The sequence below is a fragment of the Kogia breviceps genome, chromosome 1 (assembly GCF_026419965.1).
Source record: "Kogia breviceps isolate mKogBre1 chromosome 1, mKogBre1 haplotype 1, whole genome shotgun sequence".
Classification (NCBI taxonomy): Eukaryota; Metazoa; Chordata; class Mammalia; order Artiodactyla; family Physeteridae; genus Kogia; species Kogia breviceps.
In genome coordinates, this window is record NC_081310.1 from 128,774,357 (window position 1) to 129,062,714 (window position 288,358).

The window sequence follows — 288,358 nt, forward strand, 5'->3', positions numbered from 1 at the left end:
ACAAAGCACTTGAGTTAACATGATAATGACAATATGCCACTCTCTGGTGGTCACTTAGACTCTAGATCAGGGATTGGCAAAGTATACAGCCCAGCCCATGGGCCAATCTGGCTTGCCATCTTTTTTTTTTTTTTTTTTTTTTTTTTTTTTTTTTTTTTTTTTTAGTAAATAAAGTTTTATTGGTATCCAGCTAAGTTCATTCACTTATATATCATCTAGCTGATTTGGGGCTACAATGGCTGAGTTGAGTAGCTTTAACACAGACCACATTGCACACAAGACTAAAATATTTATTATCTGGCCCTATTCAGAAAAAGTTTGCTGATCCTTGACCCAAGTCTTTGCACTGACTATAGTAAGAAGACAATTATTGGCTCAAGACTTAGTGTAAAAATCAACCCAAATGAACTATTAACAGATAAATTATAAATGTACAGTATTGAGCAACTAAAAAGACAGCTTCTTTCTATGAATAAATATTTAGGAACTTGTATTTTCAATGGAGAAAAAAAAAACATAAACAAAACCCCAAAGCCTAGAGAATTAGGATTTTCATTCCTCAAATCTACTTAGAACAAGCACTGTTTATATGTGACATAATCATTTCATTTATTTATTCAACAAAATTTGTTCTAGGTACTGATGCCAGGGATTCAGTGAGAAGCCAAAATGCAAATGGATACTTTACTTCCCATTTCTTATATGAGAAAACTGAGTCTCTGTAATAAGTGGCTTAGCCAGGACTGGAACCCAATCTTCTGAACTTACATTCAGTGTACTCAAGTCAGTACTGATTACCATAGGAGACACAGATTGGAAAAAAAAAAATAAAGATTTATTATAAACATCATTTTTCTCTCCAATGGTAAATTTATTCGTTGGTGGTACCCTATTTTTCCCTATAAATTTTCAAATATGAGATAATCTAAGAGGCAACCTAATATTTACTAGCTATATGAACATTGTTTCTCTAAACCTCAATTTCCTCATCTGTACAATGTGGGTAAATAATATCTAATTTGTAGATTATGGAAGATAACTCGGTAGGGCACTGTGCTCTGAAACTAAAAAGCAAAATCCTGAGAGGTTTAGGGTTAAAGTCTTAATGTTTAAACCTTATACTTAGAGACTCTCTGCCTGGCATGTGATAGGGCATATTTAGATGTGGATTCATAAATTTACTAAAAAATATTTACTGAGAGCCCACCATATGTAATCTGGCCTGGCACTCCCACTTTCTAGCTTGTGACCTACTTGCTTAATGCTGAGTCACATTGGCCTCATTGTAAAAATTGGGAGAAACAATTATAGCCTAACAGAGCTGTTGTGAGAATTGACATAAGACATGTGAGGGCATCTAGCAAGGCCTCAACTTTGTATGAGGGGCTCAAGAGATGTTAGTCTCCTTTCTTCTATCTGTATCCTCTTGAGTATTAAAATCCAATCAGGATAATATTACTACTATTAGGAAGCAAATCAAGTTGCAAAAATATGAGAGGGAAGAGAATGCCTATGTTTTTTACCCCTATCCAGGCACACAGTGAAAATGGTCATACTTTCCAAGGTGATGACATTGATGAAATTGCAGGACACTCTATCTGATGAAAATCCGTTAGCACATCCCATCAAAAAATCTTGTTTCTTTGCCTTGGTTTGAAAGTTGAAGACAGAAGAGCATTCCCTTTTATCACTTTATTTGCCAGGAGCGATTGGACAAATTACACGTAAAAATAATATTTAAGGGTCAGGTAATTATTCTAGTGACTTGGGGGAACTATCTTGGTAATAAAAGAAACACTCTCATCTCTTCTGAATTCTGAACTCTAAACTTCTTTAGTGCCAGTCTGCTTTGAAATCTGATGACACTGCTGCTGGCTGTCACTCTGCGATGTTAGAGAAAGTGTCGAACACTTAATGAATTCAGGGGTGTGTTTCTAGTGATGAGAAGTGCTGTCTTGTGTTAACAGTGTCAGTATGAGAGAGACTTGAAGGCACAAAAGACTATGTTTATGTAGGTGCTCTTTCATGTCGGGTGCTGCACTTACTGCTTTTGATTAAGACGTATGATTGAGTTACTGGATATGACATTTGTTGAGAGAAGGAAGATTACCACAGGTGAAGTGCAAGAGAGTAAAGAGTGAGGTGGTGGATGAAGTGTGAATGAAAGGTTATGTGCATTGATGTCTTGTTTATTTGATTTAGGGGTTTGAGATAGAATCAATCTATTTCATTTTTTAGCGTGTTAGGAGAACTGTCTTAAAAATGTACCTTCCAATACATAATCAAAATATATCAAAATAGACTTTGGAAGGTTGCTTTCAGTCGGCTTGAGCTGTAGAAAAGTGTGTGGTGGGGGGCGGGGTGGAGATGACACTTGGGGACACTCCTCTTAGGAAAGCTTAGACTGCTCTCACATGCATTATTCTATTTATATTCACAATACTCCAGTGCAATAGGTAAAGCCAGCTTTTTTGTTTTTTCCATGAAGTTTAAATGTTTCAAATGAAAACCCATTTTATCTGCTATTTTTCTGGAACACTGTGAATGCAAACCAAACTCATCATCTCTGAACAGAGAAATTAAAGAATGAAATGGACTATAAACTGAAGCTGAACAATCTAATTTCACTGTTGCAGTTAATATGGTGAGAAAACCCTCAAAACCATGGACATTTAAAGGGCAGAACATAAATGCACTGCCTGAGGTTGAATTCTCTAAATAACACCTGGATTTTGGCAGCTGAAAACGATGTTAGAATCAACAATGAAGAACCGAAAATTCTCCCAGAGCTAATCATGCTCTGAATCTCCACACTGTCTGTCTCCGACTATTTGCTAATTCTGCATTGCTAAGTGTAAGCTGGGCATACTATCGCTTCCATTTACAGATGGAGAAAAAAGAAAGAATGGAGTTCTAAACTGTCCCGATTTACAAAGTGATTCAGTGTCAGTGTAGGAAATAGAAAACTAGATCTTCTTACTCTCAGACCAGCGCCCTCTCTTTGCTAAACCAAATTCCCACTCGCTGGTCCATTCTAAATCCGTTTGTTTATTTGCATCCTTAGCTAAGCCCCAGTATCGGGGTTATTAGTGCTCTTCAACTGACCTGAGCTGGCTTCCCCCAACTGAAGGGCTGACGGCCACGAGGAGGCCCGTGCTTCCTTCTGTTTTTTAATCAGGCCCATCCACAGCAAAGCAGTCTCGCCCTGTTCGTAAACCTGTGTGCCTCATTTTGTTTTAGAACGTATTATAAATTGACTAAGTATTTCTCTCTAAATTAAAAAAAAAAAAAAACTTTTAAAAGTGAAATCTAATTTTTCAACTCTGTGGATCTTCATTTTAGAATTAAATTTTGTAGTTCATAGGAAATGTTAACTCCTGTTAATGAAATAAAACAAACATCTTCATTTTAAACTAATTCAGATGGTTTTCTTTGTTGGTTTAAAACAGAAAACTTTTACCATGTGTGTGCGTGTCTCTGTGCATGTGTGTTTATGTCTCTATCTAGACATATAGATACATACACATAATCAAAGGAGATGTTTGCTCTTCCCTCCTTTGCATTATTATTACCTTTTCTCTGTTTTTCTATCCATTTCTAATTAAGGAAATGGTGTTGCTAGCAATGTGAGGATGACAGTAAGTCAGTTAGTGAACTTCCCTGTTGAATCGCAGGACACAAAAACAAGCCCTTATCAAAACTTCATTTTTCCTTCTCCCCCACACAGGATCATTTAAAATTGCATTCATTTTAGGATTTCTATTGAAATACATAGAACCAAAGGTCTGAAACTGTCTATCAGAACAGCCTGGAGTTTAGCAATGCCAGCCTAGCTCAGGTGACTGCCTGACTCCCTGGGACACCCCCCATCAAGTGATCTGCCAGAGGACATGGATGAAATCTAATATGAAGGCAACCTATTGATTCTTGAGATTACCTCCTTGGGAAACTAATGATTGTTTAATCTTTATATGGGTGGATTTTTGTATTTGAAAATCTACTCTTTCTTTGTTGAGAGAAATATTCATTTTGATCCTCAAAATTCTTGCCTCTGATTTTAGAGGGATATTGCTGTAGTGCTCCATCCTTCTTGGTATCAATAAGCTATTGGAAAAGGTGGCACATAAATCCCATAGAAAGTAAAGAAGATCAAACATAACCTTCACTGCAGACGTAGAGGTGACTATTCTTTACTCAAAAAAAGATCCTGACTCGGAGTTGCCCTCTTCTTTCAGAGAGCAACATGTTCTTTTCTTCTTTCACAAACATTTACATGAAAATCAACTTTTATTGTTTGCTGCAACTGAATGTGAACTTTGATAAATAGGGGGCAGATTTAAATTACAGGCCAAATGCTTTCTTACTATATTCTTAACCAGTTACCACTTTAAAAGCATAAATAATATTTGGCCACTGGAGAAGGAATATTAATAAAGTATTAACTTTTAAGGAACAGGATTGCTAAGAATTTTAACATAATTTAATCTTGCTGCAGTGCATTCAGTTGAAATATGTTAATTACTTACTATCCATCTTTGCTATTTGAGGGTCATTTCATTTTTCAATGCTATGGGCAGAGATTTAGAGATATTTAAGAAAGGTTATTCTTTGAAGCTTATTTCATTTACCTTTCCTTTAAACACATAAAAAAATCAAATTTTCATTTAACTTGTTTGGGTCTTTGAAATTTCTGAATGCCTACATTTTATCTGCAATATCATATTATTATTCCAGTTAGAGTGTTCATGACAGAAATAACTTCGTACCTTGGCTAGAAATCTTATCGTGAAGAAATTTATGCTAACACGGCAGTTGGGTAATGAGGGGTTTGTAAACCGAGTCAGAGCATGTAATTCTCCTCATAGGTTGCTCTCCATCTAGACTTTGTGACTTTAAGTACTTCATGATCAGTAAATAATAAATTCAATTTACCGGATAGAAGTTTTGTCACTTGGAAATACTCACTTGGAATATATATTCCTTAATTGGCATCAATGGCACATTTCCCAGGAAGCATAACAAAATGGATCATTTAATAAATGCGCAATGTCTCCATCCATCTATCGGTGCAGCATATGATGTTCCAACTTTACTATGGTAATTAGCTCAGGCTGACTTCAGAGCAGGAAGCTGCCTCCCACATAGCAGTGCTTAATTACTTTATTTATTTTTATTTTTATTTTTTTAATTTTTTATTTTTTTGACAAGTAGATTAATTTTTATTGAACATCATCTATATGCTAGGCATAATGCTAAGTGCTTAATTACTTTAGACTTCAGCTTGCCAAGTGAAAAATTGACTGTTTTTTGCACATTGCATGGAATTGAAATGATTTCATTGTCATTTCAGTTGAAATACAGCCTGACATCAGCATAGAATCATGGGAAAGATAATGCAAAATTTCTCTGAAATTCTAAAATGGCCTGAAAGCTGCCTTATTTTTTTTATGAAGCTGCATTTCATTTTCAGAATGTTAATGAAGATCCACTTCATCTTGAGAGAAGCAAACTTTTAGGAATTCACTTCTGTGAATCCATTCCAATGGCAATTCAGTGAAGGGCAACATCATTAGGAAGCTACAATTAAGGGGGCATAAGAGCCATTGGAATGGGTGTTGACATAATTAGTAGTAAAACCTGTAGCTTCAGCGTACAACTAATGAAAGGAATAATAACCCCCCCATTCAGAAAATTTAAGAAAACTCACCTTTATGCAGATTCTACACCATGATACTTTAATGTGCAGTTATGTGACATAAACTACACATTTGTACAATAAAGTGGCAAAATAAATCCAGGCTATCTTGTGTTGAAATTTATCAATTTTTTTTTCCTTCAGATTTCAGCTGTCAATCACATGCTACTAATTGAATAATTTCCAAGATACCAAAGGCAGATTTCATGAATAAAATGTCCACAAAAATGTGCTCTTGGATAGAGGGAGAAAGTAAAATTATGAGAGAAGGCATTGGTATAATGGAGCAAATCAAACCCAAGCTTTCACTTTGGCCAGAAGCACTCCGCAAGTAGCAATGACACCTTTGCCATGAAAACCACAGGGGAAAGTAATTAAATTTAACAGAAGCTGCCCTTGATTTAAAGCCACAGGGGAAGTAATTAAATTTAATAGAAGCCACTACTTCTAAACAAAGATATATGGTATTTCTATCACCAAATGTTACCTTATTTTTTTCAAATGTGCCTATAGCTTCCAGTAGCCTGCTTGTGGAAACTAGTTCCAAAACATCTAATGGGCACTATATGATTGAATATTGTGAGCCATATTGGGCAGTAATGTAATGACAGCACATCTGAGCTGCAATTCAAGAAATGCTAAGGTGCTGCCATTTATGGCAGTCTGCTCAAAACCAATACTGGGCCTTAAGATGAAGACAAGAAAGTCTGGGGGAAAAAAGTAGACTTGTGATTTTTTTTTTGGTCAACTTTGATGCATTTTGTACATCTGTTTAAACTGTGCTCTAACCTCAGCCGCTGGGGCTACTGTTCTCTTGTTGGGCCGATTCAGTACCCTGGCTTTGGAAGAAACAAAGATCTCCTTTCCTAAAATGTGTGCTCTTGTCATCAGGGTTCTCCAGGCCAGGCCTTAGGGCCCACATGTTTTCTTGCACATTGGGCCAGCCCAGTTGAAGCTGGCCCCAGGGTCACGATACCTGTATAGGATGCTCACTCCAAATGGTGGTCTTTACATCAAGCCTTGTACCCTGGCTCTGATGGCTTGAAAGAAAGTTTGCTTTTTAAAATTTTGTGTCATGATCCCTTACTTGTCAACTCATGCATCTTCTGTGCTTTGTCCTAAACCTCGCAAAGGACCATAAGGACAAGCATGTCTCAGTTTGCTCCTACCTTCTTTTCAACTTTGTGTTAAGGACACCAACAATGAACATTTCTTGACTCTTTTTACGTAATCAGATTGGAAGGAGTAATAGTGATTGAGGGTGAGAAGACTCATTTTCCTTCCTGAATTTAAGATTAAGAAAACCGGAGATATCTTGCTTACTTAGAGCATAAGGGGTGAAGAAGTAGTGGAACAGGTGTCATCCAGAGTGGCGACCCCAATGAAAACCAACTGTTAAGACAGTTTCAGTCTTAATACAATATAGTTTACAGTGGCAGAGTGATGAAGAGTTGGAGTCCGTGTGTAGACTGCTGTTTGAATCTGGTGCAGCCACTCGAGCTTCATGACACTGGCAAGTTACTTTCTTAGTTTTATTATCTATGAAGTGAGGGCAGTAACAATATCTGCTGCACAGAGCTATGGAAAGGATCAGATAGGTTCATACCGTGTAACGTGACTAGAACAACTCCTGACACACAGTAACCACTGTCTAAATGTTGACTCTCATTTTATACAATATATGTTGCAGTTCACTGCCTATTGATGGTAACAGTTCCACATCATACCCAGTGTCATAAAAAATATCCCCTATGGTTTTATTTGAATTCCATACTCTAACCTACATTGTAAACATGTATCCTTATATATTATAAGTGGAAGCTATGTAGCCACCTCCCCTATTGCTCTGATAGAAGAGCCGTGGTGGTCTAGTTGGGAGGTGGGGTCAGGATTTGGGGGGTGAAGGTACTGAGGGATGAAATAGAAGATAACCTTAGCAAGGAGGTATAGTGGTGAGAGATGTAAGTCAGTATATCTTGCTAAATCTCAATCAAAAGCCCAAATAATGCTTCCCTTGCAGTTGTGGATTTTGCCAGCTTTCCTGGTTAGCCCAGAACTGACACCACAATAAGTGAAATCAGTCACTCTTCTTCCAGGACAGAACGCATAGTCACAAAGCATTCGTCAGCTATATCTTTTCCTGTCGAGTAGTCATTGGGTGGAAAACCACCGAGAAAGAATTTTTCTTTGTCAGATAAACTTTTCACAGTAGAAGAATGTACTGAAGGCTTCTGAAATAAATCTAGTGGCACTGGGGAGTTTACAAATACTAGCATATTAATATACAGCTAAAATAATAATAAAAAAACACCATGCTGCTAAAGATGTTTAGTACTATCAGCTCACTGCAGGAGTTTATTAGAAACTCCTGCTTTCTTTTATTAAAATTTCAATTGGCTTCATGAATGAGATCCTATGTTAGTGTCATCAAGTGAGAAGCCAGAAGGAGAGGATATTGGCATTTAAGTGCAGATTTCATTTTAAAAACACTTTAACATTATAAAAGAAGATTGCATATTGTAAATATCAAATATAATGCTAGTGGTGTTAAAAGTAGTGTTAGTAATTTTTAAAAATTCATCAAATTGTCTTTATGATGATATCTGGCAGATTTTATATTTCTGTAGTAAAGCAATGTTTTAAATTTATCCAAAGATATTTTTAGTTATAAGCAGCAAACATAGTTTTCAGAAAGTTTTCATAAAATGATGCGTAAGTGTAATTTAATGGAAGTCTTCTTTGGCAACAGCACATGACAAATGCTTAATTCTATAATTAGCTGATTATTTTCCCTCTGCATTTTGGAATCTTTTGATAAACAAACTTGGTTTAGCTGGGCAGCTGGAAAGATTGCAAACCTCAGTCTATGGTTGAATGTTTGGGTTGACAATGTTGTAGTAAATTATATGGAGCACCTTCTGAGGGAAGCCAGGGTTTTCTTTCCTGGTATTAAATGGTCACTGCTTCTTTATCTGGTAAAAAATTGTTAAGAAGATGGCGGCAGGCAATGTTCTAAGGTGCAACAGCTGGGGAGCTGAGATGAAAACCTTTCTTCCCTGTCTCAGCATCTGGAGTCTTCATGGAAGTGAGAAGTTTGCAGGTTTGCAGCTGCAGCCCTTTCATGACAAGTTCGGTAAATTTTACACATGGTTGCTTGCTTAGAAAATATTTTCCAGATTTAACATGTTTACAGCATTGACATTTGAAGCTGAAGCCCCTTCCTTCTTGATTAGAGCAGAGAGTACTCACAGACTGCATTCTAACTTTATGGGGTTGGAAATCTGGGAATGGGTCATTTACAATTTTCAAACAAATCAAAATGCACTTTGATCTCTGGTCCAAGTTTCTTTAAATGCAATGAGTAATAATAATAAATTAACCCAACTTAGCTATTTTCCCCTTAAATATGGTCATTTTAAATGTAATCATTTTATTGCATTCTAAAATCCAACCAACATATTTAATCCATCTTATTCAAAGTATATATTTTCTGAGAAGGAACATTAACTCAGAAAATTAGGTAAAGACTATGTGTGTGTATGTTTGCATGTGTATATTTTTACATTTTAAAGTACAACACATTCTGTGAAAATATGTATTAATAATAAAAGCAGAAGTTTACACACATTTTCTAACTGAAATCTCATTTTATTTACGTGTTTTTAGGTGCACTGAATATTGTCAAAGCAATATATGGAATGTCTCAGCAATAAGCTACATTCAAAACAAAAAGAATGTGATTTTGAATTTTCCAGTGTTAAGATCTCTAATTTAAAATTTATTTTAGCAGATTAATTTTACATTAGTAACATCAGTTCTGTTGAACATTTGGATCAGACCGTTGAAGTAAGATAAGAAATTATATAATTGATACTGTATTTTTAGAACCATAAACATTCAGTTGATTGTCACCTTACTCTTAGGTTGCTAGCAGGTGTGCAAAAGGCATTCATATAATGTGATACATTTCACCATCCTTATCTCCACAAATGTAAACTCTGTTGTTTTAAACTGGATTTACCAGAGTCCAGATGCATAATCCTAAGAATTTTCTTTAACATTTCTCACATTGAATACACTATTTCTCCTTTATGATTTAAGATAAACGATGGCACATACCATGCATGTGAAAAAGTCTTTCATAGAATAGACTTTAGGTTATGATATTTCATATACAAAACAAAGGCACCTCTATCCCTCCAACAAAACAAATCAAAACAGCTTACAATTCTGAAACAATGCATTATGTGTGTTGTGATACCGTATATGTGATACCATATATCACAAAATGATAGTTAGGTACCAATATTGCTCCTCTAATTTGCAAGGGGTAAAGGCAGTTTGTTCTTTTTTGTGTACTAAGTTCACTTAATTCCCCCGTCCCTAAATAAATGATAACTATTTGCTTTGAGCAACGTTTAACTCAGCCCAGGTATGACTTATATGAGCAGCCAAACAGTTTGTATTGATTTTGATCTTTATTACTTGTAGAACGATATTTTAGCAAGTTTTTGAAAGAGTAAAGCATTTCAAAATCAAATCCCTTTGGGATTAATTGCAGAGTCGAACATTTTAATTTTAACTGGGAGAAAGACAAGAAAAAATATGAAGATCTGTAATGAAAAGCGGTAAAATAATCTGAGTGAATCATTTTATTAAAATGATTGTATCACTATGAAGAACCATAAAAACTACAATTTGTGTATTCTGTTACAAAAAAACCTCCCTCTAGGCAGCCAACTACTAAAATTTTATGTGGAAAAAAAAAATGCTCCCCTAAGGAAAATGTGCATATCTGTTGTTTCTTTTTTAACAAAGATCGAGATGCTTATAAAGAACTTAGCAAAGACTTCTGAAAATAAAAACTCTTTGCCGTCCCTCACACCCTCCATTGCACACACTGTGTGCAATGGTTTTTTTTTTTCCCTATTCATGTTGAATTGTCTGATTCCAATTTAAATTGCTAGTCAGTATTTCACAGTTTTGCACAGCACTTTCTAACCTTTTCCTCTTGGGCATCTTTATTTGAAATGAAGCTTTACTGTCTCTCATATATCTGAAACAAACACGTGTACCTACTTGATGGTTTAACTGTAACTGGCTAAGCTCAAAAAAATGAGCAGCAAGTTCAGGAAAAATGCATGGATCCCAACCAGCCGACACAGTCAAAACCCTCAGCAGAGATGCAAATGATATTTTACTATTTGAAACAGCTGCCGTGCAGCCTCAGACATTTATCTTTTCTTTACAGAGTTTTCCTGACTAACTTCATGCTGGTGTGGTATATTCTTTCATGCTTTCCCTGGTGACCTCAGCTCTCATGCCATTTACCTTGCTCCAGGTAATTTGGAGAAATACTACAGACATGTATCATTACAGAGTCTGCATAGTTGTTTAGCTGCTAATTGATTCTCAAAGGAAGCCGATGGATACTGTCACTATTATGCCACGTTAGAAATTCTTCAATTTAAGCACACTTATTTTAGTGAAATTAAAACCGCTAGATATTCTGTCTGGATGTTCGACTACAAAAAGCTTTTACAGAAAAGGTTATAATCAATATTGCCTTTACTAGCCAAAAATTAAAAAAAGAAAGAATGAAATCTATGCACATTTTCAGGAGTTTTGTTTTTAATTAAAAAAAATTTATTATAGTTTTAACTGTTGAAGTACTTGAGGTATATCATGAGAAAAATTCAGTCTGGATGCTTTTAACCCATAATTGAAAAGGACTCAGAGCCTAGAATCAGAATCTCAGAAGACAGCGCAATAATTACTTGTTATAAAGTGGTTTCATTTCTCTTCAGTTTACCAGGTAACCCTGTCGTTAGCATCTGTGTTGTAATGAATGCTGTGATATCATAGAAACTTGCGCAAAGTGTCCTGACTTTAAAAACAGAGTGCGGTGTCGAGTTTTTAAAGGTACATTATTTCTGTGAATGGGTTTATCAGCAGTACAACCACATTACAAGACAAGCTAAGCCATAAAAAGGATTAAGTGGCTCTGGATAATACTGATTAAGTACCAGAGCCACACAGGCGAGTCGTGAGCGTAACTTGTGCTGCCAAGTCTTGTGAAACAGCACAGTAGTAAAAGCTGACTTTCCTTGCAGGCCCAGCTCTTTCCTCTGGGATCTGCTCTAATAGTAGTCAAACATCAGCTCTTCTACAGTCACTAAATTCTGCCCACATTGAAAACAGTCATCAACAACAAAAAACCCTTGATACAAATGAACTTGTGTGCCAAACAGAAAGAGACACACAGACAGAAAACAAACTTACGGTTACCAAAGGGGAAAGGTGCGTGGGATGGATACATTAGGAGGCTGGGCATAGCATAGCCACACTACTGTATATAAAATAGATATAACCAACAAGGACCTCCTGTATAGTACAGGGAACTCTACTCAATATTTTATAATACCCTGAGAAAAAAATATATATGTATAACTGAATCACTTTGCTGTACGCTTGAAACTAACACAACATTTTAAATCAACTATACTTCAATTTAAAAAAATAAAATAAAAGCAAAAAAAAAAAACCAAAACCAAAATAAAGAAACCCAAAGAACACTTTTTGTGTCTTCCTGTTTTAATAATGCTTCTGTGATGTGCAGAAGGGCCTGGTTCCATTCAGACTCTGCCACATAACCTTGAGCTGATACTTCACCTCTTCTATTTCTTTACCTGTAAAGTGGGGGTGATTAGACTCCCTTAAAAACTTATCATGAGGGTCAGTCAATGCATATAAAGTGCTAAGTGCAGTACCTATAAATTTTAAGTATTAGAAATATTGACAACTCTTATGAAGGGAAATCACTATAAGTCCTTTTCCCCCAGTGATAAATATATTTGGAGCAAGAGATCAGCTTTTGTTTTTTAAGTCTACAGGAAAGTTCTTATTCTTATCTTACTCTTATTACAACACTAAATGGTGGCAGATACCCCAAGAATACTTTATCATGCTGTGCCCTGAAATTTAAGATAGGTGCAGAAGGAGATTTCAGATACACACACATTTAAAAGGCCTTTTACAAATGACTTGGATTATTTGCCCCAGTAGTCTTTTTAATGTAAAGAATATTCCAAAACTGAAGTTAATACACTGAAGATCCTTTACCTGTCAGCTGCTTATGAGAAGGGTTCACTCAGTTCAGTTTTTATGTGAGAAATTAGTTTCACGAGATAATTTCATTCATATCACTTGAAATGTTTTTCATATGGGCTATCAAGAATAATAAACTCTAACTTAATAAAAGGCAAAGGAGAGAAAAGAAGAGTCTGTTAGATTTCACATACAGAGTCCATTCCTCATGGTTTTCTCTAGTTTTTCTAAGACCCTGAGGGAATCCAACAGCAATAGGTTATACTGAGTGCAATTAGAATCATAATGCAGAAGCCAGTAAATTAGGGCTGATGTTGATATTTCAAAGCCAGTCTGTTTTCTTTATATTTGGACATAATTCATGAGATGCATTAGGAAGTAACAATGTCTCCACTTCAATACATCAAGATTATTTTCAGAAAACGGGGAAGCAACATGCATTAGTATTTACATCTCCAAAATCTGGCCCCAAACAATGTTACTTTATAACATGGAAATGCTGATTATGTAATTGCACTCAAACTTGGAACCCTAGATTTTAAATGTTTAAACTTAATTCTGTACATCTCCTTCCTGGGTTATGCTGCAAACAGGTATGAGCCAGAGTGGGGTGCAGTGGGCCTGGGGCCGGGTCCAACACAGGTAATAGGATGAGGGGCACAGAGCAACGCTTTGTTGTTAGACATCAGTGTGCTGTTAACAGCTTGGTGAAGCTGCTTTTGATTCGGGAGGGTTTCTCTGCCTGAGCTGGAGAGAAACAAAGAGGAAGGAGCCACAGTGGAGGCAGATGTGGGTTGGGAGGGTGTCAGCAATGATGATCAGCAGACAAGGAAGCTTCCTGTTGGGAGGAAGCAAGCTGATGGCACGCAGGTAGGCTTGGGAGGGGAGCTAAGAAGACTGAGTCCTGGAGCAGCTTCCTGGAAAACTGCTCTTCCGTTTTCTGTGAAAACAGGGAATAGCAGTAGAGAAAGCCAACCCCAGAGGACCTCTTCAGCCAAAGAAACTCTCAGTTTGGAGGGTATATTTTATTTTTACTTATTATCACAGCACAGACTATAAATTTTAAGACCTATTTGAGTGATTTCCCCGAGGAAGGAAGCTGACCCCATTCCCACAGCCTCCCTCCTCTCAGAGCGCTAAGTGTGCCACAAAACATTTGGAATGCTTTCTTAAAATGTCCAGATCATTCGACCACTCCCACTGCAGCGAGTCTCTTTCTTCTGCTTCTTTACAAGGGCTGGCAGCAGTGAGCAGGGCTGGCAGTGGTGAGCAGGCCCGACAGCAGCCACGAGGCCACCCCCGCACCCCGGGGGATTTGTGGCAGGTGGAGGTGGAGGTGGAGGAGGAGATAATGACCGCTTGGAGACAACCTATTTAAACAACTGTTTGCTCTACAGTAACAATTACTCTGGTGGCTCTGAGCTTGAACTCTCAATGGGAGGGTGCTGCAGTCGGCAGCTGGAAACTTTGTTTTAACCAAATGAGCAAACAGGAGCCTGGGGCTTTGTTGAGAGGAGGACCTTCCTCACTTCCTCAGGCTTCATTTCCTTATGAGGTGACAGGACTGCCCCTCAGGGACTCCTCTGGTGGATGAGGCAGCTGCAAAGGAGGATACAGGCTCAAGGCTTAGGAAGGGGGAAGCATCAGTCAGCAACTACAGGGAGGGGCTGAACAGATTACAGCTTGGTGACCAGCTTCCAAAACACACAAGAACGCAGTACTTGTCTTTTTTATATTATGCACATTTTCACAAAAACAGGAGCAAGACGAGCCACACCATAGCCTAAAAGGCAGAGTCTGAACTCTGGCAACTGGCAGAAGCAGTGATTTCCAGAGCCCAGGGCGCCGGGGAGTGGAATCTCAGGGGCCTCTGGAGGGGAGAAGGGGGCCAGGAGGGGCAGAGAGGCCCAGCCCCACCAGACCCCTGAGAGCCTTCTGATGGCTGCACCTTCTCTGAGATTCCACTGGCATCCACATGTGTCCGGACGCTGCAGGGGAACATTGCATTGGAAGCCCTGATCGTCATTCCCACGCAACCCCATAATCAAAATGATTTTTAATGTATGCTGTTTGCTTACTTCAGGGAAAAATTCAGCTGAGAAGCAGGAGGAGGGCAAAGAGAGTCTGGAGAACTCCAGTAATGAAAATGAGGTCAGACAAAACTGTAGGGTTGCAAAGCTTGCCTACAGGCAGTATTTCCAAATGGGTTTTTATACCAAACAAAAGGCAAAAGGCCGGTCAACCTGTGTGCCCACAGGAATTGCAGGAGGACAGCACTGGGGCCGAGCTGGGCTCTGGAGGAGTTACAGTCTCCATTGCATCTGGGGTGGCCATTCAGGGCTGCCCACAAGCTCGTCAATCTCAGGGCATGTAAAGCTAGTGATTAGAGGACTCGTTCTCCATGGCTCATCTCTTTGAAGCCAGGTCCTGGCTCAGAGAATCTCCCTGCTGGATCGACTGGGTTTCTTCTGCGGGTCTCTCCTGCAAGCTGCCTGCCCCTTTGTATTATCTCCTGGAGTTTGTTCTGTGCTCTGCTTGCAGCTACTGTATATTTATTTTCAAGGATCGGAAGCCTCGGTGGGCAACTGAAGTTTCAGTAATTGAAGGGTACTTCAGTTCTGGAGAAGATTCATTATTGGTACATTTCTAGGCTGTTTGACATAGGAGATTTCAAGCAGTTCATGTGGTGAGGAGAAGGCAAAATGACAATATGGGAACCTCTTAGGATATGCAAAAAGTGCAGCCCAGGACTGCCATTCATTAGATAATAAATATGATGCCGGATTTTGATAAAGAGCAGTATGGAAAATAAATACTCAAGACATGGGCCAAAGTCCAAGGTAAGGCACTGGGTCCTGTCCATGGTTTTTGCCACCTCCTAGGGACTCCATTTCTCCAGATGAAGTTTAGCTCTTAGCAGCTACATTATGAGGCAGGGTTACTAATACGACTCCTTTGAATATGAAAAATAGAAAGAACCCCCTTTTTAATCTCTGCATTTATGGCTGCAAATATGATTACATAGAGGAAAATCAATCCCAATGGAGCGCGATGTATAATACAAAGTAATTGATTGGCCTTTATCATTTTCCGTTATGATATTAAAATAATACCATAATATCAAGTGGCAGCCACTGATACATAAAGGAAAACAGGAGCTGATTATGTCTAAGGGTAATCAGGTCAAGGAAGTGTGAAGATAAGATAAATAAGGTAAATACAAAAATAGAAAAGGCTTCAAAGAAGCAAAAGGGAGTTGCTGACACAGAGTCTACTCAATGGAAGGGAGGTCTGCTGTTGGGAACATCATTAAGCAATAAGACACGAGAGATGGTCTATTGCAGCTGTGTGATTGCAGTATGTCTCGGTTGGTGTCCCAAGCCATGGGGGCAAGACCTGAGTGACTTTAACTTCTCAGAAAGTGCAATAATCCTTTCAGAATATGACACCTGCAGCCTGATTGCTATTAGGCTATAAAATTTAGAAAATGAAGGAGAGGAAGCGTTTAGCTCTTGGTATTTCCCAGGCACTAATGCCACTAGCATGGCATTGCAAGCAGCCACTTAAAAAACCTCCACTTTCAGCCAACTTTGCAAACTGCCAGAGACCAGCGCGGCTTTGTCAGCTCCCTAAATGCCATGGTTTGCGTCCTAGAGGCGAGCAGCTGAAGCAGAGGGCTTGAGAAAAATTACATCAATAGAATACCTAGATATATTATTCTGTGTTCTTGCCTGTTTTATCTCTCCATTTATATTTATTCTCTCAACGAATGTTCATACTTACGCATGCATAAATGTTACTAATTACACCATTTGACATTAAAATATGACCAAACTTTAATACCTACCGACATTTTTCTTCTTTGAAAATACTTTTTATGTAAAAATACATGTAACACACGTATGACAACCATCCAGAATAACCTTGTTGTGACTGGAAGTCAGTTTTTCACATTCACACTTAAAATACAGTATAAAAATGTCATGCCCACCAGAGTGATCCAGCTCTTTGGATAAGCAGTAATCATGAATATAGCTTAAGATGGTGGAATAAATCACCACACAGGTTGGGATTATTAGAGAACTGGTTAGCTGTGATACCCTCAAGAGATGTGGGAAGTAGTTGCTGACTCAGCAGAGGACATCTACATATTATAGAATTTGTTTCTAAATTTTCTAAATCCTGGGGGGTTGAACTCCTTTGTTCATTCACTTGTTCGTTCTAGTAATTGAATGCCTGTTATGGGTCTAGAAGTGAAGTTGGTGCTGTGGTTGGAGAGATGGTCTGAAGGGGCATACAGGCTATTAGAGAGCATTGACAGATAGAGACATATATGAAAAGGTCCTAGTAGACATAACACAATTGCTATGAAACACAGAGCAAATGGAAGTCAGGGAAAGGCTTCACAGAGGTACATATGGATGGAAAAGTAGATTTCCAGACAGAAATGATGGGTAAGGGCATTTTAGGCAGCAGACCTTCACATGAATGGTCCAAAAGATTCAAAGAGGGGTAATGTGTTGAGAAACAGAAAGAAGACCAGCATGGTGTGCCCGTGCATGGAATGAGTGTTGGGAGACTAACAGGATGGCAAATGAAGCCCTGATTCCCAAAGACCTTGTCTGCCATGCTAGAGAGATTTCCCTATGGAAAATAGAAAGCTCATAGGGGTGTTTAAGCAGAGACACAGTCTGATCAGATTGTTTTGGAGTGATAGCACTTGGGTACAGGGTAGAGAATAGGTAGGAGTGGGGATAAGAGAGGCCATTACGCTATGTAGTGATCCCCTGTCCTGGTTGAAGCCTAATGAACCACCTGTGCTCAGTGCAGAGGGGATCACACCGAAATTGTCATGCCTTGTCTATCAAATGCTCCTGGTAGCAAGTGACAGAAAACTGAAATATAGCATCTCACCTAATAAAAAGTTCAGAAAGCCATGGCTCTGTGTGTGGTCTATCAGGGTCAAGCTCCACCTCTCAGCTGTTCTCTTAGTGATGCCTCTCCCATGTGTTGGCTTTGTCCTTGGGCTGGAGGCAACATGGCTGCAACAGTTCTAGTAATCTCATCTAGACACGCAGTGTCCAGAGGAAGAAGGACCATCTTTTTTTTTTTTCTTTTTTCTAATGTTTTTTTTTGTTAGGAATGAGGACCCCTTTCCCAGAAATTCCCAGCAGGCATCCCTCATGTTTTATTGTCCATGTTAGGGAGAATGCTCATTCCTGAGCCACTGACTGATAAAGTTTCACAACAGACTTTGGAGAATCAACTACTATGCCCATCCTGCTTTCCTTTAAATATCTTCCCTCTTGATTTTGCATGTCCCCCAATGAAATGATAACTTCTAATAATTCTGTAATAGGCATTGGATTATTCCATGCCATCCTGGGCACAGGTTCTGCTTCATTTCTTTATCAAATGTCAAAGTAAGTCTGGTTATCTGGTTATCTCTATCCATGAGGACTGGTGAGATGTCTTCCATCAGTCACTGTGCATAGCTTCGTTTCCTTCCCTTGTGCTGATGAGTGGGAACCGTGGTATTTACACAGGTTCAGAAGATACAGGGAAGCCCTGGTCCTCCATCCTCACTGTTGTACTCCTTGCCAGGCCTGTGAGGTCTTCTCTGATACTGTTATAGGTCCCCACACCCTCTTAGAAACTGCAAGTCTCATCCTATTTTCAGGCCCTGGAGAACCAAGTCCTTTCTGGTATAAGGGTTTACCTTTGTCAGACAAATTCAGCTTAATCATCTCAGTGAGTGTGCCTGTTAGTGGCTCTCTGCCCAGATCTATCTCCATCTGACAACTTCCCCCAAGACCCTGAGGGCCCAAATACCAGCTGACTCTGGCTGGAGAGGTGGCAGGTGTGCAGGGGGAAATTCATGTCAGTTCTTCCTGATGAGCCCAGAGCCCACCGAATAAGATGCAGTCAATTACTCAATTGTCCATTCTACAGCAGTGAGTGTTCTTAAATGTCTTAATACAGTGCATCGAAGAAGTAAACACAACTATCCTGGGCCGGGCTGTCTTAATTGGTCTCTTAGAGGAAGTCTGACTTTGGAGGTTCTCTAATCCTGCAAAACCAATATTCCTTTCTTCTGTTACCCTTGCTCCTCAAGCCCCTCCCTCACCTCAAAAAACCCTCCACATTTCCTGAGTTTACTGACTTAAGAAGCTTGTTAGTGGGAAATGATCTGATTAATTAATTCACACCAAGTTTGAACAATTGACAATCCTGATTAAGGTGATATGCTTACCAGGGCTATTTAAAATTTAAAAGAGATATCTTCTAACCCAGATGAATCAACCTCTAGTGGTGGAATTTCAGGCAACATAGAGGAACATAATTATTGGCAGATTTGCAAGTGTGACCTCTTAAATTCACCCCTTTTACAAACCTCTATTGTAGAATATTATATTTTAATAGTCTGCTGAAGAGGCTTTCTTACCCATGAAACTGACTTTACCAGAAGACCATGCCTCATTTGTTGTTTTGTCTTCAGCCCTTATCGCAATTCTTATCACAGAGCAGCTTAATGGTTTTGGATGGTTGCTTAAAGCATCTTTTTACAATTAATCTGTTACCTGGGCCTTGGGGGAATCAAGAAGAAAACAGAGATCACTTTCTTCTTTTCCATCCATAAATGATCCATATTTTCCTAACTTTTCATTTAAATTCTGCGAAGTAAAACCTTTCATTCAGTTGCTATAAATCTCTATTACCTAGTTAGGAACTGTCTTAATTTCTCCATGATCCCCTTAAAATGCAGAGTTCCCATCAAAGCTCGGTGTTCTGTTATCTGGATGTTTAAGTGACCAGCTAAAGAAGTTCCCATAACTTGCCCCTGAGTTCCTTTGGATGCCTGTATGTGTTTCATAGAGATTTCTCCCCAGGTGAGATTCCTCTGAGTTTCCTGTTATTTTTCTAGAGATAAAATCCTCTATTTTAGCCTGAGCCCATGGTTTTGGTTTTTCTTTGAGCAGTTCATTTCCTTTGAGCTGGAATAAGAGTCGAAGTACATGCAGGTTCTAAGGGTAGTTCTTACTCATACACTTTTTCAAGCCAAACCAGTGATAAGGCTTCACGTACCCAGACAGTCTCCTGGCTTAGCACAAAAATGCCTCACGCTGGATGGTTTCATGTTATAATGAATTATTGTTATGTTGTCTGCTCAACCTCTTTTTCTTTCAGCAGTTGTTCCTTCTAACCTGGTGAAATGTTGGTCACAAGGAGTTGCCTCCCCTGATTCGCTGGGGACTGTCTTTGGCCTTAGGTATGAAAAAACTAGTGGTGCACAAAGAAAGCAGAACCAAGAGATGGATGGATGGGGTGGGTAGAGAGAGAGAGGATCATCGAGGACAATGTTTGGGGACCTGAATCCAGCCATATCTGAAAAGTTGAAAAATTCTCTTTTATTCTGTTTAAGCTCATTTGAATTGGGTTTCTGTAAATTACACCAAAAAGACTCCAGATAAACAAACGTGTTCTCAGTTTATTTATACAAGAACAAATAATATAAGCTTCATAAAATAAAGCTGTATATATATTTCTAGCCTTTTAAAATTGTATTTTGAAACTTGCCATCTGAATCCACTGAACTGGGCATTATCAAACATTAACTTTGAACAAATAAAAAAATAGCGTGTGCTTTATGCTATAAAATGCACATGACATTACTTTACCATAGAGAAATTTCTATATCCTACATTTAGGTGAATTCAACTAACTAATAACTTTATAAAGCAACTGAGAATAACTGGGAAAGTAAACAAAGTGTGGTTCAGGATTAAAATTGAAAGTATACTTACTACAGAATTATCTAAGAGAGAGAGAACATGACAAGAGCAGAAATTTTAAATCAATTATACAGAAAACAAAGTGGGTGATTTCCTCATGTGTGAACAGGCAATGGTAGCTTTAGAAACATCCCTGTTCTTCAGATCACAGCTTGGGTACCACTTCCTCTGAGAAACCCTCCTTCTTGGCTCCCAGTACTTACCCCTTGGCCAGCAGTTACTACACCAAATGGGAATTGCAGTTTTACTTCCTGATTCCCTAATGAGACAATAAGCATTTTGAGTGCAAGGACTCTCTTGTTTATTGCCATATCCACCTTATCTGTCTCAGTGCACTACACCTGCTCCATTCACAAGGCATACTGAGCAATGAGACAAGTCTGTTAATAATGTCACAGGGTTGACTGTGCATGGAACCTGTGGTCCGGGATCCTCATCCTCTGGGGCCAGCTACTGTCTTTGTTTGATCATCGACCATCCCCTTGATGTTGATTGTCATGCTATGTTACTTATGTTTATTATGTAGATGCCTCAGCCAGAGTCCAAAGCTCAGAAGAAACATAATCGTGCAGTGGGAAAGTGTATGATGATTTCGTTATCTGACCATGGCTTCTCTCCTTCTTATGCACAGACATGTTAAACTGCTGTTGTTAGGCTTGGTTTCCAGAGTTGGAGAGGAAGAATATTCTCAGCGTGCTGAGAACAGCTTCAGTCAGTCCCTACAGGCTTAATTTCACTTACTTCTCCTAATTACCCTATGGGTATTATTATTTCTATTTTATAGATGATCAAATAAAACTGAAAACAACTTTATCTAAAAGAGAAAGCTTATAGTGAGCCAGGATTTGAACCTGGTTCTAACTCCCCAAATTGTGGCATTTTGCACAACCCTACTTAAAAGAGCAACTTCAATCCTAGGATTTTTCAAGCAAAGTTAGACTAAATTAGTTTCTTTAGAATTGTATATTCCTTGACAAAAAAGCAAATTCAATTACACTCATCTCTCAATTATCAGCAACAGAAAAGTTATGGAGAAAGCAGATTACCTGCAAATTTTATGTGGATAAAACTCATAAATAATATGTGAATAGCTGAAAGTTGCCATCAAACTATGCTCTCAGCCTTGAAAAGAGGCTGGTTATAAGTGAGGTGAGATGACTACCATGTTAGGTCAACTTACTCCTCCAGAGTTTATGGCAAATAATCATTTACCTAATGGAATTGTCTCTAAGAGATTTACTTGACTTCCTCTTCACTTATCCTATTTTTTCATAAAGTTGAGTCTGCTTAAAAATAACTTCTGGGATATCACTTGGGAGTGAAACATAGACTTACTTGATTCCAGAGGGAAAACAAAAGATTGTCTAAACATCAGCTTAATCCATAGCATGGAGTGGAGCCGCTAGGTCTATCTATTCTCCATGAGGAAGTCTGGGAGAGCAGAATAAATAGCGTGTGGAAAATCCAGAAAGGACCTGTGTCGTAGCGTCTAAATTATGAGGTGTTTTCAGGAAACATGCATTTTATCCCAGGTCAAGGCCAGCTGGGGTTGGAAAGACAGTCTCCAATGATTTGACATTTCCCTGTTACCTCCTGGAGGAAATACTCATGTTCCTAGAGGGGAGTGTGCTCTGGGCTGACAGCTCAGGTCTGTTTTCAAGGAAACATTACCTATGGCAGGTGATGAAATACTCTGTAAGTTTTGACTGGTGAAAGCAGGAATAATTCAAAAGGGTCTTGCCTTCCTAGACTGAGATGGCTACATTCTCTATGAGTCTTTACAGACCCCTATCTCCTGTGTACCCACAGTCACACAAACATAGAGAACTATTCACACCCACACATGCATGCTTATGTGCACACATATGCACACGCACACAGGCTCTCACACACCTATAGGCACTGTTAGTTTCTAAACTTTGCACCTTTATAAAGTCTTTAAATTGTGGTGCTTTGTACTAAGGAAAATAATATTTTGAAAATATTAGGCTATGTATTTTATTGCCCCTTAAATTTTGTTCCCTTGAAGCTTTCCACCTCCAAGGCTAAGCATGAATCATATGTTCCCTGGGAAGGTGTGGGTTAGGGGATCTACCATCCAGAACAAAGAAATCAAAACTATGATTGTTAAGAACTGAATATTTGTATCCCCTCCACAAATTCATATGTTGAAACCCTAATCCTCAGAGTGATAGTATTTGGAGAAGGGGCCCTTAGGATGTAATTAAGTCATAAGGGTGGAGCCTTCATGATGGGATTAGTGCCCTTATAAGAGGAGACATGATAGAGCTTGCTTCCTCTTTCTGCCACATAAGGATACATTGAGAAGATAGTTGTCTACAACCAGGAAAAAACCTGTCACCAGGAATGAAAATGATGGGCACCTTGATCTTGGACTTTCTAGCCTCTAGAACTGTGTGGTATAAATGTTTGTTGACTCAGCCCCCCAGTCTACAATGATTTGTTAAAGCAGCCTGAGCTGGCTAAGACAAAGATGAAGGGAATGTCCTGGTTAAGGAAGATGAGAAAATAGAAATATTCTACCTTCTATCTCATGAGATGGTAGATAGAAAAAAGGTGGAAGTAGGAAATAAACAATAAAACCTGTTCTGAGCACTGATCTAGATCTAGGAGGTCACTAAATGTGGGTCATAGACCTCAACATAGCTTCATGTTTGTCTAATAAGACCCAATTTTGGAGTCAGTCATAAGGGACATGGCCTTGTTTTCCAAGAACTTTTCTAATTACAGTTGTTCATTTCAAAGATGAACACAATAGGATGTCCAGCCTGGGCACACTCAAGACTAGATCAGACAACCTGTCATGGACACCTGCCTGGATACCAGCATGAGACCAAGAACCTCTCCAGCCCCACATCCTGTGCTATATTCCCTATATCCAAGCATCATTTGATGAAAGAAGAGGGGAAAGGGGGAGCGGTTCCATGAGGGAGTAAACTTTGAATCAACTGAAAACTTATCCCAAACAGACCATGTAACTCAGCGGTGCTGCAACCAAATTTAAAGTTGAAGCCTATTGATCCCTACCCTCCACCTCCATCAGCTATCTAGCAGAGTGGAAGTTTTTGAGAAGGATTCTATCACTTGCGGAAAATAAAGAAGTTCCTTTTTCTTTGCACATCTGATACGTTCATTGTGACCCTTCCGACTTAAGTAATACCTATAGCATGATTTTGGAATCCCTGCTAGGACAAATGTCTTTCCGGGTCATTCTCTGGACCAGCAAAAGCATCACTAAGTAAAACTTAATGCAACCTGATGTCTTGCTTCTTTAACAGCCTCCCAGTTTGGTTGGTGCTTGTTCAGAAAATGAAAAATGCCTTTTGGTCTATGTTTACCTGTGCAGATAAAGATCCTAATTGTGGATCAAGCAGGTACATAAATCTGTGTCAGGTTTCTCATAATATTATATCTGCAAATGAGATCTTGAAGGTATTGTTCTCCCTTTCACCTGATGACAGAACGGAATGCTTCATTGAAAAATGGTAAAGAAGGATAATTGAGTTCAATTCAGCCTGTGTATTTGAGTTTGTATATTTTAGGGGAAATGGACTCAGAAGACAGAACAGAGTTTTCAAACACACCAAGAAGACTGGTTGAAACATCTGGAAAAATCCTTTTGAGGCTGAAAGCATGTGATACACAGCAAAGGCAGCAAGAAGTCTCAGTCTTTATGTATTTACAGTTTCTTGATTGCTGTGGAACCAAATCACCAGCAACCTATGTACCCCAAACTGGCCCTTGTTAATACCTGGGATTATTTGCCAAGATATTGAAAATCCTCAAAACCGTGAGCAAGGAAATGTTAAATGCCTAATACACTCCTTACAAATATAAGACTCAGAAAGAAAATAATCAAAGCATCTAGAATAATTGGATTAGGAGTTAGTAGATTTTACCCAAATCTCATTTTATTGTGGCTTTTTTTTTTCCTGGCAGTATATTTACTAGAGTTAATAAGAAGCCTTTGTATTTATTAGCATATTTATTGCAAGTAGCTCAGAGACTCCACAGACATTCTTTTATTATTTCTCACAACATCTTTATAAGGTTTTCAGCAAGAGGATAGGTATTATCCTTGTTAAACCTGCTGCAGGAAAAGCAACTCTTTTCAAATGTTATTTACAAAAAGCACCTCTTAGGCTGAAATATAAATTGCTGTTAAGGAACTCTCTCTTGGGACTGTTTTTCTCCCTTTTCCCCTTTAATTTAAAGTATGAGACTGTCATTTCTGTCATTAGTTATTGCAGTAACTTTTTCCTCTTCAGACCAAGGTCAAAAGTCTCCCGCTGTTAGACTATCCAGGAAAGTGCTTGAATGTACACAGCCGCATATTATGCATATTTATGCTGCACAAGTATTAGAGTAAACATAAGAGGGATGAATTATTAAGGGCAAAGTAAGACTGATGAAATGCTGTTAGCTTGGATATTTGACTGATATGTACATTTATGAGCTGACATGAAGCAGATGAAGGCAAAGGAAACAAACTTGGTCTTTATGCTAACTCCTTAAAAATGATAAGTTTTAGGAATTGAGAATGAATATATATTATTTACATATATCTATAGGTTTATATATTTATGTATTAGTGAATTATTTCAAGAAATTCATAAGAGCTTCTACTCTTATTTATCAGGGTACCTAGGCCCCATGGACTATGCCTCGTGGAGGCTCCTATTGGCCCTTGTTTCTCCTGTAGATCTTTAATTGGATTGGATTTTTTTTTTTAATTCAAGAGTTAGTATTTACTTTAAGGGCCACAACTGCCCAATCATCAGAGCGCTGTCTAGAATGAATGTTCATTTCCAGATCTTTGGCTCTGATGTGGATGGTAAATATCATTGTATTCACCAGGTGGCTTCTTAGAGGCAGTCCTCCTTCCATGTTAAATAGCCCCAATTGTTTGGTGCTTAAGGTTCATTATGCTTTACAAAGCCTGCAGGTCAACTCTATTGGAGACTAAGACTCTGGTAAACAAGGCTCAGTAGATTACAAGGGAAAATGGTCCATTTTATCTGCTTTATTTCATTGGGACTCCTCTCTGATTGCTTTGGAGTGGCTGGACAGAGAGACTGCTGAGTGCTCCAGTCCGCGGCAGCAGTTTGTTCTAATTGGTGCAAAGGGGTGGCAGAGATGGAAAGATGCATAGAAAGAGATGCTCTTTCCTTATCCTTTAAGAGTTCTGTGAACTAGGTGATGAAAAGAAATCATGGCTGGGGAGATACTGTGGTGATGATGCAAAGATGGGAATGAATTAGTTAAAAGGCAGGGTGTGGAATTTTTCTAAAGATCTGAATTTTATGCTCAGGAAGAGACCATTTCTCATTTTCAGGGCTGCTAGAGTCCTGTTTGTGGTGCTATCTCTTGGTTATTTTTCTTTCTGTGATTGAAGAGGTTGTAAGTTGTCAAAAAGAAAAAAAAAAGTTATAAACTGAACTTAGGTCTGCTCACCCATTGCAGAGCAAAGCCAATCTACTGACACAGGGTTGTGGTGAAGGAAAGTACAGTGTTCATTGCAGGGCATCAAGCAAGGTGAAAGGGCAGCTAATAGTCAGAAGACCTAACTCTCTGATGGCTTTCAAGGAAGGGTTTTTAAAGGCAACATTTGGGGTGAGGGTTACAGCTCATGGACTTCCTTCTGATTGGTTGTTGGTGAGGTAACAGGGTGATGTTTTGGGAATTGTAAGCATCAACCTTCTGGTTCCAACCAGTCTGGGGTGTACGTGCTTGTGGTCAGCATGTAATCACCATCCTCTACCTGGGTGGGGAGGGGTCTTAGTTTCTGTCCAACAACTTAAAGTTGTGTTTCAGATTGTTATGTATATCCCTTGAGAAGGAACTAGAACTTTGTTTTATTGCTGAACTATTGTTTCTTGACGGCTTTTCCTTTGCTTCTTCATTCCCCTACTTCCCTGCTTGAATTTGGTCTTTGGAACTCCACTGTTTTCTTTGATGCACCTCAATCCTGAGGGGAACGGGGGCAGGATAAGAAAGGGAATAAAGTTTTGGATAGAGAGGGTAATCATAAACTTGACAGGGGAGCTCAGTTTTAGAGGGACTCGGTTTCAAAATCACAAACAGAAACATGTCACCAAAAGTCATGATGTGGAAAAGGCTCTACTCTTCAATTTTGCATAAAGTGAATCAGAATCCTTTTTAAAAAATTGTTGGGCTTCCCTGGTGGTGCAGTGGTTGCGAATACGCCTGCCGATGCAGGGGACACGGGTTCGTGCCCCAGTCTGGGAAGATCCCATATGCCGCGGACCGGCTGGGCCCGTGATCCATGGCCGCTGAGCCTGCGCGTCCGGAGCCTGTGCTCCGCAAAGGGAGAGACCACAACAGTGAGAGGCCCGCGTACCGCCAAAAAAAAAAAAAAAAAAAAAATTGTTGATGTTATTGTCGTCTGAAGAAAGCAAAGAATTCCTTGTATTATGCTCTCTAGGAAAATGACAGCAGCAACCAACAACTTATTGCTTGATATGATTTGACTCTTAAAATTATTCTTCACATTGACAGACTTACAGAACCTAGAGTGGTAAAACCGTGTACCCACCAAATAGCCACATTTCACAAAGTTACCTTTAAATAGAAGATTGTCACATTGTCCAGGTAGTGCTTATCACTTAAAGAATAATTATTTCTTCCCTATTGCTTATAATAACTACTTTAAAGCTCAAAAGTGAAATCTATTTCCTCACCTCAATTTTCTCTCCTCCATCAGGTTTGCATACACCATGGGACTTCTGGTGACTGCTGGGCTGCTGGCATTGATCTTTCCTTTCCCTGTGGGGAAAAAAAAAGTGGCCTTGAAATTCTTCCTTTGGGGAAAAATATCATACCTTTTACAAGATAACCAGACTTTCTCTCCTTTCTTCTGATTTGGGTTATTTTGTGTTATTAAACAGCTTTATGCTGGTGTAACAGTCATTTATATATCCATTTATATATTTATACACTTAAATATTTATTTATTTATTCATGGAATATTTTGGTGCCACTCATGTGCCAGGCATAGTTTAAGGTGCCTGAGATGAGGCTGTGACTATAACAGGTGCTGTCCTTACCTTCATGGGGATTTAGGTCTATCAGTTTCCATTAAGTAGGGGAGAAAATTGTACCTACTATTCACTGTGTAGTTGTTTGTTCTCATTTTCATATAAAATGATAAGAATATTTTTGCCAAAGAAGAAGATTACTGTGATAAGCAGCTTACCCTTTGGATCCACTAATCTCGAAGATAGTACACTAATTACTTTGTTCAGCTCTCTCACTATGTAATGGACTTTTAGAAATATTAGAGCATTCTGAAAGGTGAAAAAAAGGAGTCACGATATATTCAGACTTTCAGAAGTTATGTGGAAGACTACAAATTAATATAGTATATTGATTTCTCAGTCAGTTCACCTGATTAGTGAAAATAATTTCAATCATTTCATTATGTATGTTCTCTTATATCTAGATAGGAGAGTGCCATCTTGGACCTGGATAGGATCTTGATGATTTTTAAGCTTTGGGGAAAAGTTAAGTTTTGTTACTAAAATGTACTATTATAAATCCCAGTGTCTGACCTCCTCAAACAGTTTTGAATTCTGTGCATCAAGTTAGGACCAAACAGGGTGCTCTGGTCTTGGTGGTAGCTTTGGCTTTCCATGTGTGAGATTTGGTGAGCATGGGTTGAGTTTGGTGTGTGGTTTTACTGAATGCAGATTTTCTCTTGAACTCTGACCTCCAGACCAGAGGAAAATTTCGCTGCCAGGAGAGTGAAGGGCAAAAGGAGATCAATACTTTTTTGACCTCTCATTGTAAAGCTGCTCACCCCTGTTTTATTGGTTTTTCAACACTGCATCAAAGCAGGGAACTTTAAAGCCTCAGTAAAGGAGGAGAATACTGCTTTTCCAGGGGCTAGGGTAGCTTTAATTAAAGTTGGGTTTTTTTTTTTGGAATGTTTTGCCTTGCATTTGAACCAAAAAGAAGTGAAGGAGACTGAGAGAAAAGTAGGGCAGTTGATGTCTCCCTAATGGCAAAAAGATCAATTAATTTACAATGAGAAAAAAAGAACTATATTACCGATTTACAAAATGTTCATTATCTATGGACTTTGAGTATGAACCATCATCAGCCTAATATCCAAGGCAGAGATCTGACAGTTCCAACCCTGAATTCAGGGACCAGTTGATAAATTAAAAATCATTTTAAAATTTAATATTAAAATTGATAATTGCTCTGTGGGAAATAGATTTTTCTGAACTTACACTCTTTTCCTGCAGTGCCGAGCAAATGCAAAGCAATAAACTGTCCATTTGTCACAATGATAGATAGACAAATCCTACTTCTACCCTTGTTCCACAGTTCTCATACGTTTCAATTACAGAAAAGAAATGCTACCGTTTGTAACATGTATCCATATTGTCTTATATAGTTCTTTTAGGGCTTAAAGAATTCTCTTTAAGGAATAGAAAAAAGTTTCCCAGGTTTCCCATACCACTGTTAGGGTGTATTGCCCATCCCCTCAAAGAATATGGCAGTGGGGGTAGAGAAGAAGAAGGTTGGTTGTTTGTTTCTTAGACATGTAGCATAGAAAGTGGTGTCTGGGAATAACCGCTAATCTTCTAAATCAAGGGAACAACTGATTCATGTGAGTCCTACTGAATTCTCCTCTGCCTGGCTAATGCTGGTGTATCCTTCAAGTTTTAGCATAATTGTCACTTGAGGTAGTATTATTGGATTACTCTTCTCTGTTTTTCAATTATTCCCTTTGCCCTGTGACTTTGAAGAGTGCTAAAGAAAACTCATGACTCTTGTTAAAGAATGGTAAGGCAGACTTGATTCAAGGGGACTATTGTGATAGGATGGGACTTTGTAGTAGGGGACAGAGATTGGGCTCAGTTCCAAATATATTATAACAAGGAAAAGTGGGAATTTATAGCCAAGGAGCAGGGTGTTGGGTGGAAAGTTACTAAAAGGAAATGTCAGGGGTAAGGGGATACTCTAGCTAAAACGACCTAACAATTCTTGCTGAAGGCAATGTTAAATACCGCTGGGGGTAGTGGAGGATAAGGAACCAGATTAAACATTGAGGGAGATCAGATATTGAGGATGGGGGATCCTGGCTAAACTGACTTAGTAGTTGGGACTTCCCTGGCAGTCCAGAGGTTAAGACTCCGCACTTCCAATGCAGGGGGCACAGGTTTGATTCCTGGTCAGGGAACTAAGATCTCACATGCTGCTGCAGCATGGCCTAAACAAACAAACAAACTAATTAATTAATTAATTAACTGAATTGGTAGGATTCTTACTATAATTAAATAATGCAGAGATGATTACAAAAGCCTGAAGGTCAGGGCTAGTTGAAAAGAGATTTCAGAGGAACCTGACTAGGTTTTGGTCAATGAGAGACACTTTGTCAAGAGAACTAGAGTCAGTTGGGTCTATTTCTCATCCCATTGATGGTAGGTTTGGTTATATGCCTTGCTTTAAGCTATTGGAATATTAGGGGATATGAGAAGTGAGACCACTTGGGCTCCTCCACTTGTCATTAGAAGAGCAAGTTCTAAGTAGCTGTTGGTCCTTTGCCCTGGGCCCCAGAATAAGGAACACAGTGCAGATATGTCCCTGACTGGAAGCTTGTAGTCAACCCTAGCCAACCCAGATCTGAAGCAGAAGCGCCCCAGACAACCTGCAGACCTGTGAGTGAGAATAAGCAGTCTTTATTGTTGAAAACACTAAGTTTTAGGGTAGTTTATCATTCAGCATTAATTGCAACCATAGCTGCCTAATACATAATTCCCAAAGGGAAACTTCCCATGGCTTCAAAACTATGACTCACTACTAGCATTTATCACAACTGTAATATATCTATGTCTTGTTCACCACTCTACTCTAGCACAGGGCATATAGTAAGTTCTTAAATAAGTGTGTGTTGAAGGGCAAGTTTCTCTATATTTCATATCATGCCCAACTGCCTTGCCTCATAGATAATGTTCTTAGTGAGCCATCTTGATAATATGTGACTTTGTTTCCAGCTGTGTCTATCCTCAAGCATTTATGATCCTTAGCAGTAGATAACACAGATTAATAAGTGCTGTGAGAAAGAAGTGTTTGGTGAGTGCAAAGTTTGGGGACTGAATTCAGACTGACAATGATGCCATTAGAGGATGAGGAGTGTAGGTGTCCCAGTGGACTTCCTGCGGAAGAAATGCTTGAGCCATTTTAGAGATGTCGATGCCAAATTCTGAAGCTAACAGTAATAGGCATTTGCATTAAGTGTTTTACATGTGTTATCTCACTTTAGACAAATATTCTGATTACCCCTATTTTATAAATGTGGACAGTCAAGCTCAGAAACATCAAGTAACTTGATGTAAGTGGGGGAGATGGGATTTTTATCCAGGGCTGCTTGACTCCAATATCAACTTGTAATATCAGCTAAAAGAAAGTCATCAGTACAGCCACTGAGTCCTGGACCAAAGCTGCTATCTACCAAGATCTTTGACATTTCCCTTGTTTGGTTCATTATCTCCTATCCTCCTCCTTCTTTTTCCCTGAAACAAATACATTCATAACTGTAGCTGTGGGTGGAGAGAGAGGTGTTTTTGCTTCTTGCCATAGAGAGAAGGGATTATGCAGGAGGGGGCCACTAATTAGCTGGTCCTAGCCCATCACTAGGCTAGCATGGTTTCTTTATTTTTAAGGCTTCAAGGCAGGGGCCAGGCTGGGCAGAGAACAATGAGTAAGTCATAGAGGTAATGCTTTTAATGATACATTCGTTAATGAAATGGCACTCCATGGGTTCACTTATTAGTAACTTAGTTCAAACAGCCATGTCCTACTGTCAGCTTGCCACCCATGACCCAGCGTGACCTCAGAATTGTCAACTCCACCTAAAAAAGAGCACATGTAGCAGAAAATACAGAAGCAGCAGCATAATTTGGAGTGGAAAGATTAGCAACAACAGGGAAAGCTCTTGAATCTCTGTATTTCTAGTTTGCTGTGAAATTATGCCACAAGTGTAGCTATTTGAAGAACGGCCTAACCTTGCAGTATGTGGGTTTGCATGTGATTTGTAAACAATAGGATGACTTGATTGAATATTTTCAGTGTTGGCACTGGAGGAGTGACTAGCTCAATTCCATTCTCAACAAATTATATAGTGTGGATCTTCTTTATGTTTTTCAGGGCACCGGGGTTTTTAACTTTATGTTCAGAAAATGATTTATGGGGAAAATACTTCGGTACAGACCTTGCTTGATGATTGGGGAATAATAAATGATACATGGATGTGAAAGTGTATGATACTTCCCATTTATATAACCTCATTTATTCGAATAACTCAGTGCCCTTTCCATCAATTATTGAATTAAACCTTTTAAGATTCCTCTGTAAAATGGGAAGCATGTATTTACTCTTCATTTTATAGTTGGGTGATAAGGCTGTGATGATTTGAACTGCCTTTCTTAGGGATGAGCCAGATCTTGCATAGATATGGTTACATAGATATGGTTAAAAGCTATTCCCTAAATGGGACACTCATAAATAAAATGTCCTTTTATTATGACTCTGATGGGGTTAGGGCAGGCTGCCTCCAAATATGCCACTTTGGCATATTGATTATTTAGAATTGAAGTTACTTAAGAAATAGCAGGAGCCAGAAGGACTCTCTGAGCCCACTTTGTCCCTCTGAAGGCAGGAAATAAAGTCCCCACATGTAGGTAGTCTCCCTGCACCTGGAGGGTAGAAGGCATCCTTAATGCCAGAGATGGGGGATTCAGGGCCAAAGCTATGTAAGCAAACTTTGTTACTTCTTAATTAATTTGCTACTCCAAGCCTAAAACCCTTTGTCAATTCTTCACAAATAATTGTTTTGTTGTTGTTGTTTAAAAGGTATAAAAGTTGCCTGTTTTGGTCACTTCTTTGAGTCTTATATTCCTAGGAGCTCCTGTGAGTATGAAATTAATCTTTTTTTCCTGTTCATCTGTCTTATGCCAATTTAATTATTTAGGCCAGCCAAAGGACCTAGAAGTGAAGAAGGGAAACATTTTCTACCCCTACACCTCTATACATTCTCATGAACAATTCATGATTCCTGTGCAAGGTTCCTATGCATTTTCTTTGTGCAAAGCTAAACAAACACATAGTTTTTTTTGTGTGTCTGAGCTTTGATTGTAAAACTAGAGATTTTCCAAGGTGAATGAATTCTTAGTAATTTTTTAGCATGAAATCTAATGGTTTTCATTTTACTACTGAACAAGTCATATTTGTTAGTGAGGAAATTATGGAAAGGGCAATGTATCTGAATCATAATCAGCAGATTGAAACAGAAAAGCTTTCCAGATGTCCGATGTGTGGTTGACACATGTTGGCCGTGATCCTTTTTTCATGTTGTCTTCTCAGAGTTTCTCTTCACAATTTTCTAGTTCCTCACGTCCTTCTACATAACCCCACCAGTTTCTCACTTTGTCTCCTATGACTATGGAGTAATCAGCTCATTTCTCGCAGCCTTTAAAGCAGCTCCATTCACCACCAACTTCTGTACCCCTCCTGCCTTTGGCTATGTAGTCACGAAGCCAGGCAGTGATGAAAATGGGTTTCATTAAACAGGAATCCTACTTATTTTCTCAAACCACTATGCTAATAATCTCCCTTCTCAGTATAAAGGCTTAAACACATACCAATATAACTAGTTTTTTCAGCTATTTTTTCTAAAGAAGATTATTTCCTGGGGATAAAAATATCCCTTTTCAAAATCCAGGACTTCATTGTTAGAAATGAAGATCGAAAGTATGTAGAACTCTTTTTTTTTTTCTTTTGCTCCAGAAGCAAATGAAGCTTGAAACTCCCACCTTTTAGTCATTCAGTTTTGAAAATGACCACAAAAGAGATATGAAGAGCTCAAACATTTCCTCAGTAAAGCATGAATTTTGCAGGCCTTTATGAATAAATCAAGATGAGTATTAGAATACAGACATAGTTTATAGGCATATGAATATGGATAATAGAAATATAATTTTTTCCCTGGATCAACTAAAACATGTACCAAGACAAACATAGTGTAATACCGAAGGAATAGCGAGTCCACAGAAACTCTGATGAGCATTGTGTCTTTTTGAATTTTATTTAGTGTATTATTTTCTACAGCAGGTTCTTATTAGTCATCCATTTCATACACATCAGGGTATACATGTCAATCCTAATGTCCCAATTCATCCCACCCCCACCCTACCCCACTGCCGCTTTCCCCCCTTGGTGTCCGTATGTTTGTTCTCTACATCTGTGTCTCTATTTCTGCCTTGCAAACTGGTTCATCTGTACATTTTTCTAGGTTCCACATATATGCGTTAATATATGATATTTGTTTTTCTCTTTCTGACTTACTTCACTCTGTATGACAGTCTCTAGATCCATCCACGTCTCAACAAATGACCCAATATTGCTCCCTTTTATGTCTGAGTAATATTCCATTGTATATATGTACCACATCTTCTTTATCCATTCGTCTGTCGATGGACACTTAGGTTGCTTCCATGATCTGGCTATTGTAAATAGTGCTGCAATGAACATTGGGGTGCATGTGTCTTCTTGAATTATGGTTTTTTCAGGGTATATGCTCAGTAGCGGGACTGCTGGATCATATTGTAAGTCTATTTTTAGTTTTTAAAGGAAGCTCCATACTATTCTCCATAGTGGGTGTATCAATTTACATTCCCACCAACTGTGCAATAGGGTTCCTTTTCTCCACACCCTCTCCAGCATTTGTTGTTTGTAAATTTTCTGATGATGCCCATTCTAACTGGTGTGAGGTGATACCTCATTGTGGCTTTGATTTGCATTTCTCTAATAATTAGTGATGTTGAGCAGCTTTTCATGTGCTTCTTGGCCATCTGTATGTCTTCTTTGGAGAAATGTCTATTTAGGTCTTCTGCCCATTTTTGTGTCTTTCTAAAAGAAAGCCATCTACATGGGAGAGTGTCACCCTTCTCTCTCAGTGGGCTGCTGTCGCAGACCTCATTGTGACTGGGGTTGAAGTTTTTCAGCCTTTGCACCCTCTATCCAATGCCTGTAGTTTCTATTTGAGTATCTAACTTCCTATTTATCTGGAGGCTTGTTTTGAAATTGTCCTCCTTGTTAGTTATCTTGACATTCAGCATCACAGCCTCAGTCGCCCTTTTTTTCCTCTCTCCCTTGTCATGAAGTTTGTGATCATCAACAAGAAGCTAATTTTGACTCTTTTCACTTTCTGGAGCTTTTAGAGCTCTTTGCAAATACAAGGAGCATGACCCTGGAAACTTTTTTCCCCCAGAAAAGGAAAAAGCTCCACTTGTCAGTCAGTCATCCTGAGCATAAGTTCTCACAAAGGAACGCAGAGAAGCCTCTGTCTAAATCCATCAAGGTGGAGGGGGACAGGGGGGAGGGGGGTGTCATGTTACCAAATAACTGTGATCAGCTTTAAAGCCTAGCTTCAGGGTTATTACTTACATTGCCTTTCATACTACTCAAACACAGCAGAGACGCACAAAAAATTAAAGAACACCAAATCCTTTGTTACTGGACAAGTTTGAGGATCCAGGCATTCTGAGTAATGCAATTTCTGGTTAATTGAATGTTAACCTATTTATGGACAGAGCTTATCTAGGGCAAGGGTTTGGCTGAAGAGCACAAAAGGATGAATGCCTCCTTTGAGATGTGCACGGTTTAATGATTCATCCCACACTACTCTGTATCTGTCTTTTGGTTCTTATATTTGTTTTATTTTATAGTGAGTTGTCCATATGTTTCTTTCATCCAGGAGGTTATAAGCAATTTAGAGAGCAGAAGTGTTTTCTTCCATTTTTGCAAAACCTGTAAAATATTTCACATCATAGAAGTTCATTAAGTACTTGCTGAGGTGAATTGATTTTGCCTCTCTAATGTTTTCAGATATGTTGCTTTACCAATGACAAATTCCCACTATGTATGTCAATGCCTTAAGTGCAAAAAAAAAGAGGCCTGAAAAATATGAAGCTAGTGTGTACTGTGATGACTTTTATAAAACTTAAAAGTAAAACTTTTCCTTAAAACTTATATGTTCATAAAATAATACCTGAAATCTTGAGGCATACACCACTACACACAATCTGAAATATGCTCTACCAGAAATGTGAAAAAATAAAGGTGGATCATAGATCAGTGAAGCACCTTGAAAATATTAGATATATTATTTAAAGAGACTGAAGGTGATTTAATAACAAGTATTTATTCAGTACCTCCTGGTTGTACAGTGCTGTATTAAGTACACTGAGGGTACAAAAATTAGGAAGCCAAAGTTGAGCCTCTACTTTGTTTCACACAATCTTCTAGGTCCATAGTGTTTATCAGAGACCAACAAAATAGGTCCCTGATCCTCACCCTCATAAAGCAAGAGGGGAGAGTCAAACAGTTAGCAATTAATATGAGTGAATTACATAGTGGCCGGAGGGGGTAAATACAACAGACAAAAACCAGATCAGGGTAATTGCGAGTGCCTGTGTGGCAAGTTAAAAAGTGCCATCAGAGTAGGCTGCATCGAGAAGGTGATATTTGAGCTAAGACTTTAGAGAGGTGGGGGAGTTAACCAAGCATTTATCTGGGGAGGAGTATTCCAGGCAAAGGGAATGTTTAGTGCAAAGGGTGAGAGCAAGCCTGGCATGTTGAGGGACAGGAGGCAGAACAATGGAGGAGAACAGTAGGAGGTGAAGTCAAGAGAGTTTTGCAGGATCAAACAGGGTCCCTTAGGCTGCTGCAGATGAAAACTCTGAGTAAGATGGGGATCCATGGCATGACTTTTAGCAGAGAAGTGATGTGATCTGATGAACATTTTAGAAGGCTCATTTTAGCTGCTGTGCTGAGGAAAGACCCTAGAGGTAGTAGAAGCATGGAGACTAGCTCAGAGGCTTCTTTATAATGTAGGCGAGAAGTGCTGATGCCTGATTAGTTGTCTGGCTCCCCTGTTAGACTGCCAGTGCCCTTAGGGAAGGCACATCTTGTCTGAGGTATCCCTTCTAACACAAATTTTGTCACAAAATAGGTGCTTAGGTATCTTTTTGAATGAATAGGTATATAATTTCAGTATATCACAGAAAATCACTAAAATATGCCCCAAAGTTTAGGATATAAAGCTACAGACCTGTAGAGGAGGGTGAAATCATCAGTAGCTTATAAGATTTGTAGTGGAGGGAACATTTCAATAAGACTACGGAGGACTTGTGTTAATGGTAACAGTAGTAGTAAAAATAATAGCCGCTACCATTTATTGAGAATGTACTACATTCCAGGTTGTAGGCTAAATGTTTTACATGTATCATCAATTGCAAAGAGCAGAGAAAGGAATTCCCAGTACAGGACATAAGGAAGCAAAGTCCAGGGTTTGAAAAGGAGGCTGGCTAGTTATTTTGCTTTGTTGAAAAGCTGATGCAGAGTCCATAATAGGAAATAAAGTTGGCAAGGTTGGTTGAGGCCGGATTGTGGAAGCCCTTAAATTCATACATCATGAAAATGTTTTGGATATTATCCAGATTTTTGAAGTTTATTTGTTTATTCAGCAGGAGAGTGATAGGTTTAAAGCTGAGCTCGGGGAAGATTAATATAACTCTTAGATTACCTCTGGATCATTTAGCTAGAAAATAAAACTAGATTAGTAGTTGTTTCTAAGGTCAAAATTACATGTTTATCATTTGGAAGCACTGATGTGGAAAACTGAAAAATGACACACCCTAATATTTGTACACGCCTGTGCAGTTTACAAAACCCTTGCATATGTATCATCCCACTTGATCATCACAGCAAGCCTGCTAGGTGGCATTGTTATCACATTTTACAACTTGAGTTGATTTATGCAAAAACTATCAGTGCACAGTGTGGCCTGTAGTAGATACTCAAGAAATGATAGCTGAAGTGAAAAAAAAAGGAAACACGGGCTAGGAAAGCCTAAGCATTTAGCCCAAGGTCATATAGATGAAAATGAATGACAGAGTCAAAACTTAAAGCCAGTTACTCTGAGTATGAGTCTAATTCTCTTTGCTCATACCTTAACTACTTCCCTCTCACCCACCAGAGAGCCTCAGAAGTTCTTGGAAAATGACAGGTGAAGCCGTCAAGGCATCGTATGTATGCACCACAAAGTTTTGTGAAATGAATTGTGTCTCATTTGATGAAAAAAAAAAAAAAAAAAGACAGGTGAAAGAATCAAGCATAATACCAGTTAGCTAACCTAGTATAAACTCTCAGTATAGAAAGTATTATTTAGTATTTAATATAATTTTTTTTTATTTTAAGGGTTCCTGATATATATATATATATTTTATTTTATATATATGCTTTTATATGTTACTATGTATTTACACATATATATGAGTATGTTTGTGTGTGTGTGTGTGTGTGTGTGTGTGTGTATTATTATACTAGTTTGCTAGGCCTGCTATAACAAAATATCACAGATTGGGTGGCTTAGACAACAGACATTTTTTTTGTCATAGTTCTGGAGACCAGGAGTTTAAGTCTAAGATGTCATCAGGTTTAGTTTCTCTGGGGCCTCTCTCTTTGGCTGGCAGACAGCTGCATTCTCTCTGGGTCCTCACATAGTATTTCCTCTGTGTGCATGCACCTTGCGTCTCTTTGTGTGTCTAAATTTTCTCTCCTATAAGGAAACCTGTCAGATTGGATTAGTGCCAAACTAATAGCCTCATTTTAAGTTAATCAACACTTTAAAGGTCCTATTTCCAAATATGACCAATTTCTGAGATACTGGAGGTTAGAGCTTCAACATATGAATTTTGAGGGGACCCAATTCAACCCATAACATTTATACACATATATGTATATACATATATGTGTATATAATTAATTTATTTGTTTATAGGCCTTTTAGAGATAGATGGTATATCCAATCTCTTCCTTTGAATTTCCAAAATGTAGTGTTGTCCATTAAACATTTCCTGGGATAAACTAAGGCTCTGGCACAATGACATAGGCATAGGTGCAATGTGATATATCAGTGGACATGACATGGGCTTTAGACCCCTATAACCTTGGTTTTAATCCTGATTCCATTGCCTTTTTCCATCTCTGTGGTCATAGACTTGTTACTTAACTTCAGTATTTTTCATCTATAAATTACAGATGAAAGGGCCTTCGTGGCAGGTTTGAGTGAAGATTAAAAATAATCCACGTGAACATGTCTAGTACAGGGCCTGTCTCTTTGTAGGAGCTCAGAAATGTTAGCTCTCTTTTCCATCACTGCCCTGAGGGAGCTCGCAGAGCTGTGCTCCCTCAGATAGAGGCAGATGTGCACATAGATAATACAGGAGAGTGGCTTTTGTCTTAACTCCTCTCTGGGCCATTTATCCCTGTCCCCTATCCCCATCACCCTCTCTCTTTCTGTTTCTCTGTCCCTTTTTCTCATCACCAGATACCATGTTGGGAGGACCCAGGCAGCCTATGGACAGGCTCACACACTGAAAAACCACATGACATGGAAGCAGATTTTCTAAATCTTGCCAAGGGATCAGGCTTGGAAGTAGATTCTCCAGTGTCAGTTGAATCTCAACCTGACTGCAACCCCAGCCAACAGCTTGACTGCATCTTGGGCTAGAGGCTCTCTTTTAAGTCGCACCCAGATTCCTGACCCATGGAAACCCCTGAGATAATGTTTGTTGTTTTAAGCTGCTAAGTTTGGGGAGTCATTTGACATACAGCAGTAAATAAGTACTTCACCCAACTTGGAACACGCGTCTGTTTGTCTAAGTACAGAAATACTCGCATTTCATTCAACTTAAATATTTTATATGGAAATCTGCATTTTATCTTTTACTACAGACTGCACTTATGTATCACATATATACCATTTTAAAAAAAGAAGAGGAATCTAATCAGAAGATGACTATATATTTTTTCTTAATATAATCATTGGGTGAAATATTGTTAGACTTAATAGAATAAAAAATAAGCACAAATATTTTATTTTGCCTACTGGTGAAAAAATCAGGCATGGCTTAGCATTGCTGAAAAACACTTTGAGTACCACAGTAATAAATCACAACACAACTTAGGATCAAGGCTCACAAATGTGATCTATGCACAAAACTCTGGCTGCTTAAAAGGGTGTTGGAAGAAAGCAGAATAATGGGATCTCAAGAAAGGAAAGAGCTGTACAACTGAACAGAAACATATTTAATTTTTCCTCTGCTAGATAAAAATGCAAATAGGTACATCATCCACTTTTGAAAAGATAGCGTTCAAAGTTTATAATAGCATTGACAAGTTGTATTTATAGGGCACTTGCATGTCTGTTCTTTACACCTTTCATATCTGTTCTATCCTGTTTCACAGTTCAGTTGTGAAACAGGTCAGCCTAAATGATTTTTGCCTCATCTTACAGATGAAAACAGAGATTTGGCTCTATAACCTTGGGAATGCAGATTGACTAAACCATTTTTCAATGCAGTAATTTGGAAATTTTAGTTCATACCTCACAAAACAAGTATCTATCTATCCATCCATCCATCTATCTTCTGTGCTTATCTAAAGGTCAGCTAGCTGACAATCGCAACCCTCTAGAAGACAGTCATGAGGCTAGAGGTAAGGCTAAAGGTTCTCAGAATTGGCGATAATACCTGCCAAAGACATGCGCACTAAAATCTCAGCTCTGAATGGTAATACTTAACTTTTTAAGCGTTTGTCAGACTTTATATGCAGACCCTATGGACACATTTTAAACACAAGCTAACAGCTTTGGTTTTGTTCCTTTGTTCCCAAGACAAGAGCAGACTAACAGGAGAGACTGAGAAACGGTAGTGAGAGGCTAACAAACTGACAGGATGATCTGACAGCAAGGAGGGATAAAGAGAAAGTTAAAAAGCAACCATGGAACCAGAGAGAGTAGCTTTTGGACACTTTTGAAGTGATGATAAACATTGTGACCTGTTTCAAAGTGCTCCATAAAAATTAATGCTGATTATTATCATCTCCCCAAATCAGTAAAATGTCAAAATAAGATCAGCACCTTTAAGGAGACAAACTAATTGTAGGGGGCATATTTTGAATATTTACTTTGTAGCAAGAACAAAGTAGATGCTTTACACACATTATCTCTAATCCTCTCAGCACACAAGGTTTTGCAGACAGAAAAATGAAACTTGTAGAATTTAAGCCACTTCCCTAAGGTCATACAGGTGCTAATAAATGATCCAAAATTCAAATTCAGATTTTTCTAATTGAAAACCTCCACTCTGTCCACTATTCTACACGGTCTGAAAGATGCCTGTCAAAAACTGCTTAAGGTTTAAAAAAAAAAAAAGTGTTTTAATGCCCAAGGCCATAGTTTGCTGATTTGGAAACCAAATCAATTCTGTTCTACCTGTCATTTCCCCCAAGTACTAGTGGAATGTTAATCTTTGTGTACTTTTTGGCAAGGAGTGGGGTATATTTTTTGCTTGGCATGAACAGGATATATTTTAAAAATTAGAATTATACAACAGCAAAACAGACTGCTTTGTGAGTGAGTTTCCCATCTCTGAGAACATCATAGCCATCGTTATTTAACATTTTCCAGGGATGCTGGAGACGTTATTTCTTTACAGAAAAGAAAACGAATCACTAAGGACCTGCCTCATTTCTAAGAATCCGTGTCTTGAAAATCCTGTTTCATCCTTATATGCAGTATTTCTAACGACTCATAAATGGTGAAGAAAGATTTGCTACTAGATGAATTGTCATTCTTTCAAACACAAAAATAGCGAGTTCAACTCTCTTGGCAGTTGCATTTAGCTAAGCAATTTTTTGTGTCTTTAATTCTTTGGTGTCAGATGGATCACTGCATGTTCAATGCTTAATCAGTAAATCTTTACCATCTCCCAATACTTCTGTGCTTAATATTAAAATCCTTTTTTCGTGGAGACAAACCTTACCTACCATCGGAAATCTAATTTTTATAACCTTTTGTAGATAGTAGTTATAAACTAATAATACACAGTCTGTTTGAAATCATTCCTTATGTTATACTAGGACATTAATTTTTCCTTTTGATTTTTAATACATTTCTCTTGTTCTATTCAAAGAACGGTAGGGTGCCCTCCTAGTGATAATTTTGACTAGTCATTTAAAATTGCTATTCAAAACAGACTGAGTAGTGTTTCACATGAACATTTCTATTAATTTTCCCATGATGTTACTTATGATTAAAAAATAACCACTGTCGTAGAAAAAAAAATAAAGCCAAAGAAATATATAATCAAATATTTTATACCTTACTCAAAACAGATGAAATAAACCTAAATCACCTTATGTAAGTAAAGATAAATATCTGTAAAAAGAGCTTCATTGATGAATACATTTGTCCATTCATTCCAGGGCTGGATTATCTATTAGTCTTGGTAGGCGTAGGGTATGGGGTCCACAGTACTTTTAGGGGCAGACAAAAATGTTTTATTTTAAAATCAGAAGAAAAAAAATGAACTTTTAGGTCAAAGAAAATGTTTCAATATGGAATATTAATATACTCATTCTTATACCAATGCAGTTATAAAATATAATTTAAAAAAACTTTTTGAATGGACAAAGTGACCCCTGAAGGCAAAAGTGCCCAGGGCCCATGCAAGATGTAATGCTTTTCAGATTCACTCCTTCTAATGGGATTAAATGAGCTCCCTGCTGTTTGTTATCCCTGCTCTACAGTGGATATGTGTGTGGTGGGGAAAGTGGGGTAACATGGTGGATTGCAGAAAATGAAGAAAACTCAGCTTTGTCTTCAAGGAACACATAAACTCCTAATGACTGAAGAAAGTCCGCAAACTGATCTTTGTAATGCAATGCAGTAAGTGATATTGTCGATACAGACGAGATACAAGGAAAGGACTGAGGAGGCTGTGACCAGCTCTGCCTGGGGGGTGTGGCATGTCATAGCACATGATAGGTACACTGGGCTTTGAGAAACGAGATGGATTAATATGGGGTTACTGAGGGGGACTATGTTCTTGGCAAATGGACGGCATGTGCAAAGGCCTTAGAGTGTAATAGGCCTTGGTATTTTCCAGAAACGGCAGCTGGTTCATTATGGCTACGTGGAGTACATGCAAGTATCCCGGGGATTATGGAAAAGGCAGACAGGGTTCACAATAGCAAAAGGAGGGGCCTAGGTGCCATCCTTGCCATGCCAATGAGACTGCATTTTATTTGAGAGGGCAAGGTTTCTGCATTTCTTAACCTTGGCATTAAACACTTTCCCAGATAGCTCCTTAGGGTGCCCCCTCCCATGGATGCTCTAACAAGATACCCCAATGCCCGCCATCCCCATGGATTCACTTCCCCGTTTCTACTCTTCTGTACGTGTTCTCACTCTGCCTGGAATGCACTCTGTCCTTTTCTCAAAACAGCCACCTCAGCATCTTGGAATTATCTAGTCCTTAACCTTTATTTTACTGATAAAACTGAGGGCCAGAGGGATTAATCAACTTGTGTCCTTTACCACAGCCAGTAAGAAAGGGAAGAAAATGGAACCAAATTCATCTGACTTATGGAGACAACAATTTCTGTGTCAACTGTCTTCCCAATATCTTCGGTGATTAATCATGGACTGTCTTGACATAGCTTGTGTCGTCTTCAGCTATTTAAATTTTACCGTTTGATTTGTTTGTATCTTGTTATAGTTTCCTAATCAAATCTTATTGCCCTGTGGGCCGGAACTGCCTCCTACAGTGATTTCCCACAAGACCTAAAGCAGTGATTTGACATATCAGGAAACCTTTCAAGAGTTAACAATCATCCTCATGAAACGATTTGCTTACTTTATAGAGATTAATAAATCTACAACAGGACAGAGAAGAAAACATCACCTGTCTTCGTTTGGGTTTCCAAGGAGCAGTCTGTGACATAGATCTTGTGCCCTTGATTTATTGAGTCTGCTTCTTAGAAAAACCCTGTGACAGAATGAAGATAAGAAAGGGGAAAGAGCAAGTCTAGCCTTGGCCACCTGATCTACTGGAGGGAAGGGGGTTCTGGTGCATCAGTCACTACACAGAATTGTCCAGCAAAGGGCAGGACAAGCCTTTGCAAAGCAAGTCTTTGCCTGTGGGCTGTCCAAGGGTGGGGGGCAGTGAGTATAATCTCCTTGGTAAGGGGGCTCTTTTCTGTTAAGGACAATCCCTGGAAAGGGGGGTGGAGGCAGCTGTCAATCACCGGGAGACAAAAATCACAGCATCTTGTGATGGGTGGGCTGACTCAGTAAAGGGAATCTGGGCAGAGCATCAGCAGCAGCGATTACCACTGTCACTGGGGGGACAAAAAAGAAAGAACCAACCAACAAATAAACAAAACAACCCAAGAAAACAAAACAAGACAGAAAACCCAGATAATAGAACCAAAGAACTGATCTTTGTCCTCTAAAATCTGCCTTCTTCTGTTGGATCATAAATTTTCTCAAGTTCCTCCCACAGAGCTTTACCTACCATAATGTCCATATTGATTCTAATAAAAATAGATTTAATGTACAAAAAAGATTAATCACTTCTAAAGGCATGGCTTGTCTCTTAGAGGAATGCAATCACTGCTGAGAAAAACATGCCATAGATCATCAGATAGGAAACCATTCCCAAGGTTTTGAAGAACAGATACTGCAGTTTCCAATTTTGCTTCCAAATAGCCACAATGACAGAGGAAAGAACCAAGTCCACCTCACCCCCTCGAAAAAGACTTCCAAATATTTTGCCTTACAGATAACATAATAAATAAATAAATAAATAAATAAATAAATAAATAAATAAACTAAGTTCCATATAAATGGAGCTATTGCTGAAAGATCTCATCTGGCACTAAAATGTCTGTTGGGTGCAGTGGCACAGCTCTGGAATTAACACACAATCTGCCCAGCAGTGTGGGGTCTGGCTGTGTGTGATGGATCCTAAAGACACCGTCCCTTTGGGCCTTGAATGTAATTTTGCTCGTTCCAATCTTAGTCTGAGCCCTGCAATTAGGATTCCATCAGGTCGCTGCTATTTCAAATGGCCCCTGTTCTCACTCCCATCGTTCTTGCAGAAGAAAGTCCTCTTTTTACTCCAGCCCTGGGCACCTCAGTTTACTTCAGTAAATCTGCATTGTCTCCCATGGAGCGCATGACTCTTCATCTGAATTTGGGCTTAGTAACCAAAGGAGGCTTCGCTTTTCCTGAAGCTTCGCCCAGGGACGCGAAGCAGCAAGAAAAACGCCTGGACCCGTTATGTGGTTTCTTTCTCTAAGCCATCTCTACCTGCTGCTCCTGGGTTGGTTTTTTATCTTCCTTACTCTGTAAGCCTGTCACAGGGTGAGATTTAGAATAATTCAGCATTCCATTGGAAAGATATAGCGGGAGGTTCTCACAGATTTACTTGAGCACCATGAAGCTTAGCTGGGATCCCGGCCCCTGTGCTATTTCCTTTATAAGTCCCCCAATCAGACCAGATGCCAGGCAGTCCCTGTGGCTTTGCACAGCATGTTAAGAATATAAATTTGGAGAAAATAATTAGTAATAATAATTTCTAAGAAAACCGGGGTCAAAACTTTCAAAACGTTTACTTTTCTCTTGAATATACACCTAATTACATTTAAACTATGACAAACTCTTAATGCCTTTGGCACAGAAAGAAAAACCAGTTAACAAATGGGCACTCCAAAATGTTTCCCTGAGAAGCCATTTTATCATGCAACCTCTGTAATTACCATTCTTTAACCCTCAGATTGTGTTGGAACTCATGAGAAGCTAAATAAGCACTCAAAATGCACACTAGTGCCTCAAATCTTCCCCAGCTTTCACTTAACTTTGCATCTTTTAACATTTTTAAATCATGATTAAAGAATAATTTAAAGTGGTGGATTTTCCCCACGACCTATTACCAATTCCTAAATAGATGAATTTTAACTAAAAGATCATAGAGGAGAGAAAAGGCTTAGGTGACTCCACATTTTCTAGCCAGAAAGGCTGGGAGAACAGGAGTTACATAAATGGGAGTTTGGGAAAGTAAACCGTTTTGGTAGGGAGCTAGTACTGATTTTGTACATGGGATATTTGAAGTGATTTGGGACACCCAAGTGTTGATTCCATTTGGAACGATGAGGAGCTGATGAGAAATAAGACATGGTGAAAAATCATCACCATCTTTCATACTTGAGGATCTCTCCTAAATGTCACAGATTTATCTGCCTCCATTCACCTGTGTTTAAGAGAAAAAAATTGTGCTATACATCACAGAGGTTGCACAAGAGGTACCAAGTGAAGGTGGGCTAGCAGACCATTGCATGACCAAATGATAGTACATCCTTGAGGGCAAGGGGACAGCAGCTGAATGACTCCTGCAAGCCCCACTCTATATGCTAATGCTTCTAATGGGTTTGTCCTGATGAGAATTCAAGAGTTAGAAATTGGCCAATTTTCATTCCCATTCAACTGATAAGGGGTGGTCAGTGAGATTCTCTAAACCCCAGGAGATTATGGGTTTTGGCTTTGCTGCCTACATGACTAAAGGAAGCCACAGTTCTGATAATTTCTTCCCCTAGAGGGGAGAGAAAGCCAAAGGGAAAACTGTTACTCTGGTCCTAATTCTGCACGACAAGGGGAAATTGGTTGGTGAAGTGGAAATGATAAAACCTAAGGGAAAGAAGTGTCCATGCCAAGTCACCCTAACGCGATAACTGAGAGGGAAGAGGTTGGGCCTGGCATTTTAAGGGAGAGAACAGATAGGCAGAATTCTACAGCAATGTTTTGAAAGGGAAGAGAGTTTAAGAGAACTGGAAAACATTCAAGAATAGGATTCTAACTCTGTAGTTCCTGATTTTCTCCCACCTGCTTTATCGAGGTATCATTGACAAAATTGTAATATGTTTAAAGTGTACAATGTTGTATTCCTTGTGAAAGATTCCCCTCATTGAGTTAATGAACATATCCATCACCTCACCTATTTACCTTTTTTGGGATATGAGAACATTTAGGTTTTACTCTCTTGGCAAATTATACAAATAGGGTTATCAACAACAGTCATCATGATATATTATAGATGCTCAGACCTTATTCATCTTATAACTGAAAGTTTGTACCCTTTTACCAACCTCTCCCTATTTCCCCCACCCCCAGTCCCAGGCAACTACTTTTCTACTCTCTGTTTCTTTGAGTTTTAGTTTTGTTTTTGTTTTTTTGATTCCACATGTAAGTGATACCACGCCTATTTGTCTTCCTCTCTCTGGTTTATTTCACTTAGCATAATGCCCTCCGGGTTCATCCATGGTGTCATAGACAAAACAGGATTTTCTTCTTGGTCATGGCTAAATAATATTCTGTTACCTATCTATCTACCTATCTATCATCTATCTCACATTTTCTTTATCCATTCATCAGCTGATGGGTATTTTGTTTCCATGCTTTGGCTGTTGTGAATATAAACTATTCAGTTTCAAATAATCTTAAAGTGCAAAAAAAGCAGAGATTTTCTTAAGGAAACTAAGGCTAAATCAGAGATCAGAAAAATTCTGACAAGCCCTGATTTTCATGTATAAGCTTTTAGTAAAAGAGGCATCTTTTGTCCAAATTAATGAACTTTGGTTCTCAGGATACTAAGATTTGTTTCGTTAGACTCAAACTTCCGAGTTACTTATTCTGCTTCAGTTATTTCACATGAGGAAGACTGAGGCTCAGAGGTGCTGAAAGTCTGGTTAAGGTCAGTGACACAATCGCAACCACAATCAACAGCTGCAACCAGATTTTTCTGATTCTTAGTTCAGGCCTCTCTCTGCCACATCATTGTTGTCTAGACAATGATCTGAGGATTCCGAGGGATCCAAAAGCCTTTCTGGAGTGAGAAGGGACCCTGAGTGATCGGGGCTCCTGGTGCATCATAATTCTCCTCACCCCAAGTCCCACTTTCAACCAAGGAATTTACTCTACTTTCTATTTTATAAATATGGTGACAGTGTATGATTTAATCATTACAGGGAGTTCTGCTAAGGTGTTCAAAAGCGGCACCCCCTATGCCATTTCATTGGTTATAATTCCAAAAATAAAAATATTGAATCAGATACTGTGTGAGTAAACAAAAATGATTTCGGATGGAGGCTCCAATAAATACATATTAAAGAAAATTAAATACAAATATTATGCTAAAAAAAGTTAAGGCATATAGGATAAGAGGAGAGAGGACCTCCAGAAGCCTTGAGCTAGGAATTGATTGGTGTTTCTAAAAGTGGCATGAAAAATGTACTTTAAAAAATCATATTTGGAGGATGATGATCAAGGACCACAGTGTTGCTAAATATTGTTTTGTTTTATTTTGACTCATTTCTGATAACTGGAGTTAATTCTCCCTGGACCTCTATCATATATACAAGTATCTAATTATAATGTTAAACTAAAAATATTTTTAAAATACTTAACCATGATTTACCCTAAACTTAATCAATTATCATCTAGCCAAACACTTTTGAAAAAATAAGATTCAGCTTTCATTATCCATGGCTGGAAAAATTATGAGGTTTGGTCCATTCCCTGAGGCGTTCCAAGTTCTCCCCTTTGCCTTCCTCGGCTTTCCCCAGTCCTTCACCTTGTGTGCATGGCTAAGAGTTAATGACGGCCCCTCAGATGTGGGGCTGCTGTGCCTTGTTTATGGTGAGCCATGGCATGTTTGATTTTTCTTTGGTTCCTGATGCAGAGAGCTCTCCCAGGGCACTCTGTGACATGCTAGCTTCTTACTTTCTGCTGAATCTGCTTGTGCAGAGGTTGGATCATGTCAAGTCCTTGTGTTACCTGGCTGCCACCAGCAAACTTCTTGCTCAGCACCTCTTGAACTTGTTTATTTAGAAAATAATTTGGGTTCAAGTAAAGAAAAAAAGACATTTTCTGTGATATATGCAAGAGGAATCTTCATGGAGATGATGGTTGGACTCCTGCCTTGGAAAGGAAATGTGCATGGGTGCTGCTACAGGGCATCAGACCCAGGCCATTCCATTTTGGTTTTTCAGAGATTGTCATTCTGCGCTTTGTTCTGAACTGGTGCCTAGTATATTTAGAGGTTTGCCTTGCATGAAATGAGGGCTGCAGCATCAATGGATGTACCCTGTGCTTTTCCTGCTTTTGTGTATTTCACTCCCCTGGCTCTGACTCTGCCCATGGTCTCATTCATTTGACTCCCAATTGTCTCCCCTGAAATGTTTAACTCATGCAGCTCGTGATGCTAACCTGTATCTGCAGCCTCATCGCCCAATGCACTGGCCACACTGAATCTAAAACATCACTAAACCTACTGGATCTTGATATAATTGTGCAGCCTTGAGTACTTGCCCCCTCCTTCAAATACACTGCACCCTGCCCATTGGGCAGACTCCTATACGGTTGCCAAGAGCCTGTTCCAACTTCTTTTCCTTTGGGAAGCCTTGCTGTGTCCCTCGGACAGCACCCATTCACATTAAAAAAATTTTTTTTTTAAATTTTAAATAAATTAAAAAATATATATATTCTTTTTCATATTCTTTTCCATTATGGTTTAGCACAGAATATTGAATATAGTTCCCTATGCTAATACAGTAGGACCTTGTTGCTTATCCATTCTATGTATAATAGTTTGAATCTCCTAATCCCAAACTCCCAGTCCATCCCTCCCCAACACCCCCACCCACTTGGCAACCACAAGTCTGTTCTCTATGTCTGTGAGTCTGTTTTGTTTCATACATGTGCTCATTTGTGTCATATTTTAGATTCCACATATAACTGATATCATATGGTATCTGTCTTTCTCTTTCTGATTTACTTCACTTAGTATGATAATCTCTAAGTCTATCCATGTTGCTGCAAATGGCATTATTTCATTCTTTTTAATGACTGAGTAGTATTCCATTGTATATAGGTACCACATTTAGGTTGTTTCGGTGTATTGGCTATTGTGAATAATGCTGCTAGGAACATAGGGGGTGCATGTATCTTTCTGAATTATAGTTTTGTCTGGATATATGCCCAGGAGTGGGATTGCTGGATCATATGACAACTCTGTTTTTAGTTTTTTAAGGAACCTCCATACTGGTTTCCATAGTGGCTGCACCAATTTACATTCCCACCAACAGTGTAGGAGGGTTCCCTGTTCTCCACGTCCTTGCCAGCATTTGTTATCTGTGGATTTTTTAATGATGGCTATTCTGACCAGTGTGAGATAGTACCTCATTATAGTTTTGCTTTGCATTTCCCTAATACTTAGTGATGTTGAGCATCTTTTCATGTGCCTCTTGGCCATCCATGTGTCTTCTTTGGGGAAATGTCTATTCAGGTCTTCTACCCAGCTTTTGATTGGGTTGTTTTCTGTTGTTGTTGAGTGGTACGAACTCTTTGTCTATTTTGGAAATTAAGCCTTTGTCAGTCCACATCATTTGCAAATATTGGATTGGCAAAAAGTTTGTTCATTTTTTTTCTGTAAGATGGCTCTAATAGTGCTTAGTTGTCTTTAACTTCATTGGAAAATATTTTGTTAGATTGTATGTGACAGCTGTCATATCAGCGTGCATTTAAAAAAAAAACTTGTCAATATTGGTGAATTTTTGTGTAGCCATTTTAATATTGAAGATGGAAGAAAAAAAGCAACATTTTCAGCATATTATACTTTATAATTTTAAGAAAGGTAAAAACACAACTGAAACACGCAAAAGAGATTTGTACAGTGTATGGAGAAGGTGCTGTGACTAATCGAACATGTCAAAAGTGGTTTGCAAAGTTTCATGCCGGAGATTTCTCACTGGATGATGCTGCATGGTTGGGTAGACCAGTTGAAGTTGATAACAATCAAATCTAGATATTAATTGAGAAAAATCAACATTATACCACACGGGAGATAGCCAACAACTCAAAATATCCAAATCAAGCACTGAAAATCATTTGCACCAGTTTGGTTATGTTAATCCCTTTGATGTTTGGGTTTCACATAAGCGAAAAAAACCTTCTTGACCATTTTTCTGCATGCGATTTGCTACTTAAACATAACAAGGACGTTCCATTTTTAAAACAAATTGTGATGGACAATAAAAAGTGGATACTGTACAATAATGTGGAACAGAAGAAATCATGGGGCAAGCGAAATGAACCACCACCAACCTCACCAAAGGCTGGTCTGCATACAGAGAGGGTGATGCTGTGTATATGGTGGGATTGGAAGGGAATCTTCTATTATGAGCTCCTTCAGGAAAACCAAAAAATTAATTCCAACAACTACTGCTCTCAGTTAGACCAACTGACAGCAGCACTCGACGAAAAGCATCCAGAATTGGTCAACAGAAAATGCATAATCTTCCATCAGGGATAACGCAAGACCACATGGTTCTTTGACGACCAGGCAAAAACTGTTTCAGCTTGGCTGGGAAGTTCTGATTCATCCACCGTGTTCACCAGACATTGTATCTTCAGACTTCCATTTATTTCGGTCTTTACAAAATTCTCTTAATGGAAGAAAGTTCAATTCCCTGGAAGACTGTCATCAAAGGCACCTGGAACTGCTCTTTGCTCAGAAAGATAAAAAGTTTGGGGAAGATGGAATTATGAAGTTGCCTTAAAAATGGCAGAAGGTAGTGGAACAAAAGGGTGAATACATTATTTAATAAAGTTTTTGGTGAAAATGAAAAATGTGTCTTTTATTTTTACCTAAAAACCGAAGGAAACTTTTGGCCAACCTAATATTTTCTCCCAGGCCATAGGCTGTCTTTTCATTTTGTTTATGGTTTCCTTTGTTGTAAAACCATTCATGTTTTAATCTGTCATAATGATGGACACATTTCTTTAGCTTGTTTATTCATTCATTGTTTCAACAAGTTTTATTAATCACCTAATGTGTGCCAACCATTCTAAGGCACTGGGGGTAGAGTGTCAAATAAGGCAAATATGGCCTCCAACAGCAATGATTATTGAAGGGATAGATGATTTTAAAAGTATTGACAGTGAAGTTAGTATGAAGAAATACATCACATACAGGAACATATATCAGAGGAGTAACGTAGTTTGGGGTTTTACGAAGACCTCATTTAGGACCAAATATTTAAACTGAGAGACTAAACCCTTGATGGAGGCAGGAGCTGTGTACACCCCCATGCATCTCCATTCATAGTAGCTAGTCGTCACTTGATAAAAGCACATGGAACAAATGAATGACCAAATGTACACTGACAGTGGCAGTTTGAGGACCTCATTAGAATTTAATTTCTGCCAACTCATCTTAAGCATTCAAAGGTTCTATAATATGGGAATAAAATGTGTGTGTACGTGTACATGTATATACATGCATATTCAGAAGGAACTTGAATACACGTACTCATCTGCCACATGATCTTGAAAACATTCTTGAACCCCCTCAAAAAAAAGCTGTTTGCCCAACACTAGGCTAGTTGAAAGAACCTACAGCCCGTGGAACCTGTTTGGGTTTGTGGAGGACCCTCTGCTTCACCTAGCTCCTCATTTCATGACTGAAGGACTATCCCCCAGCTTCCAGGAGATCTGCCGATTGAAGGCCCCGGGCAACAGCCCTCTCTGTGAAGTGTCTGTGGCTGAAAAGAGCTGTCTCAATCAAGCTTACTCCACTTCCTTAGATTCCAATAACTGGTCCATGTGGGGAAGCCAGGGTTTAGAGGCCCAGCTCCTTGTCATAACTCAGGACAACTTCAAAGGGACCATCTGAGGGCCAGAGCACCTCATATAGCTGGCTGAGGTGTTTATGCCTGAGAAAGATGGTTGGCTGCCTAGATCCTCTCTCTACCCAACCCTGCTTCCTTTTCTTCTACCACGGGTGATAGCCTAACAGCATTCCCTAATCAACTTCTTGTACACTGGTCTCTGTCTCGGAGTCAGCTTCCCTGAGTCACTGACTGGAAACAGAGTTCAAAGGAGCCCAATAAATAGCATTCTTCTCGTCTGCATGATTCTGAGCACCATCCAAAATAAGACAAAAGCATAAGAGACTGGAAACCAAAATATCAGTTATAACTGATAAAATTGATATTGGAAAGTGTGGCATGTAAACGTGCTAGGCTGTTTCATCCTGAATAATAGATTTAGACCCATTTATCCCCCTACCAGCACTAGGCTGGGGAAGACTGACCCCGCAGAGACAAAGCCTGTTCCTATAAATACACAGGCAACGAGAGGGGAGGAGGGGGCAGGGCTATGCCTGCATGCCCAGATCCGGCACCTTCCTTCCCCCTTGCAGATCTTACAGTGCGCATTATGGAGAGGAGGGAGGCCACAGAAAGAGGCCGGGACAGCTACCCTAGGAGCGCTCCCTCCTGTGCCGGGACCACAGGCGGGGGCAGAAGCTCCCCACTCCTCTTCTCACATGGCACCACTACAGAGCCCAGCTTCTGGTTTCAGGAGCAGGAGAGGTCAGAGTTCTGGATTGATTGTCAGGCCCTCACTACGGGGGTAGCCGATGTGCTTTTGACACCTGCCTCCGTCCGTTGTAGGTGTATTCAAAAGAAATGCTGGAATTACCTACTGCATTCTTAGGAATGGAAAGCAGAGAAACAAAGAGAATTTTCAGTGCCTAAGTCCAAGGCTCCAGGATGAATTCCTTTGCTCCTCATTCTTAGTAGAACTGCTCCTGTGTTCATTTTGATGGGAACTATTTTCACTGGAGAACTGACATACACATATTCACACAAGTCAAGAAAAATGCTTATTTTATGTATATGTCAATATACAGTGGAAATATATATGGGAAAAAGAAAGAAATCAGAAAAATTGACTTCTGTTTTTTCTCCTAGGTTTACATTTATTATAAAAACAATAATAGTAAAGGACATTTTGAGAGAAAACAACTGTGTTTTGCCAAAATTTTATCATGGCAACATGTTTTTTTTTAAATAAATTTTATTTATTTATTTATTTATGTTTTGGCTGTGTTGGGTCTTTGTTGCTGCGCGTGGGCTTTCTCTAGTTGTGGCGAGCGGAGGCTACTCTTCATTGCGGTGCATGGGCTTTTCATTGCGGTGGCTTCTCTTGTTGCAGAGCACGGGCTCTAGGTGTGTGGGCTTCAGTAGTTGTGGCACACATGCTCTAGAGTTCAGGTTCAGCAGTTGTGACATGCAGGCTTAGTTGCTCAGCAGCTTGCGGCATCTTCCAGGACCAGGACTCGAACCCGTGTCCGCTGCACTGGCAGGTGGATTCTTAACCCTGTGCCACAAGGGAAGTCCCACGGCAACATGTTTTACATTTTCACCATGTTTTGTCCATAAATATTAGTATTTTTGCATGTACACAATTTGGATCCCCTTTCCGTTTTGCTACTTGGTCTTTTTAATGATCGTTTTTAAGGTTACATTAATATTCCATCTCATTAATTTACTATAATTTATTTAACTATTCCTTTCCTACTGGATGTTTAGAATGTTTCTAAATTTTGCAATGATAGATACATCTGCTTTCAAAATGAGCAGAAACAAGAAATGCAACAAGTAATTTAAAAAATGACTCACTCATTATTTTTACAAATTTACAAGCCAGAAATACATCTGAACTCTTAGAAGAATGGAGTTTTGAGCTGTACTTTGAAAGATAGGAGAGGCCTGCCTATCATCACACTCAGATCTCTCTATCCTGTGCTTGTGGATGAGAATGTGAACTCCTTCATGACAGTGACAACATTGTGTAACTTTATATCTGGAAGGCTTGGTGGAGGATAAATTGTGTAGTAGGCGTTCAAGAAATGTTGGTACAGTAACATAATTTAATAAACAAATAAATGTCAGGAGTGGGGAGTGATGACAGACAAATCTAGTGGTCTGGAGGCATATTTCCTTCCTCCTTTAGGTAGCTTAGCAGAGAGCTGGCTCAGCTTGTTTGAAGAAAAGTCCCTGCAAGGCAAAGCTGTTTCCAGGGACCTCATAATGGAGACCTTGACCTTTGACCCATGTGCTCCTAGGCAATATTTCTGAGCCTGGAGTTCCTTTCCTATCTTTCTTAGAGATCTTACTTGGGGAAGCAAGGTGTTCTCTATCGCCTCATAAGTTATATATAGATATTAAAATTAGGAGAGTTTAAGTTACGCTAACAATATCAGGACTTGAGTGTTGGTGTTCGTGCAAGGGTGAACAAACAGAAAAATGGGACTGGGTAAAAAATCCGGAAACATACCCACACGTCTATGGCCACCTAATCCACAACAAATGCACCACTGCAATTCAGGAGTGGAAGGATGGTCTTTTCAGTAAAGGATGCAATGGAATATCTATATGGAAAAATAATTTTTTGAGACGGATAGACCTAAATGTGAAAGGCAAAGCAGTAACGTTTCTAGAACAAAACACAGAAGATCTCACAATCTTGGGATAGGCAGTGATATCTTAAAGGGGACACAAAATGCACTTCCCATAAAAATGAAAGATTGATAAATTGGACTTGAATAAAAACTTGGTTTAATCAAAAACATTATTAAGACAGTGAAAATGCAAGTCACAAGGAGAAGAGATTGACAATACATATACTCAACTAGAATTTGTATTTGTGATATATTATAAATTCCTACATATTCAATTAAAATCATGGTACAAGCAACTGAAGAGCTGGGCAAAAAGACTCCAACAGGCACTTCACAAATGAGAATATCAAAAAGGCCAATGGAGTTATAAAAAATCAGATGATATCATCTGGAAAATGCAAATCAAAACCACAATGAGATGCCACTACATATCATAATTGCTATAGATAAACAGACTGGCAGCTGAACATTTATTTACTTATTTATTTATTTATGGCCGAACTGCTCAGCTTGTGGAATTTTAGTTCCCTGACCAGGGATCGAACCTGGGCCCTGGGCAGTGAGAGAGCGGAGTCCTAACCACTGGACAGCCAGGGAATTTCTGGAACATTCATATTTTAACAGGTGTGTAAATTGGTACAACAGCTTAGGAAAATTGTTTGACAATCTGTATTGAGGCTAAGTGTATGACTCAACAATTCAATTCCTAGTTAAATGCCCAAAGACTACACTGTAGTATAGTACCTGTACTATAAGTAATATTCCATACTTTTCCTTGCAGCTCTGTAAATCATCATCATCATCATCATCAACAAAACAGAAGACAACCCTAATGGCCATCAACAATTAAATGGATAAATAAGTTGTAACATATTCATATAATAGAACACTGCATAGTAATAAAAATATGCTTTCTTTAGTACCTGCAACAACATGGATAAGTAACACAGATAAGATGCTGAGTGAAAGAAGCCAGACACAAAAGAATGCATACTGTATATAATTTATATGAAGTTCAAGAATAGGCAAAACTAACTTCTGGTGACAGAAATCAGAATAGTGATGTATCTCTAGGGGTGGAATATTGACCAGGAAGGGGCATGAGGGGGGCTTTGGTGATGTGGGAAATGTTCTATATTCTCATCTCAATGGTGATTACATGATGTATAAGTTAAAATTTATTGACATATTATTTAGGATTTTTGTATTTACTGTAAATACACCATATCTCAACAAAAATAACAAAAATTATAAGGTTTTGCTTAATCTCATAGTACAAATTTTCACTCATACACAATACCAAAGATCGAAATTGCCTGCCTTCTCTTGATCCCCATTTAGAGATACCATACCTGTATATAGCAGCTATATATACTCAGGTGCAGTAACATGTGATTAAGAAAAGCCAACGTGGGGCTTAGTCAAAAACCTGATTGTACCTGTAGTGAAATAACAATTCAGATGGGATTATTCACATTGTCCAGATTCCCAGTAAGTCCAGAGGATGGGGTGTTACAGTGCACATAATTTTACTTAGTGTCTGACTCTTACTTCACCATCCTTAGCCTCTTCTCCTTCCATCTTTAGAACTAGGGGTCTCCTCACCTCCACCAGATTACTGCTACATCCAACTCCAGCCCCATGTCCATGAATTCAGTCTACAGTTCTATCAATGAATTATTCAGTGGAATTTGCACAATCTTTCTTCCAGTCTCCATATGGTACTAATGTTGTCTTCTCTTCTCTTAACATTGTTTAACCATCTGTTAACCCAGCCTTCTGCCCAAGGGGGTTAGTGGGGAGAAATGATTTGAAGGTTCTGACAAAGAACTTCACAGTTCGGGATAGTCCATTAATTGTTGATTTTGTTTGTATTCAGCATTCTGCTTCTATCTGTGGTTTTAACTGATGTGAGGGTGCCCAGGGACTTGTGCTGGACCCAGCTGTATAAATCAAATAAATAAATGAATAAACAAATAAATCAATGAAATAAATCTCCCCTGAGATAAATAGATAACACAGCTTTCTCAATCTTTTTTTTTTTTTTTTCCAACAATGCTTGTAAATGTGCCCTGAGCATGTGTGAGGGACGTATCCAAAGTTTAAAGAAATGGATAATAACCATCCCTAGCTAAAGAGGCAATCATGTAACTGTCTCTACCCTTTTATAGTAGCATGGAAGCTGTGGGGAGATTTGGAACATTTCTGTTCACCTCATTACACTCATACCTTCATTTCAGATTGGTTTGGGGTTGCCATTGCCTCTGTTAGTTTCTTTTGAAGGTAAAGCAAAAGCAAAACAAAATGAGCAAGAAAAATAAAAGGAAGCAAAATCTCAGTGGAGTAGTACCATCCACAGGGCTATGGAAAATTCTTAAGAACTGATTTTCTGCTCTAACAAGAGAATGGTTGAAATCTTCTATGGTTCAAACGCAGGCTATTGAATAGGTACAGATCCTGCTGTGGCCGAGAGCAAAGTGAGCAAATACCATGAGGCTCACATTGGAACAGAGGTTTTACATGTGCTTTTGAGCTTCTGCCCTTGTGTGAACAGCACACCCAGCTAACAGTTGCTCCCTGAACTCGCATCCCAGAATGAGAAGAAAAGTGAGGCCCACCGCACCCTGACCTGGAGTCTAGCCACAGCTGGCCCTCAGACCCGCGAGTGAGAAATACAAGACTCCTGTTGTAAGACACTGAGATTTGGGGTTGTAGTTTCCTGTGGTAACAGCCCTGAATCTAACACAGGGACCACAGCTTCTGCAAATTTTCAGAGATGGAGTCATAAAACCTCAGAATTAGGAAGGAGTCTTGCTGATTGATGGCCTCGGACTTCCTGTATCTCCCCCATCCCAGCCTGGAGGTGGTCACACTCTGTCTCCAGTATCGGGAGATGAGCTAAATTTCAGAGGATGGCTCTGACTATTAGAATCATTTTCCTTCAAGGAGATTGCCATGTTTTGGGGAGGCAGTTTAGCACAGTGTCAAGAACCTGGGCTTTGAAATTAATTTGAATAATGGTGCTGTCACTTACTTGCTGTGTGGCCTTGGGCTCTGAACCCCAATTTCCTTACATAATTGGACAGAAATAATATGACACACTTTACAGGATTAAATGAGATGGTATGTATGCCTGGCACATAGTAAGGGTTCAAGAAATGGTTATTATTCTTCTTTCCCCAGATGGCATGATCTAATCCATCTTCCCTAGAGTGAACTTTCAAATATTTGGACACACTTATTCAGCCACTGTTCTTGTACAATTGGCCTTTTGAGCCTTAGTTTAGTTGATTTTACTGATTAAACCTGTTCTGGCTAGACGTGGCTTACTAGGCCAGCCAGTGGCTAGGTTTTCAGGTCTTAATTCTGCCACCTGATATATTCACTGTAACTCTCGGCTTTGCATCAGCCACAAATTTGATCAGTATGTAGTCCATTTCCTCATCCTAATTGTTAATAAATATACTGCGGTGTTTCATTAGCCAGGCTCTTGGAGTCCTTCAGAGTTGTAAGCTCACTTGTATTCACACTACACTCAGATGTTCCAAGAAAATGTAGGTTCTTTATTTCCAATAACTGATCTAATCTTCCTCAAGAGCCTCCCACCTCAGTGTACTGCAGGTAAAAATGGCTTTATTTTAAACTTTCCAGTGCAAAATATCTCATTTTTTGTGAGTTTCAGTGGTTTTGTTTTGAGCTCAGGCTAGAGGGGGTGAGTGCTCAGCCCTTCAGATTTGCTTTCCTCCCCTGCTCTTCTTCCAGAGGGCACCTGGCTAGGTTCTGTGAGTTTGTGGAATTGGGTTGAAGGGCCTGCATCTTGCTGATCTTAGGCTGGTCCTTAGAATGGTCTCCACTGTGGCGATTGCTGGGGGTGCCTCGTTCAGTAAGTGTGCCGGGTGGCCGTCTGCGCAGGTGTGGTAGTTCTGGCTCCACCCTCTGTTGTTGCCCGCACTGAAGTTTATGGCTGATACAACCCAGTGTCGGTTCACCTGCAGAGTTAGGACTCCTAGAGAGCTCCCTAGCCAACGCGGACACACTCACTCCACCCGGCTTTGTGAACCTCCTAAGGTCTGGCTCTGACTCCCTAACTTTGGAGGTCCAGTCTATACCCCTTGGCCACAGGGTCACTGTGTCCCTGTTGTTCAATCCCCAGCCACATATTCAACTAAACTCTAGATTCCCTCTCAGGGGAATTGAAGAAACTTCTGATGAAGAACATGGGCTCAGGAGCCAAACTGCCTGGGTCTGATATCCAACGCTGCCACTTACCAGCCAAGTAAGCTCAGAAAGCTACTTAGTATAACTGTGCCTCCACTGGCTCATCTGTAAAAAGGGGTTAAGAATAATACCTACCTTCTAGGTAGGGTCCTTGTGAGGGTTACATGAGTTCATACATGGAAAGCACTTGGAATTGTGCTTGGTGAGCCCAGAGTACATGCTTGGTCAGTATTAGCCAGTAAAAAAGTAGAAAATTGGATGTGGTAAGTTATTAACCTCTCTATGCCTAAGTATTCCCATATGTAAAACGAAGAGCATAATAATAGTCCCCTCATAGATTTCTTGTGCAAATAAAATTACCGAATGGGTAAAGGACTTAGAACATCATCTGGCACAAAATAAGCCCTTATCATTGTCGTTATTGCATTGCTGTCCCCAGGTCACAGGAGAGCCCAGGGAAGCCAGGAGTGCCTACTCAGATTCACTTCCTACCAAGGCTGCAGCTGTCCAGGTGGCTGGTAGGGACACTCCTTAGGAATGGGAGAAAAGCCCCTTCTCTGCCTAGATTCCGCTTTCCCCTCAACCTGCCGTCGTGTCACTCCCCGGCCAGACGTCACCTGCAGGCACGCCTTGCCATGGCCAGCTTCCTCTCTGTGCCTCCCATCTCCCTTCTACGCCAACCACATGGGACAAGCTCTCCTCTTCACGTTCTTTCTGGAAGGCACCTCCCTTATGTAAAACTATTATCAAGTCACTCATGTCTAACTCTGTTTGTTAGCTAATGGAAACTTCATACAATTAGGATTCCTTTTTCTCTCCATATAAATTTGATTCTCAAGTCTATTTCCAGTCTGTCGACTCCAAACAGAAATCAACCTTGAAATAATGACCCTCAAATGGATAAATAAAACAGCACGAATTCAACTGGGGGAATTCACCAGACAAGGGGATGTATGGGAGATAAAAATATATATGAAAGTGTTTTTTAAAATATCCCAGTATGACTGACAAAGATGTCATTTAAGGATCCCTAGGACACCTTCTTTCTAGCTGCCGCAGGATCACTACTTGGGAAATGTTTCCTAGAGTGGCTGACCAAGGAGAGAAGTAAATTTTACAATCACAGAGCATCTGGGAATCAGGATTTATGTCCTGCTCCTGCAATAAAGAAATGGAAAATAATATTAAGTGAGTACCAATTCGGTGTCAGGCATTATACCTGGGGGTTTACATATATAGAGTCAGTCAAGATGATTCACTGAGCCTCCTGTATGTCCCACGTGGTTTATAAGATACTAGGGATGTGGTGGTGAAAAAGACATATTCTCATAGAACTAACAATAGCTCTATGTGGTGGTATCATGATTATCTTTATTTATAGAATGAAGGAATAAAAGTGTCAGAAAGGGTAAGTAACTTAGTTCATTTCCAGGAGTCAGTCTAACTCTGAGGCCCATGCTCTTTCCACGAGGTGTAGCACTGAGCTTGATGATTGCAGCAGGTTGACAGAGACTCCAGGGACTTGTGTTCTGGAATGTATGGAAGGACTGACAAAGAATAAAAAGAACACTGTGAAATTGAATGCAAAATTATGCTTAAAATGGGTACTTGTGTTTTTTTTTTTTTTTTTTTTTTCCTGGAAGGAGACTCTATAACTTTCATCAGATTCTCAGGAAGCCCTGTCAGTGCAGAGCTGGTTTTTCTTGAGTATTTGTGGATAACTTCATTTTGGCATTACCATTGCTCTAAATCTGTATTTTCTCAGGCCCACTGGAGGGCAAAGTTCTAAGTAGGCGAGGATGCTGGGCGGTCATGAAGAAACACAGAAGGTGGGGAGAAAGGGGTTTTAGAATTTAATGCTAAAATAAAGTACTGAGCCTTTTACGTAGTCATACTCTAACCACCAGAAGGGTGGGACTGCCACCTGTCTTCCAGAAGCCACCTGCTTCAATGCTCAGTATAGCCTGCTCTCCTTACATAAAAAAGGTGTGGATGTGTGTACTGATTTTCAGCGATGGTGAAAAGAATAACAGTGTGATTCGCTTCCCGTCCTATTCAGGCTGCCTCTGACCTACATCCTAGCAACTTTATGATATGCATGGATGAGACTTATTGGAAAAAAGAAAGGCTATATCTGGGGCAAAAGACCAGGCACAATTGGCTGCTGGTTGCCAAGAGCTGCCTACTCAGCATCTGAAAGTGATGGACCATACTCTCCTAAGTAATTATTGTTTCTGTGGACTGGACATCAGGAGCTAATCAGGGAAGTGGAGGAACAATCATTTCTACTTTGAGGTGGAGAGGCCATGTCTGGAAACTTCCAGATGGAAAGAGAAGACCAGAACTGATTGCATATCCTGAGGTCTTCTGGATGGTACCTTGTAGTGACTTTATTATTATTCTTTATATTTTTTCCATTCCAGAATATATTTTTATTTTTATATAATATATATTTATATTTTTCTGCATCCCAGAATAGGACTAAATGTTTGTGGATTATCCCCATACATCCCCAGCTGACTTGTGACATTGTCGATCATATTATTGAATCCAAAATATTATCTCACTTGAGTGCTGAATGTATTAGTTTGGAGGGGTACCTTTTAAAAACAATATTATTGTAGTGTTCTTTAAGCCCTTCTAAATATAGAGAACCACCACAACAAAACCATCTCTTTTATTCTTAGAAATAGGATTTAACCAAGCTAATGTTTATCATAGCATAAGATCTGGAAACAATTAGAGATGTCACATATATTTGCATTTTTGATGACATTTGCAATGTAAATGATAGAATAATGGAAGGCTTTGGGAGAGACATTTGTTCCCCTCCGAGCCCTGTGTACTCCTTCCCGCAGAGGACACAGATTTAAGCAAATCAGCTCCCAAAACAGAAAAGATAATAGAGGTGAGAATGTTATTTTAATTTTGGATTGGTGTATTTCTCTTTTATTGGATGAAGTAGGAAAGCATGGAATAAATGTCATCAAAATGACAGGTGTTAAATGCTTTTACTGTGTGTATATTTGTCTGAGCACCTGTCAGCAGTGGAGAAGTGTGTCTTTGGAGGTGTGTTCACATCTCGGGTGTCTGTGGCTGTTTTTTGTGTGTCTTTGGATGCAGGTCTGTTGTGTCCAGGTGGTAGGGGGATAGCTCTTGGGGGGTGTCTGGGAGACGTTTTTCTAGGACGCCTGTGTCCACCTCTGGTGGTGCCAGTTTATGTATGCGTGTTTGTTTTCTGTGAGATCGTGAGCGGATGTTTATTAGGAATGAGAGCTTAAAATCATAACCTCTTATGATTGGAGATGGCTTTGCAGGTCATTGGATGGAACGTCCAAAATAGAAATCTCTTGTCTGTTGGGAGAGTGAAAGACTAAGCTGGAATAAATAACCCCGAGGTGAGGGATGGCCATTGAACTAATATTTGATAAGCACTCCCTGAACACAGGACACAGTTCTTGACCAGGGGATGCAGTGATGAGTGAAGCAGTCCTGGTCCTCAGGAAGGTTTCTAGTATGGGGAAAGAGACGGTCATTCAACAACAAAATCGTTTATTTAATTACATGTGTAAAGTGCCACGGAGGAAAAGGACAGTATTCTAAGGCAGCATGTAAGAGGAGACCCCAGTTTGGCCAGTGGGATTCGGGGAGGCTTGCAAGAGAAAGTGACATTTAAATGGAGAAATCTACACTCACCCAGCGTGACGGTGGTGTTCAGGGCCCCCTCACAGCCCACGAGAGAGTTGTGACAGATGCCACCCTCCCCCCTGCCACGTATGATAGTGGGGATAAATGCCAACCCCCTCCCCCTTCCCTCCTGCAAAACGGCAGCAATGCTCCATGCAAAGTTCTCAGATAGCTTCCGCCCTACACACTCCCATATCCTACTCATTTCGGTCATCTAAGTGAAGAGCTCATGTGCCTTAGGGTAGGCCAACTGCCAAAGCAAGCAAGCTAACATTTCACAATGCAGAAGCTGATTTCCTGTTTATGCATCAATCGAAACTAGGTGAACTAGGTGTTCCTGGTGTGGTGCCCTCCTGAATTGCTCTCCTCTCAGCAGCGACCTGGGCCCAGGCTCCTTCCATGCTGAGCCTCTGCTTTCCTCAGAGGTCTCCGTTTTACTCCTAGGCAGAAGACAAAGAGAATGGAGCGTGACCTGCAGGAGGTTTTATGGGCTGAGCCTTGAAGCTGTGTACATATCTGCTGCTCATTTCTCTTTTGCCTGGAATTCAGTCACATGTTCCATCTAAATGCAGGGAAGAGTGAAAATACAGTTCACCTCTCTGCCCAGGAGCAAGAGAGTGTGGATGAATACTTGGCAGTCTTTACCAGACTATGGCTGTCTCTTTGCAAGACCCAAGGGAGACTGTAGCAGTGCCTTCAGTCTGCAATGGAGAGCTGGGTACCCACATTTTAGCAGAGGAAGTGGATGACACAGGAAATCACAGATGGATAACATGACTTTTTTTTTTTTTTGCGGTACGTGGGCCTCTCACTGTTGTGGCCTCTCCCGTTGCAGAGCACAGGCTCCGGACGCGCAGGCTCAGCGGCCATGGCTCACGGGCCCAGCCTCTCTGCGGCATGTGGGATCCTCCCGGACTGGGGCACGAACCCGCGTCCCCTGCATCGGCAGGTGGACTCTCAACCACTGCGCCACCAGGGAAGCCCCGGATAACATGACTTTTGATGCACTAAAATCTGAACTAATTGCTATGCCAGTACAGATGTTATCTTAAGTTTCGGGGGAGGGGGGCTTTTCTTCTGTCCTGCACCTTGTAGACATTAAAATTTTGGGAGGGGAGAAAGACAATCTTTTGTATTTCAGAATTATGATACACCTGTGAATCTGCTGGATCTGTGAAAAAAAATCCACTGTGAATAAACGTCCTATACTATTATACTATTCCGCTAGTTATGTGATAAGTCCGATTACCAATACACATCCCACCCACCTCTCTTCTCTCTTTATCAGGATTATTAGCATACACACTGACCTTTTCTCCACGCCTCTGTTTAAAAGCATTTCAAAGGGATTGAAATGATGGATAACCATGAACCTCAGAAGAAAGATGCCTTGTTCTAATAAGCAACAGAATTTCCATTCACTCTACTATTAGGTGGCACAGTATTTGTAGTTTATTATTTAAAATGATAATAATAACACTATTAAGAGAGGAAACAAGTTTCTACCAGTTTTACCTGGAAAAGAGCTTTCATTCGTCAAGAATCAGCTTATTGCCTCCTTGTCAAACCTTCCCTGACATTGATCATTCCCTTCAAGTTGATCATTCCCTCCTTTGGGAGCACATTTTTCCTGGAACACATCAAATTGACATAATTGTTTTGTGTGCCTGTTTTCACAATAAGCATGTGAGGACTCTGGTGACAACAGAAGTGTTCTTATTCCCCATTTAATATTTTGAATGCCTCTTTTAAGGAATTATTCCCCTTTCAATTGTCTGGTGTAGTAGGAACTCAGAAAATATTTGATGAGTAAATGAAAGGGCTGATGGATGAAATAGAATGGTTTACCTGTGGATTTAATTGGAGAAAATAAGCATACCTCAAATGTTCAGCTCTGTATCCACCGTTTCCCTACTCCCTCCTTGTTTTGGGTACCAATCCTGGGATGGTAGGATCCAAGGTTTCCTGAGCCAGCTGGTAGGCCTGCATCCCTGGCCTGCCTCACCTGCTCAAACAAACACACTTACAGTGGCTCTTCATATGTTTACACTGCCCTGTCTGGCAAACCATGTTCCAAGAGGCTTGGCTTCACTAGGTAGGATACAACAGCAAAGAAAAATGCAGGGAGTGTGGCCTCCTTTCTGGAGACTTTTATTCCAACATGGTGCGTGGGGTCTTGGCAGATTTGGATGACCTCTGCTATAAAATGAGTAACCCCAGCATGGGATGGTTATGGGAACGTAAAAGGTTTAGCATAAAACTTGGCATAAAGCAGGCATTTGATCGATGTGGCCATTCTTCTTCTGATGTCATCTCTACCACTTGTTTTATTATTTTACCACAGGCTTTCTGCCAGAATCCCTTTCTAACCAGCATACCCTGATTCTGGAGATTGGGGAGAAGGAAGTCCATTTCTTCCATTGTGTTAAATCAGATTTTGTGAGTGTTAGTTATTGACCACAATGACATACATTATCATTATCTACTGCAGTGAAATACTCTCAACAACAGACTGAAAATCTCAACGTTCTGCTAGCCAGTGGTTGGGTCTCCCAATTTGACATTCTGAAACAAGAAGTTGGTCTTTCAAAGTTCCACAGAATCGTTGTCTCTGGGTAGCCTGCAGTTGTGTTGAAACATAGAAATGCTAGCTAGACCCAACGTTAATAAAATTGTGTGACACATAAACCTCTATGATGCATGGCAACTGATAGTCTAATACTGTTTTATTCTCTTTAATATACTGTTTCTCTGCAAAGGCCAAGAAATTAAAGAACAGTTTTATTCTCCCATTCCAGCCTGTGCAGAGTAATTATATATTATTAATAATGCAGCAGCACAAATGATATTAAATGAACTACATTTGTTAATGCAGATCTTATCTAACTGCTTTTTCCATCAGTGGGCTGTTTCTCATCAGGGGGTACTAATTAGCTGTAATATGTAGAAAGATGGGACAGAAATCCAATCAGATAAATGGGATCTATTTGGAGAGATCCAGGAACGAGGAAGAAAGGCATTCATGATCCTGCGAGAATTACTACAAGTAGAAAAGATGAAAATTTCTGCTGTTTCAACTTCATTTACATTTTGTGGCCACAGAAGTTAAAATGCAGTACTGTTGGGTTGCCCACGTTGCAAAGTCCTGCAAGTAATTTTATTTATCATGACTGTAACAGTGTTGCCTTTTGCAGTAATAAAAGTGCATGTAGCTCTATAAGAATCCCGAATGGTTTACGTGGCCCTTGCAAACATTAAACCTAAAGGATTAGGGTAAAAACTGATGTTCTCCAGCTTTCCCTAACTAATGTGGACTTGCAAGAAGCAGTTTCGAAACTTTTTTTTAGGAAAGGATCACCTGAAGCTCTGAAATGATATATGCTCAATAAATCCTAGGCTACCTATAAACATACCTGCCAGATTCTCACCCTTCATAAATCTCCTGGGAAAGTCGCCGTGTTGAAGGGTTGATAAGTCAGATCCTTTTTAGATTTCCCATCAACTAAGTTGGATGGACATGTGGCCTAATTGCAAAATTAAAGCAGCCCTGCCCACCCTGCCTGCTCACCTGAGCTAGGTTCACACTCACCAATGTCAGGGATACATCAGTGGTCCATTAACAAATGAAATGCCTTACTAACCTGACAACATATTTATCACTGCTCTTGTGGGACTGTGGTCTCTTGAGGCCACCTTGAGTGAGCTGGCAGGGACTCAGAGGAAGGACACATATTCTCATTGTGAAAATAGATTATTTCATTTTGGTTAGCTCAATTCCTCAATTGTAGAAAAAGGCTTGTCACACACTACTCAAAAAAAAAAAAAAAAAAGCTTGCTAAAATTAGGCTGATTATTGAAGTTAAGTTTTAGAGGGAGACCTGTTTTTGCCTGCCTCTTCAGAGCCAGTGATACCTTTTCGCTCCTTTCTAAATCCTAAGCCAGTAGGCACCCCAATATTTGACTTCCATGTGTTAAGAAATCATATTTCTGGGAACTACCATCTCACTAGGGGAGCATCCTGGTACAAACCACAGTGTGCACAATTAATGCCCAAAACTCCTAGGATAGCAGTATTTTACTTAAACCTCGGAGTATTTGGACTTGTTTTATGAATCCTTAATGATTATCAATTGAAACCATTTATTTTCTCAGTTCTTGGTTGTCCTGGAAAATGGCCCAGCAATGTTTGGAAAAATTGGGGCTCATACTTTAACTGCCTTGAAAAGGTGACGTTATCATTAATTGGAAGAGGATTGGGATGGACACAAAAGATTTTACTAGCTGAGACCCCACTGATCACTGGAAACGAGTGAGATGTGACCTGGTCAGATAGAATGAGACCCGACGCTTCAGCAATCTGCAAATATTCAATACCTTTTTAGCAAAGTAATCATGAAAATGCAGGAGACATCATTATAATATAAAATCATCCAGGCATCAAGGGAAATATATTTGTCTACCTTATGACAAAAGTTGAGTGGAAGCTCAGGAGTACTATTTACATTTATATATACTTATATCATGTAATTAAAGCCAACAGATAAACACATCAATATGTTAAAACAGATGTAAAAATATATAGTTAGACATATTGCACTGAAACCTTGATATTGCATCCAAATGAAATCCTGTATTCCAAATATGCCCCATAGGAGTTTTGCTCAAGGCTATGCTTAGGTATACTCAAAAATTCCCGATAGTGAGTCACCGGGGAAAACATGTTCTTTTACAGATAATTGCTACTGGCAGCCAGAGACCTAGAGAATTTGATGTGCAGTAATGTGACCTGACTATGTATTAAACTTTTTTGAAGGACATGTGTAAAGTAATTTTTATGTCTCTCACACACCTTGGATTTTTTTTTTCCCCACTTTGCTAGCACATTTTTAAACAACTTGCCTATTTTTAATATCTCAGTTTGGTGTCGTCCTAATAGTTTTAAACCATGAAATATATTGGTAATGTTTTCATCACCCCCCCAAAAAAAAAGCAATCTGAAGACAAGGAAAAATCCCATCTGAGCTGTAAGGAATATGTAAACAAAGTTATATTGTTGGTAATGAACTTCAGGAAAAATGTGAGGAATAATAGTTGCTGTTCACAAACAAGAGAAATTAGAGATTAACTGATTTCTCGAAGGTTGGGAGGCATCTCTGCTGCTATTTAAGGCAATAATCACCAGCTTTTCATTAAATCTAGTGACGTTTAGGAGATGGTTCCTGAGGTATTTTAAAGATACTGCTTCAGAAACTATAATTAATAATTTGAAAAAATTATAAATTGGCAAGGACACACATGTGCAATGATACAATTCAATGAACATGTATCATCACTGCTAATTACTTTGGTTCCATTTTTTTCTGGGTTATTATGCTGTCCTCATTTTATTGTTCAATATTAACATGTAAACCTTAATTAAGCATAATGTCAGAAGGTTCCAGGAATATTGCTGAAGATTTCACAAGGTAGTTCAAAAGCTTATTTGGAAAGAATCCTTGGATCAGCTAGGGAGTGTAATCTGTAAATAATGTGCTTTTGTGTTGAGAGTTACATGAATTATTACAGACTGACATTGAAAATTAGCTTTTAAGAGCAAAAATCCAGAGAGGAAAAAATGAACTCAAACCAGCATGTAGTACAAAAATCAGGTGTGGGAACAGGCTGAAAAAGCTGGGAATGTCACATCAGTTTCGTTAATGACAGGCGGCAGTTCGTAAATTTACACGCTTGTATTCTGGTGCCAGGAGGATGAACATCCAAAATGACAACTTATCAGGAAAATGATATATTCTAGTTTCCATTAAAATCTTTAAAAGCCACATTCCTTCTTCAGATATGCAAATGGGTTTTCTATAGAAATCCATGAACAAGGGTAAGCTTTGCCCTGTGTTCACGAAGAGCTGCAAAGAGAGTACTTTCTTTCAGAAAGTTCTAGATACTTGATGGATTATCTAGGTCACATCTTTGTACCCCGTGTGTCTTGTGTTTTAGGGTTATTTCAGGTTCAGTTAGTATTGGTGCAAAGAAAAACAGGGTGAAATGAAGGCAGAGAGTTTTGTCACATATTGATATTTGGTAAAAGATGTAGGGGGATCAAATCAAGGTGAAAGCAAAATTTAGAGAGACAGTCCCTCAAGTTTCAGGTGGCCTTTGAAGTGTAGCAGACAAAACCAGGATGCAGGTATCATCGTGAATCGTCTATATCACAGCCATGAAAGAATGCAGTATAGGCTTCAAAGCCAGCCTAGCAGCCAGAATGCTTGTGTTTGTTACTCCTCCCTTCATGTTCATTAGCCATGTGCTCTTGGACAATTTAACCTCTCTATGCCTCAGTTTCTGCACCTGCAACATGAGAATAAATTTTGTCTCTGCCTCAAAGGATTCTTGTGAATATTATCTGAGATCTCATATGCAAAGCATTTACCAGACTCTAGTAAATGCTATATAAATGCCCACTATTGATATTTTTCAAATCCTGGAAAATATCTTATGGGACCTGACAAATCTGTGGTTTGTGCCAATGGGGTTTCATCCCCAGCAGTGAAGCGATAGTGTTCCTTTTGGTTAAAGTTTCTTACAAAAATCACTCTCAAAAACATGTAAAACATGATGAAAATGTAATCTACCACACCCCTTGCTTCCTTTTAACACTTAAAACTTGGTCTATTAAAATTCTATAAATGGAAGTTTGACTTTGCCAGTTTCTGTTCATTAGGAGTATATTCTCCCCAAGGGCAGGGAGGACACTATTTTATAAGTTCTTATACACACTGGGAGCACCTTGTAAATGTTAAACTCATTTCAAAACAGATTGAGCTTGTTGTATAAACAGGAAGTGTATAAAGGAAAGATACCAGATTTGATTAAGAAAAAGCCAATATGTAAAAATGGAAAGCAGCCTTATTTAAAGAGGTTAAGAGGTTAACTAAGTTCGTTAAAAATAATATGTGTCTAAATTTTACAAACTGTTTCCAGTGACCTCATGTCATGTATTGAAAAGAAACTAAAGAATCAAGATACACCTCAATTTCAGTGTTTTATAATTTCTTTCCAGCATGTTAGAGAAACAAAAATCTCAAGTGTCATTCCTCAACCAAGTTCTAGAAGAGCAACGCCCAATAGAAAGAGAATAGGAACCATGTAATTTTAAAGTCTCTATTTGCTGCTTTGAAAAATGTAATTAATTTTAAAGAAAACATTCTATTTAACCCAATAGAACCAAAACGTTTTCATTTCACATGTAATCGATGTAAAAAAAAAATCAGTGAAAGAGTTCACATCCATCTTTTCCACACGAAGACTTGACAATCTGGTGTGTGTTTTACAATTACAGCACATCTCAACTTGGACTGGCTACATTTCAAGTGCTTCCTAGCCTCATATGGCAAGTGGCTAAGATTGTATGATACAACTCTAGAACAAGAGGTGAGGGGCTATACTTTGAGAAAATACTCTGAACAGCAGGATGGCATCTGCTGGCCTCGGTACGAGCTGTGCTTTGAGTCTCTACTTAAAAAGAAATTGTTACCAGGGCCTTTGGCTTTCAGTGTCATTGGTATTGGACACATCACCATTTCTGTTTGTTAATTTTTCTTTTAAGTGTGTACAGAGTACTCGTGTGCCTTTTGACAACTCGCAGCCAGGCTGTTCTCTTAGAAGGAATGGAAATCGGCTTTGGAATGCATGTGTCTGAAGAAAACTCGTCTTGACAGCTGCTGGGGAAGATTCAAGCACACACAAGGTGAGAGAAAGCCACCTGGGATCTTTTTTTAATACTAGAGGTGGAATAAGGAGGTGGAGAAATGCCTTCTTAGAGTGCCAGATGAGACAAACAGGTGGCACAAGGAAGGAACAAGTAAAGGATGAAGGGAAGAGCAGCAGGTTAAGGCCTCAGGCAGAGCAAATACAAGATTCAGCTACTGCAGGTTCAAGCCGGAGGCAGGTTAATAGAGCTGACTGTGGCAGAAAGAAAATCAGACCTGTCAACATTGAGGTTCATCCATGAATGTATGCCGGTAGAAGAGTGTAGAAGGAATGCAGCCTCTCAGCATCATGGGACAACCTCACCGTCCACAAAAGCCATACCACGTCACAAAGAAACCCAGGACCCCTCCAGGACTAATCAGATGACCCCTACAAACATGATGTTGTGACAGGGACCAGGAAAGCTTTCTATTGTTTAAATATCTCTTTTCTCACTTTGCACACCAAAGGGATACAGGCAGCCGACCCCCAAAGCAAGTAAATGCACCATAACTGGAAAAAATATGAAGAGAAATAAAAATATTTCTAAAAATATTTCTCTGTGAGGGGGCCTACATATCAATGAAGAAAAACCAATAACCTCCCTCTTCCACACAAATAAATCATCACAGAGCCAGCCCCAATGCCTTCTGAAATGAAGCCTGACACTAAAAAATACAAATCCCCCAAAATAAAAAAAAAAAAAGGAAATATGTACAAAACCTAACATAGATCAGGGAGAAAAAGCACTTTTTTCTTTTTCTCCCTATCCACCCACACTTGAGGGATATAGGGACATACACTGCAAAGATCCTTGCTCCGAGGTACCTTTTGGCGCCAAAAAAGCCCTGGTGTGAACAGCTCTCGATCAGCAAGGCCTTGTCTTCCCACAGGAAATCCAACAACATGGACTTTGAAATGCCCTCACGAAATTTCACGGCCAAATATTTCTTCAAAAGGCCCAGAGACAAAAGTATACTTGGAATAACATTTAGAGAAATCACCTAGTCTCATAAGTTGAGAAAGAGTGGTATTGAGTTTTGGAATGAGTCCAAAAATCTTGCATGGAGTTAGTTATGTTTTCATTGCTATTTCTCAAAAAAAAAAAGAAAAAGAAAGAAAGAAAAAAATGGAGAAAATCTGGCTGACTAGCCAACTTCCCTACCCTCTACTCTATTTGCTGTTCTCTGAGTCCTTGCCCTGTAAGAGTGGCCTCTGAGGAGGCACTTCAGTTTAACTCATGAGCCCAAGAACAGGATTTCAGTCTTCGAAGCCTTCCCATAGCTATTGACAGCTGCAGACACAGCCTTGCAGGAAAAGGGGCTTCTCTCCCTCCACTGCAGGAACCAGGTGAAGGGTGGTTTCACCTCTACTCAGAGGCCAGTCAGAGCAGGATAGAGAAAACTTGAGTGGAAAACCCTTGGTCTGTGCCTCAGCTGAGGGGGGAGATTTACTGACATCCACAGCCCCCGTGACAGTGCCCACTAATTGCAGCCTGCTTTGCTTTCTGACTCTCTTTTCATAGGGTAATGAGGGTATCTCTCATACCCTTTCCTTGAAATACTAATATTTTAGAGCCAGCTTGTATCTTTAGGATCAACCTTTCCATTTTATAAGTAAGAAAATTGAGACCCAATGGAAGTACATCAACTGGTATAGTCACCACAGCATTATTTTCACAACCAGGAACCAGATCACAGGAGCTCTGTGTTTTCCATTGACCCTGCACAGCACATAGAGAGGCTTCCAAGTGTCTGAGCAAAACTTTCCATTGTGGATAAGGTGGGGAGTTATGTTGAATAAGAAAGAAGGAAGATTAGATAGAAGCTAGAAAGACCCTGGGAAGCCAGAAGAGCTGCCTGCAAAGATGTGCACACCCTAATCTTGGGAACCTGTGAATATGTTACCTTATGTGGCAAAGGGCTTTGCAAATATGATTAAGGTTAAGGATCCTGAGATGAGTTTATCCTGCATTACACAGGTGGCCTCAATCTGATCATGTAAATCCTTATAAACAGAACCTTTTCAGACTGTACAGACCAGAGAAAGGGCAGCGTGTGAGAGAGGTTTGACTTTGCTGGCTTTGAAGAGGGATGAAGGGGTCAACTTCTAGAAAATGGTAAAGGCAAGGAACGAAATCCTCCCCTAGAACCTCCAGAAAGGACAGAGCCTGCTCACACATTGATTTTAGCCCAGAGACCTGGGTCAGATTTCCATCCTGTGGGGCTGTAAGATAAGTAATTTGTATTGTTTTGAAATACATCAAATATGTGGTGTTAAAGCAGCAGCAGAAAACTCATGCAGACCTTCTCATAGCAAATATCCTCTCCACTCAGGGTGTTTGTTTCAGCAACTCTAGCTTTTGACCTTATAGCCAGACCAGTGCTGATTAAGTAAATACTGGGGGCCAGGGGTGGGAGCTGGCAGGCCTGCTGAGGGATGAAGGATGGTTGAAACAAACAAAGATAGTAACTGCAGGAAAGAGCTATTACTCCTGGAGCTGGTAGAACACAGGGAAGGGGTTGGAGTTACCAGGAACTAGAAGCTCGGAAGAGGGGCCCCGGGGGGCTGGGACTCAGACCTTGGAGGACAGGGAGGTGTTCTTCACTAAGACACGATGAGGATGGTCCTGAGAACTCCTGTGAAAGGTCTGGAGCCTGGGAGAACGGCTGCTGTGGGGCGGCCAGGCCCTGCTGGGGTGACGTTGATGGGAGAAGCAAGCAAGGGAAGAAGCAAGTCCTTCTCTTCCTCTCATCTACCAGTCTCTATGTTAGTCTGCTCCGGCTGCCATATACAATTCCACAGGCTGGGTGGCTTACACAAAAGATGTTTATTTTCTCACATTTCTGGAGGCTGGGAGGAGAGGATCAAGGTATCAGCAGATTTGGCTTCTCCGGAGGCCTCTCTCCTTGGCTTGCAGACGGCTGCCTTCTCTGCTCATGGGGCCTTTCTTCTGGGCACACTGCTGGTGTCTCTTCTGTGTGTCCAGATTTCTTCCTTTTATTGGGGTACCACTCAGATTGGATTAGGGTCCAGTGTACAGGCCTCAGTTTCACTTCATAACCTCCAAACACTGTGACGTTCTGAGGTACTGGGCATTCAGCCATCAATATCCAAATTTGGGGCACCGTGGGGAGATACAGTGTGGCCCAGAATGGTCTCCCTTTAGAAACTCCCTGTCGGTGAAACCTGCAGGGTGCCCGCTGACAAATCAATGTAGTTTTCAGAGTCCCAGCCCCACCATTACAAAAGCAGAGTTAAACAAAGATGGGATTTGGAGCTTGGTAACTGGCAGAAGAGGGGCTGACAGGGGAAAGGACAGCCGGGAAACCTGCTGTTGGGAGTGAGGGGGCAAAGCAGCCTCCCAGGCCCCAAGTGGGGTCTGGTTATCTGTGAATCATGTGACATATATGACTGTGGGGGACACCTACATGTTTCTATCCTCCCTTCCCCCATTGGAGGCCTGGCTCTGAGAAGCAAGTGTAGAAATGGAAGTATCCGTCCCTTAACTGTAGTTCTTCATCCAGCCAGAGGGTGACAGATGAGAAAGGGTCGTAGTCAGGAAAATGGGCCAGCAAAGCAACTTGTCAGGATCTGGCACAGTAGCCCAGCAGTGGGTCAGTGGATGGGAGAGAGCCATCCTCTAAAGCACCCAGGATGGATATGATGTCAGGACTTCAGGGATGACTTCCATGGGAGTCAGGAAGAGGCCACTTGGAAGACTGGCAGGCCCTTTCGGGGTTAAATACAGGGGCAGAGACAGAATGAGGGAAGGATATGAGCCAATATCTGTGCTGGTCCAACTTGTTCGCTGCTTCCTGGAGCTGCCCCATCTGAAGGAGAAAGATGACCCTTTATTTCTCTTATTCTTCCTCCCTCCCTTCTTTCTCTTCCTTCCTTCATTTTTCTCTCTCTCTCTCTTCCTTCCTTCCTTCCTTTCTTTCTTTCTTTCTTTTCTTTTCTTTTCCTTTCTCTCTCTCTTTCTCTTTCTTTGTTCCTTCCTTCCTTCCTTTCTTCCTTCCTTCCCTCCTTCCTTTCTTTCTTTTCAAAGAATTCAAAACTAGAAGAAAAGTAAAGAAAACCTGAGGTAAGTGCTAGATTCTGAAAAAGGCTCTGAGTAACCCTAGACCTTAGAATCCCACAGGGAGTAAACAACAGCTATCCGTCTAGGACCTGGGACTCCTTTTCCCAAGGTCATTATTACTGCTTCTGGGTGACCTAGGGATTGTAGGGCAGAACACAAGCCCATTTGGGGAGAGAGCACTCAAGTGTTCTTGTCTTAGAAATTTGAACAAAATGCATTAACAAAAGCGTTTAAAACAACATGAAGGAATCAACCTCCCTTGGTTAATTTATTCCAAGCAAAGAGAAAATCTCAGAAATAAATTTAGTATTGGAACCTTTTAAATCAGTTTGCCTTTCTTGAACTGGAGCTAATTTGTATAGTTTGGATTGTCCTGAAAGTTCTCTGTGTCATCAGTGACTTAAAAATACTGCTACGGGGCAAAAGAAATCAATGATCTCTACATTGCAGGCTGAGTAATTACATAATAATGATTTGCATTAATGAAAAGACAAGTTGGTCCAGATCCAGATGTGCCAGTGACCACAGTTCCCTGCAACGTCTAACCAGAATGCTGAGGTCGGAGAAATTTCAGCATCAGTTGTGAGACAAAATGACTGGTTAAAAAAGTTTTTCCTAATCAACATCACTTAATAGATCTTTAATGACTGACTCATCACTTTCCTCAAAGTAAAAGTAAATTTAAATTTTAAAATAAAGCAAATTTTACTTATATCTGTGGCACAGAAGCAGATGTTTCCCTGACATGTGCACACAAGCTGTTGGCTGTGACCTTGCAGGATAAAGCAGTTTTGAAAATTAGCTTTTGTCTCCCAATCTGGGGAAAACAATGCTGCAGTGAAGATTTAATAAAAAAGTCATAGCTTCTCACAGAAGCTTATTTCAGCAAAGTAAACTATTAATTAAAATAACAAATGTCAGCTATTTTGGAGGCTGACAGTTAACACAAGGCAGCATTTGCTTACCTTGACGTACAGGATGCATGGGACACTGGCAGGATCCATAATTCATTCTAGGTATGGCTCTCTCCTGCCCTAATATAGTGATAACAGAGTGATAAATTAGCTCCTGTTCAGCAGTTTCGTTAGCAAATGTACTTGGGGATTTGGGGAAAACCCACCTAGAGAGGGTCTTTTGGCAGGCTGAAGGAATACATGCTCCAACAGCTTGAGTAAAAGTTTCATGGAATTCCTGGAAAACTTGAGTACCAAGAAAAACAGGTGGGGAAAATGTAAAACTATGTGAGAGAAAGAGTAAGTGAGACGGCATGCCAGAACAGTACATTACAATCTGCTTTCAGCCAAAATGGGGAAAAATTATTAAGTAGAGGAAGACTATATCACCCCCAAGAGACCAGGAAAAAGAGAGGTTAGGGAAAAAAGCAGCGAAGGTCAGATTTCAGAGACAGAAGGGGGATTGAGGAGGCCGGGAAGGAAGGGAAATTGACAAACATCATTCACCGTCTCTAAATTCAACGATTTAAAAGAGGTTTTGGGGCAGATGAGGCAGCAATACAACACCTGGGGACATTGGCTCTAAGCTGTTTTACTTTTTTTTTTTTTTTTTTTTTTTGCGGTATGCAGGCCCGTCACTGTTCTGGCTTCTCCCGCTGCGGGGCACAGGCCCCAGACGCGCAGGCTCAGCGGCCGTGGCTCACGGGCCCAGCCGCTCCGCGGCACGCGGGATCCTACCAGACCAGGCCACGAACCCGCGTCCCCTGCATCAGCAGGCGGACTCTCAACCACTGCGCCACCAGGGAAGCCCTAAGCTATTTTTCTACCACAATTACATAGGTGAGAATAATATCAATAAATATAAAAAGCTACATTGACTCTATTAGGTATGTTGGTGGGGAGGTCTGTTTTACGGTCTTTCTATTAAGACAGTTCAGTAATACATCTATTTTAACATTAAGGAGGGAAGAAAAGCCCTTGGAGTTAGGGCACCCTGAAAAAATGTGTATCATTTTTCATGTGTATCATCTCACCCAAAGAGGTGAGAAGTAGAGAAGGAAAGGTGACCTGGGAGAAACATCTGGGCAGAGCAGATTAGCAGGGCAGTGTGGTGTGGGTATGTTGGGTGGTATTGCGGGAAAAGCACTTTACTATCAATATAGATGCACTTAGGGAAATACAAACTCCTTTAAGTAAAAATAGTTCTGCGACTTCCTTGTTATGGAAGGCAGAACAAAAGCGTATCCTACAGTTCAGGTATTCCATGCTTCTTTTCAAAAGAAAAGAAAAAAAAAAACAAAAAAACCCCCACCAAACAGAATCCAATTAAATTAGGAGCTGGCTTCATGAGATACCAGCTATTCATTTCCTCTTTAACAAAACCCATGATGGCCCAATGAGGGTTTTTTTTTTTTTTTCCCCATTTCTGGGACTATTTTAATATGTTGTTACAGTGGAGGCATCTACATTTTAAAACTTACTTATTATCATTTCTACTGGAGTCAAAGCTTAGTGTATCATTAAGCATGATGCAGGTCACTGGACCAAAATGAACCAATAATTAGAGTCCAGAGCAACTCTTGTGTGTCATACCTGTTCTCCATGATTCTCTCTTTCCTCATTGGCTTGCGGGCTTCAGCTAAGGTATGGGTTGTAGGTGAAAGCTGTAGCGCATTCACAAAAATGAAGAACATCAGAGGCATATAAACAAGTCTTTTGGTTACCTGGGCTTCAATCAAGCTAAATCCTGCCCCAAATTAATGACCAAAATCAATATGCAAGGCAGAAGCAGGATGAGCCAGTTTGGATGCAATCCTATCCGAAAACTTTGTTAAAAATACAAAGTAAGAAGAATCCTTTCAGGAGATGTGAGAGAGTCAGATCAACCTTCAACCCAGATATTTCTTGTTGGAGGCAGAATTCTTAGGTACTAGATAAATGCTGCCTTTGTAAATATGATAGAGCGGGCCCTGAATGGATGCGGGGCAGCATTTGCTCCCTCAGAGGTGCCCGATCCGGGCACCAGCCATGTGCAGGGTCTTCAGGGTCACCTGCTCACCTTGGCGTCCCCCAAGCTCTGAGATCAACTTTCGCTTCCAGTGTGAATGTGGTATGGGCTTCGTGCATATCTTCCAAAGGATCCTATCAACTCATATCCCAGTGTAAGAACCCCCTTCACTGCCCAGTCCTCATTTTCTCACTTCTAGTGCTAAGACCCATGGGAATTTTAAGGCAAATTGGGTCTGAACAGTGTTATTACAAACTCCCTGAGCACCAGAGAGAACCCACATTCCCACACGCATCCACTGAAAGCAACGTAAATCAAGGGCAGCCAGTATTAGATGATTTCTGCTTTTTCCTTTTAATTTTCCCTGCAAATGCTCTGTGACACTAAGTTGTCCCATTTGATGGGCAATTTGCTTCTGTACTATGCTGCCATTAGCACTTGCCTCCAACGTGTTGCTTATCCCTCAAAGGGCTTTTCCACTAGAGTTCAAATCCATGGCAGAGCTCTGGCTGCACTCCAAGTCCAATGCTCCTGTAAGATATGTAAAAAGAAAAAAGAAAAAGTTGGAATGCCGTTGAAAAAGTAGGACACGGCTATCTTTGTACTGAGTTTATTTAGGGAGGAAAACAGAATTCTGTCACTGCTGCAGTTTGTGGATGCTTTACTTCTGCGTAATTGCCGAGGAATTAATGTGATTTAATAGGCACAACAATAAATATAGCCTTGACAAGGTGATTATCCCATAAGACTAAAATCATGATATAGCATAAATCAATACCAGCCCTAAGTATGTCTCCTAAAGGGGTATATATTTCTACATTCACTGCTAGATGTTGAACTAATTTTGGAATTAGAAGCTGTATGAAATGCAAAAGCTATTTTTCTCAGTGAAAAATTACAGAATATGTATGACGATCACTCAGAATATATATTGCTCATAAAATGAGTAGAAGGAAAAAGAGTGAAAGCAGGCAAACTTTGAAAGCTAGTTCATGTGTACATCTCTGCTCCCAAGGGCATGCTTCTCTCTACTCCAAACGGACCCAGCTCAGCCAAGACCCTTTGATTGTCCTTTTTCTGCCCCACCTGCGGACCATCAGCCCATCTGAGAGACGCTTTTTGTGTAAATTGGCCCTTTCAGCCCGCACTACTAAGGCAAATCAATTGATTCTCCTGCTTGAGAGAGCTCTGCCTAGTGCAAAGGACTCTTAGAGTCTCTGTGGCTGGAGTGGAGTCATACAGAAAGAGAGGGTATTGATCAAGAGCAATCGGGCTTAGCTTGCATGGAAAGTTTCCCAGAGGACACAGGCACTTGATTTTGAAGGTCAGTATTAAGCACTCTCTTAGCTGTCCGCTAACTAAGGTAATCCTGTTTGAGCTGACTTTTCTGGAACCCTGGCTCTGTGCATGTCAACCACCCCTCCCTCCAGGGAACTTACTTGGATGTGAACTTCTCCTCAGCGCTCAACACCCGTCCTGCTCAGATACATGGAGACCCTCCTCCACTGCCACCACCCAGCTGAACATCATGGGCAGATACCAGACCCCTTCCAACCTCCAGAGAAGCTCTTGCTTAGTCAAGAGGGCCCTAAAAAACTATTTAAAGCCTTAATGTATGAAGTACCTTGTCTCAGAGCTGAGTTTCCCACTGCCAGATAAGTGCCGCCTTAACTGCATTTTCGTGAAGTAGCTGCAGTGGCACTTGATAGCTGATTATGTTAATCCTTGAGGGATATTCAAGAAAATATCTTCAGATTCTTCCTATAGGAGACTAATCAAGATTTGATTCAGGTATCAACCACCCGACAGGCCTTTCTAACTTACATGTTCTCAGTGAGCCACATATTGTATATGTTTTTGTTGTTGTTAAAACTGGTTTATTTAGTAGAATATAAGGTAATTGAACATTAAAAAAAAATTCTACCTAGATACAGGTTGAGTTTAAATGGGACTTAATTAAACCTAAAAGCTTTTGCACAGCAAAGGAAACCATAAACAAGACAAAGAGACAACCCTCAGAATGGGAGAAAATATTTGCAAATGAAACAACACACAAAAATTAATCTCCAAAATGTACAAATAGCTCATGGAGCTCAATATCAAAAAAACAAACCATCCAGTTAAAAAATGGGTGGAAGACCTAAATAGACATGTCACCAAGGAAGACATACAGATGGACAAGAGGCCCGTGAAAAGTTGCTCAACATCACTAATTATTAGAGAAATGCAAATCAAAAACTACAATGAGGTATCACCTCACGACGGTCAGAATGGCCATTATCAAAAAATCTAGAAACAATAAACGCTGGCCCACATTGCCCCTTCTATAGCTAAGAGCTCATGTGAGCTCTGTTGGCTGGTGCTGTTCTGGTCTCTGTTCTCACTGTAGAGGACAGGTGAGCAGAAAGGGTCTTGGAGATGTGTGCCATGGAAGTCCTGTTTGGTCTAATGCTGAGCTTTGATGAACCATATATTGTATTTTTACTTCTCAATATTGCACATTTTTCCTTTTCACTCCCCCCTCCCGCAGTGCACACAAAGGTTCCCTTAGTCACAAAGGATTGAATAATTCACCTATGAGGAATCCTTTTAAAGCATCAGTGCCTGTCTTGAAAATTGCTTCCCCTCCTTGCTTTTTTTTTCTTTCAAACAGAACAAAAGAAAGTGTTAATCTTTTGATAATTGACTATTTTTACCGGAAATTTTTTGTGATTATTTAATACATCTCCAGTCAATTTCAAACAGTGTCTGTTTTCAGCATCTATCCTCTAACCAGACAAGTTGTCCAAGCAGGGGGTCTGGGGCAGGTTGGTTTGGTGGAAACAAAACCGTAACACAGTAATGAATGCAGCCCAAGCACACTGTCTGAAAATGAATTTGGCTTTACTTACTTAGACAAAAACACAAATGGACTTGTAGCTTCACTTACCACACAGAGCTCTTCCAGAGAGTCTGTCTGCAAAGGGTCAGAAAACTTCCTACTCTGACGGGCGTTATCAGTAGGGATTTTATTTGTGTCTTCCTGTAAATGCAGGAGAGCTCAGCTATTGATGACTTTAATTCTACAGGCACCACTGGTTGGTATTTAGCCTGAGAAATAAATAGCATTAAGCGAGTTTATCTGATGGACCCCGGAAGGTTTCGCCGTGCTTGGGATGGACCGGAGTACAGTGTGACTACATGCTCTTTCTGGAACCTCTTCCCCTTCTCACCCCCATCCCCAACCTGGCTCCCGCAAGCCAAGCCTGTCTTTTCACAAATGCAGAGAATTCAACAGATGTGCACCACTTCCTTCATTATTTTGGCTAAGGCTGCGCTATCGATTCAGTCAGTGCTGTTGAGGTTGTGAATATCCGTATTAACACATGGGTTAAACGGAAAAATATTTATCTGATGCTTTTGTTTACTCTTCCTCCTGCTCCTGAGCCTGGGAAACACACAGGGACAGGAGAGGCCCCAGCCGGGCTCCGTCTGGCTCCTTCCTGGGTTCATCATATTTCACACGTCCCCAGCTCTGGCAGATGCAACACCTGACCTCCCCTTTGTCCCTCTCTGGATGAACGTGTGAGGCTCCGTAATTTCCCTCGGGCTCCAGAACAGTTTGCTTTCCCGCTGGAGGTGAAACTGACTCCCGGGCAGGCACAGCTGGGGCTTTTATCTCCCCTTCAGTAAGTACCCGGCGGCTGCGCTCCTTCACTTTGCATGAAAATAAGGCTGAGGTTGGAGCTGCGACATTGGCTCTTCACCTAGTCGGGGGCAGGGGTTGGGGTGAAAAGGACCCGGGGGCGCGGTTCGCAGTGAAGCAATTGGGCCTGGAGTGGAGCCGGCTCTTTGAGTAGGAGGTGGCCAGTGCTCCCGGCAGGGGCAGCAAACGAAAGGTGTTTCGCAGGAGTGAAAGCGCTGGCGCAGCTGTGAGAGCTGCAGGAACTGCCTTAAGGGGAGGAGGTGGCAGGGACAGGTCTGTGACAGGACCTTGAAGAGCGCAGACGATCCGGAGCGCGCTCGCGAGGGCACCGCTCACCCTGGACAGCTCCGCGAGGTATGCGGCGAGGCACGTCTCTCCCTTCTTCCTTCCCACTGTTTTCAACACTCTGCTCTCCAGGGGTTGGCATACTGCGAAGTCCGTAGCCGTTCTTGGTGGGACCGGAGTCAGCAGATCCGTTAGGTTGACTAATGGTGATGGAAGGCTCGGTGGCCATTGGGTTAAGGTGACATTTATATTTGGAAACCCTATGATTACTGGCAGGCCCCCGGGTTGCTTGGGAAATGTTTTGGGAACTGGGGCTGTGGAGCACCTCCCTGGGAGGATGGCAGGGGTGACAGGTGAGCCATGACAGGGAATGAGCCCAAGTGGCAGCCTTGCGGTGAAGACTATGCCGAGTGGCAGCCGCTCGCAGGCGCCTGGCAGCGGAAGGCCATGTCCTAAGGTGTTCTGCCGACATCCACCAGGGCAGCTGGCGCCTGGTGGAAGGCAGATGGTGTTGGATCCCCCAGGTGTCACTGTCTAGCAAGATGCCATGTCCACTGATTAAAAATAATTAAACATTCCTTCTTCCAGTGAAGGAGAATGGTACGCACACCAGGCAGAGAGGTTGACAATGGCATTACCCAGCAAGAAGCGGCAGCAGCAGTGAGTGCCTGGGGTAGCAGGTGCGCCTGGCTTGGAGAAGGTGGAGTGGGAGTGGGGGCCTGGTTTAGCAGTGACAGCAGGAAGAGTTTAGTGAGGATGCATATGTATGAGAGAGGCATGAACAGGATCATACTGGATGACTTTCTACTGTTCAGCCTAGTTTATGGAGAACATTTTTCAATTTCTGAATGAAAAGAATACATTTTATGTATATGACCTAATCAATATGCACTAATCTCCTGCTATGTACCTCAATGCTAGGTGCTGTGGGTAGAATATATTAATAGATGCTATTCTCCATGCTCATTGTCCTTACTTTAGTTGAATTGACCCACTTTGTTCCTCCATATATGTATATGTCTTTTCTTCTGCAATAATGAGTCCGGGAAAGAGTTTGACAAAAGGATTGAACATACTGACATTCCTCAGTTGTATGGTCATGTTCGGTTGTATTGTCATGAATGGAACCACCTCCCAAATCTACCCAGGCTCATGAATATTGCTATCTTGCCCCCTTCCCCACACCCTATTCTCATCCCCATTCAGGCCCCTTTCCTTTCACAAACAAGTTCCTGGGTGTTGTCAGGAGCCTCTGAAAAGGCAGGCCACTTTACTGTGTATTTGTCAATTGTTTTGAATTTGTACGTTGTTTATGTGTTTTCCAAAGTTTCTAAGACATTTGAAAGATTTTAATGTGGATTGAATAAATTTGATTTCAGGCCAATTGAAACATTCTAATCTCCTGTTAAGTCTAAAAGGAAGTTTCTTCTTATTATTATTTATGTGTGTTTGAAATCATCAGTATTTATTTGATAAGTATCTACTGTATGAGTTCTACGTGTCACTCCATTGTGAGAGTAGGGTTGCAAGAACAATGTACTATGTACATGAAAGAAAGAGTAAATTCTTGTAAATTCAATATCACTCACTGAAGGGGAAGATTGAGGGGTCTTGGATTGAAGGAGCAATCACAATATGATAGTATTACTTAGGGAAGTGAGGTATATGCTGGCTCTTGAAATTTGGGGTTGCACACATGCTCGTGGTGAGGAATAGGAGCGTTTCCCGAGGATGGAAGAAACATTTCAGCAAACGCACGAAGAAAGGAAAGAGTGAAGAAGAAAGTTTGGCTTGGTTGATGAACAAAGCCCACATTTTTTTAGAAGGAGATCAGAAAGAGAGTACTTCCATGAGTATTACCCAAATAAGGACAACTATTTACCCAATAAGGCATCCTTTATAGTGATCTCTACAGACTTAATGACAGACACTGGAATGTTGAAATCTCAGGATTCCATTGTGAAGGACTCTGTATTTTGGCCCTTTCAGCACCCATTCTGAACTGTGGCCTAGCTTGATTCTTAAATCACAGAGGCTTGGGAAACTAAAACTTAACAATCCCCCAAATCCTTTGTAGCTAAGGTTTTACACATCATCTAACTTCTGCCAGATAGGTGCCCTCTTGTGAGACTTGGAAGTAGAGATGAACTTTACAAGGCAGCAGACACCAGAGGTGAGACCTGATCACCAGGTAAGCCCAGTGACAGAGGCAGCTATCTGGTCCTTTAGGGAAGCTGGGGTGGAACTTCTGGAGTTAGTACCAAATGGCTTAGGTGCTGAGCAGTTGTCAGCAGTGGTCTTTCTCTAGAACAGTCCTCAGTGATTGGATATTTTTCCAGGCTGCTCTGTTCCTGAGAGTGAATCATCTAAGCCTGGTTTTCTGGTTCTACTTGAGATTTTGTAAGCTATCTAATACCTTTTACTAATTTTTTTTAACCTTAAATCAGGTGCATCTTGTTGAGCACAAATTAAAAACACTAATTACTATAATTCCCTTATGAGTGTTCCTTCTATGTGGTTCCAGCTAAATGAAGAAACCATAAGGTACACACAGATGATCATGTGACAAACCATCCTGCCTTGGACACAAATTAATGGATCAGGGGAAGGTACCTGACCCAAAGGGGCAAATTGATTGGTTGACTAGTAGCCTAAGAAGTGGACTTAAATGAGACCTTTGCCAAACAGGACCAATAATTACATACTCGACCAACTAGATCCTCTTTATCAAGAGTTTCAACTGCAAATATGAAAAAAGTCAGTTGACAGACAGGAAAGAAAGTATGAAAGACTTACAGAAAAAGAAGGCAGATAGTAAATTCACGTGTAATGAGAAACTGAAAGCATATACAGAATACAGTGATCTTGGTTAATAGTAGCAGGATTGGTAAAAGAATGTTAATGGTTTTAAGGGTATGTCAAGATGGTGCCCGCTATACCCAACTTCCCCTTTTAGATGATTCTACCTCATCCACAGTCTCCAGCTTCAGGAAGCAGGGTTTGTCCATTCTTTGTTCAAAGACAGTCACAAAATTGGACCAAGGAACTCATCTGCAGGCTAGCAGGTAATTCATGGGATCATTGGTGTGAACATCTCAGCCCAGTAACTGGTAGTAATACTAGCCAAATCAATCAGACCAGTTTAATTTGGGTTGGGTTGGCAAGTCAGTAATGAGGGCATAGAATAGACATGAAGGAAAGGCAGAGATTCACGGGAAAGATGGTGAGTGTATGAAGCTGATTCCTAGGTGGTCTCATTTTGGGCTGGCATTTTCCTCCCAGTCTACATATAGTTCTAGGATAGACAGTGCCTTTTGAGCCCCTTTGCTGAAGGTGGTAAAATGAGCTTCTTCTTCCAAGGAGGTTTCTAAACACATGACCACAGCCTGAATGCGACCTGAAGAGATGACCTGATTTGCAGAGTGGCACTGGGTCCTGAGTAACCATCCAGTCCCCAAACTTGCTTGGCTCAGCAAGACCAGACCCCACTATGCCTTCTCTTCTGACCACCTGCTTGTTCAGCTTTCTGTGTTTTGTTTGTTTGTTTCTTTTGAGACCTGACCATCCAACTGTGATTCTTGCTCTGTTATCACAAAAATATCCGAGGTTCTGCCCCCACCTCACCCACGGTACTTAAGCTACCTTGAGCATTTGTTTCTTGTGTCCTAATGAGTACGTTCACCTTAAGAAAAAAAATTAGACCATCATTCTTCTGCCTTGCTCTCTTGGAAATTTCAGAAGTAGGAAGAAGAACAAGGGCAAACATCCTTGACTTGGATTTAGAAAAGTCTGAAATGACTTGATTTTAGTTTTTTAGCATTGAAATGAGATGAATAACCTTTGGAAACAGAATGTCACCCAACTGATATGTGGGCCACTATATAAGTCGCCCTTTAAATGTAGTATTTGATTACCATACCTACTGAATAAGAGCTCACAACTATCATCATCAACAATAGAAACCACACGAGCAGATCTCGACACGAGAGTGGTAATACAACCTTAAATTAAACTATTTTGGCCTTTTTGAAAGTCAGACCGTTTTTAGTAAGTACTTTCTGAAGCCTCATTATTATTATGACTAGTACTAATTTATGCCTATATAATGCATTCTGCCTTATTGTACTCTGAAAATTACATTTCAGAATCATTTTACCCACCTGGAGAGAAGCATAACAGCTATTCCATAGCACTCAGCAATGTCTCAGGCCTGGCAATGAACAGAGGAAATGGCCATAAATATGCCACTTACAACAGAGAGGTGGAACGTTCTTTCAAAAGGGAGTTTGGCTTTGACAGGTGGGTCCAGCTATTTGGCAGGATTGTATTTCTTCGTCTTCACCTATCATTCATCCCAGCCTAGATGGGTGCAGAAAAACACCCATCAGAGATTTTCAACTTTGGCTGAATCTTAGAATCTCCTGGGAAACTTAAAAGAAAAAAAAAAAATCTATGCCCAGGTCTCAACCCAACCAACAGGAATTATCTCTGCAGGTAAGGCCTGGGCTTAAGTACTTTAAACTTCACAGATGACTCCAATGGGCAATTACATTTGAGATTCACTGACCTATAATGTTGACTTTCAAATGTTGGTTTCCTTCGTAATCACTGAGGAAGATTCTACTCATACATACTGAATCAGGTGATCCTGATGCACCAGAAAGTTTGCAAACCACAGACTTACACATAATGAATTTGGTTTCTTTTTGCCCCAAGGTTCTGTCCCCTAGCTTCCCCAATACCCTGCTGCAGTCCTGGCAATAGCTACCATTATACATCCTGGTTAAAATGCAATAATGTTAATTGGAGTGATAACATATCAAATCCACCATCATGAGAACGTTCTCAGAAGAGAACAGGTGGGGACAAAGGATGGGTAAATTTCACAGATAATGAGAGAATTCTAATGCTCTCTGCTCCTGTTTTCATCAGATTCATAAGACATCCAGCTATCACTGTCCACCACAATCAAACACTGAGTCATGGCTCTTTCTCTCCTGGCAAAAAATAGAAAACTATGTGTTACTTATTAAGGGTCTACTCCAATACTGGAACCCTGCTAGTATTATCTACTCTTACTATCACCTCATGAGGTGTGTATAATTATTTTTGGTACTCAGATGAGACATCTGAATTTCAGAGAAAGTGAGCTCTTATCTGAGGGCCTATAACTAGTGAATGGCTTATTGAAGATCAGACCTCAAGCCCATAGATCCAGGCTGCTCTCTTGACTTCCATATTATCTTATATCTGGCAGATACATTAAATAGAGAAGGAATCTGGATTCAAATCTTTGAGGGGCTGTCATGAAAAGGAAGCAGACTTAGTCTGTGTTGCTACAGAGAGTAGCATTCAAGAGATGCACATTCAAGAGATGCACATTTCACCTTAATATATTATAATTAACATTAATTAAAATGTTAGTGATAGCTATTTCTTGAATGCTTTGTGGTCAGCACTGAACTGTGAGTACTTAAATTAGTTCATTGTCATAACAACCTCTTGGTGACAGAGGTACTATTATTAACCCTATTTTTAGGTCAGCAAACTGAGTCTCAGAGAAATTAAAGAACTTGTCAAATGTCATATAAACCACACTTGTGGCTGTAATGGCGTTATCAGATGTAGTGAAAGAGAGAGAAAAATAAAGGTTTAATTCAAGCTCTTCAGATCATTCAGGACATGAGTTGAGAATTATCTCCAAAGCCCTCATTCCTGACCGCTAAGCTAGAAATTTCTAAACAGAGGATTGTCAACTAATTGGTTGGACCTCTTTGTGAATTCAAGAGCTTCCTATCGGTCACTGGAAACACTTGAGAGAGGATGGATGACCACTAGCCATTCTGGCTTCACTTACTTGCTGCCTCCCTCAGGTCATGGCCTCCTACACATAGGTGATGGGACTGAGATTGGCTATCTCTCCCAGAGATTCAAAATTCATATTGAGAGTGAGTGAATCTCTCTGAAATGTATGAGTTTGGATAGCTGTGGGTGCTTTCTTCCAGTTACCTTACAGGCTGAGTATTCCTGTAATAAATTCTCACTTTTTAAATCTAGCTAGCTCAAAATGATTTCTATTTGAACCAGTCCATAGGAGCATGGATGTCATGAAATGCAGAACTTAAACTAAATGTAAGCATGGTAGCACCTTATCATATGCTCAAATCAGTGTTGCTGCCAGTTCCCAATAGAGTCAGTGTTAACTACTTTTTCTGGTAATAAGCACCTTTACCCTAAACATTGGGATCATAGTAATTTAACCCCCCTGACCTTAGTGATCAGTCCAAGAAGTGGGTATATTGCCTAGGTTGAGCAATCTTTTTCCAAGAGTTTTTAAACAGCACTCTTGGCTAAGGTTGTGACAATGAAAGATCATAATTCCATGCTTACTTCCAATTATATTCTCTACCACATGGAGAAAGTCTGTCCACAGTAAGCTGCATATATAAGAGAGCAGAGATGAGAGATGGTTGGAGATGGATGGAGGGTGAGAGAGGTCCAGGCAATGGATGAGTAAGAAGCTGAGAGTGCTACTCCATTGGGGCTGACTGCCCAGGTGGAGAGGAAAGGTCCTGGCAGAATTGGCCGCTGTGCTCTGGTGGCTCCTGGTTCTCCTGGGTGCCGTCCCCAGTTTCTGACATCACAATACTTCTCTGGCACCTTCTCCCCAGGCTGCTGAGTCTTTTTCACAGCCCACTCTTGGGTCTTGATTTTCACGTCACTTTCACAAATAAAGATTTTCCTTTTGATTCAAGTTCCCTACTGTACTTGCCAAAGGAAGTCCTGTTGCTTTGTTAGTAACCTGGAGCGTTGCAGCCTGGTGGAGCTTTCCCATTCATGGAGTCCAGCAGTGTTTGGGACACTCAGTGAGTAGAACATTCCAGAAAGGGTTACCTCCATTTGTGCTCACACTCGGACAGGCAGGGTCATTCAGTGAGCTGAGGAACAGGAAGAGCAGCAAACTTCATGGTGGGATCTAGGAGCATAGAATGTTTACCTGGCCTCCTCTCCCATCTTAAAGTTTTTCTGTAACATCTTGCCACACTCTGAGCTTTCCAAATTTTCCCATGAGCATGCACCAAAATGTACAGGAGAATGAGGGACCCTCAGTGGCTGCCTCAGGTTAAGAGTTTTTTCCAAAACCTAGTATTTCATTTCAAAAATTCTTACAAAGCTTTCCATACATACTATATCTACATTTGCTTTATTATGAAAGTAATGTACTTTTCTGCTATTTTTGAGTAAAAATTTTGGGTCAACATCTGTGTCATGTTTATTTTGTGATTAGTGTGTTCCTGACAGGCCAAAGCTTGACTTGGAGCTGGCATGGCTTCTGTTTAGGATACCATGTCTAGCTGCATATCCTTATAAAACCTTAAGTTTCTGGAGGAGATGCAATAGAAAGCCCTTAACACCTTAGCCTAACTCTGCTTTTATTTTCTAAAATAATTTTTGTATTTATCAAAATATTGTCTACATATCATTAAAAATATTAAATACTAAGAAAGTCCCTAGCCATTCTCTGCCATGAGTTTTCCTAAGACAGTCCTGTTGATTCTACTAAATAAAAAGCTCTTGAAAACATTCCCCTGTAACTAGGGTGGCTACACATCCTAGACAGCCCTGATTTATGTCTTATCTCCTGTATAAATATTTTTTCACTCCAAAGTATCTTGATTTGAATGTCAAATTTCATGGTCACTGTACCTACCTAGAGGCTGCCACTTGTGATGCTTTTCGTGTTTGTTTTCTAGCAGTAAGCTCCATGTCTTAAAATTTATGGTTGTGTCCTTATTTCTTGATACTGTATCTACTTTAGGCATTTCCCATTGACTTCCTGCTATCATGATTAAGTATTTAGCTCACATAGAGCCCCATCTCTTTTCCTCACTTCCTTTGAATAAGTACATTGCTCTTTAGTTCCTCTGCTGATTACCTCTGTAACTCTATTTCTTGTTCCATTAATTATAGATAATTTCCCTTTACTTTCTAGTTTATAAAGTAGATATTAGCGTCTCCACATCTTTTTTACCTGCCTTTTCCTTTTCATCCAAATCCTGCACCTTTACTTTAACATTGTCAAAGTGGATAACAACTACATTCTGTCCTATAACCAAAATTAATCCCGTGTTTAATCTATAGAATGACTCTGAATGTTGAAGACCAATTGGTAGTGTTTGTGCTATTATGTATATGTGTTTGTTCCCTGCTAAATAAGTCAGCAGTGTCCTGTGGTTCATTCCTTTAGTCTTAATAGCAACACTAAACTAGGGACTATTACGATCTTTTTACAGAGAAGAAAACTGAGGCACAGAAAGTCTAAGTCTTGCCCAGGGCCATGCAATTATTAATAGTAGTCAAGTTTGATCACAGCAGCTGGTTCCAGAGTCAGTGTTCATTATGTTACCTTTCTGGGCTACTGCTCAATGGCTAAGATGTCTTTACTCTTCGCTTTTCCTCTGAACCCAATATTGCTGATCAAAAGTCAGATGCCAGTCTGGTTGCTGCTTCTTTACAATGCACTTTTCTCCTCCAATCTCCACTCCTATCCTATGGTTGCTTAGGATATTCTCTTTATTGTTAGTATTCTGAAATTTCACAATTAATTTTCCAAGTAGTGTCTCTTTGTCATTCACACGGGTCATTATCACTAAGTCCTTTGAATTGGAAGATTCACATCCCTCTTTAACTCTGGGAAATTCTTTTTTACATTTTTCATTGAAAATTTCTTGCCCTCCACTTTCTCTTGCATCTCTTTCTGGAATTCTTATTAGTCACTTATTCAGTATACCATGACTCTTACATCTCTTATTTTTTGTCATATTGTCTCTTTGGTTTTTCATTTATTTTAACTCCAGAAGTATTCACTGGGCACTTTACGTTTCAGTGAGGGACACAGAAAATAGAGAAGTAAACATAAATAATCTGATTTCAGAAAAATGTCACTATATAGAGAAAATAAAGCACAGTGTTTGAGGGCATGTGCATTTTTGTTTTATCAACTGTGAGATTTCCTATACATTATCCATTACTTTATGGAATGTTTTATTTTGATAATAAGGTTAGTTTTCTCATACTTTTTTCAAAGATACCTAAATATTTTTGTTTTATGAATGTAATGTATTCTTGAATATCATGATGGCAAATCTCTGAGGATAAAAACTAAGGTATAATGAAACCTCTTTTGGATTCCCAAACTATCTCTGCTTGCTTTTTTTCTTTTCTTTTTTTTTTTTTTTTTTTCTATTTTTCTTACCTTGGTATTTCTCTGTCATATTTCTGGCTTTTCTCAAATGTCTTGGCTTTCCATTCATATTTAAGAATACGGCTACAGAGAGCCTGCCTGGGGGCTCTGTGTGTGGTGGTCAGAGATTGTCAACAGGCCGGTCATTCTAGAGAGGAGGCCTGAGTGCCAGGATGACCAAGAATTTTTTTTTTTTTTTTTTTTTTGGTACGTGGGCCTCTCACTGTTGTGGCCTCTCCCGTTGCGGAGGACAGGCTCCGGACGCGCAGACTCACGGGCCCAGCCGCTCCGCGGCATGTGGGATCCTCCAGGACCCGGGCACGAACCCGTGTGCCCTGCATCGGCAGGCAGACTCTCAACCACTGCGCCACCAGGGAAGCCCGACCAAGAATTTTATCTGGGACATTGAAGCTCATGTCAGCCACCCTAAGGCTTTTCAAATTATTTGTTTAATTTATTTAGAGAATGTCCCTCCAGTTTTATTATTAAGGCTTTGAATCATTTTGCGTACTTGGCTGAGGAAGTGAGTTCAGGATGGTTCCACTCCAAAGTAATCCCCATTCTCTGCCCCCTCCTCACTCTTGTCCTCCACTGTAATGGCCACCTCTGCACGTCAAGCCTCAGAAGGATTCTGCTAGACACTTTGGCCACCTCTTTGTTGTACCTTCACATCAAAGGAATTGCAGCTTCCTCCACTCTGTTTCAAAGTTTCTAACTTCCTATACATTTGAAAAATTTCTCATCTTCTTATGGGCTCCCACTTTTGTTATTTTTTTCCTTGACCATAAGCGTTATGGGATTTCAGGAACTGTTGGACAAAAATATATATCTGCTCAGCTTGCCATCAAATCCTCATAAATATTTTTAGAAGATGGGATTCCAAGGGTGAACTTTATGAGTATAGAAACATGATGGAATCATCCTGGGAGAGGAGCTTTGATGGAAAGAAGATAGAAAGTCAGGTCTGAAGAAAGACTGTCCCTGAGAAGGGCAAGCTGGTGTTAAAAGGGCTTCATGGTTCTCAAGGAACCAACTGCTAAGAACTAAACTGTGTCCCCCTTACCCCAAATCATACATTGAAGCCCTAATCCTCAATGTGATTGTATCTGGAGATAGGGCCTTTAGGAGGTAATTAAGGTTAAATTAGGTCATTGCAGTAGGGCTCTAATTGGATAGGACTGTGGCCTTATAAGAAGAAGAGAGAAAGATCTCTGTCTCTCATTCCATCATGTGAGGATACTCCATCTGCAAGCCAGGAAGAGAGCTCTCGCCAGGGACTGAGCAGGCTGGCACCTTGATTTTGGATTTCTCAGCCCCCAGTACCATAAAAAAAATAATTTCTGTTGTTTAAGCCACACAGTCTATGATATTTTGTTAAAGTCAAGGTGACAAATACACCAATAATTAGCACAAAGTTCCAGAGAGAAAGCACAAGAGCGTCAGGGTACACTTAAAGCATTGAACTTGAGCCAGGAGACCTGCTGAACAAAGTTCTGGCTCTGCTATTAACTGGAGTGACTTGAGGCAATCACTTCACCCAATGGGCTACAATTTTCTCATCTCTAGAATGGAGTTAATAATTCCCATTCCCCGAGTCTTGGTGTGAGTATTGCATTCATTATATTTTACCTTAATCATTTATTGTACCTAGTTATTTATTCACAGTTGGTTTCTTTGACTGATCTATAACCTTGGCAGTTGAGTCTGTGAGCTAGAAAAGGTAGACGAGTATTAATAGGCATGGCCAGCGTAGCACTTGGCATTCAGTAGGTGCTCACTAAATTCAAACGTAGTCTATGTGTAACCAGCTGGTTATAAACACTGTGGCTTTCTGATTGTGGTATCCCACTAGGGAGGCTCATGGAGATCTAAGAAGCCACCACTCTCTGGAAGGATTCAAGTTCCTGGTGCTCTTTTGCCCTTGGCCAGTCTGAGATAGCACCCCTGGCATTACCACTGCTAAGTGTCCTAATGCAGCCTTCTGCATTGCTGGGAACTTCTCTCTCTATCCAATATTTAGCTTTTTAAATCAAAATTATTTGGCTAACATTTATTTCTTTCTTTCTAGGCTGAGATCTTCTCAAGAGCATGACTGTATCTGAATTATTTTCATTCCCAGTGTTTAGCTCATTGCCTGTCAAACAGTAGGCACTCAGTGAATATTTGTTTCACTGGGAGTTTTTATCTGGGAGACATCAGGACTTCTGCCTTCCCTCAGCTTGCTCTTCGGAACTGTTTGAAGTCCTCCTGTGCTCATCCATCTTTCTGTATAGGCCTAGGACAATGGATCTCATTTCACGTTACAGTGACTAAAATGAGATCAGACTGTGTGACTCTAGGGCCATGTTGCTGCCATTTTCAACTTTATATTTGATGTGAATTATGGCACAAGGGGGGATTCTGATGAGATGTTGAAGAAGCTATATTTGTCATGTGTGGCAGCGTCCAGTCCCATTGCCATAGACTGCATTGAACACAACTTCTATGTAATTGACCTTTAATCTGAGTCTGGAGGTGAAAGCCATGTTGACATTATGCTTTGTCAGCCTTTCTCCCAAAGGACATCCTGGCCTATTGACATAATTTTCCACTTTGAATCTAACACATAATCTGTCATTGTTCTCTCAAGGAAGTGAGAGCTGTAGTAATTTCACTTCTCTACTTCTAACAGTGATACTGGGTTTCTTTGGTGCTAAGTGGTACATGATGTTGTTAGTTTCTTCGATAATTAGACCACAGTACTTTGCAAAGTCTGCAAAGTGGTTTAGAATTTACCAGTTTGTCTGTGGTATTTATGGTTTCAGAACATTATAGATAACTGTAATAAACTAAACTCTTTTTCATTTGGATTCCTTCATTCATCAAACATACAGCAAGAACCTTTTCTGTCAGGTCAAGTGTGAGCCTCTGACTTTCTCTTACTCATCATTTAGCTAATGATGTTCCAAACTAGAAAGCTGAAAAAAATAAAACAATATTTGGCTAAGTCTAATATTAGCTTCCAAGTAGTTTGCTAAATAGTAATACTAATATACTGTGTATAAATATATGTATATATAAGTGTATACACAAATACATATATGTATGTATATCTTGCTAATGCTACTATCTCACAGAAGTGCATGTTTTTTTTTGATTAATAAAATATTTTAGCACTTTTTTTAAAAAGGAATCTGATCCTCAGTAACTTTGAAAGATGTTCAGAATATGCATGACATTTCCACATGATTAAAATAGGTTTCAGAGTAGATAAATAAATTGCCCAAGGTTACAACACCAGTAAGTGGCAGAGGTGGAAGAGATTGATGAATAAGGTGGTCTTATTTTTACTTAAGGCTGTTGCCCTGAAGGAGTTTAAGGTTGAGATGTTATTTAAGGCATGCGTGCACACACTAATCTGTTAAACACTGCCAGCAGTGTGTATTTACATGCCACTGTAAAAGGAATGCAGCATTTTCAGAGGCAAGGCAGAGCAGCAATGGCTGGAATGGTTGGAAGAGCTTCATGTTGTGGTGGTAAATCTCGAAGAAGAGATATACCCAGGGGTGAGGAAATAAAATTGGATAAATCTGGTGAGAAGAGAAAAAGTGTGCAGTCTGAAATATCAGATTGAGAACTATGGAGCTTTATTATGTAATTAACAGTAACACGTTAAAGGTATGTGAGTAGGTAAGTAGCTTGTCGTAATAAGCGATTTCTCCATGACAGTTTGAAGAAAGGATTAGAGTAAGAAGATTCTGGAGGTTTTGAGTTTTATTTTATTGGAAAGTAGAGAGAATACTGTGCTGGTTAGTTCCTAAATGTTTCTATCTTCCCTTTATCCACAATTGGGACGATTTGGGACCTGCTCTCTCTGTTGAGCCTTGCCTGGCTCCAGTGAAAGGCTGTGTCTCTGGTCTCCACCCTTTGAGTGTATCCATTTCTGGGCAGTGAACCAGAGCAAACCTGTCTCTGCCTGAAATATGGCCATGCCATGGACTTTGTCTATAAATGCCAAGACAGCATCAAGTCTCTGTGTCTGGAAGAGCTGCTCTAAGCATCCAGGCTAACTTACTAGCTGATCGATTTTAAATCTATCAGTACTGACAAACATGACAAGTACACAAGCTTGAACACACTTCTGATTGGTCTTGATGAAGATGGATCCTAGCAGGATCTTTTTAAAATTTAATATTGCAGGATTTCCTCAATATTACTTCAGTCAGCTTAATTTTCTTTTTTTTTTCCTTAAAGATAACAATCTAATATTCTCAAACACTGAGGGCATTTGTGTTACACTCATTTGCTGATGAACAATCTGAGCATATATTTATGCAGTCTCTCTTAGTTTTTCCTGTGAGCTTTGGTTGGCAGAGATCATCTGTACCAGATGGAGATGTGGCAAGGAGAGAGGTGCTCAAGTCAACAGCTACAATATTACAATCCTGAGTGATGAGTGCTGAACTTGAATCATGTAGGGCCTGTTTGGGGGCTTCAGAAAAAGAAATGACATCTAGTTTACACAGGGAAGTGTGGTGTAACCTGTGGAGGGGATAGAGGGCCACTGACAGGGATTTCCTGGGGCAACAGTGCTATCAGATTGGATTTTAGAGATCACTCTGGATTGTGGGAATGACGGAGTGGAAAGGAAGAATAAAGAGGAGCCTGGAGGGAGGAGGTCAATTAAGGGCTATATTAGGGTGTGTGTGTGTGTGTGTGTGTGTGTGTGTGTGTAGGGAAGGCCAGCAAGCTCTGGAGACTCAGAGAAGAGCTGATGCTGCAGCTTAAATCCAAATGCAGTCTGGAGGCAGAATTCCTCCTTTTTGGGAGACCTCAGTCTTTTATTTCTTAAGACCTTCAACTGATTTGATGAGGTCCACCCATATTACGGAGGTTAATCTATTCTTCAAAGCATACTGATAAAAATGTTAATCTCATCTAAAAAAAATACCTTCACTGCAACACCCAGGCTGGTGTTCAACCAAACAACTGGGTACCATAGCCTAGCCACGTTGACACAAAAGATTAACCACCACAGAAGCCGATGAAATTTTACCTTCCAAGTGGGAGAAGAAGAAGAATTACAGCAGAATTTGACCAGGTGGTCTCGCTGAGCAATTGGATGCACAGTCTGAACATCTGGGGCATGCATCCCTGAGATGGACGTGGTCCTGCCAATTTATCCATAGAGGTGGTCTAGCATCCTACTCCCTTCCTCCTTAGTTCACTTATTCTATCATTTATTGTGTAACAATGTGCCAGGTACTCTGCTAGGAACTGGGGATACAAAGATTGATGGAACACAGTTTACCTGAGATGGTCTCCCAGTCTATTCATCACTGCACTACAGCTTTGTAGACAAGACTGAGAGCCACTTCATACATTTTAGTCCATTCTTTATGTCACTCAGGACTTTCCTGGAATTGAGGACAAGTATGCATGGCCAAAATACCCAAGCAAACCAAATTCTTCAACCTTGTTTATGTTGTTCCCGGTATATTTCCGTATTTGCAGTGAGGGTGGAGCCAACTTTGCTCTGCTCTTAGCCAGTTGGTCACAAACTCATGAGTCCTACAGAGAAGACTAGCGTGGTGTCCGTCCCACCTTTGCCTCTCCACTCCCAACACACAGACAGGCTTCCTCACTTGAATAAGAATCATGATGCAGGATTCTATACATTTCCTGAAAAAAACAGAATCTCCAGAAATTCTTTCGTCCTGGTCCCCAAGAGACTTGCAGAAGTTGCAATCAGAATGACAAGAAATCAGTTTTTAGGAGCTAGTAAAAAAAAAGAAGCTTCTCTGGGGAAAGATATACCTTAAAACGTTTAGTATAATGTTATATGAATTCCACATCTGGTTTTTCCACATTTATCATCCCAGTAAAACATGCACCTGTTCGTTTTTCATCACAAGCCATATTTCTCATCTGTCGTTTGACCTTGTCACAAGACATTTCCCTTTTAGCACTCACTTGGATTTTTGTTCTGAGTGGAAGTTGGAAGTGATTGCGAAGGAAGGCAATTTCTTTTGACATCTTGTGTATGACCCATTTACCTCCTTATGGAATATGGTGAGGTGTTGGAGGAGAGCACTAGAGTAGGAAATATTTCTACAAGTGACAGGACTCCAGTTTCATCTTAGGTCTGTCTTAGTGATTTTAGCCAAAGAATATGGTATAATTATGTGAGTCTTTGGATCTGGAGATCTGGTATACCTTGGGGAGGGACAGTAAGAGGAAAACCATTGCTTAGATTCCTAGGTACTGGCCTCTTTTTATTCTGTTCCTTATTTTTCTTATGGAAATTTCAAACATGTAGGAAAGTAGAGAGAAGAGTATCATGCACCTCATGTGCCTGTCATCTGGCTTCAACAATCATCAACAATGTGACAAACTTTTATCATCTCTACCTCCCTCCTGCAGACCCCTTTGGAATATTTTGAATCAAATTCTAGATACATCATTTCACCTGAAAATACCTCAATCTATGTATCCCTAAAAGGTAAGTACTCTTCTGATAACATAAGTATTATACCATCATCACACCTAAAACACAATTTAATATTATTAACTATCTAGTCAATACTCAAATTTACTCGATTATTATCACTTGTTTGAATCAGAATATCCAAACTAGGTCCAGACAGTACATATAGTTGATATTTCTTAAGTACCTTTAAATCTAACCCCTTACTTTTTTAACCTTTCAATTTACATGTTGAAAGAACTGGGTCAGTTGTCCTGCAGAGCTAAGCATATTCTTGATGTGCTGATTAAATCCTATAATGTCATATAACATGTTTCTCTGTCTTTCTGCCCACCCCATACCCCCAACCTATATTCCTGTAAATCTACAGGCTTGTTCAGATTTGGGTTAGACTTTTTTGGCAGGAACACTTCACAGGGGAATGTTCTACTGCATCATGTCACGAGACACATACTGTCCCCTTGCCGCTCTTTGGGTGATGTTAAGATTGATTAGTGGAAGATGGCGGAAGAGTAAGATGCGGAGATTACCTTCCTCCCCACAAATACCTCAGAAATACATCTACATGTGGAACAACTCCTACAGAACACCTACTGAACACTGGCAGAAGACCTCAGACCTCCCAAAAGGCAAGAAACTCCCCACGTACCTGGGTAGGGCAAAAGAAAAAAGAAAAAAAAAAAAACAGAGACAAAAGAATAGGGACGGGACCTGCTCCAGTGGGAGGGAGCCGTGAAGGAGGAAAGGTTCCCACACACTAGAAGCCCCTTCGCGGGCGGAGACGGCGGGGGGCGGAGGGGGAAGCTTAGGAGCCACAGAGGAGAGCGCAGTAACAGGGTGCGGAGGGCAAAGCGTAGAGATTCCCGCAGAGGATCGGTGCCGACCGGCACTCACCAGCCCAAGAGGCTTGTCTGCTCACCCGCCAGGGCGGGCGGGGGTTTGGGAGCTGAGGCTCGGGCTTCGGTCGGATCGCAGGGAAAGGTCTGGCGGCGAGAACACAGCCTGAAGGGGTTAGTGCACCACGGCTAGCCGGGAGGGAGTCCGGGAGAAGTCTGGAGCTGCCAAAAAGGCAAGAGACTTTTTCTTGCCTCTTTGTTTCCTGGGGCGCGAGGAGAGGGGATTGAGTGCCACTTAAAGGAGCTCCAGAGACGGGCGTGAGCCGCGGCTATCAGCGCAGACCCCAGAGATGGGCGTGAGATGCTAAGGCCGCTGCTGCCGCCACCAAGAAATCTGTGTGCAAGCACAGGTCACTATCCACACCTCCCCTCCCGGGAGCCTATGCAGCCTGCCACTGCCAGGGTCCCGGGACCCAGGGACAACTTCCCCGGGAGAACACACGGCGTGCCTCAGACTGGTGCAACGTCACGCCGGCCTCTGCTGTCACAGGCTCGCCCCGCACTCTGTACCCCTCCCTCTCCCCGGCCTGAGTGAGCCAGAGCCCCCGAATCAGCTGCTCCTTTAACCCCGTCCTGTCTGAGAGAGGAACAGACGCCCTCCGGCGACCTACACGCAGAGGCGGGGCCAAATCCAAAGCTGAACCCCGGGAGCTGTGCGAACAAAGAGAAAGGGAAATCTCTCCCAGCAGCCTCAGGGGCAGCGGATTAAAGCTCCACAATCAACTTGATGAACCCTGATTTTCTGGAATACCTGAATAGACAACGAATCATCCCAAAATTGAGGCAGTGGACTTTGGGAGCAATGATTTCTCTTTTTGTGCGTGTGTATGTGTATGCTTCTTTGTGTGATTTTGTCTGTATAGCTTTGCTTTTACCATTTGTCCTAGCGTTCTGTCTGCTTTCTTAATTTAAAAAAAAAATTTTTTTTAGTATAGTTTTTAGCGCTTGTTATCATTGGTGGATTTGTTTTTTGGTTTGGTTTCTCTCTTCTTTCTTTCTTTTTTATTACTTTTAAATTTTTAATACTTATTTTTAATTTTAATAACTTTATTTTCTATTTTCCCTTCTTTCTTTCTTCCTTTCTTTCTTTCTCTTTCTTTCTTTCTTTCTTTCTTTCTTTCTTTCTTTCTTTCTTTCTTTCTTTCTTTCTTTCTTTCTTTCTTTCTCCCTTTTATTCTGAGCTGTGTGGCTGACAGTGTCTTGGTGCTCTGTCCAGGTGTCAGTCCTGTGCCTCTAAGGTGGGAGAGCCGAGTTCAGGACATTGGTCACCAGAGACCTCCTGGCTCCACATAATATCAAATGGCAAAAGTTCTCCCAGAGATCTCCATCTCAATGCTAAGACCCAGCTCCACTCAACGACCAGCAAGCTACAGTGCTGGACACCCTATGCCAAACAACAAGCAACACAGGAACACAACCCCACCCATTAGCAGAGAGGCTGCCTAAAATCATAATAAGGTCACAGACACCCCAAAACACACCACAAGAAGTGGTCCTGCCCACCAGAAAGACAATATCCAGCCTCATCCACCAGAACACAGGCACTAGTCCCCTCCACCAGGAAGCCTACACAATGCACTGAACCAACCTTAGCCATTGGGGGCAAACACCAAAAACAACGGGAGCTACGAACCTGCAGCCTGCGAAAAGGAGACCCCAAACACAGTAAGTTAAGCAAAATGAGAAGACAGAGAAACACACAGCAAATGAAGGGCAAGGTAAAAACCCACCAGACCTAATAAATGAAGAGGTAATAGGCAGTCTACCTGAAAAAGAATTCAGAATAATGAGAGTAAAGATGATCCAAAATCTTGGAAAAAGAATGGAGAAAATATAAGAAAAGTTTAACAAGGACCTAGAGGAACTAAAGAGCAAGCAAACAATGATGAACAACACAATAAATAAAATTAAAAATTCTCTAGAAGGAGTCAATAACAGAATAACTGAGGCAGAGGAACAGATAAGTGACCTGGAAGATAAAATAGAATAAAGAAAGAGCCAAGCAGAATAAACAAAAAAGAATGAAAAGAATTGAGAAAAGTCTCAGAGCCCTCTGGGACAATGTTAAATGCACCAACATTCGAACTATAGGGGTCCTAGAAGAAAAAGAGAAAAACAAAGGGACTGAGAAAATATTTGAAGAGATTATAGTTGAAAACTTCCCAAATATAGGAACAGAAACAGTTAATCAAGTCCAGGAAGCACAGAGTCCCATACAGGATAAATCTAAGGAGAAACACACCAAGGGACATATTAATCAAACTATCAAAAATTAAATACAAAGAAAAATATTAAAAGCAGCAAGGGAAAAACAACAATTAACATACAAGGGAATCCCCATAACATTGACAGCTGATCTTTCGGGAAAAACTCTGCAAGCCAGAAGGGAGTAGCATGACATATTTAAAGTGATGAAAGGGAAAACCTTCAGCCAAGATTTCTCAACCCAGCAAGGATCTCATTCAGATTTGATGGAGAAATTAAAACCTTTACAGACAAGCAAAATCTAAGGGAATTCAGCACCACCAAACCAGTTTTACAACAAATGCTAAAGGAACTTCTCTAGGCAGGAAAAGCAAGAGAAGGAAAAGAGCTACAATAACAAACCCAAAACAATTAAGAAAATGGTAATAGGAACATACATATCGATAATTACCTTAAATGTAAATGGATTAAATGCTCCCATCAAAAGACATAGACTGGCTGAATGGATACAAAAACAAGAGCCATATATATGCTGTCTACAAGAGACCCACTTCAGACCTAGGAACACATACAGACTGAAAGTGAGGGAATGTAGAAAGATATTCCATGCAAATGTAAATCAAAAGAAAGCTGGGGTAGCAATTCTCATATATGACAAAATGGACTTTAAAATAAAGACTATTACAGAGACAAAGAAGGACACTACATAATGATCAAGGGATAGATTCATGAAGAAGATATAATAATTGTAAATATTTATGCACCCAACATAGCAGCACCTCAATACATAAGGCAAATACTAACAGCCATAAAAGGGGAAATCGACAGTAACACAATCATAGTAGGGGACTTTAACACCCCACTTTCACCAATGGACAGATCATCCAAAATGACAATAAATAAAGAAACACAAGTTTTAAATGATACATTAAACAAGAAGGTGTGGAGGAAAAGGAACCCTCTTGCACTGTTGGTGGGAATGTAAATTGATACAGCCACGATGGAGAACAGTGTGGAGTTTCCTTAGAAAACTAAAAATAGAATTACTATATGACCCAGCAATCCCACTACTGGGCATATACCCTGAGAACACCATAATTCAAAAAGAGTCATGTACCACAATGTTCATTGCAGCTCTATTTCCAATAGCCAGGACATGCAAGCGATCTAAGTGTCCATCGACAGATGAATGGATAAAGAAGATGTGCCACATATATACAATGGAATATTACTCAGCCATAAAAAGAAATGAAATTGAGTTATTTGTAAGGAGGTGGATGGACCTAGAATCTGTCATACAGAATGAAGTAAGTCAGAAAGAGAAAAACAAATACCGTATGCTAACACATATATATGCAATGTAAAAAAAAAAAAAAGGTTATGAAGAAACTAGGGGCAGGACAGGAATAAGGACACAGACGTAGAGAATGGACTTGAAAACATGGGGAGAGGAATGGTGAGCTGGGATGAAGTGAGAATGGCATGGACTTATATACACCACCAAATGTAAAATAGGTACCTAGTAGGAAGCAGCCATATAGCACAGGGAGATCAGCTCAGTGCTTTGTGACCACCTAGAGGGGTGAGATAGGAAAGGTGGGAGGGAGACGCAAGAGGGAGGAGATATGGGGATATATGTATATGTATAGCTGTTTTACTTTGTTATAAAGCAGAAACTAACACACCATTGTAAAGCAATAAATATGTTAAAAAAAAAAGATTGATCAGTGGGTTTAGGTGTTGTTAGACTGGTCCATTATTGTCGAATTCCCCATTTAGTTATGGAGGACCAGTGCTTAGACCTATTTTTAAAAAAAATTTTTATTAGAGGTTGCAAAATGCAAAATGCTTATTTTCTATCATTCCTTCTTTGGTCAGTGGGAGACTTTTGGTTGATTCCAATGTCTTTTTGACAAAACCAGACATTTTAACATAAACGGTTAAGTATTTGTAAAAGATGAAAGCATATTTAAAATTGCCACACTGAGAGGGAAATTCAACAGCATTGATAGTTTCTTAAAACAATGGTTTGACTTACCAGGACTTGAAGGGAAATTCTAATAGATGAACATTTCACTCCACAAATAAAGCAAAGAAAAAAAAAATGGAAATAAGATGTCCACTGACAGGAGTAAAACCTGAACAATAATATTAAGGCAAATTGCTGAGAAAAGCAGCCACAATTAAAAAAATTAACAATTCAAAATGTCTAACGGGTAACTTGAATCCAAGGTATTAAATTAGAAAAATGAATATAAAACTATCTTTACTGCTTTTCCTGTGTCTATGTCTGTACAAAGAGTTTATGTCTGGATGACTCTAAAATGAAGGTACATTTTATTTTGGCTTTAAAACATTTGAGGGCTGAAATGCATATATTTAAGTAGTATAATGTATGATATATATCATTCACTTTTTGCCTTTCCGTGTGATTTCCATAATTGTACCTCATAGACATTTAATACTTTAGAGTGACTTCCCAAGTTTCATTTTCCTCATCTTGTACATGTTCCTTTGAATATGGATGGCAGCTGTTTATGAGATCTGTGTGTCACCTTTTGCTAAAATTGAGCCCAACCTTATCTGAATGCTCCTCTTCCCACCCACAATTTATCAGACGTGGGACAGCACTTTTGGTCGCTGTTTATTACCACATTAGGCACTGGTGCGCACATTGTGGTGTTAGGAAACTTGACGTGTTCACTCTAATAGTGCATAGTTGGGAGGTGAGGAAAGAGAGTGAAAGGCAGAAAAGCCATCCAGTACCTTTAAGTTCCATGCGTGTGGCACATCCTTTTAATTTCCCCATGTTTGAGTGGTCAGGGGAATGGGGGATGCACATGGATAAAATTTTATAAATATCACTAGACTCTCACTCTTGTTAGATATTTTCACCTAGGCTAAGTTTTAAAATTAGTGGAGAACCATATTTAGTAAATATCATTATAGTTATTTTGGAAACAAGGAAACTGAGACTCAGAGCTTAATCTGTACAAGTTCAAAGAGCTAACAAGGAACAGAGCCAGAATCTGAACCCACACATCTGTGCAACTCAGAGGCCATCTTTTTCCCCTATGTTACCTGCCTGTAGACCATGTCCAAAAAGGGGGCAATAAACAACCTAGCTCAGTTTTCAGAAAATGTGCTGTGTCAGTCATTTGGTGTAGATTTTATACTGACTGGATGTCACTATATGCTTTTTTTCTTTTCGAAGAACACACTGTCTAGGAGATAGTGTCTGTCAAGAAGGTGTACACTGGCCAGGTTGTCCCCTCATTGGAAGTATTATAGAACTTATATTATAGAGTTGTATAAAATAGAGTAACCTGGTACGGTGCTAGGTGAAGTGGAGTTCTGAAAGCTCTGGCTCAAGCAGAAATTCAATACATTAAGAGCCAGAGATCACCAGGGAGCAATGTGCTTAGAAACTCAATACAGTAATAAGTAATTCAGCACTGTGTCTGTGAAAGATCCCTTATTGTTCACTAAAAAATGTTAATGCACTGCCCCTTGGTGTCAGTCAGTACTGCATTTTAAAATATACACATAAAACAAATCAATGAGAGGATTTTTTTCTTCCTTGAAGTTTGCTACACAGTCTTGATGATATTATCAAGGCAAACTCTCTATGGGACTATTTAACAACGCTGGATGCTTTTGTTGTAAAATTGAGATTAAATTGAGTACATTCAGGATATGCACTTTTGTGAGAGGCTTATAATCACATACATATAATTAAAAATTAAAGGAATAAAAAAGAATGAAATCTTGTCATTTGCAGCAACATGGATGGACCTCGAGGGCATTCTGTTAAGTGAAATAAGTCAGACAGAAAGAAAAACACCATATGATCTCACTTAAATGTGGACTCTGAAACAAACAAACAAAGTTCATAGGTACAGAGAACAGATTGGTGGTTGCCTGAGGTGGGGTGTAGGGTGTGGACAAAATGGGGTGAAGGTGATCAAAATGTATGAACTTCCAGTTATAAAATAAATGTTATGGAAATATAATTACAGCATGGTGACTATAATGAATAATACTGTATTGTATATTTGAAAGCTGTTAAGAGAGAATATCTTAAAACTTCCAATCACAAATAAAAAATTTTCTGTAACTATGTAGGGTGACAGATGTTAACTAGACTTATTGTGGTCATTTTGCAATATATACAAATATTGAATTGTTACGTTTTATACCTGAAACTAATATAATGTTGTATGTCAATTATACCTCAATAAAAAATTAAATTAAAATAGACAGTTCTCTCTATACGAAATATTTTGTCTCTGTTATCAAATCATTGTGTTAGTGGTGATTGTGAACACAGTCAATGGTAATAAAGACGCTGCATTTCATAGTTTGTATGGACAGGAACCAGCCTACCTTAATCAAGGTTCTTGATAACACCATGTGTTTATGGAGTGCCTACGATATGCTAGGTTCTTGCTAGGCTGTGGGGGAAACAATGCAGAATAAGACAATTTTGCTTCCTTGTCTTGGATTATATATCACAGGTGAAGACAGACAAATGAACAATCAATTCTAATACTGTGTAATAAGTGTTTGGACACTTTCCTAAGCATATAACAAAGCCATCAAATATAGCCTGGGGCAGGGGTGAGGAGTGGGTCCTGAGAAGACTTGTAAGAGAAAGTGATGTTAAGCTGAGAGAAGGGTAAGTTGGAGTTAGTCGGACTAGAGGGTGGGGATTAGGAGGGGTAGGATGGGGGGAGGCATGAGTGTTCCAGAGGAAGTGAATGGTATCTGGGAAGGCCTAGAGGCTAGAAAGGGCATGGGGTATTTGGCAAACTCAAGGACAGACAGAAAGGTGGGAGTGAGAATGATGAGAAATGTAGAGAGCTAACCTTAGAATGGTAAGTGAAGGCTGAGGCTAGAGCAATCAGGAAGAGCTATGGAAGGGAAGCTGAGGGAGAAATTGAAGGGAAGTGAGGGAGAAAGGGAGATGGTCCAGCTTGTGTTTTAGAAGGGCCATCGGCTACTGTGGGAGAATGGATGGGAGGAAACAGGACCAGCTGGGAGGCTTCTCAGAAACCCAGGTGAGAGAGATGGTGGCCTCACCTGGAGGACAGGCAACTGCAAAGATAATGGACAGAGATGGATGGGTTTGATAATTGACAGGACACGATGATTGTTTGGATGAGAGTGCTGAGAGAGAGGATAGAATCCAAGATGATACCTAGTTTCTGGCTTGGGCAACTAACTGAGCCAGTGGCAGATAATGAATACAGGATGAGGAACTGGTCTGCAAGAGATGATGAGTTCATTTCTGGTTGTGCTGGATTAGACGTACTAGGAAATCAATCTTCATTTTCTACCATTTTACAAAGAGTGAGTGGTACTGTGCCTGTGAAGTAACTGAGATAGACAAGCTCACCCAAGTGTCTATGTGGGTGCAATGGCATTCAAAAATCATAAAAAGCTGACTTTCTTCTGATGGCACTCCTTTATACTGAAAACAGATACATATGTGGGCCCTCAGCATTCATGGAGAATACATTCGGATGGTCCCTGTGATAATCTATGTGGCTAAGAATTAGAAAAATAGACAAGCTGGGGATGACAGTGATGGGTGAAGGCATCTCCTTCACAAACACCCTCCCAACCCCTGCTTCCCACCATTTTCTTCTTTTCTAGGGAAGATCAGTGCTTGGTTGGGAAAGACCTGGAGCTGCATTCAGGTGATTGTGACTCGCTCTCTAGCATAGAGGAGGCTGTGGGAGCTTCCTGATGACAGCCAATAGAGGTTTTATTTTTTTAAATAGCTTTGTTAAGGTTTAATTCACATACTATACGATTCACACATTTAAAGTATACAATTCAATGGATTTTACTATACTCACAGAGATGGATAACAATTACTATAGTCAATTTTAAAGCATTTTCATTACCTCAAGAAGAAACCCTTTATTCTTTAGCTATCACAGCCTTAACCTCACTCTCCTCCAGCTCTAAGAAACCACTAATGTATTTTCTGTCTCTATGGATTTCCCTATTCCGGAATTCATACGACTAAAATGATATGCTATATAGTCTTTTGTGATGGGCTTCTTTCACTTAGCATGATGCTTTCAAGGTTCATCCATGTTGTAGCATGTATCAGTACTTCATTCCTTTTTTATGGCTGAATAATATTCTGTCGTATGGATACATTTTATTTATCCCTTTGTCTGTTGAGAGACATTTGAGTTGTTTCCACCCTTTGGCTATTATAAATAATGCTGCTGTAAACATCTGTGTATGCAGTGACTGATTTTTATTCATCTGTGTGCCTCCAGGCCTCGCACAAGGAAGGATGAACTTTTCTGCTACTGAGGTCAATTCAGAGAGGATCCCTAAAGGCAGCGATGGTCAGTGGCTCCAAGGCAGCCTCTAGGATCCTAGGCACAACTGTGAAGTAGGAACATTCATTCTTGATTCTCTATTCATTGATGTAGGTGCCCTTTTCTTGCCCTCTCCCTCTTTCCTTCAGAGCCTTAGACATTGAAGTCTTGATCCCTTTTAAGGACTGCTCTTTAGGCTGCTGGAATTTCTACTCCTCCAACCTGCTCTAATCAAAGCTGCCATTCTTTAAGTATGACAAAATAGCTGGTAACTTCACATAAAGGTATGAATGAGGCCTCAAACACAAAGATCCCTTTGCCTTTTCAAAGAGGGGCATCGGCCCAAACAAATCTTATTACAAGAAGTGAAGTTTCTTTAAAATTTGAGTTTGCAAAGATTCTAATGCCTCTAGACTATTTCCAGAAATCCCTTAGCCTCTATGTCCCAAACCTCCTCATCCTGGTCTTTGCAGTTAGTCTGAGACTTAAACCTGAGGAATTGCTTAGTAAGTAATTAGTTACTTGCTTATTAGTTAGTCTGAGGAATTACTTGACATGAGTGCCTAAGTAAATTTAACAGGAAAAGTAAACACTCAGAAGTTGCAGGTCATGAACCTGAGAATGCAACCAAAGTCTTTACTATTTCAAATAATTAATACAATGAGAATGGGACAATCAAGGATCATGTGTTGGTGTGCTTACCATCATAAAAGTTATGATCTACCTTCTTAGAAAATGTCCCATTTATAAAAGTGCCCATGAGCAAAAATCTGATTAGCTTTGCCTGAACGTGAAGGGAGATTTTGCAGAATTCTTTAAAGTGTGATCTGTGTACCAGCTGTATCCAGAATAACTTTGTGTGCCAATTCCAAGTGCCTCATTCCAGCTACTGAAGCAAAATCTCTTGGGGATGTGACCCAGGGATCTGTCCTTTGAGCAAGATCCCTGGATGATTCTTATGTACATTCATACATTAGGGCCACTCAAAAAGATAAGAGCTTCAGTCATTTGCATATTAGATATGAAGGGGTGACCATAATATTTTTCATCCAAACTTTGGAGAGTGTAAAGAAGTGCTATTAATAATTATGCTAAGAATACAAGTGAATACCAGGACTGCCCTGGCAAACCAGAACACATTGTCACCTTGCAAATAAATATCACTCTCTCCGAGTGAGAACTTATTCTGCCATCTTACTCTGCCTTTCTAACTCACCAAAGCCACACTCTCAAAGCCTGTCTACTTCAAAAGTACCCCCTATAATTTTCCTACTTTTGTTGATTGCATATTCCCTAAGTGCACTTGACTTCACCGTGGTAGTCATTTTTGCTGCTCCCTGTTCCTTGTTCTTCCTCTTTTTTTTTTTTTTTTTTTTTTTTTTTGCAGTACACGGGCCTGTCACTGTTGTGGCCTCTCCCGTTGCGGAGCACAGGCTCCAGATGTGCAGGCTCAGCGGCCATGGCTCACGGGCCCAGCCGCGGTGGGATCCTCTCGGACCGGGGCACGAACCTGTGTCCCCTGCATCGGCAGGTGGACCCTCAACCACTGCACCACCAGGGAAACCCTCTTCCTCTTCTAGACATAAACCAGGCTGAACTTTCTGTCCACCTTGTGGCTGGGTGGGGTCACAGGTCTAACCTGGCCAATAGAAGGACTATTGAGTCACCATAGGAGACTTACCAGAGTTCCCCACACTTGTAGTGCCAAAGAGCTAGGGATGTGAGGAACATCTCTTCAATGTTGCTAAACCTGCTGTGTAACTGAACCATACTTAGTGTCTAGTATCCAGTATACTGCCATTTAGTGTCTAGCAGGTCTCAAATGTGATTCTGAATTTGTCATTGCAGAGGCCAAATGTGGTATCTAATAGTACATACACGTATCAGAATCATATCTATTCTCCCCAGGTGTCTCCTGGGGCAAATAGATATGACTATCTATTTATAGATATTATTTCATGCATTATTATACATTATTTCATGCCCCCCTCACAAACAACATGATGAGAGTGGTATCATTATGCCCATTGCTCTAAGGAGGTTTAGGGAGATTGAGTAGTTTAACCAAAGCTACCCTGTAAGCAAGTGGTGTGCCCAAAATATTATTCACCTCTTTGGCTCCAAAGTCTTTCCTTGACCTCCCATCTGTTTATAATTTACAAAGAACTCTCAGATACTGTACTTTGACACTTGATATTTGTATTAGTTCCCTGTGGTGCCAGAAGAAATTACCATAAACTTTTTGGCTTAAAAAAAATAGAAATGTGTTCTTTCACAGTTCTGGAGGACAAAAGTCTGACATTAGTATCACTGAGCTGAAATCAAGGTGTTAGCAGGGTTACACTCCCTCTGAAGGGTGTAGGGGAGAATCTGTTCCTTGCTTCTTCCAGCTTCTGATGATTATCAGCATTCCTTGGCTTGTGGCCACATCACTCTAATCTGTAAGGCCAGCATCTTCAAATTTCTCTGTTGTCTGTCTTCATATCATCCACTGTTTTGTATGTGCATCTAATCTCCCTCTGTCTTACTCTTATAAAGATCTATGTGATTGCATTGGGGGCCCACCTGGATAATCCAGGAGAATCTCCCTATCCCAAGATCCTTAACTTAATCACATCTGCAAAAACCATTTCTCCAAATAAGTAATATTTATAGGTTCTAGGAATCAGGACCTGTTATCTTTGGGGACATTATCAGCTCACCACAACATTCAGTAAATCTTTGGGGGGTGGTGAGAGCAGACATGCATTGTCATCTTCATTTCACAGTCAAGGAAGTTGAAATTCAGATAATTTAAGATATGTCATAAGCCTGTCCAGTGGCAGACAAGGGACTAGAAATACTGAGCAAATCCTTTTAAGCTGTGTTCCTTAAGAGAGCCCAGAGGACAAATGGCATGTGGTCCATCTCCTTGCCTTTCTGTGCACCATTGGATGGAATGCACAAAAGCACAGCACAAAAAGTAACCCTTGGGCTTCCCTGGTGGCGCAGTGGTTGAGAGTCCGCCTGCCGATGCAGGGGATATGGGTTCGTGCCCCGGTCCGGGAAGATCCCACATGCCGCGGAGTGGCTGGGCCCGTGAGCCGCTGAGCCTGCGTGTCCGGAGCCTGTGCTCCGCAACGGGAGAAGCCACAACAGTGAGATGCCCGCCTACTGCAAAAAGAAACAAAACAAAAAAGTGACACTTGGGGCTATCTTGCTGATGGAAATCTTAGCCTGTATAGGACTTTCTTGGCACCCTAAGGACCAGTAAAAAGCCTGGTGTGGAGATCTGGATCCAGCTGTGCCATTAATGAGTTGTGAGAGAGCTTGGGCAAGTTTCTGTGACTTTCTGCTTCTCAGATTCCTCATGCTTAAGACAAGGGGATTGGGCCAGAAGACAATATGACAAAATATAGATACCACGTATGGAGTACCCACAATGTGCTAAGAATCTCTGTGCTGGACTAAGAACTTGGCCTACATTATTTCATGCCCCCCTCACAAACAACATGATGAGGGTGGTATCATTATGCCCATTGTTCTAAGGAGGTTTAGGGAGATGGAGCAGTTTAACCAAAGCTACCCTGTGAGCAAGTGGTGTGCCCCAAATATTATTCACCTGTTTGGCTCCAAAGTCTTTCCTTGACCTTCTGCTCCTTTGATTCCCACTATACTACCCATCCGTACCACTGTGATACCATGATGCTGGCATGGCACAGGGATCTGCGGCATATCACGGCCACCTGCCAACCAAGACAAATTTCATAGGACACAACCCACTTATCTCTGCTGTTTTTTAAGGAGTTAGCTGCTGGCTGGCAGCCAGATGCAGGATAGTCCTTTATTCAGGATAGTGTGTGAGAGAGAGAGGTGGTCCTGAGCAAAGCCAGAAATTCCCAGGGAAAATTCCCTCATGGGAATGTCACAGCAAGCAGAATTGTGTGGATCAGCGGCAGACAGTAGTCTGCTTTTATCAGTTAAACAGCTTGTAAGCATTTGTGTCTGTTTTGGTCTATAAACCCTAGGTTCTTTGTCTCTATGATTTTTGAGGCAGCTTCATACAATCATTGCATATCAAGGCTGGGAGAAGCCCTGGAAACAGGGTAATCTCACTTCTACATTTTGCTTTTGAAGACACGGAGGCATAATTAAGTGAAATTCATTTATTCAGCAAACATTGAATGAGGGCCCATGTTTCAGATATAGTGCTAAATGCCAGGATGAAGAAATGAAACAACACATCACCGTTCTAGGATCTCTGTGCCTAGGGGGTGAGGATTGCTTATAAACGTACAATTTCAATAAATATGGTAAACACTGCCATTGTGCTGAGTATTCTATGGGAGCCTGAGGGAGTCAGCAGAGACTGATATTTGAGCTAGAAGAGGAAAGGAGGAAAAGACAAACCTGGCTAGGGAAATAGGATCCGGGAGGGGTCAAGTGTATCCAGAAAAGAATGGTGAGAAGTTTGTGGTGGCTGGAACCTGGGGGTGGGGGTGTGTGTGAGAGGAGGTCACAGAGGGGCCAGGAGACTTGCCTCAAGTCCAATAACTTCTGGACTGTTGAGATTCACACATTTCAGTCCATACCCTCAGGTAGGTTTTAATGTCACTTTCCTTTTACTGGGTCTATTTTGCACACCTTGGTTTTACTAGGCTAGACTTGGCATCCTTTACCTGGCATGTGAATCGCTTTCCCATGCTGCAGAACTTCCCAGGGCAGCCAACAGGTCTGCTGACCACATGGCAGAGTTCTGTGATGTGTGTGGATCAGCTCACGCAGCTCACGCTCCGGTACCCGATTTTCTGATTCTAGCCTGCAGCAAAGCCATAACCCCCGCTCAGCACGGAGGCCTCAAGTTACACCGTGATTCTGAGAGAACCTGGTACTTCTGTGTGTGCACATAGTTAAAATTTCCTTCTGAATAAAGCCATTGTGTTTTGGGATTGTTTTCCAGCTTTGCTTTCCGGTCCCAGGGCCCCCTCCTTCTCCGAGAGCATCCAGCACCTGAAGCGGAGCCACTGCTGCCTCCTGGGTCGAAATCTCATGAGAACTCTTTGTCGTTTTTAATCACCAAAGAATAACTCAAATTCCGAAATTTGGGACTGCTGTGTTTTCTATAGAAATGAAGAGAAGAAAGGTCTACTGTTCCTCTCTCGATTTCAAGATTAATCTGTTGCCCTTTTAATCCAGCTTCCAGATTTTTCTGCAGAATTCATTAACCACAAGTTGGTTTCTGGATCCCCATGGTGCCTATGTATATTTGATGTACTTTTACTGGTTGGCTGAACATTATGTTGGAAATGGAGGTGATGATCCACTGCTACACTAGTAGCATGGTCGCATGGTATTCCCTTGTCCTTTAAAACTGGTGGATCCTGCCAAATTCCTTTTCATTAATTATACTAACAATAATAACAAAAGATTCTTTTGAGGACTCCTCTCTGCCTTCTTAATGCAGTTCTTTCTCTTCTATATTCCCCTTAGGATATTTTCTACTTAATGAGATACAGTGATACATATTCTTCCTCAGTGTTTCTCTTCTGCCTGAATGTGATTTTTGTACCTGCAATGGTCTTGCAGTTTGGGTTCAGGGTGCCAAACAGGAATCTTTAAAGAAGAAGGGAAGAAAATACTGAGGCTAAAATTATGCACTCTGGACAAATATTATTTTCTTCTGTTAGCATTTATTGATGGCCTACTCTGTGCTATCCTAGATTTTGAGGGTGTAAAGATAAATCAGTCTATGTACACAAGGAAATGAGTTGAGTGAAGAAAACTACTGAATAAAGAAGCAGACACACAGACAGAAAGGATGGGCATCCCTAAAGGGCTGTGAAAGTATGAGACAAGGACTACTTAGCCTGGTTGGAGGGTGGAAGAACAAAGGGGATGCATTTCCAGAGATACACTGAGTTGACTCTTAAGAAAGAGAATTGAATAAGTTTTTTTTTTTTTTTTTGGTGGTACGCGGGCCTCTCACTGTTGTGGCCTCTCCCGTTGCGGAGCGCAGGCTCCGGACGCGCAGGCTCAGCGGCCATGGCTCACGGTCCCAGCCGCTCCGCGGCATGTGGGATCTTCCCGGACCGGGGCACGAACCCGCGTCCCCTGCATCGGCAGGCGGACTCTCAACCACTGCGCCACCAGGGAAGCCCTTGAATAAGTATTGAATGGAAAATTATGGAAGAAGGGGAGGAGGGAGAGATGACACAAAGTCGGGGGTGGGGTAGAATAGAAGGGAGCGTAATTGCAAAGACCTGGAAGCCAGAGATTAGCATACAAGAGCACGTGCAAAGGACTGTATTGAGGAGGGGATAAAAGTTTTCATTAATACCCTTTCATATACCATTATTTCACAAATGTTGGTTGAATAGATGACTGTGGTAGGTATATATTACTGTATCAAGATAAGAACCCTCTAGGCTGGGGACATTGAGTCCTTTTTCCAAGTCCTTGCAGCTGTCTTATAAGTGAAGAAGCTGGGATTTGATTTTACTCCCCCGGCTTTTGGTTCAGGTACTTTGCAGCTGCCTCATGTGCATTCACAGAAGCCATTGTTAGGCAGCCTTTCTCAAAAGGAAGGCCAGTAGCATTACGTGAATTATCAACCACATTCTCTAGGACTTTGAGGAAACCTGTGTAATGTGTGTACGTAAGAAATCAAGGAAGAAAAAAAGTGGTTCTCTGAAGGAGGGCATTGGATGAGTTAAAAAGAGAAATCAAAGATAAAGAAGGTTAAGCAACGATGAAGAAAAGGAGGAAAGTAATTAGAGTTCAGGGAGCTAAAGATACAATGTAAAGACTTCGGGAAGGAGCCAAGGTGGGAATGGGAGAGATTAGATTGCAAGGTTTCTAAGGGCTGGCAAAAGCTTTAGGGTGAATCAAAGCATTGTTACCAATTCAACAGAATTTTATATAATTCTAGGAAATTTAGTAACAGTCCATTAGCTGCAAAGCCCAGGATCAAGAAGAAAGCTAAAACACAGGGCAAGTTCTGGAAACCTCATATACCTAGGGGTTTTGTCCTGGCAACATGCTGATGCTGGAAGGGTCTGAGGGATCATCTCTTATGACCTCCTCACTCTGCAGCAGAGGAAACTGAGGCCAGAGAGATGGTATTAATTCCACATGTGATTGAGTTTACTGCTAAGTAGGGACTTAATTATAAGCTTCCAACTCAATTCAGTGCTCTTTGCAAGAATGTGAATTTCAGAACAGGGCATGTGTTTCCAAAAGTGGTTGGAACTGTCTCTATCCTCAGGTCAATCATAGAGCATAGGGTATAGAGTCAGGAACCTGAATTACAAAGAACAATGGGAAGAGAAAGTGTGATCTGGGAAAGCAAGCAGTAGGAGGGGGGACACGAGGAAAGATGGAGTGTGGAAATAAAGAGGTTGGTGAAACACAGAGGGAAGAAAAGGGGTTGGAATCTTGTTAGTAGATGTATCAGGAAGCCTCTTTCATTTTATGCAGAGTAAGCCATTACTTCTGTTTTTGTTAAGACGTTTTTTAAAAGATTAAATGTGAATGTGAATTTCTCCAGGAAAGGACATTTCTCCAGGAAAGGAAGTACGGTATAATGAGCAGGGTGTGGGCTTTGACCTCTGTCAATCTTGACTTGAAATCCTCACTCAGACTCTGTGTCAGGGTTCAGTCAAGAAAGTGTGAACCACCAAGTTATTTTGACAAGACAAGTTACTTTATGGAAGCTGTTATGTATAAGGAAAGATGGAAAAGAGTAATAGGAATAGTGAGGAAACCAAAAGCTGCAGGAAGCTGCTACAGGCCCTTGGGCTGGGGAACAAAAGGAAGTGGCTGGGATTTTAGAGCTTAGAAGCTTGAAGGAGGGGCCCTTCCAGACTTCAGAGGAGGAAGCTGTCAGCTGGTGCCCTGAAAACAGGAACTCAGGCCATAGAGGAGGGAAGGCCACCTGTATGGTTCTGATATTGGTAAGCGGATGGTTTTAGGACTGGGGGGAAAAAAACAGACAGTAGAACTAATTGCTGCTCTTGGGACCAACTACTGCTAGGTTGAGAAGCATTGCTGGGCCGGTACAGATGGGAACAGCAGGAACCAGGAAGGCGTCTGGGCCTTTTCCCGTCCTCCAGTCTTCCAGTCTCCATCTAGAGTCCACTAATGGCAGAACACACCAAAGAGCCATCAGAAATGGAAAGATATAGTTTTCAAAGTCTTAGTTCCCAAATTAAAAAAGCAGAGTATAGAATAGGGTAGGTTTGAGACTGAAATGCCACAGCTTGAAACCCAAACAACCTTTCAATTGCTCTGTAATCCCCATCTGTATAGATCTCTGACCCTAGCAACTAATCTCTCCCCCTTCTTGGTTCTGACCCGCTTTTCCTCTTTCCTTTTATGGGAAAACTTCCTCACCTCCTGTTTTCTCTTGAAGCTTTTCCAGTCAAGCTCTCATCCCTAACACTCCATGGGAACCAACCTGTTTTGCATTCCAGAAGGCTATTCTTCCTCTAGTCATGGTTCTAAGTTTTATCTAAAGGATGGTTTTTAAAGGGGCATTCTTCTAAAACTCGTTACTCTCTAAAACAAACAAACAAAAATACACAAACAAACAAACAAAAATGTAGAGGCCAGAAGCATGACTTCGCCAGAAAAACCTCATGGAGGAAAAAAGAAAGATAAACCCACCCATTCTTATTCCAAAACCAAGTTTTTGGATAGGCAGAAAGTGAATGTGTTGGGTAGACAGAACATATTCAGTTATCTTGAGAAGAATGTTAGCTCCAGCTCTGGCTTTTCAAATGGCTCATTTCAGGGACTGATTTGGGGCTCAGGGAAGTGAAAAAAAATCTGACCCACTTTTTTGGAGAGAAATTACGGATGATGAAACTCGTCCTTCATTCTCCTCACTTCCTTTGCCAATAACCACTGCTTCCTCCTTGTTCTCCAAGTTATCAATGCAGTTTAGGCTGGAGACAAATCTGAGTAGCCATATTGATTTCACAAATAACTGTTGTCAGTTTCGATCTCTGGTCCAGAAAAATCCCACTAGATCTGAGCAGCTTTGAAGCTACTTTTAATCCGCAAATAACACTAATCTGAGCTCTATATTCATGGGGAAAACACACAGGCACCCTGGAACTAGAGCAATGTATATTTTCTTTTAATAAACAGTTTGAATATGAGCTTTGAGAGGCTGGAGAAGATTTCTTTTGAAAGAAATCTTACAAACATCTTGTCTACTGAAGCAAACCTTGCTCAACTGCATTCTTTTTTTTTTTTTTTTTTTTGTGGTACGCGGGCCTCTCACTGTTGCGGCCTCTCCTGCTGCGGAGCACAGGCTCCGGACGCGCAGGCTCAGCGGCCATGGCTCACGGGCCCAGCCCCTCCGCGACACGTGGGATCTTCCCAGACCGGGGCACGAACCCGTGTCCCCCGCATTGGCAGGCGGACTCTCAACCACTGCGCCGCCAGGGAAGCCCGGGAAGCTTTAAGTCCTTCTTTAAACCTCTTTAATCTCCTCATCCCATATCCTTGATTTAATACTATAACTCAGATATTTGTCTCAAATCTTGGGAAGCATATCTTGATCTTCATCATAGGTAAAGTGGGGTAAGAAATGAGGTTTAATGTGACACTTAAGATAATATCATGAACATGGAAGCAACCCGAGTGTCCAGCAATGGATGAATGGATAAAGAAAAGGATACAATGCAGTATTATTCAGCCATAGAAAAGAAGGAAATCTTGCCATTTGCAACAATGTGGATGGACCTTGAGGGTATTATGCTAATGGAAACAAGTAAGACAAAGAAAGACAAATGCCATATAAATTCACATATATGGAACTTAAAAACAAACAACAGCAACAACAAAATGAACTCAGGTACAGAGCATAGATTGGTGGTTGCCAGAGGGTGGGGTTTGCAAGAGGGTGAAATGGGTGAAGATGGTCAAAGTGTACAGACTTCCAGTTATAAAATAAATCAGTCATGGGAATATAATATACAGAATGGTGACTATAGTTAATAATACTGAATTGTATATCTGAAAGTTACTAAAAGAGTAAACCTTAAAAAAAACTTTCTAACTATGTGCTGTGATGGATGTTAACTAGACTTTAATTATAGTGATTGTTTTGCAATATATACAAAAACTGAATCATATTGTGCACCTGAAACTAATATAATGTTATATGTTAATTATGTCTCAATAAAAAAATAATAATATTGTGAAAGAACTTGGCTCATTGAAGGAACATGGTAAATGTTTTTTTTATCCTAGCTGTAAAGATACCACCAATGAATTTCAGGAGTCTGTGTGCTATCTTTGCTTCCAAAGAATCTTAAAGAAGACTATTGGACTTTGTATGAGAGCCTCAGATGACTGTCTAAGGGCAGCCTAGTCTGCTCTGCATTTCCAGGGAGTTCCAGCCTCTTCAGGAATAGATGTTATTAGACTTGAGGCATCACCTGGCCCTTTCTGCTTCTATTCAGGGCATTAGATAAGCTTCCAAATGGCTCTTCACACTGCAGTGGGCTTTCAGACTCCTAAACAAACTGGCCCATGATTGATTAGGAAAATGGGGTATCTACAGTGGTTCTGATGTCCTCAAGGAGGTAATTGACTGTGGTAGGATGCATGATTGAAGATGAGACAGTGGAACAGAATAAGCAAATCCATTTATTTATTGATATGGCTATAGACACATAGACTTTTAAAAGCAAGGCTAAAATGTGGCTTGTGAACTGTAAGAAGAACAATGCCGACAAGTTAAGAAATATATGGCAACCAGCTACTTTTAAGTACCCCAGATTAAAAATTGCCCTACATAATACAAAGGATTCATCTATTTCATCTCTTAGTAATTTTATGTCTCAAGCCCTTCTATCGTACTGTGCAGGCAACTAACACTTCCAATCTTTTAACAAGTATAGGAGAAATAATTTAATTGCTATTTTAATTACCACCACCCTCATTTGGGTAGATGGAAATGTAACTTTTGTGAGTCTCTTAAAAAAAGTCTAGTAGTGACTATGGTTATTTTGAAAGTCCTCTTGGGCGATTTCCTTTGATTAGGTTCCACAAATACTTTAATCTTATCACTTTTGCTCAAGGACCCACAGTGTCTCCCTTTTGATCCTTAAATCTGATACAAATATCTTCACCTACTGCCCATCACTCAGCCCATCTTTCCCATCTAATTTTCATTATAACTCAACATAACACTCTGACTTGTCAAGTTAACTTGCTTCTTACTTCCCTAAAAGCAAATTACAAAATTATAGTTTTTCGGAAAAACCATCTCATTTACTCCCTTATTTTCAGATAAAGGAGGCTGAGATTGGCTGAGTCAGAAGGCTGGTTACTAAGAGAACTGGACTTAGGCTCAGGTCACTTTTCCCTCCATTTAGTTATCTTTCTCCCGGACTGCTGCTTCCTGATTCTCATTTTCACCTTTTCACCCTTGATCAAGAATGGCACTGCTCCAAAAGCTTCCCTCTTTAAGTGTATGTCTTTCCATCACTCCAGAACACTACTTCAAAACTATGCTCCTCTAAAATCCTTGGCCTTTAACCCCAGGTGGCTCTCACCTGCCTTTCATCTAGTGTCAAAATCTCTTTCCAAATTCCACCAGCCCTTCCTCCTGTGTACACACATAAATGAATTCAAGTCAGATTAATATGACTTTGGGTTTATTCTAGCTTCCTATTTTTACTATATGCTTTTTGGTTCTCTAACAGTGAACTACTTGATAGAGTTTCCCCCATCATTTTCCCTTCTATCCTTGAGCTAAACACAGTGGTTCTTTACACAGACAGTAGTTCAATATCTATTGACAAAACAGCAGAAATGGGGGAGCAAGTTGCCCTCTCTTGTTTACATCTTATTGCTTTTTTTTTTTTATCTTATTGCTTTTAAAACATACAGAATTCTCTCTCTGTTGATGGAGTGCCTGTTCAAAGCTGCCCGTGCTAGGCCAAATATATTCTATGTCAATTCTTCTTGGCCTTGGAGCTGTGACATGGTTGAAAGGTATATTGCAAGTAAATTGTTACTAATAATAATTATAGCACTGACATTTGGAAATAATTTACATCTTTTTTAAGTGGAGAAAATCAAAGTAGTTATCCCTGTAATATTACCCTTACCACTTACATTTTTGAATGGTTAGAAATGGGGGGAGTTTTAGCTTTAGATTAGCCACCCTCTTTTAAGGTAACCTTGCATCGTACTCTTGTGTAGTGAACTTCTGTTCATCCCTCTGCTTAGGCCCACATACTATCTCCTCTAAGAGTATTTGGCTGTCACCTCAGCCCAGGCTACGTGCCCCTCCCCTGTGCCTCCATTGCCCTCTCCTGATATCCCTTATACATTGTACAGAAACTGTCTGCCTCTCCTCCATGGACTACGGGCTTCTTGGAGACAAGGACTTTGTTGTACTGGTTTTCATACTCCTAGTGTCAGTAGAGACCCTAACACAGAATAGGTTTTAAACATGTTTGTTAAAGCAAGCAGAACCAACTGTTCTGAGTGAGTTTGGCTTGGTAAATTAAATCTTGTTAACTTTAGAAAATCTTTGCAATGTTAAGACACCCCATACAATAAGAAGAAGCGAATGGAGGCAAATAGGGCTGTGATTTTTTATTTATTTATTTATTTTTGCGGTACGCGGGCCTCTCACTGTTGTGGCCTTTCGGGTTGCGGAGCACAGGCTCCAGACGCGCAGGCTCAGCGGCCATTGCTCACGGGCCCAGCCTCTCTGCGGCACGTGGAATCTTCGCGGACCGGGGCACAAACCCGTGTCCCCTGCATCGGCAGGAGGGCTCTCAACCACTGCGCCACCAGGGAAGCCCCAGGGCTGTCATTTTTAAAGGAGGAAAAGGTAAATGGTCCCAGACTCTGTATTACTGAGTGTTACAGGCAACTTTTAGGCTAGATTGTTGAGGTATTAGATTTCATGTCCTTAGAGATAAAGAAATAGTGATTGCTGGTAACCAGCACAGGATCTCCCCACTCTCACGCCAAAATATTCCCTGGTTCACTGTCATTTATGGAACCTATTCTATGGGCCAGTCACTGTACGAGGGTAACTGATCTTAACCTTGAAGAAATTTCAGTTCTTGTGGGACAGTCACAGCTGAACAGCCTCTAAATAGGTATATAATAGACATCTTCATGACTTATGGAAAACTTTATTCAAGGGCTGGTGATTAATAGACCAGTGTTTACCTAAAGATATATTTAAAGTGACAGGCACTGAGATGTTTCCCTGTTTTATCTTTACCTACCTTTTGTTAGTGATAATTAACATGATAATGTAGAGATGGTTATATTGGTGGCTGAATCAAAGTTGGGAGGGATGGTAAATATGGGAAATAAGATCTACAACTATCTTTGTGGTTTTAATAATAAACAACATTCATTAAGATGAATGTAAAGTTCTGTACATCAGTCTCAAGGCTCAGTATTCCTAGATGGAGGCTGTAGCAAGACAAATTCCAAATTAACACAAGAAAGAACTTTCTAATAATCAGAGCCATTGTCCAGAAATGGAACAAACTATTCTAGGAGATAATGTGTTGTCCTCACTAAATCTTTCAAGTAGACGCTGGGAACCCCCATGGATGCAGGTTGGAGGAGGGGGCCTGCCAGCCCAGGTGGCCCATGACTCAAGGGTGGTGGATGAGGAGGATTACTGTGGCAAGGGAGTGCACAGGTCTGGGGTCAGAGCAGAGCTGAATTCCCAGTAGGCAGGATAAGCTTAGACCCAGAGCACCAGAAGGCAGGGGAAATCTAATGATAGGAGAAAATATTTCTGAAAGCATTTGATAGGAAATATTTCTAAAAAGGCATTTAAAATGAATCATCCTGGGAAAAATCAGAACATCAGAGTACCTCATTATACTTTGCTTAATATTTTTATATTGAATGACATATGGGGCTATTACCACAATCTTTTTAGAGGTTACTAGAATCTCTGAAGACCTTTATCTGGTCCTTGTTTGGAAATGTAGGTCCTGACCCTGCTTCTGTCTTTGATTCACTCTGTGCTTTGGGCTGCAGTTTTCTTTCTTAACAAGTGGGGATTTGACGAGGTAATGACTCAGAGGCTAGGATGGCCCGAGTTGCTTCATTTTTTCTCTTTCTTTCCGAGTCACCTGGCTGAGGAGCCGGGCAATGCCTTCCCAAGCCCTTCATCTCTGTGGAACGCCAGCAGTTTTCAGAAGGTGGGATGCTTCTAGGCCATCGTGGGCAGAAGCAGGCCTGCCTAGTTCTGCCAGACCTCTAGGCCACACTAGACTAGACACTTCGGTTCATATTAAAAAATAAATCTGGAGCTGTTTAACATTCCCAAGCTGGTTGTGTGTGTGCGTGCACACTTGTGTGTGTGTGTATGTGTTTATGTGTGTGTGCACAACATGCAAAACTTGAAAGCAGAGTGTTTCAGTTGGCCCAGAACTTGCCATCTCCATCCAGCTGTTGGCCTTGTCCCTCACAACTCACTTACAGCCCATATTCATAGCTCTTGTGAAGTAGGCCCTGTGATTTTACCCAGGTGATAAGATTCCCAGCAGCTGGAGGGAACGTGTTTTGACCCCAAAACAGACAAATAAGACTCTTCATCTGGTTGGGGACCTAGGGGCCAGGGTGTGTGAAACAATACTGAGATCTTCCTTCTTCACAGAATCAATGTCAGCTGGTTCATTACTAGAAAAAAAATGATTCCACCGAGATCCTACATAAAATATAAACCTCTGTATTTTGTTTTATCCCTCAGTCATCATGGTCCTTTCTCATGAAAGTCACAGATTTACTCAAATCACGACTGAGAGGAAAGGACAGCAGAACGGTAATGTGCCACTTTCAGCTGCAAGGGTGTCCTCTTTGGGAAACAAGCAATATTTTAGGCAGGACTGCTGTTACCAAGCCTTCCGTTTAAAATGACTAATAAGAGGAGGCAGGAAGAAGAGGTCTCTTTTTTTGTCTTTGCTATTGTTCTGCTGTCCTCTCTGTGATGTTAGGAAAGACACTTAATCAGCTGGGGCCCTGTTGATCAGCGAGCCCCTGACAGACCATGGGATGTATTCTGTCAGGGAGGCTTGTCGGCTTTCAGCAGCCTCCATTCCAAAGAGGAGCTTTTACTTCTTGGCTCTTGGAACGATGTCTGATAGCTAACTAATCACTTGCAGCTTTTTATTCGTATCCACATTTTCTATCTCACCCACATTTTGGAGATTGGGCTGAGTGAAATGTTTGCATTTGCTAAAGGTCTGAACTCAAACAAGGCATCAGGATTTTCTGACTGGGACCAGACCCTGTCAAGCTAATTTGCTAGGGTACCATTAGCAAACTCGAAATACATCTGAACAGATATTTTTAGATCTTGATTGAAGACTTTTCTCATCTTTATTTAAGGGTCTTGATTCAATTATAAAAAGAAAAACAATACAAAGCAATACTCGACCTGGCTCCTGCTTGGTCAAAACTAGACTTACTGTAACTCTAAAATGTTACAGTACTTACCATTTGTCCTTTGGTTTTCAAGCTGTTCAGCATCTGAATACAAAAATTCATTGTTCTGCCCCAAATAACCTCTGTATATTTTGAAGACTCAAAGGCAACATAATTAGTTTATATACTTTTACTTTTAACTTAATTGTGTATCAATTTTTGTCATTTTGAAAATAATGTCACAGTAAATCTGAAATGATATTATCAGGAGTTTGTCATTTGTAATCCCCTGCTATAGTTCAGTAATTATGCAAATTAATGAAGTAAGATAATCTTATTTAGAAGCAATTCACACGATAAATGGAAAATAAAACACAAGAACATAGTTAAACTCAATTCTCATTTTTACAAGCTGTGTCTTCTCATATTACTGGACTGAAACACATTTAGGTTTTCATTGTGAAATGCTGTATTTGTAACAAGTAAAGATCACTATTAAAATTAAGCATTAAAGAGTATATTCTTTGCTCTTTCTTTATGCAGCTTGAGAGTATAATGTGTTCCTCAAATTGCTACCATATTGTTTCAGAAATGCTTATCAATGTGAAGTGTTATTCAATTTCACGGAATCCACTGTTCCCATTCAATTGTAAACCAAACAAGAAAACAGATGCATGATTACAGCTCTTTTGAGAATTAACTTTCAAAAAGATGCGCCTCTCCCCCAGATTCCAAATAATTTTTTTTTTTTAGTTATCCTCCTCATTCCAGTTAGCTGCTTTCTGTGACTAGGAGAGGCAGTAGTCAAAACGATACTATGAAAATTTGTCTTCAGAGCTACCAGTCTTCTCTTGCCTCTTGAAGACTTTCTTGCCTCCCTTCTGCCTCCATCTTCAGGAACTCTGTGCTGTCTCCTGTGTTCTTCCAACTATGGAAGCCAGTACCTAGGAAAGCAGCTAACATCGTTATTCCCTAGTGTGATTCCATATTCAGGATTCCAAGGGTATTTCCATTTACTATGTAGAGAATCAGAAACTCTACTTTGGAAGAGATCCTAGCAGTCTGATCACGCCATCTTGCTTTTGTTACTTCGATGTCAGAAAGTTTGCGCTTTTCCCACCATTGCTGATGAGTCCTAATTATTTTTGGTGGGTAAAATCTACTTCTCTCTACTTTTTAATCATCGACCTTAATTTGCCCTCTAGGAGTAATACAGACTGAATTGAACTACCTGTTCCACTTGACAGCTTTTCAGATATCTGAGGAGAGTAACCATGTCTTCCCTTTGCCTTCTTTTAGTCACGTTAATCATTCCCAGGTCTTTCATTTGTTTCTTATTTGACATGGTTTCCAGATTCTGCCAAGCATTTCCCCTCTCCACCGCCCATCTTGATCACCAGCAGTGAACAAATTCTAATTTCCCCATGCTCTAAAATATGGTATCCAAGACTGAACACGACACTCCAAGTTTCCCTAATTGACAGAGGGGCCACAAGTGACCTATAATTTGGTATCTACACTTCCCTTAATGAGGTCTCCTGGACACCCCGGCCTTCTTTCCCTTAACCTTTTTTAGATCTGTTAGGCATCAAGCATGGCACTGGAGAGACAATAATGAACAAGACCCAGTCCTTGTCCGTGAAGAGCCTATAATTGAGATTGAGTCGTGTAAATAAACAATTACAATGTGGAGTGAACACACAGTGATAGGCCTGTGTAGAAGGTGCTGGAGTGAGAGGGTTCAGTGATTGACTCTGGGTGCCATTGCTGAGGAAGCAGTACTAAGCAGAGATTTGATTGCTGCCGATCCAGGTCTCTCTTACTGATAACAGATTTTCAAATGTAAGCGTGCATTTTCTCTGGCAGCTGTCAAATGACAGGCTTGTTCATTGTTAAAGGAATTTCAGGACTTCCTCTTCAGCAGCTCTGAAATTTCAGCTCCACCCTCTCTGTGTAAGACCAGCACAGACACTGCACCTGGAATTCTAAAGGCAACAGGCGCAGATGTGGTAACAGGTATCATTTTGTTACTTAAATGGTCTAGAACGTACACCTGAAATGATCTTTTTGCTAGTATCAGCAACATGTCCATGACTATTAGTCCTATTTCTTTAAAGGGTGATAGTCAAGATTCAAATCCACAAATATAACCATGTCCTTAAGAGAGATACACATCCAGATGCCACTTTGGACAAAATGTACACATGGATTTATAGCAAGGACATTGTCACCAAATTTTGGCTTGGTTTCTTACCCCATGAACTGGGTGACTGTTAATAATTATCTGCTTTCTTATCTAAGACTGAAAGCAGAGATAAACAGATCACCCTAACCTTCCTTTATTGTGGGCCCTTCTTGGAAAACAGGAATTAGTTCCATACATACCTTGTCATATTACTCCTAGGTATTTGCAGCTTATTCATTCTTCCCATTAAATTTGCAGCCCCTAACACAGCAGTCCATTTTGTTCTCAGCCTTACATCATAGCTGTTGTTCATTGATAAAGACTGAGTACAAGGGCAGATGGAGGGTTAAGAGATATGTTGAAGGGGATGTGGGCGGTGAGAAGGTGGAGAGGTGGAGAGAGGCCTTAAAATTACCTTAAGGGTAAATATTGAATCTAAAAAGACTTCCGGAGATTGCCGCTCAGCTTATTTCCCAGGGAGCAGGAAAAAAAAATATGCTTATTGTGCTTGACAAGGTCTTGCCTGTGTGAGGCACCATGAGAGAAAACACGGGTTGGCTGCCTTTCCCAAGTAAGGTTTCCTTTACCTTTTGCATGTACTCCTGCTGATGAAGTGTAGATGACCATCTGGATCAAACACAGGGGGATAAACAAAAGCACTCAAGGAAATGCTTTATTTTTGTTGTTATTTACCTCTAATTATGGGCATAGGTCTTTCCTTACATAGGGTTGAAATACAACTTCATCTTCTGTTGTTAATCTCTGAGAGATTGGAATTTTATGGCTCTGAGCTTTAATTCTTTAGCTTCAGAGGTGACCTTGACAGGGCCAAGTTCTTTTTATGATAATGCCTTAAATCTGTGCAATACTTTACAGTTCAATGAAATCTCAGTACACATTATCCTACTTGGAGTTAATTAGAAAGGTGTTATTCTATTTTATAGGTGAGGAAACTGAGGCTCAGAGGGGATCCAAGTTGTTTCAAGGTCATAGATAATACGTTATGGAGTTGGTAGTATATGCTAATCTTTGCATTCTGGCTCCAGAACTTTCTCTCCTAAACGGCAGCCTCTAGTTGCAGTGGAGGTTGCAGTTTATTAGGTCCTAGTACAGGTCTTATTGTAAGTGATCCTCACGATGGCCCTCTAAGGGAAGATAGGCAAATATATAAGGCATATTGTTTCCTTTGCTCTTTCTCAATAGGTAGGCTAAATTAGAAGAGAATTATGCTTAGTTGAAAGCCAAAGAAATCTTTTACTATCCATGATATTTTATTTTGTCTTCTAATCTCTAAGGCTCTTTCATACTGTCATTCATGCAGCATACTTACTAATATTTAGGAAAGTTCTTGTTGCTGAGAATAGTTCAGCAACTGTGGCCATCATCAGTTTTGATTAAAAGAAAGAGATGCTTCTAAATAAGAATTGATGCTCTGTGGTCTCTGGGTATGACTCCTGGCTGAATGTTGGCTGGCAGAGTGTAAAGTCACATTGTTAATCTTCTTTCTTCTCTTCATCTTTCTTGTCTACACTCTTCCATCTCTAATAACAAAGTCAGTCACCACCAGCAGCTTTTGACCTGTCTACACCTTGAGACAGTCACTCATCACCAGACCCACTGGCTACTCCTGCATTTTTCCCACTGTGACTGCCAGCTGGATAAAGCTCTCTACCGAGCTTCTTCATGGGCTTGTCACCTGTGTAGTTGTACAGGATATAGTACTAAGAAAGGCCCCATGCTTAGCTGAATGCTCCTGCTGTCACCAACTTGAATGTCTTATTAATTTTTGAACAAGGGACCTTGCATTTTCATTTTGTCTCCAGCCCCACAAATTATATAGCTGGTCTTGGCTTTCTAACCAAACTCACTGCAGCACACAGAGGTTCACATTCTTGTTCTTTTCATTTACTTCCAAAGTGTAGACCTCTATCCAAGAGACAGGATCTAGTCTTTGACTAAATTTTATCTGAAAGTGAAAAGATTTTTCTATAATACATAGACTTCTGTCATATTTTCTTTCTTAAAAGAAAAGAGAGTTATATAGCTATTAAAAAGAAACAACAAACAACTCTTACTGTACAATTCAGGTTCCTGTTTTACAGGAAAATGATCTCCTATAAAGATGTCCTCCTGACAGAGAATGAGAGAGAGAGATAGAGATAAAAGGGGAGATAGATTCAATGAGATAGAGCTCAGAAAACTGGAAAGAATAGGATATATTCTTATATAATGAGAGGGAAAATGCTCATCTATCAAGCGAGATAGTAGATGAAATTTTGTATGGCTCTGAATTTTGAATTCTATGGAGGGGGCTGCTGAGAGTGGAGATGATTAAGGGGGTTAGGAAATGTGGAACTTTCTCTCATTTGTACCATCCTTTGCTCTGGAGCTGACTGCTATGTAACCTCTCTGCACTGCTTTTTCTTTTCCTATTTTCTAGTTTTTCCTCAATTCTTTTTTTTTTTTTTTCACTTTCCTAGTTTTTTTTCTTCCCTCCTTCCTCTCACATTATGCATATTATTTTATTTAGTTTATTGACTATAAAGGTATGTCCTTGGCTCTTAATTTAAAGAGCGATTAAAATTTTTATACATTCCTATATTGCTTGCTTTTTTTTTTTCCCAAAGGACAAGCTGGGGAATAAGAGACTAAATTTGAATTACATTGAAAAAAAATACTTAAAGAGTTGATTACTTGAGAAGTCTATGATTTTCTTTATTTCCTCTCTAGATGATTACCAAAAAGTTGAAATTATTAGCAGAATTTAAAAAATAATCCTCAGGGGCTTCCCTGGTGGCGCAGTGGTTGAGAATCCGCCTGCTGATGCAGGAGACACGGGTTCGTACCCTGGTCCGGGAAGATCCCACATGCCGCGGAGCAACTAAGCCCGTGAGCCATGGCCGCTGAGCCTGTGCGTCCGGAGCCTGTGCTCCACAACGGGAGAGGCCACAACGGTGAGAGGCCCTCATACCGAAAAAAAAAATAATAATAATAATAATCCTTAATTATTTTCCTGTTTGTCAGTTGCCCCTAATGAATTATCAAGTTCTCCAACCCAAATTTATTTAATGACTATATGGGTATATTTTTCCTGTATTAGACTGTCTTGTCATTATTGGAATTTGATTATAGAATTAGTTGCAAAACTTAAACTTAGTGCATTATCTAGGTTCTATATCCATCTTTTGATCTGGAATTTAATTCTTCCCTGTCTTTGTGTGGGCACAATGAGAGGCATTGGAGTGAAAAGATGAAAAGGCACGACCCTCCCTCAAGAAGTTTGCAGCAATTTGGAGAGATATGCCAACGATTACAGTATGAGAATTGATGGCTGGGAAATAGGCCACAGTGTAATAACAGGGCTTTCACAAGTGTGAGAATCAGCAAAGTCGTGAGTGAGATCAGAGAAGGTTCTCAAGCAGTACAACTGGTAAACTTTCACCAATTTCCAAAGTTATGGAAAAAATGCTCTTGTATTCTGATAGGAATGGACTTTTCCTTTTGTTGGGAGTTTGGAGAGGTTTGATAAGCACTGGTTTATAAGATACTTTTGGGAAAGAGATGAAGGTGGCATAACTAGTTAGCACTCTCCTTGAGACAGTAACAAATATTAGGAACTAATATGACTTAGGGTAAAATACCTAACCACTCTGTGCTATTATTTCCTTACCTGTAAAACAGGTATAAGAACAGTACCTATATCTCATGTAGAGTTATTGTGAGGATTAAGAGAATTTGCATGCGTAGCAGAGTAAAAATGTAGTAAATATTGCCATTATCATTCTTGACAGTTTCAAAGAAATGTCCACATTTAAAGGGATTTTCTTCCAAAGCAATCAAGCCGGATATGGATTTTCCTCTCATGCATCTTTTAAAGCTGAGTGTCAGGCAGGCAAATTAGAGGACAGTTTCTTAATCTGTGGCATCGATTTTCACGTTCTCCACATATCATTGCTCATTTGTATTGAGATATGCTAGCAAAGGCTAAAAAAATTGTCAACTACTAGCCTTGATTACAGAGAGAGTTGTGGAAAGAGGACCAGTAATAGAGGAGACCCTGGGCTTCATCAGGATGGTGAACTGGGCCATGAAAAGGGCATTTTCCAAGGCATGCACTTGACTGTAAAGGCGTGGGCTTCAGAGGCTAAAAGCACTCTGCTGCTTTCTAGCTGTGTGACCTTGGGCAAGTCACTAGGCATCTCTGAGCCTCAGTTACCCATCTCTAATGGGAAATACAATTTACCCCCCCCAAAATATAAAATAAAGTAAACAAATACAAATAAGAAAAAAAAGAACACCTGGTCTGTTTTCTTCACAGGTTTATATGGAACCATGAAATTTCCTGTGGGCCTAGGAATGGGCCAAGTTCGAGTGTAGAGGTAATAAATGAGAGTTTTATAAGCCCCAGTTCTGGCATTGGTGATTATCTTCCATTACAAGAAATCCAGGGGCCATTTCCCTATAAAGGACAGGGTCTCCTCAGGATATAGAGCCTCAGAAAGTGAGTAGTCAGCAATTTATTTCTGGACTTGGATGCCCAGGAAATCTGAGAGCCTTTCTTTGAGTGACATGATTTGTCATCTAGGATAAAGGGCATTTTTATGGCCTTTGGATCTCTGTTCTGAGAGGATGGCTCTAACTTTCAGGAGGTGCTAGCTTGTGGCCAAAAACAGATTAGGTCTGACTGATCAGGAGAAAGAGGAAGTGAGAGGAGAAAACAAACTGCCTTTGGAAGAGAGAAGAGTTGTTTCTAGCCAAAATGTAATTCATACGCATTGTGAAGAACTGGGGAAATGAGAGGAGGTATATAGAAGTAAAATCAGCTGAATATCCACCAGCAAGAGAGATAATAGTTGTCAGCACTTTGCTGCAGCTGATAACTTGGTTTTCTGATGCATGTAGAATATTTTACAAAATTAGAAAGATAACCAAAATGCAGTTGAATATCCTGTTTTGTATTTAACATTATTTATTAGTATTTTCCACATCAGTAAGTATTAACTAAAATTTCACTTTTAATGGCTATATAATATTCCACTGTGTGTATGCCCCATAATTTATTCAATTCTTATTTTTAAATGTTTTGTGGTATTTTTGATTTAGTATAAATAAAATCTAAAATACCTCTTTATACAGAAACTTTGTATGGGTTTCTCATTTTTCATTAAAGATATATTTTGTAAATGGAACTCCTACAAGGAAGGACCCAAACTTTATGGACCCTTAGTACATATTCCCAGATTGCAATGGAGTAAGATTGTTCATACTTATATTTGATGGTGGCATACCAAAGCACATTTCAAATTATTTTTGCTGAGCAAGGCACACCTTACTCCAAACCACATTTCTGACTCCTTTCCCTATAATTCTTTACTGAAAACTGAGCAAGAACCACTGTATTCCCCAAATCAGACTCCATCAATTATATGATGCACCATTACTTTACATACCACTGAGAAAGAAAAAATGCTGCCAATGAAATTAGGATGCACCATCATTTCTAAGATGCATCCCAACTTCAGAAATGTTAAGTGTGGGAAAATGTGCAACTCGGAATGAAAGAAATATTTATTTCATTTTTTTCTCTTTTAGAGTTCTTCCTTGGACCTTTTGTAAGCAGGTCAAGATGGACATGACACCTACTGCAGGGGAGGGAGTGTCTGGCTTTTATCCGATGTACCAGATACAACCCCTCTGCCTTCTGTCCTTCTCTTTTCCCACCTCTAGCCCGTCTTGGGGATTGCCCCCACGTATCCCTCATCACAGCTCCCTTGTTACCAACCTTAGTTCTCTATTCTCCTCACTGTGCTTCCGAATCATCTTGCCGTAGTGAGTAGAGTCACGTGGGGTGGTGGTGGAAGGAGGAGCAGAGTTTTCATATAGCATTTTCTTGAAATTTTAACTGACCCATTTCTTACAACATGCTCTTATTATCCAGTTATTTTGGATGACCACCCATGCTAATCAATCCTTTCTCTTTTAGGTTAAGCCCTATTTTTCTAAAGATGTACTTCCAAATTTTATAACCATCCTTCCCTGTTTATATGGAGAGAAATGTGCACACACATACACTTTATATCTTCCTCCTTTCTCTCTCTCTCTATGTGTGTGTTTATAATACAAACATATGTACATACTTCTATATGTATATATTTGATGAATGTATACTTTATACACTTTATATTTCTTGGAAAAAAGAGAGCACTCATAATACACCCACAGTGAAAAGCATATACCCATACTTTATTAATATACATATTTCATAGAGAAAACATAATATTTGTGTCCACATACATTTATTTATTTATAAATATATATTTTGTAAATGGGTCAGTATATAATACCCTCTTTTCCCCACTAGAGTTCTGGACCAGTTGAAATCAACAAATGGATAGGCAGATGGAGATCAGAGTACAATTTTATTTCTGATAAAGGATGGGTCAGAGAGTGTGGTATAGACAGGAGTCACAACAGGTATACTAACACTGAGCCCAGAATTAAACTGACTCGGCCTTCAGCCCCGGGCTACACAGGACTGCCACAACCCTCCCTCTCCCACAAGCGGGGCACGTATCTAATAATGAAGGTTACTGCGTGGCCCAGAGTAGATAAGATGTACTTTCCACAGGTTGGCCAGCTCCTAAACACAGTGAAGGGAAGGGGCTGAGTTGGCCATGCCTGGTTTTTCTGCCTACCTCATCCATCACCAAGGCACACCACCACCGAGAGGGGTGCTGCAGGAGATCGGGAGCATTCGAGAAAAGACCATTTCTCATAGAAGCCTGATGGGTGGAAAAGGCAGGGTTCTCCCCTGTCACTGGCTTTTATTTATACAGAGAAGAAAACTGAGACCAAGAAAGTTTTACCCACTTTGCCAGAATCACAGAGCTAGTTGATAGCAGAGTTGATCTTACATTGGTCTTCTCCTGACATTTACTTTGGTGGTCTTTGGCAGAGCAAAGGGAATGGGTCGATTCATGATAATAAGGCTATTCATTCATTCAACAATAGTTATTGAACACCCCTGTGTGTCAGCCACTGTCTGGTCTCTGGAAATAGTGCTGAACAATATAGAAAATGTACCTGCCTTATTGAAGCATATCTCCTAATTGGGGAGACATAATAAACTACTCACTGAGAGTATAAAGACAAGTACAACAGGGTAAGGGTGACAGAAGCTATTCTTATAGGAAGTACACAGAGAAAAAAACTTCCAGGAGAAGAGATTTGAAGAGGCTAGCCATGGGGTTTTTGGAGGAAAAGCCTTCTGGGCTGAGGGAATGGCCAGTGTAAATGCCCAGAGACCTAATGTGTCAGGTTTTGAAGGTGTATTCTTGCTAATTCAAAGAGAGAAGGAAAGTCAGAGAGGGTAACAAGCAAATGAGTAGATATATTGGACTCCACACCAAGGAGGACTAGTTGCCCCTATTCCTAAAGCTAATCTAGCTGGCAGTTATTGGTGATTAAAATCCTGGGCGAAACAACCCTGGAAGACCTTGCCAACTCCTCATTTTAATTCTCAGCTGAGCAGTGTTATTCTAGGTTACTCATCTGGAAGAATGCCTTGGAATGATCTTTATTGTCCTGTGGTTCTCCCATGCTCATAATGCAGCACCCTCTCCGAGCAGGGAATGCCATGCACATCAGGGGTGAGAGTGTCTAAAAGTCCTGAAGCCTGTTTTATTGCTTGTTCACTGTCATCCCTTATTAGTGAAGGTGTCACAGACCAGACTTATATCCTGTTGGGCATTTGGTATGTTTGTGCTGAATGCTTGGATTACATTGATTTTGAATTGCCCACGCGGGTAGACAGCACAGCTTTAGAAGAAATCCTCTGAGCTTTTGGATATTAAGATATTCTTAACTTCTGCTCTATTTTTGTTACAGCAAAGTCTCTGGTAAGTTCCAAAGGATCATATAGCCTGGCTCATCAATAGGCTCAGGATCCATGAAACTTGTGTTTCAAGCTAGTTACTGCCGTCATTATGGTGTGACACTATAGGGACCCACAGTGATGTGAGATTTCAGGGAAACTGCACATTAAGAGCCAATCCATTCAGTTCACCTGGAAGAAAACTCATTGGGCAAGAAGTGGGAGGGTAGCAATGCCCAGGAACATTAACTTGCTCAGCATGGTGCTGAGCTAGTGTCTGCCAGGGGGCTACATAATTAAGGCACAAGCACTCTCCTAACTATGGTAGGGGAGGAAAGGTAATGGGGACTGGAACAGATCTGGAAAAAGTCTATCTGTGGGTGTGCATTAGTGTCTTTCAAAGGCACAGGTGACAAAATGCCTCCCAGAAGTAAGGAAAGAGAATTGAGGTGGGTAATCACATTTCTCTCTCCTCTCCATCTCTCTAGGAAAAGCCAGGGAAAGCAAAGATGGGGGGATAAAGTGCACTGTGAACGAAGAGTGGAAGAAGGGCCATGGGTGCAGGGTGAGTGTGTTGTGCCTGCCATTGTATTTTCCCCTCCCTGAAACATTTTCTAATGCAGTGCCCGGAACACAATAGGGGCTTAATTCTTATTTGTTGAAAAAAATTAATACATGAGTGACTAAATGAAAGAAGTGTGCACTGGGGATATTGACTTAAAACCCGGTGCTCTTTTCAGGGCCTGCCTGATAAATTGTTTTAAAATGAATTGTTTTAAAATGATTTGTATAAAGAGAGGCTATTTAAGTGAACGCCATTCAAAATCACATTGTATTTGATAGGGTGACTTTGAATGTACTCATGTCATTCTTTCAAAAATTTTAGTGAGAAATCAACTATATTTCGATAAAAAAATAAAATAAAGAAACTAAAGAAACCCCCCAATTTTAGAGAAGACCGTGGCCTTAAGGTAGAAGAATAAATATGAACTTGTCCCTAGACTTAATGTAACATGGAAATGTTTACATGAAACCTTTCATTGTAAAGTTTGTCATACCAGTCAATTTACTATGGGCAAAATTTCACTATTGGTTTCAGCAGGAGCTTCAGAAGTTCCTCAAAGTCCTATGTGGGTTAGACATGATCCTTGAGACAATGCAGGCCTTATCCTCAGTTTCTCTCTGGCTACCATATTATTTAATAGTAATCAATTATCTGAATATTTTTCTGTAGTCATTCACATCTATTCTCCCAGCCTTCATCCTCCTACCCTTGTATACACATATATCCATCTATCCCACCACCTACCTCTCAAATTCTCCATTCACGCACCTATCCATGCATCCATCTACATGTCCATCTATACATTCATCCACACATCCATCCATCCATCCATCCATCCAGTTTTTATTTACAAGCATATGCTATGTGCCAGGTTGTGCGTATTGAGACTAGACATAATGACGACAGGGTCTTTTGTCCCTGTAGCTTATTGTCATTTTAGTCTACATTTTGGACTGACCCAGCACACTGTGTAAACTTCTATTGTACTCTCATGCTGGTACACTTGTCTGTTTCCACAACTACAAAATTAGCCAATCAAGGCCAGGATTTGTTCCAACCGCCTAATTATGTTGATAGGAAATCTGTGCGTGAGGGAGGATGTGTGATTTGCCCATGTGTTCTGAACTTTATTGCTGGCTGAATAGAAACTAAGACTTAGTAAGACTGTATTCTCTCTTACAATCTGGGGTCCTTTCTATTCCATCATGTATGGTGAGTTCTTCCTGTATTGTGCTCACAGGTAGTGTGTATCTGGGACTAAAGCTGAAGTGAGTGTTCCCTTCCTGAACAGAATGTAGACTCTGCAGATGGTCTGAAGTTTGGAGTCTAGCTATTATTCAGGATGACCCTGTAAGTCTTGGGAACGTAGAGACTGATGAGTCCTCAAGAAGCCAAAAAAAGATCAGTGCTGCCGTGTCTTTCAATTTTTCAAAGAATATTTATGACGTGTCATTAGAGACCTTCAAGCCTCCACAAAATACTGCATTTACAGATGACACCCACTTCAGTAAGAGCCTAAGGGGGGACTCATTAGTAGGCAATCAGTTATTCAACTTGTTAAACATGAATTTCTCTTATGCTTCTGGTCTGCCTTGCGCAAGCATAAGGGGTGGGGGGAGATAGCAAACTAGAGTTTGAACAAGTTATCCAGTGCTTGCTGGCAGCTCTGCATTTTTCTGTGGGTCTAAATATTTCTTTGGTATCTCCTTAATTTTCCTGGGGGCTCATAGAACAGGAGAACTTCTAAATAGTGGGGCTGTTTCCTCTAATATTTTAAAAATCATGAATGGATGGTCTTTTGCATACAAGTAACACGGCGGTCTCATGCTCTCACCAGAGAGGGTGAACCCCAGATGTCTTGGATGCTAAAGTTCTCAAGGTAGTAGACATTTGCCCGTGAGGCTATAGGTATCTACTGATGGGATGACGATGTTGTGGGAAAAGAAAGGATCCCCTCCTGAGGATTTGGTAAAGGAAGTATGGGACAGAGAAAAGGAGCAGTGAGGACAGATTCTAGGTTCCCAGAATCTGGGAACCTGGGCAGGAGAAGGAAAGGAGCAGTATGTAGAGAGAGAGACAGAGAACCAGCAGAACAGAGATGCTGTGTTCTGGAATAGGAAGCTGTGGAGCCATGTCTGGGAGGACCAATGATCAGTGGCACAGCTCCTCTGAAGCATAGTCCAGGGTAGGACTGACATGAGTCCGGCAAGGTGTCTGGGCTTGTGCTACAAGGTACAAGTTCGGGGCAGAACTTTAGGATCAGCAGTTTGTTGTCATCCAGAGCATGCCTTAAAGAGAAAGTCAGCAAGGGGATAGGTAGAGAAAGACCACATGCCCAGACCAGTCCCTGGGGGTAGAGCGGCAAGGTGATCTGCAGAGTGAAGATGTCTTCACTCGCTAGAAATTGTCCCCACACGAGGTGCTCAGGACAGTGCAAGCCATGGCTTCTTGTCACCATTTTCCTTTGTCCTATGAAGGAAGGCAATAGTTTGAGGACAGATACCTGAAGAGAAGCAGAGCCAAGAAAAGAAGAAAGGGGAACAGCCCTGGTGATATCAGTGAGACTGTACCTAAAGTTGTCTGTGTCCCTAGATGCCCTAGTAAATGAATCAATCCATACTCTCTGTTCTGCTTAAACCAGTTCAGTTGACCTTCTGGTATTTGCTACATCAAGTGTCCTAAACTGCCTAGTTCTGGTTCTGCAGCTTAGGGTTCACTTTAAGCTAAATTTCAATAAATAATTGCTGTCATTATCTGGGCATCTCCCCACCATGAGTCCAGGTCATATTCACAGCTCTCACAGTGGAGACCCTTCTCATTTTACAAGTGGGAACACCCAGCTCTAGAAAAGTGGAGTCTCTTGTCCAAGGCCACAAACCTGGTCAAGATGCACACCTGATCTGACTGAACTTCAGATGTTTTCCTCTCTGCCATGTTGCCCCCTACCCCCGCTGGGGAGGTTTATCCCAGAGCTCCCCCTGACCTCCCTTTAAGAGTCTCTTTTGTCCTCTTCACTCTTAGGCTTCCTTTCCACTTTGCCGCCTGCAGCTCTGCAAGCTTTATTCCTTTCCCTTTTTCTACACCCATCAACATGTCTGAGTCTTAAATAGGGCCCCAGGACCTTGCTCACGGCTGGGAATGGCTGACTAACTATCTGTGTGTAGCGTTCTGATGAGCAAAGACACACATAATATACAGAGAACTGCTGCTCAGGAAATGGTCACGATGTAACTCAGGAGGGCTACTTATTTTCTTTTTGCAGACATTTACTTAACCCAAAGGAGGGATGCTAATGCAGGCCAGGACAATAAGGTTTGGAGGGGAGGCTTGTTTCCTTGCCTCTCTCCTCTCAGCCTCTTCATAGGTGGCTATGCTGTACCCTGCATGCCTGTCTGCCGGCCTACCAGGTGGGCCTTCCCTGTTAGCGCCAGCCTGCTGCTTTATGTGGTGCTGTGTGACTGATTTGATGACCCGTGACCCAACTGGCCATCTGGCTACTCCAGAGTTCGCCTGGCTGTTTCCCTTTTTTTTTTGCTGTGACTGAATTTCCACTGCTTCTCTCGGCATCTGACTTGCAAACAACTCTGCTCCGTCTGTTAAATGGATGAAAAGAGAGAGCGACCTCCTGCTGCCAGCTCTGCCTGGTGCCCTCCCGGTCTTCAGTGGGAAAGCACCTGGGCCTGGAGTCTTCTGCTTTCTCCTGGACTGGCTGGGGCCACAGCTGACACCACCTCAGCCTGCCGTGTGCACGATGCTCTGTGAAAGGAGAGACATTTCATTTCATACTTGGCAGGCGCTGAACTCAACGGGATGGTGAGACCCAGGAAATATGACACAATCTGCTTCCTGCCATGTTCTGGCTCCAGCGCTTGATGTCAGGGCATCGGCTGTTACCTGAGTGTCCCTGGTCCTGTGAAGTGAGCCATTCAGGAAACGCCTTCGCTAAGACTTTCCACAATGGCACCATTCATCCTGGCCAGGCTGCCCCGCTGGGCATATTTTTCTTCTTGACTTCCAAAGTAAAAAATGTCTTCCTGCTTTCTAAGTTTTCCACAGAAAATATATACACATAAATATGTATATACATGATATAGATGTTAGCTTATTCGGCCATCTTTTTCCATGTGTGGACTTTTTTCTGCTCTAAAGGTAGTCTTCCTAGATCAGCCTCTGGCTGCTTTGAACTGTATCCAGTGCTCTGTGCTCTGCTTGCCTCTCCCTTCCAGGTGGGAGCGATGTCCTTAACTAGTGGTTAAGTGAGGATTAGCTACTCCAAGGGGAGGATTAAGCAAACAACAGTATCATAGAGCAACAGTATCATTAAGCAAACAACAGTATCAACAGTATCTCGGTTGGGCCGCCCTGTGCTGGGAGCGCCCAATCCAGCTAGCAGTATTAAGGGCTATGGGAGAGAACAGGAGTGCTGTGTTCCTTGTGCCATGGCCCCTGCAAATCTCAGATTTCCCTGAACCTCTGACATGCTGGTCTCTAGTCCAAGAAGCTGCCAGGCAGGTGGCATGGGCAATGCATTGAAGGCTGAGTCCTTTCCTGACAAATCCCCTTGTTCCCTTTGTGGACAGACAAATCAAGCCACCTGTATGGAGTATTAAATATGAGATAAAACACAAAAAACAACACTGTCAATCTGTTAATACATTTTCAGACTCGGAGTACGCCATCTGGACCAGACACAACGGCTGCCAGAATTTGTGTTGTTTCTTTCTTCTTTCTTCTGATTTTGACGTGGTTTTGGTTAGCTATTCCTATTTTGATGCCCAAAGGGTGATATTAAGCATAATCTGAATCTTAATTGAAAATGTATGCTTTTCTCATTTAAACTTGTTGGCTCTTTGAAGAATTACGTACGGCATGACAAAATGTTGCTGGGGGGATGTCCCGGAGAAAATTCCCTTTGGTCGCCAGATTGTTTCCTAAATTAGTGGAAGCCTTCAAGTCCTAGGTCAGAAGGAAGATGGAACTATTTGTTACAGTGTTGGAGTCTGATGGGAGAGCACATGCTATGTTTGCATTTTAAGAGTGGCAGTGGTTTCCGTGAAAGACTGGGAGAGTGGGTGGGCTGCTCAGACACATATGCTCCAGCCCACACAGCCAGCCATGCCCATGACTTTCATAAGAGCCAGGACTATACTCAGCCAGCCCTTCGACACACACAGTCCTTTGCTCTGGGAAGACTGATGAAATGCACGTGTGCATACACATGTACACATGGACACACACACTATGGTCCATGCCATTGTGGTTACACCTGCTAGAACCTATGGACAGAATTGCTGTCTTCCTTCTGACCAGATGAGCTCAACCCAGAGTCCCTTCCCACCCATCAACCCCCTGCCAGGCTAAGCACGCCCCTGTGTGGAGTGATGAAATCTATAACTCATAGTCTTTCACCTAGAAGTAGCAGAGGTGGTATTAAAAACTTGCTTATGTTTCAGGCTCAGTGGGTTGTATCATCACATAGACTATGGTTTATTTAGTTAGTAATTGCTGGTGAGCCCATGTTCTATTGTTTAAAATTCTTTTACTACATCTTGGCCCTTTGACATTTATAGGAATATTTATGTGAACAACATGGTAGACCTTCAATCTTCTCATTCTCCCTCTTTCTTGACTGGGGTAGGGCTGTAGGAATGGCCCATTCAGCCCTTTAAAGGATCAAGACTGACTGTGCACTTCCGTATGTAAATCCTGGCCCGGACTTGGCTCTGGCTGTGCTCAGCAACCTGAAACCCTAAGGCCTTACAGGCAGGACCCTGTGTGGCAGTGGCCACTTTGTTGGAAAGGAATGATAACAAACTTGGGCATCGTAGATGATGCCATGTTCTCTTCAAAGGGCCCACCACACACAGAGAGTAAAGAATTAGCAGTCCCATAACAGAGATCCATTAAATGTTGTAGTGTTAGTAATAATTAAGTAGCGTTTTATGATAGCACCAGAAGGCTAGTCAAGTGAATAATTCTTTTCAGGGTTTGCTCTCTCTCTCCATCAGTAAAGGATTTAGATGGATTTATGACACTGGCTGAAACAAATCAGTGGATGAGTGATTACAGGAGTTGAGTGTGGTTAAGCCAAGATTAATGCCACTAATCCCTGAGAATGAAGGAGATGACTGTCACCCACAGAAGTGAACTTGCAGTTCAAGACGTGAGGGCTTCAAGCCAGCAGTTCAGACCTTCTGGGCACACATGCATGCCCACACACGATCTCAACCCAAACCCAGCATCCCCCTGTCACACTGTAAAGGATGGTAAGCAAACAATAATAATGATAGAGGGCTTGAAATATGGTGAATAAAATACTCAATGTGAGTAAACTGCTGCTTACTAACATTCTCAGGTCACCAGAGTACCATTTCAGCCGAGGCCTTTACAAGGTCATTTACCTTTACCTACACCAGGACCATTAACTTAATTGCTCCTCAGCCTTCATGAAAGTGTTTGTGGGTAAACAGTTTTCACCAAGGGAGTTATTAAGTGCCCCCTGGATTACCATAGGATCAGGAATCATAAAAATAGCAGCAATTGTAGTCATAATAACCTATGTTGGGTAAGTATCTGTTATAAATGTGTCTTAAATTTTCACCACCAGCACCACCCAGAGCAGCTTCAGGGTGAAGCCCAGCATAAGAAACAGAGCTCTGATTATTGAAAAACATGGATGGATAAGAAGGCGCTCCTCATCCGTCAAGTATGGAAGGCATAGAAGAGCAAAAGGGCTGCCATAACTCAGCCCCTCTCTTACCTATGGCGTTTCATACTGGTGCTGAGGAACTAGTGGTAGACATGTGAATTCTTCTCACCTCAACAGAGGGAGGAAATATGCTAAGTAAACATATTTTAAATGCATGCCCAAGGTCAAGGGAAAGCTGGAGTTTTGGAAAGAGTGTCAGTTCCATCCCCATAGCTCATTTTATGGCTACATGACACCCAAATAACAAGTTGCAAGCAGATATTTCAATCCATGCTCAGTAAATAATTAACTAAATTAAATAAATTTGGGGGCTGTGGAGACCTAGCCAGACCACATTGTGGACTGCTTCTCTAGTTCCTAGTCATGTGTCCAACTAATAGTAGATTCGTTGGAAACTTAGAAATACCTAGACTGAATTCCTGGTTGATTTGGCTTAGAAATGCCACCCACAACAGTTCTTGGGTGTCCTAAGCTGATATTCTCCAACCGTATGATTTAATAAGTCCTCTCTGCTTCTGGGCTATTGTGATATGTCTCCTGTTTCTCCTTAGTTGTTTGCATTACCTGCAAAATAATATTCAACCTGAGAGTGTTGCATTTCAGACTGTCTGCATTTGGACTCCTATCTGCCTCTGCTGCTTTCTCTCACAGCATTCCTACCCATGTAGTACTTTGGATCAGTAATGCCCCACTCTTTATTCCTGCCCTGCCAGCAGAAACCAAGATAATAAAGTTCTCATATTTCTTGAATTGAGCAGTGAAAAGACTGTCTTCAGATGAAACAAATGATCATGGATTTCCATACTGATTTGTTAGTTAAATAAGTACAAATGAAAAACTAGGTATAAACTTCTGCAAGGATTCTATAGACTATGATTCTTTTTCTTGGTCAGTATAGAACAGGATAGTTCTTCTAAATGGGAGCCTTTGAAATATTTGAGAAAAAAGCAGTCATAGATTCTTCAAGTCCCTTCCTCATTAGGGTAACATTTCATGTTTCTTCAGCTGTTACTTACAGGAAATGGCTTTAAATTTCTCCCATTCAACTTACTTCTCAAATGACATCCATTGCTTAATGTCTTCTGAAGTATAAACTGTGCAGCACATCCTTCCCTTGATCTGAATCCCACATTTCTAGAGTTGTCACCACAATTCTTAAGAAACTTTTTTTGCAGTCACATCTTCTATGATTGACTTCTGTTGAGCCTGCTATCAACGAAAAAGCCTAAACACAGGCATGATTATTTTGAAACCATTTCTCTGTCATCCTGTATTTATGCAGCTGGTCTATTGAGCATAAGTGAAGGACTTCACATTTATCCCATGTTAAAAATCCATCTTGTTAGTAATCCCAACATTCTGGCCTCTCAAAGTTTCTGATGATCCTGATTCAGAATTTCAATCTAACTAGTCCTCTCAGCTGAAGAGTTGGTCTACATACCAATTTTGCACTTTGTAAAATTTTGCTGTCACAGCCCTGTATTCTAACCTGAAGAGATTTGCCTCTGTCTAGGTTAATAGGTGCTGAAAGCTCATCACCTACAAGAGTGAAGAGATAGATACTAGGGAGTGGTGGGGCTTGTGGTCAACCACAGAGTGTGTTCAGGTGTTTCAGTTCACATTAATTAAGAATATGAATAAGAGTGGTGAGAGTGGATATCCTTGTCTTGTTCCTGATCTTAGTGGAAATGCTTTCAGTTTTTCACCATTGAGTATGATGTTTGCTGTGGGTTTGTCATATATGGCCTTTGTTATGTTGAGGGAGATTAGGTTTGACATAAATACACTACCATGTGTAAAACAGATAGCTAGTGGGAACCTGCTGTATAGCGCAGGGAGCTCAGCTCGGTGCTCTGTGACGACCTAGAGGCGTGGGTTTGGGGGTTGGGAGGGAAGTCCAAGAGGGAGGGTGTATAAGTATACATATAGCTGATTCACTTCATTGTACAGCAGAAACTAACACAACATTGTAAAGCAATTTTACTCCAAAAAAAAAAAAAAAAATGAACAACAAGAACAGAGTGCTAACCAACTGGCACTAAGTGAGCCTTGTCAAGTGGTGGGTAGAAGCAACTCTGTTGCTAAGGTGTCACTCTGCAGTTATGTTTAAACCACATTGTCTAAGACTAAACAGCTCCTGATGCTCTCGACAGCTCAAGCTGCAACAAAGTACAGTCTAGTTTTCATCTTAAGATAGTGCTAAAGATACAATCTGATCAAAATAGGGCATAACAAAATCATCAAACAAATCTCCTTTCACAGGAGGACACATACATTGCTCTTGCCCCCATGAAATTCTGCCCAGCAACGACAAGGAGATTGCAAGAAAGAAGCCCCCTTGAGCCATAGCCCAAACTCCTTCCTGGACTGCTGGTGGTAAATGCAGCCCAGAGAAAGGGCAGAGCAATCTGTTTACGTATCACTGACTAGGTGGCGTCCAGATAATGAACAAAGGGGTGATTTCTCAGCAAACCAGTAATAACTGACCCACACTGTTGCTTTAAAAAAAAAATTCTCTTATGGCATACACACATATACACACACAAACATACATACACAAACATGGAAACACTAAATATTTGAGTGAATGAATGAATGAGGAAAAGGCCCATCCAGAGTAACTGGGATTAACTCACTGCTGTTTTCCCAGGTAATGAGGATGGCTATCTTTGTCCAGAACAGATGCTATGAGATCATGTCTCCAAGAGATGAACTGAGAATGAATTCACTGAAATTGTGGTGCTCACAGAGAGGATTTTAGCTTGAACATTTGTTCATATGATTTATGGCACTCTCCAATCCGGCAGAGTCAATGCAAAAAAAATGAAACTTAATTACAGCATGCAGACAGAGTTTGCTTAAGAGAGCTAAAAGTTTGTGGGGATTTTTTTTTTTTTTTTTTAATGAGACAGGACATCGTAAAAGAAAAAGAAAAAAGCTTTATACAACATTTGCAACTCATCAAATGTGAGTCTGACCCTTGTCTGGGGGGGATGGGAGGGTGCTGCCTGCGACTCCACTTGGCGTCCAAGCAAATTCTCCCCAACCTTAGGTCCCTGCTAAACTTCTACCTCCTCCAATGCTTGTGTCTCCAGGATTCCCTTTTATTTCAGCCTAGCCTTTCCCTTGAAGGAAAAGAGTATTATTGTCCTTTCTCTCTGGCAACTCAAAAGTCTGGAAGTTTAAATTTACAGTCTAAGAACTGTTCCAGTGTATATACAGCTCAGATGGTGTTATTAACAAATACAATTAAAAACATTCCTTCTGCTAATAAAAAGTCAGCACCTTCCTATTAAACTAGGACCCACCCTTAAGTTAATTAATGGCTGTTAACACTTTATTTGCTTTCAAGAGTCTCTTGGGTACCAAGCTTCTGAGACAAAGCAGATTCTAGTTGGCAGGTCAGTGGCTTTGTTTGATGCACACCCCTGACCCTCAACTTATTATACATCTGAAGCTGAGTCTTTTTGTGTCTTGAGATCTCCTTCTGAGACCTCATCCAGAGGGGCCTGGATAATGGTACTTATCTGGCAAAAGTTTTTAAGATCTACAGATGAACCTGGCTGATGAATAATATCAATGCTTATGATAGTCATTGAATGATAATTGGCCCTTTTTGGACCATTTAGGATTCAAGTGCCTCTACCCAAATCATTACATGAAATGCAGCCAGCCCCTGAAGTTTAGATTTGGCTTTTGCACTTAAATTTGCAAACTGGCACTACTTTCATCAAGAAAGAAAATATATGACGATGAAGTGCTACTACTGATATTTGGATAGCATTTTGTATTTTCAGCATGCTTTCAGATAATACATTATGTAACTCGCAAGCAAACAGCATTTTATCTTTTGCAGGCATGCGAAGACAGCAGAATTCCTGAATTCTCAAAAACTAATCATGAACACTTCTGAGACTGACAGTTGGGTCTATTTTCAATAGGTTTTACAGTTAAAAAAGTGATCGATGATACAGTTTCCTCTCTAAGAGTCAAGTGAATTTATCATCTTCTGATTCCTGCATTCACCTAAAATAAGGTGCTGGTCTAGGCAATGAAGCTCGGATCTGAGGGGCACCCACCCAATTAATCTTCTTTTCTTTATTACTCACCCACCAGTCCTTCCTCCAGTGCTGCTACTGTAGTTTTAATGGTGGGCATCAGCCCAGAAGAACAGCTCTACAAATGAAAGTGTCTTCTGCGGGCAGAGGAAAACGGAACGTATATCACTGAAGGCTCACCTACAGATAATTTATCTAACAAATTCCATTTCCTGTGTGCCATTTGCTGGTATTCATAGTGTGTGGAGGCTCCCAGAGAGGCTCCTCATAAAGGATTGTTCTGTTATAACTCAGAGTCATATTTTTTTCCATTTAAATAATGAAGAGACTTCAGCTCCCTTTCTCTTTTGTTTCCTACTGCCTAGATAAGATGTCCATATTCAGAATGTTTCATTGGTATGAAGGTTGCCATCTGTTTTTTGCCCAGATAGGGGCTATCTTTGTATGTATTTTTTTTACTTAAAAAATAGTCTGTTGAATTTAAGCATGTTTCCTTCTTCCATCCCTCCCTTCCTTCCTTCCTTCCTCTCCCTTCCTCCCTCCCTCCCTCTATCCTCTCCTCCTCCTTCCCTCCCCATTCCCTTTCTCCCTCTCCCTTCCTCTCCTTCTTTCTTTCTTAGACAGAAATTGCCAGCTTTTCTATGTCAAGTTGTCTTCCTTTAGAAATTAAAATATATGATAATAAAATGCCATTCATACAATCACTTGACAGGTAAACTGTGTTTTTCTGACAATGTTTGAAATTAACAGTAACCTAAATAGTACAGAGGACTCTGAATTAGGGAAGTTTCTTCCTTCTTTCTTCTTTTTATAATCCTCCAACAGCAAGCCATTCATTTTTACATTTCCATGTTAAAGATACAACACTAAAAGTGCATTACCTTAATAATCAATAACTCAGTGGGAGGTCCTAATGGGCAGAATTCACTGGAAGCTACATTCCAGTTGAAGTAGCAAAGGACCACCCTAGGCCTGTGGGCTATAATTAGACAACCATAAAACTAGGAGGTAAATGGTGGAAGGCTACATTAGCAGTAAAATGCTAACTTGCAAGTAATAAGCCTGAAATCTTTCATGTCTACTCGAGTGTCACTTACACTTGAACAAGGAAAATGTTATGTTAAAGAACAAATTTACATTTAGGATCCCTAAAGCTTAAGGACTGGTGAAGGTTAGCGTGGCAATGAGAAAACAGATGAATACAAATCTGCACACTTCACAGTTTTCACTCAGTTTGCCCCTTCCCTCTCCCTTTCTTTACCATCCACCAGTTTTTTCATCCCCCTCCAGGCTTTGTGGAACACCAATATAAAAACCCTCTCAGGCAAAAGAAACAGTGCAGCTGACTTTACATTGTTTCTATTCGTAGCTCGCTAGTTTTACATTTTCTGATCAGCGACTGCCACTGAGACAAGGAAACCAGTTTCTTCAAGAGCATCCGTGGCCTGTCTGAAGGCCTTGCATTATTGATTTTCTGCTCATAGATTCCAGTTGCTCTGTCAATCATGGGCCAGAAATACAAGATGGCAGTCAATAAGCAAAAGGACTGAGCTCCCATGAAGACAACAAAATAATTCAGGAGATCTGACTAAAACAGAAAATGCCAAAATCCTCAAGAGAAAAAAAAAAAAAAAATCAGTTAAGCCTTTCTGGGAAGGAAAGTCTGTAGTACCCCTGAAAGACATATTATGTTTGTAAGGGAGTATATTCTTGCCAAGTGAGTCTGGAATTTTCTCACCAAATTAACTCATTAATGAAAACATTTATTAAGTGTCTGTTAGGCAACCATAGGCACTGAAGACTAAATGAGGAATATTACTCTGCTCCTATTGGATAGAAATGTATAGGGTACACATGTAATTGTAAGAATATATGCTGAGTACTGCAGTAGAGGTAAGTACAAATGGCTTTGTGAGTATAGAGGAGGGAGATACAACAGCCTGGACAAGTCAGGGAAGATTCCAGGAGTGACAACAGTTGTGTTGTATCAACATCTTGAAGAAAGCTTAGGAGTTCTACAAACAAAGGGGGAGCCGAACACTCCAGACTGAGGACCTAGCATGTGAAATCACTCTATACTTGCTCACCTTGTTCATACAAATTTAATGGACGTATACATTATTGAAAGAAGCGTTCTTTTGCGGAGCACAGGCTCCGGACGCGCAGGCTCAGCGGTCATGGCTCACGGGCCTAGCCGCTCTGCGGCATGTGGGATCTTCCCGGACTGGGGCACGAACCCGCGTCCCCTGCATCGGCAGGCGGATTCTCAACCACTGCGCCACCAGGGAAGCCCTAAAGAAGCATCCTTTAAACTAAAGTTTATGAACTGAACACTGTTATGTCGGTTTTCAACTATTCAATGATTTTTTTCCCTCATCCTCTATCAGATATAATCCCACAGTGTTTAACTCACTCTTTGCACAAAGAAGCTTCTCAATAAATATTTGTTAATGGTTGGATTAGAGAGAGGAAGGCTAAACGGGAGCTAAAGCAGGTAGTAAAGTATGTTTAAGGAGTTCTTAAATGTTTTTAGGACCCCTCCATGTGATCTTCAAAATCTCAACATTAGTATGTGGTAAAAAAACAACTATGGGGGCTTCCCTGGTGGCGCAGTGGTTGGGAGTCCGCCTGCCGGTGCGGGGGACATGGGTTCGTGCCCCGGTCTGGGAAGATCCCACATGCCGCGGAGCGGCTGGGCTCGTGAGCCATGGCCGCTGGGCCTGTGCGTCCGGAGACTGCGCTCCGCGGCGGGAGAGGCCACCCACGGCAGTGTGAGGCCCGCATACCGAAAAAAAAAAAAAAAAACAACTATGAATTCTGTATTCTGTAGTAGAGAATCCATTCCAAATCCAATGTTTGGATAATGGGATTTTCTGGTTGATACAGTTTTCTGGTTAAAGAAAAGCTATCTTACATCGTTAAAAGATTTTCACAAATCTTTTGAAGTTGTTTTTGTTCAAGTTACTACCCTACCTGCTCGATAAAGCCCTAAGGGCTTCCATCATCCCCTGAATAATCTGACTCCACTGCCCAGTTTCCTCTCCCACCCCACCCTCTTGCTGTGCTCCATTCACAGTGTTCCTCCAAAAATGCCAAGTGTCTTCCCACTTTAGGACATTCTGATATGATCTTCGTTCTTCCTGACACACATTTCCTCCCCTGCAGGGTATTGGGGGCTCACACAACCATGGGAGGGCTGGGTCTCAGTCTCACCAAGCTCAGCCTGGAGAACTAACCTCTAGAAAGTTGTCACTAACCCTGGCAGCTGCCTATAGCACTGATGCAAATGCTTGGCAGGAGCTCACCCCAAATCCACCGCCAGCCTCCTCTCTGCTGTCTGATTATGTGTCTTTGCAGTTGCCACTGGAGAATGATACCTTCTGCTCTCTCTTCTCTTCTGCTTTCTGTTCATCGTCAAACACTAAACAGGATCAAGCAAAGAGGATTCTGGGAAATGTCCTTCTCAGTTCTTCTAACCTGCAGCAGGACTATAGTAGAAGACTGGATGGTTAGATTGAATTGACTACAGATGATCCAGCACCCTGGCCAACTTCTACACAGCCTTCATTTTTGCCGACTGTTTCCTAACCCCTAGGCAAGATTATGCTCCTCTGTCATAGCATTTTTCTTAATAACATCACAATTGTAATATGGTTAGATGTGTAGTTGTGGGATAAATATTTTTCTTATCCGCTACAAGCACTAGTTCTTTGTGTTTACCAAAATATCTTCTCACCCTCTGGAACCTATTAGGCTCTCAGTGAATATTTGCAGAAGGAATGAATCAAGTATCTCAACTTTTTTTAGTGATTTACGCTCTTGCAATGCCTGAGCGTCCTCCTCTCTGGATGTTGTACGGAGATGAGGTTTTGCTATAGATGTAACAACTGGAAGAGACTGGGTTAAATCAAAAATTGCAGGATAAACTTGAAAGTTCTTTTAGAAGTTAACAGCAGGGAGGACAATTTGGCATTCTCTATCAGAAGTTTTTAAAATATGTCTATCCTTTGACCTAGAAATTCTGAGGATTTTTTCTAATGACATTTTAAGCTGTGAAAGAGATTGATGAATAAGGATTATTCATTGCATGATTCATTGTAAATTCTGGAAAGAATTGTCCTTATTCACGCCTCCCACTCACTTTTTAAGCCATTATTATATGGCTTCAGTCCCCATAAACCCACTGAATACGTCTGTCTAAAACCTCTTCTTATCAATAAATCCAGTGGATACTTGTAGTTTGCATCTTCCTTGACCTCTCAGAGCACTTGACTTGCTGATGGGTTTTTCTTTCTTTGAACATCTCCCCCTCAGACATCTAGTACCTGGCTCTTCTTCTGCCTCTCTGGCCATTCTTTGTCACTCTTTTGTGAGCCTTTCTTCCTCTGCTCCCTGTTTCTGCTCTAGGTTCTTGCAAGCTTCCTGCTATCTCTAGGCAAATTCATCATTATTTCAATTACCATTCATATGCTAAACACATCTCGAGTTCATCTCTAGGCTGAGAGGATCTGATTATATGCATTTGGCTCCTGGACACTTCAACTGAGCATATGAAACTCAACTTCTCTAAAAGTAAACACACCATCATTCCCAGCAAACGTACTTCATTCAATTACTTACTCAATCAAAAGTGTGAGTGTGCTTGTGTGTGTATATGGGAATGGAGGTTCAGGATATTTTTATTTACTCTCAGGTAGGCAAGCTAACCAGCATCTAAACATAAGTAGTCCATGATTGTTATTTTTAATCTAGTTCTCTTTCTTTTTTCACGGTTAGTAAATTCATTCTAGATTTTGGCAATGGAATTACTAATTTAGAGCGCTTGGGTTTTTGACCATCTTTCCTCTTTTTTCTGAATCTTTTTGGACATTTTAGATAAGACTAAGAGAGCTTGGTACCATTTTGAACCAGAATCCATACACTTCATAATTAATGGCTGCACAATTCTATCATATGGAAATATGAGTTTATTTTACCATTCTCCTGTTGCTCCTTTCTAATAGAAGAGGAATTCAGAAATATTCTAGTGAATTGAGGATCCAGTTTAGTTAGGCTGCAGTCAGTATAGGCTTCATTATATACCAATGTTCATGAGTCTGAAAATATTTGGAGTTTAATTTGAAACAGAAATTCTTAGCAGAAGTATATTTACCTGCATTTCTAAATTCCCTTGAAAGGGATTTGAGTCCATATTCTGGAAAAATCTTTCAAAAATAAAATAGAACATCATCTTTCAGAGATTGGGAGATTATTGTGTAGTTTCTGAAAGAACTTCATATATTATGTAATTATGGGAGTGTTTTGCTTTGCCTTGGTTGACGATTATAGAAGGATAGCTTTCAAGATGCTTTTGCCTTATTGACCTTTCATAATTCTGGTCAAATAAGATAAATATCTGCAAGTCTGAGGACAAAAGAAATATGGTAACTTATTTTTCAGAGTATTGTGACTTTAGTTTGATTTATTTGAATAGTAAGTGAAGTTCTAGGATGATTTTTAGTATGCTCAAATAGCTGTCTACCATGTCCCGTGGCTTGTTTTCATGTGGGCTGAGAAAACACCAAATATCTGCATAGGGTTTAAACATGACACTAAGCTCTCCTTTGCCCTCACTACCCTAACCCCAACATTTTCTCCTTAGCAACCTTTTTCTGACTTGTCATAGTGCCTTAATTAATGAGCATATAATTAATAAAAGTTTATTCTCTCACCCAGGCTGGACATTTGTTATGAGGGACATGACCAAAATTTGGGCCATTTTTCAAGGAGAAAACAATGTTATTGAGAAGAAGAAATATGTGTATGAAATAAATAGTAATAACTTAAATAAATTGGAGATCTGGAACCTGGAGAAGGGAAGACATAAGTGATGGGGAAATAGGAGGGTTTGGCAAGATAAATATTGCAATGATGTCCACGTGAAAAGAGTCATTTAGCTTGCTCTGTTGAATACCACTGGATGGAACTAGAAAAAGGATGGAAATTATAACAAGGCATCTTGGAATTTAAATTCATAACTGACCTGGGCTCAGAAGGGCCTGTGTTAAGATAGTGAGTTTCTTGTCACTTGTCATTCAAGGAGATGCTGGATAAACACGGATTAATGCTATTCTGGAAGAGGGGGGAGAGTGATAATGGGAAGATGGACAGGGGAAACTTAAGATCCATTCTGACTCTGGGAGTGTATGTACAATTAACATGATTCCTGACAATTATAGATTCTAACAAATATAGATGGTATATTATGTAGAAAATGTGGAACCAGACACTGTTTCAATAGACCTGGGTGAGGCACTTCCTCTCTAGAAATAAGGTTGTAAATGTGTCAGAATTTGCATTTTTCTGGGATAGTATCTCCTGCCTTCATCAGATTCCCAAAAGTTCTATGGTCCCAAATAATTTATGACCACAGCAATAGAGGGCCTTGGTTCCAAGCATTACTGCTCACCTGTTGTGGTGTTTCAGTGAGCGAAACCTCAGTGGTGAGGTGGCTGTTGACTAACAGAAAATTAGGTCTAAAGGACAAAAGCATAGGGAAGTTAATTACTGATAGTGGAGAAAGGAGCAGAAAGGAACTTGTGAGACTTAAGCTTGCTGAGCGGTGGGAGCCAGTGGTAGAGACCTGGAGGGGTATGATCTTCTTGCATTGGCTCAAAACTGGAAATTGTCTTCTTCCTTCCTCAGAGCAGCTCTCTGTCCATTGCCGCAGATTATATTAGGGTTCTCCAGAGAAACAGAATCAAGAAGGTATTCGTGATATATCAAATCAAAATATCAAGAAATATACATTTGTGTATATCTGTATACATATATCTGTACACAGATATATATACACAAGATACACCCACACAGGCACATGGGTGTGTCTATGAGATTTTTTTTAAGGATTTGGCTCATGTGGTTCTGGGGGCTGGCGAGTCTGAAATGGTAGGTCAGGCTGGCAGGCTGGAAAGCTGGCAGGCGCTGATGCTGCAGTCTTGAAGCAGAATTTCTTCTCCTCTGGGCGACCTCAGTTTTAGTTCCTAAGGCCTTCAACTGATGGAGTGAGGCCCACACATATCATCAACGGTGATGCCCTTAACTTAAAGTCAAGGGATTATAGATGTTAAACACATTTACAAAATAGTTTGACAGAAACACTGAAATTAGTGTTTGATTAAATAACTGGGTACTACAGCCTGGTTAAGTTGACACATAAAATTAACCATCTTAAGTACTATGCTATTATATTTCAAGCCAGAAAACTTAAAGTTGTCATTTTTCTTTCTTATGAAATTTCATTGGGCTTTTCACCTAAGAAGGAGCAAAGTGAAAGTCTGGTTTTAATGGAGCTGGAGTGAAGATGAATGGAGTATCAAGAAAACACACAATGCCTCTTTCACAATTGTGTCTAGGACTGGCTTTAATCAACGGAGTTGGTAATTGCTAAACTATTTGTGTCACTCGCCAAGTAGTAGCAATGAATTTACCCTTATTTATCCCATTTTGTTTTTGTGAGATGTATGGCTTAGTTATGGGTAAAATTTTTAGTTGAGTGTTATAATCCCACCCTAACCCCTAAGCTGTCTAGGGGAATGGCAGATATTAGCAAAAACCTCTTAATTTGTACCTTTAATATATCACATCAATATCACATTAATACTTGCAACAGTCAGTTATTTCTGAATCTCAAATAATTTCAAAATCATTTATTTTCACTCATGTGTGTCTAAACTTGCTTACATTTGGCTGTAGGTCCTGAGTTTACTTTGTATCTCTTCTGTGTTCCTACATATTTCTGCTACTTGACTCTGAGAAATGACCATCTCATAGAAGACAAGCAAGGGAGGAAAGTGGAAACACAGGATGTCTCTGAAAGCCTAGGCTTGAAGATGACATACTATCTTCTCTACCCACATTTTATTGGCAAAAAAAATTGCATCAGTGTTGTGGGGAAGTATATTCTACCTCTGGTGGGAAAAACTGCCAAGTCACATGCAAAGATCATGGATACAGGGAGAGGTGAAAAGTTGGGCCAATAATTGAACCTATCAAATGTATGATGGTGTATTAGTTTTTGTTATGGCTGCTTTAACAAATTACCAAAACTTGGTGGTTTAAAACAAGAAAAATGTATTCTTTCGCAGTTCTGGAAGCCAGAAATCTGAAATCAGTATCGTGGAGCCCATATCAGGATGTTACAGGTCATGCTCCCTCTGCAGGCTCTAGGGGAGAATCTGTTCCATGCCCTGCCCCTCTTCTGGTGGCTGCTGGCATTCCTTGAGTCCTGGCTGCATCATGCCAGTCTGTGCCTCCATGGTCACATGGCCTTCTCCCCTTCTATCTGTCTCCTCTTATGTCGACTTGAAATTTCCCTTTGCCCTTCTCTTTAAGGATACATGGGATTGTATTTAGGGCCCATCTGAATAATCCAAGAGAATCTCTGCATCTCAAGATTCTTAACTTAATCATATCACGTACATGTAAAGTAATATTCAAGGTTCCATGGGTTAAAGCCTGATATCTTTGGGGGACATTTTTATTATTATTTTTTTTTTGCGTTATGCGGGTCGCTCACTGTTGTGGCCTCTCCCGTTGCGGAGCACAGGCTCCGGACGCGCAGGCTCAGCAGCCATGGCTCACGGGCCCAGCCGCTCCGCGGCATGTGGGATCTTCCCGGACCGGGGCACGAACCCGTGTCCCCTGCATCGGCAGGCGGATTCTCAACCACTGCACCACCAGGGAAGCCCTAGGGGTGGACATTTTTCAGACTACTACAAATAGGAATAGCAGTCACAGAAGGCTTTCCACCTACAAGACATTAAACTAAGCCTTTACATATATTAACTCATTTAATTCTCAAAACAATCATGTTGTTTCAGTTATTAACCCTGCTTTTTAGATGAGGAAATTAGGTGAACAGAAGCTAAACAACAACTTGCCAAGTAAGGCAGGATTTAAGCTCTCTGTAAAGCTGAAGCCTAGGAGTTTTAACACCCACAATTTAAAAGGAAAAAATTCTGAGTAGTGTTGATGGTCAGGTCATTTCAAACCAGCCATTCAACAGAATGATGTGTTTCTTTATTTTTATTTTTCCATTCTATTTTAATATAGTTTGCTTGAGTTTATTTTTGGTTACAGGGTTGGTAACAAAGGCTATGTTCTTTGTGTCTTCTTTATTTCGGTAAGAATTCTTAACATGACATTTACCCTCTCAGTAAACTTTTATGTACACATTACAGTGTTGTTAACTATAGGTATTACGTTCTAAGGCAGATCTGCTTATTCATCTAGTGTAACTGAAACTTTGTAGTCTGAACAGCAATCCCCCTTTCCGTGTCCCCCCTTAAGTAACTACTGTTCTATTCTCTGCTTCTGTGAGTTTGACTATTTTAGATACTTCCTGTAAGTGGAATAATGTAGTATTTGTCTTTCTGTGCCTGGCTTATTTCACTCAGCATAATGCCCTCTAGGTCCATCCATGTTGAAATGGTAGATTTCCTTCTTTTTAAGACTGAGTAATATCCCATTGTATGTATATACCACATTTTCTTTATCCATCCATCTGTTGATGGAAATTTAGGTTGTTTCTACATTCTGGCTATTATGAATTATGCTTCAATAACATGGGAGTGCAGACCTCTTTTTCCTATCCTGATTTCAATTATTTTGGATACAACCTAGAAATAGGATTGATGGAATATACGATAGTTCTATTTTTAATTTTTTTAGGAAGCATTCTAATTTTCTACATCCTTGCCAACGTCTTTTATCTTTTGTTTTTTGATAGTAGCCTTCCTAACAGGTGTGCGGTGGTATCTCATCGTAGATTTGTTTTTCATGATTAGTGACATTGACCATCTTTTCCTACACCTGTTGGCCATTTGAATGTCTTCTTTGGAGAAGTGTCTATTCAAGTTTGATGTGTTTCCTTAAATACACAGGCATTTTTTAATGACAAATGCTGAGCTTTCTTAGCATGGCTTCTGACCTACCTTCCAAAAGGTATATCTTAGCTACATGTATCATTATATTTGCTATTTTGATTTAAATACTGACAAAATATAATTTATTATATTATCGAGAACCCTAACATTGCACATGTAAGGTTGAATCCAGCCACATATGGCGTTCACCAAATGTCTCCAGAGATTTTTCTATTTTTTATATGCTTTACCAGGATTTTGCTTCCTTCACTCTTTAGCCCATATGTTTTTTGAAGGTCATTAATTGGCACAAAGTTTAAGTATTTGTCCCCAATCAATCAAAAATATTTTATATAGGTAAAATATTTATTTCCAGATGGCTTGGTTGGCTCTTTCAGTGTGCTAAAGATTTTTCTATTACATTAAAAATTGCTGTTATTATTCTCTCCAAGAGTAAATAAATTTAGATCAATGACTTTCATGTATATTCCAGGCTTTCCAAACCTACATCCTGAAGTCTGCCAAAATGACGGAACAGTAAAAATCACATTCTCACTTAGGCTTCTGGAAGTTGGGATAAAAATCAGTTTCCAAGGTAGAAATAATAAGCTCAAAGCAAGACCTTTTCTTTCAGTTTTTCACTTTCTATTGCTTTGTAGAGAATTATCATTTGGCTTAATCGTCAAGAAAAGTAAGAAGGAAGATCAAGGCTAATAATTAAATTTCTGCCACAGATGGAATTGTCAAAAATTAAACATGGTGTGGTAATCAAGGAATTACAGGAAGTTTAATTCCTATCTCTTCTCTGGATTTTATTGCAGGCACAGAGGAAAAAAACACCCCAAATATTAGGAGGTTCGGGATATTTGTGTGTAGTAGAAGGTCATATTTGGGAGTTTCGGGAGAATCAAGAACCCTCCAGATGATGAAAATACCTCAACACTGAGCTTGTCCCCATGTCAGATGTTAGCACTCACTCGCCTCCCCTGGCCTGGAATAAGCTTAAGTCAGATGGCCACATGGACTGCCCTTACTTCATTCAGATATCTGCTCAAATTCTTTCTCTTCAGAGAGTCCTTTCTTGACCATCCTATCAAAAGTAGCAACCCCTCTGTTGCTACTGTTACCTCTGTTTTTTTTTTTTTCTTGATATTTATCACTACCTCAGTTTATATTCATGTTCATTTGTTAATTGTTAGCTTATTTGTTGCCTTCCCCCACCCCCAGAGCAGTGCCTGGTACAGAGTGGATGCCAAGTACATATTTGCTATTCATATTGAACCCCCTTGTCACACTTTAGTTACAAACACACTCTGTTTGTTTGTTTTTAATTTAGTGCTTATGCATAGACACTTTGAAATTTTAAAAAAGTCCGCTTGAAATATTTCTAAATATTTAAAAACAAAGAACCAGGGGGCATAGGATATGAGAGGCCATCTTATAGGTAAATAGGAAGCTCAGAGAGAAAAAAATGAATAGTTCAAGGTCACATGGCTGTCAAGAATCTTGGGGGTGGGTCTGAGGTTTTACCCTACTGGCAAGCTAGCAAGTTATCCTTCCGTAGTTTCACGGATGCTGGCAGAGACATAAGAGTCCTGAGTCAGAAACAAAGAACTGTATTCTCATGGCACAGCAATCTTCATGAACATCATATTTGCCCCATTTCTCCTTGTCCCCTTCCCCTACTTACCAGCCTCATGGGAGTGATGTGGAGCTTGCCCAGGTGGATGCTCTATGTTCACACTGCGTCTCTGTGTCACAGCTGAGGAGCCCTAAGCTTAAGGATTTGAATCTTTTCTAATAAGCAGTAAGAAAACCTAACCTCTGATCCAGAAATGTCACTATCTCTGTCATTCTGTGTCGTACAACATACTTGAAAGATACCACTCTCACAAAACATGAAGAAATGCTAGAGATCTATGGAGAATTGTCTCTCAACATCAGCCAGTTAGTAAAAAACAATTGGTGCTATGTCCTAACTCTTAATAATCATTGCTTTATGAAATTGCATAAAACCTGTATAGCACACAGTACAATACTTAATTAACTCTTTATTCTCATTCTACATATTTCTTTTCATCTTTGGGTTACATATAAGGTTTCTGCTTTATTTCTGATGGTGTATCATGGATATTGGTAAAGGGATGCATCAGAAAAAAAATCAGCCATAATCTCATCAATGCTAAACTCTGTTCTGAACACATCAACAGAGGAAGCTCATTACAACAAATCATTAAAAGAATATGGATATTTCATGAGTATTTAATACCTTGTAAAACGTAATAAATGTACCGAATCTTAGAGTGGGGAACCTTAAGATCACCTCACTGAACTTGCCCTTTTACCTTGGCTTTGCCAGTTTACTGGTGAGGAAACAAGCTGAGGGAAGGAGCAGCTTTGTCCACAGTCATATTGGGTTAATAGCAGAGTGGGGAATGTGACAGTCTTGATGTGGTAGTATGCCTATAACTATAACTTTAGTCTTATCTTCTCATACTGCTTTTCAAAAGAGCACTCACAGTATATGAGTGATCTGAGTTAATGGCCTCCTTAAGTGCTTATCCAGGAGAGTGTGGGGCTGCCCAGACCTGAAGGTGAGGAACTTGAATTGTATCGCAAGAGAAACTAGAGGCTTTTTGAAGTTAAGAGTAAAGATTAAATGCTGTGGAAAACCTTAACTGCATCAATTAATCAGCACTTATCCATTGTGTGGGAGATGGTACATCAGAGCAGGTATAAACTCTGGAGTCAGATTTGGGTGTGAACTCCTACTTCACTTAGCTTTTTAAAATTATTTACCATTGCTTTGCTTCAGATTCTTCATATAGAGTCTGAAGATAATGATTGTACCTTTCTTACAGAATTAAAAGATGAAGTGCATACATTGCATTTAGCACAGTCCATATAGAGAAAGAACTCAACTGTTATTAGGATCATTCATACTATTATGTAACCTAGATTTTACAAATCATTTGGGCTGGATATTATATGTTGGCCCTTCTAGAAGATTCTTTCTCCAGCCTCCACCCTGCTCTGTGTATTTGGAGAATGAGCCGTATGTGCCACCTCAGTTGACAACCCTGAGTTAAGCCGATGGAGGAACCCCTGGCAGAGAACTGGGGAAAGGAAGGAAAGAACCATGTGAGCTCGCTGTGAAGTCCACCAGGAGCCCTAACTTCTGTCAGGCTGCCCTCTCTACACTGCCCTCTATACTTCAGCATTCTGTCAACTGCCCTCATCTCCTTGGCCATCACCTGCTAAAACAGCCATGGAGTACTGCATTGTCTCTTGTGGTCTTCTAATACCAAGCTCACACTTTTTAAAAGGGTACCTTTGTTCATCTCTTCTCAAATTATCCTAATCTGAATGTGCCCTCTAATTCTTGCTGATTCATCATTTTCCCATTTGATCTTTACAACAACTCCATAAACTAAGTATTATTTCCATTTAACATATGATGCTACTGAAACTTAGGCAGTTAAGCTAATTTCCCTAAATCGATTGACTAGTCAATGACAATGACAGGATCAGAATTCTGTTTTTCTGCCTCTAGAGCCCATGGTCTTTCTATTGATGTGCTTCTATTGCATTCCTTAGGGTATATTCCTCAAGGTCAGGACCATGGTTTATTAATCTTAGTATTTAGTCCCATTTCATTCCAAGTATACAGCGTATACTCAATACATGTTTTTAAAATGTCTATCAAATATAATCTAAACTTAAAGGTTATTTTTAGGGAGCATATACCATTTAATCAGTATCACAGCACACAATTTGAACATCTTGTTTTATTATAGGATAATAATCATACTCCTCATTGACTGCCCAAGAAGAGCACACAGTTGAGGAAATGCTGTCGGTGGGTGGTAGGGGAAAGAGTCAGCCTGGGGAGTTGCTCTGGTTGACATCTTCAGTGTTTTTTGGGGCCTCTCTCTGAAATGTAAAGAGCTCTGGGACTCTGGCTGCAGATGAAAGAGGTGGATTTTTTGTTTTGAGAGCAGCTGAGGGAGGTGGGTGTGTTTTGCTGTGTTTTGAATTTAGATCTTTTCCTTCATTACAGAATCTTATTTCCTACAGAAATGTTTAGCATCTGTTTTGTGATTTGATGAATGGCTTTGAGCTGTTAATTTAATTGCTTCCTAGTAAGACACTAATGACCTTTTTTGTTCCACTAAATACTAGTGTGTTTAGTTATAAATTAACCATAACTAAACATTTGGAGCTCCAGTACTTACAATTCACATTGCTCAGGTTCAGGCTGTAGCAACTAGAGTGAGAGTTACAGGTGGCCTATAGATTTTGCTTCCAAAATCTGTGGTAGGTGGGAAGAACAATAACTTTTTCATAACAGCAAATTCAGGAGCAAAGCTCAATGCAATATGAACAGACAAAGGAGAAGAAAAGAGAAAAAAATATGCCAACGCATTTCCAGGTCTGAGAAATCCCATTTGCTATCTTCAGCCAAGGAGCTGGAGGCCTGGAATTTGGATCTTTCCAGTCTCAGCTTCCTGAGAATTACTTGTTCTCTGGGTAGCCTCAAGCATCGGGTAGGGGTAGGGGTAGGGGAGTTAACCTAAAAGTCTGGACTCTCATATTTGTCTATTGATCACCAGGTTTCAAATGTTCTTTCAAGAGTGAGGGTATCTTTATATATTTGATGGGAATGAATATTAATTTGCCACTTCTTCAGCCCTTCTGGCATGGCCACTGAGCGTTGATTTCATTGGTAATTGAAATTAAGGCATTGTAGCTCCCACTGGACTTTAATCAGCTTCCTCTTGGAATACTGCCAAGTAAGATCTTTTCCTGAAGGACCCCAACTAAACAAGGAGGCCACAGAAGGTCTGGGTCTGCCTTTGGCAACTGCAGTCATGCAATTGCCTGGGACGTCGGTATCATCAGATTTATTCCCTGCCTTCTTTGAAATAGTGCTTTCTCACCACCAAGGAATTCTCCCAATGCTCCAAGATAAATATTTTTGGAAACCAAATGATATTTGATTTTCTCAAAACGGAGACAAAGATAAGGTGAGTGTTCAGGAAGGAAAAAGGCAGGAATCTCACTCCCCACTCCTAGCTGAGGCATATTTGGTTTCCAAACTGCCTACAAATGGAGCAGCTGAAAGAAATTCAGAGTGAACTGAAGCACCAGTGAAAGGGCTGCGCTGCTCCTTTATCTCCGGGAACCCAGGGAGGGCTGCTGTGTGGAATGTGGACCTCCCACACATGGACTCGATTGTATGTCAAGGCTGGTATGAAGAGCCAAGGGACACTTTCTCCAGAAGAACCAAGGATTCTTTAAAATCGGAGCTTTGCCTGGTGTCGTTATAAAGAATGAAGGAAGGAGTGTGTAGTGGGTAAGCCATATCTTGATATCTTTTTTCCTTAATCACCCCCACCTCCAAACTAAAAACATTTTCTTCAGCATTTCAATGACCATATTATGCTTTAGGTGAAGTGATACTTTACTATTGAGAGTAAATTTGAATCCTTTTACAGGAAGCCTGTAAGGATTGTTGTTAAACCTCAGGCTCCCTATCTCTTTAGCTGTTAGAAAAGAATATATAACCACATGTTTAAAAGAGTGATTTAAATTTTTTATTTTTTCCGGAAAGGTGTGTTTCTAAGTTAGAATTTGCTCATAGCTCTTCCTGTTAAGCACAGCCATGCAGTTCACATGCAAGGTGGATTTTAATGTCTCTCAAGGTGAAACTCTGCATTGAACATGCAAATCACCAGCATCAAATTCATCAGAAAATATTGTAAGCTCAACCTGCAGGGTAAATCCAGAATTAGACCACTTCTCACCACCCCACTGCTATGGTTCTGGTCTGAGCCACTGGAACCTCTTACTATCACTTCCTGTCTGGGCTCCCTGATTCTGATTCTGATTCCCCTCAGGCTCTTTCTAACCCAGATCTGTTTTATCAAAACATAAGGTTACGCTTTTACTCAAAACGACCCAAGGGCTTCCCATACCACTGAGTAAAAGCCAAATCTTACCACAGTTTCAAAGGTCTTACGTGAGCCGGTTCCTACACCTACCCCGTTCTCTCTTCCATCTGCTACCAGTTTCTACCCAGTCACTTTGGTCTCCTTGCTGTCCATCAAAAGTCTTTTCCTTTGTAAGGCTCTCTCTCTCTCACCTCTTTCAGCTCTTTACTCAAAAGTCACTCTCGCGGGATTCCCTGGGGGCGCAGTGGTTGAGAGTCCGCCTGCCGATGTGGGGGACGCGGGTTCGTGCCCCGGTCCGGGAAGATCCCACATGCCGCGGAGCAGCTGGGCCCGTGAGCCATGGCTGCTGAGCCTGCACGTCCGCAGCCTGTGCTCCGCAGCGGGAGTGGCCACGACAGTGAGAGGCCCGCGTACCAGAAAAAAAAAAAAAAAAAAAAAAAATCACTCTCTTAATGAGGTCTTTTGTTGCTACTCTATTTAAAATTGCATTTCTCCCATAACTGTCTGTATCTCCTTTGCCTGACTTAAGTTTTTCATGATATTGACAAGTTATCATTTGTTTACATACTTCTTTTGTTTACTGTCTGCCTCTCCCCTTGAGAAGATTAGCTCTAGGAGGGGTCATGGAAAACACTGGGAGGCTCAGAGTAGACATTCAAAATTCTTTTTGAATGAGTGAGTAGGACACTATATTCTTATTCTTTGGAACGCTGTGAAGAGTTCCCATGGTCCAGTCTAAAAAGGGGTACAAAAATCCAGAGTATGTGAGGCATGTAATAATAGCACAACAGAACAATTGTCCAATAACAAGTGCCCACCTACCCAACACATACTGAGATCAACCAATGCCTGGGGTTCTAGAACTACTATTGAATACTTGTTCCTGAATGTAACTGGATTTTTAAGCCTCTTGTTCTCGCCTCAGTGCCTATCTCAGCAAACTCTGACATCATAGGACAAACCACAAATCCAACTCCAGATGCATTAAAAAATAATCTGGCTATTTTCCTGAAGATCAGTTAGAAACACTGAAGAATATTACATTTTATATTACAACAAAACAAAAAACAAAACAAAACAAAACAAAAAATTTCCTAAAAAATACTGCTTAAATATCTTCTTTTTCCATGATTCCCTGTAGGGCTGTCCACATACTCTCTTGTCTCTCTTCTATGGGTCTCAGTAACTCCCTAGGACTATTCAGAAACCCGAGTAGTACTTAGATCTGATCCACCTGGCCCACATTCTGTAATCTCATGTCATTGTTTTGTAATATTTGTTCATTCAGATATGTGCATCATAGTGTCCTGACTAAAACTTGCTATTATCTTCCTATATCCCAGAATATATAATGCAAACTTTTTGTAATGATCTTGATGGTGTTAAACTTGCCAAACTTACCTCTAGCTGGAGTTCTCACAATTTAAGCTCCACTCATACTGAATTGTAGCCTCTGGCACAGTTCTGAGCATTTGACAGATGGCTCTTTCCCTTCATAATACCTCATGTCTCAACTTTCTGATGGACTCCACTAGAAAATCACCTCACTGGTGAATTATTTCCCATCTTTCACAGGAGGAATTGGTCATACTGGCCTCTTGCTCTTCTTTAAGTACTCAAAGCTACTCCGCCTTGAGGCATTAGCACATGCTATTCCATCTGCTCCTAAACACTTTGCTTACTTAGCCACAGGGCTTCCTCCCGTGCTTTCTTCAGATCACTGCTAAATACCTTTGTACCAGGGAATTGTTTCCCAAAGACCCTGTAAAAAAGAGTCAGACCTACCCTGATCCTCCCTCTGGCACTATTCATTCTCCTACCATGCTTTATTTTTTTCCTCCAAAAGCATTTATCTCCAGATGATATATATGTACTTGTTTATTTATTCATTCCCTCTCTTCCTTCACTGGAATGGAAGCTCAATAAGGGCAGATTTTTTAAATGTTTTCTTCATGATTGTTTTCCCATAATCCAGTACAAATGCTTGGCATATATTAGATGCTCAACAAATATTTGCTGAATTAAGTGATGAATAAATGGTCAACTGTCTCTCTTACTATCAGGTCTCTAGACTTTATGAGGGAAGTTACTAGGTGCATTTAATTCACAACTGTAGTAAATACTATGTGTTTAATAAGTGAATGGATAGATAAATAAATGTATTATATCTTGAGTACTTAGTACAGAGTTTGTTACATTGAATTCCTTTATATGCCTATACAGGAAAGACTTCTGGGTAAAGGGAACAGCGAATGCAAAGGCCAGTGGTACATATACATTTGACACATTCTAGGAATAGCAGAGTTAAGGTGAACGGAGTGGAGAGAATTAAGGAGAGAATAGTAGGAGCAGAATTCTAATTGGGGTATATCACTTAGAAGCTTGTAGGTTATTTTAAACAGTTTAGCTTTGTTAAAAATAGGAAGGCACTGTAGGATTTGAGCACTGTAGTGACATGATCTGGCTTGCATTTTAACAGGATCACTCTACCTGCTATATTAAAATGGCAGAAAAATAGATCGAAGGTGGAGGAAGGAGGGTCGGTTACAAGACTATTGAAATAATCTTTATGAGAGATCATGGTGGTTTGGATCAGTCATGATTTGATAGCCAGAGAGATGGTGAACAATGGTTATATTCTAGACACATTTTAATGGTAAATTCAATAGACAATTCTGATAGATTGGATGTAGGAGTGAAAGAAAAATATTATGCTAATATTTTGGTTTGTGGACTTCCACTTCCAAATAAGATAGAAGAACAGACCAGGTTTACATTCACGTGTGAAATAATTAAGGAAAAAATGTAAAGTATTTGAAACAATAGTTTTTAAGATACTGGATATATCAGGCAACGAAGGACAGTGATCCCTAACAGAAATGAAATAAATGAAGTGAGCTCCATTATTGCCAGAACGCATACCTTACTTCCCAGGCTGTGATTCAGGGAGGGAGAACCCAGGAGGATCTCAGGAAACTTATTCAGTTGAGATGGAGCTGAGATTCTGGGGAGACCAAGGTGGCTAGAGCTTTGAAGAGGGAGTAATGCAGAGAAGAGAACTTCACAGTGAGAGAGTCCTGGAGAACTGCAGAGGGTGCCCTTTGATTACTCATGAGAGTATTGATCAGAACATGCAGGTGAAAAAAATTACCTGAATCTGTGAGAAGAAGTTTCCAAAAGGATTGGAGGCAGCAGGACCCAGTATTCACAAAAGGCTAAGAGTAGCCAATCTGGAAAACTTCATAATTGTTGGGGCATTTAGTGAAAACCAAGAGTCTTGCCTAAGACGTAGGGAATAATTAGCCCTCGAAGAAATGTTAAGGAACTTCTTCAAGCAGAAGGAAGAATGACACTAGCTGGAAATACAGATTGACACACACAAAAAAGTGCATCTGAAGTGGTAACTACCTAGGTAAATATATAATATTTTTTTCATTATCTAAATTTCTTTAAAAGATAATTGATTTTTTCTAAATTGGAGCTGGAGGAATCAGGCTCCTGGACTTCAGACTATACTACAAAGCTACAGTAATCAAGACAGTATGGTACTGGCACAAAAACAGAAATATAGATGAATGGAACAGGATAGAAAGCCCAGAGATAAACTCACGTACATATGGTCACCTTATCTTTGACAAAGGAGGCAAGAATATACAATGGAAAAAAGACAGCCTCTTCAATAAGTGGTGCTGGGAAAACTGGACAGCTATATATAAAAGAACGAAAATTGAGCACTCCCTAAACCATATACAAAAATAAACTGAAAATGGATTAAAGACCTAAATGTAAGACTGGACACTAAAAAACTCTTAGAGGAAAAAATAGGCAGAACACACTATGTCATAAACCATATCAAGATCCTTTTTGACCCACCTCCTTGAGAAATGGAAATAAAAACAAAAGTAAACAAATGGGACCTAATGAAACTTAAAGCTTTTGCACAGCAAAAGAAACCATAAACAAGATGAAAAGACAGCCCTCAGAATGGGAGGATTCATTTGCAAGTGAAGCAACTAACAAAGGATTAATCTCCAAAATTTACAAGCAGCTCATGCAGCTCAATATCAAAAAAACAAAAAAACCCAATCCAAAAATGGGCAGAAGGCCTAAATAGACTTTTCTCCAAAGAAGATATACAGATTGCTAAAAAATACATGAAAAAATTCTCAACATCACTAATCATTAGAGAAATGCAAATCAAAACTACAATGAGATGTCACCTCACACCAGTCAGAATGGCCAACAACAAAAAATCTACAAACAATAAATGCTGGAGAGGGTGTGGAGAAAAGGGAACCCTCTTGCACTGTTGGTGGGATTGTAAATTGATACAGCCACTATGGAAAACAGTATGGAAATTCTTTAAAAAACTAAAAATAGAACTACCATACAACCCAGCAATCTCACTACTGGGCATATACCCTGAGATAACCATAATTCAAAAAGAGTCATGTACCACAATGTTCATTGCAGCTCTATTTACAATAGCCAGGACATGGAAGCAACCTAAGTGTCCATCTTCAGATGAATGGATAAAGAAGATGTGGCACATATATACAATGGAATATTACTCAGCCATAAAAAGAAATGAAATTGAGTTATTTGAAGTGAGGTGGATGGACCTAGAGTCTGTCATACAGAGTGAAGTAAATCAGAAAGAGAAAAACAAATACCGTGTGCTAACACATATATACAGAATCTTAAAAAAAAAGGTTCTGAAGAACCTAAGGGTAGGACAGGAATAAAGATGCAGATGTTGAGAATGGACTTGAGGACACGGAGAGGGAAAGTTAAGCTGGGATGAAGTGAGAGAGTGGCATTGACATATATACAGTACCAAATGTAAAATAGATGGGTAGTGGGAAGCAGCTGCATAGCACAGGGAGATCAGCTCAGTGCTTTGTGACCACCTAGAGGGGTGGGGTAAGGAGGGTGAGAGGGAGACGCAAGAGGGAGGAGATATGGGAATATATGTATATGTATAGCTGGTTCACTTTGTTATGAAGAAGAAACTAGCACACCATTGTAAAGCAATTATACTCCAATAAAGATGTTTAAAAAAAGGTAATTGATTTTTTCTAAAGAAAAGCACTATTTTAAGTATAGTAAATTTAGCAAGAGGTAGATTATAATTTTTTTCAAATGTATCATATAACATGCCATATGATTTTTATTCTATAAGCAGTTCATAAATTTCAGGAACATTTAAAAAAGAGAAAAAGCAGAAGGAATGTCACCCATCATTTCATCACTGATATAATACAAATATTCTTAACACGTTAATACTGATATCAGAATATTTTGACCTTTTCTCTTTCAGTAGTTTTCTATGCATAATTTTCTGTGTTGTAATTGTAATTTCCATGTTTAATTTTAAATGTTTCTTATTTTTAGAACTCATACACATATTTCTTTTCAATTAATTAATTGTATTGTGGTAAGAACACTAGCACAAGATCTACCCTATTAAATTGCTAAGTGTACACTATAGTATTGTTAACTATAGGCACAAGTTGTATAGCATATCACTAGAATTTCTTCTTCTTGCATAACTAAAACTTTACGCCAACAAACAGAACTCCTCATGGTCAAAAGAGAAGAAATCAAAAGAGAAATTAGCAAATATTTGAACTAAATAAAAATGAAAATACAACATTTCAGAATCTGTGGGATGCAACTAAAAGATTAGTTGGAGAGAGAAACTTATAGCGCTAAATAACTCCATTGGAAAATAAGAATGATCTCAAATCAATTATCTCAACTCCTACCTTAAGAACTAGAAAAAGAAAAAAAAAAAAAAACCCAAATTAAGCAGAAAAAAGAAAATTATCAGAGCAGAAACTAAAGAAATATAAAACAGAAAAACATTCACTGAAACCAAAGGTGTTTCTTAAAGAAAGTCCAAAGAGTTATGGCTTCTAGTAAATTTTACAAATTTTTTAAGGAAGAAATAATAGCAATTCTTTCTACTCAAACTCTTTCAGAAAATGGAAGAGATTACTTCTCAATTCATTCTATGAAGCCAGCGTTATCCTGATACTAAACCAGACAAAGACATTACAAAAAGGAAAACTACAGACCAAATCCCTCATGAACATAGATACTAAAATTCTGAACAAGATTTTAGCAAATTGAGTCCAAAAGCATGTAAAGGACATCATGACTAAGTATGATTTATCTGAGACATGCAACAGTGATTTAGCAATAGAAAATCAATAGAAAATGGATGAATGCAATTCATTTTATCAACAAACTAAAAGAGAAAAGTTGTACAATCATATAAATAGGTGTAGAAAAGCATTTGACAAAAATCTAACATCAATTCCTGGTTAAAACTCTTAACAAACTAAGAATAAAAATGATCCCATAACCGGATTAAGGGGAATTTACCAAAAACTTATAGGTTACATCATACTAAATGGTGAAAGACTGAATGTTTTCCTTTAAGATCAAGAATAAGGCAAGGATGGTTGTAATCACTACTTCCATTTAATATTGTGCCAGAGGTTCTAGCCAGTGATTTAAAGAAAGGATGAGAAACAAAAGACAGACATGTTGAAAGATGAAGGAAAACTGACTTAGAAGACAGCATAATCATCTATGTAGAATATTGTATGAAATCTACAAAAAACTTATTTGAATTGAAAACCAAATTTAGCAAGGTTTCATGATATGAGCTCAATATACAAAATTAATTTTGTTTCTATACAGTAGCAACAAACAATCAGAAATTAATTTTTAAAGTACCATTTATAATAGCATAAAAAACATGAAACCTTTAGGGATAAATCAGACAAAAATGTACAAAACCTGTACACTGAAAACTGTAAACCAGTGCTGAGAGAAATTTTTAAAGACCTAAGTAAATGGAACTATATGTTGGAAGACTCAATATTGTTAAGATGTTAGTTGTCGAAGATTTGATCTATAAATTAAATGCAATTCAAATAAAAATTTCAGTAAGCCTGTTTTATAAAAATTAACAAGCTGATTTTAAAAATTCATATGGAAATACAAAGGATCTAGAACAGCCAAAACAAGAACAAAGTTAGAAGACTAACACTAACTGATCTCAAAATTTATTATAAAGCTGCAACAATCAAGACAGTATGGTATTAGCATACACATAAAGAAACAGATCTGGAAGAGTCTGGAGAGTCCAGATAGACTTGCATGTATATGTACAACTGATTTTTGACACAGATATAAAATTAATTCGATTTAATTTTGGAGAAAAGTTTGTTCAACAAATGCTGTGGGAACAATTGGATCTGTTGCCACAGATCTGCCACACAAAAAAAGCAAAACAAAAAACAAACTTTGATCCATATCTTGAAAACCTTGTACTATATACAGATATTAAATCAAAATGGGTAGTGGGTCATGGACCTAAATGTAAAACCTAAATGTAAACCTACATGTAAACCTAAATGTAAAACAGGAGAAAAATCTCTGCAACCTTAGGTTAGGCAGAGTTCCTAGATAAAACACCAAAGGCATGATTCATAAAAGAACAAATTGATAAAATGGACTTCATTAATACTAAAAACTTCTGCTCTTTGAAAGACATTATTAAGAAAATGGAAAGGCAAGCCGCATACTGGAAGAAAATGTTTGCAAGTCATATATCTGATGAAAGGCTTATATCCAGAATATGTAAAGAAATCCCAAAATTCAATAACGAAAAAATCAAACAACTGAATTAAACAATGGGCAAAATATTTGAATAGACACTCCACTAACAAAAGACACATGAATGGCAAATAAGCATATGAAAATATGTTCAACATTATTGTTCATCAGGGAAATGTAAATTAAATCCACAATGAGACACCACTACACACTCATTAGAATGACCAAAATTAAAAAATGATTATACTGGACTTCCCTGATGGCACAGTGGTTAAGAATTCACCTGCCAATGCAGGGGACACGGGTTCGAGCCCTGGTCTGGGAAGATCCCACATGCTGCAGAGCAACTAAGCCCATGCGCCACAGCTGCTGAGCCTGCGTTCCACACTACTGAAGCCTGCATACCTAAAGCCCATGCTCTGCAACAAGAGAAGCCACCACAATGAGAAGCCCACACCCTGCAAGGAAGAGTAGCCATTGCTTGCCACAACTAGAGAAAGCCTGCGTGCAGCGACAAAGACCCAAAGCAGCCAAAAATAAATAAATACATATTTTTTTTTTAAAAAAAGATTATACCAAGTGTTGCGGACAATGTGGAGCTACTGAAATTCTCATATATTCCTGGTGGGAATGTAAAAGGGCATAATCACTTTGGAAAACAGTTTGGCAGTCTCTTAGGAATTTATACATACACCTACCTAATAGCCTGTAGAAATTTCTAGCAGCTTTATTTTTTCTAGGCAAAAACAGGAAACAACCCAAATGTCCATTAATAGTGAAGGGACAAATTTATGTATATTCATACTATCAAATATTACTCAGCAAAAATATTATGAATTAGTGATACATGTAAAGACATGGAAGAATTTCAAATTAATTGTGCTGATTTAAAGAAGCCAGAGAAGAAAGAATATGTATTGTACGATGGTATTTATATACAATACATAAAAGAAAATGCAATCTTCAGTGACAGAAAACACTATAATGATGGAAAGCAGATGGCTGGTTACCTAGCAAGAGGAGCGGGAGAAAGTGGTAAGGGTGAGGAAGGAGGGATTACAAAAGGACTAAAGGAAATATTTGTAGATGATGGCTATATGTTCACTATCTTGATTGTGATAATGGTTTCATAAGTGTATATATATATGTCAAAACTTATCAAATTGTGCACTTTAAATTTGTGCAGTTTATCATATGTCGCTTACACCTCAATAAAAAAAAAAAATGAAAAAAAAATTTAAAAAGCCAAAACTTCAGCTTAAGCTGTTAGAGGAATGGAATTGCCTTTAAGTGTGATGGAGATGCCTGTGGGTAGATCGGCTTTGGGGGGAGGATCAAGAGTTCAGTCTTGGACATGTTATATTTAAGAGTTTATTAGACATCCAAGTGAGATACCAAATGGGTAGTAGAAAATACAAGTCTAGAGTTCAAGGGAGAGGTCTGGGCTGGAGATAAATGTGGGAGTCAGTGACACACAAATAATACTTAAAGCCTTGGAAGGCACTCAAAGGACAATTGTGATTGTCTTGGGAACCTTATTCCTGAATCATCCAACATTTACCAACCACTTATTACAATCAGCTCAATACAATTGATGAGATAGTGATGCATGAGGCTGTATTGTGTAACATATACTGTTTTTACGTAAGTGATTTGTTCATGATATACTTCTTTTTTTTTTTTTCAGAGAATACAGTTTTCTTTTTAATGCGGCTTTGTCTGCTTTGGATGGGGAGCTGACAGTCTATCAGAGTTTTCTTTAGTTAGGGGAGTTTGAAAGCTAGCCCTTAAAAGTCCGTGCTAATGACCTGGTAATTGTTTTAATGGATTTTCAATGAAGTGTGAAGTTCTCTGCTGACTTCTCAACAAAGTGTAAAGTATGGTAAAGTGTGTGAGAGAGTTATTCTCATTCCTGTGAATTTGTCTCTATCTGTTTACAGAATCAAGAAACATTGCCAAGTACAGCTTTGGCTATTTTGTCAATACAAATCTGCTTTGGGTGTGTGAAATTCAAGTAGGATTTCTGGGTTTTGTTTAGTAGGTGGGCTGGGGCAAAGCAGGCTGCCTTCAGAAGAACCTTCAGCCCTTCTGAGCAAAGAGAAGACTTGACCATCTGATAGACTGAGAATAAGGGCTCTGAAGATGCCAGCCTGGATTCCTGGCAGTTATCTTGCTCAAGACTTCTCCTGGCCTCTCACCTGGAAGGGAATAGATGCTTCTCTAGGCTTTTTCATTTCTTGTTTCTAATACATTTTGTCTAGAGGACCAAATATTCCTATTGTGCCACCCAATCCCCATAAAAGAACAAACACTCTGTGAAATTGACATTAGTGCTTTGATTTAGGTTTACTGCTGTGTTAAGCAATCTTGGGGTGTGCATTTATGCTAACCCAGAAATGATTGAGGACTAGCAAACTTTCCTCCCATGCTGAAGAGGTAGAGAATACATAGTTTTTTGTGTGATGAAATTTGTTTTCTTCTGCCTTTGTTTTATGGCATATAGTAGATTTCGAGGGCATGGAATGGCCAAGTGTTTCTTGTTTGGGTCTTTAGGGCTTGGAGTCTTGGCACTCTATGTCAGCTCTTTAGAAGAAATACTACTAAGAGTACGGGGAGGCCACTGACAACTCTACTCAAGGGTGGAATTCAGCCCAGGGCAAGGCAGTTGTGCCTTAGGCCCTAGTCAGTAAGTTTTAAGGTTCTATTATGAACGAATCAGTCTCATAGACCTGAACTCCATTGAGGTTCTTAGTGTTGCAGTGAATTAACAGTGTATGACTCTTAGGTTGTGTTCCTTGGAAACAGACACTGAGATGGAGATTTGTATCCAAGACGTTTATTGAGGAGCACTCTCAGGCAGAGCATCAGATGGAAAGTGCGGGGAGTAGGAATGGGTAGAGGGAGACGTTGAGCTGAGATACAGTTGTAACAAAGCCTTAGCCCATCCCCTGGGGAGCCCTGGATTTCGAGGGTGGTCCTACAGAGTTGTTCCAAATTGAGGCATGATGGTGGGAACTTTGCACCTTCCCATCAGCCAGTTGTTGGATACAGGCTGCTCTTGGAGAAAGAGTATAAACTTGGACTCTCTTCCTTTGGCACAGAGTAATTCTTGGATTGGGATGCAGAAGTTAACCATCGACAGCCAACACACCTAGCAGCCAGGGTAATGAATGCCTCAATTCTGAAGGGAAGATCTGAGTCAGGCAACACAGCATCCTTTACATGATTAATAATGAAAGACAAGATTATACTGTAGCTATATTATTGACAACAGTAAAGTTTCATTTCACTTTGAAATTATGTCAGTTATTTGTACTAATAATAACAAAATAACCTAATTGAAGGCCTACTCTGCACTGTCCACTTTCATATACTGTAGTTTCCTGTTTTTGTTTTTTTCTTCTTTTAATCCTCAGAGCAACCCTGTAAAGTAAGTATCATGTTACCATTGTTCTTGAAAAGTACGGTTCAGGGATATGAATTGCCCAATTTCATACAATTACTATCTGATCACATCACATGTTTCTTTCTACACTGTTGTCTCTGTCCAGCTATATTAAACTTTTTGTGTTTCCAAAATTTATCTTGCTTTTCCTTGTTTCTTTTCATTTGTGTGATGATTACCTGGAATGTCTTGCCTTGCTTGTCTGCCTATCAAACATCCATTCATCCTTCAAGGCTCATTCTAAAGATTATTTCCCCTGTGAAGTTTTCCTGGAGTCCCTCTCCAATAGTTATTCTCTCTTCGACTATGGTCTCCAAACACTTTGTACATGATACCCCATAGATGCCTGATACATACATGTTCATGAAATGAAGGCATGGGTTCATCTTTTCAGTCATGTTGCTTGGCTTTGGGATTTGCCTAATACATTTCTTCTATGAAGCCACTCAATCTTGGAAGCACTTTGTTTTCCTGCAGTTCCCAGTGAAGCCTGGTATGTGTACCCAAGGAATTTCTCTTGGCTGATCAAGTTGAGCATCGTTACAGAAAATTTTGGAAACTGCTACCAGATTTTCCCCTTCAGGGATGCTTTTGATGATGAATTTGTTTGAAACTCATATAAATGACACCCAAATTGTATTCCCAGGCAATTATTTGATTCCATGCAGATGATATACTGAGTTTGTTCATACCCAGAAAGTGTAAAGAATATCTTAATTCATTTTGTTTACTTTCTTTTTTGGGCAGCTTCTTACACACTGACAGAATTTCAGTGTGGGGAGGAGTAATGTGACAGTAATTAGCACTGATTTTGCTGATGAAATATCCGAGGTTGTAAGTAAAGATGCATGCTGTTAAATGACCTTAGTGATGATCTACAAACCTGCTCTAAGTTCTAGAGCTCCGCTGGTGGGCGCCATGCCTCAGGCTCTCTTCCCTGTTTTCTTTTGTGTTCACTCTTGGACAGAACTAACCAGAATGACCGCAGTATATGTAACTCTGTTCCCAAGTTACTGAGTTAGAAAAGGAATCTTCTGAATTAAAAGCAGTGATAAGTACAAGTTTATAAATTCTTTGTAGCAACTTTGAGCAAGACTAGAAATATGGACTCTGTTACTAAATAGGACTCCTTGCATCGCCTTACCTCTCAATTTTACCAGGGACTAAAGCCAGCTCTGTCACCATGGAGCAATCTTTGACCTTTCATGTATGCTTCTGAGCTGACAAACTGGTTGGTGTCTGGAAGTTTTCTTCCATCAGACCAAGTATAATTTGAAGGGAAGATGTATACTGGAAAATGGATTTTTGCTTCCATTGGCCTGCACTTTTGCCTGTGCTTTGCTGGCACTGTCAGGAGTGCTGCAGTGTAGACAGTCATAGCGTGAGTGCCACCTGCCCAGCTCCTCTCATGTTCAGCCTCGCCCAAGTCCTGAACATTCCCGGCACTCTCTTGTATCTACCTTTTCTATCTGTTTCACTAAACTGGTTTCTTCTGATGACAAAGCCCCTTCTAAACTGTAAATTAAATTCATTCTCCTTTCAATGCATTGTGGTGCTATTCCCTCTTATAAAGGGATGATTCTAAGTAAGTGGGTCTATTGGAATAATTAATGCAGATCTCATAAGTGACAATTTACAAGTCAGGAGTGGCTTAAATAAGGGAAGAAAGAGGCTGGTCTAATTTACCTTATTGCACATTTCTTGCCACTGACTTTACATAACAAATGGAACTAAATCATTGTTAATGCTGAACCTTAAATTTTTCTTCTAGTCATTTCTCTCTCTTTTAGGTATTCACACTCATAAATACACTGTCCCTTAAATATTAATCCAGTTTTGTTATTTAATCAAAAAGCTTCTGTGTTCTTTTCTTACTTTACTTTAGCCTTTTGTGAGACATATATCAAAAGCACAAAAAAGACTACATAATTTATAACTACAGCTTCTTTTTCCTCTTTCAAACTCCCATTTTCATGGGCAAGGGATACTTTTGTGACTTCTTGGAGACTGTCTGTCATTAAATCATTCCCCCCAGGTCAGTGTGCCCTTTACCAGTCAATAATACAAATCAATATTCTGGAGGTTTATAGAAGATAAAGGTTTCTCTCAGAAACTCAAAGATTATACTACTTTTCCAAAAAGTTTTAAATTGTCCTTCTTTAGCTCTTGAAAGCATCAATTCCTCACTTTCAAAGTATTTTTCTCTTGGTTTCTTTTATTTTAGAATCCAAGTTGTCCTTATATTCCTGTTTATATTAGCCATTAACACCATTTTACCTAATCCCCAGCATTTGTTTATGCTTTGTGTCTTTGTATTCATTGCCTGAAAATGTTTGGTACATGTACTCACATTTATTTAGTCAAGAAATGTTTATTCAGGGACTATAATCATGCCTAATACCTTGGAAATGATGGATTTCCAATAATGGATTTCCAATGGATACTCTAAAATGATCCATTCCAAGATCCTTTTAGAGGATCTTATTCAGGGCTGCTTACACTCATGAGGTTCTATTCAGGGATTAAAAGCAGAGTATGGCATAGAAATTACCCATGAAGTGGTGAAAACAAACATGGAATCAGAGGGTTGCTCATTCAGTGAGGGCTCCAGGAAGGCACAGAGAGACAGGGTATCTAACCAAGCCTACTGAAGGTCAGTGGGCTTTTCCTGGAGGATCTGATAGCTACACTATATCTTGCAGAAAAAAATGGTCTCCAAGTAAGGAAAGAATGGAAAAGTGTAGCAGGCAGGAAAAGCAGTGGTTTCAAATATGATGGTGTAGTTGGAATCACAAATAATTCAATATCACTAGAGTGAAAAGGAGAAGGCAGAAATTGGGGTGGGGATGGTTTCGGAGACATGGCAGAAGCTCATAGCAAACTTTCTATACCATGCTAGCGAGCTTGGTTTTTATTCTACAGACAACAGGGAACTGTGGGAAGATTTTTAGCAGAGGAGGAAATAGATTTACGTTTCAGTTCACTTTCTGGGGTGTGAGGAGAACACATTTGAGGAGAGTGAGTTCAAGAGCAGGGAAAACAGTTTGGAAAATGGCTGCAGTTCTCTAAATGAGGTGTGAGGATGGCTGAGACTCCAGTAGAGGTGGTAGAGCTAGAAAGAAAGGGACCCATTTGAAAAATCTTTAGGAAATACTCTTGTTTGAGGAAGATGAGTGCATTGCCCATCCTGTCATCCATCCGTGAGAGGGTGTAGATTCAGCCTCTTTGGTGGTTCTTGGAGTGAGAAAGACATTGTTCTTTCCTGAAATGATGCCCAATATCTCTGTGCACTGTCAATACATTAGGCATCTGATTTCACAAGGGTAATGCTCAAGAGACACCAAGTTTTCTGCAGTGGGTCCAATGCGTTATTCAGAAGTTTTTTTTTACCTCTTGAATATCTGAAGCTTAATGCTAGTGAGGAGAGCTGTCATTTTCTCTCCAGACAGGAAGCTGAACTGTCTTTTCGAATGCCCTAGGGCTTTCTGGACTCACAAACCTTTCATTGTAAGTACTTGTCTAACTTACAGGGAAGTTACACAGAGTTCTCACCATTCCCTATGCTTAAGATGCATCACGCGTCTATAGTCTGCCTTTGGTGCATGGGCCCCTCAAAGTAAGCACCTCTGCAGAGGTCAAAGGAATTGTTCTTTGAATTTGGAGATGGGTCTCAGTACGGGGGCATGTGATGTCTATGCGCAAGACTGCTGGTAGTTATGAATTAGATCCCCAGTCTATAGAAACTTAGCTGCCAGAAGAAAAGAAATATCTAACTTTAAAAAATTAATTCATTTATTATTTAAAATATTTATTAAGATGCTATTCCATGGCCTGGTGCTATATGAGGTACTGATTGATTTATTCTTTCTCTGGGATTAGATGGTTGGTAGGTCAGGGCCAGGGGATGGGCCATGTGAGCCTTGTCCTCCCATCCATGGGTGGGAGTGGATAACCACCCAGGACAGCCATAAACCAGGGTAGTATGTGGAGACATCTAAACCAAAGCCCTGGGGCAGAAGCCACAAGTCAGAAGCTAGTGGGTCCACATGTAAGTGTGAAACCCAAGGGGAAAAAAAAAATGATGGAGAGGTGAGACAGAGTTAAGGGGTAGTACCAGACAGGGATGGAGCCAAGTGACAGCAGGTTCAGAATGAGAGCAGAGGTCCAGGGACATGGCTGCAAACAGATAGGAGTGAGAGGCTCACTGTATGGGATGCTGGGGAGTTATGCTTCCTGTTTGCTTAACAAGCACAGGTTTTGTGGCAGACAGGCCTTTGGAGGTGCAAGGTAAGGGCTCTTAAAAAATCACTATCTGCTTGCAGATAAGACTAAGACCAAAACAAATGGAAACCAGCAGGTACAGAGAGCAGATAGCACCGACTGACTGTACTATTGTGTGATGTGAGCACCTAGAGAAAGAGTTCAGTGTGGACCAAATTTTTAGGAATTTGATGAATGAAGTAGAAGTTAAGTTGTACAGTTGTCTTCCTCAAAAGCATTATTTTTTTCAGCCAAACTCACCATGCCTTCCCTGAGTCCACATTATCCACACTCCCTCTGTCAACTGCTCCCTGTGACATTATGCTTCAGACTCTTTGCTGAGGAGCAACAAAGCCCAGCCAGAGTCACTAACTCAGCATCGATTGCCCGCCCCCCGCCCCCATAAAATTTGTATCCATCTCCTCCTGGCTGGTAAGTCACTTGAGCAGTTGTCTCTATTAGATCATGAGATCCACAGAATATTTTATTATTCACTGTTGATCTCCCTGGACATCCAGCCCAACAAATGATGGAGGACACTTCATTCAGGCATTTACAGATCTCTATCAACTATCCCCCACTATCCTTCTTCTGTTTCCACAGTTTTGAAAACTTCATCTTTCATTACTCTGGAATCTGCCCCTTCGCTCCAGGTAAGCCTGTCCATCTCCCCTCTCCAGAGACATTTTATTCCTTCCAAACTCTTTTTGCTCTCTTTTCCCAGCTGCACTTCCCTTTCTTCTTTCCTCCTGCCATCACCTTCTTCTTTTCCACTTCTTGTTCCTTTTTTGCCCCTTCAGGAACCATCTTCAAGATCTTGCCTTCATGACTCTTGACACATATTCACCTTTCGTACTATTATTCTTCACTTGCCAATACATTTGTAACTATCCTCATACCATTCATTCTTCAAAACATTCATGCATCAATTTTTCTCATCAAATACTTATAAGTGGCTACTATGTGAAATAAAGTTTGTTACACACTGGAGACACACCAGGGAATGTGACACAATCCCTGCTCTTCAAATGTTCAGTATGGTGCATTTGGATTATCTCCCTACTTGAGTTTAAAAAATAATAAACATAGACATTCATAGTTACTTCACAGTTTTTACAATGTATTTACAAACTTTATTTCTTGTGTAATTCGATCTTTTTCACAAATTTTATATGTAAGTTTAGTTGAGCAAGAATTAATTTCAAAGAAATTATATTAATTTAAAATTATCTATTGGACAACCCAGATGCTCTAACTCAAAGTCCAGTGCTCTATCTACCCAGAGGTACTGCAGGGAGGAGAATTTCTCCTCAGATTCTTTAATAAATTCTCAATAGTGCAAAGAATGGCACTCCCACACAGTTAGCACTCAGTAAATCTTTGGTCATCTTCCTGAGGAATTAGCCATTACTTGATATTCTGTCTAAAAAAATAGAGGAGATCAAAAGTGGTTGATCTACCTGATTTTATTTGCCCAAGTTCATTTGACCGGAGGAAAGCTTGTGCCTGGGAAATGTCATACAGTCAAAATGGCACATCATAAAACTCGGATCCTGTAAGAAAACAGAATTTAGTTCTGGCTCTTCTACCTTTTCACAGAGTGGTGGCGGCAGCGGTGGTGGTGGTGGTGGTGGTGTGTAAGTGTGTTTAAGTATTACTCTCTATCTCTATGAATTTTTAAGAGTTTGAAGCATTTAAAACACATTTGTTTGAAAGTACCATGAAGACTGGTGGGAGGTGAAGCGGTGGTGGTGGTGGTGGTGTGTATGTGTGTTTAAGTATTACCCTCTATCTCTATGGATTTTTAAGAGTTTGAAGCATTTAAAACACATTTGTTTGAAAGTACTATGAAGACTGGTGGGAGGTGAAGCATCAGGGTGCAGGCAAGAGAGGTATCAGGCATATTATGGTGGTGGCTGTCCTAGTCATTTTCTTTTCTTGGACCTGGTGATTTCTGGTTGCTCTGGCTGGGATCTGTGGTTCTCAAGATAAATGAACTCATGGAATTCAACACTGGTGGAGCTGAACATTAGAGTTTGACATCAATAACCAGATACATAAGACTAACCTCAAACACATTCTAACTTAACAATGTCATTGCCATGTAGAACTGCCTGTCTTCCAACTTCTATAATTCAATACAATTCAGTTCAATCCCATTAAACTAACATTTACTGATCATTGGCAACATTCTAGACACTCAGGGTTACAGGAAGAATAATGCTCAGACCCTGACCTCCAGCAAACTCAAGTAGTCTTTCTTTTTTTTCTCCTATCATGCCATTTTTTTGTCCTGTTTCTCTATGGTCCCTCAGGGATGTGGGGAAGACATCAATTATCTCTTCTTTTTATAGAGAAACATTGGTTGACATGTTTTTCTCTTTTGTTAACAGAATCCTTTTAGTCTTAAGCATATCCTTTCCCTGGCACCTGGTACATTTGACCACCTGGTAACTGTCCCAGCTCCCCACAGAGAACCAGGAGAAGACCACAAAAACCATTTTATTTGTTTCAACTCAGATGAGTTCTTAGAGTTCACCTTCCAGTTGGACAAACATTATAACAAAGTGAAAGGCAAAACAAGGTCAACCTTTGAATGGCCTTGTCAGAAGAACAACACACTCTCAGAAGCTGGCTGATTTGCTCTATCTCTTGATTCTCTGCAGGATGGAAAAAAGTGCCTAACTGATGTAACGTTGACATTCTTTCTCTCCAATGTCCAGAATGGCACCTTCCAAGGTCGCTGTCATTCTTCTGAATGCTGACTGCCCCTCGGGGGGGGGAAATTCACACTGAAACTTTTGCTGCACAGCAAAACTTCTCCTCGAATAACAAAGAAGTGGCCGCGGGTGCAGGGGCGTGCCCAGTGTATGAAAATGGATTTGTGGATGCCACAAGAAGGGGCACAGAGATTCAGGAGCTCTCTTAGCTTATAATAGTCAGGAAATCTTCACGTTCTGTGCTAGAAATGAGAGCAGTAGAAAAAAATTAGCATAAGGAAATAAAGTGAGGAGACAATCTGTTTGCATCTAATGTCTCAGGAAACACATATTTTATATACATTCTGGCAACAATACAGATATGCAAAAGTGGGGTTTTTTTAACCCCCCAGATATTTCAACTATAATGATCTGTTTCAAGATCTTTCCCAGTCATGAAATGATGAACTGGAGGAGTGAGGGTCCTGGAGCAAGGCGAAGACTACTGAGAGTCTAGGAAGTTTTTATTAAATGACTCATAAATAGCAGAAGGAAAATTATGGTGGTTACAATAAGCTCATTTTAATTAAAGTGAAACTTGTATTTTTTCCTGATGTGGGACTGTATTCTGAATTCATCACTACAGGGTCTGGATAAATTCAAACACTTAAGAACTAAGCCCTGGGCTTCCCTGGTGGCGCAGTGGTTGAGAGTCCCCCTGCCGATGCAGGAGACGCGGGTTCGTGCCCGGGTCCGGGAGGATCCCGCGTGCTGCGGAGCGGCTGGGCCCGTGAGCCATGGCCTCTGAGCCTGCGCGTCCGGAGCCTGTGCTCCGCAACGGGAGAGGCCCGCGTACCACAAAAACAAACAAACAAAAAAACTAAGCCCTGATAGGAGTAGATGTGCTCTGGGTATGTTACAAATGGGGCCACTGCTGCACTGGATTAATTTTCCTGCTTAACCTTGAAGACCTGTGACCTCAGTGGCCCCATTTGTATCATACCCAAGCTCTTTAAGCTCTTTGAGTTCTCTCAGAAGTATTTTTTCCATCTGCTAAATGGAAAGGGATGTTGCAGGTGCTTCGTGGGCAATGTAAAAACAGCAACAATCTTAGAGGAGTGGGATTTAAGAATAATGATGTAAGTTTATGTCTCCCTCACCCTTTCTTTCCTACCCTGACCAGTTCTCTGTCTTCACAGACTGAGCTGACTCAGGGGCTCTTGTTCCCCTTTGCACAAGCCTTAAGCACAGGGGGGTGTGCTTGGGTGGATTTGACCTGTGACAAATATGCACTACAGAGGCACTTGAAAGAACACACTGAAAACATTTGTCTACCATTCATGTCCAGTGGTAGGAAGAATGATGCCCTCTCATCTCCCAAGATGTCCACGTCCTCATTCCTGGAACCAGGGAATATTGCTACCTTACATGGCAAAAGGGACATTGTGTATATAGTACATTAAAGATCTTGAGGTGGGAGATTATCCCGGGTTATCTGGGTGGGCCTAAACAAACTACAAAGGTCCTTATAAGTGACAGAGTGGGGGTAGAAGAGTGGGTGTCAGACTCAGAGAGAGATTTGAAGATTTTCCAGCCTAAAAAGAGGAGGAACATGTTCTCCCCCAGAGCCTCCAGAAGGAACCTGCCAACATCTTGATTTTAGCCCAATGGAACCTATTTCAGACTTCTGACCTCCCAAACTATAAATCTGTGTATTCTTAAGCCACTAACATTGTGACAATTTCTTATAGCACCAATAGGAAATCAATACACATCCCAGTACCACCATTTCATCATTTGACAATAGACAATAGAGTGAAAAAATAAAAACAACCCTCCATCAGCCTTCTCCTTTAGAGGTAGTCCACTGACTGCAGGAGAAACAGAGCTGATAGGAATGGACTGAACTTTACATCCTTACTCAAGTGCCTAGTGTGTAGGGATATAATTTAGCTTTATTTTATTTATCATAATATATTTCACCTCACAGCTTCCAGAATGATCTTCTGAGAGCAGAAATCAGATCGCACCATTTTTTTGTTTAAAAAATTTCAATGTTTTTGCATTGCCTTCAAGAGAGGGAGTGAATTCCTTAGCATGGTCTGCAAGACCACCTATGATCTGTTCCTGATTGAGCCCCTGACTGCACTTCCAACCACACCTGCTCCCCTATTTAGATTTTATTATTATCATTATTATTATTTGCTGTACGCGGGCCTCTCACTGTTGTGGCCTCTCCCATTGCGGAGCACAGGCTCCGGACACGCAGGCTCAGCGGCCATGGCTCACGGGCCCAGCCGCTCCGCGGCATGTGGGATCTTCCCAGACCAGGGCTCGAACCCGTGTCCCCTGCCTTGGCAGGCAGACTCTCAACCACTGAGCCACCAGGGAAGCCCATGAGACGTAATTTAATTTAAAGAACCTATTCAAGGAAGGGGTGGGGTGGTGAGAGGACAGAACCTAATGGAATTTTTGGATTCCGTTGATTTAATAGAATCACATGTGTTCATCTGTCACTCACATTCTGAATGTAAAAATAAGTGCATTCAGATTAGGTAAAAGGAAATACCTTCTCATGATGCCTCACTACCTACTAGGCTTGAGTCAGAGGCAGTAAATTTGAGCAGAATTCTCATAGACCTGGAAAACACCATGACTGTTGATAACAGCTGCAGATGACAGAGGAGCAGGCCAGGGTGGGAAGGCCATGGTGGGAGGGCCCCTGCAGGTGAGGAGCTCACTCTGCGGCTGAGACTGGCGTTGCTGGCCGAGAGAGTCACGTGTTTGAGGCCGTGGGTATGAGCTTTGTATGGACAACAGGGCACTGATGTCTTCATGAAGAAAAACAAAATGAAGAATTATCCAGAGGTCTGACTTTACAGCAATTCTGTGGTTCCCCAGTCTCTTAAAAAAAAAGATTATTTCCAGAGTCTATTTGCTTCATGGCTGGAAATCAGGTGAGCAAGATGTAAGGGCTGTTTGTCAGCTCTCAGAAAGAGAAATCACTAATTCATTTCTTTCTGAGGTCAGGGAACCTGGTGTCCTTTTATCAAAAGAAAATTACTTCACGGAGAAAGCGCTGTCATCATAAGGAGGAAAGGGATTCAGCAGCACTGAGTTTGCAAGTTTCTCACTTGCTTCCATTCTTTAATTGATTTTTGAGCTGGAGATTACTTGTGAGCTTTCTGCCTAGAAGTTTAAAACTAGCCTCCTCTATGATGATAGAAAGTCATTAAGTTACATTTTGTTTTTAATAAACACACACACACACACAAACGTAGGCACACTCACACACGCCTCTATTCTCACAGGTCACCTTTACCTTGAAGGTTGAATGTAAACTCAATCCAGCAAATATATACTGAATGTGTGCTATGTGCCAGATACCATGATGAGTGCTGGGGAAAAGAAAGACATGGTTCATGTCTTCGTGAGCCAACAATCTCTTCAGTAAGAAAAGAACTTGGAATGAGAAACCATTCATTCATTAACCCTTCACTCAACAATATGTATTGAGGGCTTGTTATAGACTGAATTATGTCCCTTGCAAAATTCGTATGTTGAAGCTTTCATCCCCAGTATGACTGTATTTGGAGACTGAGCCTTTAGGGAGATAAAAGTTAAATGAAGTCGTAAGAATGGGACCATTAACCCCTTAGGGCAGGTGTCCTTATAAGAAGAGGAAGAGACAGCAGAGAGGTTTCTCTCTTACAGCAAGCATGCACAGAGAACAGGCCATGTGAAGACAGGAGGAAGGCAAGCTGTCTGCAAGCCAGAAAGTGAGGCCTCACCAGAAAGCAACTCTGATAGCACCTTGATCTTGGACTTTTAGACTCCAGAACTGTGAGAAACACGTTTCTATTGTTTAAGTCACACAGCCTGTGGTATTTTGTTACCACAGCCCAAGCAGACTAACACAGGACCTATTTATTATGTGCCAGGCACTGAGTTAAGTGTTAAGTGTACAACAATGAACACAACTTCCATAGATCCTGTCCTCAAGGGATTTCTTTCTTGTGGAAGAAGGTTAACTACAATGAATGTTATGAGAGTAGAAATAGAGTTACCTGTGGAGAATTCATCAGGCATATGACTTATGATGCATTTCTAATATTTATAATTATATATATACATATATACATATATATTGCCTACTTTATCTCAGATATTATATCATGACTCAATATTGTTAAGATGTCAGTTCTCCCCAAATTGTTAAGATGCCTATAGATTTCAGGCAATCTCAAAAATTCTAACAGTTGTTTGTAGAAACTAACTAGCTGTTTATAAAATTCATATGGAAATGTAAAGTATGTAAAAATACAAAAAAATACTTTGAAAAAAATAAATTTATTTATTTTATTTATTTATTTTTGGCTGCATTGGGTCTTCGTTGCTGCACACGGGCTTTCTCTAGTTTCGGTGAGCGGGGGCCACTCTTTGTTGCAGTGAGCAGGCTTCTCATCGTGGTGGCTTCTCTTTTTGTGGAGCACAGGCTCTAGGCATGTGGGCTTCAGTAGTTGTGGCTCGTGGGCTCTAGAGCTCAGGCTCAGTAGTTGTGGCACACGGGCTTAGTTTCTCTGCGGCATGTGAAATATTCCTGGACCAGGGATTGAACCCGTGTCCCCTGCATTGGCAGGCAGATTCTTAACCACTGCGCCACCAGGGAAGCCCTATGACTTATTTTAGAAATCAGGAAATTGTAAAGTCAGGGATGGTGGAGGTTGGGATTGGGGAGGTTGGTCTAGACAGTGGCAACAGTCTGTGTGAGGACATAATGGCAGGAGAGACTATGGCTAGTTTGAGATCCTGGAATGAGGCCAGCATGGCAGAGCTTAGCTGGCGATGGAGAGAGATAGGCATAGGTCATCTCACACAGACTCCTGAGGCCATGTTCAGAAAAGTGTACTTGATTTGAAGAACTCAGGAAGGATTATAAACCAGAAAAAGAAATTTAATTAGAGTATTATGGAAGAACTCTAGTGGTGGGTAAGCACGTCAGGAAGAATAAGGCCCTCAGACTCCAGTGATTATTATAGCCTAAAGCACTGGTCCCAAGGCTGGATGGAATACATGAAAGAAGTGATTTTTGTGGAAAAATAATCAATCATTTGTATATGCGTAGAAGCATCTGTCCCTTAGGCATGTTTTATAATTGTACTTTCTGCAGCCTGCTAGGAAGAAAGTACCTACGTTATTTCAAAGGAAGGTACTTCATATGTTTGTGGTTTTAAGACCATCAGATGCCACATCAACAGTACCAAAATAGACTATGCAAAATGCAATGTGTTGAGAGACATGTATCATTCACTTAGAAACGTCTTTCTTTACTTGTCAGCTGAGAAATGGTTGGAACTGATAAGTGATCTGCTAGAGAGTCTGGTTTGTTGGGTATAACTCCATCCAGTAGGTGTTAGCAATAACACTCCTTTGACAGGGATTCAGGCCCATACCTCAGAACAAGTTTCACCAATGACCAAAAGTGTCGATGGGAAGTCGACTAATTATGGTGAAGCCTGGATGTTTTTGCCAAGTTGTCACACTCAGCATGAATGTCATTCTCCACTCTAGAAAGGAGCTCAAAGGATGTTGAGAAAAGGCTGGGGTTAGAACTGTGGCTATAGGCGGGGTTGAGTGTGGGAAGGACAAGGGGGAAAGAAAAAACACATCAGGCTGCCAGACACTTGATAGAGTTTATACAATTAGTTCCTCATTCCTTTCATGTAGCTAAGCAAATCCAAAAGCACACAAAACATTCTTCTTAATGCCCTATGAGTTTCACAAGAGTGACTTTCTGGAACTGAATTGGATGTTTCTTTAATTTCCTTGATTTCTTTTTACCTTTTCATTTTTTTGTGGACCCTATTCCCTCAGTTGCTACTCTGCCTTGCTTCATCTACCACATAGCACATCAGAGAATATTTTATACAATTCCTGTGAGATTTGAAAACCCTGAACTTTCAGAGTCAGAGCATTTCCCCCAATTGTTTATATTATGTTCGCTTATTTCTTTTTCTCCTTCTGGAATGCCCAGCTGGGCTTGGATTGTATTCTGCTCTCTGATCTGTAGCATGGAGATTTCTGTACATGCATTCCACGAGTGGGCTGTCCCTGGTTATCAGTAGGAACTCTGCCCAGAGAATAAGTGCAGAGCATGTTCTAGAGGGCTACCATACAGGCAGGACACAAGTTTGCCTTTTGACTGCAAAGAATAGTAAATTACAGTGGATCATTTTTAACTCCATCTGCAACATTTGGCACACTAACACAAGGGATGGTATCTTGGAAACTGAGTATTCTTTAAATGCAAAAATGGAGAGCATGGCTAAATAAAAAGAGAAATGGCAGAAGAATTGCTTCAAGGTGGATTTGTCATTTATCAGTGTAATATTTAGACAACCTCTCCAGTCTCTCATTCCTTTCTCTCACTAACCTAGTTTTAATTATGCCATGTGAAAAATGTACTTGGTCTTTACAGCCATAAATTAAGTTGCTTCTTGTAACTGCTTCTAAATTTCAGGGGTAAAAGACTTGGGCTGGTCTTTGATCATATACCGCAAAAATGTCAAAAGATCACAAGAAAAATAGACGAGATGAAAGCCTGTCAAACAAAGGTTAAATTTTACCAAGTTTCATTTTTCCTGAGTTTTTGGCTTCTTCAGTTACAAATTGATTAGGTATTTAAAATTAAATTAAGATTAACATGAAATTCTTCCAACCTTTCTATTGGGTTTCATGGTTTCTTTTTGGTTTTCTATACCTATGTGTACACAAAAGTTGTTGAGTTTATTCAAGTTGCCTTTTTCTCAATTCCTGAGCTGAAACTCCAGAACTCTGGGTTGTTGGTGCTTTGATTCTGGCAGGAGCCTTGTTTCACTTGTGCAATATGAATGACAGAATTTCACTCTTACCTTAATGGTGGATTATATTTTCATTGCTCCTTATACTTTCAGGAGATTCCCATCTTCCCCCCAACATTCCTTAATGTCTTTGTTTCAAACAATCATAAAACATTTTCTTTGAAGCAAGGTTTGAACTGGTGTATTACAAAAGAATATTGTCTTGTTGTTAAAACCACCAAGAATGGAAATTATAACCAACTTTTTTCCCCAGCCAAGAAGCTAGTAGGGCTAGCTAATCTTTATTATCAATGCTGCATATTGATGCCCTACAGTGTGCAAAGCACTGAAGCTGTAGCTTTACATACTTTATCTTCTTTATCCTCACAATAACTCTAGAAGGTGGGAGGTAGACACTGTTAAGCCTATTTTGTAATTAGGGAGACTGAACATCAGAGATGTTAAGGGACTTGCTCAAGGGAAGTCTTAGTGGGCCTTAGAGTTGGGATTCATGCTCATGCTTGGCAGCCTGTGATCTTCCCACCCTGCCTCGCTGCCACCCAAGTGACCGTAAAGGACTTCTCCTTGGGTCTGTGTTGGCTGACAGTTTGGGGGAAGGAGACAGAGAGTCATGTTTGGGACCAGTGGGAGGCAGACTCATGAAGAGTTTATTTGGACAGATTCCAGGATCAGGTTGATGTTGGAACAATTAACCTCTGTGCCTCAGGTTTTTTTCTTTTTCCTTGTCTGTAGAATGGGGATAATAATATAATACTATCCTTTCATAGGGCTGTTGTTAGGACTGAATTATCCATATAAACTATTAGCACCTTGTCTGCTACAGAGAAAATTGTTAAGAACTCTTATTTTCTTTCTCTGCCTCCCTGCCTTCCTTCCTTCTTTCCAACAGCAACCATTCACTGAGTATTTAGTAAATATGTTATGCCCTATTCTAGATATGGAGTTATCAGATGTGAATGCAAAGGGGGTCCTTGAAACTCACAGATTTTAAACTCTTAAGCTTCTTGAGGACACTAAATTATATAACAATGGGATACACACTATTATAAAATTATGAGCGATAAAATAGTGGTTGAGTAGAATTTTCCCAAATGAAGAAACAGATGAGAAGGTGAGAAGGATAGTTGAAGTGGAAGAAAGAGCATGTGCAAAAATCTGTGGCATGTGGCCCGATGGGTGAAGGGTGTGAAGAGTGTAGTCAGGAGGGATGGATGGTGAGGTGGAAAAATAGAAAAGTGAGCAGAGAAGGGCTTCAATGCCTCTGTGGGGCATTATTTTACTTATGTAACAAGATGTATAATCCTCACTATGTGTCACTATTCTATGCCACTGACTAGTGTTAACTCACTTAGTCCTCACAACACTGTGAGATAGGTACTGTCTTGATCCCATTTTATAGAGGGAGAAACTGAGGTGCATCTCAGGTCAGCCAGTTAGTAATTGGCACAGCTGGGATTGGAACCCATACAGCTTGGCTCTGGAGCCCTTGTTTAACCATCTTGCTCAGCTACTTTGCAAATGTGGATCCAATCCTGCAAAAATGTGAATCTATTCACTGATCTTAGGCAGACCTGGAGATGTGATTTTTTTTGAACTTTCAAAATATATATATATATATATATTTTTTTTTGTGGTACCATAGGGTGATTTGGAGGGAGAGAGAGTAAAGGCAGACAGATTGGTTACAAGGGTATAATAACGCAGGAAAAAAATGATAAGGGTCAGGTACGTCATGGTGGGTAACACATTTGAGGGTTGGTTTGGAGGCATGATTGTGGGGTGGTAGGGAGGGGTAACAGGAGAAAGAAGGTAAAGATCCCTTTGGTTTCCAACTTGGGTGTCTGAATAGATGGTAGAACCATTAATGTTCGAGAATCAACCATGTGGAAAAGGGGGAATTAAGGAAGAAAAAGCAAATTCTTTTAAATCCAGGAAATATAAAATGCATCATTAGATAAGAATAATCACGTGGCTTCTGAGTGTACCAGTTCGAACTCCCACCCAAATACCCACAGAGTTGATAGGAACAAATGAACGAGAATGTATATTTTACATTAAAATGGAAAACAAAGGCCAACAGAAATAGAGAAAATTATTTGGAAATATTTCTCTCTTACCATGAAAGTATCCAGTTTGTAGCATTTCAATGCAGCAAGTGAGCAGGGGTTGGGAGGGTTGGCAATGCTGGAGCAGGGCTAAGGGACTGTAAAACCGATACCGACCAGGGTTCTTGGCCTTCCTTAATCAATAGAAATTGATAAGAGGCCAGTCAAAAATTCAGGCAAGGCTTTACTGGGGCTCCTGTAGTCTCAGGAGGGAGCGAAAGCAAGTAACATCTTCCCTTGCTTGCTCCCGAGGTATGGGGGGGGAGCTGGAGCTGGGTGGGTGAGGGGGTGGGACTAGCTGGTTTCTTATATAGGTTGAAGATGGGGAGTGTGTCTAGGGGTCGGGCCAGAGGGGTGGCTTAGGTGTTTGACCCACCCCTTTGCTGATGGTGAGTGCAGGGGGCATGTGCAGTACCCTGCTTTAGCCCCAGCTCTTCAGAAGCGGCAGCTGGGTTTTTTGGTCTTTTTGTATCTTCTTGTCCATAATTTGCCCCAACCAAGCATGCATGCAGTTATTTTTACTCCTTTATCGTTTTTTTGTATTTTGTTGCTCAAGGAGACATTTGTCCAGGTGCAAGCACTGCAGCACTGCAGCAAAGGGTCCCAGGTCCCAGCCTGTCTCAAAATAATTGATTGCTTGCAGCATGGCCCCAGCTTACCTACAGTTATTGCCTTCTAGGACTGGCAAGGGAAAGAAGAAAAAGTGCCAAATGAGACCATTGAAAAAATGCTGCTTTTGTTGATCTTCTTACTCCCAGCTCTCCCTTCCTTGAATCCCATTGTTATCGTACTCTCTCTAATTGCTCTTGAGTATTTTCTCCAACTAAAACTAGTCATCTTGGGGCTGATCCTTTAATTGTTGTGTTAGGAGGCCAGAAAGACTTATAGCGGATGCTTCTGATACTTGGGATGGAGAGGGATTGGGACGATCAGAGAATGGTACACAACAACTCAGCGATTTGTCATAGGAATAGCCCCTAGACTCATTGCTTTTTGCCTTCCTACTCAGCTTGTTCACAAAGCTGTCTTAGACAATCTTTGAAGAGGCTTGAAGCTTTGCAGATCATTTGGACTACAGATTGGAATATAGTTGCAAAGAAGTGGATTTATCGTATCAATGCAAAACGAATCAACTCAGAATGACAATTTCATATGGTTAAGCCCATTACAACTTTGCTGGACTTCTTTCATCTCTTCTGAATATATGGCATGTCATTAATGTTACCAGCTGCCTGTCTTCTCTGAATACCAACAGCAGAGGGAAAAAAAACCCACCCTTAACAGCCACTGGCTCTCCTGTTTTCCACTTAGATAGCTATTGTACTGCCAAGGCAAATGTGAAACAGGCTCCCACAATAACAGCAATTTTCCAAATGCTCCGTTAATTTTCAGTAAACCAAAATAAAATGTGTTATTATTTATTAAGAATATACACTACATATGGTTTCCAGATGATAATTATTTCAGTAAAGTACCACACTGAGAACAATTTGAGTTGGCCTGAAAGCTGTACCCTTAGAGTAATAGGTATAGCCCAGGGTCAGAACTGTCACTTTTATTGGGTTAATTCAATGTTCATGGTTTACAGGCTATGATACAGGGCTAGTGAAAAGTTTTTCCATGCCCAGTATCAGCTGCATTATACATGTAATTTTACATAAAAAAGTAGTATCCCATATATCATTATTTATTCATAATGATGTTTACTAAACAACTGCATGGCACAGGATGATCATGTAGTTTGGGTTGTAGAATATGGAGCACAGATTCCAAACACTAGGTCCGAGACAACTCCTTCAATTATGTAAACTTTAGAAACAAGACATAGAAAAATATAATTTTACAGTTATCAGATAGCATGTCACTGTTTCACAAATAGGATACAAAAATTTGAAGGATCTCAGGTTTGGGGACTGATTTGGGCTCCTTTGAGTGTAGGTTAATACATTAAAAATCTTTTCCATAACACTGGTCCCTGAGTCTTCACCTGGATTATGGGGAGCCCTGACTCACTCAGCTTTGATTTCTAGAACCTTCCACATTATGAGAGGAGGATGACTGCATCCAGCCAAAATTCTGATGGTCACAGGGCATGCTCTGGATCTGGCCCCATGTCTGGTATTTTCGTCGTAAGCATCTCTGCTGTAGACATCTTTGCCACAGACATTTCTGCAGCATAGCTAATTGGCTGTAAGGCAGTTTTGCCATAAAAGATGAAATGACTAGCTGACTGTCTAGTCTGACATAAAAAGTCATGATAGATGACAACAATATGTCCCAAGAGTTGGTGTCTTATTTTGAAACCCACTACATTGGAGGAGAAAGAAGCTGAGGCTGAGGGCCTAGAAGTGGCAGAGTTGCACCCACATTTTCCATAGAACATTGGAACGTCTATCTATCACGACAACAGTGTAGAGACTTTCACAATGCAATACAAAGATCAGTTACAAATATGCATCTTAGTATTTGGAAACTGATACCTCTCTTAATGAAGGAAGAAATCATAGTGAAAAAGGAAAACGTGAACAAGGAGAGGACTCAACAAGCAGAAAAAATAGTATAAAACGCTATAAACAAAAGACTTGGGAGACAAGTATTTAAGTACAACTCACAAAGTAAAATCAGTTATTTATTCAATATTGGATCTCCACACATTTTAAATATTTCAAATATTTTATATTTCACAGTAGAACCCTTTAAATTTTGTCATTCATTTCTCATGTTTCATTATGTCCTTTTTCATGTCCCTCTTTAATTTTTTATTGTTTTATCTTTTATGACAAAATTGCCTTACAGCCAATTAGTCATGTGGCAAAAATGTTTGCGGCAAAAATGCTTATGGCAAAGACGTTTAAGGCAAAGAAGTTCATGGTGAAAATACCTAGAACCATCTGGCCAGTGCTAGACTTCTGGTGAGGGCTGCCAGCCTTGGCTTTATTTCTTCTCCTCTGTGTTCCAGATCTTCACAGCATGATCTTTGAATAGGGCTGGACAGGCCTTGCATCACAGGCTCTCTCTCCCTGCAGGCCCTGCTGCTAGAAGTGAGCCCAGGCCACACTGAGGTACAACACCCTGTGAAGAGTCTGTGCTGTGTCAGCACCACCCATCCTGGGGTCACACCTTCCTTGTTCTCATGGCTTCAGGTCACTCAGTGAGAATTCCAGTTTGGTTCTGGCTATTTGCCTTAAAGAAAAGGTACTTATATTGCTTTTAAAAAATTAAACATAAAATACATATTCAGGGCTTCCCTGGTGGTGCAGTGGTTAAGAATCCACCTGCCAATTCAGGGGACACAGGTTCAAGCCCTGGTCTGGGAAGATCCCACATGCTGCAGAGCAGCTAAGCCTGTGTGCCACAATTACTGAGCCCAAGTGTTACAACTACTGAAGTCTGTGAGCCTAGAGCCCGTGCTCCGCAACAGAAGAAGCCACCACAATGAGAAGCCTCCGTACCGCAACAAAGAATAGCCCCCGCTCGCCTCAACTAAAGAGAAAGCCCACACGCAGTGACGGAGACCCAATGCAGCCAAAAATAAATAAAAACAAATAAATATACATATTCATTTAGGGAAATCAAAAAATCTCCTCCAAAATTACACAAACTCCCACTGACTAGTGATAACCATCACTAACATTTTGAAGTTTATTCTTCAAGACATTTTTCTCTGCACATATACACAAAAACTTACTTTTCTTACAAAAATGAGATGATATCTATTTATTTAGCTCTATCTATCTCTCTCTCTATATATAGTTTTATAACCTGAATATGCATTTTTTTCTTTTCTTGCATGAACCTAGTTCAATACAAAAAATACTCCACAACACTATTTTTAATGGCCACTTAGTGTTCTAATTTACTTTAAATAAATTTTGAAACTTCAAAATGCAAGAAGAATGAACTGTTACACATCCGTTGCCTTTATTACCTCATCTGTTTTTGTCCAGTTTCTCTGTTTGAAGCCTTATGGTGGGTCGCTGTGACCCCAAAGGATCATCATTCTCACAACACAATACATAGAAGAATCATCCTTGGCACTGTCAGGAGTTTGTTTTCTTAGGTCCTAACCACAGGTATTTTCATTTAGTGATTTTGGAGTGGGGTTGGTTCTGAATTTGTAAGGATACATGAAATGATTTTTCTTCAGTGTTTTTCACATTTCATTGCTGTAAGAACACTTTCCCTAGAGGCAGCTTGTTCCCCGGTGTCTCTCAGTCATTGTACTTGGTAGCCCTCTGCTCTGGAAACCCCGTCCCGCTCAGTGGCCTGGGAAGCTGCTTCTCATTACTTTCAACTCAGTTCTCAATTTTCCATCACTAGCTCTTCCTGGGCTGATCAGGCAGTTATAGCCTCCCACCTTTGTGTGTGTTTGACACTCACATGTGCCCCCGTTTCTATACATGCCATTTCCCCCACTAGGCTGTAGGGTCACAACCACATCTCTCTTGTGTAGGTGCTCAAGATCAGCCTGGCATCTGATATGGAGCATTTTACTTTTTTTTTTTTTTTTGCGGTACGCGGGCCTCTCACTGTTGTGGCCTCTCCGGTTGCGGCGCACAGGTTCCGGACGCGCAGGCTCAGCGGCCATGGCTCACGGGCCCAGCCACTCCGCGGCATGTGGGATCTTCCCGGACCGGGGCACGAACCCGTGTCCCCTGCATCGGCAGGCGGACTCTCAACCACTGCGCCACCAGGGAAGCCCTGATATGGAGCATTTTATTTGCTCCATGTATGCTTGTGACCTGAAAGGAGGAAAAGAAAGAAGGAAGGAAGGAAGGAAGGAAGGAAGGAAGGAAGGAAGGAAGGAAGGAAGGAAGGAAGGAAGGAAGGAAGGAAGGAAGGAAGGAAGGAGGGAGGGAGGGAAGGGAAGAAGGAAGGAAAAGAGGAAGGAAGGAAAAGGGGAAGGAAGGGAGGGAGGGAGTAAAAAAGGAAAGAAGGACTATTTATTGGGGGGAGTCAGGACAAGTTCCTACAGGGGATTCCATTTGAGCTAAGCCTTAAATATAGGTGCCATTTGATGAGCGGTAACTTCTTCATATTATAGTATTTCTCTGAAATCTCCCAACAGCACCTTACAATAGTGCATTTTACAATTTCCAGAGTTACTTCTGAGTCCAGGGAGACTAAGTATCTTGTTCAAGCCCCCAGAGCTTAAAAAAGGCAAAGGAGTTGCACCAACACCGTCTATGGGACCAGACAGTAGAGTTAGGATAAAAGGTCATCTCAGATACATGGAACACAGGGGAAGACATGGAGTAAGAATGGCTTATATGGGGGGTAATGTGTATCCCAGGGTAACTCAGTTTAACCGGAATGTTTGTTAGATGTAGGCAAGAGTAGGACTGGGGGCCGGAAAGGGAGTTTAGAGCTGAAGTACTGAGTTTATTTCACCAGACTTTGAGGAGTCACCCCATTATTTTGAATAAGAAAGTGTTTGCTCAGAGCCTGAGGCAGTGCGCTCATTAGATGGGAAGGGAAATAGATAGATGTGGGGAAACCACTTAGGAGCTTATTGTGAAAGCCCAAGTGGAAAATATTAGGGCTGATGATACAGGGCACGGGCAGGGAGTGAGAGTGGTTGAGATGTAGTTTAGACGTAGAACCCAAACACTTTGGTGACTGAATGTATTCAGGCAAGATTAGAAGAATAAGCCAAAGTTAATTCTAAGTGGCTAATCTGTGAAATGTGAATATCTTTGGCGGGGGTGAAGAACTGCCGTGGGAGGAGGTGTTCTGTGTGGGAGGGGTGCAGTGTGAGAAACTACGCTTTAGAGTGGTGGATTTGAGATGTCAGAGGAATTCTTGCAGACAGATATACAGCAGGTACTGGGGGAAACTGAATCAGAGTAATTAAGACAGACAGGACAAGTGTTATGAGAAAAACTGTAGAAGTGCCAGTCAAGTTGTAGAAAATGCCATCTTCTCCTGACCCTGAATGTAGGAAAGTAGGCTGGGGAGACCGAAGGAAAGTCGTGTCACCAGGGTACATCAGGAGTCCTTTAAAACAAGCCGTGGATGGAGGGAGTATAAAGGTAAAGGCAGAAAACATAGGGAGGTTTTTTTTTTTTTTTTTTTTTTTTTTAAATATTGGCTGTATTCCCTGTGCTGTACATTACATCCTGGTGTCTTATTTATTTATTTATAAATTTATTTATTTATGGCTGTGTTGGGTCTTCATTGCTGCACACGGGCTTTCTCTAGTTGCGGTAAGCAGGGACCACTCTTCCCTGCGTTGCATAGGCTTCTCATTCCTGTGGCTTGTCTTTGTTGCAGAGCATGGGCTCTAGGCACGCAGGCTCAGTAGTTGTAGCTCACAGGCTCTAGAGCGCAGTCTCAGTAGTTGTGGTGCGTAGGCTTAGTTGCTCCACTGCATGTGGGATTCCTCCCGGACCAGGGCTCGAACCTGTGTTCCCTGCGTTGACAGGCAGATTCTCGACCACTGCACCACTAGGGAAGCCCCATAGGGAGGTTTTGTAATGGGACCTTGCTCTTGGGTGTGACCATGGAAGAACTTAGAGCAACTATCTCATAAATATGAGTTTTAGAGGTGATCTTTTTGGCATTATAGGAAGTTTTTGCCTTTTAATAAGACTAGAGAGTCTTCTAGACCCTAAATTATCTATCCAAAGATTAATTTTCCAAAGGTAGAATTACAGGTACATAACAAGTTGATGGGAAAGGCTGTTTGGAGTGCAGGAACCTTATTAACACACAAAATAATAGCTAACATTTATGGAGCTTGTGTTAAATGAATTAACTTATTTAATTCTGACAAAATAACCTTATGAAATAAAAATTATCATTCACTCTATTTTAGAGTTGAGGAAACAGAGGCACAGAGAGGTTAAATAACTTGCCTAAAGTCCCATAGCTGATAAATGGACACTTGGGATTTAGACTAAACAGGCTGGCCCCCTGCCCACATGCTTCAATCCTCCACTGTGCCTCTTACACTTATAGCACAGTGTTTCCTGCCTCATCAAGAGTGAGCTCAAGCCTAGAGTTGGCATCACTCAGACATAGTCTTCCACAGGACCGATATTCTCTTGTTTACCGATAGCTCTTTTTTTTCAGAGGTGCAGGTAGGGTGGGATATTGGTGAGCAGAGGCCCAGGGTTTTCCACTCCCTAGCCTGGCATCTCCTTTTGGATTATGGCATGCTGTTCCCTTGGAGTCATCTACAGTCTAGGATGTGCTAGAGCAGATAGACAGGCCCCTATTTTCTTTGCTCTGGAGCAGTGTGGAGGGAGGGCTGGGGTGTGGGAGGTGAGCAAGCAAGTGGTCCTTGACGCTTCCCCCAGGATATCACTGGGAGTCTGACCATATCCCCACACCAACCCCTTCCCTCCTGCTTATTTACTATCCCTCTCTGGGTACTGAGGGTGTAGGATGGTGAGAATTGAATTGAATAACTGAATGTGTGGATTTTACGCTAGGCTCAATCCCATGTAAGTGTCCTGTGTGTGTGTGTGTGTGTGTGTGTGTGTGTGTGTGTGTGTGTGTGTTGGCTTTGCCTCCTAGAGGTATGAAAATACAGAAAGAATGGATACATGTTTCATCCAAAATATTTTTTACTTGAGTGTAGTTCTCAGGAACAATGCTAATTTTATATGAACCTTGATAATCTCTTATCTGCATGTAGAATATACGTATTTAAAGACCTATCATTCTCTGGAACTGTGCCTCAGTAAAAGGAAGGAAACTGCAGCTTCAACAAGTAATTGAATCTTACTTATCAATGGACAGCTAGAAGCCAACGTACACTTTCCTGACATCCTCCACTTGAAGGAAACAGCACTCTGACGCAGGACTATTTCAGAGTTGCATAATCTGCAGAAACCCCCTGCCAGTAACTGACAGGTCACATGATTGGTAGCTGAAAAGAACAGGAAACCTCCTGTAGGTGTGGGAGGAGGTGATCGGATGCTTTCACCTACTTAGCTGCAGAGCTGAGCATGCTCTCACCTGCCTGCCCCAGGAGCACAATCACATTCCAGAGGCACCACTTTTATACTGCCAGGTGGCTTCTCTCTTTTTCAGCATGTACTTGGTGCTTTTCTTGAAATTAAATGGTGACCTCTCACTTACCTTCAGGTCTAACGCTGGGTTAGCTGTGATCCTGCCCCAAAGCTTATCTCCTGATTCATGTAACCAACAGTCAGGGAGTCATCAAGAGTGGGAAGGAAGCCTTTGCTCTTCTGTACTTGTCATCAAAGCCAAAGGAACTCACTTTCCTCGGGGCAACATCTGGCTAGAATTTATATGGCAAGCATGGAAATATTCTTTTTTAGATTTTATGATTTCTTTGCTTTGGCATTGCTAAAATGGCACACTGCCACCACCAGAAAATAACCATGTCATTTTCCTCATGTCAACAAGCTCCTTGCCAGTAATGATTTCCTGTCATTCCTTCCCAGTTTCTGAAGAGGTGGCTGTTCTGCTGGCAGCATACTTTAGCAAAAAAATCAAATCAGCTGAGCAGCTCTTGAGGTAGGGAACTCATGCCAGAGGAAATGACTTCTTTAGGATTCACTGCTATACTGTTAACTATGGTCTGGACTCACTCCTCTGATGCCTTATCAACAGCTCCTCCCATAAATCCCCCCCAACCTCTTTGCTTCCTAGCCATTTTTTCCAAGTGCAATACGGTTTTGGCTCAGTTGCTCTTCTCAGTGTCTGTCCTCTCTTTTTGTTTCTGTAGATGGTTCCCTCCTTCCCAATGGTCTCTCTGCCTTTGCTTTCTAGGTCATTGGACTCCTTTGAGGCCTTTGACTTTTCCCTTTAGTGTTTGCTTGTGTCTGCTCTCACTCGTTTCTCTGGCCTCCTGATGTGGGCTATGTAAGCCTTTAAGCATTCTGTCCTTGCGACCTTTCCTCTCTGCTCATGCTGAGAGGTCACCCATACTCACAGCTTTAGATACAATTTAGTGATACTTAAACCCTTAACAGTGGCTTTAAAAATATTAGAGTTGTACAAGCACGTAGTTTAAAGAGTAAACTATTTTTACAATGCTTGACAGAATTAGTTCCCTGAAGGAAATTCCCTATACTCTGCCATTTCCTGCTTGTGGAAACCACATTCAATTCTTTTAACTGCTGGCGGCAGGGGCACTTATCTCTAAATCTCTAAAAATGATGCTTATTTTTCTATTTCTTTCTGTTTTTTAAAAGTTTTCTCTCTTGACTTCCAACATAGATGCTGAAGATTGAGCCTTTTCCACTATACACATCATACCTATATACTTTTCTTAGTCTTCCAAAGTGGTCATCTTATAATTTGGGATAAATGAATAATCACTCTTTATATTTGACTATGAAAATGCTACTTACAGTGGAGAAACATAATGTCCTATGGTTATTTTGAGAGGCAACATAATTTAAGAGAACAGCATCTAGAGTCCAGCTGCCTGGATTCAAATCCCAAAGACAGTATTTACCATTAGGGTGAACTTAGGTAAGCTCCTTAACATCTGTGTCTCAATTTCTTCAACTGTAGAATGAGGTAATTACAGTACCTACAGCAACACTAGGTCGTTGTGATGATTAATAGTTAATAAGTTAATAAATATAAAAAGAGAACAATGCATGTTGTATAAACACTAAAGAAGTTAGTGTTAGAAATGTTTGTTTTTATATCTTTCCTTGTGTAACATTTAATTTTTTCTGAGATTATTAACAATAATCATAATAATAATTTCCATTTTTATTTGTGTAGTTTTCCATGTACTTATGGCTAATTTATCCCTAATCTTTCCCCTGGAAATCTCTTTTCAATTATATTCAAATATATTTGGTGAGATACTAACCCCATTTTTATGAAGTTTTTCCCAGAGTCTTTGCATCTGCTCTAGTTCATGCTGGGTGGTCTTCAGACCACGACAGTATTCATCTCTCTCTTCACTATCGTCCTGAGGAGTCCTGTTACTTTTTTGTTTTATCACCTTCTTGCTAGATCTTCTTTGTTCCCCTCTTACTTGGTTCATCTCATTTTAGAAGAATATATCTTCTTGAGAAAAGATGAACGTATTTTTTTTTTTTTTTTTGAAATTCTGCAACTCTAAAAATGTCTCTATTCTATCTTCACACTTATGACTAGCTATAGAGTTCTAGGTTGGAATCATGTGCTCTCAGAATTTTGAAGACATGAGTTTATTTTCTTTAGCTCACTTGCTGCTGTTGAAGAGTTCTATGCTGTATAATTTTGATACTTTGTATATATCCAGTTCTTCTTCTCTGGAAACTTTTAGAACATTCCTATAATCCCCGGTGTTAAGGAATTTCATCATGATGTGCTTTCACCTGGATCTGTGTCCAACTATCATTCTGAGCACTTGATAGATTTTTCAGTTGAGGAAATTCTTTTGAATTATTTCTCTGATGATTTCTTCTCCATTTTCTGTTTCTTACTGGAATTCCTGTTCTGTGGATGTGGAATGGTCCTCTAAGTTTTATACCTTTCCTCTCCTACTTTTCATCTTTTTGTCCTTTTGCCCAACTCTCTAAAATTGGTCACATTTTATCCCAATCCATCTACTGAGTTTTTAATTTTACTATTTAATTTTAAATTGTTTTTTGGTCTCCGAATATTCTTTTTTTCCCACTAAAGTCCTTGCTTTTCTTTCATGAATGCACTCTCTTTTTATTTGAGGATTTTAATAATAATTATTTTAAAAGTTTTCCTATCTCTGTATTGTCTGCTCTCTTCAAGTTTTTAAAATTTCCATATCCTTTGACATCTATCTTTTATTTTGGAGGCTTTCTTTAAAGGTCTGGTGATCCTTGGATGTTGACTTTTATTTAAGATGGAGATGCTGAGAATCAGATCGGAAAGTCTATGCCTGAGGGTGGCACTTTTCCAAGGTGCCACCAATGGCCCATTTAAGCTGGGCCATTAAGTTAGACAAGTCCTGAGGAAAATATCTGTAGGTCTTTATCCTGGGATGATCAGATTCACAAAGAAGGATTGAATTTTTTGCCCTTAGAGTATAATCTCTCTTGCCAGATGGAAGCCTATTTTAACATTTAATTTGAAAACTTGCACTTAATCACCTGTCTTTAGTCCTGCACCTGGCTCTCCAGTGTTCCTGGTATCTTCTAGCCCAGAGAACTTTCATTTCTACTCAGAGAACCCCCAGTCTTCTGTTGGGTGAGGGAGAAACACCATGCACTGGGTGGGGGAGGATTTCTGATGATCTGATTCTTAAATGGATTTGGTTTTAGGTCTACCTCCTACATTCACAGGAAGCTGATGCCAAGAATTTCCAAATCTTTTAGTACTTCACTGGTGTAGATAAGGCTGCATCTCAGCCTTTCCCAGCCTTCAGATTCAGTTTTCTTGGGTTTGCTAGGTCAATTGCTACTCATCTGCTTTCTAGCTGTCAATGTTTTTTGCATTTTCTTTAAATTGAATTTATGTCTTAAAAAGTTCTATTATTATCATCTAGTGAGACTTACAGAGGGTGCAGCGGGTAATGTGTTGGGTAACATTAAGAAGACAGATCTTCAACAAATTAACATGTGTAAATATATCACTATAAATGATAATAAAAACTATAAAGAAAAATAAGATAGTTTGAGAGAACAGTAAAGAGGGACTAAATTTGGATTGGTGCTTCAGGACATGGCTCTCTGAGAACATATTTAAACCAAGTTCTGAAGAACAGTGGAGTTAGTCCCACAAAGAGGATAGAGAAAAGCATTTCATGCAGATGAGCAGCCTTGGGGTGATAGAATAGTCAGGACTCTGGACTTGAAGTGACAGAAGCCTAAGCCTAAGCTAAAAAAGGAAATTGATTACTACATATAACTGGGAAGTCTAAGATGTGATACAGTGTATCTTGGCTGGATCTGGGGTTTATATGAGGCTTTAGGTTCCTGTCTCTCTCTCCATTTATAGTTCTGCTTGGTCTCCTTCTCAGAGAGACTTCCTCCATTTGGTGGCAAGTTGGTTACTAGAATCATAAGACTATATCTTTGTTATTGCTCCTATACTGAAGAAAATGGGAGAGGCTTCTCCCGCTTTTTTTTTTTTTTTTTAACTGGCATCCATATATGATACTCCACATTCTTTGGAATAATCACAATATTGGAGTTCTATGTTTGGCCAGACATGTGTCCCACTCTAATTTGATCCCTGCAAAGTACTGAAAGATATTTACTATCAGAAGAAGTGTGAGAGAGAAAATTATAGAGACTTAAGTAGAATCTTGTGTGTGATGTTAAGCTCTCGGAATTTAAACCAACTTCAATGAGAAGTTATTGATAGATTTTAATCAAGGAGTAACATAAGCACATTATGACTGTTAATGTAATCCATACTTCCAAACCAAATTTCCTTCCCAGTCCCCTTACCTATGTCAGCAGCACCACCATTTTTCTACAACCTTAGCTTGACATTTTAGAGCCATCTTAGAAGTCTCTCTCAAAGTGATCACCTGTATAAAATTAATCACTAAGCCCAAAAGATTCTGTCTTCTTGAAGTCCCTTGGATTTACCCTGGGTCCTGCTTCATGCATTTCATCATACTATTGCAGGCTCTTATCAACTTGGACTTGGTTTGTGTGATAGTCTCCTACTGGCTCCTCTTCTATTTTCTCCCTGCTTCTAAGTCATCACACATGACACTGTCAGATTGTTCTTTCGAAAATACCACTATCTCTATGTCACTCGTCTAACCAGGAGTCCATGATGCCTCCTTATCATTTAATGAATCAAGCCCAAATCCCTCAGCCAAGCATCCAGAGCCTTCCATCATCTGGCCCTGCTGTTACCTACTTCACCTTATCTACCAGTAATCCCTCCACCATGATAAGACTATATGGGCCCTGAAGACTCCCCAGTCTTCACCTCCAGGAGTAGGGGGAAAGATGGACGGTTATCAATCACTTTGCAGATAGAAGAGGAGAGAAGCAAGGGGATTGTGGGGGAGAAAGGACAGTGTGAGCCATTCTGATGAGTCACAGCTGCATTAGATAAAGAAAGTCTGTGGATGTAAGTACGTGGCTCCCTTGAACTTGATGGTGTGGTCAAGTTAGTCTTTCTGAGCCACATGGGCAGACATCAGTGCCAAGTTGAAATCTGTGTGTGTATTTTCCAGGTGAGGCTTTGGCTGGGAGGAGAACATTCGCTTAGACAAACCCTTCCAGGTCATAACACTCACTTCCTGATACAAAATGTGTGAGGCCAGCTCACAGGTTTCTGAGAACTTGCCCAGGATTTTCAGGGTCAATTGGTACTGCAGAGAAATGATAGATTATCCAGAGAAGTGTGAATAGTGTCAGAAAACATGATCAGCTCTGGTGGGATCTCATTACTTATTTTTGCTCAAGTAAGTTTTGGAGGGGCTTGGTTGTGGTGTTTGGAATCTGCAGAGGTAAAGTGCTGTTAGAAAGGGAAGGGGCTCTAACAACTTTTTAAAAACCTACTAAAATTCTGAGGGAAATTGGGTAAAAGATTTGTATCTAAGTCCTAAAATGAAACAATAGAAAATTTTTAAAAGTTAGCACAGAATCACTATTATCTCTTCCTGGGATTGATATAGTTAACTGCTTACTATAGTCATCAATTATTGGATGATATGGGTGGACATAATTGGTTAAAATTTTATAATAATTCCTATAAGACTTGAAAGGAAGTCTACTTTGCAAAGCAAGAATTTTACTCTAGATTTTAAGGAGTGAAGAAGGAATTTTATTCAGCGAAGAGAACACTTAAAAAAAACATGATACAAGACCACAGTAATTCTGTGGTAATAAGAATGATAGTTCCCCAAAGATGTCCACACCCTAATTCCTGGAACCTAGGAATCTGTTGCTCACATGGCAAAAAGAACTTAAGAGATGTGACTGAGGCTACAGACCTTGATGGGGAGGTTAGCCTATATTATCCAGGTGGACCCAATCTAATCACAACAGTCTTTAAAATCAGAAAACCATTTCCAGATGGGGTTAGTTGGCAGGAGATGTGACTATAGAAAAAGGGTCAGAGGGATGCAACATTGTGGGCTCTGAAGATGGAGGAGGGGGTTCAGGAGCCAAGGAGTGTGAGAGGCCTCGCTACAAGCTGAAAAAAGCAAGGAAACAGATTCTCCCCTAGAGCCTCCAGAAAGAAACATAGCCCTGCCAACACCTTGGTTTTAGCCCAGTGAGATCTGCTTTGGACTTCTGACCTATAAAAGTCTAAGATAATAAAATTGTGTTGTCCAAACTCACTAAGCTTGTGGTAATTTGTTATGGCAGCCATAGAAAATAAATGCAAATTGTTTAGTAAATACATTTTGAATGAATGAAATTAGTCTAAGAAATTCATAAGGAAATCACATAAACAGGCTTCTTTTACTTGGGCTGGGACTTAAACATGCTTTTCATAAGTGATTCATTTTTTTAATAGATCGTTATTGGAGTATAATTGCTTTACAATACTGTGTTAGTTTCTGTTGTATAACAAAGTAAATCAGCCATATGCATACATCTATGCCCTCCCTCTTGAGCCTCTCTCCCACTCTCCCTATCCCACCTCTCTAGGTGGTCACAAAGCACTGAGCTGATCTCCCTGTGCTATGCTGCTGCTTCCCACTAGCTATCTATTTTACATTTGGTAGTGTATATATGTCACTGATACTCTCACTTCGCCCCAAGCACTTACTATGTACTAGGCATTTTTCTTTGTTTTTGTATTAAAACCTCGCAATAACTGAGGTCATTGCTATTAGTGATGTAATCTTTCCAAAGTCACACACTTAACAAATGGAAAGGCTGAGTTTTGAACCTGGGAAGCTGTAGAGTTCATTGCTTAGTCACTAAGATGGTTCTTCCCACAATTAGCAGCATATTAAAATTTCTTAGGGAGTTTTTACAAATCCCAATGTCCAGATCACAGCCCGTGTCAATTAAATCTGAATGTTCAAGTGTGGAGCCAGGCATCAGTTATTTTTCAAAGATCTCCTGTGAATCCAATCTGCAGTGAAGTTGGGAACCACAGCATTTGGTGTACTCTCTCTCAAACTACAAGATAAATTTAGTTATTCCATCTACTAGAAAGCATTAAAACTTAGTTGGTTCAAAACTACAATCTAGATTACCTCTTACTCTGACGGTTTTTATCATCGTTAGTACAGCAACTGTCATTAGCTGGATAAAAGGGCCGTCATTAGTTAATCCAAAGACTATAGTAGAATTGATTTTGCATATAGACACAATTTGGATTGCCAGCCAAAATAATGGAGGGCCAACAGTGGGGAAATCTTTCTCCAAATCAGACAAGGAGGAGGGAGAAATGAAGATCTTTCTCTGGTATCTAAAGCCAGAAGAGAATGGAGAGCTGCCTGATGAGATCAGAGATCAAACTGCTCGTCTGGACATTTTTGTCACCACTTTTGTTAAAAGTCTGTGCCTTTATTTCACCATCTGTTAGAAGCAGCTCTACTCTCCCATTAAGATTGGCGCTGTTTCCTTTATTTTGCCATAGCTTGGCTTCCTTGTACCATACTGGACAGTACCTCTAGGGTGGCCATCCCATCAGCAAGATCTCATCCCCCTTCTGGTCAGGGAACAGACTGCAAGTTGGGGCACAGTGGAATTTTGGCTGCAAGTGTCTGGCTGCCGCCGTGGCAGATGACTGTTCTTCCCTTTAAATGGCACTTTCATAAGGTACAGTATCTGACTTACCCTCAGGCAGGACAGGCAGGCTCTGTTTCTTAATCTACTGGAGAACCCCTTTACTTTCTCAATTAGTTCTGCCAACAGGTTCAGCACGTTTCAACTGGAAACAGGTGTTGATGGCATTGTCCAAATCCTCGGTGGAGGGGCTTCTCTCCCCTTTGCCAGACTCTCCATGCGAGGAATGAACAGGCCTTTGTTGGACGGACCAAATGCATGTCTCCACATGGGCCAGAACTCTTGGTTCAAATTCCACAGATGAGAGCCATAAATTAAAATGCACTTTTGTCTCACTGGTAATAATCACAGACCCCAGTCCATCATCTTTTTGTTGACTCTAAGCCACAAACTTGCTTTAGCCAGGATTACCTCAGGATTCCTAACTGAACACAAGGCACTCTTTTTGGCCTGAGTTCTCCCAATTGGCTATATGCTCTTTGCAATTTCACCGGAATGTTGCCAACACTCTACCGTGTGCTGTGTAGACGTGGAAGTAAACTAGCTAAATCAAAAGAGTGAGAGAAGTAACTTTACAAATTTTGCATGATTCACGTTGCGGGTTTTCTCTTGTATTTACCCATTTTAGTAACTTTTACAAGTTATAATTTGATTTTATTTTTATTGATCCTTATTTTCTTTCTGGGTTTTTTAATTGATCAAGAAAGACATTTGGAGTTAAGAGAAGTTTCTTACTTCCAATGAGATTATAGTCTGAGTGGAGTGGAGACGTTACTGTTTATCCTAGTGGATCCATACAGCATAACCAGGCAGAGGTACCAGCCAAGAAGTCTTCTTGGAGCAATTGCATAAAATTCTGTCTTCTCATCATGCAACATCATCCTGGAACAAGGTTTCCAGGTTTTCTGAGGTTTAAAGATGGTCTAAAAATTCTTTAAAAATCACTGAGAATTAAGATCTTTCACAAGTTATAAATTCTGTAATATAAAAACAAAAACAAAAACCCTTATCTAGGGGAAACCAGTACTGTTTTCTGAGAATTCCCTTATACATTTTCCTTGTGGTTAATTTCAAATGTTGATTTTTCTCAAAAGTGATTTGTATTTTGCACAGCTGTTAAGTGCTATTCTATGCCTTGCATTTTTCAAGGAGTTATATGGTTGCTCTCTTTTTTAGAGAAAATTTCAACACAGCTTACAGACATGTACACCAACACACAAATTTATTAGCCAATATCAGTAAATGACTAAAGCCCTGAGGAAACTATTGAACATTAAACTTGGCTATAGTACAATGGTACCTGCAGTGTACTGGCCACTTATCCATGTTTATAAATGTTTATAAATAGGACACAAAAGCTTAATTTTTTCATAATTGAAAGACAATTTTGAGAAAGTCATGTAATTTAATGGTTTAGCTGTCTTTTATTGCTATATGTAAATGGACTAAATAACAGCAGTAAATGTTGAACAAAATCTAATGCGGTGCAATTTCTTTGGAACACAATTTAAATTTCAAATTATGTTTAATGTTTCTGTACATAGCACAGGTCTCTTTGTGTAAAGCTTATCATGTGGAATTCATTTTTTCAAGGAAACTGACCTTTGGGAAAAACAGAGAAATAGAAGTAGTGTGGGTCATTTGGAAATCTGACCAACTATGTTTTTTAAAAGTGTGTCATGTAGTTTTAAATCATCTTTTCCTTCCATTATTTTGAATTTTATCAATATCCTCCTGGGTTATGTATTTAGATGATCTCTGAATAAGACTTTTTCCAGTTGCATTGTGTTACTTGCCCTCAAACATTTCCTTTTTCTTTGTATAATTAGGCTTAAAGGGAGAAGGTGATAGATAATAAGACACAATGTGCACATATGTTAGGCTACTTCTTCCCGTGGAAATGATTCACTAACTGGCATCCTTTGATTCTGTCCTTGTCCTGTCTTTGGGACCAACATATCCTTTCCTATGAAATCATGTTCAGTGAAAGAAGGGAGGAAATGCTATTCTCTTTGGATTCCATCTGATTTCAGAATGTTAGCAACTAAGATATAGATGTGAAGTTGCCATAAGGAGTTAAAAAGTAAAGAGTTCCTTTGAGAGGCAGAGTTAGAAGGCTCTGATGACATTTTAACATGGGTGTGTTAGAAATAAGTCAGCTAGTGGGAAGCAGCCTCATAGCACAGGGAGATCAGCTTGGTGCTTTGTGACCACCTAGAGGGGTGGTATAGGAAGGGTGGGAGGGAGGGAGACACAAGAGGGAAGAGATATGGGAACATGTGTATATGTATAACATTCACTTTGTTATAAAGCAGAAACTAACACACCATTGTAAAGCAATTATACTCCAATAAAGATGTTAAAAAAAAAAAAATGAAAGAAGTCAGGAGGTCTAACCTGTGTTCTCCTGGACTGACTGATATCAACAATGGGGGAAGATTACCCTAAAACAAATTCACTCATGGAATTTATAAATCTTAGAAGGAGAGTACTCAAAGTATGTTGTGCACACAACAATATGCTTTGGTCTCATGTAATTTTAATTTTTAAAAAGTTTAGTTTTGTGCTCACCAGAGGACTTAAACAAAATTGAGAAAATATGGAAACAACTTGCTTTTAGGTTAAAAAGAAGTCTATCCATCTACCATGTTAAAATTATTGCAATATTTACTGCCCATAACTATAAATGCTTCATTGGAAAAATCATTGAGATGTTTATCCTAAAACTTTTACCTTCTCCAGTGAAGTCTTTTCTTACTGTCCAACCAATTCTCCAATTCCCAGGAAGGTTGGTTAAATGAATGGGTCTTATTTGTTTATTTGTAAATTCATTCTTATTGTGTGCCAGACTTAAAGATTTAATGGTGGGCCAAAGAGTAATGCAACTCAAAGTCTTAAAAGGAGGACAAATAATTTTTAAAAAATTACATAAATATAATGAATTCCAAGATGAAGACTGGAAGGCTGGAGTAAAGAGAAGGAACTTGCTCCTTTTTGTTGGTTCCTGTTCTTATCAAGATGAGCCCGGTTTCTTGAGGTTGACAGCATTCAGTAGCCTCATGACTCTGATCTGCAGTTTTTCCAATATTCACAGAACAAACCTCATCTCCTAGCACCAGTGTCTCTCCTCAGAGTACTGAGGCCCAGCTCTGTTTGCCCTTTCATCTAAGCTTCTAAGTTTTAATAATTTCAATCTCTTCCCTTTGTTTTCCAGTCCTGGGAGTGCTAGTTGCTGCCTGTAATTCACATATCTGTGATATCTTGGTGTTCCAGTTTGCCTTTTCAGTTCTCTGATACCTGATGAACAGATTTTTGCATCAAAATCTCTCTATTAAAATAATTGGTATGGTGAAATCAGACTGAAATCTCTCTAATGCAGTTGGTGAAACCTAACATTAATCACATGTATATTTTTTTCCCCCTAAAGACATACCTGGATGCCGTGTAAGATTTGGTAATCACATAGTCAGGATATCTGGAATAGTATTCAATTAAAAAAAAAGTCAGATGAATAAGCCAGCCACTGTGGCAAGCTTTGGGAGATTATTAACGTTGAGTTTATAAATTAATGGAGAAGATGGAAACATAAAAAATTGACAATAAAATTACTCATGAAATGAGGTTATGAAAGATATTTTTAAGGCCATGCCAGTCTGATGGTAGAGACAATTGGAAAGATAGTGGAAAATTCATAACTCCTTAACTTGGCTTTACGTGGTGATTCACAGAAACTGTATCTATTAAGGTAGGTCCCCTTCTGGCTTTGGGTGGTTGAGGCCCAAAGACAAATATCAAACCCTAACCAAAAAGTAGGAGTAGTATTGCAAATAGGAAATAAATAGGAAATAAAACAGATAAGTAGACCCAAGGCAGTTAATGAGAGTTAGGACAGCTATCTAATCATTGCAGATACATAGCAACTTTGTTTATTCCTTGGTGTTTAGAAATTTTGGAATGCTTGCTTGATAACCTCTTTGCTACCCAAATGCTGCCTGTCTACCATAATACCCCATTGTCACTGCAGCATTGGACACTTTAGCATTAGCAACTGGGTCTATACCCCACATTTCCCTCTTCCAGTTTTAGGGTTTTGGGTTTGATGCTAGTTCTTTGTCTCTTACAGTCTGTCTTGTTAGGTTGTAGCTAATTGGATAAGGGTAATTGGATTAGCTCTCACATGAGCTCTAGATTCAAATGTCCATCTTCATAGGATTATCCCAGTATCACAATACTTAATGCACACTAAAATAGCATTGGTGATACATGCTGTAAGAAGAGAAAAATAGGATAAAGGTGTGCTATTTCAAATGGAATAATTAGTAAAAGTCTGACTGATGAGGTGACATTTGGGCAGAGACTTAAATTGGACACAGAGGCAAGCCATGCAAAGATCAAGTGAAAGAACATTCCAAGTAGATGGAATAGCAAAGGCAAAGAACTAAGGCAGACATAGTCTCAGCTTATTTGAGAAAGTGCAAGGATGCCATGGAGTTGAAGTTAAATGAGTAGGAGGTCAGTGATAGGACATGATACTAAAATGGTAGCCAGAGGTAGGCCATGTAGGACACTGCAGATAATGGTAAGAACTTTGGATTTTCTTCTCAGTGTGGTGAAAAGCCATTGAAGAGTTTTAAATGGAGAAGTTATGTCATCTGACATATTTTTAAAGGACAGCTCTGACTTCTCTATGGAGAATGAGCTATAGGTATCAGAAGGCCAGACCAGGTAGAATGTCAGTGCAGTGGCATTCACTGCAGGAATAATGATTGTTCAAAATAAGGTGATTGTCATGAAGATGTTGAGAAGTGATTGGACTTGAGATACATCTGATGTTCAACAGACTGACTTTGCTGATGGTTTATCAATGAGGTTCCAAGAACAACTGTACAACTAATTGGCTAAACAATATACCAGTTACTGAGATGAGAAATCTGTTGGGGGAACATATATAGATATTGTGTTTGAGATGATTATTTGATATTCAAGTGAAAATGTCACATACACAGTTATGTGAGCAAGTTGAATGCTCAGTGTAGAGTTTGAGCTAGAGATATAAGGCAGATACTATTAAATGATACTGAAAAACATATGACTAGAGAGGATTATTTAGAAAATTAGTGTAGATTAGTGTAGAGAAGAAAAGAGGACAGAAGTCTGATTCCTGGAGCACTCTAACATTTGGAAGTCATGAAGAGGAGGAGGGTTCAGCAATGGAGAATGAAAGAAGAGCCCAGTGAGGCAAGAGAAAATCTAAAAGTGGGGTGTAAAGAGGTCTAATAAAGAAAGGTTTTCATGGAAAAAGAGAGTGCTCACCTGTGCAAAATTCTCCTGAGAGGTCAAGTAAGTTTACAGTGATGTACAGACCATTGAATTAACAGTATGGGGTCTTTAGTGACCAATATAAGACAATAGAAGAATGGGGATAAAAATCCAGACTGGTGTTTTCTCAAGAGAAAATAGGAGATTGTGAAACAGCTAATACAGTCACATTTTAAGGGATTTTATTTAAAGTGAATCAGAGAAATGGAACAGTAGCTACAGGAGATGTCTGATTAAGACAGCAGTTCTTGTTTATTTTTAAATTGGAAGATATGCATAATTTTATGCTGATAAAAATGATTTGGAAAATAGGGAGAAACTGATACAGGGGAAAGTAGTAAAAACTATAGGAACAAAGTCCTTGAGTTGGCAGGTGGGGATAAAATCCAGTATAAACATGGGGTTTGAAAGGAGTATGGGCAATAACTGAGCCATGGGACATGAAGGAAAAAAGAGTGTATGAGTGTAGATTCAGGTAAGTCAGAAGATTTAGTTGTGGGAGAATGAGATTTTCTTCTGGTTGCTTCTTGAACTGGAAAAAAGATCAACAGCTGAGAGCAGTAAGGGGGATAGAGGATGTCAGTGTTTTGATGATAAAAGACAAGGTGTAAAGTAGTTGTCTCAGAGTGTAGGAAAGTAAAATGATTAGGATACTGCAGTTAGATTGTTAAGCAGTGCTGATGTTTTGATGTGTGTGGATACAATTTTGGTGATATCAGTCTGCATATTCAGATGCTTGGATAAAAGCAGAGAGTGGATGGAGAGTTCTATTTAACCAAGAATATGGTTTTGCTAAGTAATTATAGCAGAATAAAAGACAGATAGGGGAGCCCAGGTATATACATGGGAGTAGTTATAAGGATGGTCCATAGAATGGGATGCAAGTTGTATAAAGTAGGAAGTAGGGATATGACAGGATAATACAATGAAAAGTGATTTGGTCAATTTTTTAAGCTCCTTGGGGGGGGGGGTCAAATAATTTCATGACCATATAGTTGATGTTTTTGAGGTGATGTAGTTATTGGTGTTGTGAAAATGGGGTGAGGGACCTGATATAAGTAAGAGACAAGATGATTGGAGGTAAGGACATCAAGGAAGTGAATTTCCAGGAAGTGAGTTTCCATTGAGTTAGTGGTTTTCAGAGAAAGATGACAAGAGCAGTGGTAGCGAGATTGGCAGTAAACTGGTAATCAAATATTCACTGAAGGAGAAAGAGTGACTACAAGACTGAGTCCAGAAGGATGGTAGATGACTGCAACATGGCAGGGGAATAGAGTTCAAGTGCTTCAAAGGAGCAGGGCACTTTTAGGGATGTGGAGGAACTAATGACTGGGAAAAGAAATGAAGAGCATTAAGTATATATGCCATTTTCAGGCTTAGTGGGAAGTGGGGTGGAGGAGGAAAAAGGGCCACCCTTAAAAGCACCACAAAGTTAGCAATGTCCTCCAGGGTTTCAGATTTCAGTTAGCGCAAGAAGGTGAAGATGAAGGCAACATTCAGAGAAGCGTTTATGGAGAGGCATTTATTCTTATAACATAGCAGTGTATGAAAACTAAATAAAAAATCCAGGTCCAGAATAAAGAATCATTAAGGGATTTAGCTAAGAATGGTTCAAAAAGTCCTGACAAGTAGAACAAAAAAGTTCCCAATTTGTATGGAAACACAAAAGACCCTGAATAGCCAAAGCAATCTTGAGAAAAAAAAAAGTGGAGTTGGAGGAATCAGGTGCCCAGACTTCAGAATATACTACAAAGCTACAGTAATCAAGAGGTATGGTACTGGCACAAAAACAGAAATATAGATCAATGGAACAGGATAGAAAGCCCAGAGATAAACCCATGCACATATGGTCACCTTATTTTTCATAAAGGAGGCAAGAATACACAGTGGAGAAAAGACAGCCTCCTCGATAAGTGGTGCTGGGAAAGCTGGACAGCTACATGTAAAAGAATGAAATTAGAATGCTCTCTAACACCATACACAAAAATAAACTCAAAATGAATTAAAGTCCTAAATGTAAGGTCAGACACTATAAAACTTTCAGAGGAAAACATAGGCAGAACACACTATGTCATAAACCATATCAAGATCCTTTTTGACCCACCTCCTACAGAAATGGAAACAAAAACAAAAATAAACAAATGAGACCTAATGAAACTTAAAAGCTTTTGCACAGCAAAGGAAACCATAAAAAAGACGAAAAGACAACCCTCAGAATAGGAGAAAATATTTGCAAATGAGGCAACTGACCAAGGGTTAATCTCTAAAATTTACAAGCAGCTCATGCAGCTCAATATCAAAAAAACAAACAACCCAATCCAAAAATGGACAGAAGACCTAAATAGACATTTCTCCAAAAAAGATATACAGATTACCAACAAACACATGAAAGGATGCTCAACATCACTAATCATTAGAGAAATGCAAATCAAAACTACAATGAGATATCACCTCACACCAATCAGAATGGCCATGGACAAAACATCTGCAAACTATAAATGCTGGAGAGGGTGTGGAGAAAAGGGAACCCTCTTGCACTGTTGGTGCAAATGTAAATTGATACAGTCACTATGGAGAACAGTGTGGAGGTTCCTTAGAAAACTAAAAATAGAATTACCATATGACCCAGCAATCTCACTACTGGGCATATACCCTGAGAAAACCATAATTCAAAACGGGGCATGTACCACAATGTTCATTGCAGCTCTATTTCCAATAGCCAGGACATGGAAGCAACCTAAGTGTCCATGGACAGATGAATGGATAAAGAAGATGTGCCACATATATACAATGGAATATTAATCAGCCATAAAAAGAAACGCAATTGAGTTATTTGAAATGAGGTGAATGGACCTAGAGACTGTCATACAGAGTGAAGTAAGTCAGAAAGAGAAAAACAAACACTGTATACTAACACATATATATGAAATCTAAAAAAATAATTGAAAATGGCTCTGAAGAACATAGGGGCAGGACAGGTATAAAGATGCAGACATAGAGAATGGACTTGAAGACACTGGGAGGGTAAAGGGTAAGCTGGGATGAAGTGAGAGAGTAGCAAGGACATATATACACTACCAAATGTAAAATAGATAGCTAGTGGGAAGGAGCTGAATAGCACAGGGAGATCAGCTCGGGGCTTTGTGGCCACCTAGAGGGGTGAGATAGGGAGGATGGGAGGGAGACACAAGAGGGAGGAGTTTGGAGATACATGTATATGTATAGCTGATTCACTTTGTTATACAGCAGAAACTGAAACACCATTGTAAAGCAATTATACTCCAATAAAGATGTTTAAAAACACCCAAAACAAAACTCTTAATACTTCGCTTTATTTACAATCAAATTATTGTCACAAATATCACTGGATTATATTGCAGAGAAGTTTTGACGGACTCAAGTACTTTTTAACTCATGTTGTGGTTTTTACTGTTGCTGCACTTGTGTGTGTGTGTTTTGCAGGTAGTGTATTATATAGGATTATTTTGTATACAAGTTTAGGCACAAAGTTGTGCTTTTCTTATGTACTAGAACAAAAGTCAATTCATGTGTAGAGTTTTAAAGCTCTTTGTAAAAAATGCATTTTTGGATAAATTTAGTTGGGTTTTGTTTTTCACTGACTTTTGCTAATTTTCCATCTCCTGTTTCCTAATCATTGGTTTCCACTTTATATTATAATTTTCTGTACCTTCTCTGTCGTGTCTTTCCACATTCTAGCCATCTTCAGGGTTGATCTTGGTGATCAACTATGTCAGATTATGGAATTCATCTTTGTTTATTTGTTGATTTAAATGACAGACTCTGTATATCCCCCCAATCTATTTTTAATTATGCTGGACATGATTTCCTGAATAATAGCTGACAAACATGTCCACATTAAAGTATAAGCTTTATTTAAAGTGAAATGTTAATATTAATATGAGGACTTGGACTTCTATCAGCCTTTTCTCGATGGACAATTGCTTGAGCTGTTCTTATGTCACATATTTAAGCCAGTCATCTGATATTTATTACCCTATTCATGCTGTTAAGTAGCCATATTCTCTTGGATGCAATTTGGACATAGCACTAAGATGACCAAAAACCCCAAATCAGCCAGGTGTTTCCATCTTTTGTTATTGGGGGTGGTGGTTAAGGGCATGTAGTTTCAAATGGGCATTTGAGGGAAGTGCCACATAGTCTCAGAAAAAAGGATATTTCCCCCATGAAGAAAGATTCCCACAAAGAGTTTAATTGTACTTCATGGTGGAAGAGTTAAATAACCCATACCTTACAGGAGATATCATCCCATTGCAGACATCTTTGGTAAGTCAGTGTTGAACCTCAGCAAGTGGCAGTGATTGATCTGCCCTGGGTGCGGAACAGGAGGGAATTTAACAGTAATAAGACTCACTGAAAGTAGGTTGGTTTTTATTATAACCACATGCTGGAAATTCTAGATAGTCATTAACAAAATACTTCTCTCTCAAAAAAATGTTTGTTGGCTTAAGTTCTAAACAATTACAATGATGAATTTGAATAATATATATGTAAGCTTCAAATTAACACATCTCTGTTGTGTGGCCTGTAATAAACACTGTTTTTTATGTGGAAGTTAATTTGGAGAACTCCCAGTGATACAGCTGTTTCACCAACACATATGGACTCAGCTATAAGCGCTTGTTTAGAGAAGTTAGTTAAGGATTCACCTGTTCAGGGACTATTTGAGTCTTAATCTCCTAGGGCACTACATGTTTCTGTGTTTTAAGCAGTAGATTTGAAATAAATGGTCATAAAGCGTTTGTAAAAAAAGGAGAACTAGAACTTGAGTTATTTCAATTCTATCATCCTATGTGACCATTTGGATTTTAAATTGGTGTTTGAAATATAAAACGTGAACTACAAAGCTCTTCACTGGAAGTGCAAATTGTTCATATGTGAAATATTTTACTGCAATTGAATAATAGCTTTAAAATTCAACTTAATGTCTTTTTATATCATTTTAAAACTAAAGAATAAAAAATACAATGTTACATTAGTGTTAAATTGTACTTTTTGTAGATGTTTCAGTTTTGTTAAAATCTACTTAGTAATTAGGAGCAGTTACCTACATAATTTATATATATATGATTTTCAATAGAAGAAAACTCTGCCTGCAATTCTTTTCTGTTCATTATTATTATTTGTTTCATTTCTTAATTATTTCTGATAATAATTTTGTCATAGAGAGGAGGGTGTGTTAAAAATGATCTGCTCTGAGTGTCACAGGCTAGATTTGCCACTAGGTGAAGCATTTCTGTTAATGGAATGGAGATATACATTTTTGTCATTATGAGGTGTGCTCCAATGGAAGATTTAGAATCAGGTTGCTAAAGATTTTTGGTGGAGAGATGCCCCAGAAGAATAGATTACTTGTGTTTGGAAAACTAAATAGTGGAGATTCATTGGCAACACAGTTGTTTTAATTTGCTGGGGACAGAGGACAGTGAGTTTTATATCTAGAGCATACTCCCAGAGGCTGAAAGCTAAAACGAGAGGCAGGCTTCGGCATCATAGAGATCTGTGTTTGAGTCTAAGTCCTACCTCTTCCAAGCTGTGTCATTTTAAGCAACTTACTTTCTTTAAGCTTCAGTTTTCTCATCTGTCAACATGTAAATAAAACATATCTATCTCAGGGCTTCCCTGGTGGCGCAGTTGTTGAGAATCCGCCTGCTGATGCAGGGGACACGGGTTCATGCCCTGGTCCGGGAAGATCCCACATGCCGCGGAGCAGCTGGGCCCGTGAGCCATGGCCACTGAGCCTGCACGTCCGGAGCCTGTGCTCCGCAATGGGAGAGGCCACAACAGTGAGAGGCCCGCGTACCAAAAAAGAAAAAAAAAACGATCTCAGAGGATCACGAGAATTAACTGTTGTAAAAGTGGAAGTATAAATGATGCTCAAGCCATAGGAAGTGCCCAATGAATGTGTTTCCTGTTCCTCTACTTCTTTAAATTCTCAATTCTTTGCATACATTTTTTCATTAGATAGATACTTTCTTGTATTTTGTGCTGATTTTTTTAAGCACCAAGGAGGTCCATTGAACATTTGCTAATAAGCTGTGCTATGTGACATTAGTTTCTTGATGTCTTTGTTAAAGTTTCCACAAATTATTTATTGACTGACTTAGAGATAAAATGAATGAGAATCATCAATTTTTACTTTATTAAACATGTATGTATCTTTCAATTATAAATGAGATGTTTCAGCCTCAAGATTGGAGGCCTGGGCAAGGCATGGAGAATGCAGAGTGCAGGGGTGGGTGGTGAGTGGGGATTAAACGTAAGTTGATCTATTGTAACAATTTTATATCACTCTCTTCCCAGGAAAGATTTGTATCAGTGGCCCCGAAGCAGAGAGCTCAGTATCCCATTACCAGCCAATGAGTCATTCAGTCTCCCACAGATCCAAATAAAGTTTCACAGAATACACTATGGCATGCCTTTCAAAATATATGAAGGCCATAAAATATATCATTTATTTTACCATATGAACTGACTCTGCCTCTTTTTTACCATTTGGGATAGCAATCTCACCATGTGTTTTTGGCTCTTAAGTTATCATCAGATATATTGGAGTTCTCTGAGCTTTTCCACTCTTAGTCCCCACGGTCTTTTCAGGAATTTTATAACTTGGTTGTAAAAATTCACTCTAAACCGAAACTTGGCAAACAGTATATTAATCTGGGAAGTTAATTTCTTTTATAAAGTCTAGAATCTGTTTAGTCCCTCTTTTGAGTTTTCAGAGACCTTGGAAAAATAAAGTGAGCAATTAAAGTATTTTTGTGTCTTAAAAAAAATGTAATTACATTTTTCTAAAATCCCCCAACCCTATTTTTACAGGTGAATAATTTATATTTTGGACTGAATTCTGATATATTTTGAAACAGATTTTTTTTGTTTTGGCATGGTGAAATAGAGTAATTAAAAAAGGAACTAGGCTGAGCTTACCCATTACATCACTGGAATGATAAAATATATTTAGAGAGTGGTGCTTGTCTGAATTTACAAAAAAGGGTAAGATGTTAATATCATTGGATGTTCACCAATGTAGGAATAAATCAGTGGGAAGTATCACTTAAAATATGCGATGTGTCCTCAGTCTTGCAAGAATTGCTATGTTTGCAGTTGATTCATTGGGCTTTGGGAATGACTTTGCCATCAGATATTGCCAGGAAGTGTGAGTTCAACTTTCATGTCCTTTCGATGCCAGCGAATGCTGTCACTGCCTCTTGCCTCTTACCAGGCTAAAGCTCCGGATGAACTGTCCAGACAAGGTGATGGACCACATGGAACTTACACTAACTACCTTCTCACCACAGAGACAGGCCCCGGGACAAAAGAAGCTCAACAAAGACAAAGGACAACACAAAGGAGCATTTAAAATGATGTTTTATCAGCTTTAAAATACTTTCAGGTATATCTTACCGAGGAAATGAAGAAGAGAATTAAATCATGGTCTCTGGAGTTGGACAGCCCTGATGGTTACTAGCTGTGTGGTCTTGGGGAAGCTATTTAATCTTTTCCATTTTCAATTCAATTATTCCTTAAAGTAGAAAGAATAACAGTACATACTTCTTAGAGTTATACTGAGGCTTAAAATATGAAAATACATGTAATGTAATTAGCAGAATGATTAGCAAGAAGTAATTAATCAATATTAGTTTTTGTTATTGTTAATGCTATTCAATTATTTGGTTAACTTTATGAGGTAGATTGCATTATTATTATGACTACCATTTTACAGATGAGAAAAATTTAGGTTCAAAATGGGTTTTACCTTATACAAGATCACACAACTACTAAGTATGCTTAGTTTGATCTCAAATCTAGGTTTCCTGATGATAAATCTAGTACATTTTCTCCTGGTAACCATAGTACATATTTAAGGAACACTGTTTCTTATTCAAAAAGTTGGTTAAGTAGCTGTTTCATAGAGAACATAACCATTTTTTCATATTGAAAAGTTAGTTAAATTTTTAAAAATTTTATTGAAGTATGGTTGATTTACAATGTTGTGTTAATTTCTACTGTACAGTAAAGTGACTGAGTTATACATATATATTATTTTTCATATTCTTTTCTATTATGGTTTATCACAGGATATTGAATATAGGTTACCTGTGTTATACAGAAAGACCTTGTTTATCCATCCTATATATAATAATTTGCATCTGCTAATCCCAAACTCCCAATTCATCTCTCCTCTAACCCCCTTCTGCCTTGGCAACTACAAGTCTGTTCTCTATACCTGTGAGTCTGTTTTGTTTCGTACATCTGTTCATTTGTGTCATATTTTAGATTCCACATATAAGTAATATCATATGGTATTTGCCTTTCTCTGTCTGCCTTACTTCACTTAGTTTGATAATATCTAGGTCTATCCATGTTGCTGTAAATGGTGTTATTTCATTCTTTTTAATAGCTCAGTGATATTCCATATATATATATATATATATATATATATATATGCATGCCACATCTTAAAAATTAGTTAAAAAATTTGATGCACAGGTATCAATATATTTAGCGAGTAGAGTTTCAAGGTCCCTAAAGTTTTTTCTTTTTAATAAGGTATATTAACCATGTAAGAAAAATGTATGTAATGGATTCAATGTATCTGTGATAGCCTGTTATGTTAATAGCATAAGGAGTTCCCAGGGGACTAGAATGGTTTAGAATAAAGTTGCCATAACAGTTTAATAGTTTATTGATTTTATATACATGGAATTCACTTGGTACTGTAGGTCTTGTTTTGCACACAATGGTCATGAGGGCCACCACATACAGCTGGTAACATCTGCACATTTAAGTAGGGCGGTACTTGAGGAGGAAGGAGAGGCAGGGAAGGTTTTTACTTTTAATATGAAGTTAGTCTGGACTTGTTTCAAACAAAGGAGGACTGGGGATGGGTTCATCAGATCAGTGACAGATGTGGTGGATGGAGTCACGCATCCAGATCCTTCTCCGGGACTGAGCACACATTCCCCAGGTGCCAGTACCTCTTTCTGGCAATAGAGAGTTCCTCTCCCTGCAATGGCTCTTAGCTGAAAGGAACTGCTTTGCCCAAGGTGTTTCCCCATTCCTGGAAGTAGTCTCTGTCCAATGACTTGTTAATGGAAAGGTCTTAAAGGCTTGGTCCTTTTGCTCCAGTTCAAGATAACTTGGATGTGCCATCCATCTTCAGGGTTCCTGTAGGATTAGCTGATGCCCCTGGTGCAAAAGCAGCACAGTTCATTTTCTCCCCTCTGCTCAGCCAATCCTATGCCCCTCATTTCCTTACAAGTTCTGTTCTATAGTGTGCTCCCAATAAACCTCCGGCCTGCCTATCTCCAGCTGAGAGTCTGTTTCCTGGGAATTCCAACCTAAAGTTTTGGCCACACAAAAGAACTAAGGAGGTTTATCAGAAACCCCAAGGAAAAGAAGCAGCTTTACAGTTACAGAGGACGTGGGAGGCAGATTTGCAGAAAAGGCAATGAGAATCAATGCATTTGTGTGGATGCTAAGGCGTGTCATTTAGAGAGGAAGAAATTTTTTTTAAAAAAACTGGAGATGGATCAGAGGGGCTGAGACTGTATTACCACATTATTTGGTTATATGATTGACATAGATAGGTGAGACACTGTGGGATAAGTCTTATAAGATAGTCAATGTGTTCCTTATATGGTAGCTTGGCAAACGTAGAATTAGAGGTCAGACAGCTATAGGGATGGATCTTCAAGGTGGTCTCACAAGTGTCTATAGCAGTGATGCCCAGATGGGCAATGTGACCTATGCATGAGGTGTGGCAACCAGTGAAACTCTCCTCTGGAACAGCAGGCAAGGCCCAGACTGTAGTGATGGACAGAGATACCAGACACAGTCTTGAGGATCAATTTTGATCTTACATAGGGCTGTGTTAGGGGGCATTTGGGAAGGGGTAGAAGGAGCATGGGAGGCTATCACAGTCTTAGAATAATGAGGTAAGGGACTCAAAGAAATGCTGAGGAACCATGAATAGGGCAGGGATCCAGATGCAAGAATTAGAGCATAATCAAGTCCAATGTCTGGCAAATTCAGCAAGGATGACTGGTCCCTGAGTCAGAGCTATACTAGAGTGATTTTGATTATAATCTATATGCTGATAACTCTCAAATCTCCATGTCCAGCCCCAAGTACGTTTTAAAAATTTCTAGACTGTGTCTCCAGTGGACATCTTCATGTGACTACTCTACCAGAAATTCATATCATACATATGCAAAACTCATTTTCATCTCCAACCTTCACCCTTCAGTTCCTACTCTTGGTTAACTGCATTACCACTTCCTGGTTATACTATTTGTTCCTGTAAATATAAGAAGTGGACATAATAACCTGCATGAAAAAGAGTCTAGATGAGTAGGTTTTAAATTTTAGTGTAGAAGGAATTAGGAGTAGGAGATGTGGGTGCTCCTAGTTTATCTCTAATCCATTCCCAAGCTTTCCTGTTCTTATTCTTGATCACATCCATGACCCACTATTATCACAGTCTCCACATCATAGACTTTATGCCCATGCCTCCTGGTATCTGGGCCTGACCCTCAAGAGCCTCAAACCCTTAGAACTGTGGTGGTTGAGGAATTGGATCCAGCCAGCTGCTCTGTGTCTTCATCTGTCTGTATTAATAAGGTCCACAAATGCGTTTTACTTTGGCATGTTTGATCACAAAAAATAAGCGGAAAGTGCTGGAGGAAAAATGTGTTGCACTTTATTGTACTACTTGATAGTATTATTGTAATATCAAGCTACTCAGAAATCATTTGATGATCTCTTTGAGCAGTGTGATGTTCAACTTAGTGAAATCAGAGATGATGCAAGTAGGGAATCACCTGGCAATTATTTCCTTAGCTTTCATACTGGATAAGAGTCACCATTCATCAGTGTTTCCCAGTTGATTAAGTTGAAGGATAGTGCTGATGGCAGGGAGTGTCCTTAGCTTGTCACTCTGCAAGGAAGAATGTTGAGCAAAAAAAAGTCAGAGTTCCCAGTGGGCTGAACTTGAGAAGTGGCTCAAGGTTATCTTTTATTTTTTCATTTATTCACTAAATACATAACAAACACTGTATCTTTGGAGACTCTCATCTTTCTATTTTGTATCTTTTCTCCTATATCTTTATCCTCTCTATTACCCACTGTTCTCATGTTTCTTTTTCCCCTACTACCATCAAAACTTTCTCTCAGGTTTTTTTTCACCCATACTAACTTTATAAGCAACTAAAATGTTACCTTTCTTTGGCAACAGTGCAATCCCAAATCTTAAGTTAAAGAATGAAATATGTATCAGCCTTTGTGTCAGAGAGAATTTAGAATATCTGGGCCTTCCCAGTGTCCCTAAAATTGTATTACCTGATTGATCTATGCAGTAGACTGGCCTTAGGTCTTCATGTCCAAGGAAACAGGCAAACCAGAAATAGATTACAGTAGAATGAAATGTGTTAGACGAGACCAGCAAAGAAATCTCACTGAGCAGGTGGCTGTGTAGAGTTAAGTAGCAGGGGTTTGGTGTTTGACAGAGCAGACTTTGAGGCTTAGTTGTGAAACAAGTTGTGAAGGTCAGTTCTGACCTTGGGTGGGCTGTAAGAATTAATTCACTATTTGCACAATTAGAATAATAATAACACGTGTTCTTAGAGTTGTGAGGACTTCATGACATATTTTATGCAAAGTACTTAGGGAACAGTGCGGGCACACTGTAATTGCTCAATAAATGTGATGATGATGAGAAAGAGAAGAAGGAAATAGAGGAGGAGGGCTTTGTATTTGATTGGTCTTTGAGAGAGTTATATTGCTGCTGCTAAAGTGAGATTTGTTGTCATGTGTACCTTCCTGCTTGGGATGCTGAGTCTTGCTGCTTATCTCCAGCTCAGACTGGTGTATTCTGGTGTGGCAGCTGTGACCATGGGCTGCCTCCAAGCTTCCATTCTTGTCCTTACTCTACCTTGAAGCAAGGAAACCATGCACATACTTTAGGCATTCGTTTTATTTCCTGTCTTTTTATTTTCTCCAACTTTTATGGAGGCTTAACTAGCAAGACCTGAAATAAAGACTTTTGAACATATTCTTTTGTTTAACAAGCACTTACTGAAAATCAATATATGCTGAACACTAAGGGCTGAGGATTCAATGGTTAGCATTAAAATGCAAACTCTGTCCTAGTGGAGCATAAAATCAATGGGCTCACATGAAAAGATACTAAATATCCTTAGTCATTAAGGAAATGCAAATTAAATGATAATGATCTAGCACTACATACCTACTAGAATGGTTAAAATATTACTACTGCTACTACTACTAATAAAACACTGAAAATGAAAAGTGCTGGAGCAACTAGAACTCTCAAACATTGTTGGTGAGAATGCAGGTTAGTACAGCCACTTTGACAAAGGGCATAGCAATTTTTTTTTTTAAGTTAAACATATACTTGATATATGACCCATCAAGCCCAACCCTAGGTATTTACCCAAGTGAAACAGAAATTTAATTTCCCACAAAAACCTATATAATGATATAAAGGCTTTATTCACAATTTTCAAAAAATGGAAACCACCCAAATGTTCTTCAACTGGTGAATGGACACACAAGCTGTGTACATCCCTAGGCTGGAATTCTGTGATCAATAAAAAGGAACACATTACTAATACATGGATCTTTAATGTATTACATTTCATTAAAAAGAGTCAGAACTCAAAAGCTATGTACTGCATGAATCCATTTATGTGACATCCTGGATCAGAAAACAGATCAGTGATTTTCAGAGACTTGGGAGTGGGAGGAGGGATTAGTTACAAAGAGGCAATCTGTGGTAGTTTTGGAGTAATATAACTTTAAGAACCAAAAGGAATAAAATTTACTGTAAATACATTTAAAAAATTAATTTGAAAAGAAAAAATATAGAGGAGGGGAAGGAGGCTCAGTAGTATGTTGACAGAAAATACATTAATCAAATATCTTCAAGAGAAGATGTAACTTTGTGGATTCAATCTCTCATTTCTTGTAGATAAAACTTCTATGTGGCTCTGATCATTTCAATTAAATACTAATAAGGCAAACATATTTTTAAAAATAGTTCTAACAGATCAAGTCAATATCTCATAATGACAGGTCTGAAGAGGTATTTCTTTTTCTTTCTTTTTTTTTTTTTTTTTTTTTTTCTTTATGCTGGCCTCTCACTGTTGTGGCCTTTCCCGTTGCAAAGTACAGGCTCTGGATGAGCAGGCCCAGCGGCCATGGCTCACAGGCCTAGCCGCTCCGTGGCATGTGGGATCTTCCCAGACCAGGGCACAAGCCCGTGTCCCCTGCATCAGCAGGCAGATTCTCATCCACTGCATCACCAGGGAAGCCCTGAAGAGGTATTTCATTTAAACAAAATAAATAGGTTATGAATGTTCACCAAGGAAGACTTGAAAATGTAATATTTTAGGTGGAGTAACTAAAGTCTATGTGAAGGGTAAGGACTTTAAAAGTCTTATTGACATAACAAATAAAATTTATTTATCAAAACAATTTAATTTGATTACCAGTAGTCTGAGTTTAATTTGCTTTAGAAATAGCAATCTAAATCCAGCCCTGCCCAACAATAAATTCATCAGTAACCAAAGTACCTTAATCAACTGGTCAAAGATGATATTCTTTTAATTTTGGGGTCTACAACCCTGGAAGTAAATCAAAATAAATATAGTGGTTATTCTAGATAGGTATAAAAATAAAAGTAAAGAAATAATAATGAAATAGACCCATGATGTTGACACTTAAAATAATTAATTGGCTTTGTAATTGTTATATTTGTATATATTTTATTTGTTATTTCAAGTGTTTGCAATATTTGAAAGAATTAACCACATATATAATAGCAATTAAAATCAAGATAAATTATTAATAAATTTGTAACTGTTGTTTAAATGCCAAAGAAGGATGAGCTTCAAAATTATATTAATTAGATAAATGAGTTTATTAAATTTAGAATTAAACAAACACAAACAAAAAATCCATTGAAAGGGACAAACAGCGAAAACTGAGAAAGATCAGTGGGTGGGATGAAATAATGAAAATTGGGAGGAGAGTTTGGACACCTGGGGATATAAGTGGAAAACATTTTCTTGAGGTATAAAGAAAATCTAAGAGTTAAGAAGAGGATCACAGTGATTTGAGTACGAAAGGTCTCTGAAGTGTTGGAGAACCATAGCCAGACCTTGTAATTTTGCCTAAGGCTCTGGTGGTAGCAACTATTCTAGGGTGATGGGAAATAATTTCTGTAGCTTTTTATTACATTGTTTGTTTTTCGGTTTTGTTTTTACAATGGATTCTGATATGTTCTGGAAGTGTGAAAATGGGCTGTTGAGTAAGTAGCATCTAAAGAATGCCCATGTGAGTCAGTGGAGTTGAATCTATATAATTGTCATCTAACTGCTTCATCTCAGGCTGTCCGATTTGGGATTTGTTTTCTCTTTCTTATAGCTAACAAATGAACTCATTCTCCTACATTATAGTTGTAGCTCTTGGATTATGCTAAGTTAGGACAGGGAATACTGGTTGTGACTCTTCGGAGATTTTCTAGTCTTTATGGCATTCTCCATATCATGGAAGTCAGGCCATGTCCCAGGATAAATCTCACCCAAAGACAAGATTTTTACAAACACTTTATGAGCTCAGAAATTAAAACAAAGTTCTAAATCTCTCTCTATCCATTTCATTTTGCTGGGAAGATGTAGTACTGAGTCCTGGTGGAGGAATGTCTAAGACTTGCCTCTGATTCAGGACTGTTATGGATCAGTGACTCCTGTGTGTTTCTTATTTTCCCCATTTTGAATATAGTGGTTACCTTATTCCAGTACCACAATTATATGATAGTATGATAGCTTTTTTTGTTTTAAAACAAAAATTTTGCTTTAAAATTAAAAAAAAAATATATAGATAAGGGGAAATATACTTGAGGAGCTGTACTAAGGAACCAAAGCTGTCAAGCCTCATCATTCCCTGTATCTGATTTAGATAAAGAAATTCTGGACTTTGACCTGATGTTATAATGGGATAAGACTTTTGGGGGTTTGGGGAGTAACCGAGCATATTTAGTATGTGGAAAGGTTGTGAGAGTGAGAGACAGAGGGTGGACTATGATTCTAGGGTAGCCAGCTTCCCTCCAAACCCCTAATACTCCCTGCATCCAGGTACACATGCTTTTGGATAGTTCCCTCCCACATTGTACCAGGGTTGGTCTGTGTGACCAATAGAATATGGCAGAAGTGATGGAGTGTCACTTCTGACATTAGGTAATAAAAGACTATGATTTCTATCTCTATTTTGTCTCTTGGATCCCTCTCTGGGGGATACCATCTGCCATGGAGATGTTCAGGAGGACATTCAGGTAGGCTATAGAGAGGTCCACATGATTAGGAACTGACCATCTGGCCAATAACCACCAAGGAATTGATAACTCCCATTAACCACACATGAACTTGAAAGCGGGTCATCCTCCATTCTAGATGTCACATGACAGCAGCCCTGACTGGAAGCTTTTTTGCAGTCTCAGAAGATGCTCTGAACCAGAACCACCCAACGAAACCCCTCCTGTATTCCTTACTTACAGAAACCATAAAGTACAACTTCATGAAGCGTTACCAAAACTTTACTCCAAAGGAAAACTGTTGTCCTGCAATGCCACATCATTGTACCCAGCTGCCTCGGAAGCCCCTGACAGCCCTCATGGGTCATTTAGCCTGTATTAAAGGCAGAAAAAAACAAATGGAACCACAACTCACAACCCACATCTCCTTTCGGAGATGATTGGAATATTGCCGTTCATCTTTATTTCTCAGTCTCTGCAGTGTGTCTGTCTTCCCTGGTCACCCATCATTAGTAGATTCACACACTTGTCCTGCTTTGATCCAACCACCTTGCTCTCTCTTCCTTTCCAAACCCTACTACTCTGCTTTCTTGGACCCTTGCTTTTCTGTTCAATTCTTGTCTATCCTCCAATTTTCTTTGAACAACCTTGCTTTGTCACTTTGCTATAATTGAAGTTTTGCTTGCTCTTGAGACCCCTACTTTCCTGTAGCCTCCTGGTGGCAAGGCCTTATTGCTCAGGCTCATATATCTCTGGTACAGGAAGTGAGAATGGTGTTGAACTTACTCCCCATCACCATTTTTGGACCACTATGGCCTGTCTCTATCTCTCTATCTCTATCTCTGCCTCTCTCTGTCTCTCTGTCTCTGTCTCTGTCTCTCTCTCTCTCTCTCTCACACACACACACACACACACACACACACACACACATTGCTCCGCTGAGGTGCATATCATTTAGTTATACCATATTCTTCCCAGACTCATTGCTTTTATCTATTGACCCCCATTCACTTCAGTTATCAAAAGTCTTAGTCGCTGGCTCAAAATATATTTCTCTTCTCCAGATCCTGTGATTATTTTTGGTGACTTAAGCATCCATATAGATAGTCTACCTAATAACCTCTGTCCTTTGATCTGCTCATATGTCGTCTCACCCCAGCTACCCAGGGCCACATCGAAAGTATTTCACTTTAGAAATGTTGATTTCAAACACCCCAGCCTCTGATAAACTTTTTATTTTCCCCATGACATTTCAACTTCTAATGATACTATTCTTTGGCACAATTGAGATGTCCAATCTGTAGTCACCCATCATTTTTTTCTACTCTTCAGTTTCCTCCTTGCTCTGCACAGTTTCCATATCCCTTCACTATGATTGCTCACAGAAAATACTCTCTATGCACTTCTCATCTTCTTCCTCTCATTCTTCTCCTAAAAACTCCAACATTGGATGAACTCATCCATCAGCTGCCTCAAAGACAATATATGAGAAGTTTAGCTTTCCTAGAAAAATTTCACAACTGAATGGAACATTTTACATTTAAATTTATAACTTACTTTTCTTTCAACAGTGAACAATTTTTTATTCAGCCCCTATTTTATCTATGCCAGGTAATATTTTAGACATTGGAGAACCCCAAATCACCAAATATAAAGTCCCTGCTGCCGCCAGCCGCGGCGGGTCCTCAAAGTGTAGCAACAATCGACGAGAGGGGGTAGGGAACTGAACGCACCAAGGTATGGGATCAGAAGGGCACAGACAACTGATGGTTGCAAGGCAAGTTTAATAACATAGTGTAGCCGTATATATACCCCTAAAGCAGGGAATTTGCTTAGTCATGCCTTATCGGTATCAGCTGGTTGATTGGCTTCTCAGCTTAGTCACGCCTTATCGGCATCAGCTGGTTGATTGGCTTCTCGGCTTAGTCACGCCTTATCGGCATCAGCTGGTTGATTGGCTTCTCGGCTTCTCCCTCAAAGGCATCAATTTCCCCTCCAGGGTTGCTTTTCCTAGCTTTAGGGAACAACCAGGGACTCCCAGTAACTGAGCAGCTTCCTGGAGCGATTTGGCCAAAGGCCATCTCCTTTTTTACGTTCATACCATAAAGTCCAGGATGCATACAAAGGAGAGTACAATCGGGCCCTGAGGCTTATGAGGGTCTTAATGGTGCCTTCCTCAGAGGGCAATGCTCTCCACATTCCCCCCTCTTTTATTTTTTAAAGCTTGATAATGCAATTTCAACCCATATACCTCCTGACGAAGAGCAGCGAGACGGCCAACAATAAAGCGGAATAAACAAGGTAAGGCAATTAACATCAACAATACACATGACCCCACGGTAATCAATCCTGTGAGTCCATTTTGAAACCAATGCATTGGGTTTAACCATTGAAGCTGATCCAAGAGTCCTTGAAATAATTGTTGGGGCCCGTCTTCTTGTAGATGAGCTTCTTGAATTGCTTGTATTTCCGGATTAAGTTTTTGTATGTCCAAACTAATGTGTCCATCAGTCCATACACTTAAAAAGTGCATTTTTACTTTGTTCCAATCCCAGTCAGTTAAGCGTGTTGAACCACACAAATCCAAGTATATTTAGCATAGCAAATCAAACGCATTTTCAATTTTAAAGCCATAATTTGGTCTCCTAAACCTATGAGAGCATTTTTTAAACTCATCAACCTCAGTTTTTAGTTGAGTATCAATATGACTTTGTAATGCTAATGCAATACTGGTATTTTTAGACAATTGATTAACATAATGTGCTTGTTGTACAGTTTTACTTAATGCTAAACCGGCGGTAGCGGCTATGGCTGTTAAAGTGGCTAAGGCTAATATGCTACATATTAATATTCCAATGAATCGTTTAGGTCTTTTTAAAACTTCAGATAATTCTAACCAAGCTTGCATGCTAGTACTATGATACCATGGTTCAGAAATATTTACAGGCAGCATTACATAGGAAGGTTGTTTTAACATCATAACAGAAAAAGTTCGTTTCATAGGCAGAATGCAAGTACAAAAATACAATTCTGACAAGTTATATTATATCCTAAGGAACCAGAAGTAAACTCAATCTGTAAATCTCCTATTAGCAAGGCATATGAGGGTGTAACACAAGTAATAACTGGTTGATAAGAATAAGACAATGCAAACTTCCTCAAATTCCAATGCTTATAAAAAACCAAACTATTATTAGTAACAGAAACTGAAGAAATTAAAATGGTACCATTATTATAATTTAAGGTGCACCAGATTTGAGAATTCAGAATCAGATTGGGGAAAATCAGAAGGAAAAGAGGAGGGAAACTTCAAACTTGTAACAGCTTTAACTACCTTTAAACTATGGCCGGCCAGTAAAGTCCCTTGTCCTCCTACATACACTTCAACACAAAAATAGTATCTTTGACTTTGCAGCTTCTATTAGAGCTCCACTTTCAGCTTTATGATTAGACCCATCTTTGTTGCTGTAATTACCAGTCTCATTCTTTCCATTTTTGTTATTGTTGCCCTGTGAAATCATTTTTTCTAGAACAGCAAGAAGATGTAAAGCTTTCTCAGCTTGGTAGGTTAATATATACAGGTCTACGAGCAAAAAACACACTGCTTGGGCAAATTTTTCTTCAAAAGGTTCTATGAACTGATAAAGTTTTTCACCAATGGATATGGCTTCTGTATACTGTTGGACATGATACAGGATGACTGCTTGATTGTAATACAACATACTGTTTTCAAGATCATCTAGTCCATCCATTTCTTCAACAGCTGAGTGCACCTGATTCTTTAATTGGTTAAGTGTCTGTCTTAAACTATCTGTTGTTGTCTGGTTACTTTTGAAAAACTCAGCTACTGCCGTATTCAAAATTATTTTATAATCGTCTTTGTTTATATCTTGTAGGCAGGCAAGATGTTGCAGACAGACACCATAATTTCCAGCTGTGAAAGCCTGGAAAGCACTGGTGGACAACTCCTTCTCTTTATCAGTGATCTCTGGTCGCTTCTTGTATACTTCTTGTCCCATATTTTTTTACTTCTGACTATTGTCCCGAGTTACTATCAACTTTACTATGTGGCCACACTTTCACTCTTCACTCCGGGGATTCACCTACCGAGATTCAGATGTCCCTCTTGTCAAGTCCCTGTTCGGGCGCCACTTGCCGCCAGCCGCGGTGGGTCCTCAAAGTGCAGCAACAATCGACGAGAGGGGGTAGGGAACTGAACGCACCAAGGTATGGGATCAGAAGGGCACAAGCAACTGATGGTTGCACCCTGCCATCACAGAGCTTGTGTGTCAGAGCGTCACTCTTCTCTGTCCTTCATATCCACTTTCTTCATTGACTCCCTGTGGTGGACTTATTGTTCCATCATAATGGTTCTGGTCAGTGATTCCCAAGTTGCTAAATCCAGGGTATAATTTTTTGGTTTCATCTTTATCATCATAAAGATAGCATTTTTCCATCTCCTCCAAATTTTTTTTTTTTTTTTTGCTTCTTCTTTTGGCTTCTTTTGTCACAGTCTTCTGCCCTTTCTTCCATCTCACAGACCACTCCATCTCACAGCCTTTGTGATTTCTACCTCACCTTGAACCATCTTCTCTATTTATGCACTCTCTCAAGAGATGGCATCCATTTCTCTGCATTTAAATGCCATCTTCATAATGGTTATTCTTAAATATATGTTTTTAGTCTGGACTTTTCTTCTGATCTCCAGACTTTCATATCCTACTCAACATTTTAGTTGGGTGGTTCACAGACATCTCAAACCTGACATGTCCTAAATCCCTTTAACTATGAAATCTATGCATTCTCTCTTTCCCAGTCATTTCTATCTTAGAAAATTATACTATATTTCACTTAGGCAAGTGAGAAAATCATATCCATAATTTTATAATTATGGCTCTGTCTGGTCCCCAGTCCATCACTCTCCCATTTCTCTTTATAATCCAACCATCCTTGCTTATTCCCACTTCCTCATACAAAATCTTTCCTGGCTCAGGGACTCTGAGTATACTGTTTTCTCTGGAGTGTTCTTTCTCCTACTCACAAAATGGCTATTAACTGCCTATGGAGAAGATAGATTTCAGATTGTAAGTGTTCCACAAGACCTACATAATTCCTTTTTACCTCAAATGGGAAGAGTGTATGTATTTGCATTTATTGATCCTGATATCACATGTGGGTGGATTTGATGTCGACTGTTGTCTCCTTCTAACACCTGGTTATGGTTACTTGTGGATTGAATACACCCATTTGGACCCAAGTGGGACAAACATCTAGTTAGATTTCCTCTATTAAGTGGAGACAAGTTAGCTTTTCCTCAGTGTTTACAGAGTCTCCCCTCTTAGCACAGGCATAAACTGGAGATATAAAAATGATGGCATTTAGTGTCTAATATGTGGAATTAATATTAAATACAGCTGATGAATAAAAAGAGTGGCATCTCTAGAACAGTTAAAATCTTTATAATGTCCTTCCTGAGGACTCTGCATCCCATATTGTATTCTTCTGCAGGGAACACCATCGGTCTTTGACAATGCTGCTGTATAATAATGCTCAGTGCAACAATAAATTTCTTCAAGTGTGTGACTAAAAGCCGCCTGAAAGCCTTTGTAGTCATTTAGCCAAACGTTCTTCATAAACTTCCGCATTGCAATTCCATTTGTTTCTTGGTTATTTTGTACAGTTTCCCTTTAGTGGATGTCTGTAGACTTCTTCACATCTGGATCCAATTACAGAGCACTCTTTATGTGAATCTAATTATCTGTCTCTACATGTGCTCAGCAGACACACAATTATTAATAAGAGTTTGAATGTGGCTTTCCATTTCCAAATTGCCTTGTCCTTTTGTTAGGCAATCCTCAATAACTTAAATTCCAGACCTAATCCTGACTCTGGCTTTTAGAGACATATTGAGAAAACTGGGGCAGCGGAGAGTAAATTCGTTCCTATAAGTGGGCCAAATCAGGGACAGTCAAACAGGGCTGACTACTATGTGGTATAACTTTAGGGCTACAAGGGAGGGACTTAATTTTAAGATGTTCATTGCCTTCATGGTTTAATGAGTCCTTGTTTCTCTGCTCCTATCTTACCCCCACTATCAAAAGAGGTGGTAGATTGAAGTTATATGTTGCTGTGAGATTTTGCTAAATTTGATTGCCTGTTTCTATCCCCCCTCCTTTTATAAACAAAACTCTAATTTCCTTTTGGAGAATTACTCCTTTTCCCACCCTTAATTTGTGTGCAGTAGTGTGGGTGGGGGGCTGCTCGATACTCATCTCCAGGGGTGGCACATGTGATGCAAGTCCTGTTTTTGGACACATCCTGAGCTCTCCTAGTAAGAAAAAAATCTTGAGTCTTAGAAACTGCTATGAGGAAAGAAAATTGAACTTGAAAAGACATATGCTAAGGTACTAGAACCGTTTTTCTTCTGGTGGCGAGATGGCCCAGCCATCCAACCTTTTTCACGCCAGGACAAACAACACAAGGAACAAGTCACAATAAATCAGGCTGCCATTAGGTAGCTTGTCGCATTGAGCGTTCATTATGGTCCAGACCCTGAGCCAAGCACTTTCGTTTCGTATCCATTGGGATCTCCCTGCAAATCCTGTGGAATACGTTTTTTTAGTACAAGATGAGATATATCAGAGAATGGAATGAACTCAGAGGAAGCAAGCTTGAGGAGGAAAGAGAGAAACCAGGTCCTAGTGCTCTATGAACTCCTGGATTGATCCAAACCTAATATTCCACTATCTTTTTTATTTTTAAATTATGTGAATCCAAAAATTGTCCTGATATCAAAGAAAGTTTAGTTTGGATTACTGTTGATTACATCTGAAGGACTCTCAGTTGACATTGATTATTTACATTCTAATTTTCACTGGCTCTTTTCTGAAAGTAAGATTTGATGTTCTGGAATTGAAGGAAAAAGCATGATGGCAATGAAAGTGTGAGCAAACATGGAAATAAATCCAGTGAAGAGAAAGCAGGAGAGAATGAAAAACCTAGAAATTTAAATTTAAAACTCAAAGTCTAAGGTTTTTAATTTTGTGCTGGAACTCATTAAATTTAATCTTTCTACTTGTAATTTATGACAAGTGCAACTATTTGTAAATGTAGTAGGAGACATAATAGAATAAAAAATAAAAAGTGTTATATAGCATATATATGTATAAAAAATATATGTATATTTTAGGCTGAATTGTGTCCTCCCAAATTCATAGGTTGAAGCTCCAAACCTCTGTGTCTCAGAAAGTTACTGTATTTGGAGGTAGAGTCTTATTTATTTATTTATTTTTTGCTGCTTTGGGACTTCATTGCTGCGTGAGGGAGCTACTCTTCATTGTGGTCCATGGGCTTCTCATTGCAGTGGCTTCTCTTGTTGCGGAGCACACGTTCTAGGTATGCGGGCTTCAGTAGTTGTGGTGCATGAGCTCAGTAGTTGTGGCGCATGGGCTTAGTTTCTCTGTGGCATGTGGGGTCTTCCTGGACCAGGGCTCGAACCCCGTGTCTCCTGCACTGGCAGGTAGATTCTTAACCACTGCGCCACTAGGGAAGTCCCTGGAGGTAGAGTCTTTAAAGGGGTAGTTAAGTTAAAATGAGGCCTTTAGGCCCTAATTCAATCTGACTAGTGTCCTTATAAGAAGAGGAAATTGTGACACACAAAGAGACTTCAGGGATGTGCATGAATAAAGAAAAGATTATGTGAGGACACAGGGAAGAGGCAGCCATTAGCAAGCCAAGGAGAGAGACCTCAGAAGAAACCAACACTTGGACTTCCAGCTTCCAGAACTGTGACAAAATAAATTTCTGTTGTTTAAGTCACCTAGTATGTGGTATTTTGTTATGGCCACCAAAGCTAACTAACATAGGATACAACTTGCATTGATTGCTCACATCAGAACTAAACTTTAATTTCAGGTGTTTTTTGGAATTGCTAATTACTTAAAACATGCATCTATTATGTGAAAGAATATGGAGTAGTTCTGGGAAAGTGGGTATTCCCAAATACAAGAAAAGATACTGGAATGCATGATGTTTACAGTCAATTTGTGTACTTAAGCCGTCTACACATAAAAAATAGACCCTGAAATCAAGAAGTGGTGAATAAATAGCACCAATGTGGGTAATCTGGGGATGGCCAGGAAGTGGGGAGCATTACTTTAAACTGGAAAGGTTGGAACTTTTTTGCTAGAGAGATGCCACTTTAGTTGGGTCTCTAAATCAGAAGTGATTGTAGGTAAGAGCTAAGAGAAGATATGCTAGGCAAGGGAAATTTTGTCACTAAAATCACAAAGTACAAAAGATGTTTGGGGAATAAGAATAAACAGGTAGGCTAGAATAGAGGATTCCTGTGGAGAGCTGTCGAAAAATAAGCTGAGGAAAATAGTGTAGAGACAGAGTATGAAGAATTTGACTGTCAGGTACGTTAATTTGGATTTCTTCTCAAAGGCAAAAGATGAGAAGGCATTGATGGCTTTTCAGCAGAAAAGTAATGTGATAAAAGCCTGTTTGGGGAAGACTTCTCTTTTGACCTCCCAGAGGAGTGTGTGAGAAGGAATTCAAGGTGAGAGACGGTAGACTGGGGGATTGGCACCATCAACCCTGGTTTACCAAGGAGGAGATAGGGGTCCATGAAAATTCCTCTTAACTCTCACCTGGAAATGTGTGCCCAAGTGTAACTTTTAGCTTGATTTGCCTCAGGCAATGTGAACAGCATATTAACCCTTTCTAAACATATTCTGAATTCTCTTTTAAATGCTAAGCAAGCCCTTGTTCAGCTACCTTGTACAAGAGACTTCGGAAATCCTAATAATAATATATTTTCTTGAAATAAGATCTTTGTATTCTTCTGTTACTAATTCCCCCGTTGCCCTTGCATATAATGCATGAAATCTCCTCATTATTGCTTAAATGCCCTTGCCGATATAAAACTATTTATTTCATTGTGGGAATTTTCCTTCAAACACCTGTTCCTTTTTTAAAAAAAATCAGCAAATTCTCTCCAATTCAAGGTTATCTTTCTCTCTGTCTCTCTCTCTTTTTTTTTTTTTGGTAACATGTATTCAGCCCACTGAATCAGTTTTCTCATAGAGTCCACTGAGGAATGTACTGATCTGCTTTCTCTTTCCAGATGTGGTTTAATTGTTTAACATAAAGACATATGCTGAGATTCAGGAAGAACTCCCTCCAGAACTCAGTATTGTCATTATGTGCCAATTTCAAACCATCAATGATCAACCAGAGATTTTTTTCTGCCTTTCAGTTAAAACATACTAGATGGGCAGGATATGGTAAACCAGATGTAATAATTAAGAGAATAGTTTAACTGTTCATATTGCACATTGCTGTTTGCTACAGCATGACCATTAAACAAAAAGTAAAGCCAAGAAGTGTTGTATGGCCTCCTAAAAATTCCCTTTGGCTTGGAAATACAGTACCATTTTACATGAATGTTAAATACTCCAAGAGATAATTACACAGTCATGAGTCAACTGTGTCAAATAATTAAATACAGGAAATGGATCAATGGGAAAAAAAGACCCCTCCTTGACTTTGACACTTTCCAAAAAAATTAAAGAAAAAATATATTCACAACCTGTATAAAAAATTCTCTTTGGAAGCCTGATCCCTTGGGAACTGCAGGTGGTAGCAGAGAAAATATATTAGTATTACATTCCACATACACGGGAAACCATTTCCCCAGGCAGCTCCAAAATTTTCCAACAAGATCAATTATCTAGGAAGAGTAATTATTTGGCAAGTCCATTAGTGATATCAAAGGGTTACATAGCTTTTATTAAGTTGTATGATGAGATAATTTATTACTTTCTATTTAGGTGATTATGATAAGGTATTCCATGAAAACCTGATGGAAGGCTTTCTGATTATACAACATATAACAGTATAAATTCTCCTGCTAATTATTTCTGCTTACTATAATCATATTGCCAAATATTCCATTTTTGAGCATTTATCTTGAAAATGTTCATTACTTCACTTTGAGAATTTCCTTCCTTCCCTCTTTTTCTCTCCATTTCCTTATTCCTCTGCAGAATAAAGACATCTTTCTGTTCTCTAGTTTGTTAATGACAAACTACTCTGCTTTGGAGTGGATGTGTGGAAGTTTAAACACATTTGTGATAGTTTTCTTATGAGGGGCAGAGGTATCTAACTTCTCTTTGATAGCAGGTAGTTAAGCCCATTAAAATCTCTTTCCTTTGGGGTTTTTAAAGGTACCTAAACCAGAGTAGCTCAGAATTCCCTTGTCTCCAATTAAGTTGTTGAGGGAAAAGGTAACCAGGGTTCTCCTAACAGACTGATGTTCGGAGCAAGAACTAGCTGTCAACTTAATGAACCAATCAAAGGAATTTATTAAAAGGTGGCAGGCATGGGGAACCAGAAAAGCAACTGAAAAGGAAATTAATCAGTTATGTGAAAATCAAGAAAGTGAATTAAATCAAATCTACCGAACTTCTAAGAAGTGATCATTTCATTTGAATTGAATCTGACCTTAGTTTTTGAGGATTTTATAATAAAGAATTTTATACTCAGCTCCTGTTGGCTTTCTACCATAGAATTAAATCTCAAACCTTAAGGTTTAGAAAAGTCCTTTTCACATCAATTATGTGTGATTCATACATTAATATTTGTATTGTCTATAGACTCCTTTTGTTGCCTTTTATAGAAGAAACATTTTAATCTAGATCAGCAATTCAACCACATTAACATGCCACTTGGAGGAGAGCCCAGAATTGTGCAGGAAGAAGAGACCCTCATATCAGGAACTTTCCATGCTCGGTAATAGGTAGTATGATCCAGTGATGAGTTATACATACTGTATAGTCACATTCCTATAATACAAATCCATAGAAATCCTAGTGGATTCACAGAGTGTGGATTTTCCTAATGTATTGTGATAGTTTCTGTCAGAGACTATAAACTTATAACATGTCACCATAGTTGGGGATGGTTGCTATCAAGTATTATCATGAAATAGCCATCTTGTTGGAGAATAAAATAGAATATTATTGTGGATTCCTTCTATTCTTTAGTTTATTACCCTTTGTAGTGGATACATGGTTGCCCAGTCATCCTGTCATAATATTTCTGCAGAATGGGACTGGTGCCCTCATCCCTGTGTCTCCAGGGGTGGGTGCATGACCCAGGGCCAGTCAACTAGAATCCTCCTTGGGACTTCTCTGAGCTTTTGGTAAAAAAAAAAAAAAAAAGCTTGCTTTTTTCAGTGAACTTGAGCTGTAGGAATATGGTGGCCACCTTACTATTACATAAAGAGAGCCATTTGGGGAAAGGAGTCAAGCAGAATGAAACAACTAGAGGAGAGGAATAAGAAACAGGGCTCTGATGATGGCCAACTTTCTGAATCATGTTTGAATCCAGCACCATCTTCTCAACTTTCTAGTTTTTTGAGCAAATAATTTTCCTTTTTTGGTTATATTTTTTGTCATATGCATTCTAAAGTATCCTAATACAATTTTCCAAAAAGTAATATAATAATAGTGTTTGAGACAGGGTTATTTGTTTCTAGCTTTCAAAGATAAAAATGACTTAAGAATGTTTCCAAGGTTTTCAGTGAGTAGTAAATGCTAGTAGGGTGACAAATTCAGGTTGTAGATCATTCCAGAATATGTATTTCCTGTAGCTTCCTAGGCATATTCCAAGAAATTTTGGTGAAGTATACTTGGAGGCTGGCCAGATCAGCTCATTTCTAATGATGTCCCCAGATCTAGACCATGGTACTGATACCGGGTACACAGGGAAAGAATAAATACACCAAACTGTCATATTGACTATAAAGGAAGGACAGTATGACCGATTCAAAGACCCTTCAAAACATGGGCAGGGTGACAGTGTTTAATGCTGTGGTAGAGGATTTTCCTGAATTGTCTACCCACTATTTCATTAGAATGATAGTATATAAAGTTTAAATGAGTTTAGGATGTTTTAGTCCTAACTTCCATGTGGTACATTAATTTACCCTCTTATATCCCTATGAATATATGATTTAGCTTTTCCTTGAATACCTCGATCAACTTTCATTATTTCCAAAGATATCTCATTCTGTTTGGGGAAGATCTTGTTAGTTAGAAGGTTTTCCCTCACACTGAACAGATTTTTATTGCTGCTGAATTTAACCTACTATACAACATAAAGATTTACAGAATAAGACAACTCTTTCCTCCATATGATATATGTTAATGTATTTGAGGATGTATAGCAGGAACTGACAGTCTTCTTTCCCTTCAGGTACATTTTGTTAGTTCTTTTAACCATACCACTTGTGTCAAAGATTTCAAAATGTATCTATCCTGGTTGCTGTTTTCTGAAGTTGCTTCAGTTTATTAATCCTTCTCAAGAAGTGTGCTTAGAAACAAATACTACTCTTGAGATGCAATCTGAAAGCACGGAAAGAAATACTAATACCTTCCCTGGTTCTGGACATGAGACTTCAATTTATGCAATTTAAGATAACTTATTAACTTGTTTTGGCAGCCTCATGACAGAGTTAATTTGTTTTGAATTTGTACTTAACTGAGGCTAATTGCCAAAGCACTGTTGGACTCTTCACTCTGGTTGTCCTTTTAAGAAGTTTGTGATACAATTAAGCTTACTAAGCTTGTCAGTGACTACTTCCTAATTATCACACTATAATATATTGCTAACAATCATCTGAAGCCTTGCAAGTCTTGTCACAGTGACTATATATATATAAAATTTATCATCCAAATTGTGAGACTTTTGAGAGCATAAGGGGTGCTACTGCTACTATTAATAATTACTCCTGTTTAAATAGGAACTGAGGCAGCTAAATAGGGATTATGTTTCCCCTAACTATGGAGAGATTAGAACTAACATTTACAATCTAAACGAAAATAAAATCAAACTCATCAGTCTGAAAATTTTTGTTAACTACCACGTAAAAATCTCAATAGTTTGACTTTATTTGCTTGATTGTGCTTCATTAATTTAGTAGAACTATTTTAGTATTCTTCCCAATTCTGTCCTTTTACTATGGGTGGACTTAAAGGATGCTTTCTTTGACTCAGATTTCCAGGCTGGCTATATCCTTCAGAGATATATGCTCCATGCTAGCATCTCTGGTTTCCAGCAAGCTTTTCCAGACATCCCTCTTCCCCCCATTTATCTCATGGGGTGTTGTTTCCTCCCCTGTGAAATAGTATGGCCAGTTGAGGTCACTAGACAAGCATTTATTTATCAACCATCAGCTGAATGCTGTGTGTCTGGGCTCCACCCATGGTCTCTAAACTAAAGATCTGAAGAATTCCAAATCCTTCTAAAACTCCCTTTGGGTGTAACAAGGAAGAGCCTGCAGGCTGAAAGCCAATGTGTCCTCACCTCAACTCAAGGCTCATTGTCCACTTGGGAACAGACAGTTTTAAAACAAAACAAACAAAAACACTATCCAACCCTTCCTCTAAATAAACTTTGTAAAGTATCAGATTGAAAAAAAAAAGAAAAACTTTTGTGATTTTTTTTTTTTTTTTTCTTTTTGCCTTTCTTCTCTGGATGCTGCATATGGGCTGTTTCCTGCCTTGTAGTCAGAGCCAGACTGCAGGCTTGTATGAAATTTCAGAGGTTAAAAAGAGACATGCTTTTGGGTGGAGTTGAGGGTTAGGGGAAGGGAAGTGGAGAGCTTTGAAGTCAGAGATTCCTGTCTTCCGAATTCTGCTTGGTGTTTTGTAGCAGTGTCTTACTAATTGTAAGTATCTTCTGAAAACTTGTTATAAGAAGTTAGCTGTATTCGTGGGTCATTTTCAAATTAAAATTTATAAAAATATTACATAAAAGTGTAATCTATTCTACACTGTAGAAGGGAATGTCCTGTTTCTGTTTCTCTTCTTGGGCACTCCCGAGACATAAAGGAAAGCACATGAATGATCTCCATAATCTTTCCAAATCCTATTTCTGAGACTATGGAGATGCATACCATCTCTTAAATTTGAACACTAATGCTTTTGCTTTAAAAACCATAGGCTTCCTATTAAAGAATCTAAGTAACAGGGAGATGAACCCCTATTACTTACTGTTGTTTGATTTAAGTGCACCAAATGCTTTAGGATTCCTTAGCTCAAAGTACAAATGCTACAGTAAAACTCAAACCAGAAGTTTCTCCATGTTGCATGAAGCCAGGCCCAAGTGATTTCATCTTAACTCCATTTCCAAAACAGTGAACACGCTGGAACTAAATCTGGGTTTTGGGGAAGTTGTCACAAAGAGAGAGAGAGAGATGCAAAAATCATAGCAATACACTTAGCGTAGTAATGCTGTGTCTCAGGCTAAATCTCAGGTCATGATTTCCTGGATGCCTCGTTGGCAGGAAGCCTCCTATATCTTCTAGATCATCCACATATGCCTCCTTTGATACAAGCAAAACCAAATGCCACCACCCTCCAAGGGGTGATGCCTTGATTCCATCATTGGCAAAACTATCTGTAAGAGAGTTAGTCTGTAAGAGAAACTAAATTGATTTTTAAGATTCTGCCTTTTCAGATATTTCAGATTCTGCATAGACTTGAAAAATGCCTGGTTGCTTTTGCACAGATTCTATGAAGCCCTTCATGACTCAATTAGATTTTAAGCAATCCACATCTATGGAAGATAATTAATAATTTTAATAATATTAATTTTCTCAATTAGACCACGTGAGTCCTCTGAGTGATGAATATAAACTTAGCAAAATTTAAAATTATTTGTTTCTCAATTTTAGTACTTTTCTCCATTTCATTTTTACTATTCAGTAATCCTAGAGGTATAGTCAATTAGTATAAAAAATTCTTATTTTTCCAGAATGTAGAAGACTAGATAATTAACAGAAAAACACATTTTCAGATCGATTTGCAATTTTTATTTTTTTAAAAAATTTTTAGAGCATTTATCTGTAACTTTTCTATTGTTTGGAGTTATTGTGATTATCAGCTAGGATAGTGGATTTAAAAGTATTTTGTAAACATTAGCATTGCAATGTTAACATTTATTATTTCTTTTATTCATCTCTTATTTAAAATATATTATATTCCAGGCATAGTGTTCAACGCTGCCTATAAAAATATGAGCAAGACACAGTTTTGCCATGAAGAAGCTTACATTTTTTTGAAGGAGATGTGTTCCATCATCATCATCATCATCATCATTGTGATTTACAGCATGCCCTCTATGAATTAGGCTCTGATTCTGGCCTAAGGAAAAAGTGATGAAGAAACCAAAGTCTCTGTCCTCTTTTAATTTAGAAAGACAATAAATAAGGAAATAGATAAATGTGCACTTTCAGATAGTGATAAGAATTATGAAGAAAATAAAGCAGGATTAGGGGATAAAGTAATAGGTGATATTTTTGGTAGGTTGGTCAGAGAAGACCTCTTTAAAGATACATGAGTTGGAATATGAATGATTTTTAAGCAGCCGTGCAAAGGTCTGGGATCAGTAAAATGGCCTCTGGGGCAGAAGGAAAACCAAGGGAGTGTGGTGAATTGGAAGCTAAGTAAAAAAAAAAGAGAGAGGTCAACTCTTAAATGGTACTGACAGGCTGATTATAATTAGGAGTGAGAATTGACCTCTAAACGGGTAAAATGAAGGTCATTGGCAGCCTTGTAAGAGTGGTTTGGGAAATTTTGAGGGAAAAAACCCTGACTGGAGTAAATTAAACAAAGATTTGGAGGTAAGGAGGTGGAGCCACTAATTATAGACAGAATTCTAGAAACTTTGCTTAAAAAAAGCAAAGTGGAGAAATAGTATAGTACCTACTGAGGGACATGGAATCAATCTAGAGTTTTTGAAGCTTCTAGGTCAGTGGTTCTTAAACTTTCTGGTTTTAGAATGCTTTTTTTTTTTTGATAGTTATGCTAATTTATTTATTTATTTATTTATTTATTGGGGTATAGTTGTTTTACAATGTTGTATTAGTTTCTACTGTACAGCAAAGTGGAGTTCCCTGTGCTATACTAGAATGCCTTTAAATATAATAATATATAATACATTACAGTGATTGATATTTACTGTGTTAAAAATTAAAATGTAGAAATTATTTAACATATTTATTAATTTATTCAAATAATAATAATATGCTATCACAAGTTAACATAATAACATATTTTTAATGAAAAATAACTATATTTCTCAAAGCAAAAAGAAATAAGCCAAGTTTTTACACAATTTTGTAAATCTCTTTAATGTTTGGCTTAATAGAAAAAAGATGGATTTTCATATCTACCTCTGCATTCAATCTATTGTGATTTGCTGTTTTGGTTAAGCATATGAAGAAAGTCAGATGTCATACAGATACATTTTAATAGGCTTTTCTGATTATTGTGAGGATATCATGTACCCTATCCTTAGAGACTGAGAGTAAAAAAAAATGGAAGTAATATCTTTGTATCTTTATGAAAATAATTTTGACCTCAGGGATACCCTGAAATGGTCTTGGGACTCTCAGGAGTTTCTGGACTACACTTAGAAAACCACTGAACATACTTTACATCCAACAATATGTGAGTCGTGTTTTGTATGAAATATTGTAGGATAACAAAAAGTGAAGTAACAACAATAGCAGAGACCTTGTGAAAAGCTGAAATTTCTTTTCTTCTAAAAGAACATTAACTACATTATGATATAGAATCTTGCAGGATATACTAGCTGTGGATTTGCTGTCTGACAGTTTCCCCAACTGCTAACCACAGGTACCAAAAGTTGGGTGGTCGTTGTTTTTATTTTTTATTTTTTTCAGCTTTATTAGGGTATAATTGACAAATAGAGATTATATATATTTAAGGTACACAACACAACTTGATGTTTTAATTACCTATACATCACAAAAATGATCACCACAATTGCACTAGTTAACATTCCATCATCTCACATAGTTACCTTTTTTTGTATGTGTGGTAAGAATACTTAAGATCCATTATCTTACTAAATTTCAAGTATATAATACAGTATTGTTAACTATAGTCACTACAGGTGGTGGCTGTTCTTAAAAGAGTATTTCCGATGACTAGTGCTATCCTATGATTAGTGATGGACTTTAGAAATTGTTATTTGTTCCTTTCTTTCAGCTATGAATTATTTTGGGGTGATAGATGGATATGTGCTAAAATGCCTGAATTTTAATGTGTTTCTTTATTTTTCATGTCATAAAATTAGAGATGGAAGAGACCTCATGAATTGTGCAGTCCATCACCCTGGCATAATGTCATGGCTCTTTCCAGAAAGGCTTTGTCTGGCTCAGTTCTAAATGAGAAAGGCAATTATACTCCCATTAGTTCCCTTGGGAGACTATTCCCTTCACTGATAGGTCTCCATTTTCAAATGTTGCCCAACATCAAGCCCATGTTGGTTGAATACTATTAATCCTTGACTGGATAAGCCCCATGTGGTGATCTCTATGAGAGAACTTCAGCCACATTACTCCTGTGGTAAATGTTCTAGTATACAAGAAATCCATGGTCTATGAGCTGTGCTACCTCACTGTTTATGGAGTGTATTCTGCACACTTGCTTGTAAATTCTCTCCTGTTGAATCATCTGATAAAGAATTTGTTATATAATTGTTGTTAGATTTCTGCAAGGATGTTCATTGAAAGGGCATCGGGGATTCTCGCATATAGAAAATAGGTGAATGGATGATTTTATTCGATAAAATTTTTACACACCAAAAGGAATGAAGTGTTGCTGAGTTATTCAACATGTTAATGAAACAATAACTAAATGAATATTTTTTGGAGTCACCCTAGAAAAATGACTGTTATCTGAGTAAGTGAATAAACATCTCAGGCATTTGTAGTAATGATGATGAAATAATTTCATAAACTTTAAAAAAATGGAATATACATTTTTATTTCTACAGAAAGTCATGATGTAAATCTCCAGGGGCGTGCTGTTAAAAAGAAAACATTTTTTTTGTGCCTTGAGGATATTCATACGGCTTATTTAAACATTATTTTCTGAAAGCATAATGTTTGAATTCCCAGTTTCTTTATGCTTAGCTGATTGGGTGATGGCTTGGGAGACATTAAGCTGTCCCCTTTTCCTTGCATTTAAAAGTTTATTTCCATTTACTGTTATAAATCTAAATTATTTTTCTCCACTTTGAAAGGAATTTCAACAAATCTCTTGATGTAGTCCAGTAAACATTCTCATGTAAAATGATCTCTAGGTTATATCTTAAGAAGCAAATTTATCCCCCTTAAAATATTATCCCCCTTAATAACTTTATGATTTGTTCAAGTTAAGAAGATGAAAAGCAACAAACCAGAAATAGAATTATGCTTATTTTATTAGTCTAGTGCTTAGCACTTGGACAGAATATACTGGTTTTTAATTAATATTTTTTCCCCTTTTTTTCCCCTTTTTTCTCCTTTCATGACTTCAGCTGGTTTTTGTTGTTGTTGTTGTTTTCTCTTTCACGGAGACTGTTTGGATGAGTCAGTGGAGTAATAATGAAAAACAAGAGGTTGGAAGTTCCCACCCCTCTCTCCCAGACAACATGAGGCAAGGCAAGGGTTCCATATGATGTTTTAGAAAGAAATTGAGCTCTTGAGATCTCAGTTAAAAGCACAAAACTAAAAATAAAAAACAAACCAAAAAAAGCCAAAGGATCTTCAGTGGCTGTTAAAAGGGATTTTTCTTTACTCAATCTGGAAAGGTAAATAATCCATTATTCCTTTAGAAATAGTGCTGTATCATCTTTAGGATTGTTTTACAAAGTTTATAGCAAAGTCAATGCCAATAACCAATAACTCCATTATACACCCACATCTATGTTCTTTATCAGGAAATGAATTAACAGAAATATAAGGTAAGATTACTAAACTTTTAGAGGAATATTCAGATGCTCTTTGCTATTTCAAATCATTTTCAACTCTTGGGCATATTCTTAGCTCTAAAAGTTCATTTTGAAAAAAGAAATAAGAAAAAATAAATTTAGCTGTTACCTTAAACTAGTGCATGTGTGTGTGTGTATACACTAACTGTTGTTAGTTTCTAAACGTGAAAGACAAAATAATTTTTCTTTTGCAATGCAAAGTGGGTAGTCTCCAATGATGGCCCAGCATAAAAAAAAAAACAAAAAAAAAAACTACTAATCATTTCAGACTAATGATTTATATCTGATCTTAAACCTCTTAGGTCTATGCTATGAAAATTAAGCATACTATTCACCTGAAATTTCTCACCAATTTATACATTATGGAAGGTCATTATACCAAATATGATGCTTTAGACAGCAGTCATTCTGTGATGGACTCTGAGAATACCAAAAGAAACCCAAAATTTCTTCAGTGGAGCTAAAGTGGGCCACATGCCATGTATGTAATATGATTCCTTCATTCACTCATTCATCAAATATTTGCTTTTTATATACAAGGCACTGTGCTAGATATTGGAGGAGAGAGGATAAGTTTGGATTATGATTTTCTCTTTTTGACCAGTTATACATGAAACTCATGTAGATTTTGCCTCCTCTCTTTCTTGATTATGCCAAAGGCTGCAAAGAAATGAATGAGAGTCAAGAAGGTGATGGTGATTCAAAAGCCACGAGTACATTTTGAAAACATGTTTTTTTCAGTACAGTGGTGAGGGGACAGATTGAAGGAGCTTAAATAGAAAATGAGTAAAAATAAAGCTGAGTTTGAGGTATGGTCATACAACTTTGGAACTTTTTTCTTTTTCTTTTTGAGACTTTTTTTCCATAAAAGTAAGAAGAGTGTTTGGCCACAGAATATGACAAGGTGAAGAAAAAGGCTTTTGCTTCCCACGAAATGAAGAAGACTTAATATGTGTTCAATCAAATAGTAGGAAATAAAAACAGTGGAGAAAAATATCTGGAAGGTGCTGTTGGTGGGGATGGTAATAGTGATATATATATATGTTGTGAGATTAAATGAGTAAACCTAATTTTGGGAGAAAGTAGGCTGAAATGAATCCAAATGTTCCCTACTACTGGGGGATGCTCTCCTGTGAGTGTGGCACCATCAGTAGGTAGACACCCCATGGAGATGGGGATCTGCAAAGTCCTTACTTCCATCAGAAGTCCAACTATTTGTCTCTTGCTTTGTGTATAGGCTACTGGTTATTCTGTACTGTATCCAGACTGTGAGACTTGGTTTCCAGATATTACACTAACTAGCAAGTTACTTAAATTCTCTATTCCTTGGGGATACTACATATAAAATGGAGATATTAGTAACAATCTTCATAGGTTGCTGTGATGATGATTAAATGCATTAATATACATAAAATACTTAGGAAAGTTCCTGGCACATAGTAAGTGTTTATTATTATTTTTGAAACTTTACACTCTCTAACTGTGTCATTGGTGTCTTTCCAACAATCATATCATCAGTAGGTATATTCAAATGATTTGCTAACATCCTGTGGCCTTTATATTCCAGAGAATGGTTTTCAGAAAAATTCTGGTACAGTCCACTCTACCATTCTAAAGTAATAATTTGTTAAATGGGGTTCTAATACACTCAAATAATTCCTGCACTTCAACATGAATTTCCTCTTTGCCAAAGGCTCTAGTCTCCCTAAGATGGGTAATTCAGCTTTTATCATAGGGTTTTTTTCTCATTACTAAAATTATTCCTATGATTATATTAAAATGTTTTAAAATCTCTTATCCTTCTGTGCACCTGAAACTATCACAACATTGTTAATTGGCTATACTCCAATATAAAATAAAATGTTTAAAAAAATCTCCTATCCTTAAAAGATCATCTTTTGATATCACATTCCATTCTAGCTATCACCCAATTTCTCTATTTTCTTCACAGAAATTCCTTAAAAGAATTATCTATACTCACTGTCTTGAATTCATTTCCCTTTGTCCTTTCTTGAATTTGATCTAATAAGACTTTCACCCCTGCTGTCCACTGGAACTGCTCTTTTAAAGAATACCTAGGACCTGCCTGTGGCTTAACCCACTAGTGAATCTTGCCTTCCTCTAACTTGACCTATTGGCAGCAGGAACATTAGCAGCAGCTTATTCCCCTGCTCCTACATCAACATTCTCCCCTCAGCTTCCATTTCCTCACAAGCTTCTAGTTTTCCTTCTATTCCTTTAACTTGTTTTCAATCCCCTTTGTTAATTACTTCTCATCATTCCAATATTTAAAGATTGGGATGCCCTAGGATACAGTCGCCAGAACTCTTCTCTTCTCTAGTTGCACTTATTTCATTGTAAACTCATCTGGTCTCATGACTTTAAGGACTGTTTATATCCTCACAATTCTCACATTTATATTCTGGACCTGGACTTCTCCCTTGAACTTCAGACTTATCTCTCTAGCTGCCAACTCAACTTTTTCCCTTTGATTGTCTAATAGCAATCGCAACTAAACAAACCCTAAACCGAACTCCTGATCTTCCTTGCAAAAGTGGTTCTCTCACTGTGTTTTCTATTAAGTTAATTGTAACTCCCCATTTCTGGGCTCTCAGGCTCATCACTTAACATTCATCCTTGAGTCTCAATTTTTTCTCATACCCTCATTTAATCTATCAAAAAATTCCATTGTCTCTACCTTCAAAATACAGAATTTTATCATCACTTCCCATTTATCATCACCTCCACCACTACCATCCCAGTCCAGTCATTATTCCCTCCCTGTATTATTGCAATGCATCTTGACTGCTTTCCTGGCTAACGTACTTGCCTACTGTGCTATACTCTATCAGAAGTAGTGCTGTTACCTTGCTCTAAGTAAAAATCAAAGGCCTACTGTGCTATACTCTACCAGAAGTAGTGCTATTACCTTACTCTAAGTAAAAATCAAAGTCTTCATCAAAAACTTAGTGCAGGCTCAAAACATTGCATGGCACTTAAATGGCAAAATAGAAGATCCAATAACATAACTCTTTCCCCTCTTCAGTTTTTATACCATGTCACTTCACTTAAACTTAAGAGAGATACTTCATAGCTGTTACAAACTCCTCTGCTACAACATCTCAGCCTTTGGCAATGCTGATGGGGTGAGATTAAAAGAAAAAGGTAAACAAGAGAGACTGCAGTAAGTCTAGGCAATAGGATAACATAAGTAACGGTTAATGAGAAAACATTCTTGCGCTTACGCAAGTCTAAAACAAGCTGATTGCTGCCTAAAGGCCACTTAGGCATGATCTTTCATGTTCTCTTACACAGTTTTGGTAGTTAACACACTGGCCCTTAAAAAGAGCATCTGTTAAATGCAATTATTGTTTTTAGGTATACTCAAATTGTATTAAGTTTACCCCAACAAATTTGATTTGTAAGTATTTTCTCACCCAGGAATTTTCAAGCCCTTTTCTGTAGTGATGGAAGAAAGACGGGAGGCAGATGGCTGAAAACACACAGTCTGAAGTAGGGCTGCTGAGGGCACACAAACTTGAAACAGAAACAGACTATTTGTTAACATTCCATAGAATGCTGGGAAATGATTGTGATTGTTTTCTGTAAATATAGAAGACCCTCTCTTCCATTTATCTCCCCAGAATAATTCTGTACAAACCATTTTCTTCTTCAATCTAGCATACTCTAAACTTATATTGGGAGTAATTCAACAGAGATTTAAAAACATTGTTCTGGGCTACTGTGTCTGAAAATTTGTATAATGCTATTGATGATAACAACTTTTGCCCAAGGATCTCAAATGATAAAGGAGACAACAAAACTCGTCTTTGCCAGGCACACACTCTGCCAAATATGAGACTAGAAGACTTGAAAACATGAACTCTTTCTGTCCAGGCTCAGTAGATGTTCACATCTGGTGACAGTCCTTCTAAGTTTCTCCCATTCATCTCTTTCCCATTCTCAGCAGTGACTTCAGAACTTTTCTACTCTGCTCAGACTTCTGACCCTGTCATCTTTCCCTACTCTTGGGAAATGACTTTGCCTTCAACAGTACCCAGAAAACAGAAGTCATAAAAGGGAACTGCCTCAGTTTTCTTCCACCAAACTAACTAACTTGAACACACTCAACTCCCCTTTTCCTATTTTTATTCTTTTCTAACATTAATATTTTCCAATTGCTATTTGATTGGAAAACATCAACATTAAAACATGCTCAAGGAATCTTTCACCTTAAAACAATGAATGAACAGGTAGATAATCAAACCCTCCGATCTCTCGTCTATATCTCTTTACTTCCCTCCAGAGCCAAACTTTCTATTCACAGTCTCCACGTCTTCACTTCCTTCCTTGTGGCCATGACTTTGCTTTCCCCAAGGTCTCCCTCCTTTGACCTCCTAATTGCTAAATCTAGTGGACTCTTCCCTGTCCCTAGGTTCCTTGACTTCTAGTGTCATATGACCTGTCTTCTTAAAGAGTTCTCTTACCTAGACTTCTGTAACTATACATTCTCCTGATTTTCCTGTGGACAACTTTTCTCATTCTCCCTTGTGGAACACTTTTTCTCTATCTGCTTTGATGCTGCATTGATATTTCTTGGGGTTCTTGCCCAGAGCGTCTCTTTTCACTGTTTGTATTCCCTGGAAATCTCACTTCAGTAAATGAATTTATAATATTGTTATAAATATTTTGAATTTTGTTACCATAAAAAATTAAGTTCAGGGAGCCTGACTCTCCTGTACATTTTGTGAATGTTTCTGGAAGCCTTCTTTGTAGCAGGTAGAATTAATATCCCTTTCTGATTATGAGAACAAAAGTAGCATTTTCTTGGATGAGTTCTGGTTTGGAGGACTCTTTTAGATTTGTCCAAATCACTTCTCTTTAGGTCTTACTTCAGCTTCACATCTCCTCTTTCCTTGGGACAGGTTTAGCATGAATGATTCAGCACTTTACAACACTCTTGCACGCTCTGTGTAGATTACAGCTACAAGTAGTTTTCCAGCCATACAACATGGCAGACAACTTGTCTTGATAGATTTTTAGAAGCATGAACTGAGGTTCTCTTTAAGGAGATCATACTCAGGTTTGACATAATATACATGAGAACCTAATGTGGTCAGAAGAGATGGGATGGGGTGTGTGGACAGTGGGTTAATCGTTTGAAATGAGTTGTAACTTAACCTATAGGCACAAATGCATAAGCTGGGCCTGAATCTTGAAAGATGAACTTCTTGATCTTACATATTAATTGTTTTGTAATACTAATACTAAATTAGCAACATTCATTAGTGGCCCTCAATATATCCACCTAGTATGAAGAACTTCAATTGGTTTTTCTCAGTATAGAACTCACTCATGATATTGAGTTTCCCTTTTGCAAAACCTTGTCACAAGGGGCCCCTTGATATGGATTAAAAAGCTATTGAAATAGAAATAAATGACCTTTTGAGCACATCATAAACACATAGATCAGGTCTTCCATATACAGGCTTATATTTTTCACATATTGCCATATGTTCTTCACACGTTGTACATCTCTTATTCAGAATCTTGGCCACCGCTCAACTCCTCTCACCTGCCTTAAACTCTGCAAATATATGTTTTATATTTTTATGTACAGTGTATGCATTTAGGCAAGCCAATATCCCCCTTTCAAAGAGATTTATTCACTCGGGAGAGGTTTACCTTCCAGTCACTGTGTGTGCATAGCTCAAATAAAAGCTAAGGTGGGTTATGTTTTTATGTCTTGGGAAGAATAAACTTCTTAAATGCTTTACAAGGCTTTTATTCTGGCACTGGGACAGGACCACCTCGTGTACTCCAAGTCTCTAAAATATGAAATCATTGACTCATTTTGGTTTCTGAAGGCCTTTTTTTTTAACAGCAAAGAAAGGTAATCTCAGTATTGTGATGTACTACATGCCTCAGTATAGTCAAGGTAATGAGCATGTTTGAAATGGAGGTCACCAGTAACAAGAAGAACTTTAAATTGGAGGAAAAAATATCTAGTTTGGAGCCAAAAGCTGTTGTCTTGTTAGGAGCCAACACCATCTATTGTTTCAAAACAATGTTCAAAATGGTAATATGTGAGGGAAGTAGCTAAATTTTGTAAATAATGAAGTTGAAAGTGCCTCTCTCATGTAGCAAGTGAACCTGAGATGAAAAGGCCCACTGGGGTGGAGAGAAAAGTAAGTTTTCCACATGGCTGTACATATTTTTAATAAATAAACTAAGATAATTTATTCTTCCTGTGTTCCAGTATCCACCTCTCTGCCACCTTGCAGTTCAATTTACAGAGGCTCTGTGACATGTTATTTTTATCTTTGTAGTACAAACATATAGTAGCACAAGGCACCAATAGAAATGCAAAATCACAGCTTTTCTAATCCAGATACTTAAAGTTTAAAAGTGTCCGGAGCTTTCTTTTCTTAGAGACACACTATACTTTATGGCCAGCAGCAGGAGGCATTACCACATCAGAGCCAGGAGAGGCTGTAGGTCTTCTGACTGCTTAGATGTCCCTTCCATTTGAGCCAAATAATTCCTTCTGAAGCCACTTTTTCTATCAGCATCGCATTTGTCTGCATAAAGAGAGAGGGGTAAGTCTCGCATTAGATGGTAAATTGGTAAATTTACTCCCTCTTATTTTACATCTGAACCTAAGCTAAACAGGCTCAAGTCATTTGCTGTTTTGAAAATGGTATAAGCAGGTTTATAAGACATCCATATAACCTATACATTTGGGTCAAGCAGATCAATAGAGTAGAGGGATAGAAAGCAAAAACAAACAAAAAAAATGTATCATTCAAGTTGTTATTTTCAACAACCAGAAGAGTCAAACCTCAGCATCCAGTAATCCTATGCAAACAGGTCCATGAAGTCTTCAACTTTGACCTGGAATTTGCCACTCTAAGGAGAAGGAGCTCATGTAACATTCTTACATGTCAGCCAAGCACAGCTCCACATCACTCAGAGACACCCTATTGTGGACTGCTTTGTTCAAGTCCACCTTGCCCAGATATACAAATAGCATTTTTCATTGCATAAATATCACCACAGCCCCAAGCAAATTAACCTTGCATATGGCACTGTCTATGGCTAAGAAGCCTGTTTCTTACAGACTGTGGGAGGCACCCAGGGAAAATAAGAAGTTAGTTTATTTTACTTATTGCCAAGGTTGGAACGTACTCTTTTTTGTAATGACATAAGTGTGTGTACCATGATTCTTGGCTACATGAACATTAAATTCCTTTTTAATTATGCTATTTATGTATTCATGTTGGGGCATAGCTCAAAATATTTAGATTCACATATGATGTACAAAGGGGAGCTTTTCACACAAAGAAATACTCTAATTATATACAATGCTTGTCTCAGATAGGTGGCAAGAAAGGAAGTGAAAAGAACCTATTGCTGGCTTTCTCAGGATTTATTATACCCATTGGTCTATTTCATCATGAAATGTCTTTGTGCCCAGAACATTAGGGTTAAGAAAAAAAATACATATTTCAAAGTGTGTATGCCAGCTAGTGAAAAGGCATCCTCTACCAAATAAGTCTTAGATCAAAACCATCATGCAGCCTTTTGTAGGTGGCAGGCTCATAGAACTGTACTTTTCAGCTGGGCAGAAGGGTGTCTTTTCCTCTAAAATAACCCTTAGCCCAAGTGACTGGGCCTATGGGGATGGATTCAGATTACCAAGTTCCCATCTTGCACTTGGCTTTGTCATTTTTGTCTTCCTCCTGTTGACTTTCACTTAGCAAGGAACTTTAGATTCAGATTTGCCCCTGCTAGGATTTGTTGACACATTTTTGCTACTCTCATGTCTTCCCTTGGCCACACTCTGCAATACTCTTCTACTGTAGGAACTAAGTCTTGTTCATTCTTATCTCTGGTTTTTGGTCTGGTACTTCAATAATGTAACAAATGTTTACGTAGTTCCTATTATATGCTAGGTAATAAATGCTGAGGATACAATGATGAACAAGACATAGTCTCTACTTAATGGAAATGATTCTCTGGTGGGGGTTATAGGTAACTACACAGGCAATTATAATACAGTGTCATAAGTGACATGAGAAGAAACAATTTGGTTTTTTGCCAGCAGAGAAAGCAGGCACCTAGTCAGGAATGGGGGCATTAGTTGGGGGTGTAAGCAAGGGAATCTTCCTAGAGGAAGTGGCGTGACCTTTATGTCTAAATAATAGGCTAGAGCCTGGACACAGTCTAGATCTGTTATACCTTATGCAAAAGGACTTTTTATGGCCTAGTGAATCCAACTTCCCATTTGCCATACTAGTTCATTCTCAAAATATTCATTCTCAAACTTCTGCTCCTTCTCTCACTCAGTCTTAAGATAGGGCACTTAGCTTATTAAACTGCCCATAACTTTATCTTGAGAACAATGGCTCATGTAACACAGAGGAGACTGCCATTGTGAGGCTCACAACAGTGGCCAGTAGAGTATTTGGGCAAAGCACCAACAACATCTCCTAAATTGCAGTTGCCCCTTCCTCATTCATAATATAACTTATATATGTCTTCTTTATCTTTCTCTTTTACTTAAATATTGAATCTCAGGTTTTCCTGATTTATGTTCACAGCAAAATTGAGAGAAAGATACAGAGGTTCTCCATATACCCTCTGCCCCTACACATGCATAGCCTCCCGGATGATCAACGTCACTCACCAGAGTAGTACATTTGTTACAATTATTGAACCTTCATCGACAAATTATAATTGCCCAAACAATTAGGGTTCACACTTGGTGGTGTAAATTCTAGGGGTTTGGGTAAATTTATAATGACATGTATCCATCACTATAATATCACACAGAGTGTTTTCACTTCCCTAAAAATCCTCTGTACTCCATCTCTTCATCCGTCTTCCTAACTCTGACACCTGGCAACAGACCTTTTATTGCCTCTAGAGTTTTGACTTTTCTGAAATGTCCTAGAGTTAGAGTCATACAGTATTTAGCCTGTTCAGATTGGCTTCTTTCCCTTAGCAAATAAGTTTCCTCTATGTCTTTTCATGGCTTGATAGCTCATTTCCTTTTAGCACTGAATAATATTCCACTGTTTGGATGTACCACAGTTTATCCATTCACCTACTGAAGGACATTTTGATTGCCTCCAAGTTTTGGCAATTATGAATAGAACTGCTTTAAACATTTTTGTGCAGGTTTTTGTGGTCATAAGTTTTTAACTCCTTTGGGTAAATACCAAGGAGCACTACTGCTGGATTATATGGGAAGACTATGTTGATTTTTATAAGAACCACCAAACTATCTTCCAAAATGGCTGTACCAATGTACATTCCTACCAGCAATGTATGAGAGTTCCTGTTGCTCCACATACTCTTCAGTATTTGATGTTGCCAGCATTCTAGATTTGGACCATCCTAACAGGTATGTAGAGCATCTCATTATTGTTTTAATTTACATTTCACTGATGACATATGATGTAGATTATCTTTTCATAAACTTATTTGCAAACTGTATATCTGCTTTTGTAGTTCATTATTTTTTTTTCCAAACAATCAGTTTTGGTTTTTGTTGATTCTCTCTGTATTGTCTTTGTTTTCTGTTTTAGTTTAATAATTTTTCTTCTATGTTTATTATATCTTTAATTCTACTTGCTTAGAGTTTATTTTATTCTTTTTCCCTCTAATTTCCTTCTAAAATTAGACCATTAAATCATTAATTTTTATTCATTTTTAAATAAAACAATTCTATAAAGCTCCACTGAACATTGCTTTTAATGTTTGCTATCTGCTGGTTATGTTCTACGCTGTCTGCCTGTGGTTTTTGCTACAAGAGGAAACACAGGTAGAAGGGTGTACTTGTCTGGCACAGGCTTTGACTCTAGCTGATGGTTCTCTGTTGCTTTAGTCACTGATTTTTCTTCAACTTTTATTCTGAATTGCTTGTCTAGCTTTGATTTATCAAAACCTCCATGTTTGGGGTCTTCCTTTGCTTTAGATTTCTTATCTCTTTTGAGTCACCCCTTCATCCAAGGTGGACTAATAGTTAAGAGCTCAGAGTTCTAGTCTTACCTGTGCTCAGTATAATGGTATTAGCTCTAGATATGATTGTATTAGTTTTCTACTACTGGTGTAATAAGTTTCCACAAACTTAGCAGCTTAAAACAATACAAATTTATCATTTTATAATTCTGTATGTCAGAAGTCTGGCTTCTTACTGGTCTTACTGGCTAATATCAAGGTGTTAACAGGGCTGCATTCCTTTCAGGAGGCTCTTGGGGGAGGATCCAACTCCATGCTCTTTTGAGTTGTTGGCAGAATTCAGTTCCTTATGGTTGTAGGACAGAGATCCCATTTTGTTGCTGGCTGTTAGCTGAGAGTGACCCCTCCCACATTTAGAGACTACTTGCATTCCTTGAGTTGTGGTCTCCTTTTACCCATCTTTAATATCAACAACTGTGGGTTTAATTCCTCCCATGCTTCTAATTTCTCCTGTTTCCTCTTCTGTTTCATCTGTCTAACCCTCTACTTTTAAGATTCTCCACTTTTAAAGGGCTCATATGACTAGATTGGACTCACCTGGAAAATCCAGAAGAATTTTCCCAGTTCAAAATCTGTAACCTTTATCACATCTGCAGAATCCCTTTTGCCATATAAGGTAATATTCACAGGTTTGGGGGCTTAGAGACCGATGTCAAGGGAGGAAATCGTTCTGCCTATCAATGATTTTTGCTTCTCTCTGCTTCAAATTTTTCATCTGTGCAATGGAACTAATATCTTTCACTTATATTGTTAGGAAGGTCCACTTACTGACTTGTAATGAGGATCAGTTGATGAGGTATATATAATCTGTATACTTGAAAGTAATATGCAAATTTGAGATACAAATAAAATTGTTAATAACATACTTGCTAGACATTGGGTCATATTTGACAGTGAGTCTCCAGTGACTAGCAAAGGACCTAACTCTCAATAACAGTTTGCTGAGTGACAGCATCAATAATTATCACTATAATTTTCCTTTACTGAGGCAGGTCTCACTTTTGTGGGACTTTAAGGTTATATAATGTTTAGTGCCCTCTTTAAGAAATAGAATATAAAGTTATAAATGTAAAATTAGGTACAGGCCTTGGCAGAGCCTATGCACATGAAGAGCTCTGAGATTTAATTTTCATTAGCTTTCCCCCAAATCTGCTTCTTATCTTTACTGTTGTTCCTTTTTCCTTTCTTGCTCCACACTTCACCAGTGATTTGCACCTATATTTCATTCTAGCTTTTTCTTTTTTTGTTGTTTTTATCCTGGCTTAAAACCTCACCCATTGATTTTCCCATTGTTTCTGGCTTAGTGTGACAGTAGTTATGTAAGAAATGAATGTACAATTAATGTATTTAGCATGTATTTGTTGAGTGCCCTCAACATGCCAGCAATGGGCTCAGAGCTGTGGGCATTATGATGACTCCATACTTCACATTTCATAAGTTTCCAGGTTCCAAATGAGCAAAAGATAAATCGTGAGGGCAGAGGGTCTCAGTCAGGGGATTTACCTAAAGTAGCCTGAGGAAAACTAGTTTGAACAAAATTAGAACTGCTGTAAAGAAGATATGACTCAAAACCCAACTGTCAGAAGTATAAGCAAAAATGGAAAAGAAGAGTATATCTTAAAGCCTAGAGAGCTGGAAGCAAGACAGACCTTGTCATGTGAGGAGATAGTACAGGAGCCCAAGTCAGAATTGAGGTGCTGGGGGGTCAGGACATGAGGTGAATCTAGACCACACTGTGTGTAGGAGGCAGCCCCTGAAAAGCACTTCATAGGGCAACATGCCTATTCTGAAGTTGCTTTGTATCAATTTACCTTGAAATCTTCATTTGACATCAAAATCTCCTTCCAGAGATTTGTTTCATCAGTCTTTTCACTTCGAGTGTTGACAAACTTATTAATCTCTCATAGACATTGTTATGTTTGACACATATTATATTACTAGGATAAATGGAATTATTAATAGGAATTTCAGGGAACTTGAAATCTACTGGGAAATATATTTAAAATGAGGAGGCAGGATTATTTTATTCTATGGAAAGCCTGTTAATAAAGTCACAAGAAGCACACACCACATAATCTTGGCTGTATCTACCACCGCACATTTTATGCTTAGTCTATGTTGGCACACAATATGCACTTATTTATTAATAATTGGGTGGGATTTTATGTATTTTAGGCATTTTCACATGTTTTAAAACTCTCAGAGTTAAGGAAGGTGGCATTCTTTATTTTGATTGGAGTTTGTTCTTACCATCATTGACTTATTCTCTAAAGTCCTGATACTGTCTACTTTGTTCCAGAAGCTGTACTATGTGCTGAGGATGCTAATACAAGGAGATCAAAATCCCTGCCTTAGAGATGTCTCTAGTCCAGTTGGGGAAAATACTGTCAAATAGAGGAATGTTCCATGCCTGGTGAAACAGACCACAGAGAAGGAAGGGCCCACCTGCTAGAGAGTCAGGAGAAAATTTCTGAAGTCTGGCATTTTGGTGTTACGTCCTGAAAGATGAGTGGGCATTTGTCAGGCAGATAGAGTTAGTGAAAAGGATCATTATTTAATCAAGGTAAAGGGGGAATAGGGTTGGGGGCAACCATGTGAAACGGCATACAGATGAAAATTTTCAAGTAGTTTAGGTGTTTGGTAGGACAGGAAAGGGTGGCTGTGGACTAGGCTATAAGGTTACAAAACCTAAGGCCTTGCAGTTGAACCAGATCTCTTGACACTGGGTTCAACTCTTTCCTCTTCTGTCACTGGGCTGCTTCCTAACTGGCTCGTTTGTCACTATGCCCCTTGATCCTTGGTGTCTGGCATATCACAGGCACTCAAATGCTGATATGGAAGGGTAAAAACCTGAGTGGATGAATACTACACTGCTTCTGAACTTCCCTGAAGTTTCTTTTTCTACTTTAGGGCACTGTGGACAGATCCATTCTATTTTTCTCTCTTATTGTGCTGTCTCTTTTCTACTCTCTCATGCTCTCTCTTACAAACACACACACACACACACACACACACACACACTGGTTACTCAACAGTGTCCATTCTGAGTATCAAATTGTTTATACTTCTCAAGTGTAACTACATTCAGGAACTTTGAGCCCAGTTAGCTGACACTCTCATAACAAACTGTGGATGTGTGAGCTGGAGAAAATTTGAAGAGAACATGCTAGTTACAACTTTTAACAGGTTAAAATCACCCATAATAATTTTTGACTATGTTTCAATAATCATCTCTTTTCTGATTTGCCTCAAATAAGGTAGAAATGCTGAGGAAGAAGCATATCTCCTCTTTGGAGTCCTTTTCTTAGAGCTATTTTTCCACTTGGTCAAAGAAAGACAAAGAAGAAATATTTACAAATCAGATCTAATAATTGTCCCTTTGACTGCATTGACTTTGATTAAAAACAGGGAACTTTTTACTGTATTTAAGAAAACATGAAATAATATCTTTCTTTGTAATTTTTCTGGTTGTGACTCATTTAATCCAATACTAAATTGGAAAAAACAGCTGATTTTTCAGTAAATGTTTTAGCTACCATAAGGGACAACCAATGTTTAAAATCTATACATCCTTTGTATAGAAAGGAGACACTCTGAATAACATTTAATAAAACATTTTGTGTGCAGATTTGAATAAGTTCGATGGTTGTTTTCTCCCTTCACTCTACCTTTTTTTTTTTTTTTTTTTTTGATCTGACTTCTCCTGTAGCAAGCCTTTCTTTAGGTGTTCAGCCTTCCTGCAGTCATATTTTACTGTTTTATATCTCATTCCCTCAGAGTTTTGCTCTCAGTGGAGTGATGAAATTCAATCTGTAAACCAAATCATGTTACTGGGTGGAAGCATGTAAACATGTAAGCTGTCCATCTGAAAACCCAGAGTCACGGCATTCACAGTAGGAATTTTAAGTTCTACTTAAACAGAGAGAAGTACATTTTCTGTTTGTCTGTAGAGAAAGTCCTTGTTTCCAGCTGATGCATGGATGAAAAGAAAAGAAGCTGACTATGGCTTCCAGTTTTAGGGACAGATGGAGATACATGGACCACTTTCAGATTGTAGACCTTGGAATTAAGTGTCCTCTTCTGTACCCTGATGAGTGGAAATTTCTTTTTCTTTCTCTGGAAGACACATTAGGCCTCAGAAAATACCTGTGACCCTGTGGCATTGCCATATTTTCAATGACATTTTAATGTATACAGGCCAACTAAAAAGATTCCTTTACAATGATCTTTCCAGCTGCTTCAGCTGCACAAAAAATAGATGAATCACTCTACTAACAAGGGTATTTTCTTATCAGTATGGATTGAGTGGGAAGGGTGGAGGGAGGTGACAATGAAAAAAGAAACTTGATTGCTTCTGTTTGAACTATCTGATTAAAACAACAGCAACAATAACAACACCCACAAAGAGGAAAATATACTCTACCACCAAAAAAACACAAACAATTTTCACTTTGGATGGACCATTTCCTTTGAAATGGAAAGAAAAAATGAAGCAGTTACACCATGGGTGTCCCCAGAACAAGATGTATCCAACCTATAACCTCTGATTACTCAGAAATTCACAGAAAGTAAATCCAGATAGGATTAAGAAAGCCCCCAGGGATGAACAAGTGGGAGAATATTTATTTGTTTGTACCAAATAGTTGACTGAATAATGAATCACTATTAGCTTAAATTGCAATAAACACACTTATTTAACTGAGATCTAACAGTTGCATTTTTCTTGTTTTCTCCTAAGCAGGCTCTGAACGGCATCTTCAGGGTATCGCATAAAAAGGATGACTATGATCTTTACATCTGAATAGCAGATTTGTTTTTTAGCAATTTTCTGATCCTTCCTTTTGTTCTCTAAGATGACGCTTTTTAGAAGATAAGAACAGACACTCACAAAATTATTTTCCCCTGTTTGTACAAGAGTAAAGGTTTGCTTTATCTAGAAATATTTAAGTCTTTTATAGCAAAGAGATATTTTTAGAAACAGAAGACCAGGTTCTAACCCAGAATTAAGTTTCCCAGTCACTGATTATCCTCAGCCTCCCCTCAACCCATATCCTTTGGGAGTGAATGTGTTGATATTAAGGTTTATCAAGTTATATCAATTGACACATTTAACTTTTTTCTTCTTATTATTATTTTTTTTCCTAGGATATCCCATTAGAGGATAAATTTTTAGTCAGAAAACCACCCTGGACTTTTAGGAAGCGATTCTTTAAAAAAGGAAGGATGGACGGGACCTTCTGGAATTGAATTTTTTTTATATATACAAGAGTAGGAAATACCATATGCTAACACATATATATGGACTCTAAGAAAAAAAAAATGTCATGAAGAGATTAGTGGTAGGATGGGAATAAAACACAGACCTACTAGAACATGGACTTCAGGATATGGGGAAGGGGAAGAGTAAGCTGTGACGAAGTGAGAGAGTGGCAGGGACATATATACACTACCAAATGTAAATTAGATAGCTAGTGGGAATCTGCCACATAGCACAGGGAGATCACCTCTGTGCTTTGTGACCACCTAGAGGGGTGGGATAGGGAGGGTGGGAAGGAGGGTGATGCAAGAGGGAAGAGATATGGGAACATATGTATATGTATAACTGATTCACTTTGTTGTAAAGGAGAAACTAACACAGAATTGTAAAACAGTTATACTCCAATAAAGATGTTAAAAAAAAAGAGTAGGAAAGCAAGACGACATATTTGGAGAGAAATGGAATAGAAAGGGGATATTTGTGAATAGATCTTAGGATATTAGCTTTATGGAGAGTAAAGACAGCATCTGTAGAAAGGGTTGTGATTATATCTTTATGTTTCCAGGTGTATCTAGGTTAATAATTCACAATAGTAATCTGGAATCTTTTTCTCCCTAAATTATTCTCTCTTCCTTCCATCCAGCCCAGGGAAGAGGTATAAAAATGCAGAAAGTAGAAATAGTGTGCTAATCTTTGGGGCTTTTTACTTGTTAGTTTACCTGTTTGATTTTCAAACACCCCATAGAGGAGAGAGAAATGGCAGCTTGGACAAACTGTCTTAACCAGAAGCAGTAGGTAGAGCCGGACTCAGTCCCTTAAAACTATAGAGAAGTGTCTTGGCCTGGAAGGAGAAAACAAGATAGCATATACAAGTCCCTATGCGGTAGGGATTGGGGCCTCAGTCATCAACAGGAATGGTGAGCAGGGCAAAATCTCTCAGAGGAAATGGCTATGTGGGGTATTTGGGAAGGTGGGATTCATACATAAGCTCAGAGGAGAGTTCCATGTCCCAATGTACCTGAAATCATGAGTGAGCCAGCAGTCTAGAAGTGGTCATGTTCATTAGAGCTGAGGGTGTCTCAGTGGCTCTTTATATGGATGAAGCCTGAAGATCAGAAAGGTCCCACTCCTGAATCCCAGGGCACTCTCCAAGACCCCCAAGGAAACAGCAAATTATGGGTGGGACTAAGCTTCAGTTTCCCACCACCTCTGTGGTAAAGATGAGTTTCAAAATAAAAATTAAGTTGAGTTTTATAATGCATAGGGCTGTCTATTTCTTGCTCAAATTGAATTTGTGGGCTGAGCTTCACACTTGTTAATAGTATAAAGAAAAACAAGAACTTTAATATTGGCGTGATGATACAGGAAGTAGCGTTGACAAGGGAAAACAGGAAAGGAAAAAAGATTGGAACCCATATTATGTGCAGGTACCTGAACCATCCTCTCCTGGTGCTCCAGGGCCAGCAAACACCATGAGTTGATTGTGTAGGAGACTGAAAGGATAGTGCACTAATTGCTTCAATCAGTATTGGAAGGCTAAGTGTAGCCCTGAGGATACAAGATCAGTGCAATTCCTTGAAAGTCAGCTGGATGACGTTGAGACCAGTGAGACAATCACAGCATAAGACCAGCATTGACTAGTGGACTGTGTGGGGCCGGGTTTCATCGTCCACTGTGCTGCAGCAGGATTCAAAGGAAGTAGTTACTTGAGACACCTAATTTCTGTACCCTTGGGTGTGAAAGTCTGTAAAATCTGCTTCTTAGTTTGTTTAAACTGCCATGATTATGAACAAACCAGGGGGATGAGAAGCACCAAGAGGAAGAACCTGGGCTTCTTTTTATAAGACAGGTAATGATTTAGCTATTGATTGGAAATACAGACATGTCCTCATCTGCACTTTGATTTTGTGAAGCAATTCATATAGAAATAATCCATATAAAGTGATTGTCTTCAGATAAATCTGTTTCACACTGCAGTACTTCTTCTCTGAATGTCAGAGGATTTATTTGGGTCAGTTGGTCTTCAATTATTTCATATAACAGATATAAATTGAGTTCATTTCAATGTTGTTTGGTTTCTTGAGCCAAGTAGAAGATTCTGGGTTGAGTACTAGGTTGGAGTCTGGGCTTCAAATTTTAAAGTCAAATAATCTTGGGCATGACCTTTCTGACTGTTTCCTTATTTGTAAAATAAAGATGATAGCACTGCATGGTCATGTAGAGGGGAACAATGAGTACAGGTTGACATTTTGATATCCAAGGAAGTATAATGGAAGTACAGAGGAGGAATCAATAATTCTTCCCCAGGGATGGAATTAGAGTAAGTGACAACTGACCTTGGGATTAAAGGTTGAGTAGAATTTCACTGGCAACCACAACCACAACCACAACAACAAAAAGAGGCAGTCCCTACACAAATAACAGTTTAAGCACAGCAATAGAGATATAAGTGAGACTGCATTCTATGTCCACTAAAATAGTCCTGACCAGTGCTCAACCATGTGTCCTTGGCACTCACCAGTCCAGTAACATTTATTCTACTGGAAGCACTTATAACTCTGCCAAAGGCATTCTATATATTTATGCATGGGACAGGCTAAAAATGCTAGAGTGAATGCATCCAAGACCAGATACCCCTTGGAAGCAAGTGGGGTTGGGCATTGGGTAACAGGGAGGGGTGTTTCTCACTGTATCCCAGGGATTCTCCAGTGAGATTGAAGCTTAGTGGTCCTATTCCAAAACCTGGTTGATAATGCATACCTTATTGGTTCTCTTGTTTTTCCCTGTCGCCCTTTCCTGAATGTTTATGGTCCTTTCTGGGGACATCTCCCAAATAATAAAGCAATTGTGCACAAATCTTCTTTCTGGATCTGCTTCTGGGGAAATCAACTTAAGGCAGAGACCCTTGTTTGAAATATAGGGCATATGGAAAGGGTAGGAAGGAGCTAATGAGGAAACTGTTGTTTGGAGACATATAGTGAAATCCAGTAGAACATGGTAAGTATTTGACTAATATGGAAAATAAGAAGCCTTTGAAAGCCTAAGCAGAGGGGAAGCTGAGAAGAAAGCAGAAGCAACATTTCATATCCACTTTTTAAAAGACATTTTTAGAGCAGTTTTAATTCACAACAAAATTGAAAGGAATGTACAGAGATTTTCCATATACCCTCTGCCACCACACATGCAAAGCCTCTGCCATTGTCAGTGTCACTCATCAGAATGATACATTTATTACCAAGAATGAATCTACATTGACACATCATAATTGCCCAAAATCCATAAATTACATTTGAGTTCATTCTTGATCTTTTACATTCTATGAGTTTGGACAAATGTAAAATGACATATCCATCATTACGATATCATACAGTGCTAAAAATGCCCTAAAATCCTCTGTGCTCTGCCTATTTATCTCTCCACATCAAACTGCTGGCAACCACTGAGGTTTTAATTGTCTCCATAGTTTTGCCTTTTCAGAATGTTCTATAGTTAGAATGCACAGCATGTAGACTTTTCAGACTGGCTTCTTTTACTTAGTAATATGCATATAAGGTTCCCCTATGCTTTTTCATGACCTGATAACTTATTTATTTTTAGGGCTTAATAACACTCCATTGTCTGGATATACCCCAGTTTATTTATACTTCACATACTGAAGGACATCTTGGCAGCTTCCAAGTTTTGGCAATTATAAACAGAGTTGCTGTAAACAACTGTGTGCAGGTTTTTGTGTGGACATACGTTTTCAACTCCTTTAGGTAAATACCAAAGAGTGTGATTGTAAGAGTATGTTTGGTTTTATCAGAGATTACCAAACTGTGTTCCAAAATGGCTGTACCATTCCTCATCAGCAATTTTTGAGTGTTTCTATTATTGCACATCCTCACTAACATTTGGTATCATCAGTGTTTTAGATTTTGGCTATTTTGATAGATATCTAGTGGTATCTTATTGTTTTAATTTGCATTTCCCTGATGACATGTAATATGGATCATCTTTTCTAATGCTTATTTGACATATGTATATCTTCTTTGGTTAGATGTCTGTTAGGATCTTTGGCCTATTTCTTGGTCAGGTTTTTTGTTTTGTTTTGTTTTCTTATTGTTGTGTTTTAAGAGTTTTTTGTATATTTTGGAAAAGAGTTATTTTACCAGATGTGTCTTTTGAAAATATTTTCTTCCACTCTGTGACTTGTTTCTTATTCTCTTGACATTATCTTTCACAGAGCAGATATTTTCAATCCTAATGAATTCCAGCTTCTCAGTTATTTTTTTCATGAGTTACATCTCTGGTGTTGTATTGAAAAAGACCATACCCAAGGCTATCTTGATTTTCTCCTATATTATATTCTAGGAATTTAATAGTTTTTCATTTTAAATTTATGTCTGTGACCCATTTAATTTAATTTTTTGTGAAGGGCATAAACTCTATGTCTAGACTTATCACTGTTATTATTATTATTACTATTATTGGTGTGGATATCCAGTTGTTCCAGTACCACTTGTTGAAGAGACTATCTTTTCTCCATTGTATTGCCTCTGCTCCTTTGTCAAAGATCAGTTAACTATATTTGTGGGAGCATATTTCTGGGCTCTTTATTGTGTTCCACTGATTTATTTGAGCTTTTTTTTTTTTTTTTTTTTTTTTTTTTGTGAATACCCACTGTCCTGATTACTGTAGCTTTATAGTAAGCTTTAAAATACAGTAGGATTAGTCCTCCAAATTTGTTCTTTTCCTTCAATACTATATTGGGTATTCTGTGTTTTTTCCCTCTCTATATAAATGTTAGAATCATTTTGCTGATATCCACAAGGTAACTTACTGGGATTTTGGTTGGGATTACATTGAATCTATAGATCAAGTTGGGAAGAACTCTTATCTTAGTAATATTGAATGATCCTGTCCATGAACATGGAATATCTCTCCTTTTACTTAGGGCTTCTTTGAATTCAGTCATCAGAATTTTGTGGTTTTATTCATATTAATCATGTACATATTTTGTTAGATTTATATCTATGTATTTCATTCATTTTGGGTGCTAATGTAAATGGTATCGTGTTTTTCTTTTCTATTGGTATAGTGTTTTTAATTTCAAATGGTATATAGAAAAGTAAGCAGCTCAATATTAAAAAAACAAACAACCCAATAAAAAAATGGGCAGACACCTAAACAGACATTTCTCCAAAGAATACATACAGATGGCAAAGAAGCACATGAAAAGTTGCTCAACGTCACTAATTATCAGAGAAATTCAAATCAAAACTACGATGGGGTATCACCTCACACCAGTTAGAATGGGCATCATCAGAAAATCTACAAACAACAAATGCTGGAGGGGGTGTGGAGAAAAGGGAACCCTCTTGCACTGTTCGTGGAAATATCAATTGATACAGCCACTATGGAGAACAGTACGGAGGTTCCTTAAAAAACTAAAAATAGAATTACCATATGACTTAGCAATCCCACTACTGGGTATATACCCAGAGAAAACCATAATTCAAAAAGACACATGCACCTCAGTGTTCATTGCAACACTATTTACAGTGGAAGCAACCTAAATGCCCATCGACAGATGAATGGATAAAGAAGATGTGGTACGTATATACAATTGAATATTACTCAGCCATGAAAAGGAATGAAATTGGGTCATTTATAGAGACGTGGATGGATCTAGAGACTCATACAGAGTGAATTAAGTCAGAAAGAGAAAAACAAATATCATATATTAACGCATATATGTGGAACCTTGAAAAATGTTACAGATGAACCAGTTTGCAGAGCAGAAAAAGAGACACAGATGTAGAGAACAAACATATGGACACCAACGGGGGAAAGTGGCGAGGATGGGTGGTGTGATGAATTGGGAGATTTGGATTGACATATATACACTAATATGTATAAAATGGATAACTAATGAGAACCCGCTGTATAAAACAATAAATAAAATAAAATTAAAGAAAAAAAGAAAATTGACTTTTATATATTAATTTTGTATCCCACAACTGTATTACAATTGCTTAGGATTGTTTATTATTATTATTATTGTTTCAGATTTTCAACAAAGAAGGTCATGTTAAGTGTGAACAGACATTTTTAGGTCTTTCTTCCCAATCTGTGTACTTTTAATTTTCTTTTCTTGCCTTATTGCATTAGCAAGGATTTTTAATATTATGTTAAAAAGGAGTGGTAAGAAAGGATATTCTTGCCTTTTATATGATATTAGTGAGAAAGATTTAAGTTTCTCACAGTTATATATGTTAGCTGTAGTTTTGTAGATAGTCTTTATCAAATTGAGAAAGTTCCCCTCTAACCCAATTTAATGAGAGTTATTATAATAAATGAGTGTTGGATTTTGTCAAATGTTTTTCTGTATTTATTGATATGATCATGCAATTTTTCTTTTTTAATCTGTTTTTGGGATGGATTACATTATTACTTTTCAAATGTTGAATCAGCTTTGCCTACCTGGAATAAATACCACTTGGTTGTGGTGTATAATTCTTTTTATATATATATATCTTTTGAATTTTATTTGCTATCATTGAGAATTATTCCATCTATGTCCATGAGAAATATTGGTCTGTAGTTTCCTTTTCTTATAATGTCTGTGGTTTTGGTATTGGCGCACTGTTGGCCTCATAGGATGAGTTAGGAAACATTTCCTATGTTTCAATCTTCTGAAAGAAATTGTAGGCAATTAGTATAACTTCTTCCTTAAATTTTTGGTAGAAGTTACCAGGGAACCTATCTGGGACTGGTGTTTTCTGTTTTGGAAGGCTATCCATCATTGATTCAATTTCTTTACTAGATATAAGTTCATCAGGTTTCCTATTTCTTCTTGTGTGAGTTTTGGCAAATTGTGACTTTCAAAGAATTAGTCCATTTCACCTAAATTACTGTATGATCAGGCCCCCCAAGATGACTGTTCTCTTGCTCTCTGTACATCCCCTGCTCAGCCAGCCCCTGGTTCACCTATACCCTACTTTTGTAACTGACCTTCCATCTTAATCATTGAGCCTAATCAATAAAAGCCTATGTACTTGCCTCCTGCCTCAGCTAGTGATTATTCTAATCTTTAGATCAGAATGTCTCCACTATGATAGTTTATCAAAGGAGCAGTGAAGGGTCTGCTCCTCTGCTGGTTTCTCTGGTAGCCAATGAACCAACCTGATGTCAGTGCTCCCTGTAACTGATAACCTCACTCTTTCCGGGGTAGAGAAGACTGCTGCCATGTCCTGCCTGCCATCTGCTGTCCACGTTGGAGTATTACTCCAGGACCCTCTTGCTTTGGAAGTGTAAGATCCTCCATCTATTAAACCAGTCATTTGTCTGTCGCTGACTCCAGGCTCCTTTGATCTTGAGACATGCAGGCCTGCAGTGTGTAGCCCAAGAGTTATCAAATTTGTGGGCAGTTTTCTTTTCACAGTATTTCTTTATAATGCTTTTAATGTCAATAGCATCTGTAGTGATGTCCCCTCTCATTTCTGATACTAGTAATATGTGTCCTCTCTCTTTTTCTTAGTTAGCCTGGCTAGAGGCTTATTGATTTATTTTTTAACTTTAAAAAAATGTTTATTTTATTTTAATTATTTATTTTTTTATAGAGCAGGTTCTTATTAGTTACTTATTTTAAACATATTAGTGTATATATGTCAACCCCAAACTCCCAATTCAAACCACCCCCCTGTCCCACCCCACTTTCCCCCCTTGGTGTCCATACGTTTGTTCTCTACCTGTGTGTCTCTATTTCTGCTTTGCAAACGAATTCATCTGTACCATTTATCTAGATTCCACATATATGCATTAATATATGATATTTGTTTTTCCTTTCTGACTTACTTCACTCTGTATGACAGTCTAGGTCCATCCACGTCTCTACAAATGACCTAATTTTGTTCTGTTTTATGGCTGAGCAATATTCCATTGTATATATGTACCACATCTTCTTTATCCATTTGTCTGTTGATGGGCATTTAGGTTGCTTCCATTATCTGGCTATTGTAAATAGTGCTGCAATGAACACTGGGATTCATGTGTCTTTTTGAATTACATTTTTCTCTGGTTCTATGTCCAGTAGTGGGATTGCTGGGTCATATGGTAGTTCTACTTTTAGTGTTTTAAGGAACCTCCATACTGTTCTCCATAGTGGCTGTAACAATTGATATTTCCACAAACAGTGCAAGAGGATTCCCTTTTCCACACACTCTTTCCAGCATTTGTTGTTTGTAGATTTTCTGAGGATGCCCATTCTAACTAGTGTGAGGTGAAATCTTATTGTAGTTTTGATTTGCAATTTCTCTAATAATTAGTGATGTTGACCAGTTTTCATGTTCCTCTTGGCCATCTGTATGTCTTTGGTGAAATGTCTATTTATGTCTTTTGCCCATTTTTTGATTGGGTTGTTTGTTTTTTTTTAATTTTGAGCTGCATGAGCTGTTTATATATTTTGGAGATTAATTCTTTGTCCGTTGATTCATTTGCAAATATTTTCTCCCATTCTGAGGGTTGTCTTTTCATCTTGTTTATGGTTCCCTTTGCTGTGCAAAAACTTTTAAATTTCATTAGGTTCCCTTTGTTTATTTTTGGTTTTATTTCCATTTCTCTAGGAGGTGGGTCAAAACGGATCTTGCTGTGATTTATGTCATAGAGTGTTCTGCCTATGTTTTCCACTAAGAGTTTGATAGTGTCTGACCTTACATTTAGGTTTTTAATCCATTTTCAGTTTATTTTTGTGTGTGGTGTTAGGGAGTGTTCTAATTTCATTCTTTTACATGTAGCTGTCCAGTTTTCCCACCACCATTTATTGAAGAGGCTGTTTTTTCTCCACTGTGTATTCTTGCCTTCTGTATCAAAAATAAGGTGACCATATGTGCATGGGTTTACCTCTGGGCTTTCTATCCTGTTCCATTAATCTATATTTCTGTTTTTGTGCCAGTACCATGTTGGCTTGATTACTGTAGCTTTGTAGTATAGTCTGAAGTACTGGAGCCTGATTCCTCCAGCTCCGTTTTTCTTTCTCAAGGTTGCTTTGGCTATTCAGGGACTTTTGTGTTTCCATACCAATTGTGAAATTTTTTGCTCTAGTTCTATGATAGATGCCATTGGTATTTTAATAGGGATCGCAATGAATCTGTAGATTGCTTTGGGTATTATAGTCATTTTCACAACGTTGATTCTTTCCAGCCAAGAACATGGCATATCTCTCCATCTGTTTGTGTCAACTTTGATTTCTTTCATCAGTGTCTTATAGTTTTCTGAGTACAGGTCTTTTATCTTCTTAGGTAGGTTTATTCCTGGATATTTTATTCTTTTTGTTCATTGGTGAATGGGATTGTTTCCTTAATTTCTCTTTCAGTTTTTTTGTTGTTAGTGTATAGGAATGCGAGAGATTTCTATGCATTAATTTTGTATCCTGCAACTTTACAAAATTCATTGATTAACTCTAGTATTTTTTTCTGGTGGCATCTTTAGGATTCTCTGTGTATAGTATGCCATCTGCCAACAGTGACAGTTTTACTTCTTCTTTTCCAATTTGAATTCCTTTTATTTCTTCTTCTTCTCCGATTGCTGTGTCTAGGACTTCCAAAACTATATTGAATAATAGTGGCAAGAGTGGGCACTCTTGTCTTTTCCTGATCTTAGAGGAAATGCTTTCAGTTTTTCACCATTGAGAATGATGTTTGCTGTGGGTTTGCCATATATGGCCTTTATTATGTTGAGGTAGGTTCCCTCTGTGCCCACTTTCTAGAGGGTTTTTATCATAAATGGGTGTTGAATTTTATCAAAAGCTTTTTCTGCATCTATTGAGATTATCATATTTTTTATCCTGCAATTTGTTAATATGGTGTATCACATTGAATTATTTGTGTATATTGAAGAATCTTTACATCCCTGTGATAAATCCCACTTGATCATGGTGCATGATCCTTTTAATGTGTTGTTGGATTCTGTTTGCTAGTATTTTGTTGAGGATTTCGGCATCTATATTCATCAGTCATATTGGTCTATAATATTCTTTTTTTTTTTTTTTTTTTTTTTGGTAGTATCTTTGTCTGGTTTTGGTATCAGGGTGATGGTGGACTCATAGAAAGAGTTTGGGAGTGTTCCTTCCTCTGCAGATTTTTGGAAGTGTTTGAGAAAGCTAGGTGTTAGTTCTTCTCTAAATGTTTGATAGAATTAACCCATGAAGCCATCTGGTCCTGGACTTTTGTTTCTTGGAAGATTTTTAATCACAGTTTTAATTTCAGTGCTTGTGATTGGTCGGTTCATATTTTCTATTTCTTCCTGGTTCAGTCTTAGAATGTTATACCTCTCTAAGAATTTGTCCATTTCTCCCAGGTTGTCCATTTTATTTGCATAGAGTTGCTTGTGGTAGTCTCTTATGATGCTTTGTATTTCAGCGGTGTCCACTGTAACTTCTTCTTTTTAATTTCTAATTTTATTAATTTGAGTCCTCTCCCTCTTTTTCTTGATGGGTCTGGCTAAAGTTTTATTAATTTTGTCTATCTTCTCAAAGAACCAGCTTTTAGTTTTATTGATCTTTGCCATTGTTTTCTTTGCTTCTATTTCATTTTTTTCCACTTGATCCTTATGATTTCTTTTCTTCTACTTACTTTAGGTTTTGTTTGTTCTTCTTTCTCTAGTTCCTTTAGGTGTAAGGTTAGATTGTTTATTTTTTTATTGTTTATTGTTTTTTTATTGTTTATTTTTTTGTTTGTTTTTCTTGCTTCTTGAAGTAGGATTGTATTGCTATAAACGTCCCTCTTAGAACTGCCTTTGCTGCATCCCATAAGTTTAGGATTGTCATGTTTTCATTGTCATTTGTCTCTAGGTAATTTTTGATTTCCTCTTTGATTGCTTTAGTGATCTCTTGGTTATTTAGTAATGTATTATTTAGCCTCCATGTGTTTTTGTTTTTTACTTTTCCCTGTCATTTATTTCTAATCTCATAACATTGTGGTTGGAAAATATGCTTGATATGATTTCAATTTTCTTAAATTTATGGGAGCTTGATTTGTGACCCAAGATATGATCTATCATGGAGAAAGTTATATGTGCACTTGAGAAGAAAGTGTGATCTGTTGTTTTCAGATGGAATGTCCTATAAATATCAATTAAATCTATCTGGTCTGTTGTATCATTTAAAGCTTGTGTTTCCTTATTAGTTTTCTGTCTGGATGATCTTTCCATTGTTGTAATTGAGGTGTTAAAGTCCCCCACTATTATTGTGTTACTGTTGATTTCCTCTTTTATAGCTGTTAACATTTACCTTTATATTGAGGTGCTCCTATTAGGTGCATATATATTTATAATTGTTATATCCTCTTCTTGGATTGATCTCTTGATCATTATGTAGTGTCCTTCCTCGTCTCTTGTATCATTCTTTATTTTCAAGTATATTTTTTCTGATATGAGTATTGCTTCTCCAGCTCTCTCTCTTTTTTTTTTTTTTTTTTTTTTTGTGGTACGTGGGCTTCTCACTGTTGTGGCCTCTCCCATTGTGGAGCACAGGCTCCGGACACACAGGCTCAGCAGCCATGGCTCATAGACCTAGTTACTCCAAGGCATGTGGGATCTTCCTGGACTGGGGCATGAACCCATGTCCCCTGCATCGGCAGGCGGACTCTCTACCACTGCACCACCAGGGAAGCCCTCCAGCTCTCTTTTGATTTTCATTGCATGGAATATATTTTTCCATCCCCTCACTTTCAGTCTGTATGTGTCACTAGGTCTGAAGTGGGTGTCTTGTAGACAGCATATATATGGGTCTTGTTTTTGTATCCATTCATTGGGCCTGTGTCTTTTGGTTGGAGCATTTAATCCATTCACATTTAAGGTAATTATCGATATGTATGTTCCTATTACCATTTTCTTAATTGTTTTGGGTTTGTTTTTGTAGGTCTTTTTTTTCTCTTGTGTTTCCCGCCTAAAGAAGTTCTTTTAGCATTTGTTGTAGAGCTGGTTTCATGGTTCTGAATTCTCTTAGTTTTTGTTTCTCTGTAAATCTTTTGATTTCTCTGTCAAATCTGAATGTGATCTTTTCTGGGTAGAGTAATCTTGGTTGTAGATTCTTCCTTTTCATCACATTAAATATGTCATGCCACTCCTTTCTAGCTTGTACAGTTTCTGCTTAGAAATCAGCTGTTAACTTTATGGCAGTTCCCTTGTATGTTATTTGTCATTTTTCCCTTTTTGCTTTTAATAATATTTCTTTGTCTTTAATTTTTGCCAATTTGATTACTATGTGTCTTGGCGTGTTTCTCCTTGGGTTTATCCTGCCTGGGACTCTCTTAGCTTCCTGGACTTGGGTGGTTATTTCCTTTCACATATTAGGAAAGTTTTCGACTATAATCTCTTCAAATATTTTCTCCGGTCCCTTTCTCTCTCTCTTCTCCTTTTGTGACACATATAATGTGAATGCTGGTGCATTTAATGTTTTCCTAGAGGTCTCTTAGGCTGTCTTCATTTCCTTTCATTCTTTCTTTCTTTACTCTGTTTCAGTGAATTCCATAATTCTGTCTTCCAGGTCATTTGTCTGTTCTGCCTAAGTTATTCTGCTATTGATTCCTTCTAGTGTATTTTTCATTTCAGTTACTGTTATTGTTCATCTCTGTTTGTTCTTTAATTCTTCTAGGCATTTGTTCTCTAATTCTTCTAGGTGTTTGTTAAACTTTTTTTGCATCCTTTTGATCTTTGCCTCCATTTCTTTTCTGATGTCCTGGGTCATCTTCACTATCATTTTTCTGAATTCTTTTCTGGAAGATTGCCTATCTCCACTTCATTTAGTTGTTTTTCTGGGGTTTTATCTTGTTCTTTCATCTGGTACATAGTTCTCTGCCTTTTCATTTTTTTCTTTTTTTCTGTGAATGAGGTTTTCGTTCCACAGGTTGCAGGATTGTACTTCTTTTTGGTTTTGCTATGAAGAAAAGGCCTCTCTAGAGCCTTATTAATTTTATTGCTCTTTCAAGAACCAGCTTTTGGTTTTGTTGTTTTTCTCTGTTTATTTCCTGTTTTCAATTTTATTGATTTCTGCTTTAATTCTTCTTATTTATTTTTTTTTTTCTGCTTAGTTTGGATTTAATTTTCTTTTCTTTTTCTAGCAGAAACTTAAATTTTTTTTTTAATATATATATTCAATGCTATAAATTTTCCTCTAAGCACCACTTTAAGTGTATCACATAAATTTTGATGAGTTTCATTTTTCATTTAGTTCATATATTTTAAATTTTTTCTTGATATTTCCTCTTTGACCCATGTGTTATGTTTAGGAGTTTGTTGTTTAATCTTCATGCATTTTGTGGTTTTCCAGTTATATTTCTGTTATTTATTTCTAGTTTAATTCTATTGTAGTATAAAAATGGTTATTTTATGGTTTCTATGTTTTTAAATATTTTAAAGTGTGTTTATAGCTCAGAATGTGGCCTATCTCGGTGAATGTTCCATGTGAACTTCAGAAAAAATGTGCATTCTGCTGTTGTTTGTTAGTCTATAGCAGTAGTCTATAGGTGTTTTTACATACAGTTTATAGTTGATGGTGTTCAACTGTGTTCTTATTGATTTTCTATCTGTTAGATTGGTCTGTTTATTTAAGAGAGGCATTAAAGTATTCAATTGTGAGAGTGCATTCATATATTTCTCCTTGCAGTTCTATCAGTTTTTGCCTCATGTAATTTGACACTCTGTTGTTAAGTGCTCATATGTTAAGAATTGTTATTTTTTGGGGGAAATTGTCTTCTTTATCATTATGTAATATCCTTCTTTATCCCTGATAACTTTTTTTACTCTGTCTGAAATTAATCTAGCTACTGCTTTCTTTTGATTAGTATTAGAATGGTATATATTTCTTCATCCATTTGCTTTTAATCAATGCATGTTTTTATATTTAAAGTAGATTTCTTGTAGACAAAATATAGTTGGGTCTTGTCTTGTGATCTACACTGATAATCTTTGTCTTTTAACTGGTGCATCTAGACCATTGGTGTTTAAAGTGATTATTGATATAGTTGGATTAATATCTATCATATTTGTATTTGTTATTGTTTTCTCTTTATTTCCCTTGTTCTTTGTTCCTATTTTTGTCTTCCACTCTTCTTCTCCCTTTTGTGGTTTTAATTGAACATTTTATGATTCTGTTTTTCTCCTTTCTTAGCATATCAATTATACTTCATTTTTCCACCTTTTAGAAAGCAAATACTGCCAACTTTATAATAAAATGAGTTGGAGAAAGCATTACACTAGGAAAAGTGAGTGAGTCTAAAGTAATATTTTGGTAAGTAGTAATGAAACCTGAATTTGTGTACCAATAGAGAATTTGCAGTCTGTTGGACCTGTTAATTAATTGGACATAAATTTCGGAGTGGGAGGGTGTGCAGTCATGGAAGCCAACATTTTTGCCCTTGAAAATGATAGGTGATAAAGCAATCAATGAAGATAGGTAACAATGGGAGACAAAAATGGTGAATTTGTGGTGCTTGTTGAAGATTCAGATGGCGGCATTTAATTTTTCGATTTAACAAATATTTGTTGAACTTATTTTGAACCAGGCAGTCTCTGGGTCCTAGGACTAAGAAGTCACAACCTCTGTTCCTACACAGCTATACTGTATGGTGGAAAGGTTGTAAATGTGATACAGACTGAGAAGACCATTTATATGTAGGTGCTAGAATAAACTGTGGGAGTTGATTTCTTTATCTAGCAGAAAGAGTATTTTACTATTTCTCTAAGATAATGTTTTTAATTTGGTGGGATTTCTTTTCATAGGCAAATAGTTCTTTGGATTTGGAAAGAATAGATTGCAACATTTTATCTCTGAAAGCTTCACATTAACATATTTTTTAAAAGGGGTAAAGAAGAGTGAAGAGTCAGAATTATAATTTCCCTGTTTAGGTTAATATAGAGTAAAGCTCATAGAGCACTGTGACTTGTTATGTATTAATGGATTCTTTTTTGCTAATGTTAGTTGAATTTCAATGGCAGAGAAAATAAAGAGAAATATATTTTCTTCTCTTGATGTTATTTGTCTAGTTTGCAAATAGTAATATTTTTTGGCTTCCTGGAAAAGAAACAATGGCTGAATTGTGTTTTGAAACTCAAGGAGAAACACTAAAATCTATGTTTTATACATCACCTAATTCTTTCTTCCTTCCTTCCTTCTTTCTTCCTTCCTTCCTTTCTTCCTTTCTTTCTCTCTTTTTTCTTTCTTTCTTTCTCTTTCTTTCTTTCTTTCTTTCTTTCTTTCTTTCTTTCTTTCTTTCTTTCTTTCTTTCTTTCCTTCTTTCCTTCTTTCCTTCTTTCCTTCTTTCCTTCTTTCCTTCTTTCTTTCTTGCAATATTTCAGTATAATTTAACTATCAGTAGTTTTTTTTTTTTTTTTTTTTTTTTTCTTTTTTCCTTGCTAAAGGAAGGCAGTATATGTTCTTGCCAGGTTAGAGTACCAACTTTTATCAGTTTGCTGTATAGTTCTTGGGAACCTTTATTTGTGTAATTAAAATAATGCTATTTTGAATCATTAATCTTTGAAAACCTGAGCTTTTTGTGTCCCTGTTTATAATAATTTGAGAGATATAAGATATTTGCCAATATGAATGACATAATCTCATAGCTTTTACCATTGTGGGAATAGGTTTTTAAAAAATTACTGTGACTATAATTTGTCTTAAATTATTCATTCCTAATATTGCATAAACTTCACTTGAAACCAAATGATCTCTTTCAGGATATTTACACAGCTTTGACAATTTGACATATATCATTTCTCCTTGATTTATAATTTTTGTTATTTCTTCAGTCAATCAACCAAATTAATCAATATGTATTTATAGAGTTTCTATTTGGAATAACAGATCTTTAGGCTTAAAGCTCAGGCTTGCCAGGGGAATCATTCACATGGCAACAAAAACTCTAATTTACCCACACTTTCAACAAATCCTCCAACATGTTTCTGGTTGTTTGCCTTTGGTGAGAAGGCACGGCTATAATGAAGTCCCCAAACAGTTTACACTGGCAAAGGAACACTTTTCAAATAACCTGATGGGGACTTGGGGGCTGGGGAACTTGTAAGATTTGAGACCCTGCAAGATTTGTCCCTTCTCTGTGTTGTTCCTTCCTCCGTGAAGATAAAAATCTAAACCTCAGCCACATGAAAGATATTTGTATTTTCTGGGTGTGGTGGTGCCTTTCTAAGAATCACATCCTCTTCATCCATGTTACACAATGCATAACCCTCCTTTTACAAAACTCAATGTAAACACTAGAGGTACAGTGATATGGAAGGCACTGAAGTACGGACATCTCAAAAACCAGGGGCATTCGAGATTGCAGTGTTTCTCAAACCTTTGGTGTCAGGATCTCTTTATAGTTTTAAAAAGTCATGGAAGACCGCAAAGACTTTTTTTTAATATGGATCATAGATAGCTATTTTATTTACCATATTATCAGAAAAGCCGAGGTCTTTTTATGTTTTATCACTAATATATTTTAAATGAAAATAATTAACCCATTACAAGTTAAGTGTGATGCTCTAGAAGCCAAAAGAAGTGTATTAATAAGGAATGTCATATCTGTCAAATGGTGTAAAATATCAGAGGCCTAAAGTTGGGTCATGAGATTTAGCAACCTGGAGGTTTTCTGTGACCTTGGAGTGAAGGTCTAGTTACAATGGGTTTATGAGAGATTAGAAGGAGAGAAACTGGACAGACTTGAGTAAAAAACACCCCTTCCAGGTGCTTTGTTACAAAGACAAGAAGAAATAGTGTGATAGCTGATGGGAAGAGCGAGTTCTGTAAAAGGTGTGTTTTCTGGTTTAGATTTTGCTTTTCAAGAAGAGAGGATTAATAGAATGCTTGTGTTCTGATGGGGATGAGTTAGCAAAGAGAAAAAGGTTGACAATGTAAGAGAGACAGGGAAAACACATGGACTAATGCTTTAAAGTGTGCAACATGGCTTGGGATCTAGTACACAGGTGGAGGGATTGGCTCTAGAAAGAACACAGAAAATTCATCTTTCAAAACAGCCAGGAAGGCTGAGTGAGTACGTATGCCAATGGTGGGTGAGGAAAGGCAGTAGAGGGAGTCTAAGCAAGTTCTCTTCTGATTGCTTCACCTCTCAGTGAAAGACAGATCATGAGCTGAGAGTGAAGATGGGCAGGTTGGTGGTTTTAAAAACAGTAGGTGTGGAAGAGTCACCTAAGAGAGTGGACTGGGAATGAACTAGGACTGTGGTTCTCAAGGGGTGATCCTCAGACCAGCAGTATCCGCATGACCTGAAACTTGTTAGAAATGCAAATTCTCAAGGACTTGCTTCAGACCCACTTCAAGCCTTACTTCTGAGGGTGAACCCGGCAAATTCTCCAGGGATTCTGATGCACACTGACATTTCAGAGCCACCGGATGAGTACATACCGTACAACTTTTGGGTCACCCTAACTACCTTGAATGTCAAGAACAATGCAAAGTGAGACCAGTAAGCTAGTGAGTTGTAGGTATTCCTTCAGCCAAAATCAGTTTTTTTTTTTTTTTTTTTTTTTTATGGGATAGGCAAAGAGTTGGACTTACAGGTTATGGTCAGTGTCTTCTAAAATATTAAATGGCAAGTCTATAAAAATTACAATAATAAAGATTGTTATGGGCTGAGATGTGTCCCCCACCCCCAACATTCATGTTAAAAGTCCTAACTTAATACCTCAGAATGTGAGTATATTTGGATATAGGGCCTTGAAAGAAGTAATTAGATTGTATGAGGTCATTAGGATGGGTCATGATCCAATATGACTGGTATTCTTAGAAGAAGAGAAAACCAGGAGACAGAGACACATGAAGGGAAGATCATATGAAAACAGGGATTATACAGCAGTTTATAAACCAAGGACAGAGGCCTCAGAAGACACCAACCCTGCCAACACCTTGATCGTGGATTTCCAGCTTCCAGAACTTTGAGACAGTAAATCGTTGTTGTTTAAGCCACCCAGTCTGTGGTACTTTGCTCTGGCAGTCCAAACAAACGAATACAAAGATGCCAGAAAAGGGTTTTATTTTCTAAACACTTAAGATAAGAAGGGCTAACTTCACTTACCAGATCAGTACCTTAGCCAACTGACTTACTCAAAGTATCTTTATTCCTTTTTATAAAGGGGAATTATAATAACATCTACCTCAAAGGGCTATTGTGGAGATGAAATGAGGTAATTCATGTAAAGCTTTTGCTCAGTACCTAACTCACAAAGCCCTCAAAAATGTCAGTCTGGAAAAAGAAAAAAATGGCATCACCTCAAAAAAGCATGCATGTTTGGCCAGGACAATTCTCGCTCTTGAATCCACAGTTAGAACTCAAATTGCAAAGTCTCTGGAGGCATCAGCTGTTGATTTGAGGTGTGTGTTCCCGAGCCCTGTGGCACTGCCCTTTTCTTCTTCTCCAGGATTGATTTCTGAAGCAGCCCTAAAGGCCACAAAGCAGGGTTGGGACTCCTGGATTGATTTTTTTTTATGTTGACACACTGGGCCAGGCCCTGTCTGGTTTATAAACTGATGCTATATTATTTCCAGGTCTCTTATGAAAGTGAGCCAGAAAAATCATTTTTACAGGAAGGTTGGATTTTCTCTTGTGTAGTTTTGTTTGGGGAGCTGTGGAGGCAGGGAAGGGGGACAGAGAGGTGACTAAGAGTGACTCCTTTTCTCCTCCCAGTTTTGTATTTCTCCATTTCAAAGTGTTATAACTGAGAAAATATTACTTAATTGACAATATGATAGTTTCTTATATAAGACCGAGTCTAGGCTTGGGGTGCTATTTACCGTGATTATCACTTCCAAATGTGGTACTTTGTTGTATTTTTCCTCCGCAAGCAGTTATTTGTTGGTAATGGATTTCTGTAAGCCAAATTATATCCTCCCTTTAAGAATCATTTTGACTGTGTATCTGCAACACCCTTTTCAGAGAGGGCTAATTATTATTGACAAGGATGATAGAGAAAGAGATTCTCCCTGTTGTGAGCAACTAAAAAACTTCTTGTCTCAGTTTACTTTGCACAGGCTTGTCATTGAACCAGCATCCTTGATTTGTGTTTAAACTACAATAAAAATAAACGTAGGAAGTCTTGTCTTATACAAAGACCAGTACTCCTATGATCTTAAAGCAGTTTAAAAATTTTGCAAGTATACTGTTTGTAGATTTCAGACTACTCAGGGTCACTCAGTGTAAAGTAATCATCTGCAAATGCCTTATTTGTCCAGTAAGGCAGAGAACCAAACTGGTGGTTTATGGATGAATCAGTACTGCATGTCTAAGAGCTTTGTTCACTTACCAGAGTGTAGTGCTTTTCTTTTGGTTGTACGCGACCTTGGTTTAATAAAAATCTCTATCCAATATCTTCTATATTTGCTCAAAATGTTTTTCCAAGGTAGTATTGGACTTTTAACTTTATTTATGATATTTTCTGTGTTGTTTCTATATTCACAAACCTATTTATATTTTCCTTTTTGATGTGAGATCAAAATTCACATTGTTTTACCCCTACACCCAAGAGCTCAATAATTATTCTCACATTTTCCTATTCCTGCCTGATTTGAAATGCCTTTATTATATAGTATTTTTTCATTTATGCTAAGTAATTTTATCAGTTATCTGCCTGGTTCCATGATGTGTAGGTCTATTCTTTTATCAGTTCCATTCTACAAAGGAACCTTATATTTTCATATATGGTAAGGAGAATCCTCATCTATAACTCTTTATCAAAACATTTTATTTATTCTGAGCTGTTTATTATTCCAAATATAATTTTTAACCTTGTGATTACATACATAAAACCTACACATTTTTGATTATAAAAATTATCAAATGTGGAAGGATATCACGTTAAAAGTAAAAAGCCTCCTTGATTTTTCAATCCCACCCTAGAATCAAACAATAAACAATTCTATGAGTGTACTTATGGATCTTTTTCTAGGCATTTGCATATTATGTGTTTTCAAAATAGTTTGGGATTTTGTATTTACATGAATTACAATAACTTATATACACATTTTTCAATATATATCTATTAAACACTTACTCATCATGTACCTGGCACTGGGATACATCATGAACAAGAAAGACAGAAACCACTGGGCTGGTGGGGCTTACATCCTAGTGGAGAAAAGAAGACAATTAACAATATACATAACATACAATTAAATCATTTAATATTGTAGAATATGTTTATATGCTGTGGAAAAGCAAAGAGCGTGAGAAGTTCTTGTATGTGTAGTGGAGAGTGTTGCAATTTTAAATAGGATGCTCAAGCAGCTCTCCTAAGAGAGTCAGATATGAGCAAAGACCTGTAGGAGGTGTTCCAAAACTTGGTTTTAGCACTTATATCTTGAGGATTTTTCTTGTCGGCACGTAAAGTTTCCTTCATTCTTTAACTGCTCTTCAATATTCTATATCATTTTAATACTTCTTTCTTGGACACTAACTAACCAAGTATAGAAGATTTAAAAGACACAATGAGCAACATTTATTCACTAAACATAAAAGTATATAATGCAAATTAAGAATATTCATTATTTTCTAAAATTATTGAAATACCTACAGAGTTTACTATATATTAAGCATCATTAGTGTCTCAATAAATTGACAAACAAAAAAAATTTAAAATGGATATTATTCAGGCTATCTCCTTAAATCACAGTGCAATAAATTAAGAAATGAATAGTGAAATAATAGCCAACTTAATCTATTTACATAGAAATTTAAAAAAATAGATAATTGTTACAATTCTTTATCGGCCTTTAAAACAAATTTTGAGTATCAAAATTGATATTAGAAAGTCTTTTCCTATAACTATGCTGTACACCTGAAAATAATATAATATTGTAAATCAACTATATTCAATAAAAAAAGATTCTTTTAAAATCGGTGAGAATACTATTCAGCAATTCCTATAAGAGACAACAAAAGCAATAATCAGAGTTAATTTTAGAAGCTCCAAAGCATTATTTGAAAAAATAAAAGTGTTTTAAAATAAAGTACTGTATTCAAAATTTAGAAGCAGAATAAGCAAAATGCAAGTAAAATAGGGGAATTTTTAAAGAAAAAAAGTGTTAAATAATATTTAAAATATAAAAATATATATGGTAGTTTGAAAAGATCCATACCAACCTACGTTGCAAATTAGTTGAAGGAAAAAGGATAAGTAAATATGACAAATAAGGAGAAAACTTTTTTCATTGAAAAAAAGATAGATGTATAATAGCACATACATTAAAAAATCTAGAATCTAGATGAAATAGTTTCTAGAAATATGTAAAGTATTAAAATTGAGCCAAGAAGAATAGGTAGTCTTGATAGACCAATTACAATAAAGAAAATATGGTATAAAATATTTCCTTAAAAGGACACTAAAATGTTTCCAGTTTTCACCTGGCTGATTAAAGCCTTCATTTCCTACTTATTCTATCAAATATGAAAAAGTAACTGGAAAAATAAGAAATAAAAATGTAAATTTAATATTTTGTTGAAGGATGCAGACCACTTAAATTCCTGAACAACAAAATAAGAGGGGGCTGCCCAAATCAGTAAACATGAAACAGAGGTAGAGAGGGACATGGGAAAAGAATGTCCATGATTTTATTATTTATTTATTTATTTTTATTAAAGTATAGTTGATTTACAATATTGTATTTGTTTCAAGTATACAACAGTGATTCAACATTTTTATACATTATACTCCATTTAAAGTTATTACAAAACCATGGCTGTATTCCCTGTGCTGTACCATATATCCTTGTTGCTTATCTTTTTTTTTTTTTTTTTTGGTACGGCTCTGCACGCGCAGGCTCAGCGGCCATGGCTCATGGGCCCAGCCGCTCCGCGGCATGTGGGATCTTCCCGGACAGGGGCACGAACCCGTGTGCCCTGCATCAGCAGGCGGATTCTCAACCACTGCACCACCAGGGAAGCCCATCAAATTCAATATTTTATGTGCAAATCATGGATAAGCATTCTCTTGAACATTATGAAGAACATTGGGGATTTTTCCTGAACGCTTTCCTCAATTTAACATTTATTGGTTCCCTTCCCACCACATTCTCTCAGACTTCCTCCTCCACTGTCTAGAAATTTGTTTTTGCCAAAGACCAGCTAATTTTTTGCTTTCTCCACAAAGTCTTCATTACCTCTCCAAACCCAGGAATCTCTCTGCTCTGAGCTCTTGTAACCTTTATTGAATGGATCTAAAATGTGATATTCTACCGAAAAGTAGCATGTGAGCTGTCTCTTTCTACTGTGGCTGGTATGAGGTTTCCGGGTTAACATTTTATGAATATGCTTCTTTGGTTACAGTGTGTTGTATTTAGAAATATTTCTTTCATTGGACTAAGTGAAATCTTTGTCTCTTCCACACAAAAAATGTTTTGTAAGCATTACTGGCACAAAATTATATTAACATGCTTAATTCTTTTAAAAAATAGGTAATTAACATGACTCAGTGCTTGCTAATAAGAAGCTACACTGCCCAATCATGCCCACATTGGGAAATTACTGACTTTGTGAGAGTTTATCAAGTTGTTCAAGATGGATTGAAATAGGGGGTAATCTCACTTGTGCTTCCTTGCAGGCATTAAGGCAGGCATTCCTGATTCCCAGAATGAAGTAGGCTCCATTACTGTCCTGGGTTAGGTAGTATCTTCCTTCCTCTCTGACTGTTGCCTTCAGCAGCTAATTGGCCTCAGTCACTCACTTTCAAAATCTGAAATGCATGTTCACAAACCTTCCAGGTTATAAGGCATGGGAGAGATCCTCTGTTTTGCTCTTAGTGTTACCATTTTTTCCTTTTTATCTCCTTTCTCAGATGTCTTCCCTCTGTGGTTTTGCTGCCAGGCACAGTTCCTCTTTCGGTCTCCTGTGACTTTCATTTTTATCACCAATACCCAGATCACATTTCCAGTGACACCTTCTGGAATGCCATTTGCTGATTATGTTTTGGGGGATTGCTATTCAGAGAGTGGTGACTCTCTAACTAGATTCTAAGCATTTTCATGTATCTAACATGTCTTTGAATCTCCCTACCCACACCACCCAAACCTACAGATCCTTCTACAGAGTGATTGCTCCACCATTGGTGTCCATTGTCAAGGGGGATTGCCCACACTTTCAGGGAAGGGTAGGCAGGATAGCTCAAGTGTTCTACAGCAGGTAACACATGAGTTTCTGCTCCCCTCTGATTCCTTACCTTGTTACACTTAGGTTGTTAAAGTGATGTTGGCAAATGTCATAGCTGGTGGCTGGTCAGCTTATGGTGACTGTATCTCTTCTACTATGAACACAAGCATTTCTGAAAAGAAAATATACCAGAAGGCAGCACAAATTCTTCTCCCTTCTGTGCTCAGATCCCTTACAAGTTGGAGCAAAATCGTTATTTTACTTAATCTACCCTGGAAAGGAAGGTAACACTTTAAAGCTGATTTTATAGTGTCTCAAAACCCATTGATCCAGAACCCACATCACTTTAATAAATCAACCTGCTAGTAAATCATTCTCTCCTGACATATCAAACAGGGCGATTTCCAAAATTCAAATTAGCCATATTTTATCAGATGGGGTCTGTGTCTTGAAACAGTTTTGTAGAGCTACATTTGGCAAAAACAAATATACAGAAATAGCATGTTTTCGAAAATATATTTTAAAATTTTGATTTCATTGTATAGATCAACAGGTCATGTGTAGTAAACTAATAGCTACTTTGTAATAGCACTCAAGTGTTTTTACTAAAATTTAAATAAAATTATGTTTTGGCCATCATCCAGGTTGCAGAGACGTAGTGCTTTCAATATGATTCTGAAGTAAGACTTTTATTTTACTGTTGGATTTCATACAAAACTTACTTCAGTTCTCTAATTCCCAGGGAAAGTGGAAATCACATTGGGTTTAAAATTTATGGATGAGGTTTTTTTTTCTTTCAGTTTATGGGAAGTCTGGCACAATCAGATTAAAGTAAGATACACAAGAATGAATTCTGTGCACAGTCCTGGGGCTTGTTTAATACAACGTACATACAGTTCTTATTCTCAGAGGGTAGCTTAGAAATGTAAGAAAGTGAGACCTACAAACCTCTTTTTAAAAGGATATTGCACCCACCTTATAATTATATCCTCTTGAAAGAAGATTATTTATTGAAATAAGTATAGAAGTTGACAATTTTTTCCAAGAAAGTTAGAAAAGTTTCTTTTGTGTTTTATTCATAGTAGAGGCAGTCTAAGAAAAAAGTCTCCACTGATCTAGATTCATTGTTTTTCTGAATGCCAATAATTCAAAAAACCCAAATTTATGCATCTGACACCATCTCATCATAAATAACAATATGCCTGCATATATAGTATAGTGCTCTTCAAGAAGTGCAAATCATTTCACACACATTTCCTCATTATCTTTCTATGCTATTATCACCAAATTTCAGGGATGCGGAAATTGAAGTAGGGAGTAGCAGAATTACTTACCCCCAAAGCTGTACTATGCTAAGTAAAGAGCTCAGGAATGAATTCCCAGAGTGCTTTTTGTACTGGCAGTTCTGTTCTTCCCCATAGCGTCACTGGGATGTGTTCCTGCATAAAGTACCCCAGGCTTTAAATAACTGAGGATATACATTTAGGCCAAGTAAACACTTACCTAACTTATTTACAGTAGCCACAGCGTCTAATTTGGGAGATCAAAACCTCACCAATACTCAGCCAGGAAACATAAATTCTTTTGGTTAAAAGAAAGCTGATTCCCTTATGGATTTATGGAATTTGGCTGTTAGCATCATGGCCCCACCATCTTTCCCATTGGCATGGGCTTTGATAATTTATTTTGCCAAGGGCAAGATTTATACACATGGACCGCTTTTATTCTAATAATGAATACATTACTTTCCCTCAAATGTACAGTGAAAAATTACTATGAAGTCATTACTCTGGCTCAGCTGATGGAGCTGGGGATGAGGAAATAGTTCTTTCAAGCTTTTAAAACAAACAAAAAACTCTCTTAAAAGCCCTCATTCTTCTACAGGTGTGGGAGATGTACTCACAAGCTATTCTGAGGAGAAACATCATTTAAACTTTTGAGGAGATGTCTTTCTTAATCGCCATTTAACCCTCCTGTGTGGAGTGATTGGCAAGTTAAAAAGTATACTTCCTAGACTCCTTTGCAGCTAGGTTCTGTCACTTAGACACACCTGGATGAGATCCAGAAACCAGAAGTGAGGCAAGGGCCATTCTCTTGCAGTTGTAGCAGCTGACAGGTAAGTTCTGACAGCGGTGAGGGATCCTAGTGTCTCAACATGACATCTTGGAGGATAGTTGTCAGTATCCTGGGTGTGAGGAGGCTGTGGTTGCTGCAGTGACGAGAATCAGGAGCAGTAGCTGCTGCCTGTTGTGTAGGTTTCATATATAGTCAGTAGTATGACCTTAAAACTGAAAGTTCAAGATCAATCTATTCCTCCAAGCCTTCCAAAGATTTTGTAAACACACAGGTCCCTGACTGAAGTTACTTTCTGCTTGATGAATTCTCAGAGGTTTTGGAACCTGACTGAAGCAACAGCTGTTCTCCCACTTTTAAGTGTCAAGGAATAGATAACTGAGAGTTGGGTCCTGTAAATGTGGAAGGTCGGGCATATTTGGCTCCAAATCCTGTTTTTTTGTTCTTTGGTTTTTGTTTTTTTGCGGTACGCGGGCCTCTCACTGTTGTGGCCTCTCCCGTTGCGGAGCACAGGCTCCAGACGCGCAGGCTCAGTGGCCATTGCTCACGGGCCCAGCCGCTCCACGGCATGTGGGATCTTCCCGGACCGGGGCATGAACCCGTGGCCCCTGCATTGGCAGGCGGATTCTCAACCACTGCGCCACCAGGGAAGCCCCAAATCCTGGTTTTGATAGTAACTCTGAAACTTTGGCTCTATTTTTTCATCTCAAAAATGAGTCTCAGAATATCAACTTTACAGGAGTTTTGTGAATTTTATAAATAATAATGCATATAAAGTAATGAATCAATTAGTTTGACTTGGTTTTGATAATAATATTTAAAAAATCTTTTTACTAAACCTGATTTAAATAACAAGAAAATTTATTATCTCAAATAATTGGAGGTAATATATGGGATGAGCTCCAGGAATTATGTAATCTATGGCTCAGTGATGTCAAAATGACTCAATGATGTAAACAGGCCAATGGCTGTTTCTGAAAATAAAATTTTATTGAACCATAGATGTGCCAGAATGGCGACGTTTGCACTACAGTGGCTGAGCTGAATATTTGCCACAGAAACTGGAGCATCAAGTCGGCAAAGCTATTTACTCTCTGGCTCTTTGTAGAAAATTTGTGTACCCTTCATTAAACAGTGACACTACTGACCTCAGCAGTAATTTCATCCTAAGAACGGATCAGATTTCTTCATGCCTGCAAAAATGTCTGCCAGCAGCTATCAGAAAGAAAAAGAGAGACGGAGGGACCTGTGGGGGGTGGTAAGGGAGAGAGAGAGAGAGAGAGAGAGAGAGAGAGAGAGAGAGAGAGAGGGAGGGAGAGAGAGAGAGAGAGAGAGAGAGAGAGAGAGAGAGAGAGAGAGAGAGAGAGAGAGAGAGAGAGAGAGAGAACCATGACTTCTAAGAATGGCACAGTCTGTCCCTTCAGTTTGATTGAACCAAATTAGTTCACACGGTCACTCCTAGACCAATAACTGTTGTTAGGAGCTCTGATAAGCATGAATGGTTTTGGACTAAACAGAATCCACTGTGGAGCTAATAATGGGCTGTGTACCTGAAAAACTGGGGGTCCTATAAGAAAGAAGACATGTTGGTTCAGCAACACACATTACCACAAACATCTAACAAAGTTGATGATAATGTGATATGTACTCAATCAGTATTCATTACTTTGCTCAATAATGACGGTGCCTACTTGGGTACAGTCAAATGAGCACAGGCTAGGAGTTGGTAGACATGGCATTTCATACTGACCTCAAGCTATTGTGACCTTGGAAAAAATTAATTTCTCCATTGAAATATAAAGGGCTATGGTTTAGACTATATCTAAGGACTAGTCTGGTTATTAAATAAAAATATTCAGTAATCAAAAGTTTTCATTAAAAGACATATTTGTCTAGTGTATTAGAGTTTTCGGATTAATTTCCAGATGCATTAATAGGAAACTTGTTGCAATAGTCAAAGAGAGAAGTCTCCAAGTTCTAGGATTAGAGTATATATGTTTGCTTCTTGATAGATGCTGGGGCTGAATGTCAACCAGAGGTGGGGGATAAACACTGCCACTGAGCATCTTATCCATTCGTTCATTTAATACATATTATTCAATGTCTACTGTGTGCCAGACACTGAGCTAAATAGAGAAGGGACCCTGATGTCATAGAGTCTTCTTTCAAGTGGGTGATGCAGAATAGTCAGTAACAATGTAAAAACAACATAGTGACGATGTGTTTTAAACATAAGAAAGAAAGTGAATATGATAAGAAATTACAACAGGTCAGAGGATAAGAGTAGACCTCTGTGAGGGCATCTTTCATCTAAGATGTGACTGTATAAATCTGGAGGAAGAAAGTCCCTTTCCTTTTTATATATTTTGCCTGGTTTCTAGGTTTCATTGATATGGCTATAATTTTCCATTTCTCCCCTAAGAGTTTTCTCTGTTGAAAAGCTCTTACAAAGTCTTCCCTTGGGAAAATGTTATGTGTTGGAAGAAGGGAGGTTGGGAAAGGGGAAATTTTAAAATAGTTTTTGAGTTAATTCAGAATTATAGAGCTATGTTTCTGGAGGTTATAAACTCTTCTTCAGCCACTATAAAAAGCTCATGTCTTCTAATTTGGGGAGCATATTTTAGAAATAGAAACTGAAGTACCCAGAGACCTGTAGCAATATCTTTATATGCCAATCAAATTGCATGAAGAGGCACAGAAACAGCACCCCAGATTCACCCACTCCTGGGTAACATGATTTTTTAAGCTTCAGGGAAAGGAACAAAGTACAAGAAAGAACAGCTGTATCTTCCTGCATGGAGTCTAAACCAAAAATGGATTACTCATTTGTGCAGGGTTCCAGCATTTCCTGTTTTCTCCACCTCTTCCCCAAATGTAGTTGATGATGTCACTGTTGAGTTAATCCTTTTGCCTCAAGAGCAAGTGTCTTATGTTACACTTAATGAACCTCATTCTTGCTTCTTACTCCTGTAGCCCTAAAACCTTATTTCTACTTTTGAATGTGTTTTTCAAAGCAGCTTACAAGCATATTTAGACATTTGAATATGTTGTTAATATGACACTTGCAAAAAAATTGTGTTAATCTGAGAAACACAACAGCAATGTGGGAAAGAATAATCCTGCCTCCAGGCAAAATTGACCCAGTTAATGTTTGTAATGATTGGTTTGCAGGGATCTTTATAAAAGTCAGTTTGTCTTATCTGTGGGTGAGTCTACATGGTGAAGAAGCAAATGATTAATTCAATTAATTTGGTGACTTCCTCCCTTGCCCCAGAAAATAGTCAACATGTTTTGTATCACAGCTCCCATGGCAAAACTCTGAAAATATCACTTAGTTCCTATTGTGTAAATGATTAAATTGTTTTGAGGTCATAAAAGCCAATACATTTTAAAGATTAAAAATACAAAAGATGAAATTGATTGGAAAACCATATAAATATACACATATATAAAAATATAAATAAACTAATAATACAAGAGATTTTGCATGCTTATGATACATCAAGTTCCACCATGCAAAGCATTGTTTATGTTGATAAATTCTTTAGAAATTCTAAATCCAGACCCTAAATAGTACCCACTCCTCTTCCTGACTATGACAATCTCCATATTGGCCTGAGGAAAGGAAAGGAGATGTTGGGTATATAGATCTGTAGAGAATGATCATGATTATCCTCATTTGAGGGATCACAAAATTGATTTTTAAAGAGAATCTAAGTAACTCTCCCAAAGTCGTATAATTCATGAAATTGGGTTTCAAGCTCAGGTGTTCATAATACCAAGCTCTCTCTACTAGAGCAGGACACCTGCTCTAATATGCTTTTGCATCTCCCATGATGTCTAGCACATAGGAAATCCCGGCAGTTATTTGCTGACTGAAAGAAGTAATGTCAATACACGTGAAAACTGAACGGAATTACTAAATTATCCTTCTAACTTCCAATTCTTAATTATTATCACTCTAAGAGTTACAGGCTAAATTGGGGTTGGCAAACTTTTTTAAAAGGACTAGATATTAAATATTTTAGGTTTTGCAAACCATGTGATCTATCATAACTCCTCAACCCTATCCTTGTAGTGCAAAGGCAGCCATACATGATAGTAAATGAATGGGCAAGGCTGTGTTCCAATACAACTTTATAAAAATAGGGCCAGCCTGCAAGTCTAGTTTATTGATCCCTAACATAGATAAGAAAATCATTCCAATTTCTTAATAATAAATAAAATATTTTTTTCCATGTGATTTGCAGCACTTACTTCCTATATCCCTGAAAGCAGTGCTCACTTTGATTTGAATTGTCATTGTATATACCCTTTCTGGTATTTGTGTCTGTCCCTCTCATGGCCTGTTAACTGAAATTATGGGCAACAATTACAAATTACAAACTACAAAGAATTGCAGTTTTTTCTTAAGATCATTTACTTCCTGTGTTATTTTTTTGAATAAAGCATGGATTAGGATAAGTTCATCCCTTCATTTCTGAGTCAATGATAGCAGATAAATGGTACTCATGTTACATCATCTTCCCTGCCCATGTCAGAGATAACACCTGCTACCTGACGTAACAAGAGAAGGAGATGGTGCAAACTGAGTGCCATTAATTTGCTATTATGAATTTTAATATCAGAGGAGTGCAGGGTCAGTCACTAACTATGTCTGTTGACAGCATTCTTTGCCATTCATCACAGAAGTGACCTCAGAATCCTTAACAGCACTCTGGGCCTCCAAAGCCAATCAGTAGGGTTTTGCTCCACAGTTGAAACCTGCTTGCCAAACCTGCTGTAGATATTCTGAATTGGGTACCAGAGGTCAATTGTCTCATTAATAGGATGGGTTCCGGAAGTGATCTATTCTTGCAGATATACGATGAATGTGAGTTGGGGCCTATTTCTATAGTGAAAAATTTTGTTACATTGAGAGGGCATTCAACTTATACGAACTATGAGTTATGACAGGAGCCATACTTAATTTACTTGGACTTCATTTGGCCTTCTGCTTTTCATATTTCCCTCCAGTCCTATTGACAAGAATGAAATAAAAACAACAACAACAATGAACTTCAGTCTAATTTATTATGCTGGACATGGCATCTAGAGATAAAGTAAGAGTAAAATTTTTCCATTAATTTCATTAATGGTTCCTTCAAATTGTTCCCTTATTTTTTACAACTGATTTAATTTCATAAGCAGTATTTCTGTGAAATTTTATTTCTACATTTACTTTAGAATTATAAGCAGGCATTTATTTCTCAGGTATTTTCTGTTTGCTCTCTGTTTCGTGTTTGGGGGTTGATTTTATTTTATTATTTTTTGCCTTTAGATGTGTTCTATTTTGACATAGTTAAGTTAGAGACAAATTGACCATGGAAAGTAGCCCAGCAAAAATATGAAGTATCTTAATACTGAAATCAGTTTAAAAACTGGATTTGAGATTTGTGATTTAGTACAATTATATGATGTCTCCAATTTGGAAATTAGCTATTTTATAGAAGTTTCCTACTAAATCAATTGCTTAACCATTTTAGTTTGATTTTTAGACTAACTTCTAAATCCTAATTAACACATAATATAGCTTAAAAGTTTATATGTAATGAGGAAAAAAGCAATAGTATGGCAATATGAATACAATTGGATAAAATAATTTTTCATTTATTTCGAATATGTATAGCTGAATAAAAACCATGTTCAATTAAAGGAGAAGGAAGGTACAGTTAAGATATTTTATAGAATTATTTTTTGGCCATGCAGTGTGACATGCAGGATCTTAGTTGTCTGGCCAGAGATTGAACCCGAGGTCCCTACAGTGGAAGCACAGAGTCTTAACCACTGGACTGCCAGGGAAGTCCTGAGATATTTTATAGAGCTTCTGAAACAGAATTCGGGATATTGTTAGAAATGTTTGATCAAGAAGATATTTTAATGGTACATAATTACCTTTGAAAACATTTTATTTGCATTATTCTTGTATTTTCTGCTCAAATTAGGGACATTTCTGGAAGCTACAGGAAAAAAAAACACAGAATGGAACAGAAATTTTAATCAGGTAAGAGGGAAGAGTTGAAAGAGAAGGAAATAGGAAAGATGGTTAAATGTATTTGTGAGTTTGCGTCAGGTGAAATCAACAAAGTTGTAAGTAATAAAAGTCAGAGAAAAAAAGCAGAACATCTATGCATAACACCCTTAATTGGGAGGAGATGAGATGTTGAGAGAAAGATATTTTGGATTACAGTTCGTAGTATGGTCATGGTTGATACCATTGTTCTAGGATGAGCTGCTACCTGTCTCCAGTGAGTAATGAAGATGGTAGAGATGGTACAGCCACTTTGGAAGATAGTTTGACAGTTTCTTACTAAAACATAATTTTAACATATGATCCAGC